At 32.6% G+C, this 256,214-nt stretch overlaps 4 protein-coding genes and 1 long non-coding RNA gene across 5 annotated transcripts; 3 read left to right on the top strand and 2 right to left on the bottom strand.

Moving 5' to 3' along the window:
- Positions 1-18,190: 18,190 nt before the first annotated feature.
- LOC114326876 (carnosine N-methyltransferase) lies at positions 18,191-54,927 on the bottom strand. The gene is made up of 5 exons (XM_028275329.2): positions 54,633-54,927; positions 47,016-47,262; positions 36,916-37,265; positions 29,244-29,517; positions 18,191-18,385 (listed from the first exon to the last, which is right to left on the bottom strand). Exons 1-5 carry the CDS (start codon positions 54,701-54,703, stop codon positions 18,215-18,217), a joined length of 1,113 nt encoding a protein of 370 aa, XP_028131130.1. The 5' UTR covers positions 54,704-54,927; the 3' UTR covers positions 18,191-18,214.
- A 4,624-nt stretch (positions 54,928-59,551) lies between these two features.
- On the top strand, positions 59,552-179,735 carry LOC114326885 (kinetochore-associated protein 1). Its single transcript, XM_050648845.1, has 31 exons — positions 59,552-59,660; positions 63,375-63,560; positions 66,531-66,775; positions 66,956-67,066; positions 75,086-75,286; positions 76,864-77,051; positions 87,001-87,187; positions 89,647-89,896; positions 90,198-90,359; positions 99,876-99,980; positions 105,817-106,155; positions 111,660-111,922; positions 112,011-112,161; positions 112,655-112,788; positions 115,499-115,604; positions 115,838-116,090; positions 117,742-118,080; positions 121,094-121,318; positions 129,424-129,488; positions 132,899-133,238; positions 144,565-144,820; positions 150,970-151,144; positions 153,350-153,706; positions 159,364-159,523; positions 165,104-165,373; positions 168,762-169,149; positions 171,613-171,838; positions 172,510-172,674; positions 174,941-175,069; positions 179,488-179,562; positions 179,619-179,735. The coding sequence occupies exons 1-31, from the start codon at positions 59,562-59,564 to the stop codon at positions 179,643-179,645; spliced, it is 6,177 nt and encodes a 2,058-aa protein (XP_050504802.1). The 5' UTR covers positions 59,552-59,561; the 3' UTR covers positions 179,646-179,735.
- LOC126883372 (uncharacterized) lies at positions 177,801-178,319 on the bottom strand. The gene is made up of 2 exons (XR_007697630.1): positions 178,145-178,319; positions 177,801-177,934 (listed from the first exon to the last, which is right to left on the bottom strand). It is a non-coding gene; the product is annotated as an uncharacterized LOC126883372 (long non-coding RNA).
- An 11,062-nt stretch (positions 179,736-190,797) lies between the features above and the next one.
- On the top strand, positions 190,798-202,419 carry LOC114326878 (protein PFC0760c). Its single transcript, XM_028275333.2, has 5 exons — positions 190,798-190,954; positions 194,619-194,734; positions 198,106-198,179; positions 201,414-201,662; positions 202,033-202,419. The coding sequence occupies exons 1-5, from the start codon at positions 190,897-190,899 to the stop codon at positions 202,295-202,297; spliced, it is 762 nt and encodes a 253-aa protein (XP_028131134.2). The 5' UTR covers positions 190,798-190,896; the 3' UTR covers positions 202,298-202,419.
- Positions 202,420-233,572: 31,153 nt separating this feature from the next.
- LOC114326879 (uncharacterized) lies at positions 233,573-255,995 on the top strand. Its single transcript, XM_028275334.2, has 4 exons — positions 233,573-233,734; positions 241,377-241,486; positions 247,152-247,345; positions 254,482-255,995. The coding sequence occupies exons 1-4, from the start codon at positions 233,683-233,685 to the stop codon at positions 254,654-254,656; spliced, it is 531 nt and encodes a 176-aa protein (XP_028131135.2). The 5' UTR covers positions 233,573-233,682; the 3' UTR covers positions 254,657-255,995.
- Positions 255,996-256,214: the final 219 nt, after the last annotated feature.

The raw sequence follows: 256,214 nt of genomic DNA, 5'->3' as shown, positions 1-256,214 counted from the left end.
GGATACCTGTTCAGTCATGATGCGTCTTTTCTACCAATTTCTTTTGGCTAGTTTCCTGGAAGATAAAGTTATCGATATAAGATACGACACTGATTATCTCAAAGAATGTGACATACCTATAGGAAATTTTTATAATTTTATGGTTTTTGAGTGTTCTTCAATAGTGTTAGCCATTTGTAAGACTTCTTTGTTTAATCGTTTTCCATGGAATCCGTCTGTTGTATGCCGGAAGGCTGGACCCTGTACCAGCTTGTAAAAGACGAATGAATGGTTACCATATATGTTTTTGGAGTCACTTGGTGGTCTCCAAAAAATGCCGCCTGCGATCTAATGCCTAGAAGTCGCAACATATTGTTGATTGTTTCAGGTTTTGGGCTACAGAGTTGTCAGCTTAAGTCTCCATGAAACAGTCCCATTGTGTATAGGTGTCTCTTAACCCTTTCACTGCTAACTTTTGAAATAAGACATGCCCAGAAGCGGCATCTCCTACTGGCAATAAAAGTGAGAATGTGCATGTGTCACGGGTCCGAGCCACGCGCACTGTAAAGACTCGGCTTGGCACGTATCCGTGTCATGCGCAGGGATACGCGCATGGTTGGTATACGCACGGAGACTGGCGCATGTCCACTAAGGAAATGTGTTAAGACTCTGAGCAGATTTCTATATTTCCCGCAATACTTAAGCTCTATTAGTTAGTCCAATATACTGTTAGTTAACAGTCCAATATACTGTTACGTTAGCTAGCTGTCATCCTGCCATTGACCCACTAGAAAATTCTATTAAGGCCATTCGCAAATATTTTACGACTATCCCTACTTTTTCTGTCTTTACACGGCAAATTACGTGTATTAGTAAAATTCAGACTGGTATGGATATGTAAACATTACTAGAATGTCATTCTACTTGAAAATGTCATCATTAATTTAAAGAGATGACTTTTGAATGTTCTTGGATAACTGTTATTTTTATAATTGCAAATTATTAATTCAGTTAATAAATGTGATAATGTTTTCACTAACTATGTATTCAGTGATTGTAATAATTTATATGAACAACAAAAACTAATACTCAATCGAGAAAAGCGGAAAAGTGATTTTTTAATAATATATTGTTACTATGGAACGCTTACAATTTTGAACATCTTTAACAACAAAATACTTGGATCACAGAATATATTATCCTGATGTATTCTCTGCTTGGATCTTCCACAAATAATACACAATAAATAACTTTTTACTAAGTTCACGTCTTAAATCAATTATTTATCAAATACACTATATATCAATATTATTTAATCAACAACTCAAAATATCCCCGATGCCATGTCAAATATTTAAAATTGTCATTGAATGTCACTGTCTGACTGACAGTATGCTGACAATATTCTATTCGACTGAGTGCGTTGTATGACAAATATAGATTTGGAAATATTACCACGGACATTGTATTCATTGTTTTCGAATCCTGAAAAAACCAATAAATATTTTTGAAAAATTTAAACGCAGAATGAAAGACTATATTATTACCGAGGGCCGAAAGTCCCTTAGAATAAATAAAAAGTTTATTTTGAATGAGATATTTGAAATTAAAAATCACACTAAATTTTCTCTTAGTTTTTCACCCCTGTAACTTATTAAAATAAACATTATAGAAGTTCTCAGGGACTTTCGGCCCTCCCTAATAACGTAATCTTTCATTCTGCGTTTAAATTTTTCAAAAATACTTATCAGTTTTCTCAGGATTCGAAAAAAATAAATCCCCATTTGAATAGCATTGCAGCCGAAAATACCTCTTAATGTGACTTACCTCTTAATGTAAACAACACTCGTCTACCTGCAAGAGGTACAGAGGTTCTCAAGCCGCCTCCATGTCTCCACAGATCACCTACCTTTCTCTATTATAAGTGGTATGTGGATGTCTCGTCCATCCAAGCGGTAAATGGACCAGTCTTTTCTAGAAAAAGTATTCCAAACTAAAAGCAGGTAACTGCTTTTCGTAACATACATCCAATGACATAAATAAAAGAAAATTCTTCAAAAATATTTATTCAGGGACATTAATCCAGAGGCTATATATATAGCTATTATACATCTCAAACATATATTTTTTATTAATGTTGATATCTCTTTTATTATATAACTTTATAAGTCAATAACAGAGCACGAACATTCCATTCTTAATTCGTTTTAAAATATAACTACAGAAAAACAAAAAGAAAATCATATCAAGTCTTAAAAACGTTACAAATTAAAACTGGCTTCAACTAAAAGTTTTTTAGAATATACAGGCTGTGCAAATCTCAAGAAAACCAAGCCTCCTTTGAGAATTAATAAAAAAAATTAAAAATTCCTTTGGTAGAAATACGTAGGCCAATAGTAGTCATCATCATTATTCCTCAATTTTTTGCATCCGCTGTTGGATATAGGTCTCCTCCATATTCTCCATTGTTCTAAGGCACACAAGCACAAGGAAAAGTTATTTACCAGCAATTTTATTGCTGGAATCGAATCTTATGATTGGATATATTAATAGGCATGCAAAGTCCGCAGATAGTGTGCTACTTTTTTTTATAAACAAAATGGCTCCCGAAAATCGTGTTTTTTTCAATTTTTGTTCTATAACTCCAAAGATTTTAACTTTACACCAGAAACGCCCAAATAAAAATTCACCGTAATTAAATTCTGCATAGAGACGTGTTTTTCCCGATTTACTTTCCCCGGAAAATTCTGGTTTTTCCAACAAAATCTTTAATTTTCAACTAAAATTTTAGGTAAGTAATTGTTTATCAATAATTAAATAACTTGGCATCATAAAAGCTCTTTTCGTATATATTATAAATTCAGAAGCCGATGGAAATTGAATGAACAGTTTAGCAACAATTGAATTAATAATTAAAAATTTACGGTCGCTATAATAACCACAATAATTATGATACATAAGAATCACTATGATTTTTGTATAAATAGACACTGTACCTATCTAACGTACTTTACAGAATTGAAAATGGACCATTTAAGCGGCCTCAGGAATATTTTAAAATTGTAAACAATTTATTGCCTTATAAACAAATAGAATATCTCGGGAAGTATTAAATTCAATTAAAACATGAAAACGGTATTGGAAAAAATCGGCAGGACGCTTCTTTTAAAAGAAAAAACGTTTAATTGTGATGAGTGGTTCCTGAGATACAACCGGTCAAAGTTGACCGGCATTTACGGCAAAGATATAAACAATAGGATCATAATTTTCGAACCATCACCTTTTCATTTTTGTCCTCTTTCTCCTCCACACCAAATTTCATATCTTTAAAATACTCATAACATATATTATTATAATAAAAACTATCGATATTACGAGTGAAAATTGCCAAAAATAGCAAAATTCCAATCAAAAATTAGGTTGGAAAAAATGTAATCTCTAAGTTCAAAATCGGTATACGTTAAAAAAATGCATTTTCTCGGTTTCCCATGGAGCAATTTTCTTCATTCTTTTTTTGTTCCCAAGTAATTCGAGTAGAGCCATCTAACTAACGCATTATTAAATGTCAAACTTGCTTTTCGTCCTGCCGTTTTTTTCCAATCCCGTTTTCGTGATTTAATTTAATTTAATATTTCCCGAGATATTCTATTTATTTATAAGCCAAAAATACAGTGTCTTTTTATACAAAAATCATAGTTATTCTTATGTATCATAATTATTGTGGTTATTACAGCGACCGTAAATTTTTAATTAACAATTCAATTGTTGCTAAACTGTTCATTCAATTTCCATCGGCTTCTGGAATTATAATCTATACGAAATGATCTTTTATATTACCAAGTTATTTAATCATTGATAAACAATTACTTATCTAAAATTTTAGTTGAAAATTAAAGATTTTGTTGGAAAAACCCGCATTTTCCGGGAACAATTTTCGTCGAAGTAAATCGGGAAAACACGTTATGCAGAATTTAATTACGGTGAATTTTTATTTGTGTGTTTTTGGTGTAAAGTTAAAATCTTTGGAGTTATAGTGCAAAAATTGAAAAAACAGTACTCTCAAAAAAATTTTCAGCCAAAAATATTCATTTTTGTAGAGTTGACTGCAATTTTTCGACAACAGCCCTTTTTTGCAGTGGGCAGCATAACTAAGTCCAGTCTCATCTGAAATCAAAATGTTTCTTGTAGTTTATACCTCTGGCTAGTGAATGAATGAAGGAATTAAAAAAATTAAATTTGAAGATTTTACATAAGTTTAAACACATTTTCGACCCCAATTTTTCTCATTTTTTCAAAAATGACCATTTTTAAAGTAGTTTTTTTTTAATCAAAAACAATTTCACCTAATAAAAAATCCTTCGTTCATTCACTAGCCAGAGGTATAAACTACGAGAAACTTTGATTTTTTGATTTCAGATGAGACTGGACTTAGTTATGCTGCCCACCGCAAAAAAGGGCTGTTGTCGAAAAATTGCAGTCAACTCTACAAAAACGAATATTTTTGGCTGAAAATTTTTTTTGAGAGTACCTTAAGTACTATACTTTTACATGTTCCAATTATAAATAAAAATAATTTTTAGTTTTCGAGATATAATTTTTTTAAAAAGTCACTTTTTCTTTAACCGCAAGACCTATGTAACCCCTTAATGCTTGGAAGCATTTGACATGTGGATATACAAACGACTACTAAAGGTAAGCTGGGTCGAGAGAGTTAGACATGAAGAGATCCTTAGACAATTGAATCAAACAAGAACTTTTTCAGAGCACTTTCAAATTACATAATTTACAGAATGTGTGTGTGTGTTTATGTTTTATTGGCACTGGTTTAAGCAACCAACTGGCCAGTCAATGTGTTTTGAATTCTCTCTTTTACAAAATATATGCTTAGTATCTAAATTTAAAACTATTAGTACTACTGTTTTTTTTTACTCTGTTTTTTTTTATTATTTTTTTTATTATATTTTTTAACATTTTTTTTTATTACATTTTTTATTTTTTTTTTTATTTTTTTTTAATTTTTTTTTTTTAGTTTTTTTTTTTTTTTATATTTTTTTATCGCGCTAAGACCTAAACCCGATTCAACCTCGCGGAGGTTTAGATCTTAGTAACTTTTTATTTTATTTAATTATTTTTTTTTTTTTAATTTTTTTTTCTTTTTTTCTCAGAGCTTTAATTTTAAACAATTAACATGGTTGTACAAAATTTTATAAACATCTAGATTGTTTGATTGTAAAAGGTATATAAGATTAAAAGGAAATTGTACATTAATTTGAACTAGATTGGCAAAAAAGTTTGATATTTCAATAAAATGTAAAGGACATTCTAATAGCATATGTTGTAGATCAGCTAGCTCTCCACATAAACATTCATCATTATCTACAAGTCCTATTTCTCTTTTGTAGACTGGAGTCAGACAGTGATTACTTCTTATTCGACAAATAGTTTTGATAAAGCCTTTGTTGGAAACTTGATTAAACCATGTCTTGATGGGAAGTGTAGGCTGGATTTTTTTGTAATAATTTCCTTTGTCTGAATTATTGTATTGTTCCTGCCATTTCGTCCGTTTGATAGATCTCATAATAGAAATTATGTCTCCCATAGGAAGTTGATAAGTATGCAGAGTGGATTCCTTCGTTGTTGCTTTTTTAGCCAGATCATCTACTATTTCGTTGTTTTTTATACCAATGTGTGCTTTTATCCAACACAATATTATATTTTTGCCCGATTTCAAAGCTTCACTGTTCATTGCTATGATGTCACTGATGATATAATTTTCTGCAAAATTATGTACATTGTATTTCAATGTCTTTACAATGCTTTGGCAGTCTGTAAATATAACATAATTGAGTTCTTTTTGATTAATACATATTTTGTATGCTTCTTTGATTGCAATGAGTTCAGCTGTGAAAATTGTCATTTTATCAGGTAATCTGTTGTTTATTTTTATACTTTTTTGTGGGTAATATATAGCATATCCAACTTTTCCTTCCATTTTTGAACCATCCGTATATAATTTCTGATAACTCCCCCAGTTTTTTTGTACACACTGAAGGTGGTCTATTTTAGTAAGGAAGTCTGTCGCACGAATATTACTTAAATGACAGTTAACTGGAGATAAATAATCTTCATAATTTAGCTTTCGAGACGAGCTTTGTTCAATTTGGTGTATGTCGCCAATGGAATTAGAAACGTTGAGGAAGCTTTCCACAACTAAAAGCAGTTTCTTTTTTTCCCAGTAATAATGAGTTAGGTATGAGGTGGTTAAATGAACAATTTTATTTAATAGCAGTTTATCGTTAACCGCTGTTTTAACTATAAATTTCTCACTTAGGTATTCCCTGCGTAATGAAAGTGGAGGTTCATTAAGCTCACATTCCATGACCAATATAGGTGTGCTACGAAGATAACCAGTGCATAACCTAAGTGCCTTATTTTTGATCCTCTCGATTTTTTGGAGTACAGAGTTTGATGCTGAGCCATAAAAAATAGATCCATAGTCTAAGATTGATCTTATCAAATTTCTGTATAGTAATATTGATATGTTTGGATCAGCTCCCCAGTTACTGACACTTACAGTCTTCATGATATTCATTGCATTTTCCATTCTTCGTAATATGTAATTTGTGTGTTCTTTCCAATTTAATTTGGAGTCTAAAAATACGCCAAGAAATTTTATTGAAGTTTTATAAGGAATACTAGTATTATCAAATTGTAGATGGCTTTGAGGAACATATCGTTTTTTAGTGAAGGTAACAATGGTTGATTTACTCTCTGATATTGTTAAGTTATTATCGGTAGCCCATTTTTTTATAATATTCAATGTCGATTTAAGGTAGTTATTACATCTATCTATTGACTTATTTTCTGCATATATCGCAACATCATCAGCGTACTGTAGGATTTTTATGTGTTGAGGAAGTTTAGTTTCTAAGTCAGCAGTATACAGTATATATAATATAGGACTTAGGATGCTACCCTGAGGTAGTCCCAAAGATGTGTATCGGGAGTTAGATTGATCTCCATTTAATCTAACGTGAACTGCTCGATTAATGTATAAGTTAATGATGTTCCATGTTACTATCTCGGGTATTCCTATTTCCAACATTTTCGCGTATAGTATGTGAAGATTAACGTTGTCGTAAGCCCCTTTTATATCTAAGAACAAAGCACTAACTGCTTTCTTATAAGTAAAGGAACTATAAATGTCTATTAAAAAGTGGCAGAGGCTATCTTGTGTGGATTTACCTTTTCTAAAACCAAACTGACTTCTTGGTAATAGGTCGTTCTTTTCTAGCCAAAATTCCAAACGGTTTTTAATAAGTCTCTCATATGTTTTTAGTATACAGGAAGCCAGACCGATTGGACGGTAAGAATCCCAATTCTTTGATGATTTTCCTGGTTTTAAAACCGGGATAATAGTGTAAACGTGCCAATCGTCAGGAATCTTTATGCGGCGCATCCAAATTTCATTATATATATTTAGTAGTGCAGCCTTACCAATTCTTGAAAGATTTGATAGCATCGAGTAATGGATATTATCGGCACCTGGTGCTGAATTTGAGTTTTTCTTCAACGCAAAGTTTAGTTCAGTGGCAGAAAATGGTTTGACTAGGAAACGGATTGGTTCTGGATAGTCGTACAGAGCATTTAGTTGTAAATCAGGAATTACTAATTCTGCAGACGGCGGTGTGATATTTTGATGGAACTCTTCTATCCACGAAGCTTCCGACAGAATAACAGGGACTTTGTTCTTTGTTTTTCTATTTTTTATTCGGTTAACTTTTGACCATACATCTTTAATAGGGACTGACCTATTTAGGGATCCGACATAATCTCTCCAGCTATTTCTTTTAGTTTGTTTAGTGATCTTCTTGACATGTGCATCATCTTTTTTATACTTAAGTAGGTTTTCATGGTTTGGATTTTCTTTGAATATACAAAAACTTTCCTGTCTTCTTCTGACTGCTTCTTCACATTCTAAATCCCACCAGTATTTTCCTCTGGAAGTCGGTTTTTTTATTTTAAATTTGGGGATGCAGTAGGATGCAGTTGTATTTATATTGTGCAAAATTTGTTCATAAGAATTTATATCTTTAAATTGAGAGAATACATCTTCCGAATACTGTTCATATAATTTCCAGTCGGCATTCTTTAAATTCCACTTTTGTGAATATGGATTATATGTATGAGTTGGTTGATCCTCTAACTCTACTCTTATAGGTGTATGGTCTGAACCAAATAGGTCTTGAAGTGTTTTCCAAGTGATCAGGTGGTTTAAGTCAGGAGTACAAATGGTCAGGTCTATTGCCGATTTCGAGAAGTTCCTAAAGAAAGTAGGAGAGCCATCATTTTTGAATATTAAATTATTATCGTCTATACAGTCCATCAAGATTTTACCTTTCATATCTGTTTGGTTGTCTAGGCCCCAGGCAATGTGGTGAGCATTAAGGTCACCTCCTATTATAAATGGTCTTTCTATAGATGTTATGAAATTGTTCCATTGTTGTAACAATAACTTGGTTCCTGGGGGAACATACATAGATATAAATGTGACAGTATATGACTTAAACTTTATTTTTATTGCTACTTTATTGACGTTTATTAAATCTACTTTCATGGTGACTTCCTCGTAATATAGGTTTGAATTTATTAAAATTGCTGAGCCACCGCCAACAGTTACTGAAAAGCGGTCGTCTCTGACAATATTGTACCCGTGAAAGTTATAATACTTTTCTGGTTTAAATCTAGTTTCTGATAATAATGCGATATCAACTTTCTGGTCTTCTAATAGGTGGATAAGGTTTTCTCTATTAGAGTTAGCCGATCTACAATTCCATTGACAAATTACCAATCTATTCATTATTATATAAGAGAGAACTCAAAACTGATTGAATTGAATTTACTAGAACTGATTTTTCTGGAATTTCAAAATTTTTGTGATTTATATTAGAGATAATACTTGTAACTATATTTGATATTAATTCTGTTAATTCTTTTGATGGTTCATGTATTTTAGATCCTTGTTCTGGATTAAATGTAGATTGATACGAAGAAGAGGTGATAATACCACCAGGTCTGTTGGACATGGGGTTTAACTTTATTATTTTTTGATGTTCCATTGTTACTTGGTCTGGTGAGGAAGAGATAGGTCGTTTGTATTTTGGTGGTTTTATTATTGTATATCTATTTGAAACTGAAGGTAGAGCGAACTGATTGGAAGATGTTTGAGACGTGGACAATTGAGTAAAGGAATATGAAGAGGATGGTGCATTCATATTTGGAGTTTGATGAGAATTTATTGAGGAATTATTGGCTGCTATAGATGCATAAGTTATCTTAGGAAAGAGTTTAATTGTTTCCTTAAAAGATAAGCTGTTTTCAGACATATAATGTTTTATTTTCTTTTGGCGATCAAATTCTGGGCATATCTCCCATTCATTAGTGAAGTGTTCACCTTCACAGGATAGACATTTTTTGTTAAACGATGATAAAGAACAAGAATCGGAAAGGTGAGATTCATGACACTTAAAACAGCGAGGATTACTTTTACACTGCTTACTCATGTGCCCATACCTATAGCAGTGGTAACAGATAATTACCTTTTGCTGGTATTTTTCAACAGTGTGTAAGACATGATTAATTACTACATACTTTGGTATATTCTGGCATTTAAAAGACACAATAACTGATTTTGTTGGATTAAATATTACTTTGTCATCTGCTACTATTTTTCTTGTTATTCGTTTCACATACTCAACCGAGAATTTGCAATGGTGATCAAATTCCTTTATTCTATTTTTAAGATATTCTTCCGATATATCTGAATCTATATCCCTTACTACACCTAGTTTAAACAATTGAAATTTTGGAATGTATGCGGTCAGATTTTTTTGAATAAGGAATTTGGAAGTAACTAAAGCATTTGCGCTACTATAATTTTTAAATGAGACCCTAACTCGGTTGCGTCCGATTGAGTCAATTTTTTTTATATAATTGTCAATTTCTGGATGTAACGTAAATAGGATCTCGCCTATTTTAACAGCGTTTAATTTTCCTGTAAAATTTAAACTGGAGTTTTCAATGAAAATGTAAAAAGGTCCTAAATCAATTTTTTCGTATAAATAAACAGGCCTGGTTTTTTCTGGTTGATCTGAGTTTACTAAAGTATTTTGTTTTTCATTAATATTGTTAAGATTAATACTACTACTTATCTTATTTTGAGGCTGGTTGGGTAGAAATCCATTTAAATCTTGTAAATCACAGCTACTATCCATCGAATTCTCAATATCAGGCGGTTCGCCTCCACTAGATGACTCCATAGAGGAGTTTTCAAGTAACGTTTAACTTATGAACACTTTCAAAATGTAAACTAAATAAGGAAAAGTTTAACAAAACTAAACAAACTAAATTAGAACGGTATAAATCAAATAATCCGCCAAAAATTAATATTTTTCGGAGAGATTTTCAAATTTAAATTAACTTTGACAATTATTTTGACGTATATGTAATTTACAGAATGGAAGTGTTTAAAAATGTGACATTTAATATTGTTTCTCTACTTCGGAACACCCCGTAGCACTTTTATTTGTAGCTACAATAATAATTCTACATACTCACGAAAAAAGCATTCTTAACATCGTTAGCTGTTTGCTCGGTTTTTTTGAGAGTGGCGCACTATGTATAGAAGCGTTACAAGACATATAAAAGACTTTAATATATTTTAGACCAACAAAAATTAAGGTTGTAACCAAAAACACATGCACTATTGATTTTAACTGGTGGTTTTAATCACTTGTGTGTTTTATACTTCTTGTAGCGATTTTTATAATTTGTAACTAACAGGACAATGTGCAGAAAATTTTTCAAACTTACGCATTCATCCAAACTTATGTAAACTCCATAATATGGTGTCAATTCATCAGTTCACAAAGTGATCGCTAAAGTCCGGATTATAAGCATTTTGCTTTTTTTGCTTTTTTTTGCTTATAATTAGGATTTTTAGTAAACATTCTTGTTTTAAAGATATGTTGCTTATCTGTGTTTATTTTACTTCTTATGATAAACTATAGTGAAATTTCATGTTACTTCCTGTAAGCAAAATTCTACGAAGTATACAGAGCTATAAAACTCTAATAATTCAATAAACCACAAGAATTTTAATCCCTTAGGCTTAGGAGATAAACAGGAGAACCCATCGTTATACCTGTCATGTAATAAATTAATATTTGTCTGCAGACAGCCCAAATTTATTATATTGTCGTAAAATAGTACCGGTACATTTGTCTAAGTTTAAATACGTACCAATCACATCTGAAATTCTGCAGATGTTGAAAGAACTTTTTCTACGTATAAATATATTATGTATACAGATAGAAGACATAGCTTTTTTTCAAGAAAATTTTGACATATTATTGTTAATTGTTTTTATGCTAATAGCCATGAATAAAAATATATTAATGTTAATTATTTTTCGTTTTTTTTTATTATATTATAGCTTAACACTTTGGTAATTTTTTATTTATTGTTAATATGTAATACGATAATTAAAAATAAATGTAATTTAATGTGAATGTCCTTTATTCATATTTATATCATTATATCCATGTTTACTTACACGTTTTTTTTCTTGAACCTTGTTTATTTCATAAAAACTTTGCTTATTCTTGCGACATTTTTTGCTTATACAAGAGCTTATTTTGACGTTTCTGTCATGCTTATAATTCGGACTTTAGTGATCGCTATACAACAAAATTACACTACTTGATGTACAAATTGATTGACTACCCGGCATATTGAAAGATTTAACCCCGTGACTATTTTTTGTTCCCAAACTTTTAAAAGAAGTTGTAATACGCAACATTTTTGAGCAGAATGATGAAAAACTACTCAGTTCGAATTACTTGGGTCCAAACATTTTTTTACCGCATCTTTTAGTAGCTTCAAAGAAATTCGTTACTTGAAGATGTCAAAAAGGCACGTTCAAGAGAAATCATTAGAGTACAACACACTGGCATGTTTAAAAAATGATAGCAAATGGGAGACATTTAAAATAAGATAATGCAATATAATATCTCCAGAATGTATTTTTTCATTTTTGTATATTCTATGTGATTATAAAACCCTTAAAACATTGAAAACATGGTTTTTGGGAGGTTTGAATGTGTTTGTGTATAAAAATCTTGATTTCATCTATTTTGAAGTCTATAAAACGGAGAAACTCCCCCAAAAACCCCAAAAAAACCCAGTTTTTCGGAATTTTGAGGGGACCTTTACGGAAAAATCTGGAAAAAATTACAAACATATTGTGCAAAAAAATGTTAACACAAAAGTTTAGATGAAACTTGCGATGGATAAATTATATCTAAGTGTCAAATACAAAATAAAACATCAGATCCATTTCGAAAATAAAAAAAACGTATGCAGTATCTTCAAACGCTAAAATTTTCTGCACACCACCGATAATTTCATAGTGAAATATATATATAACTCTTAACTTAAACTTTCCAGTTCTGGGGTTGTCTTTGTACAAATAAATTCTTAACTAATTCTGTAACACCAATTACAAAATGTCTTAATCCTTTCATCACGATTAGTTTGATTTACTATTCAACAGTACGGAAATAAGTGGTGCCAGTTTTTGATCAGCGAGAAAAACAACGAGGCTTACAAGCATAAGCCAGCACTCGATCCTAGTGTACAAAGTCATGTTTATAGAGAGAGGGGCAGCCCTGAAAAATCTCTTTGAATTTACTAAAGCTAAATTTTTCACAGTTGATCACTGCGTTTGTGTAGAGAAACATACTGCGGTCGGTCTAGCGAAACGTAGAACAGGGGTTACTGAGAGGGTATCAAAGTTGCTTTCCTACGAAGGTAATTAAATCCATTTACTAAGGCTGAAAATCAGTACACACATTCTAAATTGAATATAAATAAAAGTTATTATAGTCGGTCAGCTGTATGACGGAACAGAGCCGGTCGGTCGGCCCCAATGAATGTACAGGGTTATTCACTGATGGATGACGTCACTAGTACGATATATATGTCAAAAAATCATAATTTAAAAATCGAATAATTTTTGTATTTTACATTTTTTTCTAATTCTGTTAATAAAGCAGTTTACAGGGGGTCAAAATATAGTGAATAACCCTGTACATTCACTGGGGCCGACCGACCGGCTCTGTCCCGTCATACAGCTGACCGACTATACTAACTTTTATTTATATTTAATTTAGAATGTGTGTACTGATTTTCAGCCTTAGTAAATGGATTTAATTACCTTCGTAGGGAAGCAACTTTGATACCCTCTCAGTAACCCCTGTTCTACGTTTCGCTTGACCGACTGCAGTATGTTTCTCTACACAATCACAGTAATTAACTGTGAAAAATCTAGCTTTAGTAAATTCAAAGAGATTTTTCAGCGCTGCCTCTTGGACTATTATAGGTGGGATGAAAAGTTGGTAGACTGACACATAGATGGCACTACTGGTATTAAATCCATATGATTTTTAGTCAGCCTTAACCTTCAAAAGATTCGTGTATAAATTTGACAGCTGTCGAACTATTAGTTTATAATATATAACATTTTGGGTGAAGCAGCTTGTGTTAGTTTAAAAAAATGGATAAAAAATAATTTCGTGTCTTAATAAAGCATTGCTTTTTTGGCGAAAAAAAAAATACTGCTGAAGTCAAAGATTGGCTTGATAAACATTATTCGAACTCTGCACCAGGAAAATCAACCGTTGAGAAATGGTTTGCTAAGTTTAAACTTAGCTAAGTTTAAAAGAGGACGATGTACTCAGTGGGCGCCCCAATGAGGCTGTTACCGACGAAAACATAAAAAAAGTACACAAAATAATTTTGGATGACCGGAAAGTGAAGTTGTTCGAGATAGCCGAGGTTCTAAAGATATCAAAGGAACGTGTTGGATATGTTGTGCATGAATAATTGGGTATGCGAAAGCTCTGTGCAAAGTGGGTGCCGCGGGAGCTCACAATCGATTAAAAACAATAACGAATTGATGATTCTGATAAGTTGATGGATTCGACCGTTACTTGATGGAAGTTCATTTTATCTAACAATAAAACACTGAAAACTTTTGTTTTCTATACTTCCACAAAATTTATTATAACTATGTGACTACAGCTGTTTCGGCAGAGTGCCTTTCTTAAGTGATTTAGTTTACTATGGGTTTGCCTTTTTAAGGTCTTTAACTGAAGAGGTTGACGAGTGGGGAGCTGTTTGTCTCGAGTTGGCCATTCAGAATTATATCTGTATTTTTTAATTTCCAAAGATAGCTTAAGGCCTTTATTTTGAATATTAGAATTTGAAACTCTTTTGTGTTCTGCTATCCGTTTGTCAAAGGTTCTGCCAGTTTGACCGATGTAAGTTTTCGGACAGTCACTACTAGTTAGTTTGTAGACACCACTCTGTAGTTGTTTTCTCTTTCGGCTCTTATTGTTCTTAATATATATTTGCTTAAGTTGTTGTTAGTTCTGAAAGCTGGTGTTATTCCTTTCTTTTTTATGTATCTTATGCCGTATTTAAACAGTTCTTATATTGGTTAGTTCATAATTTATCCAGGGAATAAAAACAAAAGAAGATGCGCTGTCCCGGCCAGACAGCAATCTTACACTTTTGGCCAAGAAACGCATAAGCGCCCAATATTCCACAAGGAGGGATGGAACGAGAGATATTGGTGGAGATACGTGGATGATATACTAGTATGCTTTACAGGAACTAACAGGCAACGTGACCAATTTCTATCATACATTAATTCACTTCATAGTAATATTGAGTTTACAATAAAAACAGAACAGAATAAGTCCATAAACTTTCTAGATGTAACAATTACCAGACTACACAACAAACATGAGTTCTCCGTATATCATAAACCTACCCATACTGACACAACTATACACAATTCATCATCCCATCCTACACAACACAAATTAGCAGCTTATCGTAGCATGATACATAGACTGACAGAAATTCCCATGTCAAAAAATAACTTCGAAATAGAACTGAACATCATTAAACAATGGCTATAACGAACAAACAATTAATAAAATTTTAAACCAAAAACTCCATAGGAAAGCCCTGAAATTAGTCTATCCACCAACACAGAAGGAACCCAGTACCTTCTGCTCTATCATATATACTGGTAAGATAACAACAAAAATAGCCAGATACATAAAAAAGAAAGGAATAACACCAGCTTTCAGAACTAACAACAACTTAAGCAAATATATGAGTGGCTCAGAGGCAAAGGTGCCTAACCCCAAAAATTTATTTTACAAGGTTAGGCTTAATGATTGCTTATAATTTCTGTAAAAATCGTGTGCAGAATCAGCCTAAACTAAATTTTTATTGGTATGGTGTCCCCATCTATAAATTGGTCTTCGCACTAACAAAATGTCATAGCAAGCTTGCTGCAAAACTGACTAACCAACACAAATATGGCGGATGTAAACATGAGCAGTGACGCATCATAGCCTTTTTTATCTGATTTCAGCGATTTAGATAGCGATTAAAATCCAAATTCTTCAAATGGCGAATCTTCAGGTAAGACAGTTACAATATCATTACTTTTTAAATATAAAACAAGCAATATATTCTTTAATATACCCATTTATAAACAAATGTGGCTTAGGCTGCTTTGCCGCAAACTTATTTGTAATATATTTTTTTATTGTTCCAGACGAGGATAATGGCGAATCGAGCGAGACAACCCCAAAAAATGAGTTGTTGAACACTAAGAATGAAGACAATGATGAACCAGAAGGCAAATCGCACCAAAATTCCAGAAAGAGAGTAAGAAATCTTGAGAATCATGCAAGGTATAAAAGGAAGATGGCCAGGGAGAAAGGAGAAGAATATGTCACGGAAGAAGGAAAACGTAAAAATGCCAAAGAACTCGTAGTTGGACCATGTTCGTGCAAAATGAAGTGCCATATGAAAATTTCTAACGAACGAAAGCTAAGTATCTTTAAAAATTACTATTCGCTTAACTGGTCAATGAAAAATGCTTTTATTCAAGGGCAAATATAAGTAGAAGACAAAAAGAGAACTTATACCAAAAATCCAACTTCACGCAGGTCTAAAACTCGTGTATATACTTTACCGGATGAAAATGGTTGTGACCAAGTGGTATGTAAGAACTTTTTTAAAGACACAGTTTCCATTACAGATGGAAAAATTTCATTGGCTTTAGCACAAAAACAAGAACATGGGACACCTCTTAAGATTCAAGGGGTAAACATCCACCCCATAATAAATCCGATATTGAAGACGAGCAGTATTTATGTGGCTTCATTGAACTGTTCCCAGCATACGAATCCCATTACTCCCGACGGGATAACATAAAAAGAAAATATCTTTCACCAACTTTGAACATGTCGATCATATATCGAGAGTATGAAAAAAAAAATGCACAGAAAACTTAAGAAAACCCCTCTCGCTGTTTATGTTTCGCAACAAAATTTTTAACACTAAGTTTAATTTGCATTTTCATGCACCACATAAAGATACTTGTCAAAAGTGTGACAGTCTTAATACTGAAATAAAATCATCTGATAGTTCAGAAGAGCGTAAACAGGATGCAAAAGTTGAATTGGAGTTACACCAAAGAAAAGCAGAAGCAGTTAAAGAAAACAACATAGCTTAACACACAAGTTACTCTAGAAATATATTTTTTTTGTAACGGCAAATGTGTCTATTCTTTTTGAACATAAAATTAGAACAATAGAACTTAGTAAGATTTTTCCTTGAATGTGTTTTTAAGACATTACCTTTTCCTTAAAAAAAATAAAGTGTTACATTTTCTTTATCATAAAAATTGTATTTTTTATTTCAAGTTAACTTTGACATGATTTATCTCAAAAACTCCACTTTGTGGCTTAGTCACCTTTGCCTCTGAGCCACTCATATTAAGAACAATAAGAGCCGAAAGAGAAAACAGCTACAGAGTGGTGTCTACAAACTAACTTGTGGTGACTGTCCGAAAACTTACATCGGTCAAACTGGCAGAACCTTTGACAAACGGATAGCAGAACACAAAAGGGCTTTCAACAATAGAAAAACAGACACTTCTACATACGCACTTCACCTTCTAGATCATAATCATTCTTTTAATGAACAGTTTCAAATTCTGCATATTCAAAATAAAGGCCTTAAGCTATCTTTTTTAGAATCTATGGAAATTAATAAATTGAAAAATATAGATATAATTCTGAATGACCAACTCGAGACAAACAGCTCCCCACTCCTCAACCTCTTCAGTTAAAGACTTTAAAAAGGCAAACACATAGTAAACTAAATCACTTGAGAAAGGCACTCTGCCGAAACAGCTGTAGTCACTTAGTTGTAATAAATTTTGTGGAAGTATAGAAAACAAACGTTTTCAGTGTTTTATTGTTAGATAATTCTGAGAAGTGTTTGAAGCTCTTCAATCGTAATAAAACCGAATTTTTGCGTCGATATAATATAATGGATGAAACATGGCTCCATCATTTCACACCGGAGTCCAATCGACAGTCTGCCGAATGCACTGCACGTGATGAACCGACAAAGCGTGGTAAGAAGCAACAGTCGGCTGGCAAGGTTATGGCATCAGTATTTTGGGATGCGCATGGTATAATATTCATCGACTACCTTGAAAAGGGAAAAACTACTAACAGCGACTATTACATAGCGTTATTGAAGCGTTTAAAGGACGAAATCGCGAAAAAAACGGCCCCATTTGAAGAAAAAGAAAGTGCTATTTCATCAAGACAACGCACCGTGTCACAAATCAATGAAAATGACGGCAAAATTTCATGAATTGGGCTTCGAATTGCTTTCGCAGCCACCATATTCACCAGATATGGCTCCCAGCGACCACCACCTGTTCGCTGACCTCAAGAGAATGCTCGCTGGAAAGAAATTTAGCACCAATGAATAGCTAATCGCCGAAACTAATGCTTATTTTGAGGCTAAAGACAAATTGTAATATAAAAATGGTATTGAAAAATTGTATGACCGCTATAATCGTTGTATCGTACTCAAAGATAACTATATCGAATAATAAAATAAAATTTTATAAAAAAAATTTCTTTCCATGTTAGCCTACGAACTTTTCAGCCCAACGATTACAGCGTTTAAGTGAACAATGTAGTTACGCCAAATGATGTTGCAATGAAAGGATTAATTAAGGAAACTAAGGACTACAACTAAATAGATTATCACAAATTTTGTTTTATTAAATAGGGCCCAAATAGTCATCTTGATGACTTGTCACTGATATTGGCTTTCTACATACGAAGAATACGCTGTCATATTCGTATTGTAACATAGATTTGGGGTTCTGGCAGTATTTCGTCTTGATATGAGTTTCACATTTTTCCAACTCAAAGCCCATCTTCGTTATAACCTGAAATGGAAAATTTTTAAAGTTAATATTACTTAAGTTTAGTATACTAAAAGTCAAACAATTAGGCATGCACGTATAGTACATTCTTTCACGGTTTTTGCTGTAAATTTTAAAGAACCGCTTGGATTGACATGAAATTTGGCATACGCATAGCTAACATGTCAAAGACAAAAAGTGATATGGTGCCGATGTGTGCTTTTGCCTGGGGGTGAGTTTCACTTTATCTCGGGGGTGAAAAAATATATGACCAAGATAAGTCCCGAAATGGATAAACTGACTAATTTTAAGCAACTTTTGTTCTATAGAGTTTTTCACCAAATCAATACTTTTCGAGTTATTTGCAACAGAATATGTTCATTTTCAACAAAATAACCACGTTTTTTGACGGTTTTTCGCAAATAACTCAAAACGTAAGCATTTTGTCGAAAAAAATATTCTTAGCAAAACTATAGCCTATAAAAAAGTGAAAAAAAAACCGTGTATATATTAGGTCTCTATACCTAGCAAAAGCAGAGTTAAGCTAATGAAAAATAGGTTCATATTCGAAAAATTCCAAATAGAATAATTCAATGTGAAATATCCAAACAATGAAGCATTCTTGGGGAAAACATATTACAACTTTTTTAAAGTGTTTAAAAAAGCTTTAGTCCTGTTTTAATAAAAAAAATTCTAGCATCAAATGTAAGCAAGTTACGCTCAAAATACAGTTGGTCCCTTTTGTTTTGGCAAAAAAAAAATCAGGAACCCCCAATTAGCAACTTAAACGAAATTAATCGTTACCGCTTCACAAGTTACTTTACTTATGTTGTGTTTATATGATCTGTAAGTTTCATCAATTCAAAGTGCTTATTTTTGAAAAAATTTGGTTTTAAAGTAAAATTTTAAAAATGCTTTTTTTCAAAATAACTTAAAAATTGTTAGAGATACCAAAAATCTTAAACAATAAAAAAAGTCGGCTTTACTTTTCTGAATATTTTGTATTTGTTTATTTTTCTGTAAGACAAAAATTGGTTAAGATTCGGTGTTTCTTTTGCATACACTCGTGATAAGTGACTCGTTCAAGCACTTTTAACTACAGCTCTTTCAAAAATAAGGACTTTGAACCGATGAAACTTACAGATCATATGATCAATACATACGTGAGTAAAAAACTTGTGAAGTGGTAACAATTAAGTTCATTTGAAATGCTAATTAGGTGGTGATTTTCCCGATTTCTTACCAAAAAAAGGGATCAACTTTATTTTGAGCGTAACTTGTTTACTTTTGATGCTAAAATTTTTTTTGAAAAAACAAAAATAAGCGTTTTTTAAACAGTTTAAAAAAGTTAAAATGAGTTTTACCCAAAAAAGTGCTTCGTTTTTTGGTTAGGGCACGTTAAAATATTCGATTTGCAATTTGACGAATATGAACCTTTTTTCATTCGCTATGCTTCTACTAGGTATAGTGGCCTAATATATACATCATGTTTTTCACTTTTTTACGTGCTATATTTGTGATAAGATTTTTTTTCGACCAAATACTTACTTTCTGAGTTATTTGCGAAAAATCGTCTGAAAACGTGGTTATTTTGTAGAAAAATTAACATATTCACTCGCAAATAACTCGAAAAGTATTAACTTGATGAAAACACTTTATAGAACAAAAGTTGCTTAGAATTAGTCATTTTATCCATTTCCGGACTTATTTCGAACATATATTTTTCACCCCCAAAAGGGGGTGAAATTCACCCATACGGCAAAAACACACATCGGCACAATATTCTTGTTCTCATGATCATTTTTCAGTGCGTCACAGTTTTTCGATTTCTCTCTAATGCATTAAGTTTGATGAGACGGAAAAAGCGGTAGCTTCGTGATTAAACACAAAGATAATGCAGCATTACAATGTTTATATACATAAGATGTCTATTCCTAACCTACGTTTGATTCGTTGATATTTAGAATACGCGTTTTTTCTAGCCAATCAAATACACGTATTACGAACATTTGACGAAAACTTCGTTCATTTTGGCCATTTTTTAGAAGTGTCAAAGAGTCAAGTGACGGTTATTATTCAGGTCAGTATTTTGTGTACCTGTCATTTTGAAATTTCGAATTCGACTTCCCTTGTGTTTCACAACGTTTTTGTGCATTATTTTGTGTTTTGGTTTAGAATTTAGTTCGTTAAAAGTTAGTTTTGTATTTTGGTTTAGAATTTAATTTGTTAGAAGTTAGTTTATACTCCAGGTCTTTATGCAAGAAAAATATCCATAGTAAGGAGACGTAACTTATGGCTAAAGAACCTTAGGAAATGGTTTGGATGTAATAACAATGAATTATTTAGAGCCGCGGTTTCAGAAATAAAGATCGCTCTGATGATTATCAACTTTTGAAGCGGAGACAGCACCTAGAGAAGAAGATAAAACACAGTTTATGGATAGTTTTGTGTCATTTTTTAATGTTTCCATATTTATAAATTTAATTAACAATATTGTTTACTTTTTAATTTTATTCCCCTTTATAAAAAATACCTACATGTTAACATATTGTGTAAAAATCAAATCTACTAAATTACTAATTAGTTTAATTCCACAAGCTTTTCACCTATGGCTAAGTACGATTCTGGCATCTGTTAGATTCGTCAATAATTACATGAAATAAGTCTCGACACACCCAATACAGTATATGACGTCATAATTAATGACGCATTGAAAAATGATCATGAGAACAAGAATATCACTTGTTTTCTTTGACTTGTTAGCTATGTGTATGCCAAATTTCATGTCAATCCAAGCGGTTCTTTAAAATTTAGAGGTTTTGCAATATTATATATTTAAAGAACGTACTAGTAATAGATTTAATGACATCATAACCCACCGGTACAAACTTACGGCAAACAAATTCAACAAATTTTTTGTCATATATTAGTTTTTTTCGCTACCGTCAAGTTTAGCAAGAAAGCGCTGTTGCCAAATAAAAACATACATGTATTTACCACAGCAGCTACCGGCTACACTGTTTTTTTTTTGTCTTTAAGAGTGTAAAACAAAGATAACTATGTGGAATATAAAAGTCAAAGTCATCTTGTCATATAGAAGGTTATGTAAGATTTTTGTTTGTTTATGAGTTATTTGCAAAAAATCGTCTGAAAAAGTGGTTATTTTGTAGAAAAATTAACATTTTCACTCGCAAATAACTCGAAAAGTATTAACTTGATGAAAAAACTTTATAGAACAAAAGTTGCTTAGAATTAGTCATTTTATCCATTTCCGGACTTATTTCGAACATATATTTTTCACCCCCAAAAGGGGGTGAAATCCACCCATAAGGCAAAAACACACATCGGCACAATATCACTTGTTTTCTTTGACTTGTTAGCTATGTGTATGCCAAATTTCATGTCAATCCAAGCGGTTCTTTAAAATTTAGAGGTTTTGCAATATTATATATTTAAAGAACGTACTAATAATAGATTTAATGACATCATAACCCACCGGTACAAACTTACGGCAAACAAATTCAACAAATTTTTTGTCATATATTAGTTTTTTTCGCTACCGTCAAGTTTAGCAAGAAAGCGCTGTTGCCAAATAAAAACATACATGTATTTACCACAGCAGCTACCGGCTACACTGTTTTTTTTTTTGTCTTTAAGAGTGTAAAACAAAGATAACTATGTGGAATATAAAAGTCAAAGTCATCTTGTCATATAGAAGGTTATGTAAGATTTTTGTTTGTTTATGAGTTATTTGCAAAAAATCGTCTGAAAAAGTGGTTATTTTGTAGAAAAATTAACATTTTCACTCGCAAATAACTCGAAAAGTATTAACTTGATGAAAAAACTTTATAGAACAAAAGTTGCTTAGAATTAGTCATTTTATCCATTTCCGGACTTATTTCGAACATATATTTTTCACCCCCAAAAGGGGGTGAAATCCACCCATAAGGCAAAAACACACATCGGCACAATATCACTTGTTTTCTTTGACTTGTTAGCTATGTGTATGCCAAATTTCATGTCAATCCAAGCGGTTCTTTAAAATTTAGAGGTTTTGCAATATTATACCTTTAAAGAACGTACTAGTAATAGATTTAATGACATCATAACCCACCGGTACAAACTTACGTCAAACAAATTCAACAAATTTTTTGTCATATATTAGTTTTTTTCGCTACCGTCAAGTTTAGCAAGAAAGCGCTGTTGCCAAATAAAAACATACATGTATTTACCACAGCAGCTACCGGCTACACTGTTTTTTTTTGTCTTTAAGAGTGTAAAACAAAGATAACTATGTGGAATATAAAAGTCAAAGTCATCTTGTCATATAGAAGGTTATGTAAGATTTTTGTTTGTTTATGAGTTATTTGCAAAAAATCGTCTGAAAAAGTGGTTATTTTGTAGAAAAATTAACATTTTCACTCGCAAATAACTCGAAAAGTATTAACTTGATGAAAAAACTTTATAGAACAAAAGTTGCTTAGAATTAGTCATTTTATCCATTTCCGGACTTATTTCGAACATATATTTTTCACCCCCAAAAGGGGGTGAAATCCACCCATAAGGCAAAAACACACATCGGCACAATATCACTTGTTTTCTTTGACTTGTTAGCTATGTGTATGCCAAATTTCATGTCAATCCAAGCGGTTCTTTAAAATTTAGAGGTTTTGCAATATTATACCTTTAAAGAACGTACTAGTAATAGATTTAATGACATCATAACCCACCGGTACAAACTTACGTCAAACAAATTCAACAAATTTTTTGTCATATATTAGTTTTTTTCGCTACCGTCAAGTTTAGCAAGAAAGCGCTGTTGCCAAATAAAAACATACATGTATTTACCACAGCAGCTACCGGCTACACTGTTTTTTTTTGTCTTTAAGAGTGTAAAACAAAGATAACTATGTGGAATATAAAAGTCAAAGTCATCTTGTCATATAGAAGGTTATGTAAGATTTTTGTTTGTTTATGAGTTATTTGCAAAAAATCGTCTGAAAAAGTGGTTATTTTGTAGAAAAATTAACATTTTCACTCGCAAATAACTCGAAAAGTATTAACTTGATGAAAAAACTTTATAGAACAAAAGTTGCTTAGAATTAGTCATTTTATCCATTTCCGGACTTATTTCGAACATATATTTTTCACCCCCAAAAGGGGGTGAAATCCACCCATAAGGCAAAAACACACATCGGCACAATATCACTTGTTTTCTTTGACTTGTTAGCTATGTGTATGCCAAATTTCATGTCAATCCAAGCGGTTCTTTAAAATTTAGAGGTTTTGCAATATTATATATTTAAAGAACGTACTAATAATAGATTTAATGACATCATAACCCACCGGTACAAACTTACGGCAAACAAATTCAACAAATTTTTTGTCATATATTAGTTTTTTTCGCTACCGTCAAGTTTAGCAAGAAAGCGCTGTTGCCAAATAAAAACATACATGTATTTACCACAGCAGCTACCGGCTACACTGTTTTTTTTTTGTCTTTAAGAGTGTAAAACAAAGATAACTATGTGGAATATAAAAGTCAAAGTCATCTTGTCATATAGAAGGTTATGTAAGATTTTTGTTTGTTTATGAGTTATTTGCAAAAAATCGTCTGAAAAAGTGGTTATTTTGTAGAAAAATTAACATTTTCACTCGCAAATAACTCGAAAAGTATTAACTTGATGAAAAAACTTTATAGAACAAAAGTTGCTTAGAATTAGTCATTTTATCCATTTCCGGACTTATTTCGAACATATATTTTTCACCCCCAAAAGGGGGTGAAATCCACCCATAAGGCAAAAACACACATCGGCACAATATCACTTGTTTTCTTTGACTTGTTAGCTATGTGTATGCCAAATTTCATGTCAATCCAAGCGGTTCTTTAAAATTTAGAGGTTTTGCAATATTATATATTTAAAGAACGTACTAATAATAGATTTAATGACATCATAACCCACCGGTACAAACTTACGGCAAACAAATTCAACAAATTTTTTGTCATATATTAGTTTTTTTCGCTACCGTCAAGTTTAGCAAGAAAGCGCTGTTGCCAAATAAAAACATACATGTATTTACCACAGCAGCTACCGGCTACACTGTTTTTTTTTGTCTTTAAGAGTGTAAAACAAAGATAACTATGTGGAATATAAAAGTCAAAGTCATCTTGTCATATAGAAGGTTATGTAAGATTTTTGTTTGTTTATGAGTTATTTGCAAAAAATCGTCTGAAAAAGTGGTTATTTTGTAGAAAAATTAACATTTTCACTCGCAAATAACTCGAAAAGTATTAACTTGATGAAAAAACTTTATAGAACAAAAGTTGCTTAGAATTAGTCATTTTATCCATTTCCGGACTTATTTCGAACATATATTTTTCACCCCCAAAAGGGGGTGAAATCCACCCATAAGGCAAAAACACACATCGGCACAATATCACTTGTTTTCTTTGACTTGTTAGCTATGTGTATGCCAAATTTCATGTCAATCCAAGCGGTTCTTTAAAATTTAGAGGTTTTGCAATATTATATATTTAAAGAACGTACTAATAATAGATTTAATGACATCATAACCCACCGGTACAAACTTACGGCAAACAAATTCAACAAATTTTTTGTCATATATTAGTTTTTTTCGCTACCGTCAAGTTTAGCAAGAAAGCGCTGTTGCCAAATAAAAACATACATGTATTTACCACAGCAGCTACCGGCTACACTGTTTTTTTTTTTGTCTTTAAGAGTGTAAAACAAAGATAACTATGTGGAATATAAAAGTCAAAGTCATCTTGTCATATAGAAGGTTATGTAAGATTTTTGTTTGTTTATGAGTTATTTGCAAAAAATCGTCTGAAAAAGTGGTTATTTTGTAGAAAAATTAACATTTTCACTCGCAAATAACTCGAAAAGTATTAACTTGATGAAAAAACTTTATAGAACAAAAGTTGCTTAGAATTAGTCATTTTATCCATTTCCGGACTTATTTCGAACATATATTTTTCACCCCCAAAAGGGGGTGAAATCCACCCATAAGGCAAAAACACACATCGGCACAATATCACTTGTTTTCTTTGACTTGTTAGCTATGTGTATGCCAAATTTCATGTCAATCCAAGCGGTTCTTTAAAATTTAGAGGTTTTGCAATATTATATATTTAAAGAACGTACTAATAATAGATTTAATGACATCATAACCCACCGGTACAAACTTACGGCAAACAAATTCAACAAATTTTTTGTCATATATTAGTTTTTTTCGCTACCGTCAAGTTTAGCAAGAAAGCGCTGTTGCCAAATAAAAACATACATGTATTTACCACAGCAGCTACCGGCTACACTGTTTTTTTTTGTCTTTAAGAGTGTAAAACAAAGATAACTATGTGGAATATAAAAGTCAAAGTCATCTTGTCATATAGAAGGTTATGTAAGATTTTTGTTTGTTTATGAGTTATTTGCAAAAAATCGTCTGAAAAAGTGGTTATTTTGTAGAAAAATTAACATTTTCACTCGCAAATAACTCGAAAAGTATTAACTTGATGAAAAAACTTTATAGAACAAAAGTTGCTTAGAATTAGTCATTTTATCCATTTCCGGACTTATTTCGAACATATATTTTTCACCCCCAAAAGGGGGTGAAATCCACCCATAAGGCAAAAACACACATCGGCACAATATCACTTGTTTTCTTTGACTTGTTAGCTATGTGTATGCCAAATTTCATGTCAATCCAAGCGGTTCTTTAAAATTTAGAGGTTTTGCAATATTATATATTTAAAGAACGTACTAATAATAGATTTAATGACATCATAACCCACCGGTACAAACTTACGGCAAACAAATTCAACAAATTTTTTGTCATATATTAGTTTTTTTCGCTACCGTCAAGTTTAGCAAGAAAGCGCTGTTGCCAAATAAAAACATACATGTATTTACCACAGCAGCTACCGGCTACACTGTTTTTTTTTTGTCTTTAAGAGTGTAAAACAAAGATAACTATGTGGAATATAAAAGTCAAAGTCATCTTGTCATATAGAAGGTTATGTAAGATTTTTGTTTGTTTATGAGTTATTTGCAAAAAATCGTCTGAAAAAGTGGTTATTTTGTAGAAAAATTAACATTTTCACTCGCAAATAACTCGAAAAGTATTAACTTGATGAAAAAACTTTATAGAACAAAAGTTGCTTAGAATTAGTCATTTTATCCATTTCCGGACTTATTTCGAACATATATTTTTCACCCCCAAAAGGGGGTGAAATCCACCCATAAGGCAAAAACACACATCGGCACAATATCACTTGTTTTCTTTGACTTGTTAGCTATGTGTATGCCAAATTTCATGTCAATCCAAGCGGTTCTTTAAAATTTAGAGGTTTTGCAATATTATACCTTTAAAGAACGTACTAGTAATAGATTTAATGACATCATAACCCACCGGTACAAACTTACGTCAAACAAATTCAACAAATTTTTTGTCATATATTAGTTTTTTTCGCTACCGTCAAGTTTAGCAAGAAAGCGCTGTTGCCAAATAAAAACATACATGTATTTACCACAGCAGCTACCGGCTACACTGTTTTTTTTTTTGTCTTTAAGAGTGTAAAACAAAGATAACTATGTGGAATATAAAAGTCAAAGTCATCTTGTCATGTAGAACGTTATGTAAGATTTTTGTTTGTTTATCCATTTTCTTTTTTTATGGTCAAGGATAGGGAATGGAAAGTGAAATATGGAAAGTGGAATGAAAATAATATATAATTTGAAAACAAGAATTTGACATTATATTTAACCTTCAATATTATGACAGATGTCAGTTACCATTTACCATCTCACCAAATATACTAATGACGTCACTACTTCTAGCCAATGAAATGTTTGCTGTAATAGGAACGACATGTCAAGAAAATCTGATTATTCCCTATATATTTTTTCAAATTTAAAATATGGCAACAAGGAGAAAATTGCGTGCGAGCCTTATTGTTTGACTTCGACCATCGAATATTAAAAAAATCACAGGATTCCTATCAAAAAACGTCAAAATACTGTCAAAGGTTGAACACGGTATTCAAAGTTCCTCGTAAATTTTTAAGACTTAAACAGTATGAAACAGATAAAATTTTAAAAATAAAATAAAAATTCCATTTTTATTCAGTTGCAATGCGAAGGCAAAACAATCTTATTTTTTACTTAAAATACGGAGAGCAGTCCAGCCGTCTGAATCGACGATTTTCGACTCTTGTTGGAGTCTCATCGGAGAGAACGCAGGCCTGCTTCTCCATACTTTAAGTGATCAACACCGAGAGTTTATCCCCCACACCGCAACTGACGTGAATGGACTAGGTGACTAGCGTCATCTGGCAATTGAATGATGAAGTAGTTTTCAATCCTAATAGCAATATTAATAATATTTAAAAATATTAAAATATTACTAAAAGATTTTTAAATTGAAAACTTATTGGTCCATTTTCTTGGTTACACCTCCAAGGCTTCTAAAATTTGCAAGCCAGATGGATGCTGAAGCGAAGAAGACAAGAGGGAATTCAAAAACTTACAATTCACGACCCCGTCACGACACCAATTCAATTTAAAAATCTTTTAGTAATATTTTAATAGTTTTAAATATTATTAATATTGTTATTAGGATTGAAAACTACTTCATCTTTCAATTGCCAGATGACGCTAGTCACCTAGTCCATTCACATCATTGACTTCGCATTGCAACCGAATAAAAATGGAATTTTTATTTTATTTTTATATTGGTCGTTACTTCTTTGAGTAACTAGGTCCATTTTCTGTTGGAATTTACCAGCTGAACAGAGGTCGTGAATTGTAAGTTTTTGAATTCCCTCTTGTCTTCTTCGCTTCAGCATTCATCTGGCTTGCAAATTTTAGAAGCCTGGGAGGTGTTACCAAGAAAATGGACCAATAAGTTTTCAATTTAAAAATCTTTTAGTAATATTTTAATATTTTTAAATATTATTAATATTGCTATTAGGATTGAAAACTACTTCACCTTTAGATACAATTTTGTTTATAAACAGATATATAAACAGAATAATAATATAGTATATATTATTGTATTCAAATATATTCAAGTATAAAATGTTATAATTTTAAGTTACAAATTATGAGTTATTTTTGGTTAACGTAGAATTCCAGTTAACTACTTCAAAGGGTAACATCAGGTTTTAAAATAGTACTCGTGGTTTTGTTATGACCTCGTGTGAAAACGCCAGGTTTATAGTTCACCATACGCAATGACGCAGTAGATCTTTGATTTATATTCTATAACAGATCAAATGTATGTTTTCTAAGTTTTGACGTGTGTTATACCAATTCTCCAAGTGCATGAAGAAGTCGTGCTCTATTTCTCACCCTACCTAGAGTTGCCTCTTTAGATCAGCGTCCCAACTGAGAATCCTTCTGTCCCTGAAGGGGCCCTTCGTGGTGGGCACCCTGATATATTATAATAAATATCAGGCGCCATCTAGAGCCCTTAAAGAGAAGGGACAGATTAATGTGAAACTGTTAGGTTGCTTCTACACAACCCAGAGCCCACGTCTGTGAATGGTTGTACATCATCCACAGTTATGCGGAAAGAATATTCTCTGCTTTTGTCTTTCTTGCAAAGTCCGATTGATGAGATATAAATAGCGAAACGCATCTCGGAATGGCGAGATAGACGAAGGTGTGAATATTTTTTTCGTATATTATTTACATACTTTGTTTAAAGTAGAAAGTGCAACTACTTCCTCTTGACTGGCATTCTTCGATATTTTATAATAAATATCAGGCGCCATCTAGTGCCCTCAAAGAGAAGGGACAGATTAATGTCAAGCTTACAAAATACATTGCATGTCATAATAAAAAAAGCTCGAGTAACTTACCTGCATTACGACTTGAAAACTCGGCTCGACACTCTTCTCGTTTTTCATGTCAGAGTAGTGATACAGCAATGGACCCAAGTTTACCCAGAGGCCGCCAGGTTTTAATATCTTATATATATTTTCTATGTATTGTACAACGTTCGCTGCGCAGTCGATGAAGAAGCAAGTAGCAACGCAATGCCAGTCGTCGCTGTGAGTATATACTTCTAGAAAGTCACCGGCGGTCATGGAGAATCCGTTGTCAGGTGTTAGAGTTGGTATGGCATCAGGAAACCTAAAACAAACAAAGATTGTCGTTGGATTGTATGTTGACTTAGCTTTAACCCTTTCACTGCTCATGGCACGGATTTGTAACACTGTTGCACATGCGCATTGTCACTTTAATTGTCAGTAGGAACTGAGCCTAATTGAATTTTGCCAGGACTATAATGTTATAGCCGCAAATACATTCTTTAAATTACCTAAGCGACGCATTTATACATGAAAATCTCCAGCTGACAAAGACAACAAAATCGTCAGAAATCAAATTGACTACATCCTAATAAATCACAGATATCGAAACTCAATTATTCAGGCAGTAAAGGCATATCCAGGAGCTGATGTATCTTCTGATCACAGTCTTTTTATTGCTAGGTCCTCTACAGATGGGGTAAACTCCCCTCGCCTTCTTGTGACTGCGGCGCTGCAAGACAGACTATCAGTCACATTGTTCAGGACTGCCCACGAAGAGCATACACAGGTGACCCTATAGACTTTGTAATGGCAACCGAAGGGTCAATCGAATATATAAAAACATTGGACATCTGTTTGTGATGCATTGTATAATGCACAAATCTAAATATATTCTGTGATGAACTTAAGCCATACGCTAAATAAAATAAAATATTGCTAGATTTCAACTTCAACTAAAAAGACGCAAAAAAACCGCAAAAACAATAAACTTAACATACAGAAACTAAAGTCAGAAGAAACGAAAGAAAATCTGTACACGAAATCAACACAAATCTAGACAGAAACCCAGGAAATAATTGCAACGTAGAACAGCAGTGGCAATTCTTCAAAACCTCTATATTAGAGCCAAGTAAGAAAGTACTTACAACAACCAAATGTAAGAAAGAAGAATGGATGACGGAGGAAATTCTAGAGTTGATGAATGAAAGAAGAAAAAACAAAACCATCAATAAGACCCGCTATAAACAGCTTCAAAACCAAATAAGAAGAAACATTAGGGAGGCTAAAGAAACCTACTTCTCTGAAAAATGTAAAGAAATGGACTTGCAAAACAGATATGACAACTTCAACCTACATAAAAAAGTCAAAGAACTAGCCGGAATAGGAAATAGAAGAACCTCAAATATATTGCTCGACAAAAATGGAAATATTATAATGGAGACAGAACGAAAACTACGACGATGGAAAGAGTACATCGAGGAACTATTTCATGACCAGAGAGAAGCTAGTACATCAGTAGATAGCCAAACCGGAGATGTGAGCCCAGAGATAACCAAATCAGAGGTTAGTCAGGCAATAGACTCTATGAAAACTAATAAATCTGCTGGTCCAGATGAATTACCTAGCGAGCTGATAAAATTGGTCAACGAGAAAAACCTGGACATAATAGAAGAACTGTTCAACGCTATCTATACTACGGGAATCATCCCTAGAGAAATGTTGACATCAGCATTTGTGTGTTTGCCAAAGAAAATGAATGCCAAAGAATGCAGTGACTACCGAACCATAAGCTTAATGTCACATACCTTGAAAATTCTGCTGAAAATTATCCACACCAGAATACACTCTAAACTGGAGCTGGATATTAGTGACACTCAATATGGGTTCTGCAATGGTATGGGTACCAGAGAGGCATTATTCTCCTTCAACGTGCTGACACAGAGATGTTTGGATGTTAACCGTCCTCTTTACGCCTGTTTTATAGACTACAATAACGCGTTTGATAAAGTAAAACATGATCGACTCATGGAAATTCTGAAAACTAAAAACCTAGATGAAAGATATTTAAGACTAATAACACACCTCTATTACAATCAGCGAGCAATAGTAAGAATTGAAAAAGAAACATCTGAAGAAATGGAAATAAAGAGAGGAGTCAGGCAAGGCTGCCTACTATCACCTCTATTATTTAACGCTTATTCTGAAGAGGTAATGCAAGAAACTCTGGAAGATGAAACAGTCGGCATAAGAGTAAATGAAGTCTTAGTTAACAACATCAGATATGCAGATGATACAGTAATAATAGCCGATAGTTTACAAGACCTGCAAAGACTCATGAGTAAAATAGTAAGGTGTAGTAGGGAGTACGGACTCTCTCTTAATATCAAAAAGACGAAGTTTAATGAAAATTAATAAAAACAACCATAATACTAACGAAATCTTAATAGTAGAGGGCCAACAGATCGAAAGAGTAAAAAAGTACACTTACCTAGGAACACTTATAACAGAAAATGATGACTACATTGCAGAAATCAAAGTCAGAATCGAAAAAGCACGTTCTAATTTTATGAAAATGAAAAAGGTCCTATGTAGCAAAGATTTAACATTAGCTCTTAAAGTACGCCTAACAAAATGTTACGTATACAGTGTACTATACTATGGAGTGGAATCATGGACATTAAATGTAGAGACAATGAGACGACTTAACGCATTTAAAATGTGAACCTATAGAAGAATTATGAGGGTTTCCTGGGTAGATAGAGTTAGGAACAACGAAGTACTGAGAAGGATAGGTAAAGAGAAGGAAGTTGAACTTACAATTAAAGAAAGAAAACTACAGTATCTCGGACATGTGATGCGGGGTGATAAGTATGGCATCCTGCGACTCATAATGCAAGGAAAGATAGATGGCAGAAGGAGCATTGGAAGAAGACGAATTTCATGGCTGAAGAACCTGAGAGAATGGTTTGAATGCAGCTCAAAACAACTATTTAGAGCTACTGCCTCAAAAATTAAAATAGCTATGATGATTGCCAACCTCCGTAGAGGAAATGGCACCTGAAGAAGAAGAAGGAACTGAGCGCTGGTTCAAGGTAGACGTACGTTGACGAGCGTGTAGTGTACAGGGTGTCCCAAATTGGTGTGTTTTGCAGTCTATACCGAAAACTAGAGGAGATAGAAAAAAAGTAGTTAAGATGTCATGACTTCTTTTTTCGTTAAAGTAACAATTGCCCAATCAAATCATCAATAGCTCCTCACATTATCGAGATACTGGGCGATTATTGAAAAATGTCGAAAACGACAGGGTTACCGATCTTCTTTATTAAGAAAAATTTTAAAAAACTTTATAGGAACTTTTGATAGATATATTATGGACGGATTCACTGGCGTACAAAAAACTTTCTTAGGGGGTCTCGTTAAGGAAATATAAACCATACTTATGTTTTTTAAATGGGACACCCTGTATATTTTGAAATTTTTTGTTTACCTTTTTAATTCTTTTTCATCTGATATGACATATATATCTATTTTCAGTTGTTTGGAGCTACCGTGCAAATAAATTGTTTATAGTTGACGTCAGGTTAAAGGCACTTAAAAATAAAACACTCGGTAACGTATTTTAACATTTTAATATTAGGGTAACAATCCTTGACATTTTTATTTAGCAAAAATAAAATCGATCAACTTAAAAAATAGGAATAACGAATTTACCAACAACAAAAAACTACCTAACTACAAGAATTAATTTTACAAAAATAATAATAATTAACATAAACCAACAAACAACAATAATAAACAACGTAACAACTATAATTAATTTTACAAAAATATGAAAATTATAGTAAATGTGCAAGATACTCCCCATTTTTTGTAATAATAATTGACACGTTACTGATATCCTAACGATAATTATTTGAGAAGGATACAATTTGCAGAATGGTATATAGAAAAATGTAATGAAAATCCAAATTTTTATTCAAAGGTAATATTTAGCGATGAAGCTCGCATATCCAGTGCAGGAATATTTAACCGACACAATGAACTATATTGGAATGACTCAAATTCCCACTTAGTTCAAGGGATCAGGAAGCAAGGCAGATTCGGTTTTAATGTTAGTTGTTTTGTCAATCATAATAAATTAGTTTATCACGTATTTGACGATAAGCTGACATCTTAGAAACTAATTTAAATAACATTTCTGATGAGTAATATTTGGCTGATCGGAATACATTTTGGTTCCGACAAGATGGAGCACCTGCCCATAATGCAGAATTCATTGGAAATTATTTAAATGAAAAATTTCATAATCGGTGGATTGGAACTTATGCTCCTGTTAGGTGGCCCTCTCGTTTACCAGAACTAAATCCTCCTGATTTTTTTATTTGAGGATTTTTAAAAAACAACATTTATAAAACTGAATTTAATACAAAGGAAGAATTATTGCAAAACATTCATCAAGCATTTAGAAAAATAAAACCAGTGCATAATATGCACATCATATACTCAATTGTGTAAGATCTGTAAGAAAAAGGTGTCAATTATTATTACAACAAAACGGGGAGTATTTTGAACATTTATTATAATTTTCATAATTTTGTAAAATTAATTATAGTTGTTACGTTTTTTATTATTGTTGTTTGTTGGTTTATGTTAATGTTGTTGTTGGTAAATTCGTTATTCCTATTTTTTTAAGTTGATTGATTTTATTTTTGCTAAATAAAAATGTCAAGGATTGGTACCCTAGTATTAAAATGTTAAAATACGTTACCGAGTGTTTTACTTTTAAGTGCCTTTAACCTGACGTTAACTATAAACAATTTATTTGCACGGTAGCTCCAACAACTGAAAATATATATATGATATGTCATATCAGATGAAAGAGAATTAAAAAGGTAAACGAAAAATGTCAAAATATACAGGGTGTCCCATTTAAAAAAACATAAGTATGGTTTATATTTCCTTAGCCTTAAAAGTTTTTTGTACGCCACTGAATCCGTCCATAATATATCTATCAAAAGTTCCTATAAAGTTTTTAAAAATTTTTCTTAATAAAGAAGATCTGTAGCCCTTGTCGTTTTCGACATTTTTCAATAATCGCCCAGTATCTCGATAATGTGAGGAGCTATTGATGATTTGATTGGACAATCGTTACTTTAATAAAAAAAGAAGTCATGACATCCTAACTACTTTTTTTCTATCTCCTCTAGTTTTCGGTATACACTGCAAAACATACCAATTTGGGACACCCTGTACATATCGAAACCTCTTAAAAGTTTGTTCGTTTAGGATTTTGTTTTTCTTACGTAGGTTAAAATGGATTATAGTAGGGCAGGGCCATCAGGCATTAAAAAATGCCCCTTCTGGGCATGTCTTCCAGCAAAATGTAGCAGTGAATGGGTTAAAGAGTACATACTAGCACGATAGAAAAAATGTCTCACTCCCAGAATTAAATTTTTTCTAAAATGCATTTTTTTCTAAAAAAACTTAAAACATTTTTTTTGGAGACGGTTGCAGGTCTATGTTTTTATTTATTTTATCAAAAAATATATTTCTGATCTTTTCCATATTTTTCCGTAAGGTTTTTTAGGGATTTTTAGTAATTTTTCCCATTTTATAGACTTATAACTCAAATTAAGGTTTTTTATAGGTTATTATAATCTGAAGTAAAAGAGTCCTTTAGGACTTTAAAAAATTGGACGAAACGCCTTTAAACCCCCAAAAAACCTTGTTTTTGAAGGTTTTAAGTTTTTTTGCGGGGCCAATGATGTTTTCTGAGATCGATACAACCTGAACTGACACGTCTCCAATTGATATTAAAGAAATATATGAAAAATATATAAAAATGATGTTTTCAGGCCTCAAAGAAGTAAATACAACCATCGTTTATGCAAAAAACCGGTTTTCAAGGGTTATTCTAGGGTTTTTACTGGATTTACTCAACTTTTTTAACTTTCTACATTATTAAACTGCACGTTTTCAAAAAATTTATAAAATAACATGAGACTATGTATTTCCCATATTAAGAGAAGCTAGAGATTCCTCAAAACATGCGAAATACCCGGGTTTTAAGGGGATAGGCGCAAAATTTTGGCTTCAATGTTATTTAAATGCATTATTTTTTTTCCTGAGAAAACTAATAAGTATTTTTGAAAAATTTAAACACATAATGAAAGATTACGATATTACCGAGGGCCAAAAGTTCCTGAAAAATTCTATAATGTTTATTTTAATAAGTTACAGGCGTCAAAAAAAAAAGGGAAAATTTAGTGTGATTCTTAATTTCAAATATCTCATTCAAAAGAACCTTTTTATTTATTCTAAGAGACTTTCGGCCCTCGGTAATAATGTAGTCATTCACCATACGTTTAAATTTTTCAAAATTATGTATTAGTTTTTTCAGGATTCGAAAAAAATGGACACCATGTCCTTGGTGATATTTTCAAAATCGAACATTCGCTATCTTTGTCATACAACGCACTGAGTCTAATATAATATGGTGACAAGACAGTGACAATTTTAAATACAGTCCGTCTAATGTACTTACCGTTGCACGTCATTATCTACGCCAGGGATCTAAGTTGACATAGTTGCCAAAGTATAAAAAAATCCTGAATCCATTTTAAATCAAATAGATCACATAATTATTGTAAACGTGGATTATACAACAAAACAAATTAATATTCAATGTAAATAAATAAAATCTTAAGAAATAGAGAACAAGAATTAAGTTATAATCTTACGTTAAAGTAAATATAATAAAATAGATACTTATAATAAAGAACATACAAATGTGAAATGTCATCACCGCAACTGTCAAATAAATGTTACCAATTTATTCTAAAATGTCACCTTCGTTAGATTACAGTTACAGTGTGTTCCGAACAAATGTGCTTCATAAAAACGCTTTATAATCCATTTATACAAATTAAATGAAACATATTATTGTGTATTTCTTTAGGTTAACATTAATAGAAATCTTCAAATATTATTTTTACGCGTATATAATAAAATATGTCTAGTGGCTGTAATTCCAGTGTACTCGGCAAAATGATTCTAAAAAAGAACACACCTACCGCCTAAATATTTCGTGTTGGTATCATATGACGTCACAGGCTATGACGCGGATGACGTGCAACGGTAAGTAAATTAGACTTATATTTGACATGGCATCGGGAATATTTTGAGTTGTTTATTAAATAATATTGATAGTATATTTCCTAAATAATTGATTTAAGACGTGAAATTAATAAAAAGTTTATTATTATAATTTATCGTTTACTATTTATGGAAGATCCAAGCAGAGAATACACCAGGATATAGTCAGTGACCAAGTATTTTGTTGTTGAAGATGTTCAAAATTGTAAGCGTTCCATAGTAACAATATATTATTTAAAAAACCACTTTATCACTTTTCCTCTTTTCTAGATTGAGTATTAGCTTTTGTTGTACAGTATATAAATTATTATAATCACTGAATACATAGTTAACTGAATTAATAAATAAGCGATTATACAAGTAACAGTTATCCAAGAACATTCAAAAGCCATATCTAAGTTAATGGTGACAATGTCATTGTCAAGTAGTGTTTACATATCCATACCAATGAGAATTTTACTACACGTAATTTGCCGTGTAAAGACAGAAAAAGTAGGGATATCCGTAAAATATTTGCACCTACACTCTTAACTGATTAAGCCGTAAGTTAAAAAGAAGAACTTACCTAACACTGAACAATTGATCTTCGACTTTCAGATTATTACAGTACTGGTGGATCCACGGATATACCTCATACTCATCCTCCTTCTTACACAAATTGAGTACAAAAAAGGAAACTATAATCATGTAAAGGTTAAATTCGTTGCCTTGACAGAAGAATCCTTTGGACGCTATTTCGAACGCGAGTCTACCGAGGCCCGCTCCAGGTACCAAGACGCGTATATTGCTTCTGTCAAATTTATCTTCGGGATAATTCGTAAAGATTTCTTCAAAAATAGGTTGGTAGCACTGCTTGCGTTCGAGAGCTCCCAACGAGCTCCAGTCACGCATTAACTGTTTAAAAACTGATTGTACCTAAAAAACAACAAAAATATCAATTCAACAAATAAGACATAAACGGTACAAAAGGCCGTTATTAAATATATTTCTTAAGTTAGTAGGATACAATTATTATATTCTAAATTAAAAAAATTATAATAGCGGGTGTCCACTTATATTTTCCCCATTTTAACTGTCTATAACTTCTAAACGACTCAAGATAGAAATATGCGGTTTTCGCTGAAATTTTTTATTTTAGTAAAAGTTTTATTTGAATGGATTGAATTTTTTATATCGCTTTTAAATAAATAATGGCGGATTTTTGAAAAAAAAACGTTGTTGACTTTTTTTATTTTTTTATTTACCTATCCAGCGATATAAAGTTTTTTAAAATCGGTTGTCAAATGACTGAGCAATTAATTTTTAAAATGAGAGATGCAATGTGGAAATCACATAACATAATATCAATTTGCTTATATTAGTTATGTTACTTAGTTAGGTGACATACACGTTGCACCTCTCATTTTAAAAATTAATTACTCAGTCATTTAACAACCGATTTTAAAAAACTTTATATCGTTGGATAGGTGAATGACCGTTCTTTCAATTTTCAAAAAAATATATTGAGTGTTCCATTAAAAAAAGTCAACAAAGTTTTTTTCAAAAATCGGGCATTTTTTTTTCGTAATTGAAAGCGATATAAAAAAACTCAATCCATTCAGACAAAACTTTTACTAAACTAAAACATTTCAGCGAAAACCGTATATTTCTATCTTGAGTCGTTTAGAAGTTATAGGCAGTTAAAATGGGGGAAAATATAAGTGGACACCCGGTATATGATTCTAATATTAACAATTAAATACAGTCGGAAAAATGGAAGAATACCCATGAACGATCACATCAATCACTTATTTTGTATTTGCTGCCTTTTTCTATAAATAACAAACGTTTGTTATAGAAAAAGATAGCAAATACAAAATAAGTGATTGATGTGATCGTTCATGGGTATTCTTTAATTTTTCCGACTGTATATATTTAAAATTAAAAACAAATATAAGTAAATAAATATTAAATAAATATTACAAACAATACATCTACACTACTCCAAGAAATTAAGACACCGCCTTAAAAATGGGTCATTTTTGATGTCTCGAATTTCCTAAACGTGTTGTCTGAGTTGAGTGATTTTTTTAATATGTTATAGCCTTATTCTTTAACAATATCGGTGTAATAATATTGTTGCTAGACAGGTAAATTGTCATTGTATACCGAGTGTACCAATCAAACTGTGTTTTTTTCTCAAAGTTCACCACACCCTGTGGAATATTCTTGCATCTATAAAATACTGAAATTAAAACCCAACTATAGCCTCAAATTTTCTTCAAATTCTGTTTTTTGATTCATTCGCGTATGTTGGATAATAAAAAGTTAGGTACCTACTTTAACAACTAGCCATGTTCTTCATCAATACAGGGTGTTTCTAAATAATTGCGGCAAACTTTAAGGGGAAATTGTGTATGAAAAAATAATGACAGTTTGCTTTATAAACATATGTCCGCAAATGTTTTCTACATCGTACAGATTCTTGAGAAATCAATGTTTTCCGTTTTTTCTGCCACGAGAACGGTTTTAGGGGTAAGAGTGACAAACTGTTTTGCATCTTTTTTGGGGTCCATTTTCGTCTCTTATGACTGTTCTGTTCAATTTGTTTTCATATTTCTTAATGATATCCATACTTCAGTTGTTCTCAAACCTCCTATATTGTTCTCTATTGCAGTGTGTTAATTACCCACATTTATTTTTTTTTACTTCTCTGATCTTCTGCTTTATACCTATTTATACCTCTTTATAATCATTTCATGTTGTTTCTGTTTTTAACCTTGGCCATTGTTTCAAGAAAGTAGTTCTTTTCTTAAAAGAATAATCAATCTTTTATTTTAAAATAGTGCCTATAACTTAAGAGAGGGGAATGTTTTGAAATTTTTAATTTTTTTATTAGGGAGTTTTTGTGCACACAAATACGTAAACGTAACGCATCTTTTTGACATATACGCTTGCGCATTAATGGTTGAACTCCCGTATCGCGATACGTATTACCTAAGGTTACGGGCTGGTACGTTAGGTTCATACGCATCCCTATCGAGCCGAATGCACACGAGGATCTTGCCCGATTACCGATTACCTACCAAATGAACATTTCATCAGCGTACTACTCGTTTCTAAACATTTTAAGGTTATATTGGTTATTGGTTTAGTCTATTTGAGTAAAATTATTCTGTGTTTGTAATTGGAAATTGGAACTTCATAATAGATTAAAAATTTTATTGTTTTTAAGTTGTCTATTAATAAAGCAAAACAAACAAATCTTGTATTAATTTAAGAAATACAGTGATCACCACAATTAATAACTAGATAAACAAATGACCTAGTTTCAGTAAAATTTTCAAATAAATATTACCACACTATTTACATTATAGCTACTGGAATTCTGATGTAGGTATACAATAATTTACAACTAAAAAGTAGGTATAAACAAAAATAAAAAACTTTTAACCTAAGGAAAAATAATATTTTTATATTTAAATAGAAGCAATTAAAACCATACAATTTCATCATTCATTTATCTTTTTTTACATTTGTATATTAATTGTATATTGTGTGAACATTGTTTTATTTTTTTTAATGTCAACGGAATTTAAAAATGACTTTACGATTTGCTTTACGTTACGTTAAGGCAGTTACAAAAACTACCTATTTTAACATTCATCCTCTACGACACGTTAGTTGCTTTACGTATACGGAGATGCGTACGTTACGTAGCAACAAAAACTCCCTATTATTTTAAATGAAAGTGCAAAACTTCAAAAATACTCTCCGAAAATTAAAAATTGATCGGAGTAAAATTACCAGAGATACAGCATGTTAAATATCCCTACCTAAGACTCGCTTTGCAGCAGCTATGCGCCAGCACGCTTGAGCGTAGTGAGAAACGTTTAACTGTTCCCCTTCTCTTTTGTAAATTACTCTGCGATTCAAAAACATATTCCGGTGTGCATCACTTTACGATCTGACGAACAAAAAAGAAGACAAAGACGAAGTTGTCAAAACTTTAAACGCGTTTTTCTCAAAACTTCTTTTTCATATGCGGTGGACATTGTAACTCAGAAATTATTCGACCTATCCACCTCAAATTTTGCATATATTTTCTTTAGAAATTTCGTGAGGTAACTCAGGTAACACTGTCGAGATATATTTGTTTTTATGCTTATTCTTTGACAATGACGTTCGAAGTGGAAGTCGAAACGTTAATAAAATTATTTCTTCAAGTTAAATTGTGGCTTATTTCCCAATTAGATTAGTTAATAATAAATATGTTGATTGACACCCTTTTGTTACAAGGAATTTTCTCTTTTTAACTTCCGAGTGATACCAAGAACTCAAAAATTATTAAAAATAAAAAAAAACTCGACATCATCACCTCGAGAAACTCATAATATAATAAAATATTTTTGAATTTTTGAAGTTATACTTCTTTAGGCGCGATTGAGAGGAAAATTTCATAATATTGCGCGCATGCGCACACAGACAGTATGGCGTTTAGTTGCTAAATCTTTCTAGTTATGTATAAATATATCAGTGCAAGAAAAGGTGTGAAAAAAATAAATTAGTGTTTTTAGTAAATATATTTATTATAATTTTTGTGTCTTTGGATTTGTCTTCCTCAGGAGTAAGATGAGTATTATTAAAACATTTTATTGTATATTTATTATACATCACCTTGTCTGTTTGTTACCGTGAATTGTCATTAGGTACGTTCGAACCGATACACAGTCCTCGTAACGTATTTGGTATAGCATTCGGCCAGAGATCGAGAGGTCTTGAGTTCGAATCCAGTGCAATCCTGTACCTTTTTTTATTTTTTTAAAAGTGGTAAGCACAAAATTAGTTTGGTGTTTAAAAAAATTAAAACAAACTGTTTAAAGTATATTTATTTTTAAGGAATCATATAATAGAAGTATAACTTCTTGTGTGTGTACTTTGTACTCTTGTATTCTTTTTTTGTTTCACACGATCCAGTAATGAGCTATGTCTACCGCAAAATCCATTTTTTTTTTGAGGTATCTGTAAAAATTTGCCACCGTTGGTTTATTTTTCAATATTTCTCGTTGAAAATTTTTTTGAATATGCTTTGAATTGTACTTAGTTTCAAAATAAGATCATTAAAATTTGCTTGAAATGTTGATTTCAAACCATACTACTTCCGTTAAAGGCTGCAATTAGTTTATAAATGTTGTTATAATTTGTAGTTTATCTTAAGATTAGTAAAATATATTGTACTAATTTCTTAATCAGTTTTGTTAAGAATTCTGGGTTTTCCAGTGTCTCTGTGGGAGCAAAAAGGTGACATCTGCTAAATGAGACGCAGATAAAACTTTGGGGTCGTTCACTTAATATTTTTTGCATATAAATATCTCAATATTTATTTATCCATTCCGGTGGATTGATAAATTGTTCTGTTATCGCAGGCGCCATGATAAGAAATAGTGTTCTTCGACAAAAACAAAATCATTAATTTAAACAAAAATATTGGGAGAAGAGGTGAATATTGGCAATGACCTCTTTATTGATTTTTTATGTTTGTTTTCCGTTATGTTTGTTTCCGTTTTTATGTTTGTTTTCCGTGTTATACCACTCAAAATAAGCATATCAATTCAGAACTCGGTAGGAAAAATATGAACATTTGTAATAAAAGACTAAAATGTGGCGTATAGGCGGGAGGGGAAAATGGGGAAATTCCCTCACCCCTAATAAGGTCATCTATCCATAATTCGAAAATATGTCTCGAATAAAAGTTACTTATTTTTAAGTAAGGAATCCAAATCTGCAATAAGAAATGGTATATTTCCGATTTTAAAGTATCTACCACCCCACCTCTGTGGTGTCATTCGATAGATTTTTGAAAAATATTGAACACCTATTTTTCAATTTTTTGTTGAGCTATGAAAATAAAATTTCGTGAGTTTTACGAGGTAGTTATTGCGCATTTTTTGACATACAGTTAAGAATTTTGTATTCATCATTAGCGCGCATACGGGTAAAAGTCTGAATTTTTTTAAAGAAAAAAAAAACAGTACGCCACTGAGATATTTCAAATTAAAAATTATTTTTGAATTCCACGTTTAATTTTTCATAAAAAAACCTTTCTTGCCTTTTTTCACATGGTGCACCGTTTTTATGCAGAGAAAAACATCTTGACGGGTTTTTTTCATTTTTTAATACATTATTAAGAAATATCCAATATAATAATACTAAACTGGAACAATAACAGAAAATATTAAGTACTAATAAGTTTTTAACTAGGTGCAGAGCTACAACACATGTTAAAAATGACCTCCTTTAGAGGTTACAGAAGAATTTTATATTCATAATTGACGCGCGTACGGGTAATGGTCTGAATTTTTTTTAAGAAAAAAAATAGTACGCCACTGAGATCTGTCAAATTAAAAATCATTTTTGAATTGCTGGTTCAATTTACGACAAAAAATCTTTCTTGACTTTTTTTCATATGCGGCGCCGTTTTTATGCAAAGAAATAAAACATCTTAACGTTTACAAAGTATTTGAACTAAGTTTCTATGCATATGGAAACTACCTCAAATACTTTGTAAGCGTTAAGATGTTTATTTTTTTGTACAAAAACGGCGCATCGTATGAAAAACGGCAAGAAAGATTTTTTGTCGTAAACTGAACAAGGAATTCAGAAATGATTTTTAGTTTGACATATCTCAGTGGCGTCCTATTTTTTCTTAAAACAATTCAGACCATTACCCGTACGCGCGCCAATTTTTTGTTACCTGTAGAGGAGATCATTTTAAACATTTCTTGCAGCTTTGCACCTAGTTAAAAACTTATTAATATTTTCTGTAAATTGTTCCAGTTTAGTATTATTATATTGGATATTTCTTGATAATGCATATATTCTGCCTTATTCTGCATAAAAACGTTGCACCATGTGAAAAAAGGCAAGAAAGGTTTTTTATCAAAAATTAAACGTGGAATCTAAAAATAATTTTTAGTTTGAAATATCTCAGTGGCGTACTATTTTTTTCTTTAAAAAAATTCAGACTATTACCAGTATGCGCGCCAATGATGAATACAAAATTCTTAGTTGTATGTCAAAAAATGCGCAATAACTACCTCCTAAAACTTACCAAATTTCATTTTCATAGCTCAACTGGTCTTAGAACAATAAATAAATTAGCAGTTTGAAATAAAAATTTTAACACCCTGTATCTCGGAAACGAAGCATTTGCGGACATATGTTTATAGAGCAAACCGGCATTATTTCTTCATGTAGAATTAGCCCTTAAAGTTTTTCATACTTATTTACTAGCACCCTGTATACAAAGACATACACATATGTGCAAAGCGAAATGCACGTCAAAAAAGAAAAAAATTACAGAAATCCTGTTACATGTTGAATTCATAAAATATATTACTTTATATGGTTCTATCTGCAATAGTAATCTATGTACAGTATTTTTATACTGAGTTAGATTTGTCATCATTCTAATGTCATGGGGCAATTTATTGAAGAATCTCATGCAAGAATATTTGGCACCCTTTTCTGTTACATGTTGAATTCATAAAATCTATTACTTTATATGGTTCTATCTGCAATAGTAATCTATGTACAGTATTTTTATACTGAGTTAGATTTGTCATCATTCTAATGTCATGGGGCAATTTATTGAAGAATCTCATGCAAGAATATTTGGCACCCTTTTCTGTCACAGTCAATCTGTGAATGGGGTAGATATACTTAATCTCCTTATTGTTATAACAGTGTATAGGTAGATTCATTTCAAATAGATGTTTATTTCTGAAGAGGAATAGTAACATATTAGGTCTGGATCCCGCGTATGAAAAAAAAGTTGATTAATAACAAGCTGACAATTTGTTAATAGCTTTAGGGCCGGTTGTTCGAACGCTAATCAAGAAGTTGATTATAATCAATCAGTTTACTGTAATCAATTTTCTTGATCGGAATCAAATCGAGACATCACAAATATATGTAAAACACTAATCATTCATTGATTGTAGATAAAGAAGAACAGTTACAGACTTGGGCAATTTACATAAAAGATTTGTTTACGGATTATCGTCATATTTCTACGAACTCTCTTGATCTGAATGGACCAAAAATATTGAAAAGTGAGGTGATAAAAGCTATAGATCAAACGAAAGATGGGAAAGCAACAGGATGCGATGAAATACCAGTCGAATTTTTAAAAGTTTTTAACGAGAACAACATGAATGTAGTATTGAAACTGTTCAATAAGATATACGATACTGGTCAAATTCCATCGGACTGGCTGAAATCTACATTTGTGCCCCTTCCCAAGAAATCCAATTCTAAGACGTGTAGCGAATATCGCCTTATAAGTTTAATGAGTCATACCCTTAAAGTATTCTTGCGTATTATCCATTCCAGAATACGAGCAAAATTAGAACACAGCATAAGTAAAACACAGTTCGGTTTTAGATGCGGTTTTGGAACTCGAGAGCCCCTATTTGCAATACAAGTCTTGATTCAAAAATGCCTGGATCAACAGAAAGATGTTTACGCCTGTTTTATCGACTATGAGAAAGCATTTGATACTATCAAACATGACAAACTCATAGAACTATTACATCTTTCAGGACTTGACACTAAGGACATCCAGATTATAAAAAATCTATATTGGAATCAAACAGCCCACATAAAGAATGGACATTTATGGTGAGTGAAAACATAACCATTTCTAGAGGGGTTAGACAGGGCTGTATTCTTTCGCCACTGCTTTTCAACGTGTACACGGAACAAATATTTCTAGAGGCACTAGAAGAGTACAATGAGGGCATCAAGATTAATGGCGTACCAATAAGTAATTTTCGATATGCAGATGATACTGTTATACTAGCCGATAACATCGAAGATTTACAGATGATGCTAAATAGAGTAAATACAACTGGCAACCAATTTGGACTGAAGATCAATAGAAAGAAAACTAAATTTATGGTGATCAGTAAAAAGAACATTCAACATATCGACCTGAATATTGAAGCCGAACGTATTGAAAGAGTACACCGATTTAAATATCTGGGATATACAGTAAATGATAAGTGGGACCCAGACGTAGAGATTAGGATCCGAATTGAAATAGCAAGATCCAAATTCATAAAAATGAGAAAGCTCTTAAGCAACCGCAACCTAAGCGTTAACCTCCGATGGCGCGCCACAAAATGCTATGTACTCTCTACGCTACTTTACGGAGTAGAAGGGTGGACGTTAACAGCAGCAACTATAAAGAAGTTAGCGGCTCTAGAAATGTGGCTGTATCGACGCATACTGAGAATTCCTTGGACAGACAGAGTGACCAACACAGAGGTATTGAGACGAATGGGTAAAGAGTTGGAATTGTTAACAACTGTTAAAAGGAGGAAAGCGTCATACCTGGGCCATGTGTTCCGTAATGATAAGTACAGTCTACTACAGCTTATCGTCGAAGGCAAGATTGAAGGTAGAAGAGGTTTGGGCAGGAAGAAGAAATCCTGGCTGAGAAACTTGAGAGAATGGTTTCAAATACCAGAAGCTGCGAACATAATACATGCGGCACAAAACAGAGAAACCTATCGTTTGATGGTCGCCAACCTTCGGTAGAAGACGGCACATAAAGAAGAAGAAGATTGTAGGTAAAGCAGTAATTAAAATATAGCTGCAGCTCTTAAATTATTAAAAATTGCTATTATTATTATTAATTTGTAAGTAAAGACAAGAAATTAACATCAGAAAGAGTTTAATTATGGTTTATTTTAAATTAAAACCAAAATAATAAAATAAATCAATCAACATAACCTCAAAATGTGACATCTGTCAGAAGTACGCTTAATTAAATATAATTGTAATTAAATATTTGATAATGATCAGTGGATTCCATTTTTGATTAGCGTTCGAACAACCGGCCCTAAGGGTGTCTAGTCGGATAAACTTTGATATATGGGAACACTGGAACAGGGGCAGTTTTAATTGTGGAACAGGTTAAAAATTTGGAACGGTCAGACCACGAAACTCTCCGAACAGAGATTAAACTCAGACTCATGCCAAAATCAGACTGCTATTTATCACCTGTCATAATTCCTGTCATTTGACATTCTACACGTTCCACTCATTAAAACGACCATTTGGTGATAAATAGCAGTCTGATTTTTGCATGAGAGTTTAATCTCTGTTCAGAGAGTTTAAGTCTGTTCTGTCGGACAAAATACATGTGCCGTTTTCGTGGTCTGACCGTTCCAAATTTTTAACCTGTTCCACAATTAAAACTTCCCCTGTTCCAATGTTCCCATATATCAAAGTTTGTCCGACTAGACACCCTTAAGCGATTAACAAATTTGCAGCTTGCTATTAATCAACTTTTTTTTTCATACGCGGGATAAAGACCTATATACTTAATCTCCTTATTGTTATAACAGTGTATACTTAGATTCATTCCAAATAGATGTTTATTTTTCAAGAGGAATAGTAAGCATTCCTCAATTTATATTGCAGGTACCGTTAACATATTGTTAGTTTTGAAGATTCCTCTAAAAGATGCTCCAAATCTCATTTTTTAAATAATTCTGAGCACTCGATTCTGACATAAAGATATTTTATCAAGTTCATTGCTTCCACCATAAAAAATTGCCCCATAACGCACCAAAGATTCAAAGTTTGAAAAATAAACCAATAACATAATATACTTACTTTGTCCAAACCTTCTGATAGAGTTCCTACCGCTTGTTCTGAATGAGATGTTGTTTCATTTGCATAAACGTTTTCAAATATACAGTGAGCTTGTCTTAGTACTAATGGGATAAATTCAGAATTTTTCTCTATACCTTTTTTTATTTCTCCTAAGTCTTTTTTGTACTTTTCCAGCCATTCTTTGTGGTGATAAGGTAGTTCCTCAAGGCATTCTTCTTTGTGTTGTATTCTTAGAAGTGATTGTTCTCTGAAAATAATAACATAATATTCATATAGTATGTACATAACTAGTTTAGTCTAGGGCTCAGGACTGTTTCATGAGGGATTAAAGTCTACACAGTTTTAGAGTGTATGCTTATGTATTTTGACCTAAGTATAGGAAACAAAGGTTGAATCTCGCAAAATGGACACAAGTCCGGTTTTATTTTTTTACTGGTATATCAAGGGGTGCTTATTATGAGACTAACTTTTTCCTAAAAAATTTCCTCCCGGAACCCCCCTTTTCATCAAACGTAGCCCTTCCTGTACGTTTTGCAAAAAATTTACTTAATAGTAAACTGAAGAGGACTTATTTCCTACTATTTATTTCCCGACAGAATATGTTACCCACCGTTTAGCGGGGGTGGCGCCCCAAAGCTGACAATTTTTAAAAAAGATGTTTTAAAAAAATTATTTTTCCTTAACTGCAATGAAAATTAAGAAGAAACCCTGGGAAAATTAATCACAAATAAACGGCTGATTTTTTGGTATAGGTTTTATTTAAGGGCAATTGCCATTTTTTAATTACAGGGTGTTACATTTTCAAAAACCCCTTTTTATACCATCTGAACCGCCTATGCTAGAGCAAAAAAACTTTCAGCGATTATCCATGTACTGGTGTTATTTTTTTCCGGAACCACCCCAAAAAAAGGAGAATTAATAAAGAAAGTGATTTTCTTGTAATCCTTCACACACCATGCCCTTTATTAAAATGCTTCATATATCATTTTGTGCACGTTTTTATTACCCATGCATGGACATCAAAAGCGATTTCTTAATGCAACCCCTGTAGCCAAAAAAATAAATAAAAGGGGGGTTAAAAAAATTTTTTTTTGCTTTTTGACCCATATGGACATACGCTCCATCAATAGGGTTTTTCGTAAATATACATGATTATTGCAACATCCCTGCGGAAACTACCCCTATCCTTGAAAATAAACTGCAGAAACTACCCCTATCCCTTTTAGAGCATGTTTTAACGATTTTCTCATTACCTATGCATTTTTTTAAAACAAAACTTATACATTAAAGACCACTCTTTTCTCTACAAATAAGGTCCTATGCATTTTTTTTGTATAAGCAACCGTTACGGCACAGTGGCGCTGTAAACCTCAGAAATGCTTTGGCGGGCTCCACTTTTTGTTTTTTTTTTCGTCACCAATTCATTTTATGGATAATTTACTTATGGAAAATAAAAGAACACAGTCTGCTACACATTATGACCTATGCATGTTTTATTTTCTTTGCACCCTAAAGCCACAGTGGTGGCCCAAAATCAATTTTTGATTATTTTCTTTATTAATTCTCCTTTTTTTGGGGTGGTTCCGAGGAAAATATGGGGATGCATTATACAAATTTGTAAATAACACTAGTACATGGATAATCGCTGAAAGTTTTTTTACTCTAGCATAGGCGGTTCAGATGGTATAAAAAGGGGGTTTTTAAAATGTAACACCCTGTAATTAAAAAATGGGCAATTGCCCTTAAATAAAACCTATACCAAAAAATCAGCCACATATTTGTGATTAATTTTCCCAGGGTTTCTTCTTAATTTTCATTACAGTTAGGAAAAATATTTTTTAAAAAATTGTCAACTTTGGGGCGCCACTCCCGCTAACGGTGGGTGATAGACATATGCTATCAGGAAATAAATAGTAGGAAATATAGTCCTCTTCATTTTACTATTAAGTAAATTTTTGAAGATATTCTTCTTTAGCGGCGAATCGATTGAGGGTAAAATTGTACATTTACCGCGCGCCTGCGCACACTGACAGTATGTAGTTCTGACAGTATTGCTAATCTTTCAAGATAGGTATGTATATATCTGTAACCGTGCAAATAAGTCATTAAAAGAATATATTAGTGGTTTTAGGAAATGTATTATTTATTATAATTCTTGTGTTTTTGGATTAATAAAATATTATGTAAGCATAACATTTTTACACTATATGTCGCCGTGTTGTGTAATTATATCCGAAACTTACACACTTATTTCTAGTGCCTCGATGGAGTAGTTAGAAATGCGTTAGCACTGAGATTGGAAGGTTGCGGGTTCAATTCCCAGGCGATTCATATTTTTTTTTATTTTTGGTTGTTTTAATAAAAATTTTTTGAAAGTGGTAGATAAGAAAGTTAGTTTGATTTTTAAATAAAATACAAATAACCTTTTAAGTATATTTACTTCGTTTAAATTACCTATTATATAATAGAAGAATATCTTCTTACGTGCGTACATAGTACACACACATTCTTTTTGCAAAACTTACAGGAAGGGCTACGTTTCGCAAAAACCACAAATTACCCCTTTTAAAGGGATGAAAAGGGGGTTCCGGGGCGAAATTTTTTAAGAAAAAGTTAGTCTCATAAGAAGCACCCCTTGATATACCAGAAAAAAAAAATAAACCGGACTTGTGTCCATTTTGTGAGGTTCAACCTCTGTTTCCTACACTACCTGCTGAATTCGGATTTTAAACTTGCTTTTGTATCGGAAGTGACGGGAGATCCGTCACTAAATTTGATATAAACAAAGAATAACTCAAATATGATGAATCAAATGTAGCATAATTGAGAAATCAATGCAAATTAGCCTAATACAGATACCGACTGTTGAGTGTTGGATTAGATATAGCCCACTGAAGGAAGTGCTAAAATTGGCAACATTTCTTATGAGAATAAGTTGCATTGGATTGCAACTGTAGAATGATAAATGACTGAATGAACCTGTGCGAAACAGGGAGTCAATTCTCGAGAATGATCGTTCCCTGAGCGTACACACTCACGAACGAATGAAATTGAATGCACAGTTCCCGCAATGTTAATTCTCGAGGATATTTTTAACTACTCGCTCCGATGAACGTATTCGCTCATTTTAACAGTTCTATAGATTTGGCATCGTGGTAAATATTATTGGAAAGTTTGTGCTCCATGTGATAAAACTGTTTCGGTGTTTATTTAAAACCTGATTTGTCACATTCATTCACATTACATTACATTATGAAAATGGAAAATGATTTCAGTTTAATAATAATTAGTAAACGTCAGTAAATTTTCAATTTATTTCTTTAATTGTGAAAATAATACATAATAATATAACAGTACTAATTAAATCTTGTTCTACTAATTCAGGGTCAATTCTCAGGACATACCTTGTGGTAATATTATAAATAAATTCTGACCTAATAGGTAAAATGACCTTGATCTTAAAAAAAGATTTCGTGGCACATTTTGGTAGTTGTATTGATTCCAAATAAGTTCATCATGTGTAGCGCCTGGATAACGTGTATTTACATTCATTATCTTATAATTACTACATACATCTAAAAATAACTTATTTACTGTACCAATAAATTTTTGAAAGAATGTAAAATTACCAGGAATCTAACCTAAATCTATCATAAAAATGTCTTTCGCGGCCGTCTTCCACTAAAATTTCAGCTTCACTCACAACACTCATCATATTTTCTAATATCAAATCTTCTACATTCATTCTCCCAAAATCTTATTTACAACAAAAAACAGAGTTGAGGTTAAGAAGAACGCCGTTACTATTATCGAACGTATGATGAAGACAACTCGTTGTCGAACGATCACTTTGAGCGATGATTTCGAACGAATCGTTCAAGATTCATTCTTCCAGAATTGCATTTTTTAGAAACGTTCGCTCATTACGTCACGAACGTATACATTCAGCGAACGATCGTTCTCGAGAATTGACACCCAGGTGCATTATGTACGTGGGAAGTGAGGAAGCAGTGTTGCCATGTGTAAGGTGTATGTCTAATTTCAAACTAGTCTGATGATGATGGCGATGTTTGGCATGGAAACTAGTCCATTTGCCACAGATTTTTGAACAAACTAGTCTGTATAAGCACAAAGCCTATTTTAACACCTTGGCTGCGTTTAGAGATATTTATATTTATTTATTGTTAATAAATGGAGCAAGCCCATTGACAAAAAATATACAATTAAGCAACATTTATAAACATTACAAACAAATATTAACTAAAATACAATATCATAAAATAAATATGTAAATAGAATTACAATTAAATTAACGCTTCAGAGATTGTTTAAAGGCACTTAAGAAGTTAAAAAGGCAAGTTAAAAAAATCTGTCTCATGAGGCAACCGATGAGCATGAACAAGAAGTCTGACCAGACCTATATTCACAGAATAATTAGTTCGACGAAAAGGAATATGAAATAGTGTATTCTCACGAAGGACGTGGGAAGGAATGTGGAAACAAACCAATTGAAGCAGTTCAGGTGAATGTATCATTCCGTTAACCAATTTAAAAATAAAGATGAGATGGAAATTAACTCGTCTAGTAGACAGAGGATCAAGTTCTAAGTATCTCATCATATCAGAATACGAATAAGGTCTGTGTAATTTAAAGGCACAGTGCATAAAGAACCGTCTTTGCACTCTCTCCAACTTTTGAACAGATGGTTGGATAAAGGGAGACCAGATTATAGTGGAATTTTCAAGTTGAGATCGGACCAGAGAACAGTATAAAATTCTCAGCGAAGAAATGTTATGAAAATCCCTTGTATGTCTCTTAATAAACCCTAGCTGCCTAAGAGCCTTATTACAAATAAAATCAATATGCAAATTAAATGATAAGTCTCTCTGAAAAATGACACCAAGATCCTTGACGCTAGTGACCCTCTCAATCAAAAAACCATCCAAATTGTAATCAAAATCTACCATTTCTACTGATCGATGAAACTGGATAACCTGAGGCACTCCTGAGAGTGGAAAATACTCATTAGAAGTGAAACCATTCAGTTTGACACATAAAGACCTGTCCCACAAGTAAGCAAAGAAGTTTACCACTCACACCAAAACATTCCAATTTATGCAATAAAAGGCAATGATCTACCTTATCGAACGCTTTGGATTATAAACTTATAAACTTTGAACGCTTTGGATTTTATTTATAAACTTACATAGAGTATGTTACAAGGCATATATGACGCTACAACAACAACAGTGGCCTAAGCCCAAAAACGAAGTTTTGAGATAAATGTAATCTTCGTATTTCCATTATGTTTATGGAATGGTACTACAAATTATGTAGCACTATCTAGCCAAATATAGAGGTAGGTTGTGTAGGCCCCTGTTAATCCGAAGATCTAATGTTACTTTACTTTGCCACAATGTGTTATGACACAGTTGACACAGCCAACTGTTAGTGTAATACGAAGTCTATTTGTCTCACAAAGCACCCAAGGTGTTAAATACAAATTTGTACTATAATATAATTTCAAAGAAATATTAAAAGAAACAATTTCCAAAGTAAGAAGTATACTAAAATAAATATAAAAACAAAAGAAAATGGATGAGGAATATTAGAATATTAATAAATAAATAACTTAGATAAATAATGAAAAAATATAAACAGTTAAATGTAGAAAACGACAAAGACTGACAGTTATTTTTAATTCTTCCAGGCATAAATACAATAACATTTTTCATTTAAATTCATATTTTGCTTGTATGAAGTAAGTAAATATGAAAATAGAACATTTGCCTTTGAGTCATACTTTGCTAATAATAACAAACATTTTTATTGATAAAACTGCTGATAATTGAAACTAGTACATTAGTCATATTAATATTTATTTATTTTACGGATATACCATTTTTACAAAAATATAACGTCAACCTTTACAAAACATAGGTTGAGTAAAAAACAAACCAAAATTAAAAACAAATTTCAATTAAAATAGTAGGTTAAGTTATTAAGTAATGCTCAAAATCTCAACTCATTTTTTAAATGTTGTTGTAGATATTCCAAATACCTCTAAACCAGGGGTTCCCAATTTTTTTTCTTCTACAGAAGCCCGGGTTCCACGGACCACCATTTAGGAACCTCTGCTACAAACTATTAGCTGTGTTTATTGGCATTTTGTAAAATTCTTGTAATGGGTTCATTTTGACCATAATTTGTAATGTGGAATGGAATGTTGAAAATCTCAGTGTTATGAGTTCTTCTAGTATTAACATTAAAACTTATTAAACTTAGTAACTCTGGATCTTAAACATATCCATTTATACTCTTAAATTTTGTAAGCACATACCCTCAAGAATTTATTTTGAACTCTCTATACGTAGATGTCACTATTATATTAAGGAGACTAAATGAGAGAACCATAATCCAAAACTGATATAACTAAAGTAAAGTATAACATTTCTAAAATTAACTATTCTAATTGGAAAATAAGCCACAATTTAACTAAAAATTTTTTTTCTTAACGTTTCCACTTTTACATCGGACTTCATTGTTAAAATACAAAATATTAATGTTAATAAAAATTCTTTTTTCAGGTTAAATTGTGGCTTATCTACCAATTTCCAACAACTGAAAATAGGCAAAGGTAAGCAAATCAAAGGAAGAGACAAGGATTTAGGTTTCATAATATAAAACAAAGGAACAACTGAAGAAGATATAAAAAATAGACTAGGGCAAACAAGAGAATGCATACGAAAATTAAACCCAGTTAGTGTGGGATAAGAACATTAGCATAAAAAAAAGAATATATTATAACACCATGACAAGAAATATCCTCATTTATGGGTGTGAAAATTGGACAATAAATAAGAAAACCAAAAACAAAATAAGAGATAGAATTCCTAAAGAGAAGCTGCATAATAATAAGAAGAGATAGAATAAATAACATAGAGATTAAGAAAATAATGGGGACGAACTCAGATATAATAGACTAAGGGCCGGTACTTTATGTCCCGATTAAACCCCCGGGACAGAAAAGTACCCCTAAGGGTCTCTTGTGTTGTACTAAATGCAATTATAATTATTATTATAATTATTTATGATTATAATAATAAGTATAATTGCGTTTATGTCTATGTTATGCATATATTTCTGTCTCGATTAAACCCCAGTTAGCTAATGGGGTTTAACCGGGACATAATATACCGGCCCTAAATCAAACAGGAGTGATTAACCTGGTACAGACAAGTCAGAAGAGCAATGGCCAAAATCGTTGGATAAACAGAAAAACAGAGTGGAGCACGATAGGAAGAGAGGCAGACCCTGAAGATTATTCAGATGTGAAGTGAAGGAAGCAACAGAAAGAAGAAATCTGCAGGAAGGGGACTGGCAAAATTGTAATAACTGGAGGGAACGGTTGAGTGATGGAATACAGTGAAAACTGTGTCAATCCTTAGTATACACGAAAAAATTTAAAATGATTATAATTGTAATCTTGTGTTGTTGATATTATTTTAATCTTGTCTTGGAAAGAAAATATGCACATTTAATGTACACAATACCAAATCTAACATTTAATTAAACCTAATAATGTTATTATTAATATGTACTTGAAGACCTATTTACCTGTAGCTTTTAAAAGTTGAAAGTACTGACAAGAAATAGGCTCGTTCTGCATTTGCACTATCCCCGTTCATTTTATATGATTCAGTTGTAATTTACGCACTTTAAGTAGTCACAAAGATCAAAGTTTTTTGTAAAGGAAAATATAACAAATATTCTTTTTTAAACTATCGGTTTTCGGTCAATCAAATAAAAGCACAAAGACAATGTTTAACCTTTTTGACCATTGGGCACCTGTTCCTAACTTCAAACAATCATATGTCAGTGTCAGTCATACAAAATACTTCAAGTTATTTTTAAAATCTCATAATCACCCATCCATAATATTTATTATAAAATCTTAGTGTAGGAAACAGAGGTTGAACCTTGCAAAATGGACACAAGTCCGGTTTTATTTTTTTTCTGGCATATCAAGGGGTGCTCATTATCAGACTAACTTTTTCTGAAAAAATTTCGCCCCGGAACCCCCCTTTTCACCCCTTTAAAGGGGGTAATTTATGGTTTTTGCAGAACGTAGCCCTTCCTGTACCTTTTACAAAAAATTTCTTTTATAGAAATATGAAGAGGACTATATTTTCTACGATTTATTTCCGACAGCATCTCTCTATCATCCACCGTTTAGCAAGGGTTGCGCCCCAAAGTTGACAAGTTTTTAAAAAAGATGTTTTTAGAAAAAATATATTTTTCGCTAACTGTAACGGAAATTAAAAAGAAATGCTACGGAGATTATTCACAAATATATGATTGATTTTTTCGTATAGGTTTCACTTAAGGGTAGTTGCCCTTTTTTTAATTACAGGGTGTTACATTTTAAAAAACCCCTTTTTATACCATCTGAACCGTTTATGCTAGAGTAAAAAGACTTTCAACGATTACCCATGTACTGGTTTTATTTACAAATTTGTATAATGCACCCCCATTTTTTCCCCGGAACCACCCAAAAAAGAAGAAGAATTAATAAATAAAGTGATTTTCTTGGAATCCTTCACACACAATGCCCTTCATTAATATGCTTCATATATCATTTTGTGCAAGTTATTATTACCCATGCATGGATACTAAACGCGATTTCCTAGTGCAACCCTTGTAGCCAAAAACAATAAATAAAATGGGGGGTTAAAATTTTTTTTTTGTTTTTTGCTTTTTGATCCATATGGGCATATGCTTCATCAATAGTGCTTTTCAAAAATATATATGGTTATTGCAACATCCCTGCGCAAACCACCCCTATCCTTGAAAATATACTGCAGAAACTACCCCTATACCTTATCCAGCATGTTTTTACGATTTTCTCATTACTTATTCATTTTTTTTAAACAAAACTTATACAAGGTTAAAGACCACTATTTACTCTAAAAATTAGGTCCTATTCATTTTTTTCGTTTAAGCAACCGTTACGGCACAGTGGCGCCGTAAACCTCATATATGCTTTGACGGGCTCCAGTTTTTGTTTATTTTTTCGTCATCTGTTTATTTTATTGATAAAGTACTTATGTAAAATAAAACAACACAGTGTAACCTACAAATCATGACCTATGCACATTTTACATTCTTTGCTCCCCAAAGCTACAGTGGTGGCCCAAAATAAATTTTTTCATATTTTCGCCACCTACACGCATTTTATTGCGTTAATGCTACCTTAATAGCACAATATTCACCCCTAAGTGGTCGCTAAGCAGTGGCGGATCCAGGGAGGGGTGATGGGGGCGATCACCCCCACCCCTCTCAAACCAAGTGATATTATATTTGAAGATTATAAAAATATTCATTTTTTTTTATAGAAATACTTATATAATATTAATATTATTTTTATAAGAATGACTTTTTATTCTTTAGCGACAGTAGCGGATCCAGCATCGTTAAGAGGGGGGTGCCAATTGGTTAAATTTCTATAAAAATAAATGAATATTTTTATAATCTTTGAATATAATATGACTTGGTTTGAGAGGGGGGGGGAGGTGTTCACCCCCATCACCCCTCCCTGGATCCGCCACTGCGTAGCGACCACCTAAGGGTAAATATTGTGCTGTTAAGGTAGCATTAATGCAATAAAATGCATGTAGGTGGCGAAAATATGCAAAAATTTATTTTGGGCCACCACTGTGGCTTTGGGGAGCAAAGAATGTAAAATGTGCATAAGTCATAATTTGTAGGTTACAGTGTGTTGTTTTATTTTGCATAAGTACTTTATCAATAAAACGAACAGATGACGAAAAAAAAAACAAAAACTGGAGCCCGCCAAAGCATATATGAGGTTTACGGCGCCACTGTGCCGTAACCGTTGCTTATACGAAAAAATGAATAGGACATAATTTTTAGAGTAAATAGTGGTCTTTAACCTTGTATAAGTTTTGTTTAAAAATAATACATAGGTAATGAGAAAATCGTAAAAACATGCTCGCCAAGGGATAGGGGTAGTTTCTGCAGTACATTTTCAAGGATAGGGGTGGTTTTCGCAGAGATGTTGCAATAACCATATATATTTTTGAAAAGCACTATTGATGAAGCATATGCCCATATGGATCAAAAAGCAAAAAACAAAAAAAAATTTTCAACCCCCCATTTTATTTATTTTTTTTTTGCTTAAGGGGTTGCACTAGGAAATTGCTTTTGGTGTCCATGCATGGGTAATAATAACGTCCACAAAATGATGTATGAAGCATATTAATAAAGGGCATTGTGTGTGAAGGATTCCAAGAAAATCAATTTATTTATTAATTCTTCTTTTTTTTTGGGGTGGTTCCGGGGAAAAAATGGGGGTGCATTATACAAATTTGTAAATAGCACCAGTACATGGGTAATCGCTGAAAGTTTTTTTACTCTAGCATAAACGGTTCAGATGGTATAAAAAGAGGTTTTTTAAAATGTAACACCCTGTAATTAAAAAAAGGGCAATTATCCTTAAGTAAAACCTATACCAAAAAATCAGTCAATTATTTGTGAATAATTGCCGCAGGATTTCTTCTTAATTTCCGTTACAGTTAGGGAAAAATATATTTTTTTTAAAAACATCTTTTTTAAAAACTTGTCAACTTTAGGGCGCCACCCCCGCTAAATGGTGGATGATAGAGAGATGGTGTTGGAAACAAATCGTAGAAAATATAGTCCTCTTCATATTTCTATAAAAGAAATTTTTTGTAAAAGTTACAGGAAGGGTACGTTCCGCAAAAACCACAAATTACCCCCTTTAAAGGGGTGAAAAGGGAGGTTCCGGGGCGAAATTTTTTCAGAAAAAGTTAGTCTTATAATAAGCATCCCTTGATATACCAGAAAAAAAATAAAAGCGGACTTGTGTCCATTTTGCAAGGTTCAACCTTTGTTTCCTACACTATCTTGTCAACACATTGTAGGAAAAGTGATGTAATATGCGTATAATTTAAAAGCAGAATTTTATAAAATAAATAAATATAAACGCTATGTCTAGGTACACGCTAACGTGTACGCAAATAAAAAAGTTAGGTACACGCGAAACGTCATCATGTCAGTGACGTCACTATTAAGCGTGCACAGTTACTGGTTTTTTGCATACACGCTAACTTAAACCGCGTGTATGCTGTGGTAAGATACTGTGAGTATCAGAGAGTCAGAGTGTTAGAATTTGTTTAACCGCGTTGTGTTTACACTTTAATATTGATTAGTAAAGAGATTTCTTATTTTTTATTTGTTTAGTGTTTGTTTTTTAGTTATAAGTGAAATATGTAGTTTTAGTATTACCGTCGAAAATTAAAATAAAAGGAAGACCTAAAGCTTTCACAATTATAATTAACTTGTTCTGAAGCTATTTTCTTGTGGCATTTTTGTAATCAACTATTTTAAATGGAAAATAAGCCACAATTTAACTAAAAAAAATGATTTTATTAACGTTTCGACGTCCAAATCGGATGTCGTTGTCAAAATACAAATTATTAATAAATTAAACAAAAATGTTGTTGCTAAGTAAAAATTGTCTTCCAATAATTTATTACTCTGACTGATTTTTGTATTTTGACAACGACATCCGATTTGGTCGTCGAAACGTTAATAAAATCATTTTTTTAGTTAAATTGTGGTTTATTTCCCATTTAGAATATTTTTTTTGGTTTTGTGGCATAGACTTGGGTGTCAATTAGCCAGTCACAACTTTTTTTCTATTCATACACATACATAAAGAAGGCAATGAGGTCCTTAGAGTTCCATAACAAACTGTTCCACAGCTCTCTACTCAGTTCAAAAGCTGCAGCTGGCCTCTATGGACTATCCAAAATTAATAATATAACATTTAGAATAGTTGATTATAGTACCTAATTAACTTACGTATAAAAATTATTTTAACAATATTTTGTACATGTCATGTCAACTAAATACATATTTATTTTGCTAACCTGAATATATACTTCTTTTATATATACATTGATTTATTACAATAATTAAGTTTGAAACATCTGAATAGTTCTGCTTCCCTTCCCTTAATAACAAATATTTTTCTATCAAAAAAACACTAAACATATTAAAATAGCGTGTACCAAAATATACAGTCACTGCGCACGCTAAATAATGACGTCACTGGCTTGATGAACTTTAATTCGCGTGTACCTAACTTTTTTATTTGCGTACACGTTAGCGTGCACCTAGACACAGCGAAATATAAAAAATGTTGCATTTATTCTAAAAAGAAGTAGAAGAGTGAGAATTAAGCTACTTTCGCATGTAATAATATCTAAATTTTATTCTTTATAATAATTATTATATTTTGTAATTTAAAGCTTTTTGCAGAATAAATTCATCCATATTGATTTTAAATTTTGAAAATTATTTTTTTAATATTTAAAATGATCAGAACATTGATTCATGTAACTTAATTCTCCAATCAAAAACATATGATCTAAGCAACAAAATAATGCATAAAGGAGGCCTTAGCATCTGTTTGACCTTGCCGGCTGTCTGTATGACAACATGACAACAGACACTGACAACCTGTTTGAATTTAAAATTTGTCAGTTATATTTTACATTACAGGTTAAAAAAATAATAATAATTACACATTTAATATTTGTAAGTATACTGTTAAATAATAATAATAATATTACTTACTACTTGCAAGTACAATAACCATTTTGTATAATACAGAAAAATTCTGAAACTTGACAATGACAATTATGGTTGTATTAAAATTTGTGCTGTAATGTACACACAATCCATTTGAACCATTTAAGTTATTTTATGATTTAGAAGATGCAGAAACTTTATTTATATTAAATAAAAATGCTTTCTTCTCATTGCTAAAAATTTGTTTTTCTCTTGTTTGTCATTTGGATCTACCAATGAACAGGTCTTTCATTGCATCTTTTTTAAAATCCATTTTTTAGAAAGAAAAACTAGTTTATTTTGTTTGGATTCAAGTTTTTATGGTTTAATATGCTAAGCAAGACTAACTGTAGCATATTATATTGTATTATAAGCATACTAGTTGTAAATAATTTTTACAAAGACTGTCAAATATCATAATCATCATGGGCCCATGGTGGGTCTTGACCTGTTCCAGGATCAGCTTCCATTCCTTCCTATCCTTCGCCTTGGTTTTCCAATTTCATACTCTTAATACTTGCAAGTTGTCTTCCACCTAGTCCTTAAATTGTACTCTGCCTCTTCTCCTCATAGTTATTTATTTATTTATTTATTTATTTATTTAGGAGCCTTACCCATTATTACAGAATAATTTAAGAGCTAAAATATACATTAAACCTCAAAATAAATTATAAAAATATGTAAATATACTTAATTAAAATCACAAAATGGTAACATTACACAGACAATGATAGCATTATCACAGGTAATAAATTGACAAATATTATTTGGACACTTAACACTAAATCGCCTAGCTACCCATAAATATACTTATAAATTTATAAATTAGTGTTCTTCCCCAAGCGTTAAATCCTTAATAAAGCACACAAAGCGTCTTTGACTTATACTGAAAGCAATGTTCGGAGATAAGTTATTGGCTGTCCTTACAGACCTTGAACTAAAACTATTAAACTTTACATTAGTTCTACATAAAGGTTGTTGAAACATGAGGTGAAATCTAGTATTCCTTGACGGCACTGCCAAACCAATACAGTACAGTAGATCTGGGCAATCAGCAATACCATTAAAAATTTTGTAAAGATTCTGTCCCTACATTGCCTGCGAATCTGAAGAGGAGGAAGAGAAAATCTCATGTGTAATGTGTGTAATTTTTCTACCAAAAAGTAAGTATTTGGTCGAAAAAAAATTCTTATCAAAAATATGGCACGTAAAGTAAGTGAAAAACATGGTGTATATATTAGGTCACTATACCTAGTAGAAGCTGAGTTATAGCTAATGAAAAATAGGGTCATATTCGTCAAATTCCAAATTGAATATTTTAACGTGCCATAACCAAAAAACAAAGCACTTTTTTGGGGAAAACACATTTTAGCTTTTTTAAAGCGTTTAAAAAATGCATATTTTTGTTTTAAAAAAAAATTTTAGCATCAAAAGTAAACAAGTCACACTCAAAATAAAGTTGGTCCCTTTTTTTTGGTAAGAAATCGGGAAAATCACCCCCTAAGTAGCATTTCAAATGAACTTAATTGTTACCACTTCACAATTTTTTTACTCGCATATGTATTGATCATATTATGATCTGTAAGTTTTATCGGTTCAGAGTCTTTATTTTTGAAAGAGGGTCAAAGGGCTTGAACGAGTCACTTATCACGATTGTATGCAAATTTAGAAACACTGAATCTTAACCAATTTTTGTCTTACAGAAAAACAAAAAAATACAAAATATTCAGAAAAGTAAAACCAACTTTTTTTATTGTTTAAGATTTTTGGTATATCTAACAATTTTTAAGTTATTTTGAAAAAAAGCATTTTTTCAAAATTAAAATTTTTAAAACCAAATTTTTTCAAAAATAAGCACTTTGAATCGATCAAACTTACAGATCATATATTATAAACACAACATAAGTAAAGTAACTTGTGAGGCGGTAACGATTAATTTCATTTAAGTTGCTAATTGGGGGGTGATTTCCTGATTTTTTTTACCAAAACAAAAGAGACCAACTTTATTTTGAGCGTAACTTGCTTACATTTGATGCTAGAAATTTTTTTATAGAAACAGAAATAAAGCTTTTTTAATCACTTTAAAAAGTTGTAATGTGTTTTCCCCAAGAATGCTTCATTATTTAGATATTTCACATTGAATTATTCCATTTGGACTGTTTCAAATATGAACCTATTTTTTATTAGCTATAACTCTGCTTTTGCTAGGTATAGAGACCTAATATATACACCGTTTTTTTCACTTTTTATAGGCTATAGTTTTTCTAAGAAATTTTTTTTCGACAAAATGCTTACGTTTTGAGTTATTTGCGAAAAACCGTCGAAAAATGTGGTTATTTTGTTGAAAAATGAACATATTCACTTGCAAATAACTCGATAAGTATTGATTTGGTGAAAAAACTCTATAGAACAAAAGTTGCTTAAAATTAGTCAGTTTATCTATTTCGGGACTTATCTTGGACATATATTTTTTCACCCCCGAGATGGGGTGAAACTCACCCCAGGGCAAAAGCACACATCGGCACCATATCACTTTTTTCTTTGACATGTTAGCTATGCGTATGTCAAATTTCATGTCAAACCAAGTGGTTCTTTAAAATTTACAGCAAAAACCGTGAAAGAATGTGCTATCACTACATCTGGTCTTTGGTTACCAACCTTTGGAGACCTACCAACCCTATTCTCACTATAAAGGCAGTAATGCTCAAAATTTAGCATCTATATTATGCCACAATCCGTTTTCCTGCACCCTATAAATATATAATAGTTGTAGCACATAAGTAAAAACCAGGCCAAGTGCCAAAATGTTAGTTTTGTGGAAAAGCCCAGGCTTTACTTTAAGATGCCTGTGATTTACATACGTACACGATCTTGTGGCGTTCTTTAGAACTACTTTCTGAGTAGTAGTGAATTTAGCCCACTTTTACAGCATCCAGCTTGGCACTTATACCACTTTTAAGCACTAAAAATATATTTTCGATTTTTGGCACTTAGCCCTGTTTTTACTTATGTGATACAGTTTAGTTACAGTTATGCAGAAGTGCAAATTTTGGATCAATTTTTTTGACACACATAGTCTTAATGTGTGACTACGTGAAACATCCTTAACTAAGAACACCGCACACATCCTATGGAAAATATAATGTCACTCAAATGAAATAAAATTTACATGAATAGATTGGTCTCGAAATTTCAATCATTTCATATCATTGCACCGACTCTGAATTTTAATTAATAACAGAGAAAATTGTAATTAAAGTTTATCAAAATCATATTTTTGAAGATCATAAAACTGCCATTCATAAATACTATTAGTGTAGTAGAACAGCTTAAATTAGCATGAGCTAATCAGATTAGAGGAACCATATTATACTTTTGTATTTTTTGCCAAATTATTCCTACTTTACTATTTATATGCCTCTGACTGAAACATTTATGAAGTGGCAATTCCGAAAATCTTTTCTCTATCTTTGTTTCATTTAAATTCCCATTTGATTGTAGATTTATTTATATCAATTTACGCTGTTATTGTTCAAAATTCAGAGTTGGCACAATGACATGAAATGATTAAAATTTCGAGCCCATTCTATTCATGTAAATTTTATTTCATTTGAGCCTATATTTTCCATAAGATGTGTGTGGTGTTGTGGCTTTTTTTTAAATTTTTTTTTGTTATTACAGACTACAGACCGGGCGACAGAAATATATAATATACACAAAATGGGCGACTTTGAGATTATAGAATGTAGTTTCAACAATGCAGATGAAACCATAAATTTTGGTACTAGAAGCATGGGACCAGTAACTACATGTTTATTTGAAATTTGTACTTTAGCATGCTTTAAATCTGAAGATGAACTTTTTACCGTAAGTATTTTTTTAGAAAATAAATGTATATTTTCAGGGAGCATAGACTAAAACTGAAATAATTTCAGACCACATCCTATAAAATATTAAACTTTTAAATAAAATAAAAGAAATGTCAATTTAGTAGGGGAGGAAAGTATGGTAAATGTGCAGTCACTCGAGCCCTTTGGGGACCTATTGGGTTGTGAAGAGCAGGTTCTAAAACACAAAAAAAGTTAATGAAAGTTTTCCATTTTAGTGGATACTTTCCATTTTTAATTTAATTTTCCATTTCCAACAATCGTTTTTTCCGATTATAGCGCCATTTATCTATAATTCGAAAAAATGTTTCAAATAAAAGTTACTTATCTTTACGTAAGGAATCCGAATCTGCAAGAAAAAATGATAGATTTTTCAAACATATTGAATAAGTATATTTTTCAGTTTTTTGATCTGATGTGCATTTCGCGAGATTCGCATTTAAAATTTTAAATTTACCGTCCACCCCTCTCCGTGGAGAGTCTTGTTTGCTATCGTTCGATAGATTTTGACAAATATTGAGCACATATTTTTTAGTTTTTAGATGTATCATTCATTTCGCGAAATATTCGCTTTTTTCTTGTGAAATTTTGTGACTCACCCATTTCCTTAGGCCCCTCCCAAATCATCAGATTTTTGAAATATACACTGTTTTGCATGTACTTAACTACCTTATCTTAATCTGACGATTTCGAGTTTTTCCTAAGGATAGATTTTTTTTTCGGCCCCCCCCTTAACGAACTCCCCTGTGTTTAGAGCCAATATATGGTAGAGGTACATCTACAGGGTACCAGGTTTCTCCCCATATGATAATCTGATGCGCTCGAGTTACTGCAAAAATCTCCGTTTGGGCTCCCCTACCAATTGGATCTTAGCTGAAACATAATACTTATCTTTTGAATGATTATAAACTTCAAATTATTCGTATATTTATTTGATTATATTTTGAAGCTAAACTCAAACAAACAATTTATTGAAAACATGTTGCAGATATCTTATTTCTAGATATGCTACAAAGAAACAATTTCAGCAGACTTTTCTATTCAGATACTAATATTGTATATACTTTACAGGGTGATTGATTAGTAGGGTAAAGCTAAATAGCTCCGCTATAGTAATAGATAGCAATAAAAGTTAATAACAACAATTTTAGCCACCTTTGAGCTTCACATTACAAAATTAGTTACTGTTACAGTATGTTCGATAACACAGTGGCAGACCTAACTTATGTTTTTTTTTAATGGAACACCCTATATTTTATTTTATATTCGAAATCCTGTTAACTTCTCCATCACAAAAATATAAAGGTTTGTAATGTTATACAGAGTATTTACAAAGTTATAACCAATTTTATATGAAAATCGTAACAAGTTCAACTCCCTGTATAAATAAAAATAAGCAAAACAGCAATGGTTTATTAATGCCATATTTTTTAACGTATTGTCAAAATTTTCAAGAATGGTCGATATTGCTAATTTTCTTTATATCAAATACAGGGTGAGTCAAAACGCAAGTATATTATTTTCTCAGTAATGTTAAATTGAACACTCTGTATTTTATATCATTATTGAAAAGTAACATTAACATACTTTAATTTTTATATAACATTCCCTATGCCCAAATTTATTAATTTTCGAGATATTTTCATTTTTCAGAGCAAATTATTTTAGGTGTTTAAATTTATCTAAATTTTAAGTAAGCCATGACTGAATTGACAATTGAAGATTACCGATTATCAATCCAGTAATCAATGTAACACTGTAGCAAATAAAGAAATAAAAATAATTTATTAGTAATACATTTTACAAACAAAAACACAACCACTACATGCAACATTTTTGAAACAATTAAAAACTATATTTTTATGTAAATGCAACAAATAAACAAAGAAAATTAGTAATAAATTTTACAAAAAAAACACACAAACACAAAATACAATATTTTGTGAAAACAATTAAACACTACTTTTGTATGTAAATGTAACAGTGTAACAAATAAAGAACGCAACATAATTTATCAGTAATACATTTTGCAAAAAGCATGTTTGAAAAAATTAGAAGCTACTTTTAATATTTAATTACTTAAGGTGTTTTATCTCCTAACACATTTATGTACGCCTAAAAACGATCATTGATTGAGCTACTTACTCTACGGAGCATTTGTAAATTAACACATCGAAATACACTTTGTATTCTATTTTTCATCTCATCCCTTGTTGTTGGAGGTATTTTATAAACTTCATTATTAACGTAACCCCAAAAAAATCAGTACAGTTTATTAAATTCTGGTGATATGGGTGGCCACACTACTGGTCCATTGAAAAATGAAAATATCTCGAAAACTAATAAATTTAGACATAGGGAATGTTATCTAAAAATTAAAGTACGGTAATGGTACTTTTCAATAGTGATATAAAATACAGGGTGTTCCATTTAAAATTACTGAGAAAATAATGTACTTGCGTTTTGACTCACTCTGTATTTGATATAAAGAAAATTAGCAATATCGACCATTCTTGAAAATTTTGACAATACGTTAAAAAATATGGCATTAATAAACCATTGTTGTTTTGCTTATTTTTATTTATACAGGGAGTTGAACTTGTTACGATTTTCATATAAAATTGGTTATAACTTTGTAAATACCCTGTATAACATAACAAACCTTTATATTTTTGTGATGGAGAAGTTAACAGGATTTCCAATTTAAAATAAAATATAGGGTGTTCCATTTAAAAAAACATAAGTTTGGTCTGCCACTGTGTTATCGAACACCCTGTAACATTCTAACTAATTTTGTAATGTGAAGCTCAAAGGTGGCTAAAATTTTTGTTATTAACTTTTATTGCTATCTATTACCATAGCGGAGCTATTGAGATTTACCCTACTAATCAATCACCCTGTATATACAGTACACAACATGTATATTTTGTAACATTCTATTTTCTTTCAGGGAGTTTCAGACTTACAAATCAATGCTCTCATTCGTAACGGGCAATTGTTTTTTGCAACTGATAAAACGTTGAGGATATTTCAGAATATGGAAATAAAAAATATGATATTTAATGCTTGTTTCGACTCAAATATATCTTGTATAACATTATCCCCAGATGACCGATTTTTGATGGTGTGTTTTGAGACAGGAGCTCTGTTCTTATTTACCATTCATGATCAGGATATTGAAAAGGTTTATTCGGGGTAAGTAACGAATTGGTTAGCTTAGATAAATATTTCATTTATCCAGTTTTTTGGAACTCGCTAACTCATTCATAGCGTTTTAAAGACTTGTTGGTCTTATGACTCACATGGCACTCAAAGTGCCATATGACGTCATATTGACGTCAAATTTTTTTATTATTTAAAATTGTTAATTTTTAGGAGTATATGTGAAAATTTGGCTCCACAGGGGATACATTCAATCGATTGCTCCGAAGACGATGAAGTCAATGCCCATTTTCTAATAGTGTATCCAAATGGATCAATTTTCAGGTATGGTATTTTAACTACTAACCATCTGACAATAAATACATTGCGCTACGTAAAATTATTTCGCTGCTTCTTCTAAAGGTGCCTATCTAGTGATGTTGGCGACGACAATGAGCCATCTTATTCTATTCACAGCAACTCGAAATAGATCAGTTTATGTTAGACCAGTCCACTTCTTAAGATTGGCCAGCCAGGATATACGTCTACCTAAGTTCAGAGCCGCTCTTGCCCTCAATCTTGCCGTGTAGAATCAACTGTAGAAGTCGGTATTTATTATTACTGATAATGTGGTCGAAGTAAGCCAAGTTTCTGTTGTTTAAGGTGTTAATAATTTCTTTCTCTTTTCTTAGCCTCTGGAGAATAGTAGTTATTTATGTCAGTTGTGTGGTGTATACAGGGTGTTTGGTAAAGAATGGGCCATAGCTTAACCTTAGATTCCTGAGCGTAAAATAGGTCGATTTAAGTTAACTTACCTTACTACGAAAGTTGATAACCGAAATACAGGGCGTCAAAGTTAAACTTTTATTTTATTTATTCTTGAATATTTCCTGACAAACATGGAATAACAACACGAAATTTGGTAAGTGGTGCTGGTACTGTACACCCTACTAAATTATGTTAAACAAACCTTTCTGGCTACTACCAGAGGCGTACGACGGGGGAACGTGAATGGTTGACCCTTCCCAAATTCTACGCCACTGCCGGAATTTTTATTTTAGTGCAATTTTTTGGTTCTCCAATACTTTCTATGTAAATAACATACTCTTCATTCGTAACGATAAAGCCATTAGTTTTCGAGGTATTTGAAGCTAAAAACGAAGGAGCATAATACATTAATCAAGATAAATGTGTCTTTTCATTGTTAACTTCAAATATCTCGAAAACTAATGGCTTTTTCGTTACGAATGAAGAGTATATTATTTGCATAGAAAGTATTGAAGAATCTAAAAATTATGCTAAAATAGCAGTTTCATCAGTGGCGTAGAATTTGAGAAGGGTCAACCATTCACGTTCCCCCGTCGTACGCCTCTGGTAGTAGCCAGAAACGTTTGTTTAACATAATTTAGTAGAGTGTACAGTACCAGCACCACTTACCAAATTTCGTGTTGTTGTCCCATGCCTGTCAGGAAATATTCTAAAATAAATAAAATAAAAGTTTAACTTTGACACCCTGTATTTCGATTATTATTAACTTTTGTACTAAGGTAAGTTAGCTTAAATCGACCTATTTTATCCTTAAGGCTGTATGACACTATGCATTTTCTTGTATCATTTCTAATATCGTTTCTGATATCGTTTCTTGTATACATTTTCTTGTATCATTTCTTGTACGTACATTTGTGCCCTGTATGACACTATGCAAGTTCTTGTATCGAAAATTGTATGAAATTCGGCACGTGATTGGTCGAAATTTTGTTTGTCACCCTGTGTCACGTTATGGCAGTACTGCATGCTGCATCTACAGCTACAGCTGATTTTGAAGATTTTATAAAATTTATAAACTTTTAATTAACATTTTAATGTTAACCAGAATTTTACGTTGACTGTTTGAGGTTGATTATTTGTGTTTTTATTTTGTTTTGATATTTGTGCTAAAATATTTGCATTAGCATTATCTTCAGTTTGATCCAAATTAGGAACTATTGTATTTTCGTCTATTAAAAAATTATGCACCATGAAACCTAAATTTATAGTATGAACTTTACTAGGAGCTAAATATATGGTTATTAGTAGAACAGTAGTCCATACCAAACGGTATATTAAGTATCAATAAAAGATTTATAAATAATACCTACAAAAACACAAATAAATTCATCAATACATTATTCCATTTTCATTTCAGCCGCCATTATGAGTAAGTAATTATGACATTTTAGATGTTTTACCAGCAGGTTTTACGTTTTTGCTCTTTGCGCAGAAATTGGTGCAGTTCTTGTACAAGAATCTGTGTCTGACTCAAATTCTTGTATCGTTTCTTGTATCTGTGTATGACACTATGCATTTTTTTGACATATCAGAAACGATATTAGAAATGATACAAGAAAATGTATAGAGTCATACAGCCTTGACTCAAATTCTTGTATCGTTTCTGATATCGTTTCTTGTATCTGTGTATGACACTATGCATTTTTTTGACATATCAGAAACGATATTAGAAATGATACAAGAAAATGTATAGTGTCATACAGCCTTTAGTAATCTGAGGTTAAGCTATGGCCCATTCTTTACCAAACACCCTGTATATGAAACCCTTAATATAGCTACAGTGATGAGCGTGCTAATAACCGGCAAAATAACACAAAAGATGGAAAACGTATTAAGTTGTGAGATAAAAAGAAATGAAACTAGTCGAGCTGGGAAATTTAGCGACATTAACCTAAAAATTTACATTACATTGATTGTTTCCCACCTTTAGAAGTATCGGACGAGTTTGGCAACTGCCACTGTCGCAATCAGGGCGGGATTTACGATTTTGCCGCCTACGCGCTATCTTGATTTTGCCGCCTTTTTAACGTAAACATAGAAAACGCTAAATAATGCAAAATTATACTCTCTCCATCCCGGAGGAATTGGACTTCCAGGAAGTCCTCATTCATGATTTTCTAGCATTAATACGTAGCGCAATATCAGCTTTATAATCCTGGGGTACATCTAAAAGTATCAATATTGATACTACCTATTTATTTTTATTCATAATGTAATACGGTATGACATACTTAATAAAAAATACGTTATTTTGCTAACTCATAATTTAATTAAAGTAATAACTTTAGGTAATGAGCATGTACAACAGAAACAGATGAGGCATAATTTTAGTGAATCTCATAGCATAGTTCTTACTTACTTACAAAACAACAAAGTACCTATACATTTTAAAATTAAATTAAACAATTCATTTGGTTGAAAACTGTTTTATTAAATTACAGATTCTTCCTCCGTGATTTACATTGGGCAAACGAGTCAATCACATCGTCGAAGTTAAGTGACTTCGTAATTTCTCTTTCGATCGTCAATACTGCCATCTCATTGAGGCGTTCGTGTGTCTGTGATGATCGGAGGTAATTGTTAATTCTTTTCAGCACGGAAAACGATCTCTCTGCAGAGCAGTTTGACGCTGGTGTAGTGAGAAAGAGCCTGAGTGCGATGTCCATGTATGGGTACAACTCTTGTAACCCTGTGTTGAAGACCAACTGCAGAAGCTCAACAAATGTTTTTGGTGGCTCTTTGTCAATACTTTTGACAAAACCAAAAAAGTGGACACATTCGTTAGCAAATGTTTCAAAATCTGGGAGATATTTAGTGTATTCGTTGCAGAGCTTTTTGGCACTTATAGTGATTTGTCCACGTTCCCAGCCAACCCCTGAAGAAAGAAGCTCAAACCGTGTCTGCACGTCGTATATTTCCTTTCGCTTCGTCATCTCTGTCAGAAGCCTGTCAAGAATGACAAGATAAGTGTCATTTTTGAACTTTGTTCTACCACTGAGAACTACTTCATTTTCTCGGGACTCTCCAGCTTGGAGTTTCATTTTCTTCCTTCTTTTGGAGGTGTCTTCATACTCACACACCACAGAATTAACCAGAGCTGAGTTTTCGTATATGTCAAAATCATTACGTATTCCTGACACATATTCGGTTAGTGAGTTGTACACTTGTGTGATGTCATGTATGTTTACACTGGTCCCCTGGAGTGCTTTGCTAGCTGCATTAAACCTTTCCAAAAGATCTCCCCATAACAAAGAAAGACAAGCAGTCTCTAGTCGACTCAACTTTTTCAAGTATCCGGAGGCTTCATTTTTAGTGTTACTTTTCTCGCTATTGTCATTGACGATAACACTAAGGGCCGCAAAAACTCCCTTCCAGTCTCTATTGAGGCTTTTGCAGGCGTCATCACGTGCAGACCAACGCGTCTTTGACAAACTTTTCAAACTTAGGTTTTCTTTGTTTTTAAGTTCCCTTTGGAGGACTTCCCATCTCTTGGTTGAGCTTGAAAAAAATACAAACAACCCTTGAAGCAGCTCAAAAAAATGGTTGCTTTCTTGACAACATTCAGCTGCGTGCTTACCAACCAAATTCAGGGAATGAGCAGAACATGGTGTGTATATGGCCTCAGGGCAAACTTCTCTGATACGAGCCTGAAGACCACTGTATGCCCTAGACATATTCGAAGCGTTGTCGTAGGATTGACCTCTTCAGTTCTGGATGTCTATCTCATACTTTGATAGTACGTCCATGACTGCTTTGAAAAGTGCCTCTGACCCATGTCCAACATTAGGGATAAAGCACAGAAATCTCTCAATTGGAATTCCATTTTCTTTGACGTACCTTATGATGATAGCCAACTCATCCACATGAGATATATCTGGTGTTGAATCTACTATGATTGAGTAGTATTTTGCAGTCTTGATCTCTTGGAGAATGGTATTTGTCACTTTATGTGCCATCAATTGTACAAACTGTTGATAAGTAGTCGAAGATAGATAAGACTTGCGCCCTTGTCCAGGATTCCCATACTTGGCAATATGTTCAGACAGGAAAGAAAAACACACAATATTTTTTTTCTCATGATCATCTTTCAGTGCGTCACAGTTTTTCGATTTCTTTCTAACGCATTAAATTGTATGTGACAGAAAAAAGGCACGTCCGTGATTACAGACGTTTACAATATTTATTCTAGTTATTCTAGTTGTCGATAAATGGCGCCATAATAAAAAAAATATATTTTTTTTTAATTAGATAATAATATTACAAATATAATCTGTATAATTTATAAGACTATACAAATCAAAGAAAATACCATTTTATAAATGCAAGAAACACATTTGAATTGTTTTTATTCCAAATTGAAAATAAAATGTGACAACTGTCAGATTTAACTAAAATGTCATGTTAGAATAAATGTCATAAATGTGTATTATCACGGACTTACCCTTTTTCCTATCATTTGTTACGCACTGAAAAATGCTCATGAAAAGGACAATACCTCCTGTGAGTGTGAAGTGGGACTGTTCAGGTTTAGGTTCAGTTTAGTTTTGATTTGCCTGACAGTGACAGAAGCGCTAGTGGCAACACCCATACGCGATACGCATTGCATAGACATTCATGATTCATCTTTTAAACTCGAATTTTGCCGCGGACGGGACAGACGATGTACCCATTAAAGGAGGGAAATAAATGTTAGTAAATCTTTAAAATTCGCAATTTTTTGAGATCGCCGTCGCCGCCAAAAAGTTCGTGCTAAAAATTGCCGCCTTTTAAAATCTGCCGCTTCGGGCTATAGCCCCTCAAGCCCCCCTGTAAATACGGCCCTGGTCGCAATGACAGTTTTAGTTGACAATACTCCTCTGATATGCCTAAAGGTGGGAACAATCAATATAATGTAAATATTTAGGTTAATATCGCCAAATTTTCCAGCTCGACTAGTTTCATTTCTTTTTATCTCACAACTTAATACGTTTTCCACCTTTTGTGTTATATTGCCAGTTATTAGCGCGCTCATCACTGTATATGTCGGTAACTGCACATTTGAAATGGCTCTAATCGATTTATGGCATCTTCTATAAGACTCCATTTTTCTACTCCGCAGGGGAGGACACTAAAGACGTAACATCTAAGAACTCTTATGCGTTTATTGATACTTAAAGAGGAGTTATCTTTCTAAAACTGTTAAAAGAGCTTCTGGTTTTTTCATGATTCCAAGTATCCTTGATATTGCTGCCGAAATAGCATATTTTCTCCACTCTTTCTAACTGTATCGCTTATTGTAATTTGGGCGTTTATGTTGGTGTTTTTACGAATGATAATTGTTTTTCTTATAATTTAGTTTTTTTGATATGGTATTTATTTATTAATTTTGACAGGAAACTCCCATTACGGTAAATATTACATGCATTTAAAAAGCTCATACATTTAGGCTGTATTTGTTACATGTTTCTACAACATTATCCATCATCCTTTGGAGCCCTTGCGCACTATCTGCCAGCAATACTGTATGAATATTTCGGTTCACCACGGATTATTGTATAAGACATAGCGAAGTGGTCAAATTTTTAAACTTAATAGTTTGTTATTCGCGGTGTGCAAGTACTTGGAAGGGATACGCGAAACGATCGTGCGAGAATAGCGGAGAAAAATGGCAACTTTCTTAAATAATTCATATTGTCAATTGAAACTGTAAAATTGCTCCACAATATTGATACGATATTCAATTATTATATAAAGGTAAATTTAATTAATTGTATTTTGCTTGCAGTACTGCATTTTAATAACTAATTTTATTTAATGTTGTTCTGTAGCTATTTTCTTGTGGCATTTTTATAATCAAGTATATTCAAATGGGAAATAAGCCACAATTTTACCTAAAAATGATTTTATTAACGTTTCGACGCCCAAGTCGGGTGTCGTTGTCAAAATACAAAATAATACTAAATAAACAAAAATGTTGCTTAGTAAAAAATTCTTCTAATAATTTATTTAATCTGACTCATCTATATCGGCAATTCAGACACGTATTATACATTTTAAAGTAGACGACTTTAAAATGATATTGCCAATATTGATGAGTTGCGTTCCTGGGACGACTTTACTAAAAGATAGTTCATTCGATTACATGAAATCAATCCCAACTCAAGAATATCCGCCACAAAAAATCATAGCATGTGATCTGTCTTTAAAAAGACAACCAAATGCAACGGTGGCACTGAAATTCTCGCGTTAGAGATTCCATAGTAAATCACTAGGGAAAACCAGGAAAAACCTCGTGATACTATCCCGACATCGTAAGTATTTGGGTTTACATTTGGTTTACTCTCAAACTAATACCAAATTCTGACTTGATATTTTAAATTTTAAATAATACTATATGTACTAACTCGATATGTTACTGATTTACTAATTGTGGTATTTTCTTTCTATTGACTTCCTCCTTTAATATGGGTAACCACATCCTACTGCATTCTACCGAGGAATTTGCGACACAATTTGTTTCATTCAGCATAATTAGAGCCGCTTCTTTGATTTTTCTCTTTTTACTATCTGCTTCTTTTAGGACTATACTTGAATCTCTCCACTGAACTCTATGTTCATTATCCCATGCGTGTTGACATATTTGAGATCTATCAAATTCTCTATTTTTTATATAAGACTGATGTTCATTTACTGTAACGTCTAATGGTCTTGACGTTTCACCTATATAAAATTGTTCGCATTCACAAGGTATTTTATAAATACAATTCTTTGTTCTTTCTTGTTCACTGTTAGGTTTAGTTTTAGATAGAATAGATCTCAATGTGTTTGTTGTTTTGAATGTTGTTGATATGTTGAATTTATTTCCTATTGTTTTAAGTTTCTCGGATAGTCCTTTTACATATGGTATTGATATTTTCCTCGTATTATTTCTTGTGAATGTTGTAGGATCCCGTTCTAAGTTGTTCTGTTCCATTCGATCCAATCTTGACAATTCCTTATTTATAAACGATATGGATTCTTATTTATAAAATTGTGGCTTATTTCCCATTTGAATATACTTAATTTTATTTACTACATACAATTATTTACGTTTTAATAACATAACCTAAATCTTATTTTTTCTTCTTATTATTTTTTTGGACTATGGCCTTGACAATTATCCAGTAACCAGGACCATATGATTGGCCAATATAATTAAAAGTGCGAATAAAAGTGCAGAGCGTAGAAACCAGGTGTCGCTTTTCCGAACTTGCACGGTCCCAATACCCAAATTGTAAAATAAGTGTTTGTAACTGTACTCAAATAAAATAAAGTTATTTAAACTCAAATCTACAATTACTTTAACATCGTGACTGCTTCGAAGAAGATTGATTAATCAGAGTCTTTATCATCAACCACTTAGAAGTTTAGTTCTCCTCTGATGTTGAGGACAAGAGACATTCACAACACATATTAATAACTGGCTATTGCTGTACGTCAAATCAACTTCATTTATTTCAAAATTTTTAGTCTTTTGTAAAGAAATCTCAAGTTGAATTCATATGTAACTTGTTTTAGATTAATTGTTAAGAACAACGATACTGGATTTGATGTCACTACAGAAGAAATTATCAACTTAAAATGCAAAGTAAATACATCGGATTATTCCTATCCTTTACTTAGTATCAACGGCTCTTCATGTTACATTTTAAACACAGAAACGAAGGACGTAATTACCCATGATGCTTTTAAAGTGAAAAATTTTTCTACCCTCGATAAGTAAGTATAACATTTTTTATTTTGATAAAAAACAATGTCTTTTTAAAATACACCAGTGTCCTCATTCATTTGTTAATAACGTGTGGGATATAACAGATCAGAAACTGTTTTCGAAATACAACTTCTGGAAAAAGTTTTGAGATTTTAGTTGGAAATATTTCTCCTTTTTTTTGTTACTACTACTACTATCGATTTACAGAGTTCTCTGACTCCTAACAGTCATTCTTCAATGTTTAATCATAGACCTGTACGGGTGAATCCCATCATTTCTCGTATTTTCTCATTTGGGATCCGATCTCTTCTTGATTTGCCTGCTGCTCATCTCCAGAAGTCCATTTCAGTTCCTAGTAACATTTTCTCTGTTCTTTGGTTCATTGGCCAAACTTCACTGCTGTATGTGATTACACTTTAACATATGGTATTGTATATGAGCTGTTTGTTCGCTTTAGATATTGTTTGGTCCCACAGAATGCCGTTCATCATGGATATGGCTTTTCTACCCTGTATGTATCTGTCTTTATAGCAGCATCAAGTGTTCCATCTTGAGTTATCTTCATGCCCTAACATCTAATGTAATCAACTGCTTTGTCTCTCCTATACACATGGCTTCAGTTTTCTTAATGTTGACTTCGAGACTTCATTTCTTATATTCTTCTATTAGCTTCCGCATCATGTAACCCGAAGTCGTCATGATCCTGAGCAATCAGAATTTGGTCATCACCGAAACATAAAGTGTATAGTGTTGTCTCATTATTGAGTGGGATTCTCATGTCATTACATTTTCTTTTCCACACCTTGAGTGCTTGTTCCAGATAAGTTTTGAAAAGGTTAGGCGAAATTCAGCAACCCTGCTTCAGTCCTTTCGTGACCTTAAATCCCTCAGACATTATTGATCCAGTTTTCATTTTTGCAGTCGTTCCATTATACAGACTTTGGACTGCTTTGATGATAAGACTATGTTTAATGTTGGTTTGCTGTAGCGTTGACCATAGTTTGCTGAGGGGCACACTGTCATATGCTTTCTGTAAGTCTACATACACCGGGTGAACTTAATTTTTCCAAATATCTATACTGAATTTGTTTAAATCTTTTTCCACAGCGAACAACCATTTCCTTTTGGGTCTTTCATGAATTATTCATATCAGGTGATCTTGGGGGGCCATTCAATAAAACTACGCCTTCCAAACCAACTTCTGGAAAACACATAATATAGTCAAATACTGTTGTTAGGAAGAAATTTTATTGTCAACACTGTCTTGTGTATTGGTGCGTTGTCTAGATGAAAGTGCACACATTTTCTTAACTTTTCCCGTCTCTTTTTATGGCTTCACGCAATTTTGGTTTTAGTGCACATAGTAAGAGGCTGTTACAGTAGCTTCTTTTTCTAAATAATCAATCAACAATACACCTTGTGCATCCCATAATACTCAGGACCTAATCCCTTTGGGGTGAACCCCATTACTTCTACTGCTTCCGCTGAATTTTAGTTGGTGGGTCATAATGGTGTAGGGTAGCTCAAGGGAAGACCAGGTGGATAAATTCTCGTAATTTGATGACTAAACAAAAGTTGTTTTTAGCATGCTGCTCTCGCTTGATTTTGACGGCAATATCTTTAAATTGTGTCCGCTAACTTTAATAACCTTCCATATTGAGTATGATTTTCTCATTGATGAGATGTTGGTCATGAATGGAAGTAAATCACAAATATTGGCAGTAACAAAACCAAACGAAACAGGCGAAATATTCCTGCAGCTACTGGAATCAGGTAATTATCTTTATTGTAGTATGGTTATGTTTTATTTTTATATTAAATTCATATGTGGTTAGCCATATTGTATCGTAAGTGTACAATACTAATTATTCTGTCTGCAATATAACTTCTTATTGATTTCTCCGCGCTTAAAATTTCTTGTGTGGTAAAATAGTTGAATGCTAATTTTTAAATCAGTCAGCTATCAATCAATGATATATTTGGAGGCCAATCCTGGATGAAGTGCTATAAAAGCAGGTCCGGCATATGCAAATTTTAAAAAATCGGTCGTCTTGGTAGTTTCCATTCTCCATTGTGTCCTTACGTGGATCTCAAGATCTCTACACTTGTCAATATTCCCGTTATATTTAACACGAAGTTTATTGGACGATTTAACGCTCGAACAGGTATCCAAGTAATACTTAGAATTAGCAAATTTTTAACGAGAATGTTAAAAACTAAAATAGAGAACTGATGATAAACTTCTGCAAGAATAATAAACTTTTTTCAAGATATAAAAAACTCTTAGAGATTTTTCATTGAAAATGGACATGTGGCATTCTCATGGCAGCAGCATTTTAAATAAAAATTAAAGTGAAATTTGTGTACCTACCCCATAAAAATTTATGGGGGTTTTGTTCCCTTAAACCCCCCAAACCTTTGTGCACGTTTCAATTTAATTATTAGTGTGGCACTATTAGTTAAACACACTGTTTTTAAAACATTTTTGCCTCTTCGGACTTTTTCGATAAACCAGTGTTTATCGATATTTGAATATTTATCGAATCCACCACATATTGTATATGGTTAAGTACGATTATAGAGACCTGTTAATAATCTGAAAATGTATTTATAATTTACCTTTTTAGGTGTATTTTGAAAAAGAAGCCACATCTCGATAAAAGGCGACTATTATAAAATATTATATATAAATATCAAAAAAAGACTAAGAGGCAAAAAAGTTTTAAAAATACTGTGTTTAAATAATGGTACCAAAATAATAGTTTAATTGGAACCTACACAAACATTTGGGGGGTTTAAAGGAACAAAACTCCCATAAATTTTTTATGTAAATATATTAAAAAAGAAGCCGCATCTCGATAAAAACTCGCTTATCAAAAAAATACTAAAAGGTAAAAAAGTTTTAAAAACGTTGTGTTTAACTAATCATCATCATCATCAGTAGCTCGACAACCCTTTTTGGGTCCTGGCTTGTTCTAGGATTTTCCGCCATTCTGTTCTGTTCCTTGCTTTGTTCTTCCAGTGGGTAATCTCAAGTGTTTTCAGATCTTGTTCCACTTGTTCCATGTATCTAAGTTTGGGTCTTCCCTTTGACCTTCTCCCTACTGGTGTTTGCTTCATTATGTGTTTTGGTGTTTCGGTCTCCAACATTCGTTCAACATGGCCCATCCAGCGCAGACGTCCGATCTTTATGGATGTTATGACGTCGGGTTCGTTGTATGCTGCGTATACGCTCCGAGCTTCGCTGGTGGCGCTCCTAGCGGATTACTAATTCAACTTTCACCGGTAATTTTTAAATTTATTATTTAATTGTTATCGCTTAATATTTACAACACAAAAAAGTAATTAAATTGTAATCGATTTTTTTAAGATTTTGCTAATCATTTTGACGTTCTATTGATAAAATATGAATTTCTTAATTCGGATACTTTCACAATTATCGTGTAGATGGCGCCAAGATTAATATATTAATTTATAATTACATATTACGGAACATTAAAAAAACTTAAATTCAGTATTTAAAACGTAAGTATATTTAAGGTAAAAATATATATCACAGCTTTGACCAACTAATATTTTTTATAATTAATGTTTTTAATTTTAATTTTAAATTAATCACTTTGACATTTATGTCAAATTTCCGGTAAACGTTTACAGACTTGCCACTACTGGCGCTCGCGAATTTGTAAATATCCCCTCTACGTACGAGCTCACAGCGTATAGTTCAAAATTATATCTTCTGCGCCATACGTCATTTTCTTTCACCCCCTTATATATGTGTCTAAGGATTTTTCTTTCAAACGTACATAATAAGTTCTCATCGCAATTTTAATTGTCGTCGTCTATCAAGTCTCTTAGTGATTAGACGTGTTTGATTTAAAAGTCGATTCACTAATTGCCGCAAAAAATACAGTTTGTTTACCTTTTACTCATTTATTTGGTTAAGTTTTTTGGATTTCTACAAGTAAGTCGATTCATTACTTAATTTGTCCTGGGGAATTATACTTAAAAATCCGACTTCTGTCTGGGACGGATGTCGGGAACTTCACCTGGCGGCGGGAAGCCGCCGCGATCTTCAAATATAAGAATCGAGGATATCAGGGTTCTGGATGGCATGGAACTCGACGATTCAAATGTAAATATTAATCAAGATGGTTTTCGTGGATTTACAGAAGCCGATAAGAATAATATTGCAACAGGGGACAAAAATCAAGTTTTTCCAGCAGATAATGATAACAATAAAAGCTCATTAACAACAACAGCAAGTAATTTAGACCAGCCAAACCAGTCTTTCAAACGCGATATTTCCATTAATAATCGATTTACATCAAGAGATACAGGTCCGTACTTAATTTTTGTGGAACACGAAGTTTTGAATGTGGGAAGATTGCATCCAATGAGACTTGGTGAAAAACTGTTAGCACTTTCGGAATACGAAAAATCGATCTTAGAAATTAGTAGCGTGGGTCGTAACAGACTTAAAATTGAAGTTAATTCAGGGTTAGTTGCGAACAAATTAGTGGAAAATTCGGTATTCAAAGACAATAAACTGATAGCTTATATCCCCTCACATTTAACTGAAAAAAAAGGTATTGTGAGATCGGTCGATACATATCTGACTGAAAATGATCTTGTTAAAGTTATAAAATCAGAGTGTTCTGTTCGTAAGGTTCAAAGAATGTTTCGAAAAGTAATAAAAGACGGAGTGATTGAAAAAATCCCCCGTCAAATGATAATTGTCACATTTGCAGGGAACAAAATTCCCCAATTTATTTATATAAATAAAGTGAGATGTCCTGTAGACACGTACGTTCATCCTGTTATGCAATGTTACAATTGTCTTCGTTACGGTCACTCTGCATCTCAATGTAAAGGAAAAAAGAAATGCCGAAACTGCGGCAAAGAAAATGATAACGAATGCACTCAATGTGATAACTTCTGCATTTTTTGTAACTCTAATTCACACAACTCGACAAATCGAGATTGTTCAGAGTATAAAAAACAAAAACGAACTAAGGAAGCAATGGCACACCTTAATATTTCTTTCAAAGAGGCCGAAAAAGTTATTGACAATCCTGCCTACACTAGTATTCTTCAAAAAAACAGATTTGCTCCGTTACTGTCATCCACTACTGAATTCCCTTCATTAGTTTCCAGGCCAAATACCTATTCCAATATTGCTCAAAGCTCATCAAAACATTTGCCTTCCATTGCAAATATTTCAAATACTGCAGCTTCTACTAGAAAAAAACGAAAAATACACCCATCGTCTCCTACGCTTATTACCGCTCCAAGCGAATTTAGCTTTTGTGCTAGCCCCGTATTCCAGTTCGGAAACTATAATAAAAATGTATCTAAAAATAACGATGAACATCTTAAAAATGAATTTGCTACTACTTTGAAGGATTCAATCAATAATTTCTTTTCAGACATTCCTGCTCGAAACCCTGCGATTAATAGTTCAGTTCCCTCTATACAAGATGTAGAAAATATAATTAATAGCGTGATTAAACATTTCTTTACCTGATATGGCCGGTTTAAAAATTGTCCAGTGGAACGCTAGATCAGCGTACTCTAATAAAAACTCTATTACGCAACTTTTTACAGAAGAACACTTTGATATAGCTCTTATTTCGGAAACTTGGTACAAACCTAAGTATGAAATGTCCTTACAGGGATTTAATATTATTAGAAAAGATAGACGTAATAAACGAGGGGGAGGTGTTAGCATAATTATCTCTAATAATATTAAATACAATAATATAGTATTCAACCAAACATTTAATAAAAATATTGAAGTTTGTGGCATTGATATTGATGTCAATGGCACCAAAATATCTGTGGTTAGTATTATCGTCCAGGTAGCATTGCAGTCACAGTGAACGACTATGTTTCTCTTTTTCAACAAATTCCGCATAATTTTATTATTGGTGGCGACTTTAACGCCCATCATGGAGCCTGGGGCTCTATAAACAATGATCATAGCGGTAACATACTCATGGAAGCTTTAGAATACTTCGACAACTTTATCATTGCAAACGACGGATCTCCTACCGGAGTATCTGCCCCTGGCTCTCCTCCATCATGTGTTGATCTTACCCTCATTTCGTCTAACTTTAGCTCACAATTCTCTTGGTCTGTTAAAGCAGATACGTATGGCTCTGACCATTATGCTATCACATTTGTGTTACAACAACTCAGAATTGATAATATTAATATTACCCCCATTCATAAATGGTCTATGCGAGAAGCTGATTGGGCATTGTTTCAAACAAAAATTGATAAAGATTTCTCCGAGATTCCGCTTTTCAACAATACTAACGAAATGATTAACTTTATCACCAATTCAATGACATCCTCGGCGGATTCAGCTCTTAAAAAAACTTACCCCTTCTCTCCTAAAAAGGCTCCTCATCCCCCTTGGTGGGATGAGGAATGTCAACAGTTAGTTACCCAAAGGAAGGAAGCTTACAAAACGTACAAGCGCAATATGATAACTTCAAATTATATCAGTGTAAAAAAAATAGATGCGCTCTGCAAAAGAACCTTTAAATGAAAGCCAAACAGGCTTGGGCAGACTATTGTACTCAACTTAATAGGAATTCAAATCCCTCGGAAATTTGGCGCCGGATTAATAGATTTCAAAAGAAGAAAAATGATATCCAACCATGTGAAGAAGATGAGGCGGAAATACTTTTTCATAAATTAGCTCCAAGTTTTGTTAGTCCTTACATTCACTACACACCCACCAGTAATCATGATCATTCTCTTCTAGCCCCAGTTACACTAAGAGAGTTAGAACTTAATATCAAATCGTCAAAACTTACCGCTCCAGGCTTAGATGGCATCAATTACATGATGATTAAAAAGCTCCCTGACTCGGCGAAACACTTTCTTTGCAAAATATATAACAATATACTTTCAGGAGATACGGATTACCCCTCACTAAAACAGTGTCTAATTATTCCTATTCCTAAGGTCAGTGACAACAAAGCTCTGCGACCCATTTCTCTAATGTCTTGTGTATTAAAAACTTTGGAAAGAATTATCAAACTCAGATTAGAATGGTGGTTAGAAAATAATAACATCCTCCCCCAATCCCAGTTTGGTTTTCGGCGAGGTAAAGGTACTCTCGACTGTGCAGCCAATCTTGCAACGGAAATTCAGTTGGCTTTTTCAGAAAACCATTATTCAGCTGCCTTATTTTTAGATATCTCTAGTGCTTATGAAAGCGTGCTGTTGGATTGTTTATATGAAAAGTTAACATACATCCATATACCACCACAATTTGCATTTGTTCTTATTAATATGTTCCTCAGACGAAAGATCTTTATAAAATGCAATACAAATACTCTAGGTCCTAGAGAGGTTAACTCTGGTCTGCCACAGGGGTCGGTGTTGAGCCCGCTTCTATTTAATATCTATACCCTCGATGTTCACAACCTTGGTATGAACGCAAGAATTTTACAATATGCTGACGATTTTTCTATATACACTACTCATAAAAACTACTCTCAATGTGTTAGTAATCTTAAGTATATAGTGCATTGCTGCTTTAAATACTTTCCTGAACAGGGATTTGAAATATCACCTCATAAATCTGCTATTGTATTTTTTACCAGACACCAATTGCCAGAACTTAATAGCCTTACAATTCAAAATCACACTATACCTGTTTGCAAAACATACACATATTTGGGTATCACATTTGATTGCAAACTGACCTGGTCTGATCACATATCAAGATGCATTAAGAAAAGTGAAAAAAGTCTTAATATCCTAAGAGCAATTAACAGATATCATTGGGGCGCTGACCCTAACATTAACTTGATTTTCTACCGAGCGTACACTCGATCTATCCTAGATTATGGTTGTTTCTTGTATGGATCAGCCACTAATTCCAGACTTTCACAAATAGATAGGGTACAGTTCAAGGCTCTACGCATTGTTCTTGGTGCATTTAAATCCACTCCCACAGCTGCGCTCCTTGCAGAGTGTGGCGAACCCCCCATGCAACTTCGACGACAGTTACTAGCTGAAAAATTCGTCGTTAAACAAAAACGATTTACACACAACGACCTTATTAAAAATTTAGGCATCTTAACTGCATATAGCTACACTAATAAATACTGGCACAACAGAAACTGTCCCCCTCTAGCTGATGCATTTGCAACAGTCTCAAACATCGAACTACGTGATGATTCTGGTTTGCCGTTCTTTACGGCTAAATTCGATATATGTCTTACACAACCAAATATTATTTTTCCAGAATATAATGATAACCCAGCAATTAATAACATATCTATGCAAATAGAATTAGAGAAATTAGGTAATGTACATAAATTTTTTACAGACGGATCCAAATCCCCTACTGGAACAGGATGTGCAGTGTACAGGGAAAACACAAACGAAAGTTTGTTGTTTAAACTAAACAAAAACTCTACAATCTTTACAGCAGAGGCACTTGCTATATTTAAGGCTTTGGATTGGGCAAACAATTCACTGCTACCCTTGTCAAACTTGGCTATAATATCGGATTCGAAATCTGTTTTATCAGCTCTGGTGTACCCGGTTACCTCCATATACAATAACTCAATAATCGTGGAAATTTTGACAACCTTAAGAGCCTTAGATTATAAACAGATAAATACATTCTTCATATGGGCCAAAGGGCATTCCTCCATAACGGGAAACGAAACAGCTGACAAACTGGCAAAAAGAGCTATCACTGATGGCAAACAAGCCCCCGAATTAACGCTACAAGACGCATTATCTATATGTAAGCAAAACTTAAGAACTAAATGGGCAGACAAATGGACAACAATTAGATCTAACAATGCATTTCAGTACTGCACGCTTTTTCCAACACTTCCTTCTACAAAGCTTGCTAAAAGAAGCCATCCCAATAGAAAAATTAACACCAAATACATTAGGTGCCTCTTTGGACACGGAGCAGTCAACTCTAAGCTTTATAAGATGAAATTGGCCACATCCCCCCTCTGTGACTGCAGTGACAGTTTTGACGACTTTAATCACTGGATTTTTCAATGCAGTCATAATTCTAATGCCACCTCTTACCTTATTACGGAACTAACGAAACTAAAAATCCCGTTTCCTCAAAATTATCTTTCCATTATGCTGGAGTGCATCCATAATCCCGAAGTAAGAGCTATTTTTTGTAACTTTTTAGGTCGTACGAGGAGACGCTTATAATTTCCTCAACTTTTAGGTCTGTATCAACCAATCCAAATTTTATTCAGTTAGGTATTAAATATATATGTATAGATTTGTAAAAACTGTATTTGTACCAAATAATTGTATTCAGTTACTGAATAAAAAAAATTGTATTTGTACCAAATTGTGTTCAGTTATATGTATAGTCTTTTAAATGTTATAAATTTTCGTGGCAAAACGGGTTCCTCCCAAAGCCAATAAACCAAAAAAAAGTTCTCATCGCTTTTCGTCAGTGTCCATGTCTCTGATCCATATATAAGGACCGGTTTTATCAGGGTTTTGTATATTTTGCATTTGGTTTTTCTCGTGATGTTGTTAGATCTTAGATATTTAATGAGTCCATTATATGTTTTATTAGCAATATGTATTCTTCTCTTAACTTCTTCGCTGACATTGTTATCTGCGGTAACTAGTGGACCTAGACATGTAAAATTTTTGTGTTTAACTAATGGTACCACAATAATGAATTAATTGGAACGTACACAAAAGTTTGGGGGGTTTAAGGGATCAAAACCCCCACAAAATTATTATGGGGTGGACAAATCTCACTATAACTTTGTTTTAAGATGATCCTGCCATAAGAATGATACATATCCATTGTCAATTAAAAAATCTTTAATAGTTTTCGATATATTGGAAAAAATCGATTTTCATTTTGTAACTTCAAAGAGCTGTAACTTTTTTATGAGCACATTTGTACTAAGGTAAGTTAGGTTCATTCGAACTATTTTTGACTCCAGAATGTGTGGTATAATTTATGACCAATCTTTTCGGGACACCCTGTATATCCATCAAAAATAATCGACGTCATGTTTGACAATATATTTCAGGCAATTTTTAGTTGGAATAATCTGATCGTGAGGGGCAAATAGGAACATTCTTGATTTCAACCATTAGTTAGTGTCTTCGACATAGTCAGCTAACTTCATTAGAATGTCGCCCGGTTTATTCAGCCTCGTTCTGAAAACAAGTGCTTATATTAGCAACCTGTTTTTCTAATTGCTTACCTATATCAAGAAATCCTCCAATATTACAAATTATATTATCCATAACAAATTATGCAAAAATACAAAGATTGCGCTGGTAGGTAGACCTTATAAGAATGGATAATGACAGAACACCTAGTAGAATGCTTAGCGGAACTATGGTAGGATGTCGGCCAGTAGGAAGAGGTGGATAAACAAAGTGAGAACCGATACTAAAGAGATATTGAGGGTGGATAACTGGAGGAAAGCAGCCAGGGAAAGAGTTACTTGGAGTTGGGGGAGGCCAGGGTCCAACTTGAGCTGCAGCGCCATAGGAGAGAGAGAGAGATGTCCAGAAATACTCTTCCCTCTTGTTAAATCTCACATTAATCTTAACTTCCTAAATTTTTATAGTTTTACCGTGTATAATTGTGAAACATATCGATTAATAGCTTAATTAGAGTTTATTCAACTTCCTACAAACTGAATAAATTGCCAAATAGTGTTATTACTAATTTTATTTCCTAGTGTTGCAATCGCTTCCTCATTTAACTTGTATTTGTAAGCTTTCAAAGTTCAAAGTTTTGTTACTATGCTAGATGCATTAACCTCTATGCTGAGGTATACATTATTGGTAAACTTATAAATTAGGGGATTCGGGCTCTTTTGAGCGCAGTCTATCATAAAGTTTTATCTAACCAACAACTGTAGTGTAATAATTCAGTAGCTGCAAATAAAACCATTTTTTACTCCACTACTTTAACATTTATTTATCATCGTTGATGAGAAGAAACGGACACAGGCAGGCGCGGATACAGGGGGGGGGGGGGTCAACGGCTCCATGGACCCCCCTATTGTATTTAGTCTATAAGTATTTTTTTATTATTATTTTTTTCTGTTAATTCTAAACTTTAAGCCATCCATACAACACTAAATTACACGACAACCGCTTCCAAAGAATTGAAAGAAGCCATAAAATCTAATAAAACACGCTTCTCTGAAAAATAATCTGCAGGCGCATTTGTTTGGGTACCGGTGGAACCATAAACAACGGAAATATTTTTCTCAATTCAAAGAATAACAAAAATGATATTTTAAAATGCAAATACATTACACTAGGTATAAACCTTCAAATTCGCGATACAATAAAGATATAAAAATTTGTATTTTACTAGATAATCCATGCGTACCTACCCATTGATGGTAGAAAGGTTAATCTTTATGGTAAAGAACGACCAGTGAGATTAATAGTCGTGAATTGTATATCAATCCTTTTGATACCGTAGGTATCTGGGTATTTTATCCTTAGAGTAAGTTTTGCGTACGGCTAAATCTGGAAAATATAATATTTGTATTTGAGGTAGGTCTGCCCTATAATATAATATATAATAGGGAGGCTATTATGAATTTCTAGGGCCGCGCCTGGACACAGGGCATTAGAAACAATTCGAAACTTATATTACATCGAATTGTCCACTCTAGATTTTAATTATTTTGAAGTTTCTAACTGCGTATTGTTTTAGATTTCAGCCAAATTTTTTCATTGCGTATAAACTTTCCTGTATATCTCATTCAGATGGACTTTACGAAAAACGATATTGTATTCGCTTCCAAAGTAACCTCGGAAGACAGAATCAAAGAATTGCGTTTACAATCTGTGTATGAGACCGAACCGGAATCAAGGCTTATGAGACTGGTTAAACGAAGAAGGTATGATATTAATTTTAATTATTTTTTGTGATTTTTTTTAATATTTTAAATGAAAATGGCACAAAGTGAGTCAAAAGTAATCACCCGATGTTCTTTTATTGTATTTTTTTTTGCAAGTGGCCGTTACCAGAATTGATGACCATATGGGTGGCACCATTGAGTTCACTCCCGTCTTGAGCAGGTAGTTATTTTATTAGTCCAGTTCACTCCCGACACTATTCGAATTCACTCGACACATTCGAATTTTACAATAAAGTATGATTTAACGATATTATTTTTCTGAAATTTAAACATTGTTGCCAAATAGCACTTTTATCGTAAAGCAATTCGAGAAGTTTTTCCAGACACTAAACTTAAGGGATGCCTGTTTGATTTGAGTCAAAGTTGGAATAGAAAAATTCAACAGTTGGAACTGTCCCACGAATATCACTGCAGAAACAGATATAACTAAATATATATCTTATATATTTGGTTTACCATTTCTCAAAGCAGAGGACGTTGGGGATTGCTTTGCCATAGATCTTGTTGCAATTCAACCAGAAGATGAAAGAGTGGTTAAGTTTAGTGGCTATTTCGTTGAAACTGTGAGTCTTTTCACTCTCGCTATAATGCTTCATTATACAACACATCCAAATTTTAACCAGTTTATTTATGTTATTTAAGATTTTCAATTAGATACTTATATCAAACTTCAAAGTATAGATACCGTTCTGAGAGCGTACGATAGAAAAGTGATATTGAGGAAAAACTTATTTGAAATAACTACAAAATAACGGCCTTACCAATTTTGAATTTATATAAAATATATCAAATATGTTGCAAAAAAGTAAGCGAGGCAGTTATAGCAATTTCGTATTTACTCTAATATATGTATTCAATGAAACTTAGTGACCAAATATTAACAAGAACATAACAATGAAACTTTCTTTTCTTGAATTATTACCAAGTTGCATTTTTAAAAATCATCCCAATTAGATGTAGATGTGCAAGAACGTCTAATAAGAAATATACTTTTAAACGAATGATTTGTCAACAGTGTCCAGATAATAATAATTACTTTTATTAATGACGGCTTAAAATCGTCTGGGAGTGAATTGAAACATCACCTTTTACGTAGTCAGGTAATATTCATATTTTGGGAGTGAACTCAACTCATCCCCATATGGGCCCGTTTTATGGCATTTCCATCACTCTTGCAAGAACTTCGGGTTACAGGTTCCCGCAATTCTAGCGATTATTGTCCATAAGAGCTCTAAATGTCTGAGGCCTTGTCGACTTAAACCCGCGTCTTCAAAAAATTCAATAAAAAGAAGTCTGAAATCGTTAAGAGGATCGGAACGTATTTTCGGCTGCAATGCTATTCAAATGGGGATTCATTTTTTTCAAATACTGAGAAAACTAATAAGTATTTTGGAAAAATTTAAACGCAGAATGAAAGATTACGTTATTAGCGAGGGCCGAAAGTCCCTGAGAACTTCTACAATGTTTATTTTAATAAGTTACAGGGGTGAAAAAACTAAGAAAATTTAGTGTGATTTTTAAATTCAAATATCTCATTCAAAATAAACTTTTTATTTATTCTAAGGGACTTTCGGCCCTCGGTAATAATTTAGTCTTTCATTCTGCGTTTAAATTTTTCAAAAATATTTATTGGTTTTTTCAGGATTTGAAAAAAATGAACACAATGCCGTGGTAATATTTTCCAAATCTGTCTTTGTCTTACAACGCACTCAACCGAATATAATATTGTCAGCATATATTGTCAGTCAGACACTGACAATCAGTGACAATTTTAAATATTTGACATTGCATCGGGAATATTTTGAGAAATTGATTAAATATTATTGATATATAGTGTATTTGATAAATAATTGATTTAAGACGTGAACTTAATAAAAAGTTATTTATTGTGTATTATTTGTGAAAGATCCAAGCAGAGAATACATCAGATATATCCTGTGATCCAAGTATTTTGTTGTTAGAGATGTTCAAAATTGTAAGCGTTCCAAAATAACAACATATTATTAAAAAATCACTTTAACACTTTTCCTCTTTTCTCGATTGATTATTAGTTTTTGTTGTACAAATAAATTATTACAATCACTGAAAACATAGTTAGTGAAAAAATTATCACATTTATTAACTGAATTAATAATTTGCAATTATAAAAATAACAGTTATCCAAGAACATTCAAAAGCCATCTCTTTAAATTAATTATGACATTTTCAAGTAGAATGACATTCTAGTAATGTTTACATATCCACACCAGTGTGAATTTTACTACACGTAATTTGCCGTGTAAAGACAGAAAAAGTAGGGATACACGTAAAATATTTGCGAATTATGTACCCATAGCCTTAAATCGGTTGATCTAGCCGGCCAGTGCCAGTCGCCAAAATATACTTATTTACTTATTTTCCTGAGCTCAAATACATTATCACTTTATTTTTTTCAACAGGTTTGTGGAAGCAGAACAATTTGCGAAAACATTCAACATTGACCCTTCCATAATTCTAAAAGCGAAGGCTCAGTTGATTGTTGATAAATCAAAATGCAGTAGCGGGGACATTAAAGATTTGTTAAATTTGATGGACTCTATAAACGATGCTCAGTTTAACTTACAGTGCTGCACCAACGTGGATTGTCCTAACTTTGATGATGTGAGGCAAATATTGACGTACGGATCTAAAATTACACCAAAGCCTGGGGTGAGTTGTATTTAAAACATTCTTTAAAACTTCATGAAGCTTGAAAATAAGCGTGCCCCCGCATAACGTGAAAATAATCAGGTTATTTCGTTGTAAATTGATGCTGGCCGCCCGACTCAGGCGGCCCGAGTTTTGGTGGTTCAGAGAGAAACAGATATGCACTCTCTGAGGATATTCTAATAAGGATTGATGCCAGCCAGGGTGCTTTTGGCGCTCTCTGAACTACTAAAATAAGACGGGTTTTGTTTCGTTTTACAACGAAATAATTATTTATTCATATTATTTTATTTTACATTACTAGGATGAAAGGAAAGATGATGTTTTGAGCATGAAAGAAACAATGTTAGATCTTCTGTTCAAATTCGATACCTTCATGGCTTTGTCACATGGTGGGGACATTCTAGCTTGGACCAATTTCTCAATGTGTAACCTGCTTTTGGAAGTCAAGAGCTACTTGAAAGCTGTAAGTACACATACTTCTTAATCACTTATAATTAATTTGTACAATCACAATTTGAGTGATTAGTATCACTTATGACCCTGTATACTAGGGCGATCCGATAAGTATTTATGTAGCCTTCAAAAGAATAACAAAAAATTTGGAAAAGTAGTAATTTATTTCTGAACATAGTGTTACAAAACCTTGACTTTTCTATGATCCTTTAGGCACTAATGTTTAGTTTTAGTTGACTTTATATATTTTTAATACCTTACATCTAAACAAATGAAACACTGAATTCATATCCTTTATTTTACAAACTACGATATCTAATTTATTTATTACACTAAATCTAATAATTTATCTAATTAAAAATTCAAAAATATACCGCGACCGTTACATATCAAAGTACACCGACCGACGGGGTACAAATCTGGATAGTACGGTGCATGAGACAGCAGTTCGTAGCCCCATTTGAGCAATTTGGCTATGGCGACTACGGAGGTGTGAGGCGGAGGTTGTCATGGTGGAGGAGTACTTTTTTCTTCCTCAATTAGGGCTGTTTTTCTGAAATTCGTCGTCGAATAGGCCCAATAATGCGGCATAGTAAAGCTCTGTGACCGTTTTGCGCTTTTCCAGGAAGTAAATAATACACAGGGTGAGTTTTTAGTGCGGGATCGGACGATAATTCCATTATGGTATAGAATATAGAATACCAAAAAAAGTTATTTAGAAAAAATGTAGACAATGATATTCTCCAGACTTGGAAAATATGTCATTCTACAGGGTGATCAGTAACTGCGTGGTATATCAAACATATAATTTTTTAAATGTGACACCCTATATATTTTTCCATATTTATATTCCTCTCATAATTCTTGTTTTTATAATATCAGGTTTCGTATTACTATACAGAGTATTTAAAAAGTTATGACCATTTTTATTTCGAAATCCCTATGAGATTAACACCATGTATATAAAGAAGTAATTCATAAACAATTATTTATTTTCTACAAGAAGGTAAACAATATACTTACTGCAGTTTTTAAATTAAGTTTCATTGAAATCATTGACAAATATTTGTATACAGGGTGAACTACAAAACCCAAACACGATTTTTTCAATTCTTTTAAATGGGTCACCCTATATTTTATTTTTTGAAATGTTGTATTTATGGCACTCTTTCATTTTTATATAGCATTCCCTATACCTAAACTCATTACTTTCGGAGATACTTTTAGTTTTCTTCAAATTTCGGAACTACATTCAATTTGTCTAGTAGAAAGTAGTATTGAGTGATAATAATCTAACAAAATTATTTTTATTCAATAAATATCTAACAAAAAATATATACCATAACAATATGCAATAAATGTATCAATAAATGTGATATTAAGGAATTATCATATATATGTCCCTAATATTTAAGAATCATAAAATTCCTACAAAAAAAATATGTCTTGTATATAATAATAAAACAAAATTATTTTTATTGAATTGTTATATCAATAGTATCCTAAGCCAGGAAATTTTTAGTAAAACCTTCCTAATTGCAGATTGTGATGCGCTGTTATTAATGATATAATTTTCATACTAATTTTCATTACTATGCATCAAGCAATCCCTACTTTATTAACACTCATAGACAAACTAGGTGATCTATAAATGTTTGGAGTGGTAATGTTGGCGATTATGTGATTGGCCCACATTTTTTGACGACTGTTTGAATGTTGTCATATATCTGGTTGTTACACCACCAGTTCACCACACTGCTTTTATTCACAACCATCTAAATAATTAGCTGTATATAAAATATAAATAATTACTTTCCTGAGAGGTGGATAGGCAGAGGAGGACCAACTGTTTGGCCACCGCAATTAACGGAATTTTCCAAAATTGTTTTTTTCATGTGGGGTCATACAAAAAACCTTGCATATCAGAAGCCTCCAACAACGCCAGATGATATGAAAAATAGAATAAAGAGGAGCATTTAATAATACAGTCGAACCCGCTTATTGGAATAGCCTTTGTTCCAGGCAAAAATATTCTTATAACCGGGATATTCTAATAACCAATCATTGGTGGCTAGTCGAAATAAGTGTACCGAATATACGTAATAATATTATTTACATACTATGCCAATATGTATATCATATATGTACCTACATAATCAGTATATATGTAAATGGTTTTAGGTCTTTTTACGTCAATAATACAGTAGTGTAACTACTACTTATCTATGTATGTGTTAAATACCAAATTACATTATATGTATGTGAATGAATACAGTATATAGGTAATTAATATGAAATGTATGCAATATGTAGATATGTAAATATTTTCTTATTAAAATACATACAGGGTGCGCCAAACCTCTGGTCTTCTTTGATTACGGCTAAACTATGAGATATACAAAAAAATGTTTATAACAAAACTAATGTGTATCAAAGAGGTCTATAATTTAAAATTATTTTCAATTATACAGGGTGAGTCAGAACGACGGTATGAACCAAAGTTTTATTTTTTTAAATGGAACACCCTGTATATTAAATCATTTTTGAATATATTATTTAAAAATATGAAAAATTTGTATAAGGTCTTATAGGCCTAAAGTTAATAATTTTCGTGTTTTTTATTTTATTTTAAGATTTTACGTGTTGGCGGATTTTTTATTTAAAAATTTTTTTGCAAATAAAATAATTATAATCTGGTTTTAGAAACATACACTAAAATATATGAAGATAAAAACGTAATTAAAGATTAAAATAAATCGTATGCTAGTACAATTCAATTGAATTTAATAACTAAATTATTTTACAAAAAATATTTTACCATATTAATGAATGCATAAATTAGTTACTAAATTAAATAAACAACCAAATACAGCAACTTTCCTGTACCAAATTAATGGTTAGTTAAATTGTATTTAGTTAAACTTTTAATTTACCTTTTAAATTTACTTACATACATCTTGAGAATATAAAAATTATTATAAAGTATGCTTTGAAACAAATGAATGTTAAATGTATCATCCAAATTATTTATTAATATAAATAGTATTTACTGGTGTCACAAAAACTGGTAATAATTTTGTAGTTGAAATTTTCCTAACAATTTTTTATATTTTAAATTTTAATTTTTTAACCGAAACATTTTTGGATATGACATTAGTTTTGGGCGAAACCATTAGAAATTATTACCAGATTTTGTGACACGAGTAGGTACATAGATACTATTTACTTCTTAATATACTTCCATAACGTTCATTTGTTTCAAAGCATACTTTATACGTTCTCAAGATGTAGGTAAATTAAAAAGTTATTAACTGATCTTACTCGTAAATACAATATAACTAACAATTAATTTGGTATAGGAAAGTTGCTGCGGTAGAAGAATTACTACGATTGATTTAAAATTTGGTTGTTTATTTAATTTAGTAACTAATTTATGTATTCATTAATATGGTAAAATATTTTTTGTAAAATAATTTAAAGTTATTAAATTCAATTGATTTGTACTAGCATACGATTTATTTTAATCTTTAATTACGTTTTTATTTTCATATTTTATATTTTAGTGTATGTTTCTAAAACCAGATCATAATTATTTTTTTTGCAAAAAAATTTTTAAATAAAAAATCCGCAAAAACGTAAAATCTATAGTTTTTTTAAAATATCTACAAAACGAAACATGCTAGGTGCATACAACCTTATACCAAAAGAAAGGTTGTAATATTTACTACCAAACGCAAAACTAATATACAGGGTGTCCCATTTAAAAAAAATGAGAAAATTTTGTTTTGCAAATAGTGATCACACTGTATATTTTATGGCTAAAAGTAAAAAATATTAAATTATTTAAAAATAACACTATATTTTAAAAACTTTGACCTATCACCTAAATTTTTATTTCCTTGGAAACATAATCCACAACCCTATAAATATTACCATTTTTCTCAATAAAAATGTAAATATTTCGAAAATTATTAACTTTAGGCCTATAAGACCTTATACAAATTTTTCATATTTTTAAATATTATATTCAAAAATGATTTAATATACAGGGTGTTCCATTTAAAAAAATACAACTTTGGTTCATACCGTCATTCTGACTCACCCTGTATAAATGAAAATAATTTTAAATTATAGACCTTTTTGATACACATTAGTTTTGTTATAAACATTTTTTTGTATATCTCATAGTTTAGCCGTAATCAAAGAAGACCAGAGGTTTGGCGCACCCTGTATATATATCAAATTTACTTATTTTTTCTTGAGAAATTATCGGTAATTATAGCTTTTTTGTTGTTAATCTGTGTGGTCATCCTTAATCCATTGGTTGAATCGAAGTTTTATTGGCGGCAAGAAATGGATTGTTACATTATTCAACTTCACGTCGGGTTAAAGTAAGATCTTTCTTTTCGAATTTAACAAAGCCATAATTCACATCTTGTAAACAAGTAGGTACTTTTGGGTCTTGGGTGAATTCTAAATAAACTGCTTCTAACAATTTTATAACAGGCAGCAGTGCCTTTGTGTAGACAAATAAAAATTACTTTATGACCCATGCATTTGTCGGCTAAAGATCGAATTGGTTCTCGTAACAAAGTAATAAATATTTATTACCCTAATAATATCTAATCCATCACTACAGGCCCTTGACGACAAACCATAATACCAAACATAATTTAAATTTTTAGTAAATTGTAAAAAAAAATATTCATTGACCTGCAAAATATGCTAATAAGCAGTATTATCTAATAAGAACATATTCCAATAAACGGATAAATTTATTAAGGAGTAAATGGAAACGTTTCGGGAACTTAAATTTATATTCCATAAACCGGGATATTCTAATAAGCGGGTTCGACTGTATTGTTCTATTACAAAATTGCATAGACGTTGAAGGTACATTTTGAACATTTATTTTAGACTAATTTCCTTAATATCACATTAATTGTTACAATTATTAAATATTGTTATGGTTTTTCTCATGAGCATTTTTCAGTGCGTCACAGTTTTTCGATTTCTTTCTAACGCATTAAATTGTATATGACAGAAAAAAGGCACGTCGGTGATTACTTTGGTAATTATTCTAGTTCGGTGATTATTCTAGTTGTCGATAGATGGCGCTATAATAGAAAAAAATTATTTACTAATTATATAATATATCTACAAATATAATCTGTACAATTTATAAAACTATACAAATCAAAGAAAATACCATTTTATAAATGCAATAAAGACGATTAATTTATTTTTATGCCCAATTGCAAATAAAATTTGACAACTGTCAGATTTAACTAAAATGTCATGTTATAAAAGTATATTATCACGGACTAACCTTTTTTTCTATCATTTGTGACGCACTGAAAAGTCCTCATGAAAAGAACCATAATATGGCTTATATTTGTCTTAGTTATTTTCGGCTATTGATTATGTACTATAGAAAGGAACTACAACATTAACGGGGTTTTATTATTTCATATGGTCAATGAATCTCTATATATGAAAAAACCGCGGAGTGCTACCATTTAAAGGGGTGCGTTTTTGAGAAATGGGTGAATTAGTCCCTGGGCACAGGTTACATTAGGGTGAGTTCTATGCACTTTTGGTACAAACACGTCTACATAAAAATTGTTCCTGGTTAAATTTCCTATCTAAATATAACTTTTTAAAGTCAAAGATACTTTTTTTTACAAAAATATATTCAAAAGAAAAAGCACAAAGAAACCCAAAAGAAAGAAATTTTGTTTCTTGTCCCATAACTTTTGTCCACGGGTATATAGGTATAGACATTGCTTCACAGAAAAAAAAACTTACATATTTTCTCTTTAAAATGATGTTTGGTAGAGGTCATTAGGATTTATAGTTTTCGAAATATGATTTTTCAAATTTCGCCACTCACAGCAATTTTGGGCAATTTTCCTTGTTATTTCGCAAATATTGTTCTGTAACTTTTTTATACGTAACTTTAGGCATATTCAATGGTCCACGTAAGAGGAATAGAAATCAATTACCTTTAAAATGTTCTACTGTATAATGTTGTACGACTTCTTTTAAAGAGGTTATCTTTTCAAGATTTTATACTTTTAACGAGTTTTTATATTTTTTACATTGACTGGCCAGTTGGTTGCTTAAACCAGTGCCAATAAAACATAAACACACACATTATATTTTTTACGATTATTTTTTAAATTTTCCATTATAACTTTTTTTTCTACATTTAGGTATATATTGTATAATAAAAAGAAAGCTTATTTTGGTTTCTTTAAAATGGTGTATTATAAAAAATTCTAGGATTATTTTTGAATAAGATATGCTTTTTCAAAATGTAATAAGTACTTGCAACGATTTTTGATTTTAGGATTATTTTTTAAATTTCTCATTGTAATTTTTTTATGTGATTGTGTGTTATGATTGAATCTTATTTTTTATAGGTAATACTTTCGATCCACTTGACTCGGACTTGACTTGAAGCTCCTGCACCACAAGCTTTGCTTGAAAAAATAGCATGTAAATGTACCAAAGAATGTACAAAAAACTGCGGTTGTAGGAAGATAGGAATTAGTTGTTCAATATTCTGCAAAGGGTGCATGTGCATGGGTACTAATTGTGGGAACTCTAAGATAACTGAGGTGTCAGAGGAAGACATTGAATCTAATGCTAACGAAGAGATGGACTTTGATTCTAAAAATTTTTTAAATGTCAACGTTTAAATAATTTTAACTAAAGTGATGTTTTCTAAGACTAGTGTTTTTGTAATTTTTGTAAATGAAATAATTTTAAATAATACAGGTAAAAAATACCAACGAATCAATCGGTTTCCATTATTTAAATATAGATGATACACCATTTTAAAGAACAGAAAGTAAGCCATCTTTTTTGAGCAATATATAGTATATTCCTGTACAAGAAAAAAAAGGTATAATGAGAAATTTAAAAAATAAACCTAAAATCAAAAATCGTTGCAAGTACTTAATACATTTTGAGAAATATTATCTTATTCAAAAATAATCCTAGAATTTTTTGTAATACACCATTTTAAAGTAAACAAAATAAGCTTTTTTTATATAATATAATATATACCTAAATGTAGAAGAAAAAAGTTATGAGAAATTTCAAAAATAATCGTAAAAAATAATAGATATGTTTTTTATATTGGGTATTATAATATAATATATAATATATAATATATAATATAATATTATATAATATATAATATATTATATAATATTATTTTATTTTTATATTATATTATAAAAAATCGTTAAAAGTATAAAACATTTAAAAACCATAATCTCTTTAAAAAAAAGTCGTACAACATTATACAGTAGACCATCTTAAAGGTAATTGATTTCTATTCCTATTACGTGTACCATTGCATATACCTAAAGTTACGTAGAAAAAAGTTACAGAACAATATTTGCGAAATAACAAGGAAAATTGCCCAAAATTGCTGTGAGTGGCGAAATTTGAAAAATCATATCTCGAAAACTATAAATCCTAATTACCTCTACTAAACAACATTTTAAAGAAAACATATGAAGATTTTTTTTCTGTAAAGCAATGTCTATACCTATATCCTCGTGGACAAAAGTTATGGGACAAAAAACAAAATATCTTTCTTTTGGGTTATTTTGTGCTTTTTCTTTTGAATATATTTTTGTAAAAAAAAGTATCATTGACTTTAAATAGTGATATTTAGATACGAAATTTAACCAGGAACAATTTTTATGTAGATATGTTTGTACCAAAAGTGCATAGAACTCACCCTAATGTAACCTGTGCCCAGAGACTAATTCACCCATTTCTCAAAAACGCACCACTTTAAATGGTAGCACTCCGCGGTTTTTTCATATATAGATGTCCATTGACTATATGAAATAATAAAACCCCGTTAACGTTGTAGTTCCTTTTAGCTATCTTATTTTGAATATAATCAATAGCCTATTTATTGAATAAAAATAATTTTGTTATATTATTATCATCGTTATAACCAACGAGATCTTTTGAGACGCTTACTGCCCCAACTATCTCGCGCACCTTCAGTCGGCGGTCTGCCAATACGAGATCGTGGATTTATTTCACGTTATTTTCCGTGGTAGCCCTTTTCGGGGCACCTGTGTGCGACTTATCAAAAATCGACGAGCGGCTACGTTGAAACCTTAGATTAATGAAAACACCTTAAATGGGCTTCTTAAATCTATGGTTGAAACTCAGTAAACCAATTGTTGACGGTCACTATCGGAGGAGAAGAGTCACGCGTACACAGAATTAATGCGTTTTTGATTTCGCTGCGGGATTTCCCTTCCAAAAACGAGACTTGAATCACCGACTCATGTTGCTCTTTTTTCATTTTTCTAAATTCCTCAGACACGCCCGCTTCCACACGCGGTCAAAACAAAACTATGTCACAGCATAATAAACGCAACAGCAATGACACACTAGAAGGCGGGAAAAGTTCGCGCACTATCACTGCGCAGATCGTCGGCCATTTTGTGCGTAGTACCAGACAGTGTAGAAAATCGACAGTGTTGCCGATTTGTACATAATTATCAGATTTACTTAACTTTTATGACATTCTGATAATAAATATTTTTTAACATAATTTTATACCTATGCCTGTGGGAATTATGTCAATAATTGGGACAAAACACAAAATATTGACGATGAATGGCGATTGTATTGTTAATCTTTTGCAGAAATTTCAGAAAATCTTCAAAAATAATCTCTTACGTGTAATACAGTCAGTGCAATAACTGATACTGCACCAATGAAGAAATAAAAAAATCACGTTTTCTTAGATATCGTTGTCTGTCGACGTTTAAATGCGATGTGTCAGCAAATATTAAATTAGTGTTAGCAAAAGTGAAGGAGTAAAAGAATGTTACTCCTTTCAAACAGACAAAAAATGTTAAATTATTTTAATCACATAAAGTCTTCATTTTCACAAGATGAGGATGAGGAAATATTTGAAAGCGTTCCAGATGTAGTTTTAATAGTATAATATATTACAAATAATTTTGTTACAAGTATTTTTGAATTAACAAGTTAAATAAAATAACTTTTTTCTTAATGTATTTTTATTACCCTTAGAAACTACCAACATCAAAAATTTTAACATAATTTTTGGCAAAATCTGATAATTTTAGCAGTGGCTTAATATAATTTCATATAGTGACATCGGCAACACTGACGAACGAACACATAACATCAAATGAGATGTAAGTACTACGCTAAAAATGGCGACTCTGTACTTTCCAACTTCAAAGGCGGCATCGGGGAGTGTCCTTGCTGGTTTCGTTTATTATGCTGTGACTATGTGCCCGATTCGGCTCAGATTTTGATATAGGCAGTCTACAAGAATGTGTTACACGATAGTAGATTTTTCTTGCGATAGTGGCGCCATCGGGCGGAGAGGCTAAGTAATTATCGGACCAACCACGTATTTAGTGGTCAAGTGTGAATAGAATAGGATAAATTGAAACATGTTAACACACTGATAAGTAATGATTGTAATATTGACATTAATTTGTAGTATCGAGTTCAAGATGCCATCATAGTATATAGTAGATTGGGTGCTACAGATCTAAGTTCTTTGAATCTGCAACACGTAGAAGATATATTGGAAATATTAAATAATGTAAGTATAATATATGAACTTATGTTTCATGTTGAATGTGTCAATGAATGTTGTCTCTAAATAACCAAAGTACATTTTTTTGCATAATTCAAATTCCCTCATTTTTAATGTTGTTCTGAAGCTATTTCCTTGTGGCATTTTTATGATTAATTATTTATATGGGAAATAAGCCACAATTAAAATGAAAAAAATAATTTTATTAACGTTTCGACGCCCAAATCGGGTGCCGTTGTCAAAATACAAAATATTACTAAAATAAACTAAAGTGTTGTTGCTAAGCAAAAAAAATTCTTCTAATAATTTATTTAATCTCACTCATTTATATTGGCAATTCAGACATATATTATACATTTTAAAGTAGAAGACTTTAAAATGATATTGCCAATATTTATGAGTTGCGTTCCTGGGACGACTTACTGAAAGATAGTTCATTCGATTACATGAAATTAACCCCAACTCAAGAATATCCGTCATAAAAAATTATAGCATGTGATATGTCTTTAAAAAGACAACCAAATGCAACGACAGTAAAATTCTCGCGTTAGAGACTTCATAGTAAATCACAAGGGAAAACCAGGAAAAACCCTGTGATACTATCCCGACATCGTAAGTATTTGGTCTTACATTAATTTACTCTCAAAAAATAATACCAAATTCTGACTTGTAACATGTTTAAATTATAAATAATATTAATAATACTAGATATATAAGTAATACTAAAATATAAAATATGTACTAGCTCGATATTATTGACTTACTAATCTTGGTATTTTCTTTCTATTGACTTCCTCTTTCAGTATGGGTAACCACATCCTACTGCATTCTACCGAGGAATTTGCGACACAATTGGTTTCGTTTAGCATAATTAGAGCCGCTTCTTTGATTTTTCTCTTTTTACTATCTGTTTCTTTCAGGACTATACTTGAATCTCTCCACTGAACTCTATGTTCATTATCCCATGCGTGTTGACATATTTGAGATCTCTCAAATTCTCTATTTTTAATATAGGATTGATGTTCACTTATTCTAACGTCTAATGGTCTTGATGTCTCACCTAAATAAAATTGTTCGCATTCACAAGGTATTTTATAAATGCAATTCTTTGTTCTTTCTTGATCATTGTTAGGTTTAGTTTTAGATAGAATAGATCTCAATGTGTTTGTTGTTTTGAATGTTGTTGAAATGTTGAATTTATTTCCTATTGTTTTAAGTTTCTCGGATAGTCCTTTTATATATGGTATTGATATTTTCCTCGTATTATTTCTGGTGAATGTTGTAGGATCCCGTTCTAAGTTGTTCTGTTCCATTCGATCCAATCTTGACAATTCCTTATTTATAAACGATAAAGGATAATCATTTTTTAATAAAACAGATGTTAACAATTGTTTTTCTGCTAAAAAGGAATTTTCGTTAGAACAAGTAATTTTGGCTCTATCATATAAGGATTTAATGATTCCCTTTTTAACGTTGATGTTGTGATTTGACTTGTAATTGAGATATCTGTTGGTGTGTGTTGGTTTTCTATACACTTGAGTCTCATATCCAATATCCTTCTTTGAGATCAAAACATCGAGGAAAGGTAGGCTGTTATTGTATTCCTTTTCCATTGTAAATTTTATTGTCTCTTCTTGATCGTTTATAATATTCAGGAACGTATCCAACAATTCTGATCTATGAGGCCATATTGAAAACACATCATCTACATATCTCCACCATACTGTGGGTTTTAAATTTTGTTTAGAAATAATATTAGTTTCGAAATCCTCCATAAATATATTAGCCAATAATGGAGATAAAGAAGAGCCCATTGCTAGACCAAAATTTTGTTTATAGAATTCATTGTTTAGTTGAAAATAGGTATTATGGGTACATAATGTCAATAACTCCATTATAGCTGATACATTTAGTCTTGTCCTAGTTGCCAATGTATTATCATTCTCTAATTTCGTTTTGATTATGTTTAAAGTTTTATCTAATGGTACATTTGTAAATAAACTGTTTATGTCAAAACTTACTAAAATATTATTTGGATTAAATGAGTTATTATTACTCATTTTTAGTCTCAGCATCCGTTATGGCTTGCATTTTTAGAAGCTTCGGAGGTGTAACTAGAAAATGATTCCAACAGTTTTAAGCTGCTGGAATGTAAAATAATATTTTAAATTTTATTTTATGTGCTATTAGATACAACTAAGACTTTTTCCTTTTTTCTAGCAGATGTCGCTAGGGCATCACTGCCATTTCGTTCGTTGCAATCCGAGACTGGAGATCGGGGTTTATTGTGATTCAGTCAGAGAGAGCTGCATATGCACTTTCTGACGAGACTAAAAAGTCTCGAAAACGGTAGGTTGCTTGCGGCACTCTCTGATTGAACTAAAATGTAATACGGCTGTAGTTTCATATTGCAACAAAATTGAAAATGTTTATTCATTTTTAACTTGCATTTTTACTCCAATCGGAGTACGAGGGATTCATTTTCGTTGGAACTTTACCGCGCTGAGCAGATGGGACGTGAATTATATATTGTAAAATTCCCTCATCTTCTTTAGTCTCGGCATCCGTTATGGCTTGCATTTTTAGAAGCCTCGGAGGTGTAACCAGAAAATGGCCCCAATATTTTTATAAAATCAAAAAAAAATCAATGGGAAAATCCCAATAGTTGGCTGTATATCATAGTTTAAAAAACTCATACAGAAGTAAAAACTTCAAATTGATTTTATACCAGTATACAATTTGAAGTTTTTACTTCTGTATGAGTTTTTTCCAACATTTTTAATCTAGTGAAATGTAAAATAATATTTTAAATTTTGTTTTATGTGCCATTAGATTAAAACTTAAACTTTTTTCTAGCAGATGTTGCTAGGGCATCCCTGCCATTTTTTCCGTTACAATCCGACACGGGAGGCCGGCATTTATTCTGGTTCAGTCAGAGAGAGCGCATATGCACTTTCTGACGAGAGACATTAAGTCTCGAAAACGGTAGGTTGCTTGCGGCACTCTCGGATTGAACTAAAATATAATACGGCTGTAGTTTCGTATGCAGCGTGTCCAATTAAGTCGGCATCATATGGGAAACTCTTTTTTCTTAGTTTTAGGAAAAAAAGTAATTCTTTATAAAAAGTTGTGCATGGTCTAAAACTTAAAATACAACCATCAGTTATCAATGTTTTCAGCCGTATACGAGGTATGTAAAAAAATATGAATTTTACTCAAGAGTAAAGTAGCTTTATTTTTCACAATATTGAAAATTGTTATAAAAAAAGTTGTTTGGAATTAAGAACTATATTCTAATATGCAATTTCATCCTTCTAATTGAAAAAAAATTGAATTTTTTTAAATTATGGATAACCAACATTATTTTCAGTTATTTCAATTATGATAACTCTTTTATTATTAATTTTACGAAAAACACTTATGCTTTGTAAAAAGTTCTGCATGGTTAAAAACCTTAAATACAACCATCTAATATCAAATTTGATTAATTTTATACGAGGTACGTCAAAAAAGATGAATTTCCATCAAGAATAAAGTACCTCTACAGCTCAGAATATTTCAATAAGAAGGATGGAATTACATATTAGAACATGGTTTTTAGTTCTAAACAACTTTACATAAGCACAATTTTCAATATTGTAAAAAATAACGGTATTTTATTGAAGCACTCTTGAGCAAATTCATATTTTTTGACATACCTTGTATAAAATTGAAAAAATTTGATATAAGATGGTTGTATTTTAGGTGTTAGATCCTGCAGAACATTTTATAAAGAATAACTGTTTTTCATAAAATTAATAATAAAAGAGTTATCATAATTCAAATAAATAACTAAAAATAATGTTGGTTAGTAAAATTTTCAATTTTTTTTTTCTATTGGGAGGATGAAATTGCATATTAGAATATAGTTCTTAATTCCAAACAACTTTTTATTATAACAATTTTCAATATTGTCAAAAATAAAGCTACTTTACTCTTGAGTAAAATTCATATTTTTTGACATACCTCGTATACGGCTTAAAAAAATTGATAACTGATGGTTGCATTTTAAATTTTAGACCAGGCACAATTTTTTATAAAGAATAACTTTTTTTCCATAAAACTAAGAATAAAAAAGTTTCCCATATGATGCCGACTTAATTGGACACGCTGTATATAGGGTGAGGCAGATAAAGGGCCTATTAGAAATATCTCGAGAACTAAAGTAAAGAAAATTATGAAAATTGGAATATCGGGGTTTTGAGGTGTGAACTATTTAATGAAAATATTTTGGTCTCTTTGCTACTTCCGGTTATACCGGGAGTTGATTGTAACTTCGTTTTTTAAATGGGTTACCCTATATACTTTTACGTTTTTCGATTCTCCTCGATTTCTTATTCCTTAAAATATAAGGTTTTGTAATATTATACAGGGTAGATTAAAAGATAATTCCGTTTTTTTATTAATTTCGTAACAAAATTCACACCCTGTAGAATTGTAGTAGTTTTACATCAAAATCCCTTTATATGTTCAAATGATTTTTAATATGGTCTTCTATTGTTACCAATTATTAGTATAGCTAAATTCTGAATTTTAGTATACAGGGTGGGTCGAAACTCGGAATGTGTATTTTCTGAGTTTTCTTAAATGGAACACACTATATTTTAGTATTGTAATGAGATGGTATTTTATGGTACTTTTTAATTTCTTAAGCATTCCCTATACCCAACTGCTTTAATTTGTGCTTAATTGTTAATCGCACCAACAATCTTAACTACGTAGATATTTTGATAGCTCAACCATTATTGGCAATTGTAAGTATCAGTCTCGATTAGTATGTATTTATTTCCGAAAAATTATTTGTGATTGAATATTTTTACGGCCAACCTAATAAAATTTCAGGTATTTTGTGTTGCAATTAATGTTTGGCTTGAATCACCAATAACTCACAAATTGAAGCAGTTAGGTATAGCGATTGCTTAAGAAATTAAAAAGTACCATAAAATAACATTTTATTACAATACTAAAATACAGGGTGTTCCATTTAAGAAAGCTCAGAAAATACTCATTTTGAGTTTCGACCAACCCTGTATACAAAAAAGGAAAAATTTAACTATACCAATAATTCTTAACATAGTAGACTATATTAAAAATCATTTGAACATAAACAGAGTTTATTATGTCAAACTACTACAATTCTACAGGGTGTGAATTTTGCTACAAAATTAATAAAAAAACGTAATTATCTTTTAACCTACCCTGTATAATATTACAAAAACTTATATTTTAAGAAAGAATAAATCAAGGAGAATCCAAAATGGAAAAATATACAGGGTGTTCCATTAAAAAAAAACGAAGTTACAATCAACTTCCGGTATAACCGGAAGTAACAAAGAGACGAAAATATTTTCATTAAATAGTTCACACCTCAAAACCCCTGTATTCCGATTTTCATAATTTTCTTATCTTGAGTTCTCGAGATATTTCTAATAGGCCCTTTATCTGCCTCACCCTGTATATACACCGTTCTTAGGCGTCAACGCCCTTCGGTAGGGATCTATGGAGGAGTATCACCAAGTTGCAAGCCCTTATCCCTTGCCGTACCGCTCCTCCATGGGCCGATCAGACGCCAGTTTATTCCAGACCAAGCCGTAGACTCTATGAAGTTTTATACTACGGCGTTGGTCTTTTATTAATTTCATGACCTAGCTGAGGCTCGAACCAACGATCGCAAATCGCAAATCCACTAAACTTGTCGATCGACTGCGCCTCAGCTAACTGGGCCGTCTAGATCGACTTTCTGTAGTTTCATATTGCAACGAAATGGAAAATGTTTATTCATTTTTAATTTACAATTTTTTAGTTACCAGCGGATCTATACGAACCATTCTTACCAACATTTATTCCTATTACAATGACACACCTACCATCGGCTCTATACCTGTTCGGGAACTGGTTGCTGAACAAAATATACCAAATGGAAAAAAGGGATACCGCCAATTTTCCGGCAAATGCCATCAAAATGGTCGACGAAATCGTGAAACTTATTCGAGTAGAAAGTAAGAGCTACATTTCATTCCAGAGACACTGTTTGTCAAATAAGGATTTTGACCATTTGGCTACGATTACTGAAGGGCTGAAAACTCTTCAAACGTTAAAGAAGAAGTTCGGAATAACTATTCACCTTAACGAATATTTAGAAGTAAGTATTGCTTATTTTTCTTCTTTTTCTTTTATATAGGCAGTACTGCCTGTTGTTCTTCAACAGTGCCTATCATTCAAACAAAATGGCGCCCGAAAATCGTGTTTTTTTTCAATTTTTTCTCTATAACTCCAAAGATTTTAACTTTACTCCAAAAACACCCAAATAAAAATTAACCGTAATTAAATTCTGCATAGAGACGTGTTTTTCCCGATTTACTTCGACGAAAATTTTCCTCGGAAAATGCGGGTTTTTCCAACAATATTTTTAATTTTCAACTAAAATTTTAGATAAGTAATTGTCTATCAATAATTAAATAACTTAGTAATATAAAGGCTCTTTTCGTATAGATTATAATTCCAGAAGCCGATGGAAATTGACTGAACAGTTTAGCGACAATTGAATTGATAACTAAAAATTTAAGGTCGCTGTAATAACCACAATAATTACGATATATAAGAATAACTATGATTTTTGTATAAAAAGACACTGTGCCTATCTACAGTAGGAAAAATGAAAGAATACCCATGAACGAACATATAAAACACGCTGTATTTTCCTGTCACCGTGTCAGACAAAAAATTGGCCAGCGCAAGTACATGTAATAATTATTGTTACAGGTACTTGCACTGGACAATTTTCGTTGTGACACGGTGACAGGAAAATATAACGTGTTTTATTATATGTTCGTTCATGGGTATTCTTTCATTTTTCCGACTGTAATGTACTTTACAGAATTGAAATTGGACTATTTAAGCGGCCTCAGGAATATTTTAAAATTATAAACAATTTTTTGGCTTATAAACAAATAGAATATCTCGGGAAATATTAAATTAAATTAAATCATGAAAACGGTATTGGAAAAAAAAGCGGCAGGGCGCTTCTTTTAAAAGAAAAAACGTTTAATTGTGATGAGTGGTTCCTGAGATACAACCGGTCAAAGTTGACCGGCATTTACGGCAAAGATATAAACAATAGGATCATAATTTTCAAACCATCGCCTTTTTATTTTTGTCCTTTTTCTCCACACCAATTTTCATAATTTTAAAATACTCATAACATATATTATTATAATAAAAACTGTCGATATTACAAATGAAAATTGCCAAAAATAGCAAAATTCCAATCAAAAAATAGGTTGGAGAAAATGTAATCTCTAAGTTCAAAATCGGTATACGTCAAAAATTCATTTTCTCGGCTTCCCATGGAGCAATTTTCTTCATTCCTTTTTTGTTCCCAAGTAACTCGAGTAGAGCCATTTAACTAACGCATTATTAAATGTCAAAGTTGCTTTTGTTTTGTTATAACAAATTAATTAATTTATTATAACAAATATTTTAATTTGTTTAAATAAAGATTGTTTAAATAATTATACAGCTTTCAAATGAGAATATTTGTATTTTGATCGTTAAAAGGTACACTTGTGGTAAGTTTATCTAAAAAAAGTCTACAACTAGAAAAAATATGTAGTTTTCTTTTCTTTTAAATAAATTAATCTATTATAACAAAACAAAGCAAGTGTGACATTTAATAATGCGTTAGTTATGTAGATGGCTCTACTCGTTTTACTTGGGAACAAAAAAAGAATGAAGAAAATTGCTCCATGGGAAGCCGAGAAAATGCATTTTTTTAAGGTATACCGATTTTGAACTTTGAGATTACATTTTGCTCCAACCTAATTTTTGATTGGAATTTTGCTATTTTTGGCAATTTTCACTCGTAATATCGATAGTTTTTATTATAATAATATATGTTATGAGTATTTTAAAGATATGAAGATTGGTGTGGAGAAAGAGGACAAAAATAAAATGGTGATGGTTCGAAAATTATGATCCTATTGTTTATATCTTTGCCGTAAATGCCAGTCAACTTTGACCGGTTGTATCTCAGGAACCACTCATCACAATTAAACGTTTCTTCTTTTAAAAGAAGCGTCCTGCCGCTTTTTTTCCAACACCGTTTTCATAATTTAATTTAATTTAATATTTCCCGAGATATTCTATTTGTTTATGAGCCAAAAAATGTTTATAATTTAAAAATATTCCTGAGGCTGCTTAAATAGTCCAATTTGAATTCTGTAAAATACATTAGATAGGTACAGTGTGTTTTTATACAAAAATCATAGCTATTCTTATGTATTCATTATTGTGGTTATTATAGCGACCGTAAATTTTTAATTAACAATTCAATTGTTGCTAAACTGTTCATTCAATTTTCATCGGCTTCTGGAATTATAATCTATACGAGAAGTGCTTTTATATTAGCAAGTTATTTAGTTATTGATAAACAATTACTTATCTAAAATTTTAGTTAAAAATTATAGATTTTGTTGGAAAAACCCGCATTTTCCGGGGAAAATTTTAGTCGAAGTAAATCGGGAAAACACGTCTTTATGCAGAATTTAATTACGGTGAATTTTTATTTGAGTGTTTTTGGTGTAAAGTTAAAATCTTTGGAGTTATAGAGCAACAATTGAAAAAAACACGATTTTCGGGCGCTGTTTTGTTTATAAAAAAAAAGTAGCACACTATCTGCCGACTTTGCATACCTATATTATTAATACATACAATCATAAGATTCGATTCTAGCAATAAAATTGCTGGTAAATAACTTTTCCTTGTATTTTGCTAATTAGCCCAGAGTACCAGGTATTTATATTGTCTACCCCACATATGCGTCTAATTTCCTTACATCTTACCCTGTAGTTCTTTTCCAGCAATCCTTCTTAAGATCAATTTCACTCTCAGGTGTTTTTTTTTCCAAATTGTGTCGTTTAGGCATCCGGCCGTTCCACTGAATTTAGTAATTTATAAGTATTGCAGTTACTATTAATTATCACAACTTCGAAGTAGTAAAAGAGTTTAAATATCTGGGGGAGGTAATCACACATGACAGTGGCGTAACAATCTCCGCCGGGGCCCTCCCGCAGAAATGGAAATGAGGCCCCCTTTAAAAAATTACTAAATGCGACGTGTGTAACGACAACTTGTATGTGTTATAGCATAGATAAGTAAGTGAACGTGAAATACGGCGATACCGTGTAATTTTCAGTGTCACCACCGAAGTGGTCATACTTTTCGAGTTATTTGTGAGTAAGAAACTGTTTATTGTTCAACTTCAACAAACAAATCACGCTTTCAGGCGGTTTTTCGCAAATAACTCAAAAAGTAATTATTATTTTTTTTATTTAATAAAACTCCAACAGGAATCTTATGATTATTGCTATCTGATCATTACTATGATCAATAAGCAAGTTAGTTCTATATACAAAATATTATAAAAAACTTATCTAAGGTCATATTCAACAATATTCCTTAGGATCTAATACATTACAGTACTACTAGCTAACGAGTACACTTTAGCCGCACTTTTCTCTGCTTTTTCACTTTCACGCATTTGAACTTATTGCACTAACTCGAACGGCTTCGTTCTCTTAAGTCTTCTTATCTGGTTGGCGTTGTCTAGGAGATTGATGGCCTCGACATTCACATGGTTGGAGAGCCTTTGTTCATGACTCTCGGCAAACTTACTTATTGTCTGGATAACCGTATCCATCTGGAGGTCTAGATGAAGATCACAGTTTCTGAAGTACCATGGAGCTTTGACGATGTTCCTTAATACTTTATTCTGATATCGTTGTATAATTTGGATGTTACTTTCTTTTGTACAGCCCCATAGCTGTATCCCATATGTCCATATCGGTTTAAGGACTTGCTTATACAATAACAATTTGTTATAAGTAGACAGAGTGGATTTTTTTCCCATCAACCAGTACATCTTTCTGAACTTAATTTCTAATTCTTCCTTTTTTTCTTAATATGCGCTTTCCAACGTAGTTTGGAATCTAATGTCATACCCAAATATTTTGCCGTATTTGCATAAGGTATTTGGTTTCTATTTATACTAACTGGGATATGTTGTTCTCTTTTGTTAGTAAAATTGACATGAACAGATTTTGTTTCATTTAATTTGATACACCATCGCCTGGTCCAGATGTTAATTTGTTCAACAGAATTCTGTAGCCTGGTTGCTGCTTCCTCGTGGTTTTGTCCGACTGCTAGAATGCATGTGTCGTCTGCAAATGTCGCAGTTGTGTTAGGTTCTAATGATGGAATATCACTGGTATAGAGCAGGTATAGCACTGGCCCCAGGACACTTCCTTGTGGAACTCCAGCTTTAATTTCTCTTAATTCTGAATATGCTTCCTCATTTTTAACTCGAAAGTATCTGTCGGATATATATGATTCTAGTAGTTCAGAATATTGTTTTGGTAAGTAGCATCTCATTTTATGATATAATCCGTCATGCCACACTTTGTCAAAAGCCTGCGCTACATCGAGGAAAATTGCAGAACAGACTTTTCCTTCTTCTAAAGCTTTTTCTGCTATATCTGTTATTCTATGCACCTGATCTATCGTTGAGTGGTTTTCTCTAAACCCAAACTGATGATTAGGAATTAGATTTTTTTTCCTCTATAATCGGTTTTAGTCTCTTCAAGAGTAGTTTTTCATATAATTTAGATATGACAGGTAACAGTGAAATAGGCCTATATGAAGAAGCTTCTTGTGAAGGTTTTCCTGGTTTTAGTGTCATTATAATTTCAGCCACCTTCCATATCTTTGGTACGTACCTCAGCCTAAAGGAAGCATTTATAAGATGTGTTCTAACTAACTTCATCTATGATTTATTATTCTAACATTACAATAACACATTTTTACATATATTAGACGACAAGATGGGGCCCCTAACATATTGGGGCCCCCGCAATCTTCATGCTGCGGGGCCCTCTGTTACGCCTATGCACATGACAACTTCAGAAGAAGAGGTTTCAGCAAGGTTAGCTGCGGGGAATAGAGCATTATACTCCCTGTCACCATTATTAAGATCTAAGCTGCTAAAAAGACAGTCTAAATTAAGACGTCCAGTTATTCCACATGGAAGTGAAACATCACAGACTCTACATCAGCGGGAAATAAATAAGCTGCTGGTATTTGAAAGAAAGGTTCTCAGAATGATATTTGGCCCTCAAAGAGATGAATTGACAGGAGGGTGGAGGAGGCGCTGCAATGCTGAATTGGTGACGCTGTATGGTACTGAAAACATCGTCAGACATGCTAAAGCTAAAAGCTAACCTGATAAGATGGACAAGTCATGTGATAAGATCAGAGAAAGACAGAGTGTTAAAGACAGTGTTTTTTGAGCTAACAGACGGTAGAAGATCAGTAGGCCGTCCCAGAAAAAGATGGAAGGATGAAGTTAAAGCCAAGTTATCTTAAGATTGGCGTACAACAATGGGAAATGAAAGAGCAAGATCGTAGAAGATGGAGAGCTATAGTGGATGAGGTGAAGACTTACCCCGAGTTGTAAAGCCAGTCCAGAAGAAGAAAAAGAAACTGTACTTTTAATTTTTAACTAACATTTTTTTGAAACTAAATGTGTTTTTCGCTTTTGTTTGTTTTATTTTTTAATTAATTTGTTAAGAATGGCAAAATATATATTTTCAGGGCCCGAAAGTGCTTACAACAGCTCTTATGAAGTTATCTATGGCGTCCGATCAGTATGATTATTTTCTAAAAGAGTTCCTTTACACATTTATGTTACAAAACGAGATAGACCCTGATACCATTTTTGTAGAAGAAATAAATAACTTACTTCAGTTTAGTGAAAGTTGGATAGTTATTATTGAAGTTATTTTAAAACATATAAGTTCTGTTGAATTGAAGCTTCGGACTGTAAAGGACATCTTAGAAAAAGCTCCTGTTCCATGGTAAGATTTACTTAATTTAAACATGCCACAAGAAAATAGTTTCAGAACCTCAAATTTATTTTTTTTGTGACTCAATTGTTTTTTTAAGGTGTGAAGTAACCAGAAGAATTGCTCAAAGTGCTCTACAATTAACTCATCCTTTGGTTAAAGACATCGAGCTTATTTATAACGACGAACCCAGATTAATCGTTTTGAGAAATGCTAAATATGGAATTAAGAAGGCACAAAATGCCAATGGGGTAAGCATTGTTAAAATTGAATGATTTTAAGTAAAATACAAACATGATCAAACTTGATTACAGTTGAAGTTTAAATTGATTGATAAATTAAATGTGAGTTTAATAAAATGGCTACACCGCCATATCCGTCGTCACGGTCACAGCGGATATTATCAAAACCTTTGAAGTTATAATATTTTTCTGGTGTAAACCAGGTCTCGCATATCAATGCAATGGCTTGTATGCCTTCATACAGTAAGTACTTCAGCTTTTTGTTAGTCCGGACCTGGATTTTTCTTGTGATCAGTAAGTGTGTCGTTTGGGTTCTAAACGAGACATAAATATGTGTGCCGAATATTATAAAAGTATACAGGGCGATTCTAAAGTTATGGATCCACAAAGAACCTCTATTCACCATTTAATTATTTCCGTTTCCGAATGAAAAACCCTGTATACTAATGTAATACTTACATGTAATATAAAAAATATATTTCTTGATATCTTAATTTTTCAGTTTAATGCAGTAATACGTAGAATCATATATGTGAATGAACCCCATATGATCGATGACATCTACCAGTTTTGTAGTTCGGAAAAGGAAGAAATTGAAGCCAGTATTATTTTGATTCAACGGTTGATTTATACAGGGTAAATAACTTGTGCTTCTTAAAATATTTTAGAATTTTTATCTTTATTTTCCGTTCTCATTTGACCTCCGAGCATTCAGCACTTATCCGTCCACATACGTTGACCGAGAATCCTCCACTATTTCTTTAATAATGAGTATACCGTTCATCAAACCTATGATTTTGCGGTCTATAAACTCTTATTCTACTATTGATATATTATGATTGAAATACTTTTTAATCGGAAAGCAACGTTAGACCAAAAGTTGTCTTCACGGTTTATCAACTTGATTACAAAATGCAACTCGTCTCCTCTTGCGATCCTCAGTCAAAAAAGGTTTCCTTGCAGCTGCACAATGTATCAGTTCACTTGCTTTGATCTTTTTACGTGCAGTGTGAATGCTGCCCGTAAACGCTGTCTCTGCTAGATTCTCGAGCTGTGGTAAAAGCAGCTTCTCTCTGATCATAACCTTATTTTGTTATTTTTTAGAGATCTTCTGCCATCTTGAACCACCAACCGTGATATAGAGTGAAAATGACCCCATCTTTTGTTGAATGGGTTGCATATGCGAGTTTATTTTAAATGAAGTAAAAAACAGACGTACTCTCAATCATTTATTGTTTAATTCTGACGACCAGTTTCGATCTCTGCAATATTCAGATCATCATCAGGTCAGCGGTTACAAGTAAACTAAATGTTACAAATAAAAACAAACCAGAGTTAGAACATTGTCTGGTTGTAACAAAAGATGCTATAAGATCAAGCCAATATTTGAAAAATATATAAACTAAAATCACAGAAAAATACATAATGTATGCACACCTATCAGTAGAAACAAATACTCATACGCCCACACATGCAAATGTATGAGGTCTATGACTGTGTAATGAAATAGTGTTCTACTTACATGCCGTTGCAAGGAATGAGTTGTAAAGTCTTCAATAACATGATTTCTTGCTCAAATTATGCTAACAGGACTAAAAAGGACTGGATAGACGGACAATGCTGCTAGAGGTTAAGAAAGTAAATGGGTAGAAACCACAAAAAATCGCCGATACATCTTAATTAACCTATGAAATGCCAATAGTGTTAAAATTTTATAAATGTCAATAGTGTCAAAATTTCATAAATGTCAATAGTGTCAAAATTTCATAACAGTAGTGGAGTAAACTTGTCTGAGGTTAGACCAATTACAAACAAGCATTACCGCGCGGTAAATTTAAATTACTCCTCCTAGTTTAAAAACGAGCATAGATTTTTCCCTTTTTGTCCCGTTTGGGATTGAAATGATAAATTGTGATGACCCAGTTTTTAGTACTACATCCATTTTATACATAAATTGGAAAAATATCGTTAAAAAGCTAATTATTAATAATTTGCAACTTCACTATACAGGGTGTTTGGTAAAGAATGGGCCATAGCTTAACCTCAGATTCCTGAGGATAAAATAGGTCGATTTAAGCTAACTTACCTTAGTACAAAAGTTGATAATAACCGAAATACAGAGTGTTAAAGTTAAACTTTTATTTTAATTATTTTAGAATATTTCCTGACAGGCATGGGACAACAACACGAAATTTGGTAAGTGGTGCTGGTATTGTACAATCTACTAAATTATGTTAAACAAACGTTTCTGGCTACTACCAGAGGCGTACGACGGGGGAACGTGAATGGTGTACCCTTCCCAAATTCTACACCACTGGCGGAATTGGTATTTTAGTGCAATTTTTTTATTCTCCAATACTTTCTATGTAAAAAACATACTTCTCATTCGTAAAGGATTCTTCTGATTTAAGTCGATAGGACACACCGTTTCCTAGAAAAATCGATTTGAAAGTTTTTTGCTTTTGGAATTTGAAAAAAAATTGAAAGAACTTTTCAACAAAAAACGAAGTATTTTACCAACATAAAGTAAGAGTAACTTTTAGTACTCGAATACCTCATAATTTAATAATCTAGTGTCAAAAATGCTCAAAAATTCAAGACAAAAAAGTTATGCTATAAAATAACTGTTGACCTATCCAAAACGGACGCCTATGACCAGTACTAAAAATTCGCAATTAATGAAATCGATTTATCTCTGGAATATAAATAAATGTACCAGTTTTCGTCTTTCTAAACAGTTTTTTTTTTAATTTTTTTTTTAAATTCAAAAACCGAAAAGTTTTCAAATCGATTTTTCTAGAAAACGGTGTGTCCTACCGATTTAAAACAAGAGTACCTTTTAGTACTAAAATACTTCCCAATTTAATAATCCAGTATCAGAAATGTATAAAAGTTAAAGATAAAAAAGTTATGCGATAAAATAACCGTTGCCCTACCCAAAACGGACGCCTATGATCGGTACTAGAAATTTGCAATGGATGGATTAGATTTATATCTTGAAGATAAATATGTGTACCAATTTTTGTTTTTCTAAATAGAAGCGTTCTGGAGGTATTTAAGAAAAACTAATTACAAGACGCCATCTTCAAAGAGCTCTAGCTCCCTTAGGAAGCATTTTCGGACTAAGTGAATTGGGTTAAATTATCTTAAAATTATCTGAAGAATCTCCTGTCTTCGTTTGTCGGTAGAGTTTCTGGACACCCAGTATATTTATCATATGCTTAACTTCAAATTGTGATCGCCAAAAATGTCAGGTGACGACGCTAGCTGTCGCGTCAGTCGTGCACGGAACGAATACTACACGAATCCGTCCGCAGTTACATTTCAAATTTTTGTTTATTTTTAGTCGATTGGATGAGAGTAGAGATGTAATTGCCCTCCGTCTAAAAACTGGCGTTGCTTCATGTCTAACAAGAATAATAATTTTTGCAGAAAGTATAATTAATGACAAGGTAAACAACGTTAATACTATACTTTGTTTCACGTTAAGAACGGAACAGTGCGCTTATGGAGATCAATGTTGCCAAACCTCTCGAATACGGGTGGCTACTCGACTGCCGATTCATTCTAATCAGTACGGCGTGGCATCGGCGCGCTTCTATCGTCCATAAGAAATACATTGGCCTATCTTAACGTGAAACGCTCTAAACGATTCATTTATCTCATTAATTTTTTAATTTTTTAGTGTATTCGACTACAACAGGTGAAAACTAACTTCTATGATATGCTTCCGCAATTATATCAAAAATTAATAGGATTGACGTCTGGAGATATCGAAAAAAGACAATTAGAAGAAGATTGTCGAATATTGAGAGGTGTATATTACTTTAATAATGAATTTGGTACAGAATTTGTGACTGAAGATTTTAAATCTCCATCTACAAAGAAGAAAAAGTATGATGAATTACTACAATCCGTATTGGATATTATTGATCCAGGTATATTTTTTTATTTTAGTTTTGGATCAGTCGAAAACTGTATTTACTATAATTAGAGTAATAATACTATAATGTACAAATGTTTGATTTTATTCATTTGTATAAAATTATATTTGAAGGGTACAGGTGAAGAACGACAATAGTCTATTTATAAAATAAAATTTAGAGAATAATAATAAAATAATAATTTAATTAAAAAAAAATTAAAAGTAGGGTACAAAAATTTACAAATGGTGAGGATTTCGGAGGGAGCATTCGCAGACGATGTGATGGTAGTTGCAGAAAGTGAAAAGACCTCCAAAGTAATATGGAAATCTGGAATGAAACACTAAAAATATATGGAATGATTTTGAATAAAGAGAAAACCAAAGTAATGAAGATAGGAGACAATAAAAAATGAGCATTTCAATTGAGGGAAGAAAATTAGAACAAGTCGACATGTTTGAGTATTTGGGCACTAAGATAGAGGATTCAGGAGATGAAGAAATGGAAATCAATTCAAGAATAGAAAAAGCTATGAAAACTTACTATCTAATGAACAGGGGTTTAATAGGAAAAAGAGAAATTTCACGAAAAACCAAGATGAATGTATACAAGATGATATTCAGACCAATCCTCACTTTCGGTTGCGAATCGTGGGTATTAACAAATAGGCAGAAAAGTAAATTACAGGCTACCAAAATGAAATACTTGAGAAGAGTGAGAGGAGTCACGAGAAGAGACAAAATTAGAAATAATTTAATACGGGAAGAGCTAAACATCCAACCCTTGATCTCATTTATCGAACAGAAACATCTAAGTTGGTGGGGACATCTGCAATGAATGGAAGACCAACCACCATCACAGAAGACCACCAAGGTGAGAAGAGTAGGGGAAGCCAAAACATGGAAGAAGACAAAGAGAGGAAGACCTAAAAAGACCTGGGACAAACCAGTTGGGGAACTGCTGGTAAGAAGAGGAAATACTTGGAATGAAGCAAGAAGAATGGCAAAAAATAAAAAAGAATGGCGAAAATTTGTATACCAGTAATGGTATACTGACTGCCACACACCATTAGATGGTATAAGTGGCTCCTCATTATATAAAATAATAATTACTTTGGGACCTTTTCCTAAACGAGTAAGGCGGAATGTGACTACATATTGTAGAGTCCTTTTTTTTCTTTATTCGTCGTCTCTTGTCTTATAAATTGTAAAAATCAGAGATTAAGGATGTTACCAGTAAGTGGTTCCACGAAAAGTTTTAGATTTAAATTATTATTAATTATTTAAATAATGAATTTTACATTTGGGACTTTTCATCTTTTTTAAGAGATGTCGTTACAGCGTCCTAAAAGTGGATTATAATGCTATTTTTATAATTCAGCTTAAATATGCAGTTTGGTTTCGTTTCGATTCAGATATGTTCATATAGCCCCATTGAAGACGTCTAGAGACAGAAACAGCTGGCTGGGAATGATGGACCACCTCTGAGTCGAAGGGAAACATAAACTATCTTCCAATTTTCTAAAAACTTTCAACCAAAAAGCCTGTGGCCAACCTTTCAACCAAAAGGGAATCACAAAAAATTCAAATGTATGATTTTTTTTATCCAGCAAAACATTTGTTTTCTTATTCGGTAATTTGCTAATTTCTATTTTGTATATTTTTAGCATCCATCTCCTTCTCCGAGTTTGTCAGTTACTCAGAAAAAATTGCGTATCACCTGTCAAAAGATAAGGATGAAGTTCTTGTAACACTATGCGAGAAATTTAAAAAGTTCGATATGATGTACAAAGCCGGTGAACATTTGCTGGACAACAATTCGACATCGAGTAACATGTGCATTGTTGCCAGTTTGTTTGTAAAATATTTGGGTTCCCAGAATTTGCCAGAATTCGATGCTTCCCGGTTAGAAAACGATTGCGATCAAACTTTGCCGACATTTGTTAATCTGAAGTATGAAGATGATTCTTGTAAGAATGATATTTTCGTGAATAGCTTAAAGTTAGGTAAGTAACACAAAATTTAAAACAGAGTTTGCTAACGAAAATAGCGTGTTTAATGGCCGGATTTTTTAAATAAAAAGTCCATATTTTATTAAAAACTTTTTATCATCAAATAATGTAAAAAGAGGTCGGTCAGATAGCCAAGTGGTAGAGGCGGTTGACCTCACTTCGCTTCGATGCTGAGGTGGATGTAATGGATGTGCATTCAAACCCTGGCTTGATGAGCAGAACAATAAAAAGGCTAACGCAGTAACTAAAATTCTAAATTTGAGTCTACGGCTTAGATTGGAATACGCTGGTGTCTGATCGGCCTATGGGGGAGCAGTACGGCAAGGGATAAGGGCTTGCGGCTCGGTGATACTCCTCTATAAGTTACTACCGTAAGTGCAGTGACGCCTAATAAACCGGTGTATATATAAATGCCTTAAGAGTGTAGGCGCAATCTACGGCTATCCCTACTTTTTCATTCTTTACACGGCAAGTCACATTAGTTGACAATGACATTTTCATCAGCAACATAGATATGGCTATTTCGTTCAGTTTTTGAATGTTCTTGGATAACCGTTACTTGTCTTCTTCTTCTTCTTTTTATATAGACATTACTCTGTCTGGTTTTCAATGTGCCTCCAGTAAGTTGTCATTCCATCTTTTTCGTGGTCTTCCCACTGATCGTCTTCATATTGGGGAACCGTCTCTCGCCGTCCTTACTACTCTATTTGTTGTCATTCGGCTTATGTGGTCGTTCCATTCTACTCTTCTGCTTTTCACCCAGTTATTAATGTTGTCCACCTTGCATCTCCTTCGTATATCTGCACTTCTAGCTCTATCCCACATCGTCTTACCATCGATTTTTCGCAATGTTTTCATCTCTGCTGTTTCTAGCATTCTTTTTGTCCTTTCTGTATCAGGTCGTGTTTCTGCCGCGTATGTCATTATTGGTCTGATGACTGTTTTGTAAATTCTGCCTTTCACTTCTTTTCCGATGTTTTTATTTTTCCATAGTCCAACAGAGGACTCAGGGAATCTCCCTGTCTTGTCCCATTGCCAGCTTCAATTGGGTCAGTTAGTTCTTCATCTACTTTTACTTTTATTGTGTTGTTCTGGTAGATATTTTCGATCGTTTTAATTATTCCTAGAGGTACCTCTCTTGTGTACAATAAATGGTTACCGTTACTTGTAATGGCTTAAATTCTTAAATTATTAATTAATTTAACTAATAGGATTATTTTTTCACTATGTATTCAGTGATTACAATAAATTATATACTAAGTATACCTACAATAAAAAGTAATAATCGAGAAAAGAAAAAAAGTGATAAAGTGATTTTAATAATATACTGTTACTATGGAACGCTTAGGTAAATTTTGAACATTTTTAACAACAATCTTCCATAAATAGTAAACAATAAATAATTTCACGTCTTAAATAAATTATATTTATTAAATACAATATCAATATTATTTAATAAACAACTCAAAATATTCCTGAAGCCTTATCAAATATTTAGTAGCCTTGTCAATGTCAACACATTCTGTTCGACTGAATGCGTTGTATGACAAATATAGCGAATGTTCGATTGGAAAAATAACACCACGGATACGGTGTTAATTTTTTTCGAATCCTGAAAAAATTAATAGATATTTGTGAAAAAAGGAAATATAAAATATAAAAGGACTATCCGAGAAACTTAAAACAATAGGAAATAAATTCAACATTTCAACAACATTCAAAACAACAAACATATGGAGATCTATTCTATCTAAAACTAAACCTAACAATGAACAAGAAAAAACAAAGAATTGCATTTATAAAATACCTTGTGAATGCGAACAATTTTATTCAGGTGAAACGTTAGAATAAGTGAACATCAGTCTTATATTAAAAATAAAGAATTTGATAGATCTCAAATATGTCAACACGCATGGGATAATGAACAAAGAAGCGGCTCTAATTATGCTAAATGAAACCAATTGTGTCGCAAAATCCTCGGTAGAATGCAGTAGGATATGGTTACCCATACTGAAAGAGGAAGTCAATAGAAAGAAAATACCACGATTAGTAAGTCAATAACATATCGAGTTAGTACATATTTTATATTTTAGTATTACTTATTGTATATCTATGTATTATTAATATTATTTATAATTTAAACATATTAAAGTCAGAATTTGGTATTAGTTTCTTGAGAGTAAATTAAATGTAAGACCAAATACTTACGATGACGGGATAGTATCACGAGGTTTTTTCCTGGTTTTCCCTCGTGATTTACTATGGAATCTCTAACGCGAGAATTTTACTGTCATCGTTGCATTTGGTTGTCTTTTTAAAGACAGATCACATGCTATGATCTGTTTGTGACGGATATTCTTGAGTTGGGGTTGATTTCATGTAATCGAATGAACTATCTTTCAGTAAAGTCGTCCCAGGAACGCAACTCATAAATATTGGCAATACCATTTTAAAGTCTTCTACTTTAAAATGTATAATATATGTCTAAATTGCCAATATAAATGAGTCAGATTAAATAAATTATTAGAAGAATATTTTTAATTTAGTAGTATTTTGTATTTTGACGACACCCGATTTGGGCGTCGAAACGTTAATAAAATAATTTTTTTCAATTTAATTGTGGCTTATTTCCCATATAAATAGTTAATCATAAAAATGCCACAAGGAAATAGCTTCAGAACAACATTTGTGAAAAAATTTAATGCAGAATGAAAGATTGCATTATTATTGAGGGCCGAAAGTTCCTAGAATAAACAAAAAGTTTCTTTTGAATGAGATATTGGAAATTAAAAATCACACTAAATTTTCTCTTCTTTTTCACACTTGTAACTCATTAAAATAAACATAGAAGTAAAATACGTATTAGTTTTCTCAGGATTCGAAAAAAAAAATGAATGCATTTAAAAAGCATTTGCTCGAAATTTTGCGCCTACACTCTTAAACGATAACTCTTTTTTTAGAACGATTTATTTTGTTAAATTAATTTGTTCATTCTGTTTTGTTTCAGCCGGTCAGCTTATAACAAAAGCTCAGTTGAAAGCGGATCCCTGTGATCTCTTAAAAATTAATGAAATAAACGATTGGATTAATAGTTGTTACTACCTGACGTTACAAGATAGTACTTTGCATGATAGGCTTTATAAACATTTGTATTGTCCAAAAGAGAATCTGCCGAGTACCACTGTTCTATCTACAATTAGGAATTGTTATGAAGCTTACGTCCTTACGATAAGTAAGTATAGTTAATTTAGATCGAAAATCATCTACAGTCAACTCCCGTTTATCGGATCATCCGCTACTCAGTAGAAGCTTTTTTTTTTAATATAAATGAGAACCTATTTTATAAACTAGCTATGTGTGTATTATCTTTACTATTATAAAAATAGAATATAAAAATATACGATTTTAAAGAAAATTATAGTTTATTCCCAATAAATCCATATAGAAATTTATTATTATGAGCAGAAATATAATATTCTATTGTTTTAGCGTTGATTGATAAATACGGAAAGATACGAAAGCCTATGCATTATTTTGTTGTCTTTAAAACCTGCCTGTATAGTGGCGCGCCTGGCTTAAATTTGTTGGAACTAGCCTTAGAGGGAAGTGTAAAATTCCCCCTACTCAAGGAACTAGCCAAGAACACGCGGTTATCTTACATGGCCCGTATTCAAAATTTTAACGCAGCAGTCACTATCATATTAATCTGTATTAATTTTTTTTTGTTTTTGTTTCTGCAAAAATGTTAGAAATATAAATTGACTATAGAGTTTTTTCACTAGTCTTGACCTCGCAAGTAAATACTTTTCGAGTTATTTGCGAGTGAATATATTCATTTCTCAAAAAATAGTACGTTTTTAGACGGATTTTCGCAAATAACTAAAAAAAGAAGTATTTCACCAAAAAAACATTCATAGCAAAAATACAGCTTATCAAAAAGCGAAAAAAAAATGTTTTATATAAATATGACATATTATGAAGTCGTAGACCCAGTAAAAGCAGAGTTGTAGCTAATGAAAAGTAGGTTTTTATTATTTGTCAAATTCAAAATTGAATATTTCTACATGAAATAACCAAAAAATTAAGAACTTTTCGGGGAAAACTCATCATAACTTTTTTAAAAAGTTTACAAACAGCTTTATTTTTTTTTGAGTTTCTAGTATCAGAAGTAAACAAGTTGCGCACAAAATAAAGTTGATCCCTTTTTTTGTAAAAAAATCTAAAAATCACCTCCTAATTAGCATCTCAAATGAAATTAATCAGTAGCGCTTCATAAGTTACTTTACGTATGTATGCTTATTATAGAGGATCTGTAAGTTTCATCGGTTCAAAGTGCTTATTTTTGAAAGGCTGTAGTTGAAAGGACTTCAATGAGTCACTAATCACGAGTATATGCAAATTCGGAACAGCCATATCTTAACCAATTTTTGTATTACAGTAAAACAAAATATTCAGAAAACCAAAACCTTTACACTTTGGGATATTTCGTATCACTGATAATTAAAAAATTATTTAAAAAAAAGCATTTTTTTTTTCAAAATAAAAAAAAAGTACTGTATAACTAAATTTACGATTAAACTTACAGATCATATGTATTATAAACAATACATAAGTAAAGTCACTTGTGAAGCGGTAACAATATAATTTGATTTTATTCGTCTTGAGGGGCCAAACGAAAAACACAAACTACTTTTTTTCTTTTTAAATCGTGTTCTGTTGTGATTTATAGCAAATTTATAGCATCTCTTTCGAAATAAAAATTTTATGCAAGTTCCCTTTTAGAGGGTGATTTTCACGCTTTTTTAAAACTATGTTTACAAAAAAGGACCAACTTTATTTTCAGCGTAACGTGCTTACTTTAATGCTACAAACATTTTTAAAAACAAAAACAAAGCTTTTTAAACACTTTAAAAAAGTTGCGATGAGTTAGCAAATTTATAGCATCTCTTTCGAAATAAAAATGTTATGCAAGTTCCTTTTTAGAGGGTGATTTTCACGCTTTTTTAAAACTATCTTTTACAAAAAAAGACCAACTTTATTTTCAGCGTAACGTGCTTACTTTAATGCTAGAACCTTTTTTAAAAACAAAAACAAAGCTTTTTTAAACACTTTAAAAAAGTTGCGATGAGTTTTCCCAGAAATGTGCTTTATTTTTTGGTTATTTCACGTTGAAATTTTCGATTTGGAATTTGACGAATAAGAACTTACTTTTTTAGCTACAACTCTGCTTGTACTGAGTGTAAAGACTTTATACAGACATTTTTTTTTATTTTTTATAAAGTATATTTTTATTGAATACTCTTTTCGATAAAATACTTGCTTATTGTGTTATTTGCGTAAAACCGTCTAAAAACGTGTTTTTTTTTGTTAAAAAACGAACATATTCACTCTCAAATAACTCGAAAAGTATTAGCTTAATGAAAAAACTCAATGGAACAAAACTTGCTACATTAATAAAAAATAACAATAAAAAAAATAAAAAAATAATAAAAAAACAAATTAACAATACAAAAAAAATACAACAAAAAATACAAAAAAAAAATAAAAATTTACAAAAAAAAAATGAACAACCAAAACAGAGTATTATTTAGATAATAATTGTAGATAATAATGTTAGTTTGTTATGTATTTAGAGTTAGAAGTACAGAAAAAATTCCTCTGATTGAAAAATCAAATTTGTTTGTTTTTAAAATAACAAAATGTCTGGCTAATTGGCTTGGCCAAGGCCATCAAATTCACAAAAAAAAATTAATCAGTTTATCCACTTGATAGATACTAGATAGTATTAGACTTATTGATATTATAGCTACCTAGCCTTATACAAAGTGGATTTAGAAAGTCCACATCTACATTAGACAACCTAGTGGATATTGAATCTGTAATTCATGGGTCATTTGGATGTGATAAAGTATGTTTGGCTTATGGCTATCTTTTATTATATTTTATAACGCGTGCCATTTGGGGATTAGATATAAGAATTCTATTAAGTTGGTCAATTCCAGGAAATATAAAATGTATTAATAATTTCCTATATAGACGAAACTTATTCGAATAAATAACGTTCTTTTAGACTCAAAAATCCAATTAAACGACATTCCTCAATGGTCTACTCGTTGCACTTTTCCTTATTGCCATCAATGACATCGCTAAATCACTTAACCCACTAGTTATTTAGAAATTAGAGAATTGGTCAAACACTACTGGCCTAGAATTTTCTCCCACTAAAACTAAAACAATAATCTTCAGTAAAACTCCAAAGAAGCACATTATACTACCAAAAATCTACCTAAAGAATTTCTTCTTCTACTTTTTCTTTTATATAGGCAGTACTGCCTGTTTTTCTTCAACGTTGCCTTTCATTCTTTCCCTAATTTGTCATTCCATCTTTTCCTTGGGTGTCCTATACTTCTTCGGCCTAACGGTGACTTGTCCCTGTCCCTGGCTATTCTTACTATCCTTGATTCAGACATCCTGCTTATGTGTTGATTCCACTCTTCTTTTCTATTCTTTACCCAGGTATTTATATTGTCTACCCCACATATGCATCTGATTTCCTCACTTCTTACCCTGTCCCGTAGTCCTTTTCCAGCAATCCTTCTTAAGATCTTCATTTTGTTGGTATCCAGATGTCTTTGTATTTTGCTTGCATCTGATTTTGTGTAGGCAGTGTAAGTCATAACTGGTCTAATAACTTCAGTCAAATGACTTATATATTCGGTCCTTTGTTTCCACTCTAAGGTATTTGTTTTTCCAAATTGTGTCGTTTAGGCATCCGGCCGTTCTACTGGCTTTAATTATTAGTCTTTTACCTCTTCTTCGATATTATTGTCGGCTGATAGATTAATTCCCAGGTATTTACTTTTATTGTCTAAGTCCAATTTGCGTCTTATTGGTTCTTTGGATATTACTAAGCTTTTTGTTTTTTAAGCTGATATTTTCATATTCATTTCTTTTGCGTTAATGTTGAATTCGTGCAGTAATCTTTGTAGGTCGTCTTCGCACTCTGCTACTAACACGGTGTCATCAGCGTAACAGAGTATTTTTATCTCTTTATCGCCCATTTTTTACCCTCTTTTTTTCTTCACTTGTTTTATTATTGCATCCAGCGTTATGTTAAAAAGTAGAGGGATTAGTGAATCTCCTTGCTTGATTCCTGTGTTTGCTTCTATAATATGGGTTCTGTTATTATTCCATTGACTTTCATTTCTATTTTATTTCGTACATAAATGTTTTCTATCAGTTTTATAATATCCAGTGGTAAACTTTTGTCATATAGTAGGTGTATCACGTCTTTTAATTGTATTGTATCAAACGCTTTCTCTAGGTATATAAAACAGAAAAACCCTCGCTTGTTATACTCTAATGATTTCTCCGCTATTTGTCTTATCACAAAAACTGCATCGTTATGATCTTCCCCTTCTAAATCCTTGTTGTTCAACCGATATATTTATGCACGCCATTATTTTCTTCATCAGTATTTTTGTTGGGAGTTTCAGTATAGTGCTCCGTAAATTTATCCCTCTAAAATTACTGGGGTCTGCCCTATCACTTTTCTTAATAACGCTATCATCTGAGTGGTATTCCATTCTTCTGGAATTCTTCCTGTATTTATTATTTTACTTATCAGGATATTCAGTTCTTTGTGACGTCTCTCTCCTCCGTATTTTAAAAGTTCATTAGCTATTCCATCTTTCCCTGGTGCTTTTCGAGTTTTCATCTGTTTTAAGGCGTTCGTTATATCTTCCTCTTTAATTTCTGTTTGCTCATCCGATTCTAATCCTGGTTTTCCAGTTCTTCATGATTAGCTGTTTGATACAGGTTTTCTAGGTAAGTTGTCCATGTATTTGTATCAATATGTTTTACTTCTATCAATTCCTTCATCTCTGCTGTTTGACCTCTTATCATTTTCCACATTTCCTTTTGCATCCCGTATAAGTCGTGATCCATCTCTTTTGAAAATGCTTACCAATGTTCTGTTTTCTTCCTTCTTACTATTGAGTTTAACTCATTTCTCTTTTTTAGATTCTTCACATATGTTTGTCTCGTTCTTTTGAATTTGTATTCTAGCTAGATTTTCTTTTTTTCTTGGCATTTTATTTTTATTTCTTCACAGATCCATGGGGTGTTCTCCTTTTCTTTCGTATATGTTTACTTATCTTAAGTTCTCCAAGTGCGTCCGTTGCTGCCATTTTGATATTATCTCTAATCTTCCTCCAACTTTCTTCTATGTCTTCATCTGGTGTTATGTAGTTTTCGTTCAGTACTTTTTGCAGTCTTGTCTGGTATAGATCTCGTGTTGACAAGTCTTATAGCTGTTCTACTTTTATTCTTGTCTCACATTCAATAAGGTCTTTTTTCCTGTTTTTTGTAGATGTATTCTGATTTTTCCAAGTACTAGGTTGTGATCACTTCCGATATTAGCTGCACTTAAACATCTTATGTCTAGTACTTAAGTATAATGGATGTTTCTGTTTGTCAATATACATATAATCAATATCGGATATGTGTGCTCTTGTATTTTTGAATGTATATTTTTCTTGATCTTTGTGTCTGAAGAACGTATTGTTTATTCGAAATTCGTTCTGAGAGCAAAAGTTAATAAGTAGTTCCTAAAGAGTTGACAATAAATTATTCAGAATTGATTAACTTCTTGGGAATAAAACTGGATAATCGTCTATCTTGGTAAGACAATATACACTCACTCCGACTGTCAGCTCAAACGGGCTTAACTTAATGAAAAATATCTCTCATAAACAATGGGATGTCGACGTCCAGACTCTTATGACTGTTCACTGAAATTTGGGTTTCAACCTGAGATACAGTCGGAAAAATCAAAGAATACCCATGAACGAACATATAAAACACGCTGTATTTTCCTGTCAACATGTCGCAAAGAAAATTGCCCAGCGCAAGTACATGTAATAATAATTATTACATGTACCTGTGCTGGCCAATTTTTTGACACGGTGACAGGAAAATACAGCGTGTTTTATATGTTCGTTCATGGGTTCATTCTTTCATTTTTTCTACTGTTCAATACGCTAAAGTGTTACGTTTGGCTTGTTCTCTTGTATGTAATGAAAACATGGATAATAAAGACCAGCTCCACTAACAAACTTGAAGTCTTTGAAATAAGGTGCCTGCACCGAATGCTTAAAATATCATGGACATACTTAGGGACATATTGCGAGGAGAACGATATAGTTGTCGGCAACTGGAACTCGAAGGAAATATAGAGGGTAAGAGAGGTCTAGAAAAAGATGTCATGGCTGGGTAATATTCGCCAAATGATATTAATGAAATTACTCGTAATAGAATAATGTAATCGTGACTATCTAATATCTCACCTGACAATAAAATGCACAGTGGACGCCTACGCAGAAATACACGGCACCTTTAAGAAGTAAAGTTAATAATAAATAATTCAATACTTAGTCACTATTTTCCCCCTAACTCGGAAAATATCGACGGCACGAAAAAACTTGGAAGAAATTGTTGGAAATCGCGATTGCAACAATTCATGAGTCCTTACCATTTTTCTCTCGAAGAGTTTAAAGTGGCCGAGCGGGTCACTAAGTCAATTTCATTTAAGTAAATACGTTTGCAATATCTCCAAACAAAATATACAATTATCAGAAGAGACTGTAATTAACGAAAATAACTACCTATTTTTTTATCGAGATTATGAGGCAAATAAGAAATGTACAATATCTAAAATCACCCAGTGAGTATTTTTCTCGTTAAATAAATTTTTTATTAAATAAATTATATTGTTATATATATTATATAAAATTATTAAATAAACTTTATAATATTTAATGATTTGTTTCAAGAATTCAAATTAGAAGACAAATTACAACTACAAAATTATTCTTGCTAATTTAAAAACGAGTTTAGAAAGTAATACATAGGTACACTCCAATAATTATTTTAAAGATTGCCATTGTTATCGTTGAATGAGAACTCAAATTTAAATGCATCAAAAGAATTAAATAATTTTTATTATAATCCGATCGACCCGACCGACCCCAAATTCCGATAACCAAAGCTACCTGAATACGTCTCATCGTTGTCTCAGGTAAATTCAATCTCGCACCTAGAAAGCTGCTAACGCCATCTATTTCTAAAACCACTGGTGTCGTACATAAACGCTCATTTAGTTTCGTATCTTCCAGTAAATTTATCAGTCAACGGTTTTAGTGTAAAGTAACCAACAAAGACGCGTGATTTTGGATTTTTATTTTTATTTTTTGCATTTATGTATTTGAAAAAAAGGACTAAGTTTTCAATCTAATAGCACATAAAACAACATTAAAAATATTACTCTACATCCCACCAGACTGAAAAACAATGGGAACCTTCTCTGGTTACACCTCCGAGGCTTCTAAAATTTGCAAGTCATAACGGATGCTGAGACTAATGAAGATGAGGGAATTTTACAATTTATTTTTGTTTGTCCTTGTTGGGCAGAGAGAGCAGCATATGTGCCTCCTGATGAGAGACTAATAAGTTTCGAAACCGGTAGAGGTGCTTGCTGCATTCTCTGATTGAACTAGAATATGATGCGGCTGTAGTTTCGTGTTGCAACGAAATTGAAAATGGTTATTCATTTTTGAATTATGTATTTGACTTCCAGCGATTTTTGTTATTCGCGACAACCGTGCCACTTAACCCCACGATTAAACGGAAGTTGACTGTATTTTTATTTGTTTAAGTGACTATTTCTTATCGCTCGGTATGCCTGTATGCTTTTGCACCAGCTCAAATCAATTTCACACGTCACGAGACGCTTGGAGTTTAATATACATCATATACATTTCTACTCATTGACTTGCTTGCATCCCTGCTTCCTCAGACACTCTGGCTGATACAATTTAAAACACGGCAAGGCCAACGAATGTCTCCTGTTTATTTCCAACTTCAAGTGGTTAGCGTACAAAGGAACCATCTACTTTGATTGCCATAAACAAAAACTATATTATTAAATCTTTTAGTCCTTTAGGGTCTACTCCATTTCTAAACTATATTATTAAATCTTTTAGTCCTTTAGGGTCTACTCGATTTCTTCGTTCTCCGTTAGTATTTGATTAAAGTTCTTCTTGAGGGTACAGTTTTCTATCTTAATATTCGAATTTCTTCTTCAATTTTTTTTGCTTACTTATTAATTCTTTAATTACTGTAGTTTCACTTTTTTTACTTCCTTCGTATCACCTGTTGAATCTTCGGCTATTACTGTGCCGGTGCTCTGTGTCTCGATGATATCTGGAAACTTAATGATATATCAATAAAAAAACAAGCATGTTTATGCTTGAAATTTACATGTTTTTTTATTTTCAGAAAAAAAGTCGTACACCACTTCTGATTACTTGGCATATTTTGGAACATATATTGAGGCACGAAAGGTAAGTAAATAAAGTTCACGTAGAAAAATATACCATCATTATTTTGTAACTGTGTGGCCTAAGAAATAGATGCAAGATTTCTAAGGAATTTTCTTTGTCATTTTGAACATTTATCTTTTAGCAGATTAGCAGTTACATTAGCAATTTTTGCTCTATTCCTAAGAATACAAACGCTAAAGACTGCAGTACATACAGAAAAAGATAATTAATAATTCATGTTTTCAAATTATTATTGGACTAAATACGCAATCCACGGAATACTTGTACAGAAAAAGAATATCAGAGAAGATTGCTGAGAATGGAATATTAGAAAACGATAACATCGAGGAAAGCTGCCAAAAACTCAAAGATAACATAATCAGTGCTGCAACAGAATCATTTGGAGAGAGGAAAGTAACGAATACTAACATATTAAAAAAGAAAACCCCTTGGTTCAGAGAGGAAGTGAAGATAAAATGTGAAGAAAAAAAGAAAGCCTTTTTACAATACAGAACACAACAGACATACAACCATTACAAACGAATCATAAACGAAACGAATACTTTAGTGAAACAAATAAAAAGGGAACACGGGCAGAGTTTCTCAAAACAGGTGGAACATGACTTCTACGGAACACAAAAAAGAAGTATGGAGAATGATCAGAGGACAAAGAAAGGAGATAAACGCATTAATAAAAACGAAACACATTCAGAAGGAGACATGGGCAGACTGCTTCCTATCTCTATTTGCTAAAGACGACGAAAATGAACCACCAACACCTGAAGTTACGACCAACGAAGAAATAAACATCGAGGAGGGAGAGATAAAGGAAGCATTAAGAAAATTAAAAAATAGAAAATCTCCAGGAGAGGACAGAATATCGAACGAACTTCTAAAGTACGGAGGACAAGATCTGACTAAACAACTATGTCTAATCTTCGGGGGCTCAGTGGAAGCTGCTCTTCAGTTGATTGAAACACCAATAGCACTTAGATAATTTATTTATAAAGACCGACACTAGGGAAGTTACCTCGGGAGAACGAGGAGTACTGACTATGGCTTATACGCGAATTAGTTGAAGACTCTTTCTCTAGCTGAGATATCATAGTTTTATAGAAGCTGAAATTGGGTCATCGTTGACACGAGACTCGCGTGATTTGTGTATCTAACAAAGGTAAATAGTTTTACTTTCGTCAGCACTTTTGTATAATTTCCAAATTATATTGTTTAATATTGACAAATTAGTATCTAAATTAATGATCCACATGTGTAAATATAAAAACAAATTATTTCGTGGGATCTACTGGGTGATATAATTATACTGTTCAATTCGGATATTAATTCTGAATATTTGGTATTGGACAAACTATTAAAACTAATACAAAAAAATAATAGAAAACAGAATACCACACGAATGGAGATCAAGCATCCTAATACCTCTCTTCAAAAAAGGAGATACATCGGACCCGGAGCATTACAGAGGAATTAACTTATTAAACACAACATTAAAATTAACAACCAAAGTGATAACAAACAAATTGAATGAAGTCATAACATTATCAGAAGAACAATAAGGTTTTAGGTCGGGAAGATCATGCACTGGCGCTATATTTATAATGAGGCAAGTTCAAGAGAAATCATTAGAATACAACAAACCGGCATATTTATGTTTCGTCGACCTTAACAAAGCATTTGACAGGGTCAAATTAAAGGACGTTGTCCATTTGTTATACTCAAGAGAGGTACCTCTAGGAATAATTAAAACGATCGAAAACATCTACTAGAACAACACAATAAAAGTAAAAGTAGAAGATGAACTAACTGACCCAATTGAAGCCGGCAATGGGATAAGACAGGGGATTCCTTGAGTCCTTTATTGTTCCTTGTAACCTGATCAGGGATGACATAATAAAAAAGTAAGAACTAAAAAAGGATACCAAATGGGAGAAAAACCACTTAAAATAATCTGCTATGCAGAGGATGCAATACTAATCTCTCAAAGTGAAGATGATTTACAACGTATGCTGCACCAATTTAACATAATCGCCAGAAAATTTAACATGTTAATTTCCCCAAAAAAGACAAAATGCATGGTTATAACAGCAAATCCAATAAGATGTAAATTGGAGCTGGAGGGTCAGATAATGGAACAAGTGATGGAGTTTAAGTATCTAGGCATCACCCTATCTAGCTACGAAAGGCTCGAAACAGAAGTGGAAGATCAAGTGAATAGAGCAAACAGAGCCGCAGGTTGCCTGAATGACACAATATGGAGAAATAAACATATGGGAAAAGAAATGAAAGGCAGAATTTACAAAACAGTCATCAGACCAATAACGACATACGCGGCAGAAACACGACCTGACACAGAGAGGACAAAAAGATTGCTCGAAACAGCGGAGATGAAAACCCTCCGAAAAATCGATGGTAAGACTCTATGGGACAGAGCTAGAAGTACAGATATATGACGGAGATGCAAGGTGGACAACATTATTAATTGGGTAAGAAACAGAAGAATAGAATGGAATGACAACATAAGCCGAATGACAAGAAATAGAGTAGTAAGGACAGCGAGAGACGGTTCCCCAATAGGAATACGAACAGGGGAAGACCATGAAAACGCTGGAACGACTATTTACTAGAGGCACATTGAAAAAAACAGACAGAGTCATGTCTATCCAAAAAGAAGAAGAAGAAATTATTATTGAAAATAATACATGGTAGTATAAATAAAAAAACTGGAAGGAGGGATATATGATAGTCAGTTTGGGTTCAGTAACGGACTAGTAACCAGGGAGGCGTTATTTGGTTTTAATGTGATAGCTCAAAGATGCACTGATATGAATGTGGATGTGCATGTTATGTTGATTTTGAAAAAGCATTTGACAAAGTGAGGCATGAAACATTAGTCCAAATTCTAAAGACAAAAACAGACAAAAGCGACTTACGAATAATAATAAAACTTTACTGGAATCAAAGAGCAGAAATTGTAATAGATGAAGAACCCAGTTCAGAAATTGTACTCAGGATAGGAGTCATTTTAGCTTTATAGCCTTCATCTCAATCTTACCATGTCCACTTAGATTTTTAATGGTCTTAAAATATAGGATAGAATCAAAGATTTGGGTTAGTAAAAAGAAAATGTTTCAATGTGACAAGATCGGCGCCAGGCATCCGTTCCTTTGGTAGATATGGTAAGACGTCATGTTGTTTTGGTAGCCATGAGCGTAACAAAAAAAGTTTTGAATGAAATAATTATAAGTCGCATTGAAGATGCTTCACCTATTGCCGTTCTCTTGGTACCCCGGTAACTTTCCATCTCACCAAAACCCCAAAGATTATGTATTGGCTTTAACATGATGTAAATCAATGCATTTTAGGACCATTTAGGAAAGAGTACCATATCTTTAACATTGCTTGTATCTTTTTAGGAGCCATTGGTTTACGAAATATCAAATCTTACATCTGCGATCGACTTATTTTGTAGAGAAGGCCAACATCTCACGGCGTTCTCCTTGTTAAGAACGTTATCGAATACTTTGTATTTACAACCGGCGATGGACAAAACCACCATTAAGCCTCTACGTACCTTACTTCATACAAGATTCCTCCCACAACTTATGTACGCAGTTGTTTCTGCTAAATTCATCGATTTGGATCTTCTGTTTACTCTTCTCATAACTGCACGGCAAGATGCTATGAAGTATTTGATGCATTATTTACAAACGAATAAAAGGAATTCTAAGAAGTTACACGATTTGTCTCTAGTAGGTAAGTCGAATTATTTTATTATATTTCTGTAGGTATTCGGCCCTATTCTGTCTTCTTCTTCTTCTTGTAGTTCCTTCTCCTATCGGAGGTTGGCTATCATCACAGCTATCCGTACCTTATTGGCGGCTGCTCTGAAACGATCTACTGAGCTGCAACTATACCACCCTCTTAAGTTTCTCAACCAGGAAATTCTTCTTCTACCTATAGATCTTTTACCCTTTATTTTACCTTGCATTATGAGCCTTAATATCTCATATTTCGCACCTAGGGTAATGTGGCCTAAATATTTTGTGTAACTTTTAACAAATCGAATAGAAATGACCAAGTCGAATCGTAATTACTCGAAATCAGAATGTTTGATATCTATCGCGTCATTTTCGTGTTTGGATTGGCATTCTGTAACGCACATCGTAAGCAGGTTAAATCGACATCTGATGTCGCCATCAAGAGGGCGCCGGTCAAGAGGGGGTGGCAGCCCCGCATTGTCAAGCGAAATTAGTGTTCTGTGACCTGTTTGTTACTGGTTCTAAATTTGAAATACGACACCTTTGCCATATCTTCAATTTTTCATACTATCACATTACATACAGTTGCATTTTTAAAAATAGTTTTGAAATAACAAAAAAGAAAAGTTTTGAAAAGTAAACAATAAAATATTAGTGTAAATATTGGACAAAAAACCTCAAACGATGATAAATGGTTTTAAATCAAAGTTAATTAAAATTGTTATAAAAAAGAAGATAAACTGCTAAATAAAAAAGATAAATGAAGATAAGATGTATGATGTAAGATATTACTAATAATATACAATCTTAAGATTTGATTCCAGCTAAAATAACTGATAAACAACTTTTCCCAAAAACAGCGTCTTTTCTATAATTATTTTCTTTTCTATAAGCGTTGATTGATACCAATACAAGTAAACTGGTATAATATATTTATCAATTAACGCTACGAGTCTATCTTTATATTTTAAACTTTCTTGTACGATCTATTCTTGTACATTATGCCATTGATTGAAATTGTACAAGAAATAAACAAAAAAAAAATTGGCAACACTGTGACTGGCAAACATTCAGCTGATTCAGCATTCAGATGCCAAATAAATTTTAAGGTTAGGTTGAATGCATACTCGTACAACATGTCTAAATTAAATATACAATTCCCTAAGGAAATACCACCACAGACTAAAAATTAAGCAGATACAAAAGGTAAAAATACATACTATAAATAATGATAAATAAGTATATTTAGTAGATATAAAATATAAACGTCAAAACAAAATACAATGCGCTTGCGTTAAGCAAAATTCCAATATCGAAATCTAATTTCGACAGGGTAAATGGTGTCGGAAGTCATTTCTATTCACTATTCCGATTGTAGAGATTCCGAGGGAGTTACGGAATACCGATTTTGACTATTTCTATTCGACTTGGCCACTTCTATTCGATTTTCCTGACTTCTATCATCGAAATGAGTTACAGAATAGACATGATTACCTTTGCTAGAGAAAACAAACGAATGCAACCTAGATTTATGTTTAGCTTTTGTAGACTATGAAAAAGCGTTCGATATTGTCGAGATATGGGCGATAGAAAAAGCTCTAAATAACAGCAGAAGAGACTTCAGGTACAGGCAAATCTTACATAACGTCTATAAAACAACAACTATGACAGTCGTATGGGAAAATAAAATATCCGTAGAGGCGGAAGACAAGGAGATATGATATCCCCAAAAACTCTTCACCCTAGCTCTGGAAGACGTCTTTAAAGGACTGGAATGGGAAGACAACATAAACAGAAAGAAACTCAATAACCTCAGATATTGCGATGATGTTGTTCTTATTACAACTAACCAAGAAGAACTAGCCACAATGCTGACTCAACTAGCACAAGCATCAGAGAAGATAAGATTAAAATGAACATGAATAAAACAAAAATCATGACAAATACAAATGACAAAAGAAAAATGGAAAGATCCATGTTGGGGATAAAACTGCAAGACATAGTATCAAACAAATGGAAAAGAGAGAAAACAAAAGTAAAAAATGTAACAGAACATATAACAGGATTACAATATACAAGTGGAGATTTGCGGGCCACAATGCGAGACAGGAAGATAAAAGATGGAATGCTGAAATACAAAACAGGAAACCGTGGACAGGAAAAAGAGGAAGAGGAATACCTTAGATGCGATGAAAAGACGATATTGTAAAAGCTGCAGAAACTCACTTAGTCCGTTCTTTAACGGTAAAATATTGCAAAACCTCTAAATTTTAAAGAACCTCTTGGATTGACATGAAATTTGGCATACACATAGCTAACAAGTCAAAGAAAAAAGTGATATTGTGCCGATATGTGCTTTTGCCCTGGGGGTGGTTTTCACCCCCTCTTGGGGGTGAAAAAAATATTCGTCCAAAGAAAGTCAGCAAATGGATAAACTGGCTAATTTTAAGTAACTTTTGTTCTATAGAGTTCTTTCACTAAGTCAATACTTTTCGAGTTATTTGGCAGTGAATATGAATATTTTTTCGAAAAAACATTCTCAGCAAAAATATAGCCTGTAAAAAATAAAAAAAAATGGTGTATATATCACGTCTCTACACCTAGTAGAAGCAGAGTTATAGCTAATGAAAAATAGGTTCATATTCGTCAAATTCCAAATGGAATACTTTAACGTGAAATAACCAAAAATGAAGCACATTTCGGGGAAAACTCATAAAAACTTATTTAAAGTGTTTAAAAAAAGCTTCATTTTTGTTTTATAAAAAACATTTCTAGCATCAAAATTAAACAAGTTACGCTCAAAATAAAGTTAGTCCCTTTTGGTTTTGGTAAAAAAATCGAGAAAATCACCCCCTAATTCTTAAATGAACTTAATCGTTACTACTTCACAAGTTTCTTGACTCGTGTATATATTGTTTATATGATCTGTAAGTTTCATCGGTTCAAAGTCCTTATTATTAAAAGGGCTGTAGTTAAAAGGGGTTGAACGGGTCACTGATCACGAATGTATGCAAATTTAGAAACACCAATTCTTAATCAATTTTTGTCTAACAGAAAAACAAAAAAATACATGATATTCAGAAAAGCAAATCTGACTTTTTTTGTTTTTCGAGATTTTTGGCATCTCTAACAATTTTTAAGTTATTTTGGAAAAAGCATATTTTTTTGAAAAAACCAATTTTTTTCAAAAATAAGCACTTTGAATCGATGAAATTTACAGATCATATAAACACAACATAAGTAAAATAATTTGTGGAGCGGTAACGATTAATTTAATTTAAGTTGCTAATTAGGGGGTGGTCTTCCCTATTTTTTTTTGCAAAAACAAAAGGGACCAACTTTATTTTGAGCGTAACTTGCTTAAATTTAATGCTAGAAACTTTTTGTAAATGCAGAAATAAAGCTTTTTTAAACACTTTAAAAAAGTAATAATAGATTTTCCCCAAAAAGCGCTTAATTTTTTGGATATTTCACGTCGAAATATTCGATTTGAAATTTGGTGAGTATGAATCTATTTTTCATTAGCTATAACTCTGCTTCTACTAGGTGTAGAGACGTGATATATACACCATTTTTTTTTAATTTTTACAGGCTATATTTTTGCTAAGAATGTTTTTTCGACTAAATACTTACTTTTTGAATTATTTGCGAAAAACCGTCTAAAAATGGGGTTATTTTGTTGAAAAATGAACATATTCACTTGCAAATATCTCGAAAAGTGTTGACTTGGCGAAAAAGCTCTATAGAAAAAAGTTACTTAAAATTAGTCAGTTTACCCATTTCCGGACTTATTTTGGACATATATTTTTTCACCCCCAAGAGGGGGTGAAAGTCACCCCCAGGGCAAAAGCACACATCGGCACAGTATCACTTTTTTTCTTTGACATGTAAGCTATACGTATGCCAAATTTCATGTCAATCCAAGCGGTTCTTTAAAATTTAGAGCAAAAACCGTGAAAGAATGGACTAACTGGAAAGCGCAGCCAAGGACAGACATATATGGAAAGATTTGGGGAAGGCCTATGTTAAAAGTTGGATAGAAATGGGCTAAAGAAGGCACACCTAAAACCGACCGCAGAGATTTGTACTGAATCTTCTTCTTCATGTGCCATCTCTTCTAAGAAGGTCGGCAACCATCATGGAAATTCGCACTTTCGATACCGCTGCTCTAAATTGTCTATCCAGGAGATGCGTCTTCTTCTAAGACTCCTTCTACCCTGTATTCTGCCTTGTATTATTAAGTATTGTACTGAATGCAGTATAATTTTGTAAGTCGATTGGTTGAGGGTGATCCATAATGGGGAACTTGCACATTTTTTTTTATTACATAATAATGTTCAGTTTTGTATAAAAATGAGATTTCCAAAATTTCCCGCTTCAAAAACTCATAATAACTTAGAAATACAAATTTTAAGTCTTCTTTATTTTAAAGTAGTTCAGACGGCCCGTGACGTCACATAGTTTTACATTAGTTTTTTATATGGTTATATCAGTGATGTGGGAGGGTTCTTCTTCTTCTCTTCATTTGAATGGCCTTAGCTACTAGGGCTATCCGGCCAGGATCCGTGAATATAGACTTGAATATTCAAGAGCCGTACCTGAGGTACATCTGGGCTTAAGCTCATAGCTCCTGAATCTGAAATAATTAAGAGCTAAAAAAAAAAACTTTGTAATTGTTTATAAGTTCCATAACTAAAGTTCTACTATTAATGGTCTAGTACTACCACGCAAAACCGCACTAAGCACAAAGCACATGCATTGCAAGCAAGCATAAAGTCTAAAGTTTTTAAGCAAGCTACACACGAGTCATTGTTGATGTTAAAAACTTTTGCACTGCGATTAATGTCTTTGAGTTTAAATTTTTAAACAACACATCAGTTAATGTCGGATCACGTTCTAGTTCCCTTCTATGCAACTGGGACTCTCTTTGGAACCTATTACATTCCAATAAAACATATTGTAAAGTTCCTACACTGCCACATAAACACTGGTTTGAATTCACTACCTTCAATCTAAATAAATGTACAGGAACACTACAATGTCCACTTCTCATACGACACATTTGTGTGATTATACCTCTCCCCAGGTTGGGAAATTTTGTAAACCATGCCTTTTTATATGGAACTGTAACTTGTGAGCAATAAGTAATTCCTTTTGCCTGTCCTATTTGTTGGAAACGATTTTCCCAACCAATCCATAGATTTTCTTTATATTTAATTTGAAAATCTTTAAAGGGGGCCTTTGGTTCTTCACTAATAGGCAGCTTTCTTCCAAGATTCGCAAGATGGTCAGCTCTATCATTCCCAATAATTCCAGTGTGACTTGGAATCCATGCAAATTTAATTTCTCTTTGTTGTTCATCAAATTCACATAGTTTTTGTTTTAGTTGGAGAGTTTGTGAGTCTATTGCCGCCTTGTAGCTTGGTCTTGTGATTTTCTCTAGAGCACTTTTAGAATCACTACAGATGAGGCACTTTGTAAAATTATTCTGTTGGATTAACTCTAATGCTTTTTTAATGGCAAATACTTCTGCTGAGCAAATTGAATTAGCGGATGGTAATCTTGCTGTTAACTGTGTTCTCTCGTTAAGGTATATCCCAATACCTACATTACCTTGTTTATCTTTGGATCCATCTGTGAAAATAAGTTTATATTCTGACCAGTTATTGAGGTACCATTCCATAAACTTGGTTTGGTTATTTGCCTCTTTGCCCATATTGACAGTTTCATAAGCCATAGGAGAAATCTGAATATTAAGTGGAAAGGAGTGACAAGGAAATAAGGAGCTATGTGCTACCTCATGAATTTCATGTAAAGTATTCTGGAAAGCAGCCAGTATTGGTGGGAAATATTTTCTTCTCCAAAAACTAAAGGAACCCAGAAAAACATTGTGAAATTGCTCAATTGAGGCATATATTGGGTTGTCATAGGCTACTACTTTTAAAATGAATTTAGATGCTAGCCATATTCTTCTAAGATCTAACGGTGTTTCTCCACACTCTGACAAAATTATATGAACTGGAGAAGACCTCATAAATCCCCCTACTACTCTAAGAGCTCTATACTGAACCTTATCCAATTTTGCAAGTAGAGAACGTGCACAACCTCCCAGAAAAATAGATCCATAGTCAAGATGTGATCTAATGTATGCCTTATATAGAGTGAGTAAAGTTGCAGGATGTGCTCCCCACCAAGTTCGACACAAACAACGAATAATATTGACTCCACTGGAAGCCCTCAATGCCATCTTTTCAATTTGACTTCTCCAAGAAAGGGAACTATCTAGAATAACTCCCAAATGAGAAACTTCTTGTTTCCAATCTAAACGTGTGCTATTCACTGATATTAGTGAATTCGGAATATTATTCCTATTTCTATCAAAAAAAATTGCTTGACTTTTGCTAGATGACAGACACATTCCCATATCATGAAGTTTATTAGAAATACTTTCTACTGCACCATTTAATTTTTCCACAACATCCACCCAGCTGTTACCGGAGCAATAGAGGGCAACATCGTCTGCATACTGAGTAATTAGAACATCCTCTGGCACACAAAATGAGATTATATTGATGACAATATTAAATAGTACTGGACTCAAAGGGGAACCCTGAGGAAGGCCCACATTGGTAGTTCTTGGTCCTAGCAGATTTAAGGAAATGGGGTCACGAACAGACACCAAACGATTAGTCAATAAATGTTTAACCAATTCAATAAGGAACAATGGCAAATTGAGATCTCCCAAAGCGTCCAATAATTGGATGATTGACACTTTATCATATGCAGAAGAAATGTCTAACATAACAGCAGCTGCTGGTTTCCTTTTTGAGATATTCATTGAGATTTCATTGACCAGATGAATTAAGTTTTCAGACACCCCTCTACCTTTACGAAAGCCAGTCTGGAAAGGCGATAGGATCATAAAATGTTCTACATACCAATCTAACCTTATTTTTATCATGTTCTCTAAAAGTTTACTAACACACGATGATAAAACAATTGGTCTCCAGCCCGAAAGACAATTTATATTTTTATTGGGTTTGGGAATTAAACACACTGTTTGTGATTTCCATTGAGTGGGAATATGCATTCCCTCCTTTAAACATAAATTGAAAAATTTTAACAGGAACTTGATTGCTGACTCTGGAAGATGTTGCAACATAGAAAATGTTATACCATCCTGGCCCGGCACAGTATCCTTTCGTTCAACCAAAACCAATGAAAGTTCGTTTAAAGTGAAGAGTTCACACTCGATAGTATTAGATTTCACTGGGTGAGACGCAATGTCCTCAAATACAGGTGGAGTCAATGAACAAAGCATTTCCTCCCCTAACGATGAATTACTAGGAGTTCTAACTGAGGCTTTAGTGAAAGCCTTATGGAAACTTCTCACTTTTCTCCACATTACTGATATTGGAGTATCAGGTGAAATTGTGGAGCAAAACACAACAAATGATTTTTTCTTTTTGGATTTAAGTTCTTTTTTACAATGTGCCCTAATTTTTTTAAAATTAATGAAGTTTTCTAAAGAAGGTACCTGTTTGAACTTCTTGACTGCCTCCCTCTTTGATTTAATTAAAACTGAACACTCTTCATCCCACCAAGGTAATTGTGGTTTATGGAATCTAACACACTTTTTCTTAGGGATGAACCTGTTTGCTGCGTCTAATATTAGGTTTTGAAAATCTGTGTAAGACTCATTAGGGATGTTGTTAATGTTAGACTCAATATATTGGTTGAATTGTTCCCAATTGGCTTTTTTCACATTAAAGATACTGCGATCTTGAAGAGAGTCATTTCCTTGGGGACTATTTCTATCCTGCCCGTAACACACTACAAAAGGAAAGTGATCACTTGCTCCTATCTCTGGAAAAACTTCCCAGAGGCAGTCCACAGCCAAACCTGGAGATGCTATAGCTACGTCAGGGACACTGTTTGAGTCAGGCGGTGAGATTCTTGTCGCCTCACCTGTATTGAGAAAACACAAGTTATCCTCCTCCAAAAGATCTGCAAGACGATTGCCGTTCGGATTGTTAGATGATGAACCCCATAAAGAATGTTGGCAATTCAAGTCACCTATGAAGAAAAACGGTTTATCACACATTTGAACCAATTCTCTAAAGATCTCCTTACGAAAACGAACATCTGGTGTCTTATACGATCCTATAATAAAAAATGTTTCAAATTTGATAATGATAGCCTGCCATTTTTCAGGCAAGTGAATATGTGAAATGTCTATCCTATCAGCTGCCAGAGACTGATGAATAAGTACAGCTATTCCACCCCATCCATCAATCCTATCATCCCTATAGCAGTAAAAATTGGGAATATGCAAGTGCTGTGAAAATTTCAGATGTGTTTCATTTAGAAGAATGATATTAACATCATATTCGTTAAGAAACACCATTAGATCTTGCTTATTGTTAAAGAAACCATTAATATTCCAATGCAAAATATTAAATATCATAACTATATATATAATTTGTTACTATTATTATTATTTTTTCTTTTTAATATAAAAAATAATATATTATATTATCTGTAAGAAATAAATGAAAATTCAGTCAACACTACTTTTACTAAAATTAGATGTATTATGTGACTCATCAAAACCTGCAAAATCCATATTATTATCAGAGGTTAAATCAACGTTTTTTGAAAATACACTATCCTGAGAATGTACACGATTGCTTGTTAATGAGAGTGCAAAACTTGGGACTTGTGATCCCGTATACTTTTGTGAATCATTTAATTTGTTTAAAATCGGTAATCTAGGTAAATTTCTGCTTAGATCCTCATTTAATAAAGCTTTATGCGCCTCTTTGTCATAACTAATGTCTTTAAGAATTACTTTATTTTTCCTTTTAACTGGGACCACATGACTTTGACTCTGGAAATGGGGAGTGGAGGATGGGGATTTTTGAAGGGCTTGAGTAAATGCTCTGGGCGAGCTGGATAGTAAAGAAGGAAAATCCCTACTTCTCCTCTGAAACATTCTCGAATTCTCTGGTTTTTCCTTAATTGGGGGAAACAGCTTGGCAGCTTCAAAAAAGGTGAGATCTTGGAAGACCATTACTTCATTTATCTTTTTTTGCCTTTCGAATTCTTTGCAAATTTTATTTGTGGCAAGGTGATCAAGATCGCAGTATAGGCATTTTGGTACAGAAACTGTGCAGCTTTGTACTGTATGTTCATCGGAACATTTCGGGCATCTTGCTTTTCCCCTGCACTGTCTTTGTGAGTGCCCAAATCTTAGGCATTTGAAGCATTGCTGTACAGGAGGGATGTATGGATCTACTGTTACCAAGTTTGAATATATGATTATTTCTTTAGGGGGAGTTCTTACGTCAAAGAGTAGTTGTACAGTTCCTGTTGGAATGTATGTAACGGTCCCATTGCTATCTAAAACTCTTCTGTTAAGTCTTCTGGCCGATATAATTTTCACGTTTTTTTGTAATTTACTGTCGTTAACTATGTTTTCCATTGAAATATTTATACTTACATCTCTAATAATACCCCTTGATGTTAGCATTTTTTGAGGTATATAAGCAAGAAATCCTTTCTCAAGGATTTCTGTGCTATTTAGTATCATATTTGCCTGTTTGGAGGTGTTAAAAATTACTCCAATTCTATTCATGCCTTTTCTACTAATTTCTTTAATTCCAGTCGTACCCATTGTATGAAATACTTTCCCAATATCCATAGGATGGATATTTCCTGCTTTTCCCTTGTCACTCTCTATCATAATAAGGAATGGGCCGAAGTCAGTGTCCTTGTATTCAACTTTTCTTCTACTAATATTTTCAATCCTAGATGATAAGTTATTAACTTCTGTTAACATGATCTGATCGTTTTGGAATTTATTTTTTAAAGCACAGAGTTCTTTTTCTATTAAATTAATGTTATTTTTATGTCTCGGGGCTAGCATGTGTATGGAATTTAAAAAATTTTGCGAGTTCAATGAAAGCAAAGCATAGATCCCGCCCCCTTTGTCAGGGGGGCCGGGAGAGTTTGTGTCCATCTCCTAAGCCAGCCTCTACTCTACTATACTACTGCTACTATGATTATATAAAGGCAAAACTTACAGAAAAGTCCTTAGTATTTCTTATTCACTACTAACGTATTAACCCGTTTTAACTTTTAACTTAACTACTAAATTAATGTTCAAACACTAACTAACTATATCTACAGTATAATTACTTAATTTATAACAATTTTAACGCGATGATTTTCAAATCGAAAGTTCAAAACCCGAAAAAACCTATTTACTTTTCAAATGTCATGTGGGAGGGTTATATGTAAGTATATTCTTCTTCTTCTTCTTTAGTTTATTGGCCTCCACCTACTTGGGTATTTGGCCACAGCATCGTCGCGAAATATGGGAAAATATTTATATTGTAATGACATTTTTTGATCACTATACTTAATAGGAAGTGTGTACCTACTAAGTTTTATCGTTAAATACTTATGAGAATAATAATCAGAATAAAATCCCAGTATAAAATTAGTAGGTATAATGGGAGTATAATATACATAATATATGTACTTACTTATCTGCTTTAACTCCCCGAACTTCTCCGACGGAAAAATTTTCACTCTTTTGAAAATATGTAGCCACCATACACATATCAACTATAGGTAAGTTATCAGACTGCCCTTTACAAAAACCCTCTTCGGTCATTTTAAAAAATATATCTTAAAAACACTCAAATATATCAGAAATAGAAATTATCAAATATATTTATAAAACTTAGTGTCAGTGTCAAAACGAATGCCAAACCTATGAGGGAACTTACACATTTTTTTATTACGTAATATTATTCAGTTTCCTTTAAAAGTAATATTTCCAAACTTTCACGCGGTAAAACCTCATAATAACTTAGAAGATAATTTAAAATCTATATATTTTTTTCTGTTTTCTGGCCTTGGTTTAGAAGAACCCTTAGCCAATGTAAAATAGTTCAAACGATAAAAAACGCTTGTGACGTTACATAACTGTATTTTCTACTGACGTTTATAGTGTCTAATTTAAAATTATATACAATTTTGTTTACTTTGTTGGTGCAGAATGTACATGCACAACTATATATGACGTCACTATGCGTTTTGGACCACCTGTTTTAATTTGAATTTTTAATCGTCTTTAGGGGCCAAACGAAAGACAAACAAAACTTTTTTTATCTTTGATACATGTTTTAAATTATGTTCTGTTGTGATTTATAACATTTTTTTCGAATTTAAAAATTTATGCAAGTTCCCTATTAGTTAATGTTTTTAATGTGATCTTATCTGATTGTAATAATTTTTTTTTCATGTTGTAGGTATACGTTTATTGGACTTCTATAAAGAAACCAAAGGAAGAGATCTGATGGTAAACTCAGTCAGGACTTGTAAATGGTGGAGAAAGTTAGCGTCCGTCCATTCGAAGATTATGTATGACGAATTTTTTAAAATTGATGCAGACACGAGGTTAAAGAGTTTGATAGCGTTGGAAGCTGTTGGTATTAAAGACATACAGATTTATTGCGAAGATTACAACTTACCTGTGGATAAATATTATAGGGAATTTCTCAGAAGGTAATATAGAAGTCACAGTTATTGTTATATAATATCAAATAAGTATCAATAAGCTTTTCAGAAGTTTAGTTCATCATATACAGGGTGGCTCATCTTATTCGCCTCGGTCTCTGTACGGAAAACCACTTTGTATTTAAAAAAAATGTCTTCACAGAAATATACAGGGCCTTTAATACTACAATCTAAAAATAATGTGAATTATACAGGGTGCTCCAAAAAAGAGTGGTATATCAAAGTTATATTTTTTCTTATGGAATGCCCTATATCTGATGACATTACTGAATTAGCCCTAAAAAATAAGCTATACTTTCATAAGGGTTCCCTATACCTAAATACAGGGTGTTTTGATTTATTTCAATTTTTATGAAAATGTAAGGTTTTAGAAAAAAATAAATATCTACGAATTTAAGAATCAGTAGCAAATTCTTTCTTGGATCTTAATAATAGACTATGTAGTTTACTTAAACAAATGCTTACTGCAACAAAAATTTTTACAGGGTGGTCAAAATATGAGATTGTTCTATTAACAAATTCAGGCTGTAATAACTTACTTATTTTAAATGGAACACCCTGTATCTTACTAGTCTGTCGCGTAGAAAATTTACTTAGCTTTCAATTTATATTAGGATTTCCTATGCCTATCTTTTTACAGGGTGGTCAAAATATTAGATTGTTCTATTAACAAATTCAAGCTGTAATAACTTACTTATTTTAAATGGAATACCCTGTATCTTACTAGTCTATCGCGTAGAAAATTTACTTAGCTTTTAATTCTTATTAGGGTTTCCTATACTTATCTCCCTTCATTTTTCAAATATTTAAAGATTTCCTAATTTGTAAGCTTTAAAAATTAGAATTAAGTACCTATGTCGTGGTTATGTACAACACATCACCAACACCGGCAATATACTTAAATATCTTAGTCAAGATACTTTCGTTAATAAAATTCACATGTTTATCATTTAATCACACAGAATGTTTTTATTTTAAATGACATACTCGATATTCTATTCTTTATACAGGAAGATATTTAAAATCATGTAAACAATTCCATGTAAACATTCTCAATAGACATGTTATTCTGTAAGTATAAATTCCCATGTTATTCTGTAAATACCCATTTTTACATATTCTTGTAAAATAGGCTCGTTTTCGTCATAGTAGCCATTGCATTTAATTTTGTAATTGCGATTCAAAGATTCAAATAAAAAGTGGTGTTCTTAAATTTACTTAATAACCGTTGGTCTAAGATATGCGGAATAAAATATAATTTAAATATCTTCCAGAATACGGCATCTAATATAGGGTATGCAGTTTATTATAAACATATTATTCAATGTCACCTGTAGATCAGTGTAGGTAGGCCAAAACCGACTAAAATAATACAACACTCTGTGTGATTAGGGACCGTTCAAGTATTACGTAACGCAGGTTGGGGGGGGGGGGGTTCAAAAATCTTCAAAAATTGCGTTACGTAATAGTTAAACGCCCATTACAGTGCGTTACGTAGTGGGGCAGGGGGATCAAAAATCTTTAAAAATCGCGTTACATAATACTTGAACACTCCCTTACATGATAACAATGAAAATTTTATTAATGACAGTATCTTGTCTAAGTATATTGCCGGTGTTGGTGATGTGTTGTACATAACCACGACATAGGTACTTAATTCTAATTTTTAAAGTTTACAAATTAGGAAATCTTTAAATATTTAAAAAATGAAGGTAGTTAGCTATAGGAAACCCTAATAAGAATTGAAAGCTAAATAAATTTTCTACGCGATAGACTAGTAAGATACAGGGTGTTCCATTTAAAATAAGTAAGTTATTACGGCTTGAATTTGTTAATAGAACAATCTAATATTTTGACCATCCTGTAAAAAGATAGGTATAGGAAACCCTAATACAAATTGAAAGCTAAGTAAATTTTCTACGCGATAGACTAGTAAGATACAGTGTGTTCCATTTAAAATAAGTAAGTTATTACAGCTTGAATTGGTTACTAGAACAATCTCATATTTTAACCACCCTGTAAGAAACTTTGTTGCAGTAAGCATCAGTTTAAGTATGCTAAATAGTCTATTATTAGGATCCAAGAAAGAATTTGTTACTGATTCTTAGATTCGTAGCTATTTATTTTTTTCTAAAACCTTACATTTTTATAAAAATCGAAATAAATGAAAACACCCTGTATTTAGGTACAGGGAACCCTTATGAAAGTATAGCTTATTTTTTAAGGTCAATTGAATAATGTCATCAGATATAGGGCATTCCATAAGAAAAAATATAACTTTGATATACCACTCTTTTTTGGAGCACCCTGTATAATTAACATTATTTTTCGATTGTAGTATTAATAGCCCTGTATATTTCTGTGAAGAAATTTTTTTAAAATATCAAGTGGTTTTACGTACAGGCACCGAGGCGAATAAGATGAACCACCCTGTATACAATAGTATGTTAAGGGGGGAGGGACGGTATGGTTTGAAATCAAAATTTTAAACACATTTTTGTGAATTTCCTTTAAAAAAATGGTAGAGTTATTTTATATTTAAATTAAATAAACATATTAAGTACCATTCACAGATTATTAAAAAAAAGTGTAGGCAAAATGTTGAAAAATAACCCAACGCAATTTTTTACAGACTCCTAAAAAATAGATTTTGTGGTGGACATCAGAATTCGTGATTGCATGTGAAACAAAAAATTCAAAAAGATTTTATTAGCTTATGAGTGTCTCGGGGTAATGCTGTCGAGTTTTTTATTTTTAACGATTTTGAATTTTTGGTAACACTCAGAAGTAAAAAAAAAGAATGTGTGTACTTTGTACGCACGTAAGAAGTTATACTTCTAAATATGATTTCAATGAAATAAATATACTTTTGGACAGTTTATTTGTATTTTATTTAAAGATTAAATTAATTTTTACTTACTACCTTCCAAAAATTTTTATTAAAACAATACCAAAAATTAAAAAAAGATTAGAAAACACCAGGATTTGAACCGGAGACCTCTTGATCTCCAGCCCAACGCTCTACAACTGAGCTATACCCTTTTGTTTATACGGGCTACAAGATTTCTCAGACATAGTGACAAACATATGAAGTGAATTATAAAATACTTTAAATATTACTTATCTTATTCCCGAGGTAGACAAGTCCAAATACACAAAAATTATAATAATAGTTATTTATGATATAAATGTTAAAAGCACAATTTTAAGGCACGTATGTGAAAGATTCGCTTCGCTCATTCTGCAATTCACATGAGTGCCTTAAAAATGTACTTTTTAACACCTATATCATACAATATTTTTTCTACAAACGTCTTATATATCAACAATTATAATTAATTCATTCTCAATTACAGGACAATACCTACAAAAACTTTTACTTGAACTTGACTGACATTAAATTTTTATATTTTTCTTGACATTACATCAAAACTGCCTATACTGTCAAAACGTAAATCATAACAACTATAGAATAACATCTACTTTTATTTTTGTATATTCTAACAAATTTTAATAGTTTTTTTCTACAAACGTGTTAAGGCTATGGGTACATAATTCGCAAATATTTTACGTGTATCCCTACTTTTTCTGTCTTTACACGGCAAATTACGTGTAGTAAAGTTCACACTGTTATGGATATTTAAACATTACTAGAATGTCATTCTACTTGAAAATGTCATCATTAATTTAAAAAGATGGCTTTTGAATGTTCTTGGATAACTGTTATTTTTATAATTGCAAATTATTAATTCAGTTAATAAATGTGATAATTTTTTCACTAACTATGTATTCAGTGATTGTAATAATTTATTTGTACAACAAAAACTAATACTCAATCGAGAAAAGAGGAAAAGTGTTAAAGTGATTTTTTAATAATATATTGTTCTTATGGAACGCTTACAATTTTGAACATCTTTAACAACAAAATACTTGGATCACAGAATATATTATCCTGATGTATTCTCTGCTTGGATCTTCCACAAATAATACACAATAAATAACTTTTTATTAAGTTCACGTCTTAAATCAATTATTTATCAAATACACTATATATCAATAATATTTAATCAATAACTCAAAATATTCCCGATGCAATGCAAATATTTAAAATTGTCACTGATTGTCAGTGTCTGACTGACAATATATGCTGACAATATTATATTAGGCTGAGTGCGTTGTAAGACAAAGATAGATTTGGAAAATATTACCGCGGCATTGTGTTCATTTTTTTTCGAATCCTGAAAAAACCAATAAATATTTTTGAAAAATTTAAACGCAGAATGAAAGACTAAATTATTACCGAGGGCCGAAAGTCCCTTAGAATAAATAAAAAGTTTATTTTGAATGAGATATTTGCAATTAAAAATCACACTAAATTTTCTCTTAGTTTTTCACCCCTGTAACTTATTAAAATAAACATTATAGAAGTTCTCAGGGACTTTCGGCCCTCGCTAATAACGTAATCTTTCATACTGCGTTTAAATTTTTAAAAAATACTTATTAGTTTTCTCAGGATTCGAAAAAAATGAATCCCCATTTGAATAGCATTGCAGCCGAAAATACGTACCGATCCTCTTAAAAATGCAATAATACAGTTTAAATTAAATTTAAAAAAACCTTTTAAACCACCTTTTTCAAAATGCGCAAGTTGTATTATTAATATTAATGTTAATAAATGAAATATAAATATTTTGACGTTTCACAATTTGACAATTCACTTTTAACTGTAGTGCCATAAAAATTTTAAAGCACTAGTGCCTTAAAGTAGCATTTTTAACGCTCCTATGGAGTGCTATAAATTGCATTTTTAACACGTTTATAGAAAAATATATTTAAAAACACTAATATATTCTTTTCACACCTTTTCTGGACTGATACATACATAAATTAAAACATTTAGTAACGAACTCCATACTGACAGAGTGCGCATGCGCGCAGATTAATAAAATTTCACCCTCAATCGCGCCTAAAGAAGTATAACTTCAAAAACGAAATTTTTGCAGAAAAGGCTAAAAAATAAGCATAAAACAAAAAATATCTCGACAACGTTACCTCACGAAATGTTTAAAGAAAATATATGCAAAATTTCAGGTGAGTCGGTCAAGTAGTTTTTGAGTTACAATGTCCACCGTCTTTTAAAAAGCAGTTTCGAGAAAAACACATTTAAAGTTTTTGACAACTTTTTTGTCTGTCAAATTGTAAAGTGATGCACACCGGTACATTTTTTGAATCGCGGAGTAATCTACAAAAGAGAACGGGAACAGCTGTTGAATGTTCCTCACTACGCTCAATCTCAATCTGAAATTTTCAGGGAATATTCTTCACGTTAAGTACTTTCAGTTAAAATAATAAAAAAATCGAAAATATAAAAAATTTCAAACCATGCCCCTTCTTAATTTCAGTATTAGACGTTAACCCATATTTAACCGGTAACTCTAATAATGAGAAAAAAATTTTCAAAAACGTGTTTTTCGCAATAAATTAGTGTAAACACAGAAAAATACTATAAATTTTTTTCAATTAATTTTATGAAGGTTTAAAGTTGGTTATTTGTGTTAAACTACTATCACATAAATATTGTGGAAGCCCGACAAATTTAAAACAATATTTCAAATTTAAATAAATGCACCACTGGCAAAACAGATAATTTTAAATAACTACAGTTCATGAAATTGTTTGAAACAAGATTCATGGTACAACTTGCCATATCCGGACCTGTCATATCCGGACGGTTCTGCCGTCCGCCTCTACCGAAATCTACCGATAAAGGCAGTCCTGCTGTTGGACAACGCACCCTCTCATCCCGACCCAAAAGAACTAAAAGATGGCGAAATAAAGTGTTTTTTTTTGCCATAAATGTGACATCCCTCTGTCAGCCTATGGATCAAGGTATTATAGAATCTATAAAACGTGTCTATCGACGAAAGTTATTGACGGCGTCGATTACTGGAATGTATGAAGGAGAAAATGTTTCAGAGGCTATAAAAGAAGTGGTCTTGATATCCGGATTTTTTCATATCCGGATCGGTCTGTCGCCACATTAATCCGGATATGGCAGTTTTTATTGTATTAGATGAATTTTACATTTAATGCACATGTCTATAAACCCTGATAATAAATATTAATATCTGTTTTAGTTCTTTGGTAAATTGGAAGCCCGAATACGAGATCGAGTCTCAACAAGGTAGAAAAACAATCGTCATGAAAAATAATGAAGACGCCCTCCATAAAATTTGTCAAGATATTATTAGTGTAATAGGAGACAGTGAAAAAAAGAGTGTCTTAAAATCAATGGAAATTATGTTAAAAGAGGTAATTGAATTAATTAGCCTAGAGTTAAATTAAATCTACAATAATTAATTAAGGTGATAATCAACGCTAGGCGGGAGGGGGGTTACAACTATTGGATGGTCTCTGGGGGATATGGAATAGTAATGGTGCTAAGCGTATAGAGCTCAAAGCACATCTAAATGGGGGGTTACAACCCCTCCTGGTTACGCCTATGGTGATAATTAAGTAATTCTAGTATGGATATACGAAGTTACACTAGGTTTGTTGATTTTTTGAATTTAATGATAAACGTCTACTTTCCTAGTAAAAAAACGTCTATTTTCTATTTTCTGGGCCTGAAAGAAAGGATTTACTTGTTGTTTTAATTTTTCACATTATCTGCAGTGATGTCCAATACAGCAGCTATTATCTGAAATAAAGAATTCTTGAATGTTAAGTATGTTAACAAACAAAAATATAATTAAACAAGCACTTAGATTTCGTAAATTCTAGGTTTCCGAGTCATAACTTTTTAACCGGAAATGACATCAAAACCTGAACTAAATATTCGAGCTCAACTTTTCAAGGTGCGCCGAATAATATATAGCTTGTACCATTTTCGCGATTTTGAACCATACTTCCAGATGCAACTCTGGAACTGGATTCCCGGGATGATTCCCGGCTCAGTCTGTCTTACGTAGAGTACCGAACAACTCCTGCTAGCTTCAGAGCTCCTTCTCCACGCAAGCTGAGATTGGATAATGGGGTAACCTGATGGATACGGATGTTGACATTATTATTATTATTTTTTAAATCACCATGTTTGTATCTGTAACAAATTTTAGCATAATCTCAAACACATCTTTCCTATTATCGTTTAGAAGGCAAATTATATTTGTTGGGAATTTTATACCAATAGGGAACTTGCATAAAAATTATATTCCAGAAATATTACTGATAAACGTTATTTAATGCTGTTAAAAGAACCCCAATTTACAAAAATTCTCCAGTTAAAAACTGCAGAATTTAAATTATTCTTTCAACGGGCGAAATCGGTTGTGAGCTCAGACAGTTTGTTGGTCGTCCCTATAAACGGGCGAAAGCGATAAGTATTGCAACGCTGCTTATGAATAATATGTGATAAAATCATAAGGAATCATAAAATCGTAAAGAATTAAAAATAATTAGTATTAAAAAGATAAGGTTCATTGTAATACCTATTACATTGTATATTGCATTAATATAATATATTATAATATTATACAATTGCATTATATTATTATTGCATTGTGTAGCAAAGAAGTGAACATAAAATAAGTACTTACTTATAATAATATGTAGATGAAAATAGAGTCTGATTTTTATACTCACATTAAAATGATCCTCACATGTCTTCTGCGAAATATCTTTCTCATTTCTTTTGCATGTTTTTAACCATTTTAAACGACGTTTTTGATCTTGAGGTACACGAATAAATAGTATTCAGGGCGTTTTATAAGTGCTGTTGGAACACATAGAAACGATACAATATTTGTAATATTGTTTTTGTGTTGTTCAATATTATTAAAGCCCAGATAAAAATAAATTATACACTATATACACGAACAAAATCTAACCTTCAAAACACAATGTTTTTAAATCAACGAACTGTCAATTTTAAATACAAACAATCTCCCAGTGTTGCCAGTTCGTCGTTCTCTTATCCTGGAACGAGCAGCGTGACGTCACATAACGTCCTGCGCTATTCGTGTTGGATCGCTGGCGATCACAACTTTAAATGTTCATTGTAAATTAAATATTGCGATTTGAGCGTTGATATTTGGCATGTGTTGTTTCTATATGTAGACAAATATAATAAATAAATAAATAAAAAAAATGTCGAGTTCCCTATTTTTGCGAGCGTTTCCAGTATGTCATTAATGTGGGTAATATGTTTTCTACATTTTCGGAATAAGTGGTCAAAATCGGATCTTTATTTGCATTCCTCGAATATATCTTTGCTAATATTCTTATTTTATTCAGATGGGCTGGGTATGAATTTGTCATATTGTTGTCTTTGATGTATTGTTGTAATGCAAGCACTTTATTCTCATGGCTTTATATTCTGTAAATGATTAACGATTGTTTGTTATAAAATTATAATGGCTAATTAAAATTATAATCAGATAAAATTAATAACGATTACTATTGACAAATCACATTTTCTATTGTTAGTAATTTTGTTATACTAATATTTACGTGTTTTAGGTAAACTTTTATCATTACGAAGTGTTCCATACAATTTATAAAATTTTGGAAAACAATCAACTACTGACAAACTCAGAGTACATCGTAATGCTCCAATTTTTAAAATCCTACACGAGATTTCAAAGTCCCAGCCAACGAGAAAAAGAAGAGTGGTATATTACGTTTCCAGACACACAAATTTTGGATCCTCTCTCAGAATACAGACTTCCATTCACACCCATTCTATTCACGTCTGATATTTGGAGTATTCTGAGACCAGAAATCAGTCTTAGATCTTACGAACTTTGGTTCCCGGCGACCAAGATGTTGAAGCATCTGAAGAAGGACGATATTTGTGTTTATGCTGTTAAACAGGTCGTAAGTATTCACGTTTAAGTGTTCGAGCATATCATGTCTGTGTTAGAAGTTCAAATATTTGAACAAACGATACCCTGTTTTTATACCAGGAGGAGTAAACTCAAAAGACAGATTCACACCCAATAATGTTACTAGAAAAGTCACTAGATTCATCTTCTTTTTTGGTTGATCTTGTCGGCCTTCGACAGTAATCCATAAATATTATATTATACTATACGCTGTGAGCTCGTACACTTCGCGTCATATAAAACTGGTACAGTTTTTTTTCCCAATGTAAACCTGTGTTCAGACTGACAATTATCGTTCGTGAAACACTTCGTTGTTGCCATCACAGACAACGGAATTGCACTAAATCTAAATACAAAAAAATAACGTTTAAAATGTATATTTCGATTTGTAATACATATATTTAAATTCCACACTTGTTCACTGTAAAAGTTATTCATTTTGTATTAATTTCAAATTAAATTTTTAATTTTTCCAGTGTGTTTTATTTATTTTACACAACTTAATGCAGTTTTGTCCTACAATTTACGAGAAACCAATCACACCTCTCGATGTGACATTAAACATAATAATTTAAGTCATGTCAAGATTTATTATCTATCATTATTTTTGAATTGAAATATTTTCATAAATTATAATAAATAATAAAACACGAATCAATGTATGAATTGAGATGACGGAAAATTACAATTGTTTTAGTTTATAGTAGGTATATTAAAAAATGCGGTCTGTCGCACAGCCCCGTTTTTACATAGTTTGATATATTTTCGTTGAACTGGCAACGTTGCCCTAGAAATTAGAATGACACGTGTGACAAGATCAACTTACACAACTTGAAAAACACGATTTTCGGTTATAAGAGTTGTACCAATTTTTTTTGACGCGAAGTGTACGTAGAGGTGATATTTAAAAGTTCGTGAGCGCCAGTAGTGACAAGTCAGGTAACCTTTCCTGGAAATTTGACATAAATGTCAAAGTGATTAATTTAAAATTGAAATTAAAAACATTAATTTTAAAAAATATTAGTTGGTCAAAGCTGTGGTATATATTTTTACCTTAAATATACTTACGTTTTAAATACTGAATTTAAGTTTTTTTAATATTCCGTGATATGTAATTATAAATTAATGTATTAATCTTAGCCCCATCTACACGATAGTTGTGAAAGTATCCGAAGTAAGAAATTAATGTTTCAACAATAGAACGTCAAAATGATTAGCAAAATCTTCAAAATCGATTACATTTTAATTACTTTTTTGCGTTGTAAATATTACGAGATAAAAATTAAATATTAAATTAAAAAATTTCCGGCAAAAGTTTCATTATTAGTCCACTAGTTAGCGACACCAGCGAAGCTCAGAGCGTATACCCCATTTTTTAAATCTTCTTCTTTTTCTTGTTCTTCTTCTTCTTCTTCTTCTTCTTCTTCTTCTTATTCTTCTTATTCTTCTTATTCTTCTTCTTCTTCTTCTTCTTCTTCGTCTAACCATTCACGTCCACATCTGAACATAAGCATCTTCAAGTCTTCCTTTCCATTGTTTTTTGTTGCACGCTACTTGTAGCCAATTTTTCCCGGCAGTCCGTTTCAGATCATCTGTCCATCTCATAGGAGGTCTGCCTCTGGGTCTTTTGTGTTGGTATGGTCTCCAGGTTAGAATTGTTCTGTGCCATTTGTTTAGATCGCTCCTAGCTACATGTCCAGCGTATCCCCATTTCAATTTTAATGATTTTTGTACCACATCGGTGACTTTGGTTTTCTGTCTTATCCATGTGTTTGTTTTCCTGTCCCCAAGTGATACGCCAAGCGCCATCGCGTGTTGAGTGACTCTGAGTATGTTCATATTCTTTTTTGTGATTGTCCATGTTTGGCCCCCTATGTTACTATCGGAATAATGCATGCATCAAAAACTTTAGATCTAAGATGTAGTTGAATTTGCTGATTTCTGAGTATATAGTTCAGTTTGCCGAATGCTGCCCATGCTAACTTTCTTTTTCTTTTTATTTCTTCCGTTTGAATTTCCCTATTTAGTATTAATTTTTGTCCTAAGTATATATATTCTTCAACTTTTTCTATAACTTTGTCGTTTATTATTGTCACGGTTTCTTCGGAGTGCATGACTTTTATTTTATTTAAATTCATTTTAAGTTCTATTTTAGAAGATTCTGTGAGAAGTTCTGAAAGCCTGGTTTGCAGTTCTTGTAGGTCATTAGCTATCAGGATTATGTCATCCGCAAATCGTAGATTACTGAGGTAGCGGCCATTGATGTTTATTGCCTTATATTTCCAATTTAGATTTTTAAACACGTCCTCCAAAACTAAGGTGAACAGTTTGAGTGATAGAGTAGCTCCCTGTTTGACTCCTCTGTTTAATGGTACAGGGTTCGTGTATTCATTTTCATTTAGGTAGTATGTAGCTGTAGCTTGGTTCATAGTTTCTTTTATTAAGTTAATATATCTGCTGTCTATTCTACAATTTTGCATTGCGTTTATTACGGCCGCGTGTTCTATAGTGTCGAAAGCTTTTTCGTAGTCTACAAATGCTATAAAAACTGGAAACTTGTATTCGTTACATTTTTCTATTAGTATTTTTGTGGTTAACAGGTGATCGGAAGTTGAATAGCCTTTTCTAAAACCTGCCTGTTCATATGGTTGGTATTCATCTAATTTCCTTTTTAGTCGGGTAGTTATGACTTTGGTGAGTATTTTAAACAGGTGTGACAGTAGACTGATGAGCCTGTAGTTTTCCACCTTTCTATTATCACCTTTCTTGTGTAATAAGATTACTTTAGAGTTGTTCCAGCTCTTAGGAACTTTGCCCTGGTGTAAACAACTGTCTATAAGCTTAGTTACAATTGCAATGAGTTCCTTACCTCCTTCTAATATCATATCTGTGGTAATCCTATCTTCTCCTGCAGCTTTATTTCTCTTCATGTTTTCCAATGCTGTAGTTACCTCTGAAATTGTTACTTTTGGCATTATTTCCGATCCAACATTTTTTATTAATTTCCGTGCTGGTCTCATTTCATCGTCTTGTTGATGTGTTCTGTAGAGTTCCGTGTAAAATTCTTCTATTCGTTTCAATATGTTTTCTCTAGTTGTGATTTCATTTTCTTCTTTTCCCATTAATGATATTATCTGACGTCGTCCTAGTGTCGGTCTGAGGTATTTCATACTCTTATTTTTTTCAATAGTTGTTGTTATTAATTTTTCTTCTTCTTTTGTTTTTTGTTTTCTGATTCCTTTTCTAATCTGCCTATTAAGTTCTCTATATTCTTCGGTTCCCTTTTTGTTAGATTTATTTAAGATCTTCCTTTTTTTTATTTGTTGTAATATTTCTTTGTCTAATTCATTGTGTGTTGTTTTTGGTTTTTTCAGTTTCAGAATACTTTTGTTCACTGTTTCGGTTATAAGGCTATTCAAATCATCAATATCATTGGAGTTGATCTGCTGCATGTTAACTTGATTTAATGCATGCATTATCTTTTTATTAAATTCACTATTTTTTATTTCTTCAGATGTCCATTTGTATCTTTTTTCATGTATTCTTTTTCTTTCTAGTTTTTTGTTTATTACTAGTTTTGTTCTTATTACTCTATGGTCGCTTCCTAGGTCAACCTGATTTAATACCGATACGTCTTTTACTAGGTTTCTATTTTTCGTTAAGATTTTATCTATTTCATTCTAAATTTAAATAGGAGAAGTAAAATATCCATTTAAATAGAAGAAGTAAACTCAAAAGATAGATTCACGCTCAATAATGTCACTATAGAAATCACCAGATGCATCTTCTTTTTTGGTTGACCATGTCGGCCTTCGACGGCAATTCAGTAATCAGTAACGGACAACTTATAAGATTAATAACAATTCGCTAAAGAGTTCTAAAAACAACAGTTTTTATATGAATGCAGACTAAAAATCTAAAAATTAATGGAATAACTCAGAAAACACAAAAAATCGCCGATATAACTTAATTAACCTATGAATTTTAAATGTCAATAGGGTCAAAATTTCGTAATTTAGTGGAGTAAACTTGCCTGTAGTTGGACCAATTACTAACAAGCATTACAGCGCGGTAAATTTGAACTCCTCCTAGTTTAAAAACGAGAATAGATTTTTCTAGTGTTCGAGAATAGTGTTCCGTTTGGGGTTGAAAAGATACATTGTGATGAATTTTTAGAAACCCAGTTCTTAATACTACATCCATTTTGCACATAAATTGGAAAAGTATCGTTAAAAAACTAATTATTAATAATTCGCAACTTCACAATATGTATTTATTATATGCTTAACGTCAAATTATGAGATCCAAAAATGTCAAGTGAAGGCGCTAGGTGTCGCGTCAGTCATGCACGGAGCGAATAAGGTTTCATTATATTTTCTTTTAACCTTCGGATGACCAAGGGGGTAAATTTGGACCCCAGCGTATGTTTTTCTTTAATAAATTCAAAAGTATTTTCAATTTTTAACTCATTACTTTTGAAGTTATACTTCTTTAGGCACGAGGGTGAATTTTTACATTCCCTGGCGCATGCGCACACCGACAGTATGGTATTAGTCGCTACATCTTTTAAGTTATGTAGCGCAAATAAGGTGTGCGTGAAAAGAATATATTATTAGTGTTTTTAGTAAATATATTTATTATAATTTTTGTATCTTTGGATTTGTCTTCCTCGGGAATAAGATATTTTATAATAATAGTAAGTATATTTAAAGTATTTTTGTATGCTTCACTTGGTCTATTAAATTTGTCAGTATGTATGAGCAATCTTGTAACCTATCAAAGCAAAGGGAATATAGCTTAGTGGTAGAGCGTGTGACCGGAGATCGAGAAGTCCTCGGTTCAAATCCGTGTTTTTTCTATTATTTTTTTTTATTTTTGGTATTGTTTTAATAAAAATTTTTGGAAAGTAGTAAGTAAAAATTAGTTTATTCATTTAAATAAAATACAAATAACCTGTTGAAAGTATATTTAGTTCGTTGAAATCATATAATAGAAGTATAACTTCTTACATGCGTACAAAGTACACACACATTCTTTTTTTATTTGACTTTAATATCATTCTAGATATCCTCATATTTCGAAATAAAAAAAATTCCCTATATTTTACGAATAAAAAATATATTCTGAAGTTGATGTTTAGTAAAATACCGTCTATTATGTGGAATTCCAAGTAGTTTTACATTGCGCGTTATCAAAATCTATTTTTAGACTGTGGTGCCTGTTATGTACGAATCATGACATTCCTGTCTGCTACAGTTAGTCATTATTATTATTTCCTGGCGTATATTATTATAGTTTCTTAGTATTTTGTATACATATAAGATATGGCCTCAAATATCTTACTGAGGCTGAGTTACAGGAAATTGTTACTGCTTGCGATTTTTATGATGATATAGAAGATGAAATAGTATCAGAAAACGAGGATGTAGTGTCAGATGAAGATTTAAATGCTGAAAACATTCATTCCAGTTTATTTTTGACCTGGGGTCATTTTTTACCCATGTTGGTCATCCGTGTAATAAAAAAAGGTTGGTCATCGGAAGGTTAAATGAAATGCAACACATGAGGAATTCGTTTATCTCTCCCTGGTAAACATTTTGCAGGAGGTATTTAAGGCTTTGGTTTATTTTTATGTTTATTTTTAATTAGGTGACGAGCGGTATATTGGGTAAAGAACAATCAAAAGACTGGCTTCTTTATTCAAAATTTGATGATTTATTTGAAGAAGTTGACAGATGCGTTCAACATATCTCTGACTTAGAAAGGGCTACATCAGTTGTCTATCATCTTATGAATTACATACCCGATGGTAAGTATGAATTTACTTATAAATAAATTCATTTGATTAAATTGTTGAATGTGGTTTTATTCTTCTTCCTCATCTTTGTCTTTCACTTCCGCGATGGAAATATGCATGATATTTTATCATACATATTCTTACAAGCGGCTACTTTGAAAAGTTCATTTGACGTGCATCCATTTCCGTAAGTTAGCGGACCATGATATTCTTCTCCTTTTTATAATTCCTCTTCTGTTACTCTGCTCAAACAAAATTCTCAAATTCGCTAATACTTAAACAAAAAAGCAAAATAAATTTTTATTCACCCCGTAGACAAAATAATTAATTACCAAAGCTAGGACAAATAATCCCCGGACAAATAATCCCGGACAAAAAATCCCCACAAATTATCCCTGGACAAAAAATTTCCACAAAAAATCCCGGACAAATAATCCTCACAAATTATCCCTGGACAAAAAATCCCCAGACAAATAATCCCGGACAAAAAATCCCCACAAATTATCCCGGGAAAAAAAATCCCCGGACAAAAAATCCCCCAAAAAATCCCCGGACAAATAATCCCCACAATTTTTTTGGTCAAAATATCCCCACAAAAAATCCCGGACAAAATATCCCTGTTTTCAAAACTCAACAAAAGTTTTCCCGGGAATGCAATCGACGAAAATGTTTTTCAGCCTCAGTGCATGAGACTTATAGATAGCAATCGCCATGAAACCGCTTTTCGGTACGAAAAATTATTATTAAGATCAAGCATGAATTTTAATTTCGATTACTAAATTTGGAATTCCAATTCCATGTCGAAAACTTCAAATTTTACATGACAAAAGAATTTCGGGAGAACTATTCGGCAGCACCTATTTCTTGGGGATTTTTTTGTCCGGGATATTTTGTGGGGATATTTTGTCAAAAAAATTGTGGGGATTATTTGTCCGGGATTTTTTGTGGGGATTATTTGTCCGGGGATTTTTTTCTGGGGATTTTTTGTTCGGGATTATTTGTCCGGGCCCCACCATATTCGCTATCGCGACTCAAAATAATTATATAGTTCATTTTCCGTGCCATTGCCTTCCGTATATCTTTTTATTATGCCCGTCTTCTGCTAGGACCACATTTACATCACATTGACTTCACATTCAATAGGGTTCTTCCTTATACCAAAATGAAACAATGTGCGAAATTTAAAGACTAGGGTTTTTCTTAAAGAGTTCTCGCACATAGAAAATAGGAAATAGAGATGCGCGATTTTCACAAAGTGTGTGCAATTTACATTACATCAAACGATTTTATGTTGACGCTGTAAAACATTATTTAACCCTTTAACGCTTAGTGGCTAAATTTTTAGCCACTAAAAAATGCTCGAGTGCACATATTTTTTTCTTATAATAACAACATTTTCTTTACAACATTTACAAATCACATTGTATGTACGTGGAGTAAATGTGGATAAAAATGTAGACTCCAAACATTTAAGGTACTAGTACACTTTAGAAGACCAAAAATAAGCATTTTTTGATTCTTAAATAATTCATTGTCAATTGAAATTGTCAAATTGACGTATATTTCATATCTACTGTCAATGAAGAAGAAAAATTTTATGTTGCTCTACAATATTGATATGATATGCAATTATTACATAAAAGTAAATTTAATTAATTGTATTTTGCTTGTAGTAGTGCATTTTAATAATTAATTTTATTTATTACATACAATTGAGGAGTTTTTTTTTACAAAACTGCATAAATCCACTTTTCAAAAATATTCAGGAGACGTAAAAACGTGCTGCAGCTGTTGTACTAAAATTTTCGAAATTTCTGAGAACGTAATCAATTGATGTTAGATTTAGGGCCGGTTGTTCGAACGCTAATCAACAATGATCACTGTCAAATATTTAATTACTGTCACAACTGTCAATGTCAACTTTGGTTGGGTTGCTGAAAACATAATTAATTATAATTATGAGATTAGTTAATTAATTAACATAACAATTATTAACATAATTGATTAACTAATTTCATAATTGTAATCAATAATTATGTTTTCAGCAACCCAATCAAAGTTGACATTGACAGTTGTGACAGTAATTAAATATTTGATAATGATCATTTCTGATTAGCGTTCGAACAACCGGCCCTTAAAGAAATAAAACGGTAATTAACATTATTTTTATTGATTTGCATTAACAAAATATAGCCATGTGTCTGTGGAGATATCGCGTTTTGTAAAAAAAGATGGGAGATATTAACTTTTGTTAAACTAACAATATCTTAGAAATAAAAAATATTAAACGGTACTCACTAAAACAAAAAAAAAAAAAATGAGGAGTACAAAAAATTTAGATATGAACATTTTTTGGCTAATCCTCCAAGCTATCACACTCGCCATCATGGTAGTTGTGGGTTTCTGGATTTGGATCACTAGTAACTTTGTGTGGAAGAGCATTAATATATAGTATTTTTACTACAAAAGCGATATTACGTAGGTCAAAATTTTTGACGTAAGAGAACTGTCAAAAAATTAGAATGTGACTTTTCATTATTGCCATGTTTATAATAAACATGACAATAATGAAAAGTCACATTCTAATGTTTTGACAGTTCTCTTACGTCAAAAATTTTGACCTACGTAATATTGCTTTTGTAGTAAAAATACTATACCAATGAAGATAGGGATTTCTTTCCAATTTTGTCCAAAATGGGTTTGCAATAAATGAAGGACATCTTTTTTTTCTCTTTAGCCACGGAATGAGATAGTGGGATTTGGGGAAGGGCCTGAAGAAAATCATTTTTATTTTTTTTGCAATGCTTCTAAAAGTTTCCGTTCCACTATCGAACCTATAGTTGGCGCAGCATTTTATTTTGGTTAAAGTATGCCGGTCCCTTGTTTTGATTTTCTTAATAATGAGGCGTTTGGTTTGGCTGATTCCTTTTATTTTTTGATAAATCATTTCAAGGCTTTTGATATCGTATATCACCCAGTCTTGTCCCAGTTTCTGTACAGAGCCAAACTCCTCGTAAATAGAAGCATACTCTTCGCTCGAGATGATGGTATCAGTTTTTTTCAAGCGCTTCTCCACACGACCAAAAGCTCGATCAGCTGGAAGAAAACTGTCGCCACGAGTCGGAAAGGGTACATGAATTTTCTGTACATTCTCTGGAGCCTCATTTTTAAGCCAATGGCACAAAACATGAACAATAAATATGCGCATTTTTATTTTGGCCAGCGCAACCATCACAAAACAACGATACAGCAGAAAAAGACGAAAGATCTTGGCGTCTTAAGTGATGGATGCGATTTCATTTGCTCCTCTGCTTCCCTGCGTTCCATTCTACGTAAAAAATGTTGGTGCCTTTGAGTCAATAGGCACACAGCAAAATGCATAGAATGCAATTTGTCGGCGATAAAAGGCATCGCCGACTGGAGTTTTAGGGAGTGGGTGCACTTGTTGCAAATCAAAAACAAAACTATAAGTATCACTGGGAACTTCCTTCATTAGTTTGTAAAACGCATCCGATCTCAGCTTGTGAATACGAAGTTCAGTCATTGGATTAATTCTTTCAACTGAGCCGCGAGCGTTTTTTTTTAATAAGATATTTAAGACAAGTGCACGTAGCGCATGCGTCTGTAGCTGGAGAGGAAAATCCAATGTTAAAATCGGTTACAAAAATAAGGTGAAAACATGAATAGCTCACGTGCAAATCGGCAGTGTAAGCATTCTTAAACATTTTATATAACTTATTTACACTTAACTCTGCTGAAAGATAAACTCTCTTACTTTTTTCTATTCCATAATGAGATTCGACAGAATTTAGTTTACCAAGAAATTGACGGACTGCTTCCTTTTTGGCTCTGAAAATAGCTTCTCGTCGATAACCACCTCTATTTTCTTTGGGCAGCAGACCTTGATTGACGACCTTTCCAATCCGCAGTAGTCGAGAGGCAGGTACACCCATTGAGAAAGCAAAAAACTTTTTACAGACAGGCAGTCAGTGCGAGGTACAGTGACAGGCCCACCACTTCTTCTTCTTCTTTGGGGCTCGAAAGCAGAGATATATTTCATCAAAACAAGATCTTGTTTCTCTTTACCCTTTGCCATGTAGACTGCTTGTCGATTAATTTTTATATCATCGTAGGATACCGTAGCACAACGAAGATTTTTGGGCACATGGTCTGGTCTTCTGTTTTAGAAACACTAAATGAGGATCACTATCGTTGTACTTCATAATTTTTGAACGCCCTCTCTCACTTGTTTTGATGGATCGTCTTTTTTTAGATCCCACCGATAAATTAGCAACAGTATCCATCTCAAAATAACACGCAAAACACAGAAACAACGTTGACATACAACTGATAATCTCATTCAGCGTGGCATGGCGTGGTTCAGCGAGTGTCAGTGCGACCCGTGAGTAGTTTTAGAACTAACGAATATTATATTTTGTTTCACGAATCAACATCTAATTCTAGAGGATGCTTTTAAAACCAAACAAAAATAGTAGAGGGATAGTTCTGCAGTCAGGAGGATTTATGCAGTTTTGTAAAACAAAAACTAATTTTAATGGTTAGCTAAAGAAGGAGATGTTAAGTTTTGTATAAAAAAAGAGTGAACATGGGGTAAAGGTTTTTGAGTGGATTAATTAAGTTTTGTGGAAGAAACGTGATTGTTAGGCTCATTTTAAATGGGAAATATTCACTTTTAATACATGAGACTTATACACAAGATGTAAGGCATATCAAACTCTCGAAATTCAATAAAAAATGTATTTTAGCCGGAAATGGATTTATGCAGTTTTGTAAAAAAATTGTTTACCTTTTAATAACATAACCTTAATATTACTTTTTCTTCTTATAATTTTTTTGGGCTATGGCCTTGACAATTGTCCAGTAACCAGGACCAATATGATTGGCCAATATAATTAAAAGTGCGAAAAATGTTGCCGAGCTATGAAACCAGGTGTCGCTTTTCCGAACTTGCACGGTCCCAATAGTTTACAATGTTACATTCACATTGCACTTTAGTTTGTGATACTCCATTCGAATCGATATAAATACTATCTATATCGATACTATGGAAAGAATATATCGATGCCAAGATAATCAATTGATATATAAACGGCGTCGGGGTGTATTGCATACTGGATAGTGATAGTGTGATAGGGATGGGGGAACTGGAACTGGGAATAGCCAATTGGGATCGAAAATAGAAATCAGTCATCATTGTTGTCAAATCGGTTTCGGTCAGCTCAAAATTTCGGCTTTGCGCGCGCGAGGGCGACAAAAAACCCTTTCTTTCCGAGATAAATTTTGCAGTGGTAACGTATCCGGTTTTTCACCGGTTATTACTTTTAAAGGAATAAACCTGTTATAACAGAGACAACAAAACCGGATAAACCTATTATTGCGAAGTAAAAAACCGGTTTTAGGTTATGACCCACCCCTAACTTGGAGTCAAAACCCATCTTACAGAAGAGAGTAAAATTGTCTTAAGCCTTTCTCTAGAAGTTTATATTTAAAACAAAATTTTCTTTTTCACAATTTACAAAACAGTACTTGGAATAAAATTATAACAGCTAATATTGAGTTTTTGTTTTTTAGGAGCCGATAAAGTAAAGGCAGCCCTGCTGAGCTTCAAGTATGTAACAGCCTATCGAAACAACCACTTAAGCGACGGCGAGGTAGAGAGAGCTTTCATCAAGGTCAAAAATAAATATTTTGGACTGTCGGTATGTCACATTCTGAACAGATTTAATTTAGCAAAAGAGAGCTACTTGCAATTGGTTACTCAACCGCACAGTTTGATCGAAGCGCTGTACATGGACAGTAGAATCCCAAAATACGCTGGCACTTTTTGCTTTGAATATTCAGGTAAAGTTCTTTTTTTTTAACTGTATAACATGAAAGTAAAGATGATTTAGATTTGATTACAGGACAGGGCCTCTACTATGTGCTTATACGTATTTCGGTTTTACCGTAGTCTCCTCCCGTAGTGCCTGTGTAGAGTACCAATTAAGTACTGATGGGTAAATAGGTGTATTTCTGCTGACCAACCCCATACCAAGGGTAAATAACACTCCTCATGTTTATAAGAGAACCGTTGTCTACTTCAGGAATTTACCACATTCTCTTTATAGTTCAGTGGTTATTTGAACATTAAATTGTAGTGAAAATATGTTTTTAATTGAACATAAAAAAGTCATTTTACCATAGGGCTTTTCATCGACTTTCGTTTGTTTCGATCTTCTGCCATATTATGTTGTATAATCTGTTTATAATAGTCATATATAAATAATATTCATATATACAGATTATACAACATATGACAGAAGCTCGAAACAAACGAAAGTCGATGAAAAGCCCTATGGTAAAATGACAGTTTATTTTCAATTAAAAACATATTTCCACTACAATTTAATGTTGAAATAAACACTGAACTATAAAGAGAATGTGGTAAATTCCTGAAGTAGACAACGGTTCTCTTATAAAGATGAGGAGTAGTATTTACACTTGGTATGGGGTTGCTGAGCAGGAATACACCTATTTACCCATCAGTACTTTATTGGTTGTTAATTACAGTTGATTAATATCGATAGTACTCAGCTGATGACGGTAATCAACATGTATTACTTCAGGCGGCAGGTAACCCCAAAACCTAACTGAATCTCTCGCAATCTAACTTATAATGATCCCTGTATTATTTCGCGTGTATCTATTTATTAGATCGATATGTTTGCATACATTTCCACTTTCATTTCTATGTCAAGTTTGTATACAGGGTGATTGATTAGTGGGTTAAAGCTTAATATATCCGCTATAGTAATAGATATCAATAAAAGTTAATAACAAAAATTGTAGCCAATTTTGAGCTTCACATTTTAAAATTAATTAGAATGTTACAGGGTGTTCGATAACATCGTGGCAGACTTATGTTTTTTTTTTAAATGGAACACCCTATATTTTATCTTATATTCGAAATCTTCTTAACTTGCCCATTACAAAAATACAAAAGTCTGTTATGATATACAGGGTATTTACAAAGTTATAACCAGTGATGTGGGAGAGATAGGATATGACATAAGAGATGCTTTTGTGTTTACTAAATGGAACCACTTGATTTGACACTTGTGGGGAAGGCAATATGGCGGCGGGCAGGCTTTTTATGTTATACATGGAATATATGCTATTAATTAATTATTAAACTTATTAATTACGTATATATTTATATAATATATTATAATTTTATAATTATATACTTTATATAGAACAGAATATACTACCAAAGAGTTGTTCCGCCATATTGAGTTGCTCATTTAGTCCGTGAAAGCGATCCCATCTACTTCACCTCATGCCACATCCCCTTCCTCCCACATCACTGGTTATAACCAATTTTCTATGAAAATGTAACAAGTTCAGCTCCCTGTATAAATAAAAATACAACAGCAATGGTTTATTGGTGCCATATTTTTTTGTTGATTGTGAAAATTTTTAAGAATGGTTGATATTGCTAATTTTCTTTATATCGAATACAGGGTGAGTCAAAACGCAAGTACATTATTTTCTCAGTAATTTTAAATGGAACACCCTGTATTTTATGTCACTATCTAGTGACCGTTAGAAAAAGTACCGTTACCGTACTTTAATTTTTGTATAATATTTCCTATGTCTAAATTTATTAGTTTTCGAGATATCTTCATTTTTTACAGCAAATTATTAATTACGGGTCTACATCTTTCCAAATTTTAAGTAAGCCATGACTGAATTTTTTAAAACTGATAATTTAAGATTACTGATTATCAATCTAGATTATCAAAGAAAGAAAAATAATTTATTAATAATAAATTTTACAAAATAAAACACAACCACCTCGTACAACATTTTTGAAACAATTAAAAACTACTTTTGTATGTAAATGTAACAAATAAAGAAAGAAAAATAATTAATTAGTTATAAATTTTACAAAAAAAACACAAACACGAAATACAACATGTTGTGATCACAATTAAAAACTACTTTTGTATGTAAATGTAACAATGTAACTAATAAAGAACGAAAAATAATTTATCAGTAAAAAATTTTACAAAAAAAACATGAACATAAAATACAACATTTTTGAAAAAATTAAAAGCAACTTTTAGGAAAATATTTTATATATTTAATTACAGAAGGTGTTCAAAATGAGTTGAGTGAATGAGTTACTTACATTACGAAGCATTTTTAAATTAACACTTCGAAATACACCTTGTATTCTATTTTGCATTTCATACCTTGTTGTTGGAGGCATTTTATAACCTTCATTCTTAACGCAACCCCAAAAAATTCAGTCCAGTTTATTAAATTTTGGTGATCTGGGTGGCCACGCTACTGGTCCATTGAAAAATGAAAATATCTCGAAAACTAATAAATTTTGATATAGGCAATGTTGTACAAATTAAATCTCGATAATGGTACTTTTCAATAGTGATATAAAATACAGGGTGTTCCATTTAAAATTACTGAGAAAATAATGTATTTGCGTTTGGACTCACCCTGTATTCGATATAAAGAAAATTAGCAATGTCAATCATTTTTAAAAATTGTGAAATTAAGTAAAAAAATATGGCATCAATAAACCATTGCCGTTGTGCTTATTTTTATTTATACAGGGAGCTGAACTTGTTACGATTTTCATAGAAAATTGGCTATAACTTTGTAAATACCCTGTATAACATAACAGACCTTTATATTTTTGTAATGGGGAAGTTAAGAAAATTTCGAATGTAAGATAAAATATAGGGTGTTCCATTTAAAAAAAACATAAGTTTGGTCTGCCACAATGTTATCGAACACCCTGTAACATTCTAATTAATTTTAAAATGTAAAGCTCAAAGTTGGCTACAATTTTTGTTATTAACTTTTATTGCTATCTATTACTATAGCGGATCTATTGAGCTTTATCCCACTAATCAATCACCCTGTATATGATATAATATAATATTATATATTTACTGCTTATCCAGCAAAAGTCACCGTGTTATCAAAATGCGTGTGCCCAACCTTCATGGTACCCATCGATTGTCTGTTTGTTATTGAACATTCTATATAATTAAACAATATCGAAATAAAGTATTTCGTATTTTAAAAGGATTTTAGAATTATCTGAATATTTAGTTAAGATATTGTACGTACACTCTTAAATACTTTGCCGATCTTAGCATTTGTTATATCATCTTGGTTGATTGGAAGATGTAAGCGATTTTAACATGATTTATTTTTTTAGATATAAATAATGCGGTGGATTCTTTATGTGAGCTATTTAATTTGGATGTTCAAGAAATCCGCAAGGACCTCTTGCACCGCTGGTTGAACAGTTCTTATTTGGAATTAGACACGGAGACTTATTCTTGTTTCATGCCGAACATGTCATCCGCACCAAAAATTAACAACGATGAAGACAATTTAAAAAGAGCCATTTATATATGTTCGAGCGGCAATCCAAAGGACTGGCAGTCTTATCTTCTTGGAGTCGGAATAAACGAAGAAGACGAGGATGAAGAAGGCAAACAGAACAAGTTTTCGTTTAAGGCAAAAGCGTTAAAATGTTTTTGCGCAATCGCCGATGAAGAGACTATAGTTACGTTGACCAAGTTGTCATATAACGAATTTTTGTAAGTATTAGGCCACTATACCCTGTTTTTAAACTAGGAGAAGTAAACTCAAAAGACAAATTCACACCCAAACAATAATGTCACTAGAAAAATCACCAGTTTTCTAGTTTCTTTTTTGGTTGATCATGTCGGCCTTCGATAGTAATCCATAAATATTATATTATACTAATACGTATGTAAAGAGTTCTAAAAACGAGTGTTTTTTATTTAAATAAATGCAGACTAAAAATCTAAAGATTAAGGGGATAGCTCAGAAAATCCAAAAAATCGCCGATATAACGTAATTAACCAATAAATTTTAAATGCCAATAATGTCAACATTTCATAAATGTCAGTAGTGTCAAAATTTCATATTAAGAAACTGTTCAAGTAAATTAGAACTGTTCAAGTAATTCTTACATGTCTCTACTTTTAACCGTTCCACCAGTACTATCAGTTATAAGTATATTATCAAATATTAGTGTATTTACAATTCTTTATGTAGTAGACCAGGACTATTCTTTAAAAAAACGTCTATTTTTGGATGTGAGAGGTGGCATTCGGACTTTTGCAGATAAAGTTAGGTGACACCTTCAGTAATAATAATTGACTTATGCTCCTTCTCAAATATGCCCGGAACATTAATAAAAAAAAATTAAAATATCTAAAAATTTCGAAAAACATCGATTTTTTTCTGCTTTCTTTGCTTATAACTTTAAAACGATTCGTTTTGAAACAAAGTCGTAGAGAAATAAAATAAAGATAATTGCATTTTGTATGATATACGACTGGTCCAAAATGTCTTAAGGTATCACCTTTTCTGCGATATAGCAATAAATACAAAATAAGGGGGCAAAATACGCCTGTTGTTATTCAATGTTTCTTAACCACTTTAGTGGCACTTAGAACCTTAGTTCGCTTAGAAAATTCTTATAACTTCCTTAAACGGTCTACCAAATTTCATTAAAATCGACCTAATTGATTTTGCATAATAAATTTGCAATCTAAATGTTTTTAAAAAAGTTCAAATTTTTTAAAATCTATCTGAACAAAAAGTAGACCATTTAGAAGTTGGCTAATTTTTTTACATATAAAGAGGTGCTCTACTCTACCTATCTAATACACTTTACAGAATTAAAATCGGATTATTTAAGGAGCCTCAGCAATGTTTTAAAATTATAAACAATTTTTTGGTCTATAAACAAATAGCTTTGTTTAATAATAAAGAAATTAATTTTTAGCAATGCAAATAATTAAAACCGGTATAATTTGACTTAAACTTTCAAATGCTATCAGCAGAATTGCTATTTTATTTTTTAATCAAAAGATATTCTCGTTCAAAAATTGCAATTTTTCGATTTTTGAATGTTCCACCGCGTTTATCTCGAAAACTATGCATCCTACGAAATAACCTGTAAGAACATTTTTTGCTTAGAAATACCCAAGAAATGTATACAGGGTGCAATCAAAAACTTCAACAATATTAAACAAATTAAAAAAAATTCAAATAAATGATATTACCAACACAAAATACAAGAGATAATTGTAGATTTAAAAAACATACTGATTTTTAAACGCTACACGTTGCGTTGCGACGTCGCAACGGAACAACGTATCGGGACGTGGCAGTGTTATCGCAAGGCAGATGTGGCATACAATGCGTTGTTCCGTTGCGACGTTGCAACGCAACGGACTAATGGGGCCTCGCTCTTACAATCATAGTTTTCAGGTCGGCTTCCACATCGTCCAATCATCTCATTGGGGATGTTCCTTTTTTTGTGTTCCTATTGACTTCCATCGTAATATTTTCTTTGTTGATTTTGTATCTTCAAAATAATAATATAGAAAGTAAAATAATTCAATTAAAAAACAGTAATGAAGTAACGACACCGCTGGAATTGTGGAATTTACCAACAGTTGACAGTTTTAAAATAAATTTCTACCAATGAATCATCATCATCATCATCTTGGTGCTACAGCCCTTAGAGGGCATCGACCTTCTCAAGCGTTCTACGCCATTCTGTTCTGTCCCTTGCTTGCATTTTCCAGTTGCCGACTCCGATCTTCTCGGCATCTTATGTTACCCCGTCGCCCGTCCATCCACCTCAACTTTGGTCTACCCCGTCTTCTCATTCCCACGGGTTGAGCTGTTAGAATCTTTTTTATCATGTTTGATTCAGGGGCCCGGGTTACATGTCCTGCCCACCGCAGGCGTTTTCGCTTAATTACAGTGATATCTTTTCCATCAAATGTATGCTTGTAGATATTCTGCAGTTCAAATTTATATCTACGCCTCCATATTCCGTTCTCACAGACCGCTCCGAATATCTTGCGTAGCACCTTTCTTTCAAAAATCGATACAGCGGATTCATCTGTTTTAGTTAGCGTCCATGCCTCTGATCCATATGTGAGAACGGGACCAATGAATCACCCTCCCCAATAAATTGTTGGACTATTTTATACTACTTTATGTTTCTTTTTTAGAAACTACATAGATAAGCTCACTCTATTGAGTGACTTGGAATCGTTGGGAATATTTTTAAGTGTGGAAACTTTACAACAATATAACAAAAAGGAGTTATTAAAAAAACTTTCAAACATTGGAAAACCACTAGCTATCAAGTGTATGGGAGCACTGTGTATTACCTATCTGTTGGAAGAAAATTTATATTGGGACTATATTGTCAAGAGTTCCATCAAACTGGAAATGGTGAGTATACTTCTTACGTCCAACGCTTCTTCTTAAAGTTCCATCTTCTATCGCAGGTTGGATATCAACATGGCAATTCTCATTTTACTTACAGCAGCTCTAAATAGTTAGTTAGAGCTCAGACTAAGTCATTCCCTTAGATTTCGTAATCAGGAGCTCGTCTTCTTCCAACATCTCTTTTATCTTTTATTTTGCCCCCCCCCCCATAATCAACCGCAGCAGACTATATCGAGAAGCTCTTATTATATGACCGAAACATTCAAGTTTCGTGACATTCGTAGCATTATTTGATAACACCAACGCTCAAAAGCTTCCAATTTCTTAATCACTTCTTGCTTTAATGTCCAGACCTCAGACCCGTAGAGCAAAGTTGTAAAATCGTAGCAGCGCAACAACCTTATCCATATATCCATTCTTTAGGTCTCTACAAGAGATGTTTCATTCCCACAAATCTTGCCCTTGCTATTTCTATACTGCTATTCTTTAATCTCTTGTGTTTGATCCTTTCTATGAGTTGGTGGGAGACGTTACGCCGCTTGATTTTTCGATTGGATATCTTATTTGTTTTGCGGTCCCAGTTTTTATTCAAAGAACACTCTAAGTGTCTCAGCTTTTGGGAGTATTGTGTTTTTTACAGTACAACTTTATTACAATATTTTAATTCCTTTTAGATAGACGAGCTGAAAATATATGTGGAGTACCTTAAAAACAAACGTGACAAAAAGTTATATATTCATGCCTGGCAGGCGATTATAGATAAATCATTTCACAAAATATCAAATATATCAGATGAAAACTTGGAAACAGTTTTAGTGAACAACTTTTTAATTATTCAGGTAAGTTTAAAGTATAATAGTTTCTAATAATATACTTCAAAAATCTAAATAAAAAGGTAATATTTAAGTTTGAATGTGGTCCAAAAACTGGAACAAACTTAAAAATATTGACAATATCATTTTAAAATCATCTGCTTTAAAATGTATAATATATGTCTGAATTGTCAATATGAATGAGTCAAAAAATTAAATTATTAGAATAATTTTTGTACCAGTCAATAAAAGCAAAATTTGTTTTACTTTATTAATGTTTTGTATTTTGAGAACGAGTTTTGAAGTAAAACCACAGTATAATCCTAAATATTGGACAAAGAAAAAAATGTTCACTTCTTGTAGATAGTTACTTGAAAATATCTCAATACCGAAGTACTTTCTATACTTATGAAAATCAAGTTTCACCTATATATTCCCATGTATTAGAAGATCTTTTCTCAAAACAAATTAATACTTTTTTTATGGATATTAATTTAAATCCAGCCGTTTTTCAATAATTTATACTTCATAAATGGCCACATTATCAGTTTTACTATACATATGGATCCAAAGTACAAAACAAAGTAGGATGTGCAATAATAAATATTCAAAGTGGATTTAAAAAATTACTCAAATTGCCATGTGAATCATCGATATACACTGCTGAAATGATAGCGATACTTTTTGCTTTAAGACGCATATAATATAGTAACGAACCCTATAGCTGCATAATATTTACAGACAGTAAGAGTGTCGTTGACAGACTAACTTACGTACATAAGTCCCAACAACTAAATCATATAGAACTGGAAATTATGACTCTTTATAATAAAATTGCAAATTTAGGAAAAAACATTATATCATTGATAAAGGGACACGCGGGCATTAGGGGTAACGAAATAGTAGACAATCTAGAAAAATCCCACCCTAGAAATAGGCGAAGAACCTCCCTTGAACTTATTACCCATTTCGGATATTGATATTATTAGTAAACGACATCAAAAAGAAAACTGGCAAACGTATTATCGAAACACGAGAACTGGAAGTAATTACAAATAAATGGAGCCTGAAATTCCCATAAAAAGATGGTTTCATTCTGTATCAAATCGCCATTTCATAAGAGTTATAAATAGATTGAGATGTAATCACGCTCTTACCCCCCTCCATATGTTCAGTTTGGGTATCACAGAGTCACCTAACTGTGAGTGTGGAAAAGAAGGTGATCTACTACATATTCTCCTCGAATGTTCCCATCAATCAGTGCATATAAACAAATTTTATGATAATCTTAATATTTTAAAAATTCCACTTCCCGTCTACCTGAACAATTGATTTTTTCTCAAGATATTAATACATATCAAAAATGTAAATATAAATACAATTTACGAACATATCAAAAACTGTAAATATAAATTGTAGCAATATAATTAACCCTGTATTTAAGTAATTTTGTTAAAACAAAACAGGCATGTTTGTTAAAAAAAACAAACATGTTTGTTTTGTTGTTAATTTTTAACCCTGTAGATTTAAGTAATTATTGTATATTATAATTGAAAAAAAGATCAAGAAAAAAAAAAAGAAAAAAATAGAGAAAAAAACAAAAAAAAAAGAAAAAAAAAACCAAAAAAAAGAGAACAAAAAAGGAAAAAAAAAGAAAAGACTAAGATGTAAACCTCCGAGATGTTGAATCGGGTTTATGTCTTAGCGTAGTAAAAGAAACAATTAAAAAAAGAATAAAAAAAATACAAAAAAAAATAAATATATACAAAAAAATATTTACATCCAAAACAGTGTATTTTTAGATAGTAGTATTAGTTTGTTATGTACATATATTTAGAAAAAATTCCTCTGATTGAAAAAAAATGTTTGTTTTTAAAATAAATTGTCTGGCTAATTGGCTCAGCCAAGGCGATCAAATTCACACAAACAAAATCCTAAATAATCAGCAGGGCCACTCCGCTAAAATCCTTTGTTTTCTATGTTCCATTTTGGTGACGGCGCATCAAAAATGTTGGTCCTTCGAGCAGGATGAATGACAGCTAACGGCATCCTACGTTTGCCGTGATTGGTCGTTGTCATCGCGCATTCAAAATTTTGTCTCGGGAGTGGATTGCAAAATTGGAACCGTCGAGAGTAAATTAACTGATTCTTTAGCATTAAACTGTGGTAAAACTTATTTTAAAGTATAATTGTTGCATATTGCCAATAAAAATAGTTAATTGTATTAAGATGCCACAAGAAAATAACTTCAGAACAATGTTAGTTTGTTTTTAATGCAATTTTTCTTTTTTAGTCTTGTCCAGTATCATTTTCCTTAAATTTCGATAAAATTATTCACACTTGTGTTGATTTGGGCAAACCTGAATTTGCTGCTCTATTGCTTCAGTACATGTCCAAGGATAAACAGGCAGAACTAGAAATAGTAAGTAAAGTGAAAGTTTTAAATTATATATCTCAAATAGGGTTACTGAGAGTTGAGAAAAAATGGGGATGTAGATCAATACTACGAAAACCAAAGTTATGAAAATATCAAGGAACAAAAATTTACCTCTTCCAATATATGTGAACCACCAACAGCTTGACACGAGCATCAAAGATCAGAATATATAAAACAGTGATTAGATCGGTGCTCATGTATGGGTGTCAGACGTGGACTCTGACCAAAGCAATTGAAAGAAAACTTAGATGTTTTGAGAGAAAAATCCTCAGAAGAATCTTTGGACCTTATCACGACCCTAATAGCAACCAATACCGAATTAGAACATGTCCTCGACTTTTGTTTTTAATCTTACCCAGTCGTTCCTCTTTTTATCTGACAGTCGTATACCTAACATTGCTATTTTCATAACTCTTTCTGTTGTGGTTAGTTTATTCATATTTGCCTTGGTTAGGGTCCAGGTTTGACATCCATATTATGTCATGATAGGAAGGATGCACTTTTTGAACAGTTTGCTCCTCGGGTATTGGAGTATTTTGCGGTTCTTAAGTATCCGACTAAGTTTTCCAAATCCTGGCCATGCTAGTCTTGCTCTCCTAGTGATTTCCGCACTCTGGTTCTCTTTGTCAAGTTTCAGGATTTGGCCTAGGTAGATATATTCCTGGACTTTTTCTATCTCACTGTCATTTATAGTTATACGTCTGAGGTCATCTGTGTTTGTCATTCTTTTTGTTTTTCTCATATTTATTTTTAGGCCGACGTATTGGGAGCTACTTTCGAGTTCCTCCATCATAACTTGTAGTTCCTCGAATGAGCTCGCTATAATCAATCACAATGTCGTCAGCGAATATGAGGTGGTTTAGCTTGTTGCCATTAACGTTAACACGTTGACGGACAGTGCGTCAAATGTATAAGAAAGTGTTGTGACACTATATGTATTTTGCAAAGTAGAATAGGGAAAAATGCAACGTCTATAGACGTTGTGTCACATTAAATCAATGGAAATTAGACGTCTACAGACGTTCTGTCCGTCAACATGTTAATGCCATAGCATGACCAATTTGTAGTTTTGAAGACGTCTCTAGGGCTAGGTTGAAAAGCTAAGAATTCATATTAAATGTAAATAAATACCACGAAGTACAAACCCCAAGATTAACCAATATTATTTTACAAAAACTATTTTTCTCCTCCACGTGCCTTGTCCGTTTTGAACGTTGGCAATTAATATGGCTATTCTGACTTTGTTTAGGCAGATCTAAATGGTTCGGCAGATGACAATCCGAACCATTGCCGCAAGTTTTGGAGCCACGAGTGTCCCCTCCTACCTGGACCCCTTGTGCTATCTATTTTATATGTCAAGACCCTTCCGGTAGGGATCTATGGAGGAGTATCACCAAGCCGCAAGTGCTTATACCTTGCCGTACCGCTTCTCCATAGGCCGATCAGACACCTTGCTTATTCGAAACCAAGTCCTAGATTCTATAGAATTTTATACTACGACGTTGGACTTTTTATTTTTTAATGTCCGGGCCGGCGATGGAACCTCGATCGTAAAAAGCCGATGCCGCACTGCAGGATGCTAGATGGTGGCTTGGAGGGTGGATTTTAAAGGTGGATGGTGGAGGGTCGCTGCATCCTGGACGCAGTAAAAGAGTGAAATGAAGTCAGAAGTCAGTATCCAACTGACTGCTGAGGAATCGTTTGTTTCATTTGTTACGTTACATTTGGTTTGTTTTTTAGCATATCGTCATATTAGAGGTAAAACTCACTCACTAAACTTTTCAGAAAGTGGAGAAAAATCGACTTACGGCAAAAATTGCTTTTTAAATTCACCTGACTTGAATATTGGATTTTGTTTAATGCAACTGCAAAGAATAAATAAAACAGATATTTTAAGCCATATTTCGTCACATAGTGGGTCTACTGGGTCCCAAACTGCCCTTCTTTTATACACAGCACTTACTACACTTTCCTCCATAGCGAGGCTACCCGGATGGATTATCAAACACGACTGATATTGGTGGATAGACGCCTGGCGGACCACCGGATGGTTAGATGGTAGTGGGAGGCCACTGCGGGTACCGTCGTTGTATTATTCGTGGTATAAGTAGCTGGATGGTCGCCAGGCAGGTATCTACCAAAGGTACCATCCTACCAAACTTCCTGCAGTGCGGCATCGGCCTTGCCGATCAAGCGCCTCAGCTCACTAAGCCATCTGAACAACCGCTATCTATTTTCCCTTGGATAATTAGCTGAAATCAAAATACTCTATATTTACTGTGCCTCATAACGAGACCAAAGTACTTTTCTTTATGGTTATTCCGACCTCTCTCTCCGTACCTATCCGGCGTGGTACCTCCTCATTGGTCACGTGCTCCGTCCAGGATATACGTAATATCCCAGATAGCAATATAAACTTGTTTCAAGCTTGCAACAAGTTTGATACATCAAACATGAAAGCTTGCTGCAGGTTTGCCATGGCAATTTTGCAAGCTTGCAGCAAGTTTAAATCAAACTTGCTAGTTGGTGTGTGACAAACTTGCATGAAGTTTGTTTTTTCAAACTTGATACAAACTTGATATAATAAACTTGCTGAAGGTTTGTTTTTGTTTTGTTGCATGAAGTTTGTTTTTTCAAACTTGATACAAACTTACTTAAGGTTTGTTTTGACATACTAGCCACAATTTGAATAAAACAATGTGAATAAAAAATACAATACCATTTTATATAACTATTTATTCAGTAATCACTCAACTAAAATACAATCTATTGTCTAAAATTATTTATTGGAACTTACATTAAACCCGCTAGCTTCAGATTCCGATGCTCAGTTTTGTCTTTGTCTCAGCTCTGAAACAAATAAAAGAAATTGTTATAAAGTCTTGCTGTGTGAACAGAATTAATATTTGCTATTAAAAGAGACAAAAACATGTTAAAGTAACAATTTTACAATAAAACCTAAAAGTTGTTTATAAATAATAATTATAATATGTTTATTTTGGATAGTATGTATGTAAATACAGTTTAGAAGCTACGAACGAAAGACATAAAAAAACTTACCTAATCACCACAAGCAGGTGGGTCTATGAAAAACTGAAGAAAACAAGCTTCAGCTTAGTAATTAAAGTAATAGTCTCGGAGAATTGTACGGTAAATGTTGTAAAAAAATCAAAGAAAAATATCATTATAGGATAGGATATACCTAACCACAAATTATCACCGCTTCTTGGCAGGATGGCAGGGTTACTTTTCCCGTGTTGCCAGCTGTCGAGTAAGCTTTTTCCCTCAACGTACCTTAAAAATTCCCACTTTTATGATAAAATTCCCTCCTATGCTCCTATTTAAAAAATCTGTGAAAATATGTTGAATTATTTTTAAATATTTTGATTTTTATAAATATTTTACAATTTGGACTGTAGCAAAGATTCCCTTATAAGTTAACTTTTTCCCTTTTATGTTGAAAATTCTCGTAGAAAGGGAAATTTACCACAGGTGGCAACACTCTCGTTTTCGTGGGCATGACATCAGTCAGGGTAACGAACGAAACCGAACCGAACCGACCGTAACGTGTAATAGATGGCACGTGTGACATGGCTTTGCAACTGTACGCTTGCAGCAAAGTTGCTACAAACTTGAATCATCATCTTTGTCATAACAATATTGCAGCAAACTTGACACAAACTTGCCTCGTCATATTTGACGCAGCAATTTAAAATCAAAGAAGAATCAAACTTGCCACAAGTTTACATGCTATCTGGGATACGTTGGTAAGCCCACGTTTCGAAGGCCTCTACTTTCTTCATTATTGTTGCTGTCATTGTCCACACATCCATTCCATATTACAAAACCAGAAATACATAACATTTGAAAAGTCGGATTTTGAGAGGTAGGATCAGATTAAAATTTGTTTCATGCTAGTGAACGACGTTCTTGCTTTTTCTATTCTAATACGTATTTCCTTTGCTTGATCCCAACTTAAATTAAATGTTGTTCCTAAATAACTGTACGTCTCCACGTGTTCAATTACTTGATTATCTAATATCAGTCAGATAAAAACTATGTATTATCTAATTATGATTGAAAAATACATCGTATACGTAAAAATGATTATTTCTTGGCTATGAGATTATCTTACTACTCTCTTACTACTTACTACAAAATTCCATATAATTATCACGGAAACAAGTGAAATTTTAAACATTGTTTACATTTTTGTTCCCTTATTTGGTTCATCTAGAGTCTAGAGGCCAACATTCGTACTAAACTTTAAAAAATCGCTTTCACTTTGTTTTCTTCGGTTCTACATCTAGTTTATTATTATTACATCGATGCTTGTATCAGTAATTAGACCAGTATTTTTTTTTTCAAATAAATGCGTGATTTTTAGTTATTTTTTGTTTTAGGATATTTTTAAGAATCCTTTAAAAAGTTCTGCATTGGAAAAATTAAAGAAGAAGGGACTATGGGGAGTTAGAAGTGTGAGTATTTTTGGTGCATTGATTTTACATTTCGTTTAATAAACTTTTTTTTTCAGCTGAAACATGTAGAATCGACTGATTAATGCTAAGTTTAATAAAGAAGTTACTTATGTTAATTATTTTTTTAACAATTTGTTATTTTGTATTTTTATAATAAAGTTAATAATATATTTTGTGAATCGTTTATTTTAAATGCCTAACCTAATGTGCATCATTATTTCCACTCAACCATTCGCTTCCATTGATGGACATAGCTTTTCCCCGATCTTTTCAAATTTTATTTATTGTGGATTGTTTGTAATTGGTTTCACGTTCTTTTTAGAATGCTTTTAGTTCATTTGTTGGTTGTTCTTGTCTGTTTCTTTGGTTCTATGATATATTGGACTCCATTTCCGATTTATTTCGTTTTTTTTAAGCTCTAACTAAGCTTACAGAAGGTGCATCGAAGCTAAGTTGCAGAATGGTGTCGGAATTACAGAGGCAATGGAATGGAAACGCGTTATTTATACCCCGTTTAGGCTTGTGCCTCTTCAGGGTGAAGGAACCTCCTTTTCAGGAGTATAGGGACGATAAGAGTAAGCTTGTTGCGACTGTTAGGTGAAGAGTGGAGGAGCAAAATTGCCAGTGGAGCAGGAGTTCAGGAGGTGGTTTTAGCACAGAAGCTATAGAGTTGAAGGAGGGAAGTTGCCGTAGCCCAGTAAAACGTCCAGTCAGTTAAGGAGGGTCCAAATCTGTCACCATAGAGGAACGGTTGTTGGATCGTGCAGAGCGTGTGGGGATGCAGCTTGGTTATCTGCGATATATTAGGGGAGTTTGTTCTAAAATTCCGTAGTACTCATCAGGTAGTTCGTTTCTAGCCAATTGTAGAAGATTTGCCGGAGGGAATGGAACTTTGTCTTTGGGGATCCCGGTAAGTATGTGACCTTGCCGATTGCAAGGGGTGGTTAGAACATATTTTGATATGTGGTTATTTCCATTAATCCTACGCGAAACGTATTTGTTGCTGAGAGAACGTATTCTCTCGTGAATGGGGGGCATTTTTGCGAGTCGGTGTACCAATACCGACGGATATCTTCAGTGCTTCCTGAGGCACTTTCTGAGTATTCTGCGTTCGCAACCGAGGATGTTGTTGTTGTGTGGTCGGTTTAGTGAGGCATAGAGAACTGCTCTGTAGTCGATAATAGGCCTTATGTACGTTTTGTAGGTGTGTAGGAGAGTCTTGCTTGATGTGCCTCCAAACTTTCCAGGTAGCGCTCCAAGGAGTTTAGCTCTATTTCTTACCTTGTTTAAGGTGTGTTGGATGTCAATGTTCCAGTTGAGTGTCCTGCTAAAATGGACCCCCAAGTAGACCACCGACGAACAAAATTCAAGAGCCTCTCCTTGAAGGGTTATTCTAGCCCTTTCGTTCTTGGAACTTTTAGGGTGTCTGAAGGCTATCATTTGGGTTTTAGTTGGGTTGATGGTGACTCTCCATTTGTTACACCATGTAACAGCCTTGTTTAGTTGTGTTTGGGCCCTATCGAAGACATAGAGGTGCCTCAGCATACCATATGCAGTACCCGTAGTAAGCAAAGCAGTATCGTCGGCGTAAAGTAGGATTGACTCAGTTAGAGTAATGGGATGGGGGATTAATGGGAGTGATACTCTCGGGGAGTTTTTTTGAGGCATCTTCTGTTCATACCAGCTGGGCCAGGAGATGTGTTTTTACCAATGTTACACATCTGCCTGACGGGTTCCTTCTCCACAGGAGCCACCATCGGATGAGGGTAGGCTGCCATGTGTTGGGGGGGGGGGGGGTTAGTAGTATTTCTTTCACTCTCATTTCGATATTGCCTCTGTGTTGCTCGTTAAAATTTGGGTTATCAGGTGAGATGAAGGCTGCTTGGAGGGAGCTTTTGAAAGCCTCAGCTTTATCTAGTGGATTGTTAAGAATGACGTTATTGACTACGAGATGTGAATGAGGTTTTGATTTTTGTTTAGTTAGGATTTTGAACTTGTTCCAGAATTTACTTCCTTCTCTGTAGTCCAGCCGGAAGGTAACATGCATCCACTGAGCTTGTTTCAGCCTGTTGACCTCCAACCTGATGGACGTCGAGAGTCGGTTGTACTCTGTCTTGATGAGGGGGTCTCGAAATCTTTTATACTCTCTGATAAGTCGTCGCTTTGTTTTGATGTAAGCGATTATTCTGGGAGGTAGAGCTGGAGTATATAGATTGTATCGAGTTACTGGAATTGCTAAGGATGAGGCTTCCTGTAGAATGCTATCAGTTTGAGAGATTCCTGTGTCAACTTCATTGGTGGTTGACATATTACCTAACTGAGGAATGTTATGATTGATGTAGTCTTGGAATAGTTCCCAATTACCTTTACGATAATCTTCCCTATATATAACAGGTCTTATTTGTGGGGGATCTGTGAAGTTAGTTTTCACTAACAATGGAAGGTGGTCAGAGGTTATTGAATCAGCTATGAAGCATTCATCATCGAACATACCCAGCACATTATCTGTACAGAGGATATGGTCGGTAATGGACATTCCAGCCGGTCCAAAAAACGTGATTTCAGAGTTGGTGATTCTGGATATTGGCAGATCAAGAAGTAGATTTGTGAGCATTCTGCCTGCTGGATTTGTTGAAGTATCACCGAATTGGGTATGCCTGCTATTGAGATCGCCCATCAACACTGCTGAGTTGAGTGTGGAAAAATACTCTAACAGCAGGTCGGAAAGGGGTAGATTAGGATGTTTATAGTAGGAGATTATCGTAATTTTGATGTTATTTTGTACATAGATGTCAACTGCCAGGAAATCCAGGTCAGGGAATTGGATATGGGGGAGGGGGGAAGGATATGAGGCGAGGTAGGTATACTGTTGTGTATAAGTAAGCCATTTCCACGGCTGATCTGGCTTTTAGGAAGGTGGTAAGAAGAGTAGCCTGTAAAATTAGGCGTAGTTTTTGACAGGGTATCGGTGAGGGAAAGGATTTGTATATTGTTGTCAAAGAGAAGTTGTTTGATTAACGCTCTCTTTCTACCAATACCCTGACAGTTGACTGTACCCAATACACAGTTGAATGTGACTTTTAAGGATTAGTGGACGGGAACAAAAGTTATTTCTAATCTGTTGTTCCTTGGATGTGGTACCATGCGGTGACCAAAGAAGTTGTACATAGATCGGATGCGTACTTGCCAATAGTGCCCCTTCTGTCAGGAAGGACGTTTAGCGAAAGCACGGTGATAATTTCCATCACCAGCTTAGCATCTTCTGTAAGGTTTACTGGAGGAACCTTCCTCTCAGCAACAATTGGTTTTAATTCTTTATATCAGGAAGCTGGTTCCTGCCTTTTGGGGCAACTCGGGTGCCAGGCAGGGTGTTTGCCCTTGCAATTTGGACAGGTCGGGTTTGATTGGGTTTTGCACTCGGTAGACTTGTGCTCGCCACTGCCGCAATAAGGGCAAGTCACTTGTCTACAGAGGCAATGCAGAATCTGTCCCACTTGCTCTAAAATGGATGAGTCAGTATATAATGTCTCGAGGATACGGTAGTTAGAATAAGAAAAGAGCTCAGTGTAAAAAAATATATCAGAGTCGCATTTCCTTACATCCAACACAAACCACTCATGTGTACTATGAGCGCTGTAATAACATCACAAGAAACGCCAAAGAAGCAAATTGGGAAAAATTCGCTCGGATCTCAAAAACATTACTAAAATTCACCCAACAGCAGAAAACTATGACTAAAGCAACGTCGTGAAAACTGTTTCTAGAAGAAACATTCCGCAGAGACGTAGGACTCATTATGTCTAAGAACTAACTCCAGACTGTTCCATTTCTCAACCGGTATAAAACTATATGATGAAGAACCTTTTAGTGATGCTACTCACCGAGCTGGAGAAATATTACTTGATACGATTTCAAACGAACGAAGATTTAAATGGTGCAATTTCATGGAAAATATGAGCATGCCACAGAATAGTAGCCCTGTTGGCAATTATTGAAGAATACTAGCCAAGATCCTAGTGAAAGAACAAACAATTTCTGAAATGCCGTAGTAAATCAAGTGACCAAACAGCAAAAGAGGCGTAGTTTCAAGAGAAATGTCTGGAAATTGAAGACCTGCAAACGAATCACGATGTATCCAACATATACAAGAAGATAAAAGAAGCAGCTGGCATACGAAATAAAAATTCATACAACCTTGCAGATGAAGAAAATATGTAGCTTTATCATAAACGTTATCGATAAGCTAAAAAGATGGGAATATTACATTTAAGATCTACCTATTTAGCGATGAACGACAAGTAAAAGAAATGCAAAATTGTATTAGAGGTCCCGCAATAACAATGAAAGAATTAGAAAATGCAATAAAAATAGGAAAAAACAGAAAAGCTACAGGACAAGATAAAATAAAAACAGCAATACTTAAAATACTTGGAAATGAAGGGAACAAATCACTTCTTATGGTTAAAAAAAAATGAATTTCTAAAAGTGCTCCAACTATAGGAAAATTAATCTTATGACGCTTTAAAAATCTTAGAATATTTTTTTTCGAATTAATGCTAGAATTGATGGAGACATTAGGGATATACATTTTTTTTTGTAATAATCTTGTAGAAAACATATGCTTTATTTATGCTTTATTTGCTTTTTTTTCTACATATGCTTTATAGACTCTCAGAAAGCATTATTTGATAAAGTTCGTGAAAAACTTATGGACATTTTTGGACGAGTAGGAATAGATGACAAAGACAAAGAGTTATACAAAATTTCTACTATTATCAGCAAGCAAATAATAATAATAATAATAATGTTTATTAATTTCACAGTACAAGAATTAAATACATACATTTTAACTTTATATTCTACGTTTTACATTATTACATTCTACATTTTAACTTTACATGTTAATCCTGGAAAATAAAGAAACATTTGCTCACTACCCGTTAAAACCTATTGGTCGAACACGGGGATAGTGTGTGACAATGTTTAGTTATTGAATATAGTATGTGTATACTAAATGCCAAGGTACAAACATTCTATTATCTTACATGTAATTATTTATTTTCTTTTATTTTTTTATATTATAAATAAAGGAACTGGGTAAATTTAACAAACCACTGTATTGCAAACATTATTTTTTTTATCATTTTTTTTTTATTTTTTTTTAAATTTCATTCACTTGTTAAGTCAATCAAATAACTTATGTACAATATTACGATCAAGGTTCAATACATACTTTTTGAATATAGATTTTACCATACTTAATGAATTAAGAGTATTAAAATATATCTTGTATATGTTCGGCAAGTGATTAAATACTTTTGGAGCAAGATACATGGCAGATCTCTGTCCTATTGATTTTTTAATATTTCCCAATTGTACGTGTTGGTTGGTTTTAGTGCGAGTCTCATAGTGATGAGGTAATGTATGAAGGATATGTTTATGGTTGTATGTGTATAATACCAGGGAATACATATAAAGTTGCCTCGTATCCATTACGTTAGTATCACAGAATAATAAATGAGACGGGTATGTCATTTTTTTGTTAATTATTATTTTCAATATTTTTTTTTTGTAAGATGTCGACTTTCTTTAAATAAGTTTTTTGTACACCGCCCCACCCAAGTATTCCATATCTAATTCTAGATTCAACTAGTGCATAATATAATATTTTTAAATATTTTACATCTATTTTAGATTTGAGAAATTTGAACTTTGGAACCAAGGCTCTCAAACACTTTGTTATTTGATCTATGTGGGCATCCCATCTTAAATGAGAGTCGATTTTTACTCCAAGATATTTTATATTGTTACTTGATTTTATAATTATATTTCCTTTCGTGTTTTTAATTGTTATAGCACTATAAGGAGGTAGTGATACTTTGTAACTGCAAAACGGAACAAAAAAGGTTTTTTCATAATTAATTGTTAAACCTTTATAATTAAACCATTTTATTAGTTTGTGCATATCTACTTTAATTTTATCCCTTAAATGTTCCCAACTGTCTGCGCTATATAAAATTGCAGTGTCATCGGCAAAACTGATTATCTTTCCCTCAGTATTAAGGTTATATAAATCGTTGACGTGGATATTGAATAATAGTGGCCCTAATACTGTACCTTGAGGCACCCCGCATCTTACGTGAAGTTTTTTACTATTGATATTATTTATCCTAACAATTTGTTTTCTATTGTCCAAGTAAGATTTCAGTAGATTATAAGCAGTGCCGCGTATTCCACTATTTTCTAGTGCCTCTAGTAGTTTTGGATGGCTTACAGTATCGAAAGCTTTTGCGAGATCTAGAAACACACAAGCAGTAGGTTGGCTATTGTCAATTCGATTATATATTTCATTGGTGAGTTCTATAATTGCGTCGTTTGTTGAAAAACCTTCACGGAATCCAAACTGAGAAGACGATAATATGTTGTGTTTGTCAAGAAAAGATGTTAATCTGTTTTTAAGACATTTTTCAAAGATTTTTGTTAAAGTAGTAATTAATGAAATTGGTCTGTAATTTGACAAACTTAGTTTATCTCCTTTCTTGTGTATAGGAATTACTACCGTTTCTTTAAATTTGTCTGGGCATTCACCAGTTTTAAATATTAAATTTATTAGAACCATCAACGGTTTGGTGATTTGTTTATCTATAGTTCTTATTGTTTCTGTTCTAATGTTGTCAATACCGGGTGATTTGTTCGTTTTAAGTGTTTTAATAATTCCCTCAATTTCGCTTTCCGAGACCGGTCTTAAATACATAGAATGCATCACGTTATTATATTTAGGGAGATAAGATGTCGGTGGTATTATTTTTTTAGCATAAGATTCTCCAATTTCTGTAAAATAACGAGCAAAAGAATTAGAGATAGCTCCACCATCTGTTACAGTAGTTCCTTCTTGTGTAATTATTAAATGTCAGCCTAGATACTTGTAAATGAATTGAAATTATCCATGGGGTTAGAAAGTGGTGCATCTTGTCACCATTGCTTTTTAATATGGACTTTGAGCAAATTTTCAAAAAAGCACTTACCAGAATCGACGTCGGTATCACGATCAACGGAATTAATATTTGAGATATGGGAAGGACTACGTTGCTTGCGAGTTCTGCGGAAGAACTACAATTATTATTACTTAAAAGTGTTATTGGAGAATAGAAAGAATAGGGCTTAAAACTTAATTTAATTTAAGACTAAATATATGGTACTCAGCATAACACCGGCAGATGACTATACCTATAATTATAGTATATGGTACTGAAATCAGTGACGGTTTAAGGCATCATGGGGCCCTAGGCGGCCATAAGAAGTAGGCCCCTTTATAGCGACCATTTAGTTAAAACAAATTTACAGATATTTATGTTGTTTTGGGAAGTAGTTACTACAAAAATAGATTACGACAATATAAAGGAGATCATTTTTCATTTTTTACTTCTATTACTTTTGCTAAAGATTTAAGTAAAATCACTGAATTTGATAAATTTATAGTTGTATCTTCTAATGTTTATTAGCAGCACTAAAACGTTCTAAAACTTTAGACCACATAATGGTTAAAAGAGCTATTTGATACTTATTCATTTTCCTAAATAAAATTTGTACTGCTGTAGCAGCATCAAATCTAGCTGACCATCTAGTATACTAGTTAACCGACATTTCGCAACAACTTGTCCTTCCATTTTCTCACGGTTTTTGCTCCGAATCGAAGAACCGCTTGGTTTGACATAAAATTTGGCATACACATATGTAGGTAACATGTCAAAGAAGAAAAGTTATTTTTTGCCGTGGGGGTGAGTTTCACCCCTTGTCGGGGGTGAAAAATATACGTTCAAAATAAGTCCGGAAATGGATAAACTGATCCATTCTAAGTATATTTTGTTCTATATAGTTCTTTCACTAAGTTGATACTTTTCGAGTTGTTTGCGAGTGAATATGTTCATTTTTAACCCAAAAGAAACATGTTTTTAGACGGTTTTTCGCAAATAACTCAAAAATGACGTATTTTATCGAAAAAATATTCTTAGGAAAAATATAGCACATAGTGCTGGAGCTTATAAAAAGTAGATTCTTATTCGTCAAATTGCAAATCGAATATTTCAACGTGAAATAACCAAAAAATGAAGCACTTTTCGACGAAAAATCATCAAAATTTTTTTAAAGTGTTAAAAAAGCTTTATTTTTGCTTTTTTTTTCAGTATCAAAATTAAGCAAGTTAAGCTCCAAATAATGTTGGTCTCTTTTTTTGCCAAAAAAATCTTGAAAATCACCCCCTAGTTTGCATATCACATGAAAATAATTATTACCGCTTATAATTTACTTTACTTATTTACCAAAAGATTCGAATTTAAAGTAAAACAATTTTTTTAGAAATTTTGAAAAAAAAAGGTCTTTTTTTCAAAATGACTTAAAAATTATTAGTGGTACCAAAAATCTTAGAGTAAAAAAATATAAGTTTTCCTTTTTTGAATATTTTAGATTTGTGTTTGTTGTAAGATAAAAATTGGTTAAAATATGGCTGTTAAAATTTGCATACACTCGTGATTAGTAACTTGTTCAAGTCTTTTCTACTGCAGCCCTTTCATAAATAAGCACTTTATACCGATATAACTTACAGAGCATATAAACAATACAAAATTAAAGTAACTTGTGAAGCGGTAACGATTAATTTCATTTGAGATGCTAATTAGAGGGCGATTTTCACCAGTTTTTTTACCCAAAAAAAGGGATCAACTTTATTTTGAGCGTATATTGCTTACTTTTGATGCTAGAAACTTTTTTAAAAACAAAAATAAAGCTTTTCTTAAACACAAATGAGTTTTTCCTGAAAAGTGCTTAATTTTTTTATTATTTCAAGTTGAAATATTCGATTTGGAATTTGAAGACTAAGAACCTACTTTTCATTAGCTACACCTCTGCTTCTACTGGGTCTACAGACTTCACACATACACCATATTTTCACCTTTTATAAACTATATTTTTGCTAAGAATATTTTTTTCTAAAAGCGTAGTTTTTTTGAAAAATGAACATATTCACTCGAAAGTATCTCGAAAAGTATTGACTTGGTGAAAAAACTATAGAACAAAAGTTGCTTAAAATTAATCAGTTTATCCACTTCCGTACGTATTTTGACCGTATATTTTTTCAAGCCCGATAAGGGGTGGACTCAACCTAAGAGCAAAAGCACACATCGGCACAATTTCACTTTTTTTTCTTTGACGTGTTAGCTATGTGTATGCCTAATTACATGTCAATCCAAGCTCTTCTTTAAAATCCAAAGATTCATAAAATCCGGAGGTTTTGCAATATTTTACGATTAAGAATGAATAGTTCTTGAACCATTCCAAAATAATTAAGAGCTCCTAAGCAAAATTTGCTTGCAAAATTGATTACCAAATTGAGGGAATGATGTATAAAATGTCGTTGGAGATAACTGCTTAATGTTGGCTTGAAGTCGGTTGTATTTTCCTGGATTATTTGACAGAAGACAAATAAAAAACTGAGTTTGATTGGGAATCATAAATTAACTATTCTCTTTTTCCTTTGTCTCCGTTATCCCTATTTGATTTATTTAACATTTTATATTTTTCCTATATAACTACTTAAATAATTCAATGTCAATGCATTTGAGCGGGACGTGGGCCCCATTAAATGCCCGGGCCCTATAATGGTTAATCCGGCGCTGACTGAAATAGAAAAAACTGAAAACATTACTTCATCATCATCATGAAACCTCTTCCGTCCACTGCTGGACATAGGTCTGTTCCATTTTCGCCATTCTCCACGGTTCTGTGCGGTTTGTTATCATATCTTGGACAGTCTATCCAGCGTATTCGTCTATCCAGAATTCTGAAAATATCATGGACAGAACACGTAACAAACAAAGAGGTTCTCAGAAAGATGAATAAAGAAATGGAAGTTTTAAATACAATCAAAACCAGAAAATTGGAATATTTTGCACAAATTACACGTGGAGAGAGATACAACTTGCTCCAACTCATTATGCAAGGAAAGATTCACGGAAAAAGAAGCATAGGGAGACGCAGAATATCGTGACTGCGCAACCTGAGAGAATAGCTGTCAAAGTCCGAATAGCTGTGATGATTGCTGACCCCCGTCGCGGAGATGGCACTTGAAGAAGAAGATCCAGCGTGTTGGTGGTCGTCCTCTGCTGCGTTTTTCTTCTCTTACTCTTGGGCGCCAGTCAATTAGTCTTCTGGTCCATCTTGAGTCTTTTAGTCTCGCTAGGTGGCCTGCCCAATTCAATTTCAGCTTGGCTATACGCTCGACGACATCAGTGATACCTGTTCTTTTCCTTAGGTCTTGGTTCCTTATTTTGAGCCACTCAAATTTCATTTGATGCGCCTTTGAGCCACTCACATTTTTAGTGCTGTTGTTTTTGTGAGCGTGAGAGTTTCTGTGCTCCGTATGTCATAATAGGAAGAACGCATTGGTCAAATGTCTTCCGTTTCATAGCTATCGGGATGTTGCTCTTAAATATGTCTAACTGCCGGTTTCACAAAGTAAAGTTAAGAGATAACCAGAGGTTACCCCAATATATTATAATGGGGAACCTCTGGTTATCTCTTAACCACAAGTTAACTTTACTTTGTGAAACCGGCCGTTAGTGAACCATATGCCGCCCAAGCAAGTGTTATTCGTCGTTGAGATTCACATGTCTGATTATTATCGTTGTTTATTCTGATTTCATGGTCGAGATATACAGTAGGAAAAATGAAAGAATACCCATGAACGAACATATAAAACACGCTGTATTTTCCTGTCACCGTATCACACAAAAAATTAGCCAGCGCAAGTACATATAATAATTATTATTACATGTATTTGCGCTGGGCAATTTTCTTGTGACACGGTGACAGGAAAATACAGCGTGTTTTATATGTTCGTTCATGGGTATTCTTTCATTTTTTCGACTGTATGTACTTTTCTACCAATTCGATCACTTGATTTTGGATGGTTAGGTGTTCGCTGGGAACTAAATTTGTCATAAATTTGGTCTTACTGAGGTTCATTTTTAGACGTATTGTTGAAGATACGTTTTCTAATTCTTGTATCATTTTTTGTGCTTCACCATGATGTTCGGTACGATATCGTCGCAAAACGCAGATGATTGAGAATTTTTAAACAAAATTTCAAAACATTACTTATTATCATTTAAATAGCAACATTCGTTAAAATTGTAATTTATTATTATTTTAAAAGCCGTATATTAAATTTCAATAAAATGTACATTCATATTTGTTTATCTGTACATCGTTTCCTTCCTGGGTATTATAAAAACGACCGCAGAAGTAAAAAAATCCAGTAGTGGTGTCAAGACTTTCAAGATGAGTAGACTAGTGATACTTCTTATTGTCACTGTATTTGTCGAATATAGTTTAGGAGGTATGTAAAAAATTATTAAAATAACATCTAATATAGTTATAGATGCGCTGTAATTTTTTTTTCATTTTTCTGTTTCTAAAGAAGAAACAGTTTTCTTGCAATTATCATTTACATATATTTTTATTATTTAATTATCATCATCATCCAGCCTATACTTGTCCACTGCTGAACGTAGGCCTTCCGTAGTTCATCCCACAAATCCCTGTCATGAGCCGCTTGCATCCAATTTTGGCATATCCGCTTCAGGTCATCTGCCCATCTTGTTGGTGGTCGTCCTCTACTTCGAAGTATTTAATTATACCAAATTATATTTATTTTTAATACCATAAAAGTTCTCAGCAGTCCTAAAAATACTCTAAAAATAGCAGTCAATAAAAATGTCATAAAATTTTGGCCGTTTAGAAGGCACAATTATGGAATCAATTAGTTTTTTCGAGAATAGGTGACTTTGAGGATCCCGAAATAGGTTGATTTTTATTTTCAAATTATGATTTTTTGGCATATACAGTATGTCCCTGTAAGTTGTATCCATATGGAAAACTTTTTTATTATTAATTTTACGAAAAAAAGTTATTCTTTATAAAAAGCTCTGCATGATCCAAAACCTAAGATTTAACCATCAAATGTCAAATTTTTTGAATATTATACGAGGTATGTCAAAAAGTTTGAATTTCACTCAAGAGTAAAGTAGCTTTATTTTTCACAATATTGAAAATTGCTATTATGAAAAGTTGTTTGAAATTAAAAACTGTATTCTAGTATGCAATTACATCCTTGTAATTGAAAAATTTTTTTTTTGAAAAATTATGGATAACTAACATTATTTTCAGTTATTTTAATTAAGATAACTCTTTTATTATTAATTTTACGAAAAAAAGTGATTCTTAATAAAAAATTCTACATGGTCTAAAATCTAAAATACAACCACCTTTTGTCAAATTTGATCAATTTTATACGAGGTATGTCAAAAATATTAATTTCGCTCAAGAGTAAAATACGTTTATTTTTCACAATATCGAAAATTGTTATTATGAAAAGTTATTTAGAATTAAAAACTATGTTTCAGTATGTAATTACATCCTTCTAATTGAAATATTCTGAATTATAAAGGTACTTTACTTTTGATCTAAATTTATCTTTTTTGACATACCTCGTATAAAATTGATCAAATTTGATATAAGATTTATGTATTTTAAAGTTTAGAACATTCAGAACTTTTTATTAAGAATCACTTTTTTTCGTAAATTTAATAATAAATGAGTTATCAGAATTGAAATAACTGAAAAAATAATGATAGTTATCCATAATTTCTCAAATTTTTTTTTTCAATTAGAAGGATGTAATTGCATATTAGAATATCAATTTCCAATATTACGAAAAATAAAGCTATTTTACTCTTGAGTGAAATTCAAACTTTTTGACATACCTCGTATAATATTCAAAAAATTTGATATTTGATAGTTAAATCTTAGGTTTTGGACCATGCAGAGCTTTTTATAAAGAATAACTTTTTTTCGTAAAATTAATAATAAAAAGTTTTCCATATGGATACAACTTACAGGGACATACTGTATATCATATTAGTGACGTTATCCATCTGGCAACGGCGGATCCAGCAACCTGCAAGGAGGGGGCAATGAAATAAAAATTTTCTCGTCACTCGCGGACCCAGGATTCTTTTTCGGTATGGGCTGTTACTTTATTTTTCTTCATGTACCATGTCCTTTCAGAACGTTGGTTACTATCATAGCTATCTTAATTTTATTCACTGCCACCCTAAATCAACCACGAAATGCTTTTTCGTCCTGGACTGCGTTTGCCTTCTATTTTCACTTGCATAATATATTTTGTAGCAACCTATATTTGAAACTTCTCATTATATGTCCAAAATACTTCACCTTTCTCTTCTTGGTGCCTTCTATAATCTCAGTAGTCTTGCTGAGACGTTCTAGTATTGTGGAGTTTCGAATCTTCTTCAGCCAAGATACTTTTAAAATTCTTCTATAGAACCACATTTTGACAGCCTCAAATCGATTAAGGTAAGTAGACCGATTTTATTTACAGTCCAAGACTCGACACCATACAGTAAGACCGAGAACACATACTTTGGAGAAGGAATTCTGTTTTATGTTTCATTCCGTTATTCAGTTGTCAACAGGACACAAAACTCACTATTTATTTTCAATAGTAATTACCTCTTTCTTAAAAAAGGCGACACCAGGCGAAGTCTCAAGGAGGGGGCAATTGACCCCATTGACCCCCCCTTGGATCCGCGCCTGCCATCTGGGCGTGATGATGTAATCAATGACTTTTTGAATTAGGGGTCGTGTGCTAGCTCATTTGAAGTATTTCTTCGTGGTCGTTCTGAATGCTGGTCGTTCAACAATAAATGATAATGTATACCTAAATGATATACTTATTCTTTGGGGTAGTTATTGTTATTAGTGTTTTTCTAATTGGCTTGCAAATGATTCGACAATATTAATGTCATATGATAATATATGCTTGTGTCTATACAAGAACGGAACTTTTTTTATAACTTTTGCATGTAGATATTTTAGTTACTTTCTACCATACAGCGCTTATAGGCATTGATCTATTAACAGTAGATAGAAATTCTTGCAGGATTTTTTCTACTTGCTTTTGTAATATAATTAGTTTGGTTCCGGAATTATTCAACGATGTTTGCTAGGGTTTTAGGCCTGGATCCCGCGTACCAAAAAAAAGTTCTGAAAATTTGTTAATAGCTTAACAGTGTCTAGTCGGACAAACTTTGATGTATGAGAACACTGGAACGCGGGAAGTTTTAATTGTGGAGTAGGTTACATTTTTCGAACGCCAGACTATGAAAACGTCCCATGTATTTTGTCGGACAAAACTTCCAATTGATTTGTTACCCTCTCATTAAACTCTCATGCAAAAATCAGACTGCTATTTATCACCAACATGATTCTTGTCATTTGACAAGTTCTACGTGTCGGACTTATTAAAATGCCCAACATATGCGTCGGACAAACATTTTTCATATATTATATAAAGTTTGCTATTGAATAAACTTAAAAACAACCTACTAGTTTTCACAATCATAAACTTGTCAGGATGACAAGTTCCACAATTAAAATCACGTTTCACAATTAAAACTTCCCCTGTTCCAGTGTTCCCATATATCAAAGTTTGTCCGACTAGACACCGTTAATCTATTAACAAATTTTCAGCTTGCTATTAATCAACTTTTTTTGGTACGCGGGATCCACGCCTATTTTGTGTCGCTTCATTTTATTGAATGAGTAAATCATCTATATTTATAGTTATTTGCTGTGGTTTCTCTTAAGGTTTGGCAATTTTGTTGAATATATGCTTTAGATAGTGGACAAAAAAATGCTTGAGTAGAAACCGGGGAACACCCAAGGAAAGTTTTTAAAACGGTGCATTTTTGGCTTTAAATTATTAAGAATTTAAAAAGTCAACCGATCTCACTGCAGGAAAGATAGAGGTTTTGGTTATTGAGGTCTGAAAAATCGTGTCAGATATCACGTCAGATCAAAGCTCCCAAGAAGGTACATTTTTATCGTTATACTATTATTTATATGTGCATTTTATTATGTTATTTTAATAAATTTCAGAATATAATTGATTCCTCATTACCGAAAATTTATTTTGTTAGGTACAGACGATAGTGCTTGTCCACCACTAGTTAAATTTAGAAAAGGATGCAATATTTGTATCTGCAGTCCAAACGGTTATGATTATACCTGTACACAGAACAAATGCCATCCAACGGTAAGTACCTTAAATTAGATAAGATTTTTATAGTTCTAAAACTGTTAAGGCACGTATCCACTATGTTGCCGCTCCGCGGTCCCTGCAGCTGCTCTAATCGATACGGCATGCGTTCCTGTACATATAAACCGCCACCGATATTGGAGGACCGAGGTGGAGCGCGCACTGTTGCACTGTCCGGGAGCGCCAACATATCCACTATGTGGAAAAGTTGCAGGATCACGGAGGGCCAACATGGTAGATACGTGCCTTTACAAGTTTTTATGTATGACGACTCTGACCCAGAAATGTAAAATCTGATTTCAACTTCTTAACTCTGGTTCCGAAACTATTCTCTTGCGACATTTCTAAGCTATCTTCGTTCTTTCATGGAAATTAACCGCAATTTTCATTGAAAATACATTTATTTTAAGAAAGAGAGTAGGCGCAGAATTTGGAGCAAATGTTTTTTAAATGTATTTATTTTTTTCGAATTCTGAGAAACCTATTAAGTATTTTTGAAAAATTTAAACGCAGAATGAAAGATTACATTATTACTGAAGGCTGAAAGTCCCTGAAAACTTTTATTTATTTTATTTTAGTAAGTAACAGGGGTGAAAATAAGAGAAAATTTAGTGTGATCTTTAATTTGAAATATCTCATTCAAAAGAAACTTTTTGTTTATTCTAAGGGACTTTTGGTCCTCGGTAATAATGTAATCTTTCATTTTACATTTAAAGTCCTCAAAAATATACAGGGTGTCCAGAAACTCTACCGACAAATGAAGACAGGAGATTCCTCAGATGATTTTAAGAAAATTTAACCAAATTCACTTCGTCCGAAATGGCTTCCTAAGGGAGCTAGAGCTCTTTGAAGATGGCGTCTTGTAATTAGTTTTTCTTAAATATCTCCAGACGCTTCTAGGTAGAAATACGAAAATTGGTACACATATTTATCTTCCTAAGATAAATCGATTCCATCCATTGTAAATTTCTAGTACCAGTCATAGGCGTCCATTTTGGTTAGGGCAACGGTTATTTTATCGCATAACTTTTTTGTCTTTAATTTTTAAGCATTTTTGATTATAGATTATTAAATTGTGAGGTATTGTAGTACTAAAAGGTACTTTTGCTTTAAGTCGGTAGGACACACCGTTTTCTAGAAAAATCGATTTGAAAATTTTTCGTTTCCTAAATTTGAAAATTTTTTTTTTCCAAAAATAACGGTGTATTTTACCATATTTAAGCAAGAGTAACTTTTAGTACTAGAATACCTCATAATTTAATAATCTGGTGCCAAAAATTCTTAAAAATTAAGGACAAAAAAGTTATGCTATAAAATAACCGTTGACCTACCCAAAACGGACGCATATGACCAGTACTAAAAATTCGCAATTAATGAAATCGATTCATCTCTGGAATATAAATAAACGTACCAGTTTTTGTTTTTCCAAATAGAAGTTTTTGAAATATTTTTTTGATATTCAAAAAACGAAAAATTCTCAAATCGGTTTTTCTAGAAAACGGTATATTATCGACATAAAGTAAGAGTACCTTTTAGTACTACAATACCTTACATTTTAATAATCCAGACTCAAAAATGCTTAAAAATCAAAAACAAGAAAGTTATGCGATAATATATCTGTTGTCCTACCCAAAACGGACGCCTATGACCGGTACTAGAAATTTGCAATAGATGAAATCAATTTATCTCTGTAAGATAAATACGTGTACCAATTTTAGTTTTTCTAAATAAAAGCGTTTTGGAGATATTTAAGAAAAACCAATTACCAGACTCCATCTTCAAATAGCTCTAACTTCTTTAGAAAGCATTTTCGGAGTAGAGGAATTGAGTTAAATTGTCTTAAAATTATCTGAGGAATCTCCTGTCTTCGTTTGTCGGTAAAGTTTCTGCAGGATTCGAAAAAAATTAACACCATGTCCGTGGTGATTGAACTTGATCGAACCTAATTGATTCTTTCTCCTTCCTTGGTCGATTTGTTCCTGTAGTTGCTGATGATGGCTCGTGTTGTGCCGAAACGCGTTAACTTATTTTAACCTTTAATTGTTTTTAATAAAATTTGTGGTTCATGTCAGAAGAGCACTTCATTACCTCTAGACCAAATTGGTGAAAAATTGATACCGTAAAACCGGGCTAGTTGATAAAACTGTTTTGAAACTTCGTTCTGCCACCAAATAAGTTAAAGGTATTTTTGAAAGTAAAAATTATTGTGATGGTCGAAATGGTCTATAGATAATTTTTCCTTATTAAAAAAGTGTTTTGGCTTCTCCATTTTTGCAAAAAAATATTAATTGTTAATTTTCAAGTAGCCCCTCGATGGGGTTACTTGAAAGTAAGCCTTTAAAAACGTAGTATTTCAAATAGCCCCTACGTAGGGATTACTTGAAATAGAAAAATGAATTAAAAATCTATTGTATTTGAGTTTAATTAAAATCGATAAAAAAAAAAAACGGTTTTTAGCAATCGACGTAATTGACGACAGCTTCGGGAATCACATCTTCCAATACTCTTGACAAATTGTCAAAATATGCATTAATCGTTTTATGGTTGACTTTAGCTTGACTTTGTTTAATCGACTGTGACATTCTCTTTGACAGCTGTTCTTTGTGCCGATTTAGGAACTTCTCCCTTCAATCTGCACCAGGTCGATTATTTTTAAAAGCTTTTCTATATAAATTTACATATGGTATATTGTATTCTTCGCTTAGTTGCATTAAACTTCCTTTTTCATACCTTTGCACGGTCTTGTTCAAGTCCTCTTGACTATAATTCCGATAGGATCTGCTTCCGACTTTTCTTTTATAAATTCTTACTATTTTCAAATAGCCCCTAAAATGACATTAAATTATAAAGTCGCCGCCACTGGTGTCAAAATTTAAATTATGTCTAAAGAAAGGTTAGATTCGGGATTAGGGATTAATGCAAGTTAGGCAAACGAAATCTTAACAAGTTACCGATAGAAATAGCAATTCTGCAAATGGAAGTATTCAGGTCACAAACTCACAAAAAATGCTTATTTTTGTGATATTTCTCTTTTCGTATACACAACACCGGTAAACACAGAGTAAGCATAAACAACAATGATAAGTCGTGAGCAGGCATGCCTTTTCAAGTGGCACTGGATACGATTAAATCGGGCGAATCGTTCAGTGACAGCACTTACTTAAAAAGGTGATTGCGCTTATTTTCAAGTTACCCCGCTATTTTCAAGTAGCCCCGTTTTACGGTACTTCTTTTCCTAATATAAAAATATTAATTTACAATTATAAATACCTTTTCTGCTACCTCGTAACTTATATACCAAATGACATAAATATGTATATATATGTATTCGTTAATTCGGTAATAATAAAAAATAATTTTCCTTATAGAAACGGAACGACAACTTGGAACGACTATTATCAGATGAGGATTATTATAAGGATGATATGAGCAATGACATTGAGTAAGTAAATTTATAGATTTTTTTCTATAATATACATATATATGACCAAGATCATCATCATCATCATCTTCATCATCATCAATCAGCCTTGATTTGTCCATTGCTGAACATAGACCTCCTCCAGATATTTCCATCTTATTTTGTTCTGATCACAATTCTTTTGAGGTCGTCGGTCGATCGCTTTGGGGGTCTTGTCTGGCTTCGCTTGTCTGCCCGTGCACTCAATCAATTTTCTTGTCCATCTGTCGACTTTCATTCTTGCAACATCTCCCGCCCATCTCCATTTCTACCTTGTAATACGTTCGATTATATATTCCACTTTGGTTTGTGTACCAACTACTTCGCTTCTTACTCTATTTCTTAAGGTTATTCCACGCATTAAACTCTCCATTTTTCGTTGCATCCTTCTCAATTTTCCGCTGATGTTTTTTTGAGAGTTAAGGTTTCTGCTCCGTTTGTGAGCACTGGTAGGACTCTCTGGTTAAAAGCTTTCCTTTTTAAATGGATTGGGATATTTTTTTTAAACACTTCTCTCATTTTTCCGAATAAAGCCCAACCTAAACTTATTCTTCTGAGTAGCTCGCATATATTCGAAATATATACGAAATTGCGACAACAAACTCTAAACTTCCATTACATGACTGAGAAGATTCTGTTGGTAATATGCACGCCAACGGTGAATATAAAATTATTAATTGTATGTAAAAAAATGCGCAATAACTACCTCTTAAAACCCACCAAATTTAATTTGCATATCTCAACCGGTTTTAGAACAATAAATAAATCGTCAGCTTGTAAGAAAAATTTTAACACCCCGTATCTCGGAAACGAAGCATTTGCGGACATAAGTTTATACAGCAAACTGTCATTTCTTTTTCATGCAGAATTACCCCTTAAAGTTTGTCGCACATCCTGTATTGATGGAAAACATGGCTAGTTGTTAAAGTACCTAACTTTTTTATTATACAAGATAAGCGATTAAATAAAAAAATATAATGTTAATAGTCCAGAAAGCCACTGCGCATCCGCTAGGAAAAATATTCCGATTCAGATTTTTTGCACAATCTTCAAAGAAAACGACACCTTTTAACAAATTTGCATGTTGCCAGACCAAAAGTGGGACAAAAATTTTTAAACGTTTTTTTTTTGTTTTTTTCCTAAAATTATTTTTTTGCATGGAACAAAGTTTTTTAGGTTTTTTGGATCATTCCAAACAGGAAAGGTCTTTTCTAGTGACTTTTCTCTAAAGTTGATAGTTTTTGACATATAAGCGATTAAAAATTGAAAAATTGCGAAATCGGCCATTTTTAACCCTCAAAAACTATATGAAAAACTGAAAATTTGAATGTTGCCAAGGTAGGAAGATATTCTTTAAACATCGATTGATGAAATCCCGAAGAGTTTTTTGCGATACAATATTCAAAACTCCTTTGTTTTTTAATTGCTAATCAAGCGTGCGCGACACTATTTTCCACCGTTGCATGTGTATACAGTATGGTGCAAATGAAAGGAATAAATTCTTTATTTCGTAAACCGGTTACTTTAAGGAAAAATCCCAAAACAGGTCGGTTTTTATTTTTAAGTTATGATATTGTGGCATATATAGGTAGTATACTAGTGACGTCATCCGTCTGGGCGTGATAACGTAAGCGATGATTTTTTTAAACGAGAATAGGGGTTGTGTGCTAGCTCAGTTGAAAGGTTCTTTAATTCTCTATTCAGTAATATAAACATTTACATAATTATTTATACAGGGTGTAAAAAAAATGTTTATTAAATTAAATTATTTGACAAAAAAAGAAGAATGTATGTAATTTGTTTAATTCAAAATACATTTTACTTCTTTCACAAATCAGAACACAAAGTTTATTTCACAAATAAACATTGCTTTTCGCTTAAATTAAATGTTCAAACTTTCATGAGGCAGGTGGCTGGCGGGAGCTGTCTTGAACATTGAATTTAATCGAAAAGCAATGTTTATTTGTGAAATAAACATTTTTTAGTTTTCGGGTAACAGTAAAATGTATTTTGAATTAAATAAATTACATACATTCTTCTTTTTTTTAAATAATTTAAATAAAAACTTTTTTTGGACACCCTGTATAAATAATTATATGTTTATATGTTTATATTATATAATTAAATGTTTATATTACTGAATAGAGAATTGAAGAACCTTTCAAATGCACACGACCCCTATTCTCATTTAAAAAACTTATCGATTACGTGATCACGCCCAGATGGATGACGTGACTAGTATACCATATATGCCACAATATCATAACTTAAAAATAAAAATCGACCTGTTTTGGGATTTTGTCTTAAAGTCGCCGGTTTACGAAAAAACGAATTTATTCCTTTCATTTGCACCATACTGTATACGTATACACATGCAACGGTGGAAAATAGTGTCGCGCACGCTTGATAAGCAATTAAACAACAAAGGAGTTTTGAATATTGTATTGCAAAAAGCTCTTCGGGATTTCATGAATCGATGTTTAAAGAATATCTACCTACCTTGGCAACATTCAAATTTTCAGTTTTTCACATAGTTTTTGAGGGTTAAAAATGGCCGATTTCGCAATTTTTCAATTTTTAATCGCTTATATGTCAAAAACTATCAACTTCAGAGAAAAGCACTAAAGACCTTTTCTGTTTGGAATGATCCAAAAAACCTAAAAAAACTTTGTTCCATGCAAAAAAAAATAATTTTAGGAAAAAAACAAAAAAAAAAGTTTAAAAAATTTTTGACCCACTTTTGGACCTGGCAACATGCAAATTTGTTAAAAGGGGTCCTTTTTGAGTAAGATTGTGCAAAAAATCCGAATCGGAATATTTTTCCTAGCGGATGCGCAGTGGCTTTCTGGACTATAAGAAAATCTGAGGATTTTAATTTCAGTATTTTATATAATATGCTAGAATATTTCACAGGGTGTGGTGAACTTTGAGAAAAAACACAGTTTGATTGGTACACCCGGTATACAATGACAATTTACCTTTCTAGCAACAATATTACTACACCGATATTTTTAAAGAATAAGGCTATAACATATTAAAAAATCACTTGAATCGGACAACAGGTTTAGTAAATACGAGACATCAAAAATGACCCATTTTTAATGTGTTGCGTTAATTTTTTGGAGTAGTGTATTTCGATTCCTGAAAAATTAAAAAGTTTTCAAGGAATTTTTTTGGTTGTATCTATTAATTAATTTTGTAATTTCTTTGTTACAGTTCAGAATCTACAACAGAATCTGAAAGTGGTACAGAAAATGAAATCACCGATGGTAAGGACGTTCGTTCCAGACATAACAACGAATTTGAAAGTAACGATATGAGTGATGATGATGATGATAAGGATGATGATCCAGATTTTGATCCAGACAGTTTTTACGATGATGATGATGATGATGAAGATGATAGTGAGGATGATGACCTTTATGCTGGCAAGAAAAGACCTGCTTCTCGGAGAAAATATAAAAAGTTTAGTTTGTTTGTTTTCCTTTGATTGTTGCCTTTTTTGTGGTTATTTATTCCTTTTCTAGAGTCGTATTAGTTTTCCTTGTCATTTTGGTATCATTGCTTTTCTTCTACCAGTTATTTTGTCAATTTTACTGTTTTTCTTTTAATTGTTGTTTTTATTCATCCCATATCCATTCCTTCCCGTTCTCAATCAACAAGCCTATTTTTGTCTGTTTTCCTTTATTTTTGTTATAAAGATGCGTTTATAACAAAATAAAGTGGGTACAAAAAGTAATGTAACTTGCTAATACTTTGATTCTTGAAAGATTAAAACATTTTCAATGAAATTTTTTTGGTTATTTTAAATAATTTTGTTACTTCTTTGTTACAGTTCAAAATCTACATCTGACTCATCTGAAATGGATGAAGATGAAAGTGATGAAGAATATGAAATGCCCGATGAAAAGGAAGTCCCTTCCAGAGATAACAACGAACTTGACAGCGACGACATGAGTGATGATGATGATGATGATGAGGATGGTGATCCAGATTTTGATCCAGACAGTTTTTACGACAACTTTGATAGTGAGGATGATGACAACTATGTTGGAAAGGGAAGGCCTGTTACTCGGAGAAGATATAAAAAGTTCCCTTAATTTTTTTTGTAAACAATATGACATTGAGAACTAAGTATTTAAAAAAATATTATTTGTATTAATTATATTATTTATATATTTATAATATACTTATAAAAATAAAGAACATTATTAATATTTCATTGTGCAGTTTGATTGTATACAGACAATTTTGATTGTATATAGACAAGGGCGGATCTGCGAGGAAAACAAAACCGGAGCAAATCTGTATGTGAACCAAATGAGAATTGAACGAGTCTCACAATACAACGACTTGCTTGACTATGAGCTCTGTGTTCAAGAGCCATGATCTCACTCTAGAAACAAAAATAATTCTCCTTAAATGTTACGTGTATTCAGTGCTTCTATACGGAGTAGAAACGTTATTAAAACTGAGATTAAAGGCTACACCATGATTGTACAGAGGGATCCTGAAGATACCATGGATAGACAAAGTCACAAAGAAGTGCTACGGAGGATGAACACAACTTCAGATTTGGTGCTGCAGTACTTGGGACATATAATGAGAAATCAAGGTAGATACGAGCTACTCCAACGCATTTTGCAAGGTAAAATTGAAGGAAAAAGGGCCTCAGGACAAAGAAGAATATCCTCGCTTGCTAATCAGAAAAAATGGTACAGAAAGACCTCAACACAACCATTCCGCATAGCAACAAAGTCATCATAGCCAGACAGGCACCCTAAGAAGAAGGATCTGCGAAAAAACGTCTACATACATTTGGATGTGAGAGGTGGTTGCACTCTGATTTTTCCAGAAAAAATTGTATGATAACGTCAGTAATAATAACTGACTTATCCTCCCTCTCAAATAGGCCAGGAATATTAATAATAAAATAAAAATATTTAAACATTACTAAAAACATTGTTTTTGAAGTTATACTTCTTTACCGGCGATAGAGGGTAAATTTTTATATGGGAAAACCTAGCGACCGGGCGCATGCGCATTATAACTTTGTTCTGATTGGATGTTCAAATGACATGTCAAAAATTATTCAATATGGTGGCTGTGGCACAGCTGTAGTTAGATTATTTATGGTTGTTGCGTTTTAAAATTTGTGTGAAAAGAAACAACAAACAAAAGTTAGTTAATAGTTATACTGCCTTTTTAAATAGTTTTCATATACCTATATTTTTGGACTATTTTGGACAAGGAAAACTCATTCTAATTTGGTAAGTACCTAGTTTTTATTATAATCATATTGTAATTATACATTTGGATTAGGTTGAAATACATACATTTATTTTCTCAAGAATGCGGATTTTAGAGAGAAATCCCAAATTAGGTTCGATTTTTATTTTTAAACTAGCTGACCCGGTGAACTTCGTTGCACCTTAGATAATGTGTCATAATTAGATAATGTGTCATAATTTTAATTCTAGATCAATTGGTCGAACGCAATTGCTAGAGATCAATAACTCAAAATCCACTGCTCGAAAATGAATAGCTCGATTAAAAAAAAATTATATGTTCAAATATTTATTCACTTTAATGCAAAATTTGTAGGTATATAAGAGAGGTACATTTAATAGGACAAATTATGTGATATTCCACGTATATATTTGCAGATATTAATTTGTGGTTCATAATATGTAATTGTTTATTAAACGCAATAACCTATCAACACTATCTCTATATCTTCTATGACCATTTTGAGGTTGTTTGCCACTTTATGGATACTCGTTCTAAGAGGCATCTTTCAGTGCATCACAGTTTTTCGGTTTCTTTCTAACGCATTAAGTTGGAAGTGACAGAAAAAAGGGTACGTTCGTGATCACAGTTTGTTATAACATTTATTCCAATTTTTGATAGATGGCGCTATAATCGAACAAAAAATGATTTACGAATAGAAAAAGAAAATACCATTTTATAAATGCAATAAACACAATTGATTTGTTTTTATACCAAATTGCAAATTAAAGGGTTAAACTGCAATACCTTTTTCATATTTGGCTGATTACTATTCTGACAACTGTCACAATTAACTTAAATGTCAGATTATAATAAAAATTATAAATGTGTATTATCACGGACCTTTTTGCGGTCACTTGTGACATACTGAAAAATGCCTCTGAGAAGGACCACACTGTTCAATTTTTAGTTCATTTAATTTTTGTTCTTGTTCTATAGCGGAAATAAATTTATGCCCTTATTTTTCTTATATTTCCAAAGCTCAAACATATTTAAGATTTATAATAAAGATGTAGCATAAATTAATATACGATTATACACGTGGAATATCATATAATTTGTTCTATTATACTATCTTTCTTATGTCTATATTTTCTACTATTGTGAATAAATATTTTAGATATACAATTTTCTTTTTTATTCGAGCAATTGACTTCGAGTAAATGTGGCCTTTCGGCAGTTGCTTTTCTCTGTAATAATTGTATAAACTCTAAAAAACGTAGGTGTTCTACAAAATATTTTATAGAAAAATTTTTTGATCAACAATAAATAGCCTTTGATTTTATGCTTCTGTATTTTGGTAACATTTTAAAAGCATTAAGAAGAGTAAACTGACGGACGGACCTATTGAGACAGAGAGCGAAGTGTTCTTGCGCCAGTTTTTTGCGAATGAATTTTGATTACTATACCAGAGATAGGCCTCCACCAAAAGCATCCGCCAAAATTTTGATTATACCAGATATGCGCTCCGACAAAATTTTGATTATTATACCAGAGACATGGTACTTCGGCAAAATTTTGAAATATTTTTTGTACTTTAAAAATAGTAATCGAAAAATTAAAAACTTCATAATTTCACGGGTGTTAGTACAATTTTCGCTCATTCTTCTCGTGTGCTTAATGTCGTCTCTCGTGCTCTCGTGTTGTTCTACGGGCTCGTTTTGTTATCTAGGAAACTAATTGAGCTAGAGAGACGATTTATATACCGTTGGATAGCGAATTCAGCAAGGAATCTAATTGCCAAATTTCATAAAAATCGGCAAAGTAGTTTCGGAGCAGTATGGCAACAAACACTGCTAAAGAGAATTTTGTATATCTAGATGTATAAATATTTAAATGGCTATTACAAAATAACGGTTGAAGATAAAAAAGTGAAAATTTAGGATTGTATGTACATTTTGGTTCTACATTGTATAAAATTAAAAAAAAAAATTTGGCCAAATAAATTTTAAAAAAATTCGGGGGGGCAAGCCCCCTTTTCACTTCGGTAGACCGTACCACTTCAGAAACCATCCCGGCTTCATGCACAACAACTTTGATTAAGGTCATCATACGATCAAATGCATAGTTTGCGAGTCTATACGGAACATACATACATACATACATACATACAAACATTCATTTTTATTTATATAGATTATGATTTTTTGGCGTAGATTTATTTATCTAGTAGGTATGTAATGCTTTGATTTACATACTTAATTTGATTACCAACAAAAGTTCTACCAATCTTCATCTAATATATTGTTTTCTTACTGTTTTGTTATATTTTTATATTTTCTTTCACAAAATTTAAACTACATAATTTTCAAAACAATTGTCAAACAGTAAAACGTTCAGTTACCGTATTTTTCCACATGATAAATAATGTGCGATTGGACGAGTGAGTCTACGCTTCGATTACGAGTCAAAGCGGCACGAAATTCAAGGGTTCAATTCCCGATGCAAGTTTTTTTTTTTATTTTTTTATGCATATTATGATTGTAAGTATATTTGTTATATAATTTTTTTTTTCAGCAAATGCGTATTTAAAATTTTTGCCAACAATTATTATCGTCCAGAACTCATTTTTTCTTTGTGGCATTTTTCAATGTGTTTGTGTGCGTTTTATTCTTTTATTTTTTTAAATTTTTGGTATAGTCTTAAAAATCACATAATATGTAGTAGAAGTATAACTTCTTACGTGCGTACAAAGTACACACACATTCTTGTTTTTCTACTTTCCTTGCTTATAACTTTAAAACGATTCATTTTAGAGCAAAGTCATATGGATGTAAAATAACAATAGCAATAAATACAAAAGGGGTGGGGGAAACAAGCATTTTCTTATTCAATGTTTTATTAACCACGTAGGTTGTACTTACTTAGGATCTTCAGAATTTGCCTAGAAAATCTTCTTCTTCTTCGTGCGATTAGGATTACTCCTGCTTGTCTGCCTCTTATTCTGTTTCAGTTGTTGTTGACTGTACATTGTCTTTCCACCTTTTCGGCGGCCTTCCAACGGGTCTTCTGCTATTGAGACCGTGCAAGTTCGGCAAAGCGACCTCTATTTCTACGCTCTGTACTTTTATTCGCACTTTTAATTATATTGGCCAATTATATTAGTCCTGGTTGCTGGATAATTGTCAAGACCATAGTCCAAAAAAATAATAAGAAGAAAAAAATAAGATGCAGGTTATGTTTAGCAAACGTAAACAATTGTATGTAGTAAATAAAATCCGTTATTAAAATGCAGTACTGCAAGCAAAATACAATTAATTAAATTTACCTTTATATAATAATTGCATATCATATCAATATTGTGGAGCAATATATAATTTTTCTGAGTCAATGACAGAAGGTATGAAATATACGTCAATTTGACAATTTCAATTGACAATATGAATTATTTAACCTTCGGAGTACGGAGATTATTTGACTTACTTAGATTACGAAGATGGGTCAAGCGTGACCCATTCTCATTTTATTTATAAGGATGTTTTAAATAGTCAGTATTATTAAACAGTATCTTTAATTCAACAAAAAACAAAGGAACATAAAAATTATAATCATAAATTTTTGTATTTAATTTTTTTAAGATGGTTCACCATCCTGGTCTTTTTGGCAGTAGTTGCATTTAATTTTGTCAATATGGACTTCTTCGCGTTTTGAATGGGTATTACAAACAAATCTTTTACACATGTCACATCTTTTTGAATATTTATTGTCACTACCCCTACAAGAATAACAACGACCTCGTTTTGTTGCAGATTGCGGCACTTCGATTTGCTTTTTTACACTAACACCGGTGGTTTCTATTGCAGCGATTACAGATTTAGGGTATCCGGTGGGTTCTTCTTGTATTGCTTCCGCTCTTCGGTTTATATTGGGCGAGGTTAATTGTTTTCCAAGCTCCTCCAGAAATAGTTTTCTGCGATGTTTTATATTTACTTGGCTGTTCCATTCGGGATTTTTCGTATTCCAGAGAACGAAAGCATTGTAGCACGCAATATCCAAAAAGTTGAAAAATATACGTAAGGGCCATCTTCTTGTTGCTCTTTTATATGTGTACTCTCTGATCAATTTATCTAAAATATCGACTCCACTTTTTGTTTTGTTGTAATCCAAAATAATCTTTGGTTTAAACTTTTGGTTTTCATCAGAAATTTCATGTTCATTGTGTACGGTCGATATTAATACAACAAACTTGTTAGGCTTGGTTACATATGAAACTAAGGTAATGTTTTTAGTGAACAAAAATTTTGAAGAATATAGTGAGCGATCTGTCATTTCAAGCAATGATTTGTGTAAACTCTTCCTGTTTTTTCTGATAGTACCCAAAAGAGTTAAATTTTTGGATAATTTCAGATAAAGCAATGTCGGTAAAAAAATTATCAGTTGTAATATTTCGACCAGACGTATACCAATGTTCTGCAAGTGTTTTGACAACTCTTGGGCCTTGGTTACGTTCAGATTGATCACCAATCTTTCCAGTATATATCTCAAAGTTACAACAATAAAAATTTTCAGCGTCACATAGGGTCCAAGCCTTTATACCGTATTTCTTTGGTTTACTTGGTATATAAATCAGAAATGGACAACGTCCCCTAAAATCTATAAGCTGCTCGTCGATAGTACCAAAAGCGGATGGTTCGTATGATTGCCTACAATTTTGGGTAAATAGATCAGCGATTTCTCGAATAGGAGCTAATTTATCTCGTTTTTTTCTTTCTGCTCTTGTATCCAAATTATCAAAGCGAATATGCTTCAAAATACTTATAAATCTATCCCGGCTTAGAGATGCTTTATATATAGGACGCGTAAATGATTGATTTGTATTGGACCATAAATTATGCACCTTCTCATGGGACTCTCTGAATCTTCCACATAATATAAGTATACCAAAAAAAGCACGCAGTTCGACTAGATCAACTTCAATCCAATCTTTCATTTTTGTCTCCTTCTTACTGTTATACGCAGCTGTGAACTCAATAGCTCTCTTATTGGTATACTCGAGAATCATTGACATCATACTATCAGAAAAAAATAAATTGAAGGCATCCATGCATGTCTCAATATTTTGACTTTTCTTAGTTAGACCTGAGTTTTTCTGTAATAAATTACATGCCAATGTCTTACCCTTTTTTGGAGCTAAATAACGCCATGTTCGTCCTTCGCACAAAGCATCAGATACGTTAGACCTTTCACTATCTATATTTTCAGAAGTTGACGCTAGGACTTCCTCATTCTCGAGTTCAGTAATTGATAAATTACCTTCATGTGCTTCTGGCTCACAACCGTCATTATCACTCGCTTCACTATTGCTTTCATCCAGCTCTGCAACGTCATCTTCTTCACTATCTGATAGGAGTAAGGCATACAACTCAGCTTCACTCAAAGGTTTATTCTTTTTCCACATTTTGATATAATACTGCACACTTCAAGATAGATGCTTGAATTAAATTTATCAACAAACGTGAAATACCGCTTTACACCAAAGTTAGACCTCTCGTCTCGGACATTCCCATAGAATATGCCTATTAGACACTACATTTGCTCCCAAGGTTAACTATCCACTAATATTTCTACAAACATAATCATTTGCCCTTGAATACATTCACTGGTAAACAGAGACGACTGCGTTTTACGTGTATCTACAAACACATTGAAAAATTCGTCGAAATCCGAAGACCGGGTCAGGAGTGACCCGTCATCATAGATTTTACGTAGAGGAAAAACTGCAATTTGCATGTTCACGAATGATACACGAAAAAATAGATTGAAACAAATAAGGAGAACTTCCGATCAATCAGATTTGTAAAAAAATTATTTCATGAAATATTAAGAAATAAGTGAATTTCGGGTTACGCTTGACCCAGTCTTCGTACTCCGAAGGTTAAGATAGTTGCAATATTTCTCCGCGACTCGCGCACGGTCGTTTCTCGTTTCCCTTCCAAGTAATTGCACACCGCGAATACGGCTTGTTGTCTTTACCGATGTTCGCTAATATATCTGGTCCCATTCGGTTTACATGTTCGTTCCAGCTCTTTTTCTTACTTTTATCCACCAATTGTCAAAATAACTGTCAAAGTTTAAATACATAATTCAAAGTTTCTCTTCGAATTTTGTGATTTAACCACAGATTATTTAACGTAGATAAAATTTGTTCAGTCCATTCTTGTATCGACATATCGAAGTAATTTAGTACAGCAAAAAAACACCCTGTTCGGGACTGTGACAAGCCCAGTCCAGGAAAACTAATACACAGGTACGCAAATGATGATAAATATATTTTTCAAAATATGTTTCCATCCGGGATAAATACAGAGTTTAGTAATAATTCAATAACCAACCCACAAATGTATCAACAAGTCAACACACAAGGGCAACTAGCCATGAATGTACAAACCACGCCATATCTAATATCGATGTCGCAACCAGCACCAACTAAACCAATGCCACCTAACTTGTATCCTCCACTACCACAGACACAAATTCCATTAGTGCCGATCACATATCATAGTTCTGCTTCAAATTATCAATTACAACGATTGCCATCCACCAGTGAAGAAGAGGAAGAAAACAACGAACCAGCTAGCAGCAACGATTGGCAAGAAATTAGAAGCTCAAAAAGAAGAAAAATCAGAAAAACAACAGACAATGCAAACAGTACAAATATTATTGTAACAGAAAATAGATTTGAAGCGCTAGAAAATGAAGTAGTCCCTCCCAAGGAGAACAACACAGCAAACCCTCCACCAATTTTCATACACGGTGTACAAGACTATCAAAAAATGGTACAAAAAATTAAGGATGTAGCAGAAAGGGAAGAATATCATACAAAAAGTTTAACTAACAATGTCGTAAAATTAAGTTGTGGCACGCCAGATACATATAGAAAAATGGTTAGATATTTTAATGAACATAACATTTATCACCATACATATCAGTTAAAACAGGATCGAGCCTATAGAGTTGTAATAAAATACCTTCACCACTCTACTAACACCGAGGATATAAAAAACGAACTCCTAAAACTGGGTCATAAAGTTCGAAATATAATAAATGCACAACACAGAATTACCAAAGAGCCACTTAATTTGTTCTTCGTGGATCTCGAACCGGCAGCAAATAACAAAGACATTTATAACTTAAGGGGGCTACAGAATAGAGTTATTGAAATTGAACCTCCCCGAACAACCAAAAATCGCATAATACAATGCATGAGATGCCAATCGTACGGTCACTCCAAGTCATATTGCAATAAACCATTTGTATGCGTCAAATGCGGAGGAGCCCACAATACCACAACTTGTAAGAAGACTAGAGAAACTCCAGCAAAATGTGCATTATGTGGTGGGGATCACCCCGCAAATTATAAAGGATGTGAACATACCAAAAAATTTATAATATTAATAACAGGTATCATAACAGAGGAAACGTATTAAATCCAGCAATAAATCAAATACATACACAACCCAGAATATATACACAACCCAGGATTCAGAATCAGTATGAAAGTTACGCTCAAGCTGCAGCAAATAATCAGAACAATAACGAAGATACAGCGAGTATACTTACCAAATTTCTAGAAGAGTTTAAAAATTTATTTAACCAGCTAATGCAACAAAACAGTATGGTGCTCAACATGATTTCCATGCTAGTAAATAAAGTAAACTAACAATGTCTAAGTTCATAAGAATTGCCCAATGGAATGCCAATGGTCTTCCTAATCATAAAGAAGATATAAAACTATTTCTGGAACAAAATTTCATTGACATACTACTAGTAAGTGAAACCCATTTTACAGACAGAACCTACTTCAAGATACCTAAGTATAAATTATATTACACAAATCACCCAGATGGTACAGCCCACGGAGGTTCAGCCATATTGATAAGAGAAACTATAAAACATTATGAAATGCTAAAATACGAAACAAATCACATTCAAGCAACATCGATAAAAATACAAACTCTTCCATATGATATAACTGTCACAGCAATTTATTGTCCGCCCAGGCATAGACTTACAAAAGAAGATCTTCTACCCTTTTTCGAAACTCTAGGGCCAAAATTTATAGCAGGTGGAGATTACAACTGTAAACATACGCTATGGGGTTCACGCCTAACAACCACCAAAGGCAGAGAGCTAGCAAAAGTTATCCAGGATAAAAGCTACTCATTCCTATCGACGGGATCACCGACATATTGGCCAACCGATCCAAATAAAACACCAGACCTATTGGATTTCTTTATTACAAACGGAATATCTCAATCATATACAGATGTAGTACCAAGTTTTGATTTATCATCAGATCATAGTCCCATAATTGCCACAATTAGCACAACGGTGATAATCAAAAAACCAACACCTCGACTGCATAACTTCAAAACAAACTGGGACACATACCGGCTAATCATAGAACAGGAAGTAAATCTACTAGTGAGATTGCAAACTCCCGAACAAATAGAAACAGAAACTAATAATCTAATCAACTTACTTCAAAATGCTGCCAAACAGTCTACCCCTCAACCTGGACAAAAAAAATTTTCAACCAACATTCCTCTTGAAATAAAAAGACTAGTAGCAGAAAAACGAAAAGCTAGATCAATTTGGCAAAGAACTCACAGACCAGACGACAGGACAATTTATAATAACAAAACAAGAAACTTAAAAACAGCTCTAGAACAGATGAGAAACAACTCATTTGAAAACTATGTATCAAACCTTTCGCGTCAAGATAACTCTATCTGGAAACCAATCAAAAACAAAAATAAACCAATAAATACTTCACCTCCAATTCGGAAAAACTCATTACCACCAGGACCATGGGCAAAAAGCAACAAAGAAAAAGCTGATTTATTTGCTGAACATCTAACTGAAGTCTTCAAGCCACACGATAATGACCAAGTACAAGAAGTAGAGCAGGAACTAGCCTTACCAATTAATCAACGAGAGCGACTAACTTTAATTACACCGAAGGAGATCAAAGATGAAATTAATCATTTGAATGAAAAGAAGACACCAGGCACTGATCTCATAACAGCAACAATGCTAAAACAACTTCCTAAAAAAGGTATAATGAAGTTATTGTACATATTAAATGCAATCTTAAGACTTAATTATTGGCCTATATCACTAAAAATTGCCCAAGTAATTATGATACCGAAACCTGGTAAAGCTTTAACGGATGTTTCATCATACCGCCCAATAAGTCTACTGCCAGTAATGTCAAAACTTCTTGAAAAGCTGTTACTTAAAAGAATTATGAGCGACCTAGAATTCCAAAACTGGATCCCAGAACACCAGTTTGGATTCCGGCAAGGTCATTCTACAGTGCAACAATGCCATCGCATATCAAATGTAATTAATAGAGCTTTGGACAATAAACAGTATTGCACAGCAGCCTTTCTGGACATCAGCCAAGCATTTGATAAGGTATGGCACCCAGGATTACTTTATAAAATCAAAAAATCCCTACCCAACAAATACTTTGACTTATTAAAATCATATCTAAATCACAGAGAATTTGAAACTAAAGTGGAGGATGAACTATCAAACCGTAACAAAATTGAATCAGGAGTCCCACAAGGTAGTATATTGGGTCCACTTCTTTATGTACTGTACACATCCGATTTACCAACCTCTCCACAAACCACCATTGGAACTTTCGCTGATGACACAGCAATATTTGCAACTGAAGAGGATCCAAGAGCTGCAGTATTAAAACTTCAAGAACACCTAGACCAAATTGGACAGTGGTTAAAGAAATGGAAGATAAAAGCTAACGAAACTAAGTCAACACATATAACTTTCACACTAAGGAAAGACCAATGCCCAAATATTAGCCTTAATCAAGTCAACATACCACAACAGAACATCGTCAAATACCTGGGGCTTCATCTTGATTCTAAATTAAACTGGAAACAACACATTTTAAAGAAGAAGAAACAAATTGAGTTGAGAGTGAAAGAAATTAATTGGCTTATAGGTAGAAAATCTCGACTCTCAATTGAGAACAAACTGCTGATTTATAAAACAGTCATCAAACCTATATGGACGTACGGTATAGAACTATGGAGTTGTGCCAGCAAATCAAACACAAAAATTATCCAAAGAACTCAATCAAAAATTCTACGCACCATCGCAAATGCCCCGTGGTACATTTCCAACCAAACCCTTCATACAGACCTAAACATCCCGTTAGTCAGCACAGTAATTCAAGAAAGAGATTAAACAACTAAAGACACTAAACAACAGAAGATTGCGAAGATTATGGCCCATAGATCTTCGCTGAAACTGAGGTGAAACCGCTGGGTGATGTACCTCATAACGCCATTTTAGTGTACAATAATACATTGATATATGTTATTGTACTTGTTATCAAATTAGCTTATAGAATATGTAATTCTGATTGTTAATAAATGCTTACAAAAAAAAAAAAAAACTTTTATCCACCTGTTAATATTTTGAATTTTGCATTGTTTGCGTATATTTCTGTTGCTTTGTCTGTCTCTTAATGATATGCCCGCAATTGATCTTAATACTTTCATTTAAATATTGTTGATTTGTTGTTTCGTCTTTCTTTCGTCTGTTGTTTCGTCTATCTGTATCGGTCCTTGTCTCCGCTGAATATGTTAGGATTGGTCTTACTGTTCTCTTGTATACTTTCATTTTGCTTTTATATTTGTTATTTCTGATATTTGTCTCTCCATATGGTTTCTCTTCTCGGATGCAACCACTTACTCTTACTGCTTTTGCTACTTGCCTTGTGGTCTCTGATCTTATATTCCTGTCACTAGAGATCTCTACTCCTAGGTAATTGAATTTTATTACTTGTTCTAGAATTTTGCCGGCTATTTCTAGTTTGCATCTACGCGGCTCTTTACTGATCACTATACATTTAGTTTTTTCTACTGATATTCTCATATTAAGTTTGTTTGCTGTGATATTGAAGATGTGGAGCTGCCTTTGTAGGTTGTCCTCGTTATCAGCAATTAGTACTGCATCATCGGCATAGCATACTATCTAATCGTGATTTTATGCCCTCTCATGTGGTATCCATCTCGTTTTCTTACTTCGTGAATTATTTGATTCCTTACCATATTGAATAACAATGGGCTGAGCGAGTCTCCTTGGCGGATTCCTCCTTTTAATTCTATGCATTCTGTTTCTCTGTCTGACAGCTTCGAAATCAACAGTGGACTCAAACAGGGTGATGCGTTATCTCCACTACTTTTTAACCTTGTATTAGAGAAAGCCATGAGGTCGGCCGAAATAAAAACAGAACTGCTATCGGTTCAAGGTCCCAAGTTATTACTAGCATACGCAGATGACATTGATCTCGTTGGAGACTCCATCCTATCCACAAAGGCCATTTTCAACAAGGTGGAAGGAGCAACAAGCGAAGTAGGGCTGAGGATTAATGAAGAAAAGACGAAATATATGTGTATAAATAGAACGACACGAAGAGACAGGATAGGACAAAATGTGACGGTCAACACCTACAATTTCGAAAGAGTACGACGCCGACGTTTTAAGTATCTGGGGGCCGTAATCACAGCTGACAACGATGTTACTGAAGAAATAAAAGACAGAATCCAATCAGCAAATCGCTGTCTATTCGCACTGGATAAGCTTATAAAATCAAAAAATCTTACAAGAAGTTCCAAGATCAAAATCTATAAATCCATCGTCAGACCTGTACTAACATATGGTTGCAAAACGTGGACCATGACCAAATCAAACGAAGAAAAGCTCAGACGTTTTGAACGAAAAATACTTAGAAAAATTTTTGGACCTCACCACGACATTAACACAAATAATAGGGGAGCACAGTATGCTAAATGTGCAGTCACTCGAGCGCTTTGGAGACCTATTGGATTGTAAAGAGTAGGTCCTAAAACCAAAAAAAGTTAAGTAACATTTTCCATTTTAGTGGGCGCTTGCCATTTTTTAATTTAATTTTCAATTTCCAACAATCGTTTTTTCCGATTATAACGCCATCTATGCATAATTCGAAAAAATATTTCGAATAAAAGTTACTGATTTTTTCGTAAGAAATCTAAATCTGCAATAAAAAATGGAGGCTCCTATTTAAGATTTTAAAGTAACCCCCCACCCCACCTCCGTGGGGCTCGTGTTTGGTGCCATTCGATATATTTTTTAAAAATATTAAATAAGTGTATTTTACAGTTTTTCGATCTGATGTTCATTTCGCAAAATATCGCGGGATTCGTATTTAAAATATTAAATTTACCTCCCACCCCTCTCCGTGGGAAGTCGTGTTTGGTATCATTCGATAGATTTTTAAAAAATATTGAGCACATATTTTTTAGTTTTTCGATCTGTCATTCATTTCGCGAAATATTCGCTTTTTTCTTGTGAAACTTTGGGACTCGCCCATTTCTTTACGTCCGGCTCAAATCGTTAGATTTTTGAAATATACACTCTTTTGCATGTACTTAACTTACCTTATCTTAATCTGACAATTTCCAGTTTTTTAAGGATAGATTTTTTTTTCGGGCCCCCCTTAACGAACTCCCTTGTGTTAAGAGCCAATATATGGTAGAGGTACATCTGCAGGGTACCAGGTTTCTCCCCATATGATAATCTGACGCGCTCGAGTAACTGCAAAAATCCCCGCTTGGGCTCCCCTACCAAAATCAGTATAGGCTCAGAACCAACCTCGAATTAAAAGAACTCTACAATGACACCGATATTGTCCAAGAAATTAAATCACAGCGACTAAGATGGACAAGCCACGTGCACAGACTTCATAACGAGAGACTTGTAAGACTGGTATGGGAGAAGATTCCTACAGGCAAAAGACCACTCGGACGTCCCAGAATGCGATGGAGAGATAACATCCAAGCAGATCTCCGAAAAATGAACATTCCATTTGACCCTAGGTTGATGGAAGACCGAACAAATTGGAAGAAAGTTGTACAGTCAGCCACAGTCAGCGAGGACCCACCCAGGGTTGTAGCGCTACGTGATGATGATGATGATGATTCTGTTTCTCCTGTTGACATTATAACTCTAGTCTTGTTATTCTTGTTAATTTCATTAATTATCCTTATTATCTGATGGTCTATGTGTTCAGCTTGTAATAAATTTGCCATCAAATCCAGGTTGTACTGGAGGCAAACAGCAAAAATCAAGGTCGATAATGAGTTAACCGAAGAAATTGAGATTCGTCGAGGTGTGCGTCAGGGTTGTGTGCTTTCCAAACTACTATTCAATATATATAGCGAAACAATATGTCAGGAGGCGCTCCTAGAGCAAAACAGAATAAATAATTAATTAACAATAATACGATACGCTGATGACACGCTAATAGTAACAGATAACATAGTTTTACAGTATTTGCTGGAAAACATAAACACTCATACCAACAAGTATGGTGCATTGTATGGTAAATTGAACATCAACATGACTAAATTTATAATTTTAACAAACAAGCTATACACCAATGTGAATTTAACCATAAATAATAAGCAAGTTGAAAGAGTTACGTCCTACAAATATTTAGGGGTTTGGTTCACTGACACTAATGACCAGACAAGAGAAATTAAGAGGCGAATGCCTCTTTATTCATGTCTATGCTGCCTAGACATAAATCTAAAATTGAGAACGATAATGTTAAGGTGCTATGTTGTCTCCGTTCTTATGTACGGCATGGAAGCTTGGACACTAAAAAAAAAACATCAAAAATATTGAGGCATTTGAGATGTGGTGCTACAGGAGAATGTGGAAAGTCATAAAAACCATACAAACGAGAAAACTGGAATATCTAGGCCAAATAAATTAATGAGAGGGGAAAAGTACTCATAAGGCTCATAATTCAAGGAAAAATTTAGGGAAAGAGAAATGTGGGACGCAGGAGGATTTCCTGGTTGCGAAATTTAAGGGAGTGGTACGGGTGCAGTTCCATACAATTGTTCAGAGCTACAGCCAACAAAGTTAAGATTGCTGTGATGGTAGCCAACCTCCGATAGGAGACGGTACTGCAAGAAGAAGAAGGTGTGGGGATGTAGCATTTACCGTTTTAAACCCCGTGTATCTATATAATTTAAATCTGAATTGATACACCTATAAAACGTCGCTCTCATATGTAAAATTTCAAATTTGCTCACCTGAGCATGAAATGTTATTTATGTTTCATTTCTATTTCTTTTATTACGACCACTGAGTTCCCTGAATATCTATACAATTATGTTTCCCTTTATTTCGATTAATCAGATTACTTTTTGTGGTAATGCATGTTTTCATGGTAATGACATCAGTATATGGTGTTTAATAAAGTATATCTCTTCTTGATAGAGTAATAAAAATAGTATAGAATAAAAATAAACTATTTTGTAAGATATGAACACGTAGATTTATTAATTTTCCGTCAATTATCTAACCTGAAACCGACATCCGACAGATATGAGCTTCCGTAGCGAATTGTGTTAACACACAGTTGATTAATAATTAAACCAATTATACATGTCATCATAATCGACGACAATTTTCTTATTTAACCACAATCGACGGGATTCCAGCTTGAAAAAGATTTAAAAAATAAACCATTAATCATTAAGGGAAGTCCAACATTACTACCGTACTAGATTACACAGATATACAATACACATAGATTATACAAATTACAAATAATCATAATTCTGAATTCTGTCTTTCACTCACCACTTTTTTCCCCACCTTCAAGAACTTGCCCAAAGATTTGCTAACCTATGCAACATTATCCGACCATAATATCCTATCAGTCCCCTCAGGCGCGGATCTAGAAATTCATAATAGGGGGGCCAGACTTACCTCAAATACAGCTACCGATTTGTCTGTAGATCTACCGAATACCTGTCAAATCTACCGATCTAACTAATTCTCCTTTTTTTTTTACCGAAAAATCAAAATTCTTAATTTTCAAATTAATCTGCCGATTTTTTTTTCTACCGAAAAATCAAAATTATTAAAAAAATTTTTTTAGCGGAATTTTCAAGAATTCTTGAATTGCTTTTACTAGCTTGTGACACAATGTGCGAACCAGCAGATACGGATTTACCGATATCAATTTTATGACCAGTCCTTTGTCCTTTTATATTATGATTTTGGGAGTAAAATGTATCTACCTGAATCTGAATAGTGAATACTGAAGGATTGTGGCTTATTTTGATATAGACGATAATTCCAAACTATAAATAGTATTTATATTAAAATCTTAAAACAGGAGAAATTTATTTTGCACCTTTTTATCTTACAGTATTTCAACATAACTAAAGAACATTAAAAAATTTTCTCGTTCTCAATTGCTTCAATATCCGACATTGTTTTGTTTTTAAACGATTATAAAGTGTAAAAAATCATGTTTTTGCCTATAAAATATTCCTTGTAGATTTTAGAGAAAAATGTTTCAAATAAATATTCTAGAACTTATTAGTATAGTTTCTAATTTGAAATATATAAACCATTGGAGATAGTTGCAAAAAACCCTTATTTTTGCAGTAATTTATAAATGTTATTAACAACTATTCTATAGACCTTCTTCTTGAACTATTTAATAATGTTTACAATACAGGTGCGATCCCTAAAACATGGCTTGAATCCGTCTTCATACCACTGCCTAAAAAGAAGAACGCCAAATTATGCCAGGACTTCCGCCTTATAAGTCTATTAAATAACATTCTGAAGCTTTTCTTGCGAATCATACAGAACAGAATATATAAAAGATGTGACGAGGTCACCGGTCAAGAACAATTTGGCTTCAGAAAAGGTATGGGGACACGAGAAGCAATATTCTGTCTTCAAACTCTGACACAAAGATGCAAAGATCAGCAAGCAGACATTTTTGTCTGTTTTTTTTTATAGATTTTGAGAAAGCCTTCAATAGGGTGAAGCACAAGACCTTAATAGAAAGATTGAACGACATTGGAGTCGACAAAAGAGATTCTAAAATTATAGAGGCTATTTATTGGAATCAGACAGCAATCATAAAGACCAATGGTAACACGTCGAGGCAAATTGAAATAAAACGAGGTGTTAGACAGGGTTGTGTGTTATCACCCATACTGTTTAACGTCTACTCTGAGGTAATATTTGCGAACGCTTTATCGCACTCTTTAGAAGGAATCAGGAAAAACGGTCAAAGAGTAAATAACATCCGCTATGCAGATGACACGGTATTAATGACTGATTCGGACCATAGTCTGCAGATACTGTTGGATAGGGTTACTGAGAGTTGTGAAAAAATGGGGATGAAGATCAATACTGCGAAAACCAAAGTTAGGAAAATATCAAGGAACAAAAATTTACCTCTTCCAATATATGTGAGACACCAACAGCTTGAATATGTAAGCCAATACAAATATCTTGGTTGCTGGTTCAATAATCAACTTGATTATAAACAAGAAGTAAGGGCGAGAATAGAGATAGCCCGACAGGGGTTTATCAAAATGAAAAGCTTATTTTGTAACAGTAGCATTAGTATCAGCCTTAGATGTCGTTTTCTGCATTGCTATGTGTGGTCAATACTTTTGTATGGATCGGAGGCCTGGACCTCAACACAACACTGATGAACAGGTTAGAAGCCTTTGAACTCTGGCTTTATAGAAGAATCTTGAAAATACCTTGGACAACTCACACCACCAACGAAGATGTTCTGAGGAGAATAGGTACAGATAGGGAACTGCTGAAAATCATTAAAGTCAGAAAAGTTAGCTACCTGGGACACATAATGAGAAACGAACAATACCTCCTCGCGCAACTGATCATCCAGGGGAAGATTGAAGGAAAACGGGGTCCCGGTAGGCGCCAGATTTCATGGCTTAAAAATATCAGAGACTGGACCGGCCTTGATTCAACATCTTTGTTTAGAGCCGCATTGGACAGAGACAGATTTGCCAGTGTAGTCGCTAACCTCCACTAAAGGAGAAAGCACCACAAGAAGAAGATTAACAACTATTATTTATTATAACAAAAATTTTTTAACTTGTTTAAACAATTATACAGCTTTCAAATAGGAATAGGTATTTATATTTTGAACGGTAACAGGTACACTTGTGGTAAGTTTTTTAAAAAGTCTACAAGATGAAAAATGTGCAGTTTTTTTATTATAAATAAATGAATTCCTTATAACAAAACTAAAGCATCCTTGATATTTAGTATTGCGTTAGTTAGACGGCTCTACTCGAGTTACTTTGGATTAAAAAATGAAGAAAATTGCTCTATAATACCTAGAAAGCCGAGAAAATACATTTTTTTTAAGGTATACCGATTTTGAACTTTGAATGATTTTTATGATGAATGATGATTATTGATCATTATATGATAATGAATGTAGTTTATTTTTGAATACTTGTACCTAAAGTATCATTTTTTTGCAATTATTTCTACCGAAAAAATAGGAGCAGTCTCCCGATATTTTGTCCAAGACCTGTGGCAAAACTGCTCAAATATTATATTTTCTAGATTTAGCCATACGACTCACACTTACTTTAAGGATAAAATACACTAGATAATCCCAGATACCTACTGTATCAAAAGGATTGATAGACAATTCACGACTATTAATCTCACTGGTCGTTCTTTACCATAAAGATTAACCTTTCTACCATCAATGAATAGGTGCGCATGGATTATCTAGTAAAATACAAATTTTTATATCTTTATTGTATCGAAAATTTGAAACGGTGACTTTTCATGAGATAAGGTTTATACCCAATGTAATGTATTTGCATTTTAAAATATCATTTTTGTTATTCTTCGAATTGAGAAAAATATTTCCGTTGTTTATGGTTCCACCGGTACCCAAACAAATGCGCCTGCAGATTATTTTTTAGAGAAGGGTGTTTTATTAGATTTTATGGCTTCTTTCAATTCTTTGGAAGCGATTGTCGTGTAATTTAGTGTTGTACTGATGGCTTAAAGTTTAGAGTTAACAGAAAAAATAATAAATAATAAAAAAACACTTATAGACTAACTACAATAGGGGGGTCCATGGACCCGTTGACCCCCCCCGTATACGCGCCTGAGTCCCCTAGTAGCAAAAATTGAGCAACAAGGTATGGTAGTGCAGACTTTAGAAATCATTGCTTGCATCGGCATGTAAGTGCAGCACTTATAAATTGCATAATCATATACAACTATAGATAGATACGTGTATGTGTAGATATATGACTGTATACTTGTATATCGATGGCATAGGGCACAATTGTGGTAAGTGCAAAAACTAACATTTTACAGTACAGCCATTTGAAAGTTATAGGTATGTACTTACCACTTTGTACCACTATGTACTTTTCTTATATTGTACATACCCCATTTGACAGGTATATACTACAAGCTTCTAAATGAAATTAAATAACAAATATCAAGGAAAAAATTGTTTAATTCGAAAAATGAATGAATACAAATATTTATTCATCATCAGAAGTATCATAATATTAGAACAGTGAAGAGAAACCATTTGTGGTAAGGGCACATACAACATTTGGCTTATTTAATTTTTCTTATATTTAGCAGTTACCACATTATGTCAACTTGTATTTCTTACACGTTTCATTATTTGCTTACCACATTTGTGCACAATAAACTTTGGGTCAAAATAATGTACTATGTGTACTTATCAATTTTCTAAAAAAGTTGTACTTACCACATTTGTGCACTATACCATCGATATATGCATGTATATGTGTTTGCCTGTGGTTGTAATTTATATGTTTAATATTGACTCTATCATATACCTAGTCTTTGATAACCACCAGACAATGTTTTAACTTTGGTTTTTGTTATTTGTTGTATTTAGCTTACTTGTAGCCGCTGACCTGATGATGATCTGTAAATTGTAGGGTTCCATGAAATCTCGTAATGCGACAGTTCGTAACCGGACAAATGGTAGCGGACAATTCGTAACAGCGACAGTTCGTAACAGCGACAGTTCATAACGGCGACACTTCGTAACGGCGACAGTTAGTAACTATACAAATTCATAACGGAATTATGTTTATTTTTGTTAACGTGGAAACTGTTATTACAGTTATAAATGAAATTATGTTTATTAATTTTACGAATCAGTATCATCAAATCAGTATCAGTATCAGTTTATTATAATAAGGTTTATTATAATAACAGGTAATTATAACCTTTCCTTTAAAAAATGTTTACTTAGAAAGTTGGAAATGTCTAAAGATGGTTGTCGGCTTAAAGAGTTCACGAAGTACTTCATTATTCGTTTGTCTAGGTATATTCAAATTTAAGGAACAATAAGAGGGATAAACTTTTAAAAATATTGTTAAAAGTTTGTATTTATTTAAATATTTGTTTGTGTTTAAAAACTTTTAATATATTCTGCAACACGAAATATAAAATGTGTTAAACATGTTTATCCCGGTACTGATTTATTAAATTGATAAACATAATTTCAATTATAACTGTAATCACTGTTAGTTTCCACGTTAACAAAAATAAACAGAATAATTGATTTTTGACGTTACGAATTGTCCGTTACGAATTTGTATAGTTACGAACTGTCGCCGTTATGAAGTGTTGCTGTTACGAACTGTCGCCGTTACGAGTTGTCCGTTACCACTTGTCCTGTTACGAATTGTCGCGTTACGACATGTCTGGTCACGAAATTGTAGGTAGAGAGCGAAACCGGTCGTCCGAGTAAAACAATAAATGATTGCGAGTGCGTCTCCCTTTTATTTCATCCACAATGAACTCACATATGCAACCCATTCAACATTTGAATCATTATTCTCTTTGCACTTATCCATTTGCTGGGTCGGTTTCCCTAATTGCATTTTTCCATAAGTTTCTATTTTGGGTCATATCAACTGTACTGCCTAAGCGTTTCTCTACAGGTCTTCTTGGGTCTACCTCTTTTTTCCTTCCAGGAATCTGCAGTTCAGAAATTCTTCGCATTGGGTGATTGACGTCTTGACGTTGAACATGACCAAACCATCTTAAACTAGGCTCTCTTATTTTGGCATCAATAATTGGTGCCATCCCCAGACTTCCTCTAATATACTTATTCCTAATCTTATCCTTCCTTACCACTCACCTATATAAGCATTCTCATTTCAAAAATCCACGAGGAAAAAATTTCCTGTAGTTAGCTGTATACCATTTATTACAAAAAATCATGAAATCCTTTATAAAAGGTATATTTGTTAAAATCCCTATACAGGGCTACATCATAAAACAAACAGAACTAGTTTTCAATCGGTTGACCGATTATCATCAGTGTTTCCTAAAAAGTGTATAACCTGATAAAATGATGCAAAGTATTTAAAATTTTGACTATGATTTTAAAAAGTTATAGGTTGTACTCACTTGAATCATACATGCTAACCACCAAAGTAAAAATATTAGGATAAAAACCCTTTAAAATTAATCCGTCATAGGAACATATAAAATTAATGTGACTTTACATATGGATGTACAAAATATCCAATGTTTCACGCTCTAGGTACCATTGAGCTAAATATGACTTATTCACATCATGGCTGTGTAGAAGCAAGTGACTTTGATAGCGGAAATCCTGAATGGTGACATGACAGAAATGACAGTTCCACAGGAAGTTAAAATTTCCCTGTTGGTTTTGTGATTGTAAAGCTTGTTAAATTATTAACAATAAAAACAGTCGCTCCTACTATGGTAAATACTCTGTTAGAATGAAAATGAACTTGATGTAAAAGTTCTCATTTCCACCACATGCATTCGTTGTTCTTCTTTCGTTTAAGAACCTAACGTTCAGTTCCGTACATCATAATATCCGGCCTTATAGCTGTTCTGTAGAATTTTCCCTTCAGCGTCATTGGAAGTTTTCTGTCACACAACACACCACTCGCTTCCTTCTACTTCATCCATCCAACCCTAATTCTATTGCATACATCTCCATTTATTTCCTCATTACTCTATAACACCCATCCTAGATACTTGAAAATATTACTTTTCACAATCATTTAACCATCAAAAGGTATCATTATATTTGTAGTAAGTCCATCTTTGAATGGACATTCCAAATACTCTGGTTTTGTACTACTACATAAATTTTAAACTTTTTTTAAACCTCCAGAGCTGTCTCCACTGTTACAGTTATTATTCAAGCCGCTTTCACCACACTACATCATCAGCATAAGTTAAGAACCAGGGAATGTTACCCTGTAGTATTGCTGTTATCTGATCCAAAACTAATGAGAATCAATAAGAACTATGCACTGAGCCTTAGTGCAATGCTACTTCCACATGAAAGTACCCCGCACAAACCTTATGGAAATTAGATCCCAGTCGATTTAGTTCATACTTTGGGAAAATACTCTTTGAAGCATTGTGATGAAAAGTTCTCATGGCACAATTCGATCGTATGGAGGATTTTCAAGATATAGAGGCACAAACTCGGAAAATTATGAGATTTACTGGGTATTCCAATTCCCTGAGTTACTGGTTATCTGTCAACTTGTAGAAGTTTGGATCAACGAAAAGTACTAGTAGTCTAGGATTTTTTCCTGGCTATCCAATGGCGACCTTTACTTAGACCTTAACCTTCAACGGACGTCATCTTTTAGAGTTTCGAGGGTTTTCGGCATTAAAATGATATAAACAAATTACTCATGCGTTTTTGGGATCGCTAAACACGAATATGCCACCAGAACCGGCTCCCGGAGCACCTGGTTTCTAAGACCAACGAAAGGGGCTCCTGAGAGTCCCTCAGAACTTTTTGCTATTTGTCGATTTTTATTAAAATAACTATGTTGTGCTGTTCAATTGTTTTAATTATTTATAAATATATACTCAATTTATATCTGACAATGTTTTTCCTTCATTTTTTTGAAGATCGATTTACTATATGTTATTCATCGTGGTCACTAGATACTCCAGAGTCTATTATCTAAGTGATATCCGTGTTATGTAACTCCAAAAATACAAGAGTAATCCACTTGCATCAATTTAGTAGCGAAAACTCTCGAAACCCCAGAAGATGACGTGCCTTAGGCACCAGGTACCCCGGTGTCTGTTCTGATGGCTTATTTGTGTTCAGCAGCCCCAAAACCTACGAGTAATATCCATCTGCATCAATTTAATGCCAAAACCTGCCGAAACTCCAGAAGAAGACCTGCTGGGTCGGATCTGATGGCACATTCACGTTCAGTAGCCCCAAAAAGCTGTGAGTAATCAGTTTACATTAATTTAGTAACGAAATCTCTCGAATCTCCAAAGCATGACGTGTATTAGGCACCAGGTACTCCGATGTCTGTTCTGATGGGGTATTCGTGTTCAGCAACTCCAAAAACCTATGAGTAATCCGTTTAAATCAATGTAGTACCGAACACCCTCGAAACTCCAGGATCCCCTTTTTTTGACCTTGGAAACCAGGTGCTCCGGGAGTCGGTTCTGGTGACATATTCGTGTTTAGCGACCTCAAAAAACCCTCCAGTAATTCATTTGCACCAATTAAATGCCGAAAACCATCGAAACTCTAGAAGATGACGTCCGTTGAAGGTCAAGGTCAAAGTAAAGATCGCCATTGGATAGTCAGGAAAAAATTCTACACTACTAGTACTTTTATTTAATCCAAACTTCTACATGTTGCCAGACAACGAGTAACTCAGGGAATTGGAATACCCGGTAAATTTTATAATTTTCCGAGTTTCTGCCTCTATATCTTGAAAATCCTCCATACGATCGAGATGTGCCCATGAAAACTTTTTATCAGGATGCTTCAAAGGGTATTTTCCCAAAGTATGAACTAAATCCACTGGGACCTAATTTCCATAAGGTTTGTGCGGGGTACTTTATCAGTCTCTCCCACTCCTGACCCAACACTAGTTGTTGCTCCCTCATACATATCTCTCACAATCTTTGCATACTCACTGGAGACTCCTTTCTTATTGAGTACCCACCACAGAATTATTCGAGGAATTATATCATACGCTTTCTCAAGATCAATGACTACCACATGAGCGTTTGTTTCTTTATTCCTCTATTTTTTCAACTACTGCCTTATGCATCTGTTGTTGATCTACCCTGCTTAAGGCTATGGGTACATAATTCGCAAATATTTTACGTGTATCCCTACTTTTTCTGTCTTTACACGGCAAATTACGTGTAGTAAAATTCACACTGGTATGGATATGTAAACATTACTAGAATGTCATTCTACTTGAAAATGTCATCATTAATTTAAAGAGATGGGTTTTGAATGTTCTTGGATAACTGTTATTTTTATAATTGCAAATTATTAATTCAGTTAATAAATGTGATAATTTTTTCACTAACTATGTATTCAGTGATTGTAATAATTTATTTGTACAACAAAGACTAATACTCAATCGAGAAAAGAGGAAAAGTGTTAAAGTGATTTTTTAATAATATATTGTTATGGAACGCTTACAATTTTGAACATCTTTAACAACAAAATACTTGGATCGCAGAATATATTATCCTGATGTATTCTCTGCCTGGATCTTCCACAAATAATACACAATAAATAACTTTTTATTAAGTTCACGTCTTAAATCAATTATTTATCAAATACACTATATATCAATAATATTTAATCAATAACTTAACATATTCCCGATGCAATGTCAAATATTTAAAATTGTCACTGATTGTCAGTGTTTCACTGACAATTATATGCTGACAATATTATATTCGGCTGAGTGCGTTGTAAGACAAAGATAAATTTGGAAAGTATTACCACGGCATTGTGTTCATTTTTTTCGAATCCTGAAAAAACCAATAAATATTTTTGAAAAATTTAAACGCAGAATGAAAGACTTAATTATTACCGAGGGCCGAAAGTCCCTTAGAATAAATAAAAAGTTTATTTTGAATTATATATTTGAAATTAAAAATCACACTAAATTTTCTCTTAGATTTTCACCCCTGTAACTTATTAAAATAAACATTATAGAAGTTCTCAGGGACTTTCGGCCCTCACTAATAACGTAATCTTTCATTCTGCGTTTAAATTTTTCAAAAATACTTATTAGTTTTCTCAGGATTCGAAAAAAATGAATCCCCATTTGAATAGCATTGCAGCCGAAAATAAGTACCGATCCTCTTAAAATCAAATTGGTTATCGGATATTTCAGTTTATTCACGTATTCGTTTATCAATCACTCTCTCCCATTTTTTCATGGTGCGACTAAGTAATTTTATGGCCCTGTAGTTTGTACACTGTACATCTCCCTTGTTTTTGTAAACAGGTACTAACAATATAGGTACTATATTAGTATTAATATAGGTACTGATTCTTCATTCGTCTGGAATTATATTAAATATTTACAAATAATTACAAACAATATTATTCTATATTATAATGTCTGATTTATAGAGTCCTGCTCACGGTGAGCTTGAAACACGTTATTATCTAATTTACTATATCTTCAACTTTTTTTGTTGGAATATCTTTTACAACTCAAAAGTAGACAATACAAGACAAAATTGACATCCGCTAAGCGTCCCTTTTTGAAAAAAACGATTTTTTCTAAAAAAATATAAATTTCTGAAAAGTAACATTTTACATAAATATTTTGCAATAACTATCGTTGTAATCGTTTTCAAAATGAAAGAAACGTTTATTCAAACTTCTACATTAATAGTACATGAACACAGCAATAATCAATACAGGGTGGGCCAAAGAAAAGAGTCCACCTCGATATTTGGCAGTGGTTATTCGAGTTTAAGAAAATGCCGAAACAGGTCGATTTTTATTTTTATATTGCAATTTTTTCGCATATATTTCATACTAGTGACGTCATCCATCAGAGCGTGATGACGTAATCGATGATTTTTTAAATGGGAATAGGGGTCATGTGGTAGCTCATTTAAAAGGGTGTTTAATTCTCTATTCAGTAATATAAACATTAATATCATTATTTATACAGGGCGACCAAAAAATATTTTTTGAATTAATTAATTGACGCAAAAAGAAGAATGTACTTTTAATTTATTTAACTCAAAATACATTGTACTGCTGTCAGAAAATAGAAAAAAATGTTTATTTCACAATTTAACATTTTTTTTTTCGCTTAAATTAAATTACAAACAGCCTCCCACCTACCTCTTGTGACAGTTTTAACATTTAATTTAAGCGAAAAGCAATGTTTATTTGCCCAATAAACATTTTTTTCTATTTTCTGACAGCAATAAAATGTACTTTGAGTTAAATAAATTACATACATTCTTCTTTTTGTGTCAATTAATTTAATTCAAAAATAATTTTTTTGGCCACCCTGTACAAATAATGATATTATTGTTTATATTAGTGAATTAGAGAATTGAACACCCTTTCAAATAAGCTACCACACGACCCCTATTCCCATTTAAAAAATCATCGATTACGTCATCACGCTCTGATGGATGACGTCACTAGTATGAAATATATATAAAAAAATTCTAATTTAAAAATAAAAATCGACCTGTTTCGGCATTTCTTTAAAATCTAATAACTACTGCCAAATATCGAGATGAACTCTTTTCTTTGGCCCACCCTGTATAAATAAATACATATCTAATTTTTTTTCTTTTATCCACTAGTTTGCAAATTAAAAAAAAATGCAGCGGTGGAGGATATGCGGGAGGGTTCAAGAAATTCTTCAGAAATTTCTGAAATTTATATTTTTTTTTAGAAAAAATCGTTTTTTTCAAAAAGAGGACGCTTAGCGGATTTAAATTTTGTCTTGTATTGTTTACTTTTGAGTTGTAGAAGATATTCCAACAAAAAAAGTTGAAGATATCGTAAATTAGATAATAACATGTTTCACGCTCACCGTGTGCTGCGCCTTCCGGTTCCCAGTCTCCATTCACGTCTATCGGCTCACTCTCCTAATCGTAGATCTCTCTCTCTTTCTCTCTCTCTCTCTCTCTCTCTCTCTCTCTCTCTCTCTCTCTCTCTCTCTCTCTCTCAGACATTGTCTTTTGGACTCCATCAAGCCATGTTGTTTCCGTTTTTCCTAAGTAATGAAGCTAGCATGCATGCACTTGTGTCAGTTGGAAAAGAAACCCTCAAACTACTTGGAGAAAAAAGAATTCCTTGGATTACAGTAGAAATTCTTGAATATCACGACGGGAAACTTAAAGAAGGAATGGGTACTAGGTACTACTAATACTAGTGATGATACAAGCGGCAGGCCTTAACATTAGGAAAGCAGAAAAAGAAAAGAGAGGATAGGTACTGCTTTGATGAGAACTGCAAAATAATCCTTAAAAAAGAGGTTTTATAATGTGTAGAAGGAAATTAGAGTGTTCTGCAAGGATAACGTATTCTGCTGAAAATTGGTCTGAAGGGTACATTTTCTTCTGTGTATTTTAGGGACTCCAAATATCCAATCATCTTTTGGTTTCTTCTTAATTACGCCAAAAATATGTGTGTTCCCAAATGGAACCGCTAGGCGGTTTGCCGGATATGTCGTTGTCACTATTCTTTTTTTACTTTTCGTATTTTAGAGAAATTTCATTGAAAGAAGATCTCGATGTAGCTTTCGAGAAAAACGAAAGTAATACCGATGCTTTTGCCATTTACATAGAATCTCCAGATAGTAACATTTTGACATTCGAAGATCCGGCCGATGAAGATGACGCAGGTTTTATTGATAATTTAAATCGTAACCAGCTATCTTCAGGCACGAAAATTGTATTTTCGGATAATACTAGATTCGGAGGCGCTGCTGAAGACACGATCATTGAAGAAACCACTTAGATCCACCCCGTACTGGCACAACAAGCAATTCCATCTGCGTCAACTTCAACTGGCGGAGGTCTAATTATGTTCACGCTGCAGCAAAATGCAGATTTTTGCGAAGAAAGGGGATTTGGTTCCTACAGGGTATGATTTTCCACAGTCTGATTACACAAAGTATGCTGGTTCTAGCCCTACAGAACTTTTTGGATTGTACCAGCTAGACCTGTTAAAAGGTTTTCAAGACAGTAGAAAAAAAAACATTGTTGTTCTGAGACCAAAAATATTGTTTCACAATACAGTAGTAATATGGGTGGCACGTGGCACTAATTTGATGGAGAGCAATGTATCTTTCTATCGAATTGGAATCCGTTCCAAAAGTGAGGTATTGGCCTATTTTTACATACCTAGTGGACGCGAGCATTCAAAATGCATGGAAGTTATATTAAAACGTTTTTAATAAGATATAAAAACCCACCAAAAGCATCAGGAAGAGTGTCCGCAGCTGAAAGAAGTGACTGTAGTATTGGAGCTATTCAGTACGACGGCTTAAATCATTTTGTGGTTTCTGTACCAGAAAACAAAAGAAGAAGATGCGAAAGAATTGGATTTTTAAGCCGGGGGAAAATAATGTGCTGCAAATCTGATGTGGTCCTTTGTATTAACTGTTTTCGCAATTTTTATACCAAGTAACTCTTAACGAACATCTATCGCAGGGGTGGGCAAACTTTTTTTAGTAAGGGCCACAAAATGTTTTTGGTCTATTACCAAGGGCCGCAATATTTGGTACCTTAACTACATGTTTGAATTTTTAACTCTTGACTAATTTTCTTTAAAGGGGTGGGGAAGGGTATGTTTTGAAATCAACATTTCAAGCACATTTTTGTGAATTTTGTTTGAAACTGTGGTAGAATTATTTTATTTTTAAAATAAATAAATATATTCGGTACATTTCAAAGAATGTTCAAAAAAATTTCGACCAAATATTGAAAAATAATTAATGGTGGCAAATTTTTACAGATACCTCACAAAATATTTTATTAGCTTATGTGATTATCGAGGTAACGCTGTCTAGTTTTTTTAGTTTTAATAATTTTTGAGTTTTTGATATCGCTCAGAAGTGAAAATAACAACATTTTTTAAAATAGGGTTGAAAATCAACATATTTATTATTGTTAAAAAAAATTCTCGACAGCGTTACCTCACGAAATGTCTAAACAAAATCTATGAAAATTTTTAGGTGGATCTGTCAAGTAACTTTTGAGTCACAATGTCCACCGCCTTTGAGAAAAGCAGTTTTGAGAAAAACGCGGTTAAAGTTTTGACAACTTTTATTTTCAATTTTTTTTTGTCTGTCAAATCTTAAAGTGATGAACACCTAAATATGCTTTTGAATTGCGGAGTAATGTACAAAAGAGAAGGGAATAGCTGTTAACGTTTTTCACTGCGCTCAAGCTACTGCAAAGCGAGTCGAACGTAGGGATATTAAACATGTTTTATTTCCTGTAATTTTACTCCGATCAAACTGAAAGTTTCAGAGAGTATTCTTGAAGTTAGTACAATACTTGCATTTAAAGTAATAAAAAAAATCGAAATCGATTTTAAGTTTGAAATTAAATTTATTTGACGTTTCGATTTCCACTTAAGAAATCGTTAAAAAATACAAAACATTAATAAATTAAACTAATTAAATAGATGCTTAATTTATTAATATTTTGTATTTTTATAACGATTTCCAGAGTGGAAATCGAAACGTCAAATAAATTTAATTTCAAACTTAAATTGTGTCTTATTTCCAAATAAAATAGTAAATTGCATAAGATGCCACTAGGAACTTCCACTTTAGAATAATATTAGTCAAAAAAGAAATATGTTCATAGATATTGAGGGAAATAGCATGCTTAAATAAGTGCAAATGTTATTTAGGGGAGGGGGTATGTGTTTGAAATGTGATAATAAAAAAATCGAATTCTTATAACGATTTCCGAAGTGGAAATCGAAACGTCATATAAACCTAATTTCAAACTTAAATTGTAGCTTATTTTCTAGTTGAATGTAGACTGCTAGGAATCAATTTGAACTGAAAAATGATTTCTTAGAAGTGGTAATGGAAAATATATCTTCAAAATCTTTAAAACAATTTTCAATATCCGTCAGCAAATTATAAAGTTTTTTTTCATCAGTTTTAAACATATTTTATGGTACATTATTTATTGATTTTAATGAGGGAAATAATTAAACGAATTCTTGCTTTTTTTATATGATTAATGAATAGTTTGAGTTTCATTTTACGTTCAAACCTTATTTTAGCTTTGTCCCAGTTTTTGATTTCTAAAAATAAAGCAATTTCCTACTCTAATTGTTTAAGAACCCTTTATAAACTTAACCATCGAATATAATACATTGAGTATGTTCTGTTCCTATAACTCTTCCAAAAATGCTATGAATGTACCATGATATTTAATCCTCTTGAACGAATACAACTAACAATATTAGTTATAATTATTGAAATGACGGTGTCTACTCGTAAAACATTTTTGCACAATACCTGCTAACGGATTATGCAGTGACAAAATAATAAATCATGTTCTGGAAATTGTTCATGAACGTAATCTTTAGGTTTTCTCAACATTACAATATTTGCTCCTCTTAAATTTGGTGCTCCGTCAGTTGTTACACTTAGGTACTAGGTGATTACGGTGTAGTTTAAAATTTTCCAAACAGTTCCTGACTGCTTCAAAAATATCGTTTCAATTTGTTGAAATTTCATTGATTTCATTGAGAGAGCCGACAAAACTCTGTGCCGGAAACCCAAATAATTGCCCGCGTTGTTTTGAAAATTTGCGGAAAAATCACCCGTTGCAAAAGTGTTAATTAATAGCTGTATTATTATCTATATTTAATTACTAATATTACCAATAATTAAAAAAATCTTTAAATGAAAATAATTAACTTTTTTTACGCGGGCCGCATGCGGCCCGCGGGCCGCACTTTGCCCACCCCTGATCTATCGGCTTCGCGCCTAGTGGTCCCATTTGGGAACAGTTTTTTTCTCCACTATTGTCTCATTTACAAACAATTTTCTTCTTATGGTTTGTACAGAATACTGTTATATTTAAAGATTTTTAATAAATTTTGTCAATAACAAAAATTTTTTTTTGCGTAAATGGGATTTAATACATATTTGTTTTGATTTTTTTTAATTGGGTTCGATACAGAAATTAGTCGTTATTTTTTTTAATGTCCCGAAGTTCATTGAATGATATCTTTTTGTATTTTTTCGTCGTTTAGTCATAAGTAGCCGTAACCATCTCAACAAAGATCCATGATACATCTCAAAATTAAATATAATTACTGTATCACCTTTTTAAACTGTTCTGACTGGATTTGTCTGACGTGATTATCTCACGCACACTTCCTTTCCACGATTTGGATTTTTCGTTTAATTGGTAGATATAAAATACCGCAGAAAACGCATGCTGTATGCTGTATTTCCAGTAGACCGTAGTATATTAGACAGGCAAGATGGACTGGCGCGTTATTGCTTTGTGTTGTATTGTGTGTGTTAATTTCAGTGGTGAGTCAGTTGTTTATTGTAATTACGATCTAGATTAACATACACGTTGATGTGTTTGATATTTGCTATTAAACATACATGCTAATAAAGATAGCCCCCCAAAAAATACTCTATATATAATATTTATTTTAAAGCAATTTAATTACCAATACATAATAATTATTATAGAAAACAACAAATTCTTAAAATAATAAATGGAAACAATTTGGTTTAAAGTAAATAGAATAATAAAATTCAGCGTAAAATCAATATTGTATAAATTATATCCTATTGTTTCCTATACTTCCACAAAATTTATTACAACTATGTGACTACAGCTGTTTCGGCAGAGTGCCTTTCTCAAGTGATTTAGATTACTATGGGTTTGCCTTTTTAAAGTCTTTAACTGAAGAGGTTGAGGAGTGGGGAGCTGTTTGTCTCGAGTTGGTCATTCAGAATTATATCTGTATTTTTCAATTTATTAATTTACATAGATTCTAAAAAAGATAGCTTAAGGCCTTTATTTTGAATATGCAGAATTTGAAACTGTTCATTAAAAGAATGATTATGATCTAGAATTCTAGAAGGTGAAGTGCGTACGTAGAAGTGTCTGTTTTTCTATTGTTGAAAGCCCGTTTGTGCTCTGCTATCCGTTTGTCAAAGGTTCTGCCAGTTTGACCGATGTAAGTTTTTGGACAGTCACCACAAGTTAGTTTGTAAACACCACTCTGTAGTTGTTTTCTCTTTCGGCTCTTACTGTTCTTAATATATTTGCTGTTCTAAAGTTGTTCTTAGTTCTGAAAGCCGGTGTTATTCCTTTCTTTTTTATGTATCTGCTGGCTATTTTTGTTGTTATCTTGCCAGTATATGTGATAGAGCAGAAGGTACTGGGTTCTTTCTGTGTTGATGGATAAACTAATTTCAGGGCTTTCTTATGGAGTTTTGGGTTTAAAATTTTGTTAATTGTTTGTTCGTTATAGCCATTATTTACTGCTATTTGTTTAATGATGTTCAGTTCTATCTCGAAGTTATTTTTTGACATGGGAATTTTTGTCAGTCTGTGTATCATGCTATGGTAGGCTGCTAATTTGTGTTATGTAGAATGGGATGATGAATTGTGTATAGTTGTGTCAGTATGGGTATATCATAAACCTACCCATACTGACACAACTATACATAATTCATCATCCCTTCCTACACAACACAAATTAGCAGCCTACCATAGCATGCTACATAGACTGACAAAAATTCCCATTTTTCGAGGAAAATTTTCATCGCAGCAAATCGAAAAAAACATACTTCTATGTAGAATTAAATTGGGGTGAATTTTTATTTGAGTGTTTTTGGTGTAAAGTTAAAATCTTCGGAGTTAAAGAGCAATAACTGAAAAAAATAAGATTTGTCGGCGCCATTTTGTTTATAAAAAAAGTAGCACACTATCTGCGGACTTTGCATACTTATATTAATAATATATAGGATCTTATAATTCGATTCCAGCAATAAAATTGCTGGTAAATAACCTTTCTTTGTACTTTACTAATAATACCAGCGTATTATAACTATTTTTTTTCTTCAAAATTTAAAGATTATGCAAAAAAAAGAAAAATTTATATTTTGTCGATAAAATATTAAATAAGCATCTCATCTTTATAATCTTTATAAGTTTGATCAATGTATCATGATTATTTTGGTTATTATTGCGATCGTAAATTGTTAAATAACAATTGAATTGTTGCTAAAATATTCGTTTAATTTTCACCGGCTTCTGGAACTACAATCTATACCAAGAAAGCTTTGATGTCACTAAGTTATTTAATTATTGATTAATAATTACCTACCTAAAACTTTATTTGAAAATTAGAGTTTTTGTTAGGAAAACCCGCATTTTCCGAGGAAAATTTTCGTCGGAGCAAATCGTGAAAAACATATATTTAATTGAGGTGAATTTTTATTTGGGTGTTTTTGTTGTAAAGTTAAAATCTTCGGAGTTATAGAGCAATAATTGAAAAAAATACGATTTTTCGGCGCCATTTTGTTTATAAAAAAAGTAGCACACTATCTGCGGACTTTGCATACCTATATTATTAATATATAGGATCTTATAATTCGATTAAAGCAATAAAATTGCTGGTAAATAACTTTTCCATGAATTTTGTTAATTAGCCCAGAGTATAAGTCGATTTATTGCATTTCGATTTAATGTCCATGATTCAGCTCCATAGTAAAGCATGCTGTGTACATAACATTTAATTAGTTTTATTCTGAGGGCCAATGTCAAATCTTTGCTCTATTGGTTTAAGGTCGGGTGAACAAGCAGGCCACTCCAGAACAGTGATATCTTCGGTTTCAAGGAAGTCTTTACAATATGCTACCAATTCCCGTAATATTTATGGGCTGTGTTTTAGTAATTCGTTTGGTATACCTTGTGGTCCGCATTCTTTTCTATTTTTTGGAGTTCGTTTTGCATCCTCGACTTCATGTACAGTTATTTTATATTCATAATCATATGAAGAATCAGACCAATAAGAATATAGAACGAAGAGGATTTTAATAAATTGCAGGTTGCAAATAACTGTAATTATACTGTCGCGGATACAAACCGGAAGTGGTTCGCCAAGCAGGAACTATCAAAGTAATGGTTAAGTACGATTATTTTATTTATTTTCGTAAAATTTTATTTAATATGTTTTAAAAAGTAATGAATATTACGAGTAAGTTTATAATTAAATAAAACATCATTACATGGGTACACCATGACTTTAAGTATACAGTAGAGTAGACTCCCTCTATAACGAGAACTGAAATGGCGGACTAATTACCTTGTTATAAGCGGATCTCGTTATATCAGACAACAATAATATTGAAATGTTGTGATGCCTCTTACATAGTTTATTAGGTGTCGACGGTCGACCTGAACAATGAGCGCCATCGTAAATTGTAAATTTCCTACAATATTCAATATCGGTTGATAAACAGAAAGAAGTTTATTATAGGCGGCGTAGTTTATTACACCACTGACTCGATAATAACACAGATGTTGGGCATTTCTATATACAGGCAGTTGGGGTATTTATTTATAGCCATTACTGCGCTAAAAACAGGTAAAGAAACATATTCTTCGGTTTCATTTTTCCTCGTTATAACCAAATATGCCTCGTTATAGAGGGCTATAGTTCAATAGGAATTTCATGGACACCTAATGTACCTCGTTATAAGCGAAACCTGGTAATATCCATGTTCGCTATAGAGAGAGTCCACTGTAGATACAATATACAGAGTGCGCCACTTTCAACGGGACCGAGTTGGCATTTGAAAACCAGATCGAAAATCGGAGCAGATAGTTTTATGGTACCGTACGGTAGTGTGTCATTGTTGTATATATCGCTTGTTTTTGAACATCTTCCTTTGAAGATCCGCATCTTACTTAAAATTAGTTCTAGAACCTTCTAGCTAGAACATCAACAGGAGCACAGGAAACATACGCATGGTTAAAAACGCAAACGAAAAGGCTAAAGGTCGAATCATATTATGCGTTCGGGCACGTAGTGTTTCGTTTCGGAAAAATATAAAAACCTGATTTAACAAAGAGTTGCCTGATACTATACGCTCCGTATAGTATGAATTGTTCGTATTTAAAACCATAAAAACAATATTTTTCTCACAATAAAACACTGAAAAACGTTTGTTTTCTATGCTTCCACAAAATTTATTACAACTATGTTATTACTACAGCTGTTTCGGCAAAGTGCCTTTCTCAAGTAATATATTTTACAATGTGTTTGCCTTTTTAAGTCTTTAACTGAAGAGGTTGAGGAGTGGGGAGCTGTTTGTCTCAAGTTGGTCATTCAGAATTATATCTGTATTTTTCAATTTATTAATTTCCATTGATTCTAAAAGTGATAGCTTAAGGCCTTTGTTTTGAATATGTAGAATTTGAAACTCTTCATTGAAAGAATGATTATGATCTAGAAGGTGAAGTGCGTATGTAGAAGTGTCTGTTTTTCTATTGTTGAAAGCCCTTTTGTGTTCTGCTATCCGTTTGTCAAAAGTTCTGCCAGTTTGACCGATGTAAGTTTTCGGACAGTCACCACAAGTTAGTTTGTACACACCACTCTGTAGTTGCTTTCTCTTTCGGCTTTTATTGTTTTTAATATGTTTGCTTAAGTTGTTGTTAGTTCTGAAAGCTGGTGTTATTCCTTTCTTTTTTATGTATCTGGCTATTTTTGTTGTTATTTTGCCAGTATATGTGAGAGAGCAGAAGGTACTGGGTTCTTTCTGTGGTGGTGGATACACTAATTTCAAGGCTTTCTTATGGAGTTTTTGGTTTAAAATGTTGTTAACTGTTTGTTCGTTATAGCCATTGTTTACTGCTATTTGTCTAATGATATTTAGTTCTGTCTCGAAGTTATTTTTTGTCATAGGAATTTCTGTCAGTCTATGTATCATGCTATGGTAGGCTGCTAATTTGTGTTGTGTAGGATCGGATGATGATGAATTGTGTATAGTTGTGTCAGTATGGGTAGGTTTAAGATATACGGAGAACTCATGTTTGTTGTGTAGTCTGGTAATTGTTACATCTAGAAAGTTTATGGAATTATTCTGTTCTGTTTCTATTGTGAACTCAATATTAAAATGAAGTGAATTAATGTATGATAGAAAATGGTCAAGTTGTCTGTTAGTTCCTGTAAAGCAGACTAGTATGTCATCCACGTATCTCCACCAATATAAGAACTGTTTAAATACGGGGTGTTTAGAAATTGTTGTTTCAAGTTGGTTCATAAATATATCTGATAGTAATGGGCTTAGAGGATTACCCATAATAAGTCCTGCACTGTTGTTTGTGTAAATTTGATTATTGAATTCAAAATAGTCTTGATTTATGCAAATTTCAAGAAGGTGTAAAATTTCAGATGCAATGATCGGATTTGTACTATTATGTTCTAAAAGGTTTTTAACTAAAACAAAAGTTTCTGTAGGAGGAACACTAGGAAAAAGATTTTTTACGTCAAATGAAATTAGTCTGGAGTTGTTGGGCAATTGAAAATGTTGTATTTTATTAACTAGTTCTAGTGTATAACAATATTTTTCGTAAACGAAACGCTACGTGCCCGAACGGATAAATATGAATCGTCCTTAAATCTAGAAATTAACACAGAGAAAACAAAAATAATGATACAGACAAGAAGATAATTCCCACAAAACATTATGTACATGAAGATGACATTGAAAATGATCAGAAAATGGAGAAATACGGAAGAGAATACGCAGACAAATAGAGCTTATGTTGCCCTCTCCCATATATTTCGATCTAAAATTGTCCACCGAAATACAAAGATGAAAATCTATAAAACCTTAATTCGACCAATAGCATGCTATGGTCTATATAGCTTTATCAACTTTTTAAGGAAACACCCCTGTCAGACTTCATTAGAATACAGAGATTGCAATGGGCAGGACATGTGATAAGAATGGGAGAGGATATACTACCAAAAAGAGCTCTGAACGCTAGAATGCAGGGAAAGAGACTGGTTGGAAAGCCAAGAAAGCGCTGGGAAGACACAGTAAGTAGCGACGCGCAAGCACTTTTAGGAGTCCGTGTATGGAGAAGAGCAGCCACAGGCAAACAAGGGTGGAGGCAAAAAATAAAGGAGACCAAGGCTCAGTTTGGGCTGTAGTGTCGCAGAACAAGAAGAAAGACTTCTAAAGAAATAACCCGTCCGAAAATGTTACGGGACAAAAAGAAAAATTGCGATATTTCATGTTTTTTGCTTCGTTTTTTTAATATATTTTTGTCAAAAAACCTTATTCTTAATTTAAGAAAGTGGAATTTCGATAGGAAGTTTAATTTTTAACAACTTTTTTGTAGTTGTGTATGTACGAAGCATGCATATAATTCATTCTAACGCACCTTAGTGCATAGGCACTAATTCACAGATTTCCCAAAATGCACCTCTTAAATAGTAGCACTTCGTGGTTTTTTCATATTTGGGTATACATTGACCATATGAAACAATAATAGTTCTTTTCCTAACAAGTGCAGAAAGTCATACTTTTCCGCACGCGACTGCAGTTTACCGAACGACGCGAAGCGGGAGTTCGGCAAGCAGTCGAGTGTGGAAAAGAGACTTTCTGCAAGCGTTAGGAACAATATTTTTTCTACGAGTCTTTAAAAATGACCAAATCTTAATCAAATAATTTAATTAATATGACTATTTCACTAGACTGTTTTTAACTGATAAAACGGCATAGCAACGCTTAACGACGTGAAATCTCAGCGACAAAATTATGACAGATAGTAAATAAAGATAAATAAATGAATAAAGAAATAAAGATTATATTTCGTTGATATGGTGCATTAATTTTCTCGTGAAATAGTCTTGTCGAATATCATTCGAGAGAAAATTATTTCCGGCAAAATTTTCTCCTGGTTTCATTCAAGTTCGTTGCCTTTTGGTAATTTTCGCTTATGAAATTTTGACAAAATCACTCGACTGACGTCTCGTGATTTAAGTCAAAATTTAATTCGCGAAATTTGCCAGGCAACAAACTTTCATACCAGTCGAAAATATTGCCGGCAAAATTTTCTCTCTTGTGATATTATATACGAAAATACATACACAAATTAATTCTTTGACAAAGTTGTCAAAACCAAAGTTTCAGCATAATTGGTTAGCATGACGACGATCTTGCTTTCCATGACGACGATTCAAAACCACTGTTATTGTCTACTGATTTGACTTTCGAATATTATGTCAAAATTATTTTATTTCATCGAATTCTCGCGTTAATTTCATTAAAACATGAACACAATAAGATTTATTTGAAATAAATTAGTAAATAATATCTAAATATTAGTTTATTGCATGTATTATAATTATTTTAAGGCCATATTAACATATCTAAATTAACACGCGTGCGGAAAAGTAACACGCGTGCGGAAAAGTAAAACTTTCCAAACTAAAATGCGTGCGCGAAAGTAGACATTTTTGCACGCTCGTAGAAAAAATACCTTTAACGTTGCAGTTCCCTTTATAAAGTAAATAATCAATACAAATACATTCTTCAGTACTTTTATTCCCCTATTTTTAAGAAACAAATTTTTTAATTCCTTTTATAGAAATCGGCATGTTATGCACTAAAAGTATGAGTATTTTTGTTTTATAAAACACAGAATTGTAGGAAATACGTGGGTCGACTGCAATCACCTTAATTTTGTACTTACAATTTTTTGACCCAATTCTGAATCACGCTAATACAAATTTGAACTGGTTTGTCTAATTCATATCAAATTTTAACTGGAAAAATTGTGAAATTTCCGAATTTAATTTCTAAGATTTTTTTATGTCATGTAAATCATGAATGTGATTCATTTATTATGTCTTTCTAGAGAGGTAATAGAAAATAGAAAAGTTTCTAGAAATAGATAAGTATCTAGTTAAAAAAAGGAATAGAAATATAAATTTTCGGAATCTCCGAAATAGAAATTTTCCGAAATAGAAAAGTTGCTACAGCTTCATCTCTGGAAGGAATCTCTTCACACCAATGAAGTCCAGTTTGGAAGCCAATAGATAAAATGTCAAAATATTCTGATTTTTAAATAAGTTTTAAATTCTTATGTTTTGAGAAAAAATGTATATGATTATCATTTTTTTTTCTATTTAAGGTGCAACAATGTGTTCGCCAAATTCAAAGTTTAAAATGGACTGTAACTTTTGCATATGTTCGTCAAATGGTAAAGAGTACACTTGCACAAACGACAGATGCCCACAAGGGGTAAGTAATTAAATTATACAGGGTGAGGCAGATAAAGGGCCTATTAGAAATATCTCGAGAACTAAAAGTAAGGGAATCACGAAAATTGGAACACAGGGGTTTTGAGGTATGGACTATTTAATGAAAATATTTTGGTCTCTTTGCTACTTCCGGTTATACCGGAAGTTGATTGTAACTTCGTTTTTTTAAATGGGACACCCTGTATATTTTTACATATTTGGATTCTGCTCGATGTCTTCTTTCTTAAAATATGAGGTTTTGTAATATTATACAGGGTAGTTTAAAAGATAATTACGGTTTTTTTTATAAATTTTGTAGCAAACTTCACACCCTGTTAAATAGTACTGATTTGATATCAAAAACTCCATTTATGTTCAAGTGATTTTTAATATAGTCTATTATTATTTAAAATTAATAATATAGCGAAATGTTTAATTTTAGTATACAGGGTTGGTCGAAACTCGTAATGAGTATTTTCTGAGTTTTCTTAAATGAAACACCCTGTATTTGTGTATTGTAATGAAATGATATTTTATAGTACTTTTTTATTTCTTAAGCATTCCCTATACCTAACTGCTTTAATTTGTAAGCTATTCATAGTTCTTTAAGCCAAGCATTAATTGCAACAAAAATTACGTGAAATTTTGTTAGGTTTGCCGTGAAAATATTCAATCATAAATAATTTTTCGAAAATAAACACATATTAATCTTGACTGACCCTTAAGTTTGGTTGATATATCAAAACTGGTTGATATATCGACTGGTTGATATATCAAAATACCTACGTAGTTGGTGTGTTTAATATTAATAAAAACATACAATGTTCTATCTAGTTGGCTATGACTTTGACACTAAATATATTCTTAAACATTTGCTTTGCTTAAACATTCTACTATTTTTGAAGTTCCATTTGCTTTGCTACCATTACTAATATGAATTTTTCTAATGAGGAACTGATTCAGATGTTTTTTTGTTCTAGGAAAGTATAACAAATAAAAATGTGCTACTAGCAATACGAATTTATCATCAGCCATTCCATGATAGATGACAACCAAAATGAGAAACTTTTTAAAATGTACTCTAGTACATTTAGATTACGGTTTCAACAAACTAGACATTTAGATTACGAGAAATCTGATCGAACAAAAACTATTGTAAATGATTAAAATGAATTAAATGTTAGTGTCACTGAGAATCTGCATATTAGTATGAACGTTCTCGTAATCTAAGTGTCTAGTACGTCAAAACTATTCTAGTAAATTTTGAAAAGTTTCTCTTCTTGGTTGTCGTCTATCAGGGAGTTGCAGATGATAAATTCTTATGGCTAGTAGTACATTTTTGTTATACTCTTCTAGAACAAAAACTTTACTAATCAATTCCCCATTACAAAAATTTATATTAGTAATGGTAACAAATCAACTGGAACTATAAAAATAATACAATGTCTAATGTTTAATCAAGTTTAGTGTCAAAGCCATAGCCAACTAGGTAGAATATGGTTTGTTTTTATTAATATTTTATGCACCAACAATCTTAAAAACGTAGGTATTTTGGTATCTCATCCAATATTAATAAATTAAGGATCATTCTAGATTAACATGTATTTATTTTCAAAAAATTATTTATGATTGATTATGTTCACCGCAAACCTAATAAAATTCCAAGTAATTTTTTTTGCAATTAATGTTTGGCTTAAAGAACTACGAATAACTTACAAATTAAAGCAGTTAGGTATAGGGAATGCTTAAGAAATAAAAAAGTACTATAAAATATCATTTCATTACAATACTAAAATATAGGATGTTCTATTTAAGAAATCTCAGAAAATACTCATTCCGAGTTTCGACCAACCCTGTATACTAAAATTAAACATTTTGCTATATTATTAATTTTTAATAATAATAGACTATATTAAAAATCACTTGAACATAAATGGAGATTTTGATATCAAATCAGTACAATTTTACAGGGTGTGAAGTTTGCTACAAAATTTATAAAAAACCGTCATTCTCTTTTAAACTACCCTGTATAATATTACAAAACTACCTATTTTAAGAAAGAAGACATCGAGTAGAATCCAAAAATGTAAAAATATACAGGGTGTCCCATTAAAAAAAAAAACGAAGTTACAATCAACTACCGGTATAACCGGAAGTAGCAAAGAGACCAAAATAATTTAGTTAAATAGTTCATACTTCAAAACCCCTGTATTCCAATTTTCATGATTCTCTTACTTCTAGTTCTCGAGATATTTCTAATAGGCCCTTTATCTGCCTCACCCTATATATGAACGAGTAAGAATTTTTCTATTCAGACTTCTTCATGTCCTTATTTCCACTACCTTAAATTTGCTTTCACATTTACCACGAAATTCTCTTTTGATCTTTTCCGTTGTTTTTCTTTCACAACTTTTTTAAAGATTGATTTTTCCTTTTTCCTTTTTATAAAGCCAGTGTACGACCAATAATGACATACTTATGCATCCGAAACAAGACCAGTACGATACAGCCACAACACTACAGCCACTACTAGAAACGGCAGAGATTAGAGTTACTGAGAAGAATAATTCTATAATAATTTCCTATAATTATTATAGGAAATAGGCTGAGAAATCGAAAGAGGAGTGAAGACGTTAGAAGACAATGTAACGTACAGTGTATAAACGAATGGACACTACATAGAAAAAAAAAGAATGGAATAATTACATAAGCAGAATGAGGAGGCCCATGTGGTCAAAATAACAAGAGATAAATCACCAATCGGTAGAAGAAGTATCGGCGGACCGCTCAAAAGATGAAGTGAAAACCTTCCATAGAGGTACCAATTAGAGATGCATCAAGTCAAACTAGTTTGATTTTATTCAGCAAACTTGACTTGATTTCGATATCTTTAGGTTTGACTTGAAATCAAACTTCTTCAAACAGTTTGAAGTTTGAATCATATTGGGCAACGTGTTTATTTCCAATTCTCTCCGCCGTTGGAGGTTCTAGAAATTAGTCTTGGGGGGGTAAAAATAAGACATTGATGGTAGAACCGTTTTCTTCTTCTTCTCTTTTCTCAAACTATCATTTTAAGCGATTTTTCAGTGACTTGGTGTTTATTTAACAAATTTACATTTTTTTACTCAAAAATGTGAATATTAGGCATTATAACAAGTTTTTTTATTTAAAAATTTTGATCAAATTTTAGTGTAGAAAACGTTAAAATACTATTGTTTACATGTTCCTCCATTCCCAAAATATAAGTTCTTTGATTTGGCTGAAAATTTACCCACATATAGCCAAAAGACAGGACTTTAAGTGGTTCGAAGAATTTATATAGTATTAAAATACAAGAAAAGTTACATGCAATAATATCAGAGTCAAAATTATATATAGTCCAGTCGGGTTAAAGAAAAAAGTATGAAAGCCGTTCTCCAGATTAACAAACAAAAAACCAAAATAATGCTGGCATACTGACAGAATCTAAATAATTTAAATATAAAGAAAACATCGAAACAAGGGGGATGCAGTGAAGCAGTTAAAAGAATAATTGCACTGGCCAAAGAAGCCATGACACCAAAGAACCATAGTTAAAGCTTGGTATAGTCCATTTATAAATTTAGTTCTGAATCTGTCTTTGAGGAATTGTTGATACTAGTGTATATTTTTTTCTGGATGTATATTACAATTCTTTTGGGTTTTAAAGCTTCCTATAGCTGTGAAACTGTTTCGTTAACTGCCGATTCACCTTTACCTATAACGTTTTACCTCGTAAATATTATTTCACTGGTATTGATTCCAGAGTTTCTGATCATTGTTTCCTGAGCTAAATTAAATAAAGTGCAAGAGAGTGCAAGACAGTCCATCACCTAATCGAACTTTGCTGTCTACATTCTCGGTAGTTATTTTTTTTTAATTTACCAGTAATCCAAACTCCTGCAGTGTAAAGTAAAAGATCTTCCAAATTATGTTGAGGGAAAAATACAACTTTCTACGAATCATAATGGTATGGTGGTTCCTGTTTATCTGAACCATCTCAGATAGTTAAGGGGTGGTTACCCCCTACTATAGGGGTTGATGAAGTAACACTACTCACAGTATATTCATTTATTTATAAGTTGAAGTAACTACGGTAAAGAGTTGGTGGCTAAATATTTATCCGCTGTGATGTTTACCCGCTGGGATCTCAAATACCAATGAATAATCTTTACGCAATGAATTTAGAACTAAGAATGTGGAATCCCCTGTTTATGTTTTGGTATATATAAAAAGTGAAAGTGTTTGTATTATAGATGCTGAATCAGCTTGATTATAAATAAAGAATAATATTTGCTACTACAGCTGACCTTGCATTATCGATAACTGATACACTTGTATAGTAATATGGGTCAATCATGTTTATGATAAACAACGCGTATTCGTTTACCAAGGACATTTAAATATTAAAAGAATTAGTCTTGCCCTTAATAAGATGGTTACTAAGAGATGCTGTCAATCCCAATACAATGGAAGGGAAAGTGAAAAGATAAAAGAGGTCCAGGAAAAAGAAGATGCTCCCGACTGAAGAATGTAAGAGACTGGACAGGCATGGACACACATTCGATACTAAGAACAGCTCAAGATAAAGTGCAATTTGTTGTTGTTACAGCTATTACCTTAAGTAATGGAGAAGGCACCTTAAGAAGAATTATGTTGCTAATACCAGATTCCTGTGTCTTTTCCAGAATTCGAATCAATGTTGATATTTGATTTCTTGTTTACTTTTCATAAGGAAACCAGTTTGATTATTTCCAATTATTTCTCTACATATTATAGTGTTAAGCGAGAACATAGAAACTACAAAGTAAATTGTAGAATTCCCTCATCTTCCTTAGTCTCAGCATCTACAAAGATTGTAGTAAATTGTAGAATTCCCTCATCTTCCTTAGTCTCAGCATCCGTATGGCTTGCAAATTGTAGAAGCCTCGGAGGTGTAACCAGAGAAGGTTCCCATTGTTTTCATTCTGGTGGGATGTAGAATAGCATGATGTTGTTTTATGTGCCATTAGAGTGAAAACTTAGTCTTTTTGCTAGCAGTTGCCGCTAGGGCATCTATGCCATTTCGTTCGTTGCAATTCGGGAGTGCACGCTGGGGTTTGTTTTGGTTGGATCAGGGAGAGCAGCATATGTGCCCCCTGATGAGAGACTAATAAGTTTCGAAACCGGTAGAGGTGCTTGCTGCACTCTCTGATTGGACTAGAATATGGTTCGGCTGTATTTTCGTTTTGCAACCAAATTGAAAATGGTTATTCATTTTTGATTTACATTTACTCTGATTGGAGTACGAAGGGAACCATTCTCGTTGGAACTTTACCGCGCTGAGCAGATGGGACGTGAATTGTAAATTGTAGAATTCATCATCTTCCTCATCTTCCTTAGTCTCAGCATCCGTCTGGCTTGCAAATTGTAGAAGCCTCGGAGGTGTAACCCGAGAAGGTTCCCATTGTTTTCATTCTGGTGGGATGTAGAATAGCATGATGTTGTTTTATGTGCCATTAGAGTGAAAACTTAGTCTTTTTTCAATTTCCGAATTGTTTACAGTTAACTTTAAAATCAAGATATCCTTGACAAATACCCATTATTTTATATTGTGTTCCTTTATAATTTAATATTATACCATGATTTTAAAGTAACTGTTATTTTAGAATAACAATGACCAATTCTACAGAACCCAGACCAAAGACGGACATGTGTTGCTGGTTCCAAAGGATAAGGATCAATTTAAAGCAGATGATGATGCTTTTGTTTTGACCAGAAACTCAAGGAAACCTCGAGTCTCGGAAGGATATCCTTACATCAATGACATGATGAATAAACCTATGAACGATGAGGATACTAGGTAAAGTATCTTAAAAATAGTACTATAATGCCTGGTTGTACTTACAGATTTTAAGCTTTCAGCGTCTAATTTCAGCTTGTCACAATGGATTGCCACGTGGATTGCATCTTAAACATTGTCTCAGTTAAGACCTGCTTAGATTAGAATCGAAAATTATGGTGCAACGTAAGTGAAACTTAAAGCGTCCCTATCTATAAGCTGAGCTGGGCTAAGCTGGAGCTTTTTGTCAGTGCAACCAGGCGTACATGTATAGCATTACGCTATAATTACTATTTCTGCTAATTTTATTTTCTTATTTTTTCTCAAAATCGAAACGACGTTAGCCATTCGAAATGCACATTCCAATACAAATGTTAAGAGAGACATGGCTTTACCCTGTCCACCATCTGTTTTTCTCACCCACATAAATTAGTTACCATATCAGACGTTTGTGTCAACAACTCACTATGCATTCGAGAGTGTTTTTTGTTGTAATTGCGAAAGTATACACCAGACCTAATAAATAATTTATTGCTCAGTCATCTGGTCAGAGGGAAGAAAGATAACAGTAATCGTTGTGGTTTTCTATTCAGTAACAGCTCAGCAGGCAAACGCGTCGGACCACACCCAACGCTCTCACTAACAATCGACCCTTCTTCCGAGTGTCTTAAGTGAAATACATTTTTGTTACCACAATAAATAAAATATTTACCGTTCGTTGTGTAACATTTATTTCTAAGATTAAATTAATTATTCCAATTGGAAAACAAGCAATATGTGTAAAATTAGAAGGTAGTGATTTTAGTATTTTAGACACATATTGCTTGTTTTCCAATACACCTTCATACATCCATCCAGTTTTAAACCTTTTTAATTCAACTCGATAACTTGGTATAAAAAAAAAATAAAAAATAGGGAAAAAAATCCCTATTTCATAAACATGTTTAGTCCTAGATGCCTATGTTACATAAAAGGAACTCATACTTTTGCCAGGTTATTAGTTCAGTTGATATTCTTCTTCACTTCCAATATCAACACTCAGGTACCTATAACCAATTAATTCACATATCATTATATCATATCAGTTTCCTCCTGTGACTCATACAACTTATCTAAATTTCAACACTACTTTAATATCAGACTTCCATTTACTACAGACTCTCTAATTTACTCTGCCATTGGTACAATTAAACCTAACACTCCTTTTAATTCATAGTAAATTAAATTTTCAACAGCACAGTTGGACTTACTTCAATTTGAATAGGAACCGCATTCATCAACCTTTGAATTATGTATAGGTGGCTGCATAGATTCTGGCACATTCTCTATTTACAATATAAAAATCATTTCATACTCCACGTTCATCTTACATATTCAAGGTACTTACTTAAATGTAATTATAGCCACAACTTTGTTGATGTTTGTTATTACTATGTAAATTTTCAAAAAATATTTTACTAACAATTAGTTGGCTGTCGTAATACAGGGTAAATTCCACGTCACGTTGTCCATCTGTCTTTTGACACCTTTCAGAAACATCACTCATTTCGCATTCAGTTGCCATTATAAGTCATTGAAATGTGATCAACTCAGTTTGGATCCCACGTGTTTGGAAACCTATATACTTTACCTTAGGGCATTATCCTGTTTGCCATGTGACCATCACAGGCCTTTTTATTGAAGTATGCACTTTTAAGGCATCTATATTTTATGTAAAGGGTTTTTACCCGGATATTTTTCTTTTGTGGCTCAGCTAGCATCCAGTTTGTAAGTATAACCAACTTGCTCTAACCTTTGTCAAAATTTAAATACTAACTTTGTATGTATACACCGTTCTTAGGCGTCAACGCCCTTCGGTAGGGATCTATGGAGGAGTATCACCAAGCCGGAAGCCCTTATCCCTTCCCGTACCGCTCCTCCATAGGTCGATCAGACGCCAGTTTATTCCAGACCAAGCCGTAGACTCTATTGAGTTTTATACTACGGCGTTGGCCTTTTATAAATTTCATGACCTAGCTGAGGCTCGAACCAGCGACCGCAAATCGCAAATCCACTAAACTTGTCGATCGACTGAGCCCCAGCTAACTGGACCGTCAAGACCGACAAATACTAACTTTACATTGATTAAATCGGTTATACTTATTTTTAGATCGAACACTGATGATGATTTTTTTTATAAAAATCGAAAACGTTTTGTTGTGATGTAGCCCTTTTAAGGGATTTTTTAATAAAAAAATTTTATACCTTTTACAAAGGATTTCTTTCCAATTTTGTGATTGATGGTATACAGCCAACTACAGGAAAACTTTTTCTTTTCCTTGTGGATTCTTCCCATCGTATTATCTGCAAGTGGAATGATTTTAAGTTGATCAGCATATGATTCACTGAGCATCGTAGCTATTATGTCAATAGCTGCAGATAGCATAAGATAGCAGGTAGATTCATTTTTTTGACACATATTCGACTTCTTTATTCTACATCTATATTCTACATCTACCAGGGATAGTCTGAACTTCGGTAGGTATTACATGTTCTGAACTTCACTGCATTCGCATATAGTCCATTCTTTCACGGTTTTTGCTCTAAATTTTAAAGAACCGCTTGGATTGACATGAAATTTGGCATACGTATAGATTACATGTCAAAGAAAAAAAGTGATATTGTGCCGATGTGTGCTTTTGCCCTGGGGGTGACTTTCACCCCTTCTTGGGGGTGAAAAAATATATGTCCAAAATAAGTCCGGAAATGGGTAAACTGACTAATTTTAAGTAACTTTTGTTCTATAGAGCTTTTTCGCCAAGTCAACACTTTTCGAGTTATTTGCGAGTGAATATGTTCATTTTTCAACAAAATAACCACATTTTTAGACGGTTTTTCGCAAATAACTCAAAAAGTAAGTATTTTGTCGAAAAAAACGTTCTTAGCAAAAATATAGCCTATAAAAAAGTAAAAACAATTGTGTACGCGTTAGGTCTCTGGATCTCGTAGAACCAGAGTTATAGCCAATGAAAAATAGATTCATATTCACCAAATTTCAAATAGAATATTTCGACGTGAAATATCCAAAAAATTAAACATTTTTTGGGGAAAACTCATTTTAACTTTTTTAAAGTGTTTAAAAAAAGCTTTATTTCTATTTTTACAAAAAGTTTCTAGCATTAAATTTAAGCAAGTTACGCTCAAAATAAAGCTGGTCCCTTTTGTTTTTGCAAAAAAAATCGGGAAGACCACCCTCTAATTAGCAACTTAAATGAAATTAATCGTTACCGCTCCAGAAATTATTTTACTTATGTTGTGTTTATATGATCTGTAAGTTTCATCGGTTCAAAGTGCTTATTTTTGAAAAAAATTGGTTTCAAAGTAAAATTTTGAAAAATTTAAATTTTGAAAAATATGCTTTTTTTCAAAATAACTTAAAAATTGTTAGAGATACCAAAAATCTCGAAAAACAAAAAAAGTCAGATTTGCTTTTCTGAATATCATGTATTTTCTTGTTTTTCTGTTAGACAAAAATTTATTAAGATTTGGTGTTTCTAAATTTGCATACATTCGTGATCAGTGACTCGTTCAACCCTTTTAACAACAGCCCTTTCAATAATAAGGACTTTGAAGCGATGAAACTTACAGATCGTATAAACAATATATACACGAGTCAAGAAACTTGTGAAGTCGTAACGATTAAGTTCATTTAAGATACTAATTAGGGGGTGATTTTCTCGATTTTTTTAACAAAAACAAAAGGGACTAACTTTATTTTGAGCGTAACTTGTTTAATTTTGATGCTAGAAATTTTTTTTAAAAAACAAAAATGAAGCTTTTCTTAAACACTTTAAATTAGTTGTAATGAGTTTTCCCCGAAATGTGCTTCATTTTTGGTTATTTCACGTTAAAGTATTCCATTTGGAATTTGACGAATATGAACCTATTTTTCATTAGCAATAACTCTGCTTCTGCTAGGCGTAGAGACGTGATATATACACCATTTTTTTAAATTTTTTATAGGCTATATTTTTGCTAAGAATAGTTTTTCGACAAAATACTTACTATTTGAGTTATTTGCGAAAAACCGTCTAAAAGCGTGGTTATTTTGTTGAAAAAATGAACATATTCACTGCCAAATAACTCGAAAAGTATTGACTTAGTGAAAAAACTCTATAGAACAAAATTTACTTAAAATTAGCCAATTTATCCATTTCCTGACTTTCTTTGGACGAATATTTTTTCACCCCCAAGAGGGGGTGAAACCCACCCCCAGGGCAAAAGCACATATCGGCACAATATTACTTTTTTTCTTTGACTTATTAGCTATGCGTATGCCAAATTTCATGTCAATCCAAGCGGTTCTTTAAAATTTAGAGGTTTTGCAATATTTCACCGTTAATGAATGGACTAATAGTGAATCCTGTGCATCGCTCCTAACCCTCCTGACTTTATTTATTTTGACAGGGGAAATCTTGTCATACAGGTCAATATAGGAGCAACCAAATATATGAATATCGGTGGGACGCAGCAGGATTTGAGCCTAGACGGAGGAGAAACAATTGGTAAATGCAACGTCATTAAAGAACGAAATACTCAGGGCAGGGAAGCAATTACCCTTTTAAACTCAGTACTCTGGGACAAGCAGATAAACAATCAAAACAAGAAAAAGATCCATAACAATATAGTGAAAAGCATTGTAACATACAGCTGCGAAGTATGGCCTGTGAAGGAAAAATCGAAACAAGTGTCAGAGGTTACCGAAATGGGCTTTTGGAGACGACCTGCAGGAAGACGACCTCAAAAAGAGAACATGTCATCAATGAACGGATACGAGAAATATTGAAGGTAAAACATGCAATAAATGACGAAATCAACGAAATACAATTAAGATGATTTAGTCACGTACAAAGAATGCATGAGGACAGAATCCCAAAATAAGTACAAAACTGGAAACCGCAAGGCAGAAGAAGAAGAGGTAGACCGAGGAAAAGTTGGCAGGCAGGAATAAACAAAGCCATGGATGAAAGAGGTCTGCAAGTAGATTAATGTGCGGACAGAGAGCAGAGAGCGAATGGGTATCGGAAGACGGATAGTCGAGGAAATGAAGCATTTTGGCTCGCAATTTTTTCGTCCAGCATGGATTTACTTGAAATTTTTACAGAAGGTAGGGAATAGTCCAAGGATCATTTTCTATATCATGCCGCTGTACGCTAAAACCTTGGGGTGGTTGCCACCCCATCTCGCGGGCGGGAATTTTTTATTACATTTTAACCAGGGAAATCGATGGAAAAAGTAATTCTAAGAAAAAAATGTTTGTTACATTTTTTTCGTAAAACTAATATTTTTCGAGTTATTCGCGCTTGAAAGTAACAGTTTTTAGATGAAAAAAAAATCGACTTTTTTAGAGGGTTTTTTGAGAATACCTCGAAAAATATGCATTTAATCAAAAAAACTGTATATATAAAAATTGTATATTTTAGTAACACAAACCAAATTCTTTTTCTGTAATATCTTGAAGACCAATTACAAACCGAGATACGGAATGTTAAAAATTAGCTTTTTTCGTCAAATGCATAATTTGAAATATTCAAAGTAAAATAACGGAAAAACTTTGCATTTTTCGAGGAAAACTTAAATAATCTTTTTTTAAGTATATAGTTAGCCCTTTTAAAAGATAATAATAAAAAGTTTCTAGCCTAAAAATTAGGTGACTGATGATCAAAAAAAGGTCGGTACCTGCTTTTCTCTATGGAAAAATAAATGAAAACAACTCCCTAACTACCCTCCTAATTAAAAATTGGTCTTCACCTTTCTGTAATTCCTTTTATATTTGTATTATCAATACACCCAAGAAGTTTGACCTATTTAAAAGGCCTAATTTTTGAAAAATTGGGAGTTTAAAGAATAATAAATTTTTTGGAATTTCCCATTTTTCACCTTTTACTTCAAAATATCTCCGAAAATACTGGAGATACGAAAAAAATGATGAATTACTAAATTGTAGATTTTTTCATAACTAAAATTCTCTTGTGCATAGATTTACATTAAAGTGAACAGTTAGCGAGATATAGCTGTTTAAAACCTCTATTTACAAGCAAACACCCCCTTATTCGAGCACTTTAAACCCAACCTAATTAAAAACTAAGCGATCTTACGGAATTTAATTTACACAGTCTTATAAGTCTTCAAAAATCCTACCAAAGTCATTTTTGAAAAAACCTTTTATCGCAAAAAATGAAGGAGCTATGTTTATAAAACGAATTTTTTTTTCGAAAAATTCGGATAGTCCGCTTATGGAAAATTTTCAATGTATGTATAATACCACAGAACCGGTTCGTATACCGGGAGATGACTAAAAACTATTTGTATTTGTACATATTTGTAAATTCATATTTTTGTGTAAATAAATGTTTTTGTAATTATTTAATTCTACTTTTCTTTCTGTATAGATCTATTAAAATATCTACTTATAAAAACTGTAATATTATTAAGGGTGGTTTTTAAGGGTTGAAATATTATGATATTATATCCTAAAGTATAAAAAAATCATTATTTAACCAATCAAAACCAAATTTTACCCATATTAAAGTTTACAATGTTTTTATACAATTTTTGAAAATAAGGGGTAGTTTACACCCCTAAAAATAATCAACGCCCTTAAGCATGATATAGAATAAGAAGTACAGGGTGAGATGATCCTAATCTCAAATTTTTATGTAAATCGATGCAAGCCGAAATTATTCTTTTAGGATAAGTAAATTGTTTATATATAGCTCCAACAAGGGTGGGTTTAAGGGTTGAAATATTATGATAGTATGTCTTAAAGCATAAAACAAGCATTATGTAACTAATAAGAACCAAATGTTGACAATATTAAAGTTTAAAATGTTATTTTATAATTTTTTTCAATTGGGTGTAGTTTTCACCCTTAAAAAACCAAAAGCGTACAACGGCTCAGTATAGAAAATGAACTAGAGGGTGTAATGAGCCTAAACCCAAATTTTTGTACAAATCGATGCTGGACGAAAAAATTGCGAGGTTTTACCATTTTTTCAGCTTCATTTCCTCGACCATAGGTGCACATAGAAAGTTTATGTTACTAGATACCCGCTCATCTTTATTATTTTTATTCTTGCGAGATTATTTTTGTTGTTAAACATTGTTTCATTTTTTAGTGAAGATGTGGAAATGATAAAACCAAAACGAAATTCTGAAAATCTGGAAACCAGCGAATTTGAGCCAGAAGTTCCTGTTGATGTTCCTGTTGACGATAACGCTGATAGTAACGAAATCGATAATGCCAGATGGGCTCCCTCTCAGCCACGCAAAGTCCCAGACTTTCCCGAATAAAAAAATGCGAATTTGGTTCTTTCAATTCACTTCCTAAAGGTTTAATATTTGTACACTAGAATATTTTTTATCTAGGCCACGTAAGGTAATAATTTTTAATGTTTTTATTTATTTTTTAATGTGTTTATACGTATTTATTTTGTCCTTGATATGGAGCTTATTTCTCACCAATATGTTTACAATAATGCAGTCAAAACAACAATATGTACTCAAAAATGCTTTAAGAATCAAAATGTATTAATAGGGCTTTTCATCGATTGTCATTTGTTTCGAGCGTCTGTCATGGGTCACATAATATTAATATATCTTAGTCATACGTCTTTGGTTTGTGTCATTTATATATACCAATAATGTATGACGTAGATATATTAATATTATGTGACACATGATAACGAGCGATCCACAATTATTGGGACCAAAGCTAGCCGTGCAAAAAATTAAGTATGTCTTGTTTTAATCTGAATTTATATCATTATTTTATCAATTAATTTTGATTAACATTATAAAACATAAAAAATCAGTAAAAACCTTTAACACAGAAATTTAATCAAAAATAAAAAAAAAACAAAATTATAAGTAACAATAATAAATAAAATCAAACAAGATGCTGTTATATGTCCACCACCAACATCTTTACATAACCTAACTTTTCTTGATAAGTTGACGTACACTGCAAAGTTGACGTAAACTGGAAAGTATATTTGAATTAAGAATAGTCATGCACTGTATAGCTATCTCTGTCGTTCAGAGCCACCTATGGTGACAATAATTTTGGATCACACGTTAGTAGCTCTAAACAAATGACTGTGAATGAAAAGCCCTATACCTACAGATTAAAACAAATTGTGATTTCTTATGGTCATCTCATATACCAGTGGCAAGTCACACTGTTTTTATTATTTGTCCATTATAGGTACAGTACGGAAAATGAAAGACTACCCATGAGCCATATTATTAAACACATATTTTCTACGTTCCAGAAAGTAATTAACCAGTACCAGTATTAAAAGAACAGTTTATAATTATTACATGTACCTACTTGTGCTGGCCAGCATTTTTTTGTGACACGGTCACAGGAAAATACAGCGTGTTTTATATGTTTGTTCATGGAATCTTTCATTTTTCCTACTATATATACTTAATTTAGAATTTTGTAAATGAATTTTAGCTTAAGTTTTCTTATTTGTAATTGGAGGACAATGATAACGTGTATTTTTAAACCTACATAAACAATGTATGTACGATCTGAATTTATTACTTAATATTGTAATAGTTGTTAGAACTTTTTATATTTTGATTTGTTTACATAAATCTTGCAAATAAAAGATATTTTTAAATCCCAAGTGGTTTTATTTTAAACAGATTAGTTTTTGAGTTAATTTTTTAAACATATGTATGTGATTAATACCAAAAAGAATTAGAATGTAGAGGAGTTATAAATTGCCACAGTTATAGAGTAAACCAAAGTTATGAACCACAAGAAATAATAACAAAGAGAAGCTATACAAATAGCGCTAACCCAGACAGGAGATCTCATTATCCTTTTTCTCAGGATCTC

Source organism: Diabrotica virgifera, chromosome 4, assembly GCF_917563875.1.
Source record: "Diabrotica virgifera virgifera chromosome 4, PGI_DIABVI_V3a".
Taxonomy (NCBI): Eukaryota; Metazoa; Arthropoda; class Insecta; order Coleoptera; family Chrysomelidae; genus Diabrotica; species Diabrotica virgifera.
Note: the sequence above shows the minus strand (reverse complement) of the source record. Positions and strands in the feature narration are given on the sequence as shown.

Bases quoted from the DNA above. Each gene is read 5' to 3' on its own strand.
- LOC114326885 (XM_050648845.1), top strand. From the start codon at position 59,562: ATGACAACAGACACTGACAACCTGTTTGAATTTAAAATTTGTCAGTTA. The intron at 87,188-89,646 runs GTATGATATTAA...TTTTTTCAACAG, and splicing joins AGACTGGTTAAACGAAGAAG to GTTTGTGGAAGCAGAACAAT. The intron at 129,489-132,898 runs GTAAGTAAATAA...GTATCTTTTTAG, and splicing joins CATATATTGAGGCACGAAAG to GAGCCATTGGTTTACGAAAT.
- LOC114326876 (XM_028275329.2), bottom strand. From the start codon at position 54,703: ATGAACGGGGATAGTGCAAATGCAGAACGAGCCTATTTCTTGTCAGTA. The intron at 37,266-47,015 runs GTAAGTATATTA...GTTGTTTTTTAG, and splicing joins TATCAGAAGGTTTGGACAAA to GTACAATCAGTTTTTAAACA. The intron at 29,518-36,915 runs GTAAGTTCTTCT...TGTTTGTTTTAG, and splicing joins GATCAATTGTTCAGTGTTAG to GTTTCCTGATGCCATACCAA.
- LOC114326878 (XM_028275333.2), top strand. From the start codon at position 190,897: ATGAGTAGACTAGTGATACTTCTTATTGTCACTGTATTTGTCGAATAT. The intron at 194,735-198,105 runs GTAAGTACCTTA...TTTTCCTTATAG, and splicing joins AGAACAAATGCCATCCAACG to AAACGGAACGACAACTTGGA. The intron at 198,180-201,413 runs GTAAGTAAATTT...TCTTTGTTACAG, and splicing joins GATATGAGCAATGACATTGA to TTCAGAATCTACAACAGAAT.
- LOC114326879 (XM_028275334.2), top strand. From the start codon at position 233,683: ATGGACTGGCGCGTTATTGCTTTGTGTTGTATTGTGTGTGTTAATTTC. The intron at 241,487-247,151 runs GTAAGTAATTAA...CTGTTATTTTAG, and splicing joins ACGACAGATGCCCACAAGGG to AATAACAATGACCAATTCTA. The intron at 247,346-254,481 runs GTAAAGTATCTT...TTCATTTTTTAG, and splicing joins ATGAACGATGAGGATACTAG to TGAAGATGTGGAAATGATAA.